This window comes from Odocoileus virginianus, chromosome 21 (assembly GCF_023699985.2).
Source record: "Odocoileus virginianus isolate 20LAN1187 ecotype Illinois chromosome 21, Ovbor_1.2, whole genome shotgun sequence".
In the NCBI taxonomy this organism is placed as follows: domain Eukaryota; kingdom Metazoa; phylum Chordata; class Mammalia; order Artiodactyla; family Cervidae; genus Odocoileus; species Odocoileus virginianus.
In genome coordinates this window covers 42,942,080-43,230,437 of record NC_069694.1, presented here as the reverse complement: position 1 = coordinate 43,230,437, position 288,358 = coordinate 42,942,080, and the positions used below count along the sequence as shown (strand labels likewise).

At 38.1% G+C, this 288,358-nt stretch overlaps 1 protein-coding gene across 2 annotated transcripts; it reads right to left on the bottom strand.

The window, feature by feature from the left end:
• Positions 1–121,589: 121,589 nt before the first annotated feature.
• DKK2 (dickkopf WNT signaling pathway inhibitor 2) lies at positions 121,590–246,593 on the bottom strand. 2 transcript variants are annotated; one of them, XM_020901195.2, is made up of 4 exons: positions 245,619–246,593; positions 127,995–128,145; positions 126,540–126,695; positions 121,590–123,954 (listed from the first exon to the last, which is right to left on the bottom strand). In XM_020901195.2, exons 1-4 carry the CDS (start codon positions 245,877–245,879, stop codon positions 123,704–123,706), a joined length of 819 nt encoding a protein of 272 aa, XP_020756854.1. In that variant the 5' UTR covers positions 245,880–246,593; the 3' UTR covers positions 121,590–123,703. The 2 variants fall into 2 exon arrangements, with proteins under 2 accessions (XP_020756854.1, XP_020756855.1); XM_020901196.2 differs by having other exon boundaries at positions 245,658–246,593.
• Positions 246,594–288,358: the final 41,765 nt, after the last annotated feature.

Sequence of the window (288,358 nt, the reverse complement as noted above, 5' to 3'; positions counted from 1 at the left end):
TGAGACTCTGCTTTTTGGACTTGAGTGTCTGTTTTCTTAGGGAAGTTTTCAGCTAGTACATCTTCAAGTGGGTTTTTCTGTCCCTTACTCTGTTCTCCTTAGAGATCCCTATAATGTGAATGTGAGTGAACTTAACGTGTCAAAGGTCCGGTCCCTTAAACTACCCTCATTTTTAAAAATTCTTTTTGTTTTTTGCTGTTCTGATTGAGTGATTTTCATTACCCTGCCGTTCAGCTTTCTGACTCGTTCTCTGCATTGTCAAATTTGCTGTTGATTTCCTCTAGTATATTTTTCATTTCATTTACTCTTCAGTTCTGATTGGTCCTTTTTTATATTTGCTTTCTTGAATTCTCACTGTGTCCATCCATTATTCTCCTGGGTTTGGTGAGAATTTTTATGACTTTAACACTTTACCTGGTACACTGCCTATTTTAATTTCATTTAGTTCTTTTTCTAGGGTTTATCTTGTTTCTTGCTTGGAGGTTATTTGTCTGTCTCTTCATCTTGCCTGTTTCTCTGTGTTTGTTTCTGTGCAGTAGTTCCATCAGCTATGTCGCTCAGTCTGGACAGAGTGGCCTTATGGAGAGGATCTTCTGCGGGGCTCACAAGCACAGTTTCTCTTGCTTAGCGGGGCCATGTACACCTTGTGCCCTTCTGTTGTGGCTGAGATACAGAACACGCTCTAGGAGGACTGGGGGGGAAGGTTAGTCCTCCGGACCTGAAACCACTTTTGGAGGGGCATTGATGCTGCCGGGGCTACCGCCATTTGGGACAGGGTGGGGGCAGCGGATATGCTATCAGCTGGGCTACAGAAAAGTTTCATCAGCTGAAAACAGTTTAAATATACAGAGTATGTTTTCTGACTAGAAAGGAATTAAGTTAAAAATGAATAATAGAAAGATAACTGCAAGTTACTGCTGCTGCTGCTAAGCTGCGTCAGTCGTGTCTGACTCTGTGCGACCCCACAGACGGCAGCCCACCAGGCTCCCCTGTCCCTGGGATTCGCCAGGCAAGAACACTGGAGTGGGTTGCCACTTCCTTCTCCAAAACGTGGAAATGAAAAGTGAAAGTGAAGTCACTCAGTCGTGTCCGACTCTTAGTGACCCCATGGACTGCAGCCACCAGGCTCCTCCATTACTATATATTAGGAAATTAAATGATATTTTGCTAAATAATGCATGGATTAACAGAAGCAGAAGATATTAAGAAGAGGTGGCAAGATTACACAGAAGAACTACACAAAAAAGGTCTCATGACCCAGATAATCATGATGGTGTGATCACTCATCTAGAGCTAGACATCCTGGAATGCGAAGTCAAGTAGCCCTTAGGATGCATCACTATGAACAAAGCTAGTGGAGGTGATGGAATTCCAGTTGAGCTATTTCAAATCGTAAAAGATGATGCTGTGAAAGTGTTGCAGTCAATATGCCAGCAAATTTGGAAAACTCAGCTGTGGCCATAGGACTGGAAAAGTTCAGTTTTCATTCCAGTTCCAAAGAAAGGTAATGCCAAAGACTACCACACAATTGCATTCATCTCACACACTAGCAAAGTGACACTCAAAATTCTCCAAGCCAGGCTTCAACAGTATGTGAACTGTGAACTTCCAGATGTTCAAACTGCCTTTAGAAAAGGCAGAGGAACTAGAGATCAAATTGTCACCATTGCTGGATCATCGAAAAAGCAAGAGTTTCAGAAAAACATCTATTTCTGCTTTATTGATTATACCAAAGCCTTTGACTGTGTGGATCACAACAAACTGGAAAATTCTTCAAGAGTTGGGAATTCCAGATCACCCGACTTGCCTCCTGAGAAATCTGTATGCAGATCTGGAAGCAACAGTTAGAACTGGACATGGAACAACAGACTGGTTCCAAATCTGGAAAGGAGTACATCAGGGCTGTTTATTGTCACCTTTCTTATTTAACTTCTATGCAGAGTACATCATGTGAAATGCTGGGCTGGATGAAACACAACAAGCTGAAATCAAGATTGCCAGGAGAAATACCAATAACCTCAGATATGCAAATGACACCACCCTTATGGCAGAAAGTGAAGAAGAACTAAAGAGCCTCTTGATGAAAGTGAAAGAGGAGAGTGAAAAAGTTGTCTTAAAACTCAATATTCAGAAAACTAAGATCATGGCATCTGGTCCCATTACTTCATGGCAAATAGATAGGGAAACACTGGAAACAGTGTCAGACTTTATTTTTGGGGGGCTCCAAAATCACTGCAGATGGTGATGCTTGCTCCTTGGAAGAAATATTATTATCAAACCTAGACAGCATATGAAAAAACAGAGACATTACTTTGCCAACAAAGTTCCATCTAGTTAAAGCTATGATTTTTCCAGTAGTCATGTAGGAATGTGAGAGTTGGACTGTAAAGAATGCTAAGTGCTGAAGAATTGATGCTTTTGAACTGTGGTGTTGGAGAAGACTCTTGAGAGTCCCTTGGACTGCAAGGAGATCAAACCAGTCAATCCTAAAGGAAATCAGTCCTGAATATTCATTGGAAGGACTGTTGCTGAAGCTGAAACTCCAATACTTTGTCCACCTGATATGAAGAATTGACTCCTTGGAAAAGACCCTGATGCTGGGAGAGATTGAAGGCAGGAGGAGAAGACTCAACGGACGTGAGTTTGAATAAACTCCGGGAATTGGTGATGGAAAGGGAGGCCTGGCATGCAGCAGTCCATGAGGTCGCAGAGTCCGACATGACTGAGCAACTAAACTGAACTAAAAGAAGAGGAAATTGCAGAGGAAATTACATCTCAAACTGGGTGAAAACGAAAGTATAATATATCAAGCATATCAAAATATGTGAAATACTAGCTAAATCAGTGCTTTAGAGAAAAATGTATACCTTTGAAATTAAAAGTGTTAGTTGTTCATATGTGTCTGACTCTTTGCAACCCCATGGATTGTATCCCAACAGGCTCCTTGTCCGTGGAATTCTCCAGGCAAGAATACTGGAGTGGATTGTTATTCTCTTCTGCAGGGGATCTTCCTGACCCAGGGATCACACCTGTGTCTCCCTCATTGTGGGCAGATTCTTTACCATCTTAGTCACCAGGGAAGTCCACTTTTATTAGAAAAAAAGGATTTAATATAAGTGATCTAAACCTCTAAAGAATAAATAAAGAATAAAAACCAGTTTAAGATAAAAGAAAGAAAATAATATAGTATCAGAAATCAGTTAATTAGGAATGGACAAACATAGAAAATCAGGTATCAATATTATTTTTAACCCTTAAAAAGAAGACACAGACTTCCAAAATAGGTTGTCTTTGACTTGCTTCTGTGATTTCTAGATTCCATATATTACTGTTTCTGAATTTATAATTTTTGCACAGAATCCACCTGCCAATGCAGGAGATGCAGGTTTGATCCCTGGGTCAGGAAGATCCCTTGGAGGAGGAAATGGCAACCCACTCTAATGTTCTTGCTTGGGCAATCCCATGGGCAGAGGAGTCTAGTGGGTTACAGTTCATGGGGCTGAAAGTATCTGGACATGTTTGACCATGCACATATTTTGTGATAGGCCATATCTGCTAGCTTCTTGAGGAAAGGTCCCTTTCCTCAAGGGTATATAAATGTTCTCAGATTTTTTGGAGATGAAACATTATGTTTTTTGACATCCGATTTACTTGTTGTTTGAGGAAGTATAAAATTCTAGACTGTAAACTAGTTTTTCTAAGAACTTTGAAAGCATTGCTGTTTGGCTCTAAAATCTCTTTGGAGATGTCTTATGCCATCTGATGACATCAGTCTTTCATAGGTCAACTTTTTTTTTCCCTCTTTATAGAAACTTTCAGAGTTTCCTTTTGTCCCTGTTTATTTAAGTTTTTATTACGTTCATTGAATCCATTCAGTCTGGAAACTTGTTTTCTTGTTCAAGGAAGACTTCCATGTGTATGTAATTTTTGTTTGTTTTTTATGATAATCTACTTCCTTCTACTTGCTCTTATTTTTTTCCATAAAGAGCTCCTGTTGGGTATTGGACCTCTGGATTAGTAATATTTTTGTCTGTTGATCTCTTTATCTTATTTCCAGGAAATGTCTTTATCATCCACCCTTGTTGCAGTCATCTAATGTTATGCTAAACTACCCGAAACATATCACTTTATAATAATTATCTTATTAGCTCTAGTGGTAAAGAATCTGCCATCCTGCAGGAAATGTAAGAGATACGGGTTAGATTCCTGGGTTGGGAATATCCCCTGGAGAAAGCAGATGGCAACCCACTCCACCATTCTTTCCTGGAGAATCCCATGGAAAAGGAGCCTAGAAGACTGCAGTCCACACGGTCCGGAGAGTTGCACAGGAATGAAGTGACAGCATGCGTGCACCTTGGAGAAATTGCAGCTCTGACTCCAAACCACTACAGTAAAGTGAATATTGCGGTCAAATAAGTCCCATCAAGTTTTTGGTTTCAAAATGCATATAGCCATCATGTTTACTCTATGTCCTACTCTGTTAATGTGCCACGGTGGTATGCCTAAAAATTAATGTATACTTCTTAATTTAAAAATGTTTTCTTTCTGAAAAAAAGCTAATCATTATCTGAACCTTTAACAAATGGTAATGTTTTTGCTGGCAAACTATCTTGCTTTGATGTTGATGGCTGCTGACTCATCATGGCAGTGATTACTGAAAGTTGGGTAACTGTGGCCATTTATTTATGCTTTTTTCCTAAGCACAAAATTTTTTATTTAATATATGACAGATATCAGAAAATATCTCTATCCAAGTTAAGAAATACAAATTATGTGTTAGGAAAATATTGCCCTCATTTTAGCCTATTAACAGGGTTAGTTGTTAATTTGTTGTGTTCTAAAAAAGAACAATATCTCAAAATTATATAATTAGTATGCACACAAGCTCAGCAAAGGATTTTGTTTTGAAATATAAAAATAGAAAGAATTACAGAGGATACAATTTATTAATTACTGACAATTTGTATTATTGCACTTGTGTCTAAAGAATCAAATATTACTTCTGTATTAGGGTCCCTGAGAAACACTTCATTGACTTTTGAGGCCCTGGGCAACTTTACATGAAGTTTTGTTTTTTTATTTTAAATGACTGTTCTTATTTAGGACCTTCTAGTCCAAAGAATTTTGGATGCTAAGATATATACCTAAACTGCCATTGTTGCCAGTGAAATAATAAAGATGAGATAAGAAGTATGAGGGCTTCGCAGGTGGTATTAGTCATAAAGAAATCACCTGACAATGCAAGAGATACAAGAGATGCAGGTTTATTCCCAGGTTGGGAAGATCCCCTGGAGGAGGCCGTGGGAAACCACTCCAGTATTCTTGCCTGGGGAGTCCCGTGGACAGAGGAGCCAGGCAGGCTACAGTCCATGGGGTCACAGAGAATCAGACACAACTGAAGCAACTTAGCACACTCCACATGTATGAACATGGCATAGAATTTATAGGAGATAACAGATAAATCCATGTAAAAGTGAAGTGACTTTCTCAAGGCCACATTATTCTAGAAGCAAAGCTGCCACTTGAGTCAATTCTATTTGAAATATTGAATCAATTCCTTTTGAAAATGAAATCATGACTGAATCTAAATGATTACCTGTGCTGACTTTTCTTGCCCTATTTCAAATATTCCTTTTCTGTATTTATGAACTTTAATTTTAAACTATGTGAGACTAGTTTGCCCATATCTGTGTTGCCCAGATCTACCAGAAGAATCACAGGGCATGGCAGCTATAGCCTTGTGAAATGTATTTTATAAATAATCAGACTTGAAAGTCAAACTTACTCTTGGATACACAGGTTGAAGAATGGGTATTGTGCTAGCAGGCATGAAAACAACCTTAATCTCAGAGCACATCTCCATCAGAACTCTTGGTGATTAAGGGCATTGTCAGTGAGCAGCAACATTTTGATGAGAATCTTTTGTTCTGAACACAAGTTCTCAACAGTAGGCTTAACATATTCAGTAAACCATGTTGTAAGCAGATGTGCTGTCACTTAGGGTTTTTCGTTCCATTTATAGAGCACAGGCAGACTAAATTTAGCATCATCATTAAGGTCCATAGGATTTTTTTTTCATTTATTTTTATTAATTGGAGGTTAATTACTTTACAATATTGTAGTGGTTTTTGTCATACATTGACATGAATCAGCCATGGATTTACATAGGATTTTTAAAATAGTAAATGAGCATTGCCTTCATCTTAAAACACCAGTTGTATCAGCCCCTGAAAGGAGAGTCAGCCTGTCCTTTGAAGCTTTGAAGCCAGGCATTGACTTTTCCTCTGTAGCTATGAAAATCCTGGATGGCATCTTCTTCTAATAGAAGACAGTTTCATCTACACTGAGAATCTGTTTAAGTGTAATCACCTTCATTAATTATTTCAGCTAGATGTCAATAACTTGTTGCAGCTTTTACATCAGCACTTGCTGTTTCACTTTATTTTTTATGTTCTGGAGATGGCTTCTTTCCTTAAAAGAATCATGAATCAAGTGTTGCTAGCTTCAAATTTCTGTATATTTTCCACTCTTCATAGAATTGGAAAGAGTTACTTAAGTCCTTGCTCTGAATTAGGCTTTGGCTTTAGGGAATGTTGTGGTTGATTTGATCCAGACCACTACAACTTTATCCATAAGAACAATAAAGCAATCACTTCCACAGAGACACGAACTGAATAAATGCTATTGGGAAAAGGGTGCCAGTAGACTTGCTTGACATATGGTTGCTGCAAATCTTCAATGTGTGAAAAAATGCAATATCTGTAAAGTGCAAAAAAGTAAAGTGCAATAAAATGAAGTATGCCTGGTATATCTCTTAACTTTGTGGGCCAAAAATTTAGGCAGCACTTAGTTATTCCAAGTGATATTGATAGAGGTTACTTGCATTAAGCGGTTAGATGTGCTAGTCTGAATGGTCTAAAATAGTTTTACTCAAAAGTCTGGAGCATCAGCAGGAAGTCAAATGTCCACTAGCGTCTACTTGTGGCCTCTGGAACATGGTGCTTTAAGCGTAGTGAGATATCCTACATGGTGACTGTGGGTGCCCACAGTTTGTGCCAGGATCTTCAGTGATAATCTGTAGGAATCTAACTTTATGACTTGACTGCAGAAGTCCCAAATATCACTCACTCCCACTACATTTCAGTGGCGCAATAAGGCCAACCCCTCTCCCTGTCAGTGAAGGAAATAGCAAAGAATTTGTAGACATCTATAATCTGCCACATATTTAATTAGTAAGAATTCTTTTTTGTTCTCTTAAATTACTTTTTCCTTTTCAGGGAACTAATATTTCCTTTTTCCCTTTTGTATGAATATATTATTTTTTAGTTTTATCTTCCTTTGTTTCTCCTTCTGTATTCTTACTACATCTTCCTCTGTTAGGTTGACCAATTCTTTTATTTTCGTGAGAAGGATTTCCTAATGGGTCTGGAGATCTCGACTTCCCTTTGTTGTTTAAGAAGGAGGCTTTAAAAAAGTTGATTTGAAACTGCCGGTAGGGGAAGGACTTTTGTCAACTGGTTTGCCTCATGTAAGGCAGTAGAGCTAGGTCCATCTGTTTTGTGAGCAGTTCCAAAAATGTCAGGTCTGTCTCTTAAGCAAGTCAGTGTCTCCTGTGATTAACTTCTCCTCTGAGGCTGCTCCTGAACTTGGGACCAAAATGGAGAAGGGAGTTGTGTGTTGACTTTCTCTGCAGTGTTTACCCAGTTTCTGGGCCCAGTGGGCCTGAATGTTAGTGCTGTTGTGTACCTCTTTGTCCGCAGAAGCTCTTTTGTGGACTTCCTCCAAGAAGCAAATCTCAGTTTTCTGCTGCAGTCAGAGCGGGTTATAGAGGCACATGTTGTGAAAAGGTTTCTGGGATCTACTTCTCCATGTAACCCAAGATGCTGTCCCTTCTGTGTCTTTCTTGTTACCCTCGGTGACACCAGGTCCCTCCAGGCTTGAACCTTTTCTATTACTATTTCCTCCTGTGGGCATTTAGACGTCACCTTTCCACAGTTTTTGGCATTGCCTTTCTTTGGGATTGGAATGAAAAACTGACCTTTTCCAGTCCCGTGGCCACTGCTGAGCTTTCCAAATTTGCTGGCATATTGAGTGCATCACTTTCACAGCATTACTTTTAGGATTTGAAAAGGCTCAACTGGAATTCCATCACCTCCACTAGCTTTGTAGTGATGCTTCCTCAGGCCCACTTGACTTTGCATTCCAGGATGTCTGGCTCTAGGTGAGTGATCACACCATCATGATTATCTCGGTCATGAAGATCTTTTTTGTACAGTTCTTCTGTGTATTCTTGCCACCTCTTCTTAATATCTTCTGCTTCTGTTAGGTCTGTACTGTTTCTCTCATGTATTGTGCCCATCTTTGCATGAAATGTTCCCTTGATATCTCTAATCTTCTTGAAGAGATCTCTAGTCTTTCCCATTCTGTTGTTTTCCTCTATTTCTTTGCATTGATCACTGAGGAAAGCTTTCTTATCTCTCCTTGCTATTCCTTGGACTTCTGCATTCAAATAGGTATATATTTCCTTTTCTCCTTTACGTTTAGCTTCTCTTCTTTTCTCAGCTATTTGTAAGGCCTCCTCAGACAACCATTTTGCCTTTTTGCATTTCTTTTTCTTGGGGATGGTCTTGATCACTGCTTTTTGTACAGTGTCACAAACCTCCATCCATAGTTCTTCAGGTACTCTATCAGATCTAATCCCTTGAATCTATTTGTCACTTCCACTGTATAATTGTAAGGGATTTGACTTAGGTCATACTTGAATGATCTAGTGATTTTCCCTACTTTCTTTAAGTCTGAATTTGGCAGTGAGTTCATGATCTGAGCCACAGTCAGCTCCCTGTCTTGGTTTTGCCGACTGTACAAAGCTTCTCCATCTTTGGCTGCAAAGAATACAATCAGTCTGATTTCAGTATGGACCGTCTGGTGATGTCCATGTGTAGAGTCTTCTCTTGTGTTGCTGGAAGAGGGTGTTTGCTATGACCAGTGCGTTCTCTTGGTGAAACTCTGTTAGCCTTTGCCCTGCTTCATTCTGTCCTCCAAGGCCAAATTTGCCTGTACTCCAGGTCTTTCTTGACTTCCTGCTTTTGCGTTCCAGTCCCCTGTAATCAAAAGGACATCTTTTTGGGGTGTAGTTCTAGAAGGTCTTGTAGGTTTTCATAGACCCATTCAACTTCATCTTCTTCAGCATTACTGGTCATGGCATAGACTTGGATTACCGTGATATTAAATGGAAGCCTTGGAAGCGAACAGAGACCATTCTGTTGTTTTTGAGATTGCACCCAAGTACTGCATTTTTCTTTCTTTTTTTTTTTGTCTTTTTTTTTTTTTCATTTTTATTAATTGGAGGCTAATACTTTACAATATTGTAGTGGTTTTTGTCATACACTGACATGAATCAGCCATGGATTTACATGTATTCCCCATCCCGATCCCCCCTCCTACCTCCCTCTCCACCCGATTCCTCTGGGTCTTATTTTCAATTCTCTTGTTGAATGTGACGGCTGCTCCGTTTCTTCTAAGGGATTCTTGCCCACAGTAGTAGATATAATGGTCATCTGAGTTAACTTCAACCATTCCAGTCCATTTTAGTTCCCTGATTCCTAAAATGTCAATATTCAGTCTTGCTGTCTCCTGTTTGACCACTTCCAACTTGCCTTGATTCTTGGACTTAACATTCCAGGTACCTATGCAATATTGCTTTTTACAGCATCAGACTATATTTCCATCACCAGTCACATCCACAACTGGGTGTTATTTTTGCTTTGGCTCTACCCCTTCATTCTTTCTGGAGTTATTTCTCCACTGATCTCCCATAGCATATTGGGGAGCTTCAACAGTACGTTAACAGTGAACTTCCAGATATTCAAGCTGGATTTAGAAAAGGCCGAGGAATCAGAGATCAAATAGCCAACATCCATTGGATCATAGAAAAAGCAAGATAGTTCGAGAAAAACATCTGCTGCTGCTTTGTTGACTATGCCAAAGCCTTTGACTGTGTATATAACAACAAGCTGTGGAAAATTCTGAAAGAGATGGGAATAGATCACTTGACCTGCCTCCTGAGAAATCTGTATGCAGGTCAGGAAGCAACAGTCAGAACTGTACATGGAACAATAGACTGGTCCCAAATCAGGAAAGGGGTACATCAAGGCTGTATATTGTTACCCTGCTTATTTAACTTCTATGCAGAATACATCATGCGAAATGCCAGGCTGGATGAAGCACAAGCTGGAATCAAGATTTCTGGGAGAAATATCAATAACCTCAGATATGCAGATGACACCACCCTTATGGCAAAAGGCAAAAAGGAACTAAAAGCCTCTTGATGAAAGTGAAAGAGGAGAGTGAAAAAGCTGGCTTAAAACTCAACATTCAAAAAACTAAGATCATGGCGTCTGGTCCCATCACTTCATGGCAAATAGATGGGAAAACAGTGGAAACAGTGAGAGGCTTTATTTTCTTGGGCTCCAAAATCAGTGCAGATGGTGACTGCAGCCATGAAATTAAAAGATGCTTGCCCCTTGGAAGAAAAACTATGACCAACCTAGACAGCATATTAAGCAGCAGAGACATTACTTTGCCCACAAAATCTGTCTAGTCAAAGCTATAGTTTTTCTAGTAGTCATGTAGAGATATGAGTGTAGGATATAGAGAAAGCTGAGTGCCAAAGAATTGATGCTTTTGAACTGTGGTGTTTGAGAAGACTCTTGAGAGTCCCTTGGACTGCAAGGAGATCCAACCAGTCCATCCTAAAGGAGTTCAGTCCTGGGTGTTCATTGGAAGGACTGATGCTGAAGCTGAAGCTCCAATACTTTGGCCACCTAATGTGAAGAACTGACTCATTTGAAAAGACCCTGATACTGGAAAGGATTGAAGGAGAAGGGGACAACAGAGGATGAGATGGTTTGATGGTATCACCAACTCAATGGACATGAGTTTGAGTAAGCCCCAGAATTGGTGATGGACAGGGAAGCCTGGCATGCTGTAGTCCATGGCGTTGCAAAGAGTGGGACACAACTGAGTGACTGAACTTTCCACCCTCTGCCAAGTCAGTTACTATTCACGAGGCCACTTTGCGGCTTCCAAAATTTGGTGATTTTTACCTGGAATTTCCTCTCATCTTCCATGCTTTCATGGATTTATACTTTAAAATTTTTATTTGCTGTAATTTTGATGTAGTTTTTGAAGTTATTGGAGAAAAACTCTTAAGTTTAATCTGCTGTGATTAGAAAAGAGTCTCAAATATTAAATCTTTTCTCTCTTTAAAAAGAAGTTTTAGTACTATAGCTGCTATTAAGAAAATTTAACTAGTTGGTTATAGTTCAAAATTATTGATAAGAGGGAAAAGATACTTTAATTTTCAATTTGAAAATGTTTAGTGGAGATATTAAGAGATAATGAAGATAGAGAATCTTGGATAATCATCACCCAAATATACCTGGAATAATTACAGAGAATTTAGCTTTTTAAAAATGCAGTCTACTTGTTACCTAATTTTTCTTAGAAAGTGTTCATATTGGTTTATATTGCAATCATACATGTATGTTAATCAGATTTATCCAGACTCATATGTAGGAAGAATAATACTAGTGTTTCTGAAGGAACTCGGAATGAAACTGAAACGCATCGTAGTTTTCACATTTGGAACTCTTCTCTGGTCCTTCCCTCTCAAGACAGCATTCTTACCAGTCCATGGGTTTGTAGTCATTTACCAAGGCTCTGCTCCTATTATTTTATTTTCACCATCCCTACAACCCTTACTTTGATGTATTCTAGGAGGTTTATTTCAGGCCCTTCCCCAAAGACTTGTTTTTGAACAGCAATTAATCCCATTGCTGTTCAGCAAATATGAATCTTAATCACCCCAAGCAAGCAAGCTTGTCTGGGCAAGCTGCTTTAAATATACATGTAAGCCTTTCAAGAGTGGAAAGGCAATATAGGCCAAGAAAAAGTGTTGTGGAGGAGAGTTCTCAGGAAAATAGTCCTTAGGACATGAAGTAAATGGATGGGAATGTGGCTGGATAGCTTGTCTGGAAGTGACAGAGGTCAATAGGTGCAGGAGAGAGAGACACGTATTTGTGTCATTGGCTAAGTAAACTTTGAATTGTATTGAACAGTGTTTTATTTTTCCATTTTAGTAAGTGATTATCTAAGTTATAATTTAATTGAATATAAACAGTTCAACTTCAGATCAGTTATACCTAAAAGGTCACTTTGCAATCCATTTTCATTTCAGATACACAGATTTTTATTTTGTTTTATTTTGGTTAAAGACTTATATATGTACTTCTCAGTTCAGTTCAGTCACTCAGTCATGTCCAACAATACCCTGTGGACTGCAGCACGCCAGGCTTCCCTGTCCATCACCAACTCCTGGAGCTTGCTCAAACTCGTGTTCTTTGAGTCAGTGATGCCATCCAGCTGTCTCATCCTCTGTCATCTCCTTCTTCTCCTGCCGTCAACCCTTTCTAGCATCAGGGTCTTTGCCAATGGGTCAATTCATCACGGCAGGTGGCTAAAGTATTGGAGTTTCAGCTTCAGCATCAGTCCTTCCAATGAATATTCAGGACTGATTTCCTTTAAAACTGACTGGTCTGATCTCCTTGCAGTCCAAGGGATTCAAGAGTCTTCTCGAACACCACAGTTCAGAAGTATCAATTCTTTGGCACTCAGCTTTCTTTATAGTCCAACTCTCACATCCATACGTGACTACTGGAAAAAGCATAGCTTTAACTAATGGGCCTTTGTTGGCAAAGTAATGTCTCTGCTACTTAACATGCTGTCTAGATTTGTCATAGCTTTTCTTCCAAAGAGCAAGCGTCTTTGAATTTCATGGCTGCAGTCACCATCTACAGTGATTTTAGAGCCCAAGAAAATAAAGTCTCTCACTGTTTCAATTGTTTCCCCAACTAAATGCCGTGAAGTGATGGGACCAGATGCCATGATCTTAGTTTTCTGAATGTTGAGTTTTAAGCCAGCTTTTTCACTCTCCTCTTTCACTTTCACCAGAGGGCTCTTTAGTTCCTCTTCACTTTCTGCCATAACGGTGGTGTCATCTGCATATCTGAGGTTATTGATATCTCTCCTAGCAATCTTGATTCCAGTTTGTGCTTCATCTAGCCTGGCCTGCAAAAGCATGATGTACTCTGCATATAAGTTAAATAAGCAGGGTGACAATATACAGCCTTGACGTACTCCTTTCCCTATTTGGAACCAGTCTGTTGTTCCATGTCCAGTTCTAACTGTTGCTTCCTGACCTGCATACAGATTTCTCAGGAGGCAGGTCAGGTGGTCTGGTATTCCCACCTCTTGAATTTTCCACAGTTTGTTGTGATCCACCCAGTCAAAGGCTTTAGCATAGTAAATAAAGCAGAAGTAGATGCTTTTTTCTGAAATTCTCTTGCTTTTTCAATGGTCCAACAGATGCTGGCAATTTGATCTCTGGTTCCTCTGCCCTTTCTAAATCCAGCTTGAACATCTGGAAGTTCATGGTTCACATACTGTTCAAATCTAGCTTGGAGAATTTTGAGCATTACTTATATAGCTTGTGAAATGAGTGCAATTGTGTGGTAGTTTGAACATTCTTTGGCCTTTCTTGGGATCGGATTGATAATTAACCTTTCCAGTCCTGTGGCCACTGCTGAGTTTTCCAGATTTGCTGGCATGTTGAATGCAGCACTTTAAGAGCATCATCTTTTAGGATTTGAAATAGCTCAGCTGGAATTCCGTCACATCCACTAGCTTTGTTCGTGGTAATGCTTCCTAAGGCCCACTTGACTTTGCATACTGGAACATTTGGCTCTAGGTGAGTGATCATAACATCGTGGTCATCTGGATCATTAAGCTCTTTTTTTTGTATAGTTCTTTTATGTATTGTTGCCACCTCTTCTTAATATCTTCTCCTTCTGTTAGGTCCATACTGTTTCATTTATTGTGCCCATCTTTGCATGAAATATTCCCTTGGTATCTCTAGTTTTCTTGAAGAGATCTCTAGTCTTTCCCATTCTGTTTTCTTCTGTTTCTTTGCATTGGTCACTCAGGAAGGCTTTCTTATATCTCCTTGCTGTTTTTTAGAACTCTGCATTCAGATGGGTATATTTTTCCTTTTCTTTTTTGCCTTTCAGTTCAGTTCTGTCACTCAGTCATGTCCAACCCTTTGCGACCCCATGGACTGCAGCACACCAGGCTTCCTTGTCCGTCACCAACTCCCAGAGTTTACTCAAACTCATGTTCACTGAGTCAGTGATACCATCCAGTCATCTCATCCTCTGTCGTCCCCTTCTCCTCCTGTTTTCAATCTTTCCCAGCATCAGGGTCTTTCCCAATGAGTCAGCTCTTTGCATCAGGTGGCCAAAGTATTGGAGTTTCAGCTTTATCATCAGTCCTTCCAGTGAATATTCAGGACTGATTTCCTTTAGGATTGACTGATTTGATCTCCTTGCAGTCCAAAGGACTCTCAAGAGTCTTCTCCAACACCACAGTTCAAAAGCATGAATTCTTCAGCGCTCATCTTTCTTTATGGCCCAACTCTCTTCTTAGCTAATGGAAGGCCTCCTCAAACAACCATTTTGCCTTTTTGCATATCTTTTTCTTGAGAAAGGTCTGTGTACTTCTAGCAATACCCAGATATCCATTTTCTCCCCTTTAATATAAATATCTGGTTTATTCAGTGTGGCAATGTGCCCAGATGCAAGATTATATTTCTCACCCTTCTTGATGCTTGGGTCAGTCATATGATTATCCACAGGCCAGTTAGATATAAACAGAATTGTTTTATGGGACTCCTTGAAGTTTTTTCAACTTGCCATCAAGAAAAGCAGTGTTGTGGCTGGAGTCCCATGGCAGCTGGGCAGGGTGGAGGGCTGCAGGGTACAAAGCTGGATGCACAAGGGTCCTCGACAACCTCAGAGGCCCTGCATCACGGTTCTTGACATGACTTCTTCTGGGTTCTGTGTGAGGAAGGCACTTTATTTAAACCAGGTCATTCAATTATCCACTTGTTACATTCAGCTAGTGGGTGATTCTGATTAATGCAAAAAATAACCCATAGAACTTGTGAACATTTGGCTAAAGATTGCAGAATTTTAAAATATTTTCTTATACCATGTGACCTGTCACCTAAACTAAAAAAAAATCATTTTCTACTGAAAAAAAAAATAGTAAAAACATTTTTAGCTTTCATCTTGAAGGTGAGAGGGCCTACTGTACAGTAGAAATTGAATAAATATTTAAGTGAATCATCATATAAATTAAGGACCTGGAGGACCTATTGTACCTGTCAGTATAAGTATACAGAGATAAATGAATATTGTCTTTGCCCTAATGAAGTTTCTAATTTTATAAGAGTGGTATAAACAACTGGCATTTATACAGCGTGAAAGGAATTTAGTCTCATGACAGAGGCACATGGAAAGTATTGAATGAAGTGAAGTGAAGTCGCTCAGTCGTGTCCGACTCTTTATGACCCCATGGACTGTAGCCTACCAGGTTTCTCCGTCCATGGGATTTTCCAGGCAAGAATACTGGAGTGGGTTGCCATTTCCTTCTCCAGGAGATCTTCCCGACCCAGGGACTGAGCCCAGGCCTCCCACATTGTAGGCAGACGCTTTACTGTCTGAGCCAAAGTATTGGGAGCAAAGTGACGGGTTCCCTGAGAGTGGCATTTAGATACTGATTGAAACACTGAATGATAAAGCAAGGAAAGTAGATTGGGCAAGACTGTAAATTCATGCTTAAGAATTTTTATTTTGTTGCTTATTTAAGTTTGAGAACAATTAAATTTTTCGGAGGATAATTCTGATGATCATGTGAGAAATTTACTGAAGAGGCAGAGACTGAGGCCAGAAGCGAATCCAGTTAGAAGCAAGTCTCTGATTACCTCAGTCTCCGCAGGGAAAGGGAGAGATGTAATCTCCCTTCTGTGAGTCCTATGAAGTTGAAGTTAAGGCAAGAGGGAAATTTTTTTCTAAACGATTAGAAGGTGAGAGTTTAGTGGGCAGAGACAGTATTGGAAAAATAGCCATGGATCGACAGAAAGATACAGGAATCTCTGTCATGGTCTGAACTGCATCCTCCTAAATTCATATATTGAGCCCCGGTGTGAGTGTATTTGGAGATCGGACCTTTAAGGACACAATTCAGGTTAATTCTGGCACTAGTGGTTAAGAATCTGCCTGTCGATGCAGGGGATGCAGGTCCAATCCTGGGTTGGGAAGATCCCCTGGAGTAGGAAATGGCAACCCACTCCAGTATTCTTGCTGGGATAATCTCATGGACAGAGGAGCCTGGTGGGCTACAGTCCATGTTGTCACAAAGGGTCGGCTACAATTGAGTGATGGAGCACACACAAGGCCGTTAGAGTGAGTCCTAATGCAATAGGATTGGTGACTTTATAAAAAGATGACGAGATACCAGAGATCCTTCTCTCTGTCTGAAAGACCAGAGGTCATATGAAGACCTAGCAAGAGGTCTAGAAGCCAGGAAAAGAACTTCACCCAAAATCAACCATGTGGAAGCACATTGATTGTGGACTTCTAGCTCCCAGAATTATGATAAATGAATTTCTTCTGTTTAAGCTACCCAGTCTATGTTATGGTGTGATGGCAGACTTGGCAGACCAATTCAGTCATAGAGTTTGACCAAAGAGAAGAGCACCAAGGCAGGTTCCCGTGTAACTTCTAAGGGAAGAGGTGGGTGCTTCTGTCCATACTCCTCACTCCTCTGTGGGAAGGACACACTATGTCAGACTGAGTACAGTGATTGAACCACATCTATTATGTTTCTTTGTTGATAAACAACAATAAAAATGGTACTGACCTCATAATTTTGTTATGGAAGTAAACAAGTTACCAGTGAAGGTAATGAGCAAAAAGTAATTGCCCAATAACATTAGCTGTTTTTATTTTTATTAATACTGACAATTTGCCCTGGCCCCAGTTTTGTATTCTGCATTCTACCAAACTATAAAGATCTGACTCATAGATATAAATCTGGGAGTTCTTGACATGCTTGATTATCTGTATGGGAGTACGTAAGTTGGTAGTACACTAAATTCTGTACTGTAATAGATTAAATAATAGCAATGTTTAAAGCCAAGACACCCACCACCATGCTCTTTACTTTCCATAGCAAGTTGCCATAAAAGATAGAATTGTCAAAACAGACTCACATGAATCATAGGTCTTACCCAACACCAAACTACTAATGATTCAAAAGATACAAGCCAGAAGCATGCACACATGTAGTATTCCTGAGGGGCCTGAGCCTTCAAAGCTTCCTAATTGTCCCTTTTCCCACACTGGGAGCAGCAAACAAGCATCAACAATGTGTGGTGTGCGTGTCAGCTCAGTTGCTTGGGTTTAGAGCTGCTTAGCTTTTTATATGTGCTTATTTAGGGGCAAAGATATTACAGCTTTAATTTCCATTCTCTGGTCAGCTATATCCCATAATTGAATAAATTCCGGATTTATTTATATTAGTTAGTACAGATAGGTGCATCCTGCTCGAATCATCTTTTAGGTATGAACGCTACAGATTCTACCTCTTCATTTTAGTTTTAAACCAAAAAGTTGGTGAGTAGAGGTGAGGATTTCCTCCAGCTGCTGTTAACTCCTTTCTGTCCTACAGAGTTTCCTGCCAGAAGGTGAGACAGGATAGTATTTTGGAGGATGGCCTCTACATCCCCCTTGCCTGAATTACGATCCTGGCTTTGCTCTCATTGGCTGGATATGCTTGCCAAGTTACATTGTTGGTCATTGCCTCATTTTCTTCATTTTTTCTTTTGATCTGCACAATGGACATAATGATAATGAAATTTAACCCAAATTAAATTACTGTGAAATGTAATAAGTTAATAAATGTAAAGTTTAGAATAGTGCATGAAATAAAGTGAGTTCTCAGTACTATTAGCTAACAACTTTAAATGTTACTATGATTACAGGAAGAGACTCTATGAATGAGATCTGTTTTGTGGTCTGTCACCATCAATCACTTTCTGCTAGCTCCTCTCTTCTGCTCATAAGAATGCTATAAGCTCCCCATCCTAAAGGGATACTTTCCTGCTCTTTTACAAGTCCCACCTCAGCATTTCCAAAGGGGAAGAAATGTTCCTCCAATAAAACAGGGTATCACTTGATTGGTTGAAGAGAGAATAGTAACATATCATTGGGTATTGGTCATTTCTCTCTTTACCTCACATATCTATGGCACAGTTTTCAAAAAGTTCTGGGATGCATTCCATAAAGCTCTAGCCAAGCTCAAAGTCACAGAGAGACAGACTTACATGGTTGGCTTGAGGCTTGTTGAAATGTTTCTTTAATGATGTTAATATTTTATTGAATCACCTTTTCACCATCTACACTGGTCCAGCCTTGATTAAGGCCTTCATCTACTCAGTGCCTAAATGATTATCCCTTAATTAGATTTTCTCACGTTTTACTGTTTCTGCTCTTCTATAGCCTTAATTTGCTCCCCTGACCTATTAAAATTTACCAACTAAATTAACAATTTGTTCAAGTCATTATTCTACTTAAAAACAATCTCTGCTTCCAAATTTCCTATAAGATGAAGGCTTTATTCAAGGCTTTTCAAAACTCTGTATTCAAGGCTTTTCAAAATGTGATTTCCAAACTTACTCTTAACTTCCATTCCCCAAGCACCCAGATCATTGTCCCTGATCTCTGATGACATCATATGGTTTTCAGTGTATTTTGTTAATTTTTTAACCCCAGAACTTTGATCACTCTTTCCCCTCTGTTTGGATTGCCCCTCCTGTTTTTATCTCACTTCTCTCTCCTTTGAGAGCTTCTCAGATTAAACTCATATCTTCAGTTTCTGGTTTAGGAAACTTCCCTGATTCTCCTAGGTAAGCAGTTACTCTTTCTGCAGTTTCACTTGCCACAGTGGCTGTCAACTGTGGAATAAGGGAAGAGTTAAGAATTTCTTGAGGGACTTCCTCAACATATATAACATTCCCAGCCTTCACTTCTCCCTGAGAATTAAAGAGTCATTTGATTGGCACACTTCTTTATAGAAGTTCAAGTATATGGCTGTTATTTATTGAGAGGGCTGTTTCCCATTATGGACTGAGCTTCTCAAGAAAAGCAACTATATCTTAGTCACCAACACATCCACCATACATAATACATGTGTAATAAAATTATTTTTAAATATAAACTCAGTTTATCAATTTTCACATTAAGACACTGTTTCCAAACATAGTTGAGGTAATTTCCATCCATCCTGGTGTAGATCAGTATCTGGAATTAACAATGCGCTTAGTTATTCTGGAGGTTGTGCTCTGTGAATTTTAAAGGAGCATTTGTTTCATTTCCTCTTGTTCAACTCATAATAGTTCATTGTATTAATTCCCTTTCACAGAAATTTTGGTGGAGAAATGTAGAAAACATGAGCATGTGTTTGTAAAATATACTTGATTTGCATCTCAGTCATAATAAGTTTAAGTTTACTGTTTAGGGATCTTCTGCAGACACTTAGGATATTTACTTGATTTACTCACAGGTGTATAAGCTATAATTATCAAAATATGACTTTTTTTTTTGGAAAAGCAGAATAGAGGAAAAATGAGAGCCCTCTGGTGGGCAATACTTTAATTTCCAAGTATCATATAGAGTATTTTCCTGATAGAATTTTCTAAAGATTACAGAAACATTATATTTATAAACTGACCAGTAACTAAAATTAAGATGAACTTTAAAAGTTATTTCAACTCCTAAAGTATAATTTAATACATTATTTTCCAAAGAAAATGTCTGATTCTAAGTAACTCTCCTACTAAAACAAAATCAATTAAAATCTGTAGAAAAACTCACAAAACAGACAAAAATAAACCCATTTTCTCATCCTTTCACATTGAGTTTAAATGCAATAGATTCATTAAATTACAACCCAGAAAAGTGATAAAATTGGAGTTTTGAAATGCAAATTATGCAATATGCGATGGACAGGTGCATTATCTTTTCATTTTTTCCTAATTAATTTGAAATTCTCAGATCATAAAATTAAGCATTTTGAAGTGAACATTTTAATGGCATTCAGTTCATTCAAAGTGATGTGCGCCACTACCTCTCCCTACCTCCAAAATATTTTTATTATCCACAAATAAATCCTATATCCATGAAGCAGTTACTCCTCTATCCTTCTTTCCTCAGTCCCTGGAAACTTCCAATCTGCTTTTTTCCCAATGGATTTACCTAGTCTGAGTATTTCATATAAATAGAATTATACAACATGTAACCTTTTGTGTCTGGCTTCTTTCACTTTCACAGCATAATTATTTTAAGGACTCATTCACACTGTAGCATGTATCATCATTACATTCTTTTTATGGCCGAAAAATGTTCCATTTGACACATATATTAATTTTTGTACACATTCATCAATTGATGGACATTTGGATTGTTTGTACCTTTTGGTTATTATGAATGTGTGTGAACTTTCATTTATGAGTATTTGTTTTGAGTACCTATTTTTTTCAGTTCTCTGGGGCATGTGCATAGGAGGGGAATTGCCGGTTCTTATGGCAGTTCTGTGCTTAACTTTGTGAGGAACTACCAAACTTTTTACACAGCAGCCCCATTCCTGCCAGCAGTGTATGAGGGTTCCAATTTTTCCACACCCTGACTACTATTTGTTACATATTATCTGTCTTTGTGGGCGTTAAGTTATATTTCACTGGGGTTTTAGCTTACATTTCCCTGATGGATAATGATACTGAGCATTTTTTCATGTGCTTATTCACTATTTGTATGTCTTTGGAGAAATGTATATTTAAGTACTTTGGCTGTTTGCCTTTTGTTGTTGAGTTGTAAAAGTCTTTACATATTCTGGGTACCAAATATATGATTTGCGAAAATTTTCTCCCATTCTGTAGGCTGTCTTTTCACTTCCTTGATAATGTATTTTGATGTACAAAAGTTTTTAATTTTGAAGAAGTCCGATTTGTCTAGTCTTTATTTTGTTGCTCATGTTTTTGGTGTTATATTTAAGAGTCTAGAACTAACATTCTAAACTTTAGACTCTAAAGAGTCTCAAACTAAAGTTCCTGAATATTTATTAATACACTAATGTTTTCTTCTAAGAATTTTGTTGTTTTAGCTCTTGTATTTAATCTGCTTCTGTGAGTTTATTTTTGTGTTGTTAGGTAGAGTTGTAACTTTATTTTACATGTGGCTATAGAGTTCTTCCAGCACCATTTGTTGAATAGACTATTCTCTACCTTTGAATGGTCTTGGCATTCTTGTCAAAAAGCAATTGGGCAATTGGATTCTCAATTATATCCCATTATCCTTATGTCAGTACCACACTGTTTTGATTACTATACCTTTGCAGTAAGTTTCAAAATTGGAAAGTGTGAGCATTCTGACTTTGTTCTTTTTCAGGATTGTTTTCCACTGCATGACCCTCTGTATTTCACATAAATTTGAGAAATAGCTTTTCCACTTTGGGAAATAAAGCCATTAGGATTTTGATAGAATCAGTCATTTTTGGTAGTATTGTCACATCTTAATAATATTAATTCTTCCAATCTAAAGCATGGGATATCTTTTCATTTATTGAGATCTTCCCTAATTTTTTCATAGTTTTAGCAATGTTTTACAGTCTTCAATGTACAACTCTTTCATCTGTCTTATTAAATTTATTTCTAGCTTTTTTTATTCCTTTGGATGCTGTTGTAAATGGAATTGTTTACATATATATATTGAGTTGTATACTGCTTGTGTGTAGAGAATGCAGCTGCATTGGACGTGTTATGTGTTGTGTCTCTGCAACTTTGCTGAATTTGTTTTTTTAACTCTGGTTGGTTTCTTTTGTTCATAATTTAGCGCATAAATGTTTTTAAATCATTAGGTAAGAGTAGTATATAATTGTGGAATTTAATACTAATTTTACTATTCTAGAAACAATACATTTCAAATAACCCTGCATAATCAGAGAAAAAGTGCTTATTTAATTCAATTGTAGTTTTATCAAATGTTATGACTCTTAGTAACTGCAGAGTACATCATAATTTTGTGATTATTTCTTAAGCCATGCAATATTTACACAAGGCTAAAGACCCTCTTTTTTAATCATTTTATGAAGTTAAATGTGAGAATTAGTTTCATCCTATCTTCCTCCAATCTATACGAACTCCTGTTCCTATCTATGTAGTCCTGGCATGATATGGGGGGAAATGTGCACATACAGCTTAAAATCCTATACACCAGAATGAAGTTACAATAGTAAAAATGGAAACATGCCTAGGTACAAAGCAACAGTAGTGATTCTTGTGATTCAGTGCTTGAGTCTATTGTTAGGGAGACAGGAGGGAATCAAACCTGGGCAGTCTCTGGGGGGGTTGTCTTGAGGATGAGACAGGCAAGGTAACTTTCAGGAGAGGGAATAGATACAATTGAGATAGTGTTGGATAAGAGCATGAGGAACAACCAAGGGCAGAAAAAAGCACAATTTCCTCTGCTTTTCACTATGACATACAGTTTCAACATCACAGAAAATCAGCAGACATTGAACCATGAATCAATAGTAGAACAAAGTCAAAAGTGATTAGATTGGTTCTAGGTTATCTATGTATCCTTGGAGTCTAATTACTTTTCAGGAACCCCAACAACTTAATTTCAGTTGCATGTTACTATAAATGGAGGAGTTGTAGGATACCCTCTGATATTTTTCAGGAAAACCAAACTGTTTCTTGTAATAGGGATACTGGTTGAATCCACTGATTTCAAAGTAGGGTGGCAAAGCAAGCCAAATCCCCACTGGTACATGTAAGAGAAATAGGTTGTAACTTATAAAAATAAAATAACTGCCCTCTCCATATCTATTTCTTTCAGGTAGTAAAACAGTTACTTGAAGGAACCCAATTCTTGAGACATAGTTCCTACATTAAAGACTTCAGCTCTGTTCTTTTTTAAGATCGGTCTTGTTGCTTAGGATCTTTTGTGCTTCAGTGTGAATTTTAAGATATTTTTTTCTATTTCTATAAAAAATTTCATTGAAATCTTGATAGGTATTGCATTGAATCTGTAGATCACTTAGAGCAGTGTGGACATTTTAACAATATTAAGTTTTTCAGTTCATGAATGGGATGTTTTTCCATTTGTGTCTTCTTCAGTTTCTTTCAGCAGTGTTTTATAGCTTTCAGTGTACAGTGCTTCACTTAGTTAGGCTTATTCCTAAGTATTTTGTTCTTTTTGATGCTATTGTAAATGATAGTGTTTTCCTAATTTCCTTTTTAAAAAAAATTAATTTAGTTATTTTCATTGGAGGCTAATTACTTTACAGTATTATGGTGGTTTTTGCCATACATTCACATGAATCAGCCATGGGTGTACATGTGTTCCCCATCCTGAACCCCTCTCCCACCTCCCTCCCCATCCCATCCCTCTGGGTCATCCCAGTGCACCAGCCCCTAGCGCCCTGTCTCATGCATTGAACCTGGACTGGCGATCTGTTTCTAATATGGTAATATACATGTTTCAATGCTATTCTCTCAAATCATACCACACTTGCCTTCTCCCACAGACTCTAATTTCCTCTTTATATATTTTTTATTAGTGCAACTGCTTTTCATATATTGACTTGGTATCTTGCACCTTCACTGATTTTCTTTTCTAATTCAAGTATTTTTTGTGGATCTTAAGGGTTTTCTATAAATAAGATCATGTAGTTTGCAAATGGGGACAATTTTACTTCCTCCTTTCCAATTTTGATGCTGTTTATTTTCCTTTCCTAATTACTCTGAAGTCACACAATAAAATAGTAAGCTTCCATCTTAGGAAAATGTAGCAAACAAGATAGGTACCCTTGTGTTTACCATTATAAAGGTGAAATTAAAAATTTATTTACTCATTTAAAATGAATTTACTCTCAGGAAGAGTACAAGAATTGTTAGTGTAGCTCCTCCAGAATAATTTGAGGTGCGTGAATTTTATGATTTGAGCTGATTGGTTTATGGTTCATTGTAATGTTTAAGCTAACTAACCTCTGCAAATACCTACAATTAAAACAGTTTTTATGCAGGTCATGACATTTTCTTTGGATGAAAAAAGCATAATTCTTTAACTTAAAAAAAGAATATTTAAATTAGGCATTTAATTTACAACCAGTGAAGGTATTAACTCAGAAAAGTGAAAGAAACTCAGAAAAGTTTTTCTAAATGTCAAGTTTACCTTCACAGATGCTATGTCCATTTTCTTCATAATCTTCTCTCATTACTATTATAGTGTGATTTTTCTACCTTTCCAGAAGGAACTGGGTTTTCAAGCAACATAAGAGAAACATCCTAATCTCACAGAGTATAATATCGAACTTCTGATATACCTATCCATGATATCCCAAGAAATGCAGATTATCTCCTAACAAAATGATGCTACATTTTTTTTTCCCAGTTATGTTCTGAGTAGAATAGATCATAGTTTCTGGAGTTTCAGTTTTTAAAATTTGTAAAGAGTGTTTCTGGAAAAGCAAACCTCTCATTGGGTCATGAAGTATTGATATTTGTTTCCCAAATTTGTATGTTTCCTCTTAAGATCAAATCTCCTCTGTCACTGTCTCAGAAAATAGTAAAATATGACTTCTTTCCAGATGTGTTTTGTTATGGAGTGAATTACATCCTCCTAAAATTCATAGATTGGAGCCTAATCCTCAATATGATTTTATGGTTTAAGAAGTTAATTAAGGTTACATGAGGTCATAAGGGTGGAGCTCTAATCCAATAGGACTAATATCCTTATAATAAGAGCAAGAGATACTAGACAGCTGTCTCTCTGCACAGATATAGAAAACAGCCCAAGCAAGGAAACAGTGAGAAGAGGGCTGTCTGCAAACCAGGGGGAAAAGCCTGACCTGAAAGAAAACCTGTGGGCACCTTGCCCCTGTATTTTGAGGCTCCAGAATTGTGAGAACATAAATTTCTATTGTGTAACCCATCTACTTTGTTGTTTTGTGCTATGGAAGTCCTAGCAGACTAAGACAAATAAGAGAAAAGGACATTTGTTATAAGGAATTGCCTCACATGATTACAAAGCCCCCGTAGAATCCAAAATCTTCAGGGTGAACGGACAGGCCAGACTCAGGAGAGTCAAAGGTGCAGATGAAGTCTGAAGGCAGTCTGATGTAGATAGAATAACTTTAGGAATGCCGGTCTTTTTCTTCCATTCAGGCCTTCAACAGATTGATGGCAGCCTTCTTACAGAGTTAAATGTTAATATCATTCAAGAATATGCCCCTAATAGACGTGTAAAATTAACCATCACACCTTTCAAAGACGTTTTCAGATTATACTGAAATTAAGCAATATATAGTTTAAAATTATGATCTTGTCCTTTCCTTCCAATTTTACGATATCTCCTTTTAATTTTGAAAGGTGATTCCTATAAAAACCCTGAGATATACAGTATACATCTTCCTCTTGGTTAATCCTGTTTTTCACTATAGTTTGTGGTTGCCTGGGGGAAATGATCTTCTTTCAATGATTGGCTAAGAGTTTTCCTCCTACATTTATTTGGATAGCTTGTTAGTTTTTTCCTTTTCCTTTATATATAAAAATGAAAAGTATCTATAATGGAACAGGCATCCATGGAATAGGCATAATTCAGATGTTATGTCAGAAAAATCTACATGCACTGAGAACCCCAGAATTTAACCTCATTACTGTTTGAAATTGAAACTTTTCAAATAGGATTTCATCCATTGTGAAATAATACAGAGTTTAAATACAGTTGGGTGATAATCATATTAGTATCTTAGAAAATCAATTCCAATATGTAACTTGATACATTTCTTTTTAAAAAAGGACATTCATACTCACCAAGAAGCTCCTGACAAGGAGGAATGTAAGAGTCACAACAGATGTTTTTTATCTATCTGCTTAGCCATAAAAATATCATTATGTGATATTTTTACCTGAACTGACAGTTATAAATAATCAAGCTATTTCATATCTATTATAGATTTTACCATCATGCGATCTGTCATCCAGAACTTAGGTCATTGTAGCCTTAGTTGCTTTTTATCTATTTGATTCCTGCTCTGTCTAATACCAATAGTCATGCCAACAAAATTTTTCTGAGAGAATTAAGAATGTATTTACTTTATTACCTTTATGATTATTAGTCTTACTTTAGAGAAACTTACTCTTTCTTTACATTGGTCTCTTTGTCCAACTGAAAGGATTTACTTGGTACCACTTAACGATTCACAGATTTTTAATAAAATGTGTTGTCTTAGCTCTGATTGCTATACTTAACTATCATAAACTCAGGGGTTTATCAACAACAGAAATTTGTTTGTTATGGTTCTGGAAGCCTGAGATCATTGTACCAGTGTGACAGAATTCTTTTGAGAGCCCTCTTTCAGGCTGTGAATGGCTGAATTTTCACTATATCTTCCTGTGGTAGAAAAATATTTGATGTCTGTCTGACTCCTTAGAAGGGCACTAATCCTACTGATGTGGGCTCCACCCTCATCACCTAATTTCCTCCCCAAAGGCCCTGCCTCCAAATATTATCTGACTATAGATTATATTTCAGCATATGAATTTGGGTGGTGGGGGGTCACAAACTTTCAGTCCATTACAAGTGTGAACAGTGTACTGTTGATGTGGTTTTTGACCCCAGTATGAGTTTCAGGTGGCCTGTACTGCTTAAGGCCTTCTTAGTTTTATTTCATTTGTCAAAAATGAGAAATACTTATATTTTCTACCCCAGAAAATGTTGGACTATATGGAATGCCTGGTTTTCTTTTATTCCTGAAAACTGGCCAATTCATCTCTTGACTCATATCTTTCATGTGTCACTTTGTGTGCAGCTGTGGCACGCTAGTAATATTGCTTTCTAATCTCTATCTAAAACCAGAAACTAAATCAGTACATGATGTGCCTTTCAAGTTATCGCAAGTGACACTATTACGTAATGTTTTGTACAGGATAATATTGATTGTCATCTTTCCAGATTCCTATATAAATGCCCAGGGTACATATTACCCACCACCAAAGTCAATGACATTTACTATTTTTTCATTCGAACCCAAATTCTTCTACCAATTTCCATGTCAATCCGTATAGCTAAGTTATGCTGTGATAACCAGTGATCCATTATCTTCAGTTCAGTTCAGTCACTCAGTCGTGTCCGACTCTTTGTGACCCTGTGAATCACAGTGCACCAGGCCTCCCTGTCCATCACCAACTCCCGGAGTTTACTCAAACTCATGCCCACCCATTATCTTAGTGATCTGTAAAAAATTATTTCTTGTCATGTTATATATCCATTTTGGGTTAACTGCATTTAACTTCAGGGACCCAACTTGATAGGCCTGACCCATTTCTGGGGAAGGCTGATCTCACAGCAGGCAAGTAAGAGGGAAGGTTGGATAAGACCATGGCTTTTGTAGATTTTGTTTAGAAGTAGCACAGGTCACTTCCATTCATATTCAGTGGAACAAAACAAATCATATATGACTTTACATGTAAACAACTTTTTAACTCTTTGAACCTAAATTCCTTCACCTGTAAAGTGGAGATAGTACTGTTTCCTACATACTGGTGCTATTATAAAAGGTAACTGACTAAATTCAGATAAAGTGCTCAGAACTACAGTTCTGAACTTGCCATACTTATATTTGAACTAGGATGCCTGCCTAGTACAAGAGTCTGGGCTCAATCATTACAGGGTATTTTCCCTCCTTAAGATATTTATGGAAGCCATATACACAGGTATAGTTTAATATGATTTTATAATAAAATAAAGATAATTTCCCAAATCTCTGTCAATTGCATTTCCCTCTACACTCTGTTTTTACTTGTAATCCAAAAATGGCTTATCTGACCACTTAAATTGTTTAGAAAAAATTGCAGATTATATTACCATTTATAAATATATCCCATTGATCTGACAGTAGAGGATTCCATAATTGTGTTCTAAACCTGAAATAGATGGTTTTATTCATATATTTTCTCTCATCTGAATAAGGAACTTGATATGAATGGGAAGGAAGATTTCAAATATTTATTAAGTCCAAAAACAATGTTTTCATACTCAACTTCTATTGTATGATTTCTCAGGAGACATCATGCTATGATCCTGAGATCTTTAAATGTGAATTTCTCTAAATAATATGTAAGGGGAATGATTAAGATGTCCCTAAAGAGCAGCATCTGTGAGACAGTTGTAGGAATTTATAGTAAGAATTGGAGATGTAGCTTAACATCACCTTTTGAATAGTTAGGAGAAGGTGGCTCAGATGGTAAAGAATATGCTTGCAATTCAGGAGACCTGGGTTCAACCCCTGGGTCAGGAAGATCCTCTGTAGAAGGGATTGGCTACCCACTCAAATATGCTTGCCTGGACAGAGGCAGTATGCTTCCTCCATAGACAGAGGAACTTGGCAGGATACAGTCCATGGGGTTGCAAAAGATCAGACACGACTAAGCAATTAACCCTTTCTAATAGTTGACTTAATTCCAGGTGTACAACATAGTGGTTCAATATTTTTTTTCAGATTATACTCTTTAAAATTACTATGAAGTATTGTATATATTGTCCATTGTAGGCCTGTATCTGATTTGATAGCTAGTAGTTTGTATTTCTTGCACCCCTCCTCCCCACTGGTAGCTACTACTTTTTTATCTGTATCTGTTGGTCTGTTTCTGTTTTGTTATACTCATTCAACTAAAATTTTTTTTAGTTTCCACATATAAGTGAAAACACGCACTTTTTTTCCCTTCTCTGTCTTATTTATCTAAGCCTAGTACCCTCCAGGTCAACCTGTGTTGTTGCAAATGGCAGCATTTCATTCTTTTTTTATGGCTGAGCAATATTTTATTGTATATATACCCCTACTTTTTTATCCATTCATCTGTAGATGGACACTTAGGCTGCTTGCATATCTTTGCTAATTTAAAGAATGCTGCTACGAACATCAGGGTGCATATGACTTTTCAAATTAGTGTTTACATTTTCTTCACATGTATACCCAGAAATGAGATTTTGGATCATATGGTAGTTCTATTTTTTAATCTTTTGTGAATACCTCTATACTGTTTTCCATAGTAGCTGTACCAACTTATATTCTGGTGAACAGTGTACTGGGGTTTCCTTTCCTTACCTCCTCACCAACACTTCTTATTTACTGTCATTTTGAGGATAACTATCCTAATAGGTGTGAGATAGTATCTCGTTGTGGTTTTATTTGATTATCATTTTTCTGGTAATTACTAATACTGAGCGTCTTTTAACATGCCTGTTGACCATCTGCATGTCTTCTTTGGAAAAATGCCTATTCAGGTCTTCTGCCCATTTTTTAATCATTTTTTTAATGTCGAGTTATATGAATTATGTTTATGTATTTAGATGTTGCTTAGTTGCTAAGTTGTAGCTGACTCTTTTGTGACCCCCTAAACCGTAGCCTGCCAGGATCCTCTGTCCATGGGATTTCCCAGCAAAAATGCTGGAGTGGGTTGCCATTTCCTTCTCGAGGGGATTACCTACTCAGGAATCAAACCCACACCTCCTGCACTGGCAGGCGGATTCTTTACTACTGAGCCACCAGGATGTTGGGGTGTTAACGCCTTATCAGATGCATCATTTACAATTGTCTTTTATTCAGTGGGCTGCCTTTTAGTTTTGCTAATGGTTTCCTTTACTGTGCAAAAGCTTTTAAGTTTGACTGGGTTTCATTTATTTTGGCTTTTGTTTCCTTTGCTTGAGAAGACAGATTCAAAAAGATACCGCTAAGATAGATGTCAAAGAGTGTGTTTCCTATGCTTTCTTCTAGGAGTTTTATGATTTCCAGTCTTACACATAGGTCTTTAATCCATTTTGAGTTTCTTTTCATATATGGCATGAAGAAATGTTCTAATTTCATTGTTTTTGCATGTAGCTGTCCAGTTTTCCCACCACTTACTCTCTTTTCCCCATTGTATATTCTTGCCTCATTTTTCATAGATAATCGACCATATGTGTGTGTGTTTATTTCCAGGCTCTGTATTCTGTTCTCTTCTATTGATCTCTGTGCCTGTTTTTATGCCAGTACTATGTATAATAGAGTGAAGTCAGGGAACATGTTAATTTTTTTTATCAGTTGCTTTGGTAATTAAGGATCTTTTGTGGCTCCATACAAATTTTAGGATTGCTTTCTCTAGTTCTATGAGAAATACGGGAATTTTGATATGAACTGCATTAAACCTGAAAGTTACTTTGGTTAGTATGGACATTTTAACAATATTAACTTTTCTAGTCCTTGAACATGGGTGCTTCCCTTGTGGCTCAGCTGGTAAAGAATCCGCCTGCAATGCAGGAGACCTGGGTTTGATCCCTGGGTTGGGAAGATCCCTCAGAGAAGGGAAAGGCTACCCACTCTAGTATTCTGGCCTGGAGAATTCCATGAACTGTATAGCCCATGGGATCGTAAATAGTTGGACACGACTGAGTGACTTTCACTGAGCATGGGTTATCTTTACATTTCTTTGTATTATCTTTAATCTACTTCATCAGTATTTTATAGTTTTCAGAGTATAGGTATTTCACCTCCTTGATTAAATTTGCTTAGTAATTCAGTCGTGTGTGACTCTGTGCGATCCTATGGACTGTAGCCCACCTGTCTCCTCTGTTCATGGGATTCTCCAGGCAAGAATACTGGACTGGATTGCCATTTCCTCTTCCAGGGAATCTTCCTGACCCAGGGATCAAACCCATGTTTCTTACTTCTGCAGCATGGACAGGCAGGTTCCTTACCACTAGCTGCACCTGGGAAGCCTAGGTATTTTATTTTCTTTCATGCAATTGTAAGTGCGATTGTTTTCTTGTTTTCTCTTTCTGATTGTTCATTATTAGGGTATAGAAAAGCAACAGATATCTATATATTAAACTTGTATCCTCCAAATTTACCAAGTTGTTCTAGTAGTTTTTTGATAGTCTTTTGTGTTAGAATTCTATGTATAGTATCATGCCTTCTGCAAATAATTACAGTTTTACTTCTTGCCTTCCAGTTCAGATGCCTTTCATTCATTTTGCTTATCTGATTGCCATGGTCGAAACTGTCAATACTACTTTGAATAGAAATGTTTATGGTGGGCATCCTGTTTTGTTCCCAATCTTAGAGGAAACACTTTCAGCTTTTCACTGTTGAGTATGATGTTAGCTGTGAATTTGTCATAAATGGCCTTTATTCAGTTGAGATATGTTCTCTTTATACCAACTTTGTTGAGAGTGTTTATCATGAATAGATATTGAATTTTGTCAGATGTTTTTTCTGCGTGAATTGAGATGATCATGTGATTCTTCAGCTTGTTAATATGGTATATCATATTGATTTGTGGATATTGAACCGTTCTTGCATCCCCAGGAAAAATTCCACTTGATCATGGTATATGATCCTTTTAATGTATTATTGAGTTCAGCTTGTTAATATTTTCTTGAGGATTTTGGCGTATATATTCATCAGAGATACTGGCCTTTTTGTGTGTGTGTGTGGTTTCTTGTTCTGATTTTGATATCATGGTAATGCTGACCTGATAAAATGCCATTTTAGGTTATAAGAAATCATTCTTGTGTACTCCTTAGTGATATATCTTTTTTTTTCTTTTTTCTCTCTCCAGAACAAAATTGTTTTACTGTTTTAACTTCTTCTACATCAACTTACCTTAGACATATTCCGTTTATGTTTTATCTATGTATGTCTTCAAACTAGACCTTACTTATTTTAGTGAAATAGCATAGAATCACAAGATTGTTGCTTGATAGGCAAGAGGTATGGAAAATAGAATACACCTCAAACCACTTCATAGAGGCTGTGTTAGCACTTATAAACATTGAAAAACATAAATGTTTAGGAGTCATGCTTAAGATTCAGATTCACCTATGAGCCATATAACTCTAGACAAAATGCTTAACACCTGAAGACTTCTACCTAACTGCGCAGGAAGAGTAAGTGCGAAAATGTACATATATTAATAACATGATGTCCAGACCATAGTATATTTACAGCAGAGGTTAGTTTTACATCCTAGACTTAATGGTCTAATTCCATGTTTTCAAAATAAAAACACTTTTTGAATGAAATGAAATCTTATAGGAACTCCTGCATACCAAACAGATATAATCACATGGGATATGGTCAAAATGTCAGTGGGTGCAGAGAATCCTATCAGTTCATTGATCACTGCCCCTTCCCACTTCATTCTTCCTGGATCATACATTGCACCATCATGGAGATAATTTATAGAATATTGAGGTACTTCTCAAAAGAGCAATAGAATTTTGGAAGTACTGAGATTTTGCTTTTATCCAACAGATGTTCTTTTGTGTATTACAGGACACATCCATTGTTTCTACTGTGTGTTTTCTTCTACCTGTTTCTTGAGTTCTGACTGCTCACCTACCCGTATTTTGACTAATCCTGTTGACTTCACATCCCCTGAGTTATTCCAATTTTGCTTTCTTTTTAAAGGAAATTGTGTCATTTTAATTTTGAATCAGAAAATGCATTATTTTCATATTCTCCATAGCAACATTTTCCTGGGATATGCCTCTCATCTATTGGTGCATTTGGGGTATACTGAGTTTCTCTCAGATTCTTCTCTGTACTTCCTGTCACGTATTTTTGCTGAGATATCAGATATTTTACAAGCCTTTCTATAAACTTTGGAGTGTGTGTGTGTGTATGTATATACATACATGTACACTGAGATTTGTTGAAAATGTAGCTCTCAGGTTTTCTTATATTTTCTAGTTGACTTTTTATGGATTTCAGAATAAGAAAGTGTTTTTATGAAGCCATATTCTTGCTGCATGTTCCAAATTTTCATTTCTCTCTTATTATTTCTGAATTCTGATATGACAATGAAGCTATCCAGTTGAGTTCATTAGAATGGTAATTAGGTTGTAAGTAGAAATGAAATATCATGAAAAACTACTACTGTCATGAAAATGTACTGTCATCAATAATCTATTCATTATGCTAGGCAATCTTAGCATAGAAGACTGCCTGTGTATAAGAGATTTTAATCTATATTTTAAATGATGTCTAATTTAAATCTGTTCACGGGAGGGTAGCAGAGGATGAGGTGATTACATAGCATCACTGACTCAATGGACATGAATCTGAGCAAACTCCAGGAGACAGTGAATGGACAAGGAAGCCTGGTGTGCTGCATGGGGTCACAAAGAGTCAGACATGACTTAGTGACTGAACAACAAAATTTAAATCTAATTTTAAAATGCTAGTTTTCATATTGTAAATATCTTTGCTGAGAACTAATGGAACAATGTACATAACTCAGTTCAAATTTTTTATATATGTTTCTTAATGAGAAGGGTAGAAATGATTAATTACTTGTCCCAATTCACAAAGCAACCCAGAGGACCAAAATAGCCAATTTCATTATTTCGATAATTGTTTACACTGATGAAGCCTCTGTATGAGTTCCAGTTGTTGACCATATGTGCAGTGATCTTTATAAGCAAAATAGTCTTTGCAACTACTTAAAAATATGTACAGCATATGCAACCAAGACCATTTTTGTCAGCATGAGGGGCTATCAAAACCAGTTATTGTTAGTGTTTTTCTTTTTAAAAAAAAATCAGATTGTTGTATTAAGTACAGGAGAGACAAAAGCCATAAAATTTGTTATATCATGGAACTCCTGACTTGTTTGTGCACAATAGTCATCTGCTACATGATCGAAATACCAGTCAACCACAGAGACATTATTTTTTAATTAGCAAGTGAGCCAACTACTGGAGTTGGAAAAATACTTGGTAGATCCAAGTATAAGATTGCTCAAGTTCAATAAGAAAGAGAAAGGAATTCAGTAATTGCATAAATGATCACATTCCCTCTTGATTTTGCATTGTTTTGCACCTGCTTTAATATTGATATTCTCTTTACACATGGTTTTAGTTTAATTTTAAATGAATTAACCAAAGTAGCTAAGAAATTGCATTTGTTTCCTAGCCTCTCTTTATTTAGTGAGAAAATAGATGCTAAAAAGAGAATGGTTAAAGAGAACTTTTGACCAAAAGGGATAGCAGATGTCATACATTTTCAAAAGTTGTAACATTTGTTTCAATTGACTTCAATTAATTAATTTAACTTGCCCAAGAGAAAATCTGCTAAATATTCTGAAATCAAGTGAAAACCTATGTGACAAAGAGATATTATACTAAATAACACTGGAATGTGGTAGAGTGGGAAGTTCTCATTTAAATAAGCTATAAGATAAATAAAAAAATCATAACTTATTGCAAAAGGTTGCATATTTATGAAGGAGGTTTTCCTGGAGAAAGAGTAGTAACTAGTCTTAAATGTGGGAGACATGACTATGTTAGTCTGTGGTTTCTTCATGTACTTCATATTGTATGACGTTACATACAGTATGCCTGTATTCTTCAGCTAGAATTATTTATTACTGTTACATTTTGAGGAATAAGCATAAAAATGACCTTTTCCCCCTCAATCAAATAATGCATCATAGATAAATAATTATTCTATGTTTCAAAAAGCTGGTGGTGGTTAGGGTAGTGGAGGGATGAGAGGCATGAACCTAGGAAACTTGTATGTAGAATCTCCTTATATTAACAATATATAAAGTTTAAAATTTTACCCACTTTGTAACCCCCAACATATTGCCCTTCAAATTTGCTTAAAATATCTATATAATTATAAAAAAGCTATACATTTGCTAAATGAAATAAGTTAGACTTGAAAGAAAAATCTGTATGATCTTATTTATGGAGAATCTAAAAAAGTTGAATCCATAGAAGTAGAATAGAATGGTGGTTATGAAGAGTGGGGAGCTGGGGGAAATGGGGAGATATTAGTCAAAGGTACAAAGTTTCGGTTATGTAGGATGCATAAATTCTTGAGACCTAATTTATAGCATGTTAGTTAATATTATATACCAAAAATTTGCTAGGAGAGTAGATCTCAAGTGTTCTTGCCACAAAAATAACAACAACAACAACAACAACAATAATAATAAATGTCAACATGAAAGTACCAGGGTCTGGTTAGCACATCTACTAACTATCAGAGAGAGTGAACCAGGATAAGAACATGCACCCTGATCTCATGGCATATCTGGATATTTGCCTATGCAGTAGAGTTTCATGGATGATGGGAAGACATTATTTCCCCAACACAGCGTGCTCCCAGCTGAATAAAATACCTAGAGGATCCTCCCCATTACCAGCAAGGTGCTACTTTTGAAAGTTATTTATTTATTTATTTAACTTATTGAGGCCAGAATTCTGGTTCCTTCTTGTCTATAATCCCTGTCTCCAGACACATCTGTGTTGTTTTCACATTCATACAGAAGTAGCAACTCCAAGCAAACAATTGGACATAAAGGAAAGAAAATGACTTGGCATTATGTAAACTTGATTGTCTTATGGTAAGGAGATAAGAAGAATGTTGGTTGCCAGATTACTGGGAATATTATTTTCTCACTTTTTTTCCCAAAAATTCAGAGTACCACAGAACCAGGTGTGGGGAGAAGAATAAAATAATATGTCTATATGACTGACCTCTCTGACAAAAATTAGAAATTGAATATAGAACTATGATCATTAACTGGCTCTTTTGTTGATCTGAAAAGATCACCCTTCAACTAAGGCAAAACTGCTACCACTTTCTACAGCACTTAGTATACATGAGATATTATTTTAAAAACTTTGTGTAAATCAACTTGTTTAATTTTACTAGACACCTTTTGAGGGAGATATTGTACTGCCCAAAATTTACAGATGTGAAACTGAAGTATAGAAATGTAAAATTCACAAAACTAGTGAGTGGTGAAATTTGGATTTGAAACTAGGCAATATGGATGCGATGTCTGGACTTCGAATCATTTTGCAATACAGAAAGAGAGTGGGACCCACGTGGGCTCTGCACCAGGCCTATCTCAATGATCCATCATTTCAGAATTTGTAATGAAATAAAACATAATTAGAATCAATGAGAAAAATGACCTAACACGAGGAAAGAAATATCATCCTAATGGACCAAAGGAATAGCCACCTCTGAGAATTATCACTTGTGAAATCCAGAAGAAAATGTTTAAAAATTATATGGAATCTTTACAGCCACTATGGAAAAAAGTGTGGAGATTTCTTAAAAAGCTGGAAATAGAACTGCCATATGACCCAACAATCCCACTTCTGGGCATACACACCGAGGAAACCAGATCTGAAAGAGACACGTGCACCCCAATGTTCATCGCAGCACCGTTTATAATAGCCAGGACATGGAAGCAACCTAGATGCCCATCAGCAGACGAATGGATGAGGAAGCTGTGGTACATATACACCATGGAATATTACTCAGCCATTAAAAAGAATTCATTTGAATCAGTTCTAATGAGATGGATGAAACTGGAGCCCATTATACAGAGTGAAGTAAGCCAGAAAGATAAAGACCATTACAGTATACTAACACATAAATATGGAATTTAGAAAGATGGTAACAGTAGCCCTATATGCAAAACAGAAAAAGAGACTCAGATGTATAGAACAGACTTGTGGACTCTGGGAGAAGGTGAGGGTGGGATGTTTCAAGAGAACAGCATCGAAACATGTATATTATCTAGGGTGAAACAGATCACCAGCCCAGGTTGGATGCATGAGACAACTGCTCGGACTTGGTGCACTGGGAAGACCCAGAGGGATCGGGTGGAAAGGGAGGTGGGAGGGGGGACCGGGATGGGGAATACATGTAAATCCATGGCTAATTCATTTCAATGTATGACAAAAACCACTGCAATGTTGTAAAGTAATTAGCCTCCAACTAATAAAAATAAATGGAAAAAAATTTAAAAAAATAAAAAAAAAATAAAAAAATAAAAATTGTATGGAATCTTTACACATTGTCTTAGAAGAGAAAAGAAAACCTGAAATCACTAAGAGATGAAAAAAGACAATAGGCTGGGGTGAAAATAATGGTAGAGGATTAAAAAGACTTTGAGAATATCTAATTCAATATCAGATTAAAAATCCACAAGATACTACTCTATGCTGATACTGTATACAACTCAACGAGTAACAAACAGGAACAACTTACATGCATTTGCCAAAGACTTAAGCTGAAAATTAATACTCCTTGAGGAAATATTAGGCCAAATGGAAAAGAAGCAGTAATCAATAGTACATGGTAGAGACTGTTTTATGATATGGGGGAAAAAAGATCTGATGAAATACTAAAAGAGCTCTCAATGTTCCACAGAAAATAAAATGTATTTATCTTAGATTCTTAAGGGCAAAATATCTCTGCCTGTTTCTGAGAGCTAAAATAGTTAAGTCTGAGGGGGTTTGAGAATTTTCTGGAAGGGATCTCTAGTCCTTTGCTCTAGAGATCCTTTTAAGAAAATTAGAGATACTAAGAGAGCATTTCACGCAGAGATAGGCACGATAAAGGACAGAAATGGTATGCCCTAACAGAAGCAGATGATATTAAGAAGTGGTAGCAAGAATACACAGAAGAACTATGCAAAAAACATCTTAATGACCCAGGTAACCACAGTGGTGTGATCACTCACCTTGAGCGAGACGTCCTGGAGTGTGAAGTCAAGTGGGCCTTAGGAAGCATCACTATGAACAGAGCTAGTGGAGGTGATGGAATTCCTGCTGAGCTATTTCAAATCCTGAAAGATTGTGTTACTAAAGTGCTGCACTCAGTATGCCAGCAAATTTGGAAAATTCAGCAGTGGCCACAGGGCTCGGAAAGGTGAGCTTTCATTACAGTCCCAAAGAAAGGCAATGCCAAAGAATGTTCAGACACAATTGCACTCATCTCACATGCTAGCAATGTAATGCTCAAAACTCTCCAACCTAGGCTTCAACCATAGGTGAACTGAGAAATTCCAGATGTTCAGGCTGAATTTAGAAAAGACAGAGGAACCAGAGATCAAATTGCCAACATCCGTTGGATCATAGAAAAAGCAAGAGAATTTCAGAAAATCATCTACTTCTGCTTCATTGACTATGTTAAAGCCTTTGACTGTGTGGATCACAACAAACTATGGAAAATTCTTAAAGATATGGGAATACCAGATCACCTGACCTGCCTCCTGAGAAACATATATGCAGGTCAAGAAGCAAGAGTTAGAACCAGATGTGGAACAACAGACTGGTCAAAATTGGGAAAGGGGTACATCAAGCCTGTATACTGTCACCCTGCTTATTTAACTTCTATGCAGAGTACATCATGTGAAATACCAGGCTGGGTGATTCACAAGCTGGAATCAAGATTGCGGGGAGAAATATCAATAACCTTAGATATGCAGATGACACCACCCATATGGCAGACAGAAAGAGGAACTGAAGAGCCTCTTGATGAAGGTGAAAGTGGAGAGTGAAAAAGCTGACTTAAAACTCAACATTCAAAAAAATGAAGATCATGGCATCTGGTCCCATCACTTCATGGCAAATAGATGAAGAAACAATGGAAACAGTGACAGACTTCATTTCCTTGGGCTCCAAAATCACTGCAGAACATGACTGCAGCCATGAAATTAAAAGAGGTTTACTCCTTGGAAGAAAGGTTATGGCAAACCTAGACAGCTTGTTTAAAAAGCAGAGATGTTACTTTGCCAACAAAGTCCATATAGTCAAAGCTGTGGTTTTTCCAGTAGTCATGTATGGATGATAGAGTTGGACCATAAAGAAGGCTGAGAACCCAATAACTGATGCTTTTGAACTGTGGTGTTTGAGAAGATTCCTGAAAGTCCCTTGGATTGTAAGGAGATTGAACAAGTCAATCCTAAAGGAAATCAGTCCTGAGTATTCATTGGAAGAACTGATGCTGAAGCTGAAGCTCCAATAGTTTGGCTACCTGTTGTGAAAAGCTGACACATTGGAAAAGACCCTGATGCTGGGAAAGATTGAAGGCAGGAGGAGAAGGGGATGACAGATATCATCCCCTCTATGCTGAGTACATCATGCGAAATACTGGGCTGGATGAATCACAAGCTGGATTGAAGGCAGGGAAGAAGGGATGTCAGATGGCTGCACTGACTCAATGCACATGAATTTGAGCAAGCACTGGAAGATGGTGAAGGACAGGGAAGTCTGGTGTGCTGCAGTCCATGGGGTCACAGTCAGACACGACTGAGCGACTGAACAACAACAAAAACAAGAGGAATTATCATTTTTTATTGGTTTGCGGAAACTCATTCCCAAAATCATATGGCCTCTAGACCCAAGACCAGATGATGGTAGTTCCTTGATAATATTTTTCATTGCTTTTATGGTTTGGGCAACCTGTTTCTTGTTCAATGTTGATGATTTTTATATTCTGAAGAAGCATAAAGGCAGTGTAAATTTCAAAGTTTACAACTTGGTTATTTATTTTAATATTTTAAAACAGTGTGAGTTCCTATTTGTGGTCATATACCTTTTCTCATTCCTGATGTTATTTATGCCTGTCGTTCTAGCCTTTCATCTGCAAGTTAGTCCAGAGACTTGTTTATGTCATTGATCTTTTCAAAGAACTAGCTTTTTAAATGCAATTAAGAGTTCTGCTATATTTCTGTTTTCTTGTGTTTCCCTTCTGCTGGATTTTTTTTTTTTTTAATTCCCTCATGGGTTTCTTTAAGCTTGGATTTTGTAGGGTGGAGTGCTTTCACTAGTTTGAAGAGTTGAATATTGAATATGTTTTCATTCTTTCTTAATTAATGCTAAGAGCATTTAAGGCTGAAACCTGTTTATTTTTTCCTCTTGAGCTGTATTCCACAACTTGTAGTGCAAATATAATATCTAACTAGAAAGCAATTGCAATTTTTATTTTCTTAATGATACAGGACTTATTTAAGAAAGTGTCATTAAGTTTCCAAATGGATAGATATTCTGGATGTTTGTTTTTCCTTTAACCCTTCCTATTACTTCCTAATTTATTTCACTGTGGATGGATAATGTAATTTGTATAAATTCTATGTCTGGGAATTTTGAAATATATTCTTTTTTTTCCCATTTATTTATTTATTTATTTATTTTTCTTTTTTTAATTTTTTTTTCCATTAGTTGGAGGCTAATTACTTTACAGTATTGTAGTGGTTTTTGTCATACATTGACATGAATCAGCCATGGATTTACATGTATTCCCCATCCTGATCCCCCCTCCCACCTCCCTCTCTACCCAATCCCTCTGGGTCTTCCCAGTGCACCAGGCCCGGGAATTTTGAAATGTATTCTTTCTGGGCTAATATATAATCAATTTTAAGGTTTCCGTGGGAGTATAAGAAGTGTTATTTATTGGAGTTAAATTATATGAAGCAATTAAATCATTTTTATTTATTATATCATTACTTTTCTGTTCATCCTGTATAATGGATAGCCCAAGTTATAGCTGAGCAAAATTTCTGATTTTCTGCTTTTTGATTTCTAGTATCATTCCAAATCTTATTGATGCTGATCAAAGAAGTATTCTGGACACGCCTATTAAAAAATTGAACATGACTTTATTGGGTGATTTTATATATACATGTATATGTATATCTCAGATTTTGAACAACTGTATTATGTACTTGTAGTAATATTCTTTAATATGATTTGATGCAATCAAATGTATATTGGTGCAATTCAGTTCAGTCGCTCAGTTGTGTCCAACTCTGCGACCCCATGGACTGTAGCTCACCAGGCTTCCCTGTCCATCACCAACTCCTGGAGCTTGCTCAACTCATGTCCATCAAGTCAATGATGCCATCCAACCATCTCATCCTCTGTCGTCCCCTTCTCCTCCTGCTTTCAATATGTCCCAGCATCAGGTCTTTGCCAATGAGTCAGTTCTTTGCATCAGGTGGCCAAAGTGTTGGAACTTCAGCTTCACCATCAGTCCTTCCAGTGAATATTCAGGACTGATCTCCTTTAGGATGGACTGGTTGAATCTCCTCGCCAGTCCAAGGGACTCTCAAGGGTCTTCTCCAACACCACAGTTGAAAGGCATCAATTCTTTGGCACTCAGCTTTCTTTATGGTCCAACTCTCACATCCATACATGACTACTGGAAAAACCATAGCTTTAACTATATGGACATTTGTCAGCAAAGTAATGTTATCTTCTTTTTAATATGCTGTCTAGGTTGGTCATAACTTTTCTTCCAAGGAGCAAGCGTATTTTTAATTTCATGACTGCAGTCACCATTTGCAGTGATTTTGGAGCCCAAGAAAATAAAGTCTATCACTGTTTCCATTGTTTCCCCATCTATTTGCCGTGAAGTGATGGGACCGGATGCCATAATCTTCATTTCCTAAATGTTGAGTTTTAAGCCAGCTTTTTCACTTTCACTATGGTATATTGATTACCATACCATATTAGTGTTTTAAATGCCAGATTAATTTGATATTAAAATTGTACACTCTGCTTTACCTTTTATATGTTTACTTAATATATTTATTTCAGTGTTAACTATTTAAGTTACTTTGTTTTAAATGTGCCTGTTTGAAAGCATCCTTAATTAATTTTTCTTACCTATTTTTCTCTCTTAATAAGGGATATTTTACCACTTAGATTTATTTCTAAAAACTCCATGTTTATAAATAGCATTTTAAAATAAATTATAATATCAACAGTAATGCTAATTTAAAATGTTTTCCATGGACAAATATGTAAACACTGAATGCTGCAATAACTTTTTAGAAATTCTGATTGCACATTAGAAAATTAAAGGATCTAATAAGTTTTGAGTAAAAAACCTGTTTAAATCTTGCTAGTTTAGCTGATAATCTAAGATTTTATAATGCCTAAGAGATATATTTTTGCATGGAGAGCTTCTTAAAATTAATTATGCTTTAAAATAATGCTTAATTTATACCAATGAAAATTCATAAACTTTATTTTTCTTGGATCATTATGTTCAACTTGCTATGTTGTTTATAGATCCTATAAAATAAGAACAATCACCATTTAAGAAGGGACTTCCCCGGTGACCTAGCTATAAAGAATCTGCCTGCAATGCAGGAGATGCGGGTTCAATCCCTGGGTCAGGAAGGTCCCCTGGAGGAGGGCATGGCAACCCACTCCAATATTTCTTTCCTGGGGAGTCCCATCAGCAGAGGAGCCTGGTGGGCTGCTGTCCATGGCATCTCGAAGAGCTGGGCATGACTGCAGTGACTGAGCTCACACACTTTTAAGGAAAATTTATGTTCTATTGTATCAGCCTGAACACAGTAAACTCCTAAGTTATCAGATCCAGTTATAAACCTAATTAATATCCTTATACATATTAAGCTGCATTTCAGAAATTTAATATATTAGAAAGTTTTGTGTTCTGTGTATATTATATTTGACAGAATAAATTTATAGTTCTAATTTGCCACAATTTAAAAAGTGAAGCATTGCAAATTACATATAAATGAGTAAAACTACTTTTAATTATTCCTATACAGTTTGCAAACAGTCAAAGTTCTGTGTATATTTCAGCTCAAAATCACAGAACAAATATGTCAGCTTTCTTAAATATGAAATATTAAGTATGAAAATATTAAAAAATACAAATACACCAAAGTATTTTTTAACATAGCACAAATAAGACTCCCATGAGTTTTACTTAGATTCATCACCTCTATAGTTGGTTACTTTTATTTTGTTTAACTTTTAATTTTTATTTTATATTATAGTTCATTAACAATGATGTGTTTGTTACAGATAAACAGCAAAGTGATTCAATTATACCCATGCAAGTATTCATTCTTTTTCAAATTCTTTTCCCATTTAGGTTATTAGAGAATATTGAGCCAAGTTCCCTGTACTATACAATAGGTCTTTGTTGGTTATCTATATTAAATACAGTGGTGTGTACAGGTCAATTCCAAACTCCCAATCTATCCCCCAACACCAACCCTTTCCCCTTGGTAGCCATATGTTCTTTTTCTAAGTATGTGTGTGTTTCTGTTTTGTAAATAAGTTCATTTGGATTTTTTTTTTTTTTTTTTTGGTTTTCATGCATAAGTGACATCATGTGGCATTTATCTTTGTCTGACTTACTTCACGTAGTATGATAATCTCCAGGTCCATCTGTGTTGCTGCAAGTAGCATTATTTCATTCTTTGTAATATTTAAGTAATATTCAATTATATATATGTACCACATCTTCTTTATCCATTCCTCTGTCAATGGACATTTAGATTGCTTCCTTGTCACCAATGTTGTAAACAGCACTGCAGTGAACATCAGGGTGTATGTATCCTTTTGAACCTTGGTTTTCTCCAGACATATACCCAGGAGTGGGGTTTCTGGGTCATATGGTGCCTCTATTCTTAGTTTTTAAAGGAACCTCCATACTATTCCATAGTTGTTATATGAATTTATATCCCCACCATCACTATAGTTGGTTACTCTTAAAAAGTTATTAGATTTATGTTTTAGAGCAGTTTCAAATTTACATAAAAATTAAGTAGAAAGAAAAGCAAGCTTCTTTCATGCCACTTACACATAGTTTCCTCTATTGTTAATATCTTAAATTGATGTGGTATATTTACTGTAATTAATGAATATTGATAAATTACTATTGGCTAAAGTTCATAGTTTACAATAGGGTTCACTTTCTTTCTTTCTTTTTTTTTTAACAGTTCGTGTGTCTGTGTGTGGGTATGTGCTCAGTCATGTCTGACTCTGCAACCCAATAGACTATAGCCCGCCAGGCTCCTCTGCCCATGAAAGTTTTCAGCTAAGAATACTGGAGTGGGTTGCCATTTCCTACTCTAGAGGATCTTCTCAACTCAGGGACTGAATCTGTGTCTCTTACATTTTCTGTATCAGCAGGAAGGTTCTTTACCATAAGCACCACCTGGGAAGCCCTTACAGTTATGTGAGTTTTGATACATGCCTAATCAACAATTACTATATCATACAGAATCATTTCACTGCACTAAAAATCCTCTCTGCTCCACCTATTCATTCCCTCAACCCCCACCAATATTTGGCAACCATGATCTTTTCATTGTCTGAGAAGTTTTGCCCTTTCTAAAACATTGTATAGTTTGAATCATGTATAGCCTTAGCCTATAGATGGGGAAATAATGGAAACAGTGAGAGATTTTGTTTTCTTGGGCTCCAAAGTCACTGCACATGGTGATGTAGCCATGAAATTAAAAGATGTTTGCTCCTTTGAGGAAAAGCTATGACCAACCTAGATAGATACTAGAAAGCAGAGACATTACTTTGCCGACAGTGGTCCATCTAGTCAAAGCTGTGGTTTTTCCAGTAGTCATTATGGATGTGAGTTGGACTATAAAGAAAGCTGAACACCAAAGAATTGATGCTTTTCAACTGTGGTGTTGGAGAAGACTCTTGAGAGTCCCTTGGGCTGCAAGGAGATCCAACCAGTCCATCCTAAAAGAAATCAGTCCTGAATATTCATTGGAAGGACTGATGCTGAAACTCCAATACTTTGGCCACCTAATGTGAAGAACTGACTCACCGGAAAAGACTCTGATGCTGGGAAAGATTGAAGGAAGGAGGAGAAGGGATCGACAGAGGATGAGATGGCTGGATGGTACCACCGACTCAATGGACTTGAGTTTGAGCAAGCTCCGGGAGTTGGTGATGGACAGGGAAGCCTGGTGTGCTGCAGTCCATGGAGTTGCAAAGACTTGGACACGACAGAGTGACTGAACTGAACTGAGAGCTTTTCCAGGCTGGCTTTTTCACTCAACAATATGCATTTTAGGTTCTTTCACGTCTTCTTCTTTTTCTTTTTTTGTAATTTACATTCTCTCCTGACTGTCTTTTTGTGGGGAAAAAAAAGTTGTTTGTGCCTGGTCTTAGCTGTAGCACATGGAATCGTTGATCTTCATTTCCACATGCAAATTCTTTAGTTGCGGCACACACTCTTAGTTGCTGGCATGTGGGATCGAACCTGGCCCCCTGCATTGGGAACATGGAGTCACTGAACCACCAGGGAAGTTCCCATGTCTTTTTATAGCTTATTTCTTTTGCAGTTCATTTCTGTTGCTCAGTCATCTCCAACTCTTTGTGATCCCATGGACTGCAGCACGCCAGGCCTCCCTGTCCATCACCAATTACTCCAACTCGTGTCCATTGAGTCGGTGATGCCATCCAACCATCTCATCCTCTGTCGTCCCCTTCTCCTCCCACCTTCAATCTTTCCAGCATCAGGGTCTTTTTCAGATGAGTCAGTTCTTCGCATCAGGTGGCCAAAGTATTGGAGTTTCAGCTTTAACATCAGTCCTTCCAATGAGTATTCAGGACTGATTTCCTTTAGGATGGACTGGTTTGATCTCCTGCAATCGAAATTTCTTTTTAGCACTGGATAATACTCTGTTGTATGGATGTATTCATTCATCTGTCCCAGGTTTTGACAGTTAAGAGTAGAGCTTCTATAAATATCCATGTATAGATTCTCATGTGGATTTAAGTTTCTCACTCACTCCTTTGGGTAAACACTAAGAATCATGGCTACTTGGTCATATGAAAAGTGTATATTTAGTTTTGTAATAAACCACCAAACTGTCTTCCAGAATGGCTGTTTTATTTTGCATTCCCATCAGCAATCAATGAAAGTTCCCACTGTTGTACATGCATTTGATGTTGTCACTCTTCCTGATTTTGACCATTCTAAAAGATGGTGTCTCGTTGTTTTAATTTGTAATTCCCTGATCACATATGATGTTGAGCATCTTTTCATATTCTACTTGCCATTTATGTAGTGTATCTTCTTTTAGGAGTCTGTTCAGGTAGTTTGCCCATTTTTAAATGGGCTATTCATTTTCTTATTGTTGAGTTTTACTAGTTCTTTCTATATTTTGGATTCAGTCCCTTCATTGCATATGTGTTTTGCAAATATTTTCTCCCAATCTGTGGCTTATCTTTTCATTCTTTCGCATTTAAAAATTAATCTTTTCCAAACTCACAGCTACTTACCTACCAAGAGATGCTGATTTATCATCTCAATTTAGTTGACATTACTGAATTGAAAAATCAAGATACTGTTTTTATATGGAACCCTAACAGTTGTGGTATTCTGTTACTCACAGCAAAAAGTAACAGTAACAGTAAAACAGTTGACATTTTTGTATTATGCCAGGCATAGTGGTAAGGACTTTGAATGTATCATCTCAAAGTCTCCTTATTGTAATATTCCTTAGTAGTTGCTGCCATTGTTCTTATTTAACAACTGGCAACATTACATCATGGAAAGATTCCATAATCTTTCCATAACACAGGGCTTTGGTCTTTATGGTATCATCTGGGAAAGAACTGAGTACCTCATATCCAAATTGCAACAAATCCAAAGGCTCCAGATGGATAGGGCCTTGCCCAGTGGCTCAGCAGTAAACAGTCCACCTTCAGTGCAGGAGACACAGGAGACCCGGGTTCCATCCCAGGGTCAGGAAGATCCCTTGGAAGAGGGCGTGGCAACCCACTCCAGTGTTCTTGCCTGGAGAATCCTACGGACAGAGGAGCTTGGCGGGCTCCAAGGGTCACAGAGAGTCGGACACGACTGAAGTTACTGAGCACACACAGATAAAGGAGGTAAAACTTTCCCTCTTTGTCTAAACTTTGAGAAACTGAGGATGCTTAAATAAAGGTAAATATGGTTTCTAATTGTCCCTTAAAATGGTTTTACAAAATTTACATTCTCGTTTAGCTTTTTAATATTAATAAAAAACTTCTGAGTGTATAGAAGATGTTTGGCTAAATATAAAAGAATTAAAGGAAATAGAAATTCCTGGCTCTAAAGGGACTAAAGTATTATCAAAGTGGCTCCAAATGATTGATTATCAGGTATTCAGCATCTAGCTCAAAAAGCTTTTGGTTGATTTCAAAGGGAAGCCATTTAGCTTTTTTGCTAATTAATTAAGAAAAATATTAAGTCAGAATTCAAAATTATGTGATCAATAGCAAAAGTGAAAAAAGAATACACAGTTTCAGCCAGTGTTAGTTTTAATGATGTATATAGCTACCACATGCCAAAGTGATTCTGAACTATGTTAGTAGCATCTCAGTTTGCAGAAGGCTTAACTGATTGCATAGAAGAAAGTATTGTACATATTGGAAAATTGAAGTTACTGTCAGTAAGAAAATAACCTGTTTGTTTAGTATACATTTTTCTTTCCATGAACAGCTATTAGTATGGTGATTAAGAGTATGAACTCTGGAGGTACATAGGCTTTGGGTCTAAGCACTTGCCTTTCCATTTTAGATTTTGCATTATTTTAGACAAATCACTTAATTATCCTAACCTGTTTTATAGTCACTAAGATGGGGATAAAACTAATATATATTAGTGTAGTTATAACCACTAAATGGTGTAAACTATGAGAAATACATTTAAAATAGTTCCGTGGGCTTACCTGGTAGCTCAGAAGAAAAAGAATCTGCCTGGAATGTAGGAGACCCAGGTTTGATCCCTGGGTTGGAAAGATGCCCTGGAGAAGGGAATGGCTACCCAGTCCAGTATTCTTGCTGGTGAATCCCATGGAAAGAGGAGACTAGCGGGCTACAGTCCATGAGGTCGCAAAGAGTCGGACATGGCTGAGTGACTAACACTAAGCATAGGGCAGGTACTTCAAAATAGCACCTATATTTATAGGGTTAATTTTCTTCCTGCGTTACAGCTCTGTGGACCTTATCTTACTAAGCGAGGTAATTTTTCCTAAGAAACCTGCAATTAGCTAAACTAAGAGAAATGCATTTCAGTTCTAAAGGTAAAGCAAGCACACTTGACCTTTTGATTGTTTTAAAAACCTGTCTTTTTCAAGTACTTTATTTAACAATTGGTTCAGTTTTTTCATATTGGTTGCCTGTACTATAGCAGTCACCATTTGTAATAGAGTAGCAAACACAAATATATTAATACTACCCTTGCATACCTACAAATGTTCTCTGTAACACATATTCTATTAGAAATTAAGTTAAAATTCATTTCATTTGGAGACCTTTATTCCTCTTGAGATAATCAGAATTTTTTTGGCAGAGGCAGAGGGTAGTGTTGACAGGGACAGGATTTACAAAATGAAAAAAGATATTTAGCATTTTGGAAAATACTGTGGTTCTCACTTTATTTTCCAAAAGTTTTTTCAGGCCTTTCCTAATGTTACTGATTAAGAAATGATGAATCTAAGTTATTATTATTATCATTTTAACAAATAGAAGATTTATTTACTGACTTTGTACACTTCTGTGCCCTGTTGTTCCAAGAGAGAACTTTCATAGGGTCATTTTTGAGATGTTAGGAAGTTCTGTGATACTCAGATTCTTAAGATTCCTTCTCTTTTCCTCTCCTGCCTTTATCCAAGAGTATAGCAGTTGAGTGAAATGCTATATGCCCCTCTCTGGAAGAAATATGGCATAACATTCCTTAATTTTCAGAACTATGGCACAGCATTTTTCAGCCCTATCTGTCCAGATCTGAATTTCTACTTCACTATGGTATTGTGATCTATTACCAGGAACAAGAGACCAACTTAAAAGACTTAAACGGTTTTCATTTTTAACTCTGGAACTTGATATTTTAAAAGCTAAAAATGCTGTCATGTTTAAAGTAATCATCTCAATGTTTCTAAGTCTTGGTATGAAGCATAACTTACAGAGAATGCTGACTTGCCAAATGACTTTCAAGCTACCTCGGTATTTATTCAATTTTAAGGTCTTAAAATCTAGTCACAAAGCATATGTGAAGGGAATTCCTCCAAGCTATACTTCAGGTTAAGAAGAAAATTGAGTTCAGAGAATGTACCCCAAAAGTAATTTACATCTAAGGAAATTTAATAAAAAAAACTAGAGGAAAATGAACACTTAAAAAAAAATAAGATGACTACAATGATGTTTCAGAAAGTGACACTAAACATATCCTGTCTCCCTTTTAATGAATCATGATGGAAAAAGATACAGGGGAAAATAAAACTCAAGAAGCAGCTAGGGAACAGAACAATGTGGGTCCTACAAACATGGTCTGCCTGTGTTACTTAGTGACCTAAAAGCAACAGGGGTCTACCTAGGAGTGTTGGGGAGCAAGAACAGCCCCTCAAGTAGCTATAGATTTGGACTTGCTCAACTTTTTCATTCCTGTAAGATAGCCAGTAAGTCCTGAAGTCCCTCCCTTATCCTGAGGGATAAGGATCATAATTTGGAAGCTCTCTACGAAAAGTACTATGTTTTCTTACAGCTATTTCCAAAAAGTTTCTTGAGTTAAAAAAAAATTAGATACACACGCACCACACATATGCAGATATATGCAGGCCTTTTTTTTTTTTTTTTTTTTTTGGTGTTTTGCTCAGTCTCTGAGTCATGTCTGACTTTGTGACCCCATGGACTGTATAGCCCACCAGGTTCCTCTGTCCTTGGGATTTTCCTGGCAAGAATAGTGGATTGGGTTGCTGTTTCCTACTGCAGGGGATCTTCCATACCTAGGAATTGAACCCACATCTCTCATATATATGTGTATACATGCACACACACACACACACACACCACCTGCACACATACTGGCCTTCAGTCTCTCTGAGGTCATTCCTTAATCTGCTGAGCAGGCATTACGCTTTACCTCCTGGGTTTTATGGCAGCTGTGTTTGAGGATAGTGTCTGGTGTCCTTGCAATTCTGTCTCTAGAGCCTCATCAATTGCCTGTCACAAAGTACCATTGGATGCTTAGTAAATTTTTTCTGAATAAGTGAAATGAAAAAAAAAACAACAACAATAAATCCATTATTTGAGCATGACTTAAAAGGACTTAAAATCCTATCCAAATGCTAATTGTTACCATTATAAATTCTTCTGCTGGAACTAAAACACAAAATCATATCATTAGTCTTTTGCCATGGTTAAATTGATTTGCTATGATTTCATATATGAAAGAGCTCTTTTGAAAGTGATGAAATATTTCCATGTAAATTCCAGTCATCAGCCTATAAAGAAAAACATAATGACTGTTAATTCTCCTGATTTGAGTTTTGGTGTTGGTCAGCAGGGGACATAGAGACATTTTCTCTCATGACTTAAATAACTAAATGTGCTATAATGACTGTCTGGTTTCCTCAGAAGAATATGGCAATATGGCATTGGACTTACCCTAAATAATAACTGAGTGTCATATACCAAGTCTTGGAAGACTAAAAATCTTCTCTGATAATGACAGATTATTTGTTCTTAAAGATATATCACAGTGGAAGCCAAAGAGATCATCTGATGGTCACAAAAATGTTTTCTTAAGAAGTTGCTTACTGGAGGTACCTGCTTCTTTATTATAAAATCAATGCTAAACAAATCTTAGCCTTTACTTAATCTTGACCTTACAGACTGAATAAAAAATGTTTTTAAAATCTAGATATAATCTTGTTTCGTTTTCCATGTTTCAATATTATTTAGAAGTCCTATATAGCCAAATTTTTTTCAGCATGAAGTTAATACTTTTGTATTACTGGAAAATTTTGAAACATTTTAATATTGTTTTTCTATAACTTAATGTTTTTCATACCCTCAGTTCAGTTCAGTCACTCAGTCGTTTACAGCTCTTTGCAACCCCATAGACTGTAGCACACCAGGCCACCATGTCTATCACCAACTCCCAAAGCTTGCTCAGACTCATGACCATCGAGTTGGTGATGCCATCTCACCATCTCATCCCCTGCCATCCCCTTCTCCTCTTGCCTTCGATCTTTCCCAGCATTAGGGTCTTTGCCAGTGAGTCAGTTCTTCGCATCAGGTGGCCAAAGTATTGGAGCTTCAGCTTCATCATCAGTCCTTGCAATGAATATTCAGGATTGATTTCCTTTAGGATTGACTGGTTTGATCTCCCTGCAGTCCAAGGGACTCTCAAGAGGCCTCTCCATCACCACAGTTTAAAAGCACCAATTCTTCAGCACTCAGATTTCCTTATCTCCAACTCTTACTCTATACATGACTACTGGAAAAACCATAGCTTTGACTAGATGGACCTTGTAGGCAAAGTAATGTCTCTGCTTTTTAATATGTTGTCTAGGTTGGTCATGGCTTTTCCTCCAAGGAGCAAGCATCTAATTTCATGGCTGCAGTCACCATCCCCAGTGATTCTGGAGTCCGAGAAAATAAAGCCTTTAACAGTTTCCATTGTTTCCCCATCTGTTTGCCATGAAGTGATGGGACTGGATGCTATGATGTTAATTTTCTGAATGTTGAGTTTTAAGCCAGCTTTTTCACTCTCCTCTTTCACTTTCATCAAGAGACACTTCAGTTCCTTTTCACTTTCTGCCATAAGGGTGGTTTCATCTGGATTTTTGTGGTTATTGATATTTCTCTCAGCAGTTGTGATTCCAGCTTTTGCTTCATCCAGCCTGGCATTTCGCATGATGTACTCTGCATAGAAGTTAAAAAAGCAGGGTGACAATATACAGCCTTGTTGTACTCCTTTACCAGTTTGGAAACAGTCCATTGTTCCATGCCCAGTTCTAACTGTTGCTTCTTGACCAGCATACAGATTTCTCAGGAGACAGGTCAGGTGGTCTGGTATTACCATCTCTTTAAGAATGTTCCATAGTTTGATGTGATCCACACAGTCAAAGGGTTTGGCAGAGTCAATAAAACAGAAGCAGATGTTTTTTTGGAACTCTTTTTTTTTTTTTTTTTTTGGAACTCTTTTTCTATGATCCAACTGATGTTGACAATTTGATCACTGATTCCTATGCCTTTTCTAAATCCAGCTTGAACATCAGGAATTCTCACGGGGAGAATTTTGAGCATTACTTTCCTAGTGTGTGAGATGAATGCAGTTGTGTGGTAATTTAAACCTTCTTCAGCATTGCCTTTCTTTGGTATCGGAATGAAAACTGACCTTTTCCAGTCCTGTGGCCACTTTCAAGTTTTCCAAATTTGCTGGCATATTGTGTGCAGCACTTTCACAGCATTATCTCTTACGATTTGAAATAGCTCAATTGGAATTTCATCACCTCCACTAGCTTTGTTCATAGTGATGCTTCCTAAGGCCCACCTGACTTCACATTCCAGGATGTCTGGCTCTGGGGGAGTTATCCTACCATCATGGTTATCTGGGTCATTAAGATCTGTTTTGTATAGTTCTTCTGGGTATTCTTGCCACCTCTTCTTAATACCTTCTGCTTTTGTTATGTGCCCATACTGTTTCTATCCTTTATTGTGCCCATCTTTGCATGAAATGTTCCTTTGGTATCTCTAATCTTCTTGAAGAGATCTCTTGTCTTTCCCAGTCTATTGTTTTCCTCTATTTCTTTGCATTGATCACTGAAGAAGGCTTTCTTGTATCTCCTTGCCATTCTTTGTAACTCTGCATTCAGATGAGTGTATCTTTCCTTTTCTCCTTTGCCTTTTGCTTCTCTTCTTTTCTCAGCTATTTGTAAGGCCTCCTCAGACAACCATTTTGCCTTTATGCCTTTCTTTTTCTTGGGCATGGTCTTGATCACTGCCCTCCTGTACAATGTCATGAACCTCCATCTATAGTTCTTCAGGCACTCTGTCTATCAGAACTAATCCCTTGAATCTGTTTGTCACTTCCACTGTATAATCATAAGGGATTTGATTTAGGTCATTCCTCAATGGTTTAGTGGTTTTCCCTACTTTCTTCAATTTAAGTCTGAATTTAGCAATAAGGAGTTCATGATCTGAGCTTCAATCAGCTCTTGTCTTGTTTTTTCTTTTTGCTTCCTCTTTTTTTTTTTTTTGCTTTTTTTTTTTTTGTACCTTATACCTTATTTATTCATTCAATAATGTGGGTATCATCTGGTGGCCCTAATCTTTCTTTTCAGCTTCCTAAATTTTAATGTGATATTTTATCCTGTGTCTTTGCTTTATTTGGTAAGAGCTCAGAAGCCCAATTCTGTTTACTAGAATCTTCATATTATTTGATTTTTATTTGCATCTGATAAGCTGCTTACTTACCTTCTCGCCACCTTACCAAAATATTTTTCAGGAAGATTTCTGTAGGACCTATATGATGAAAAGCATCTAAAGTGAGAATGACTATCATTCTTTTTCATCTTTAAAAACTCGTATTTGCTATAAGGAAGTAAATTCAACAAAATATCTTGGTAAACTCAAAGTAATTCAAATACAGAATTTAAAAAGTTAACACCTTTTCTAGTATGTATATGCATGTGATTATATATTTGATGTGTTCTTTATTGTGTATAGTGAGTTCTAGATCAGTCAAGGTTTTTTATTTTGATACTGTCAGAATAGTGCTTCATAACCTATAGGTACATAAATAAAATTTATTCTACTTTGATCTTTAATTCCCAGTGTTCATTCATTATGTTCATTTGATGATATATGAGCTTTAAAAGCTTCTCTTTTTTGGCAAAATACATATTAATAAAACGTAATGACAGCTTCTCTGGTGGCTCAATGATAACAATCTGCAAGCAATGAGGGAGATGCAAGTTTGGTCCATGGTTGGAGAAGATCCCCTTGAAGAGGAAATGGCAACTCGCTCCAGTATTCTTAGCTGGAATATCTCATGGACAGAGGAGCCTGGTGGTCTGTAATCCATGGTGTCTCAAAGAGTCGAACATGGCTTAGCAACTAAACAACAATAATAATAGAACATAATATTTATCATCTGTTTATTCTAAACATTTATTGTTGTTGTTCAGCCACTCAGTCATGTCTGACCCTATACAACCCTTTGGACTGCAGCACACCAAGTTTCCCTGTCCTTCACCATCTCCCTAAGCTTGCTCAAACTCATGTCCATGAGTCAGTGATGCCATCCAACCGTCTCATCCTCTGTCATCCCCTCTCCTTCTGCCTGCAATCTTTCCCAGAATCTGGGTCTTTTCTAAGGAGTCAGCTTTTTGCATTAGATGGTCAAAGTATTGAACCTTCAGCTTCATCATCAGTCCTTCCAATGAATATGCAGGACTTATTTCCTTTAGGATTCACTGGTTTGGTCTCCTTGCAGTCCAAGGGACTCATAAGAGTTTTTTCCAACACCACAATTCAAAATCATCCATTCTTTGGCATTCAGCTTTCTTTATGGTCCAACTCTCACATCTATACATGACTACCAGAAAAACCATAGCTTTTACTAGACAGACCTTTGTTGGCAAAGTAATGTCTATGCCTTTTAATACGCTGTCTAGGTTTGTTATAGCTTTGCTTCCAAGCTTTCGCTTCCAAAAGAACAAGTGTCTTTTAATTTCATGGCTGCAGTTACCACATGCAGTGATTTTGGAGCCCAAGAAAGTAAAGCTTGTCACTGTTTCCACTGTTTCCTCCTCTATTTGACATGAAGTGATGGGAATGGATGCCATGATCTTTGTTTTTTGAATGTTGAGGTTTAAGCCAGCTTTTTCACTCTCCTCTTTCACCTTCATCAAGAGGCTTTTTCGTTCCTCTTCACTTTCTGCATAAGGGTGATGTTATTTGCATATCTGAGGTCATTGATACTTCTACCGGCAGTCTTGATTCCAGCTTGTGCTTCATCCAGCCTGGCATTTCACATGATGCACTCTGCATAGAATTTAAATAAGTAGGGTGACAGTATACAGCCTTGACATACTCCTTTCCTAATTTGGAACCAATTTGTTGTCATGTCAGGTTGTATCTGTTCTTTCTTGACCCTGCATACGTGTGTTGCAGGAGGCAGGTCAGGTGGTCCAGTATTCCCATCTCTTTAAGAATTTTCCACAGTTTGTTGTGATCCACACAGTCAAAGGCTTTGTATGTTATGTCGCTTCAGTCCTGTCCAACTCTTTGCAACCCTGTATAGACTGTAGCACACCAGACTCTTACTCTAGGCAAGAATACTGGAGTGGGTTGCTTTGCCCTCCTCCAGGAGATCCTCCCAACCTGGGGATGGAACTGGTGCCTCTTAGGTCTCCTGCATTGGCAGGCAGGTTCTTTATCACTAGCACCACCTGGGAAGTCAATGAAGCAGAAGTAGATGTTCTTCTGGAATTCTTGTGCTTTTTTAATGATCCAACGGATGTTGGTAATTTGATCTCTGGTTCCTCTGCCTTTTCTAAATCCAATTTGAATATCTGGAAGTTCTCTGTTCACAAACTCTTGAAGCCTTACTTGGAGAGTTTTGAGCATTACTTTGCTAGTGTGTGAATGAGTGCAATTGTGTGGTAGTTTGGACATTCTTTGGCATTGCCTTTCTTTGGAATTGGAATGAAAACTGATCTTTTTTAGTCCTATGATCACTGCTGAGTTTTCCAATTTTGCTGGCATATTGAGTGCTGCAATTTCACAGCATCATCTTTTACAATTTGAAATAGCCCAGCTGAAATTCCATCACCTCCACTAGCTCCTCAGCTAGCCATTTTGCCTCTTTGCATTTCTTTTTCTTGGTGATGGTTTTGATCACTGCTGTCACAAAGCTCTGTCCATTGTTCTTCAGGCACTCTATCAGATCTAATCCCTTGAATCTATTTGTCACTTCCACTGTATAATTGTAAGGAATTTGATGTAGGTCATACCTGAATGGTCTAGTGGTTTTCCCTACTTTCTTCAATTTAAGTCTGAATTTTGCAATGAGGTGTTCATGATCTGAGCTACACACAGTTCTTGGTCTTGTTTGTGCTGACTGTATAGAGCTTCTCCATCTTTGGCTGCAAGAATATAATCAATCAAATTTCAGTACTGACCATTTGGTGATGTCCATGTGCATATTAGTCTCTTGTGTTGATGGAAGAGGGCGTTTGCTATGACCTATGAGTTCTCTTGGCAAAATTCTGTTGTCCTTTGCCTTGCTTCATTTTGTATTCCAAAGCCAAACTTTCCTGTTACTCCAGGTATCTTTTGACTTCCTACTTTTGCATTCCGATCTCCTATATGAAAAGGACATCTTTCTTTTTGGTTTTAGTTCTAGGAGGTCTTGTAGGTCTTCATAGAACCGGTCAACTTCAGCATCTTTGACAGTAGTGTTTGGGGCATAGACTAGGATTACTGTGATATTGAATGGTTTGCCTTGGAAACGAGCAAAGATCGTTCTGTTGTTTTTGAGACTATACCCAAGTACTGCATTTCAGACTCTCTTGTTCACTGTGAGGTCTACTACATTTCTTCTAAAGGATTCTTGCCCATAGTAGTAGACATAATGGTCATCTGAATTAAATTTGCCCAGTCCAGTGCATTTTAGTTCACTGATTCCTAAAATGTCAATGTTCACTTTTGCCGTCTCTTGTTTGACCACTTCCAAATTACCTTGATTCATGGACCTAATATTCCAAGTTCCTATGAAGTAGTATTCTTTACAAAAATGGATTTTGCTTTCACCACCAGACACATCCACAGCTGGGTGTTGTTTCCTCTTTGACTCAGCATCGTCATTCCTCTGGAGCTATTTCTCTGCTCTTTTCCAGCAACGTATTGGACACCTACCGACCTGGGGAGTTCATCTTTCAGTGTCATATCTTTTTTGTCTTTTCATACTGTCCATGGGGTTCTCAAAGCAAGAATGCTAAAATGGGTTTGCCATTCCATTTCCATTGGACCGCATTTTGTCAGAACTCTCCATCATCACACATCCATCTTGGGTGGCCCTAACAGTATGGCTCATAGTTAACTCACTGAGTTAGGCAAGACTGTGACCCATGTGATCCATGTGGTCAGTTTGCTGTGATTGTGGTTTTCATTCTGTCTGGATGAGGATAAGAGGCTTGTGAAGCTTCCGAAGCTTCCTAATGGGAGGGACTGGCTGTGGGTTAACCCGGGTCTTGCTCTCATGGGCAAGGCCATGCTCAATAAACCTTTAACCCAGTTTTCCACTGATGAGTGGAGTTGTAGTTTGGTCTGAGGCTAAATTATGGTAGGGGTAATGAAGGTAATGGCAACCTCCTTCAAAAGGGCTTATGCCAGCATCCCACAGTCCCAGGACTGTTATAGTCAGTGTCCTTGACCCTGCGGCAAGCCACTGTTGACCCACGCCTCTGCAGGAGACTCCCGGGAACTCACAGGCAGGCAAGTCTGGCTCAGTCTCTTTTGGGGTCCCTGCTCCTTTCTCCTGGGCCTTGGTGCACACAAGGTTTTGTTTGTGCCCTCTAAGAGTCTGTTTCTCTGGGGGTTTCTGAGTCCCTTTGCTGGATCCCCAGGATGGGAAATCTGTTGTAAGCCCTCGAACCTTTGCTACAGTGCCAGAACTTATTTGGTATAATTTTTCTCCAGTTTATCAGCTGTCTGCTCAGTGGCTCCATAGTGGAGTGCATAGCACCCTCCTCCAAGAGGACTTACACCATGTGCTATGCCCCTCAGGTCTGCTGCAGCCAGAGCCCCTGTCCCTGCGGCAGGTCACTGCTGACTCGTGCCTCTGCAGGAGACACTCAGACACTCAAAGGCAGGTCTGGCTCAGTCTCTTGTGAGGGTCACTGCTCTTTGCCTTTGGTCCCCTCTGAGCGTCTCTGGCAGGTCTGAGATTTTGTTTTAAATGCGATTGCACCCCTCCTACCATCTTGTTGGGTCTTCGCCTTTGCCCTTGGACATGGGGTATCTTTTTTTGGTGGGATCCAACATTCTCCTGTCAATGGTTGTTTAGCATATAGTTGTGATTTTGGTGTTCTCACAGGAGAAGATGAGCCCATGTCCTTAAACTCCACCATCTTATACTAGTACCATTTTTGTTTAAATTTTTATGATGAATTGTATCTTATATATGGTGTATAATTAACAATATAGACTTAAAAGAGAATTTTCTTTGTCAGCCCACATTTCTTCCTCTAACTACAATAAACAGAATTGGCTTTTATTGTTTATACAAGTCAATAATTTTATATCCAGTTTTCATTTATACTTGAATAATAATCTATATGTAGTTTGTAAAAGATTCCATTTCTCTCATGACAGATTGTGAGAAGAAGTATTTTATTTCACTTCAGCCAGGGTTATACTTGGATTGGATATTTTCTGTACCTCATGCAAACATTCTGCTAGTCTAAATATAATATTTAAAGCTCATTCTGTGTATTTATGGGCAATGACTGCTTTGTTTTCATTTGTTTAAAGTTTTTCTTTTTTTACAAATTTTATTGAAACGTAATTTATTTGCAGTATATTAATTTCTGCTATACAGCAAAGTGATTCAGTGATTACATATGTGTGTGTGTGTGTGTATTCTTTTTCATGTTCTTTTCCATTATGATTTATCACAGGATATTGAATATAGCTTCCTGTGCTGTACAATAAGACCTTCTTGTTTTTCATCCTATATATAATAGTTTGCCCCTGCTAACCCAAAACTTCCAATTTTCTCCCACCCCTAGAAACTGCAGATCTGTTCTTTATGTCCATGAATCTGTTTCTGTTTTGTTGATGAGTTCATTTGTGTCATGTTTTAGATTCCGCATATAAGTGATACCATGGTATTTGTGTTTCTCTCTCTCTTACTTTGCTTAGTGTGATAATCTCCAAGTCCATCCATGTTGCTGCAAATGGCGTTATTTCATTCTTTTTTATGGCTGAGTGGTATTCCATTATGACTATGTACCACATCTTCTTTATCTCTTCATCTATCAATGAACATTTAGGTTATTGTTTTGTCTTGGCTGATGTAAATGGTTCTGCATATATCTTTTCAAGTTATAGTTTTGTCTGAGTGTATGCCTAGGAGTGGGATTCCTGGATCATATTGCAACTTTATTTTTAGTTTTTTGAGGAGCCTCCATGATATATTCCATTGTGGCTGCACCAATTTATATTGCCACCAGCTATGTAGTAGGGTTCCCTTTTCTCCACATCACCCTAGCATTTATTGTTTGTAGACATTTTAGTGATGGTCATTCTGATCCATGAGAGGTGGTACCTCATTGTAGTTTTGATTTGCATTTCTCTAATAATTTTATGATGTTGCACATTTTTTCATGTGTCTATCAGCTATCTGTATGTCTTTTTTGGAGAATTGTCTGTTTAAGTCTTCTGCCTATTTTTTGTTGTTGAGTTGTATGAGCCATTTGTATAATTTGGAAATTAAGCCCTTGTTGCTGTATCATGTGCAGATATTTCCTCCCAGTCCATAGGTTGTCTTTTCATTTAGTTTATGGTTTCCTTTGCTGTTCAGGAGACCATAAATTTGATTAGGTCCCATTTGTTTATTTTTGCTTTTATTTATATTGTCTTAAGAGACTACCTAAGAAGGCATTAATATGATTTATGTCAGAGAATATTTTGCCTATGTTCTCTTCGAGATTTTTGGTGTCTTGACTTATATTTAGTATTTAAGCTATTTTGAATTTGTTTTTATCTATGTTGTGAGGATCTGTTCTGACTTCATTGATTTACATGTGGCTGTCCATCTTTTCCAATACCACTTTTGAAGAGGCTGTCTTTTCCCTATTGTATATTCTTGCCTTCTTTGTCAAATATTAATTGTCCATAGGTGTGGGGTTTATTTTTGGACTCTATTCCATTCCATTGATCCATATGTCTGTTTTTTTGTGCCAGAACCATGTTGTTTTAATTGCTATAGCCTTATAGTATTGTCTGAGGTCTGGAAAGGTTATGCCTCCTGTTTTTTGTTTTTGTTTTTTTTTTACCTTGGGATTGCTTTGGCATTTCTGGGTCTTGTATTTTTCCATATAAATTTTGAGATTATTTTTTCAAGTTCTGTGAAAAATGTCATGAGTAATTCGGTAGGGATCACATTAAATCTGGAGATTGCTTTGGGCCATATGGCCATTTTATTTCTTAAGAATATGGATATATTTCCATTCTTTGAATAATCTTTGATTTTCCTTGTTAATGTTGTATAGTTCTCAGTATATATATTTCACATCCTTGGTGAGGTTTATTACTAAATTTTTTGATATGATTTTAAAAAGATTGTTTACATTTCCGTTGTTTGTGTAAAGAAATGCAACTGGTTTCTGTATGTTAATTTTGTGTCCTGCTACCTTGCTGAATTTGTTAATCAGGTTTAGTAGTTTTTGTGTGGAGTCTTTAGGGTTTTCTATATACAGTATCATGTCATCTGTGTATAATGACAGTTTTACCTCTTCCCTACCAATTTGAATACCTTTTGTTTCTTTTTCTTGTCTGATTGCCATGGCTAGGACTTCCAATACTACTTGCATAGAAGTGGTGAGAGTGGGCATCTTATTCTCATTCCAGATTTTTGTGGGAAGGCTATCAGTTTTTCACCATTGAGTATTATGTTGGCTGTGGGTTTGTCATAGATAGATTTCTATGCTCCCTCTATACAAACTTTCATAAAGTTTCTTTTTATCATAAACAGATGTTGAATTTTATCAAATACATGTCATGCATTTATTGAGATGATCATGTGGGTTTTTTCCTTTTTTGTTGATGTAGTGTATCATATTTGTTAATTTCTTTATGTTGAACCATCTTTGTGACCCAGGGATGAATCCAACTTGGTTGTGTTGTATGACCTTTTTTGTCCATGGTTGGATTAGTTTTGCTAATATCTTATTAAGAATTTTTGCATCTATGTTCATTAAAAATATTGGCCTGTGGTGTTTTTTGGTAGTGTCTTCGTCTGGTTTTGGTATTAGGGTGATGATGGTTGCTTCACAGAATGTCTTTGGGAGTATTCCTTCCTCCAGTCTTCTGGAAGAGTTTAAGAGGAATCCTTTTAAATTTTTCTTTGTATGTTTGGTAGAATTCCCTAGTGAAGCCATCTGGTCCACAGTTTCTCATTTCTTGCTTTGTTTAAATTTTTGCTTCTTCTGGAAATATGGGGAATATGTAGAGACTTACTTCATTGACTTGCAATGTGTACCTAAGATATACAATAATCATGTGACAAAGTTTTCTATAATGTGGAAAACATTTTGTTAAGATAAACATTTAGCATTAAGAAAATACAAATTAGCCTTTAATTTTTCAAGTTTATAGAATATTATTAAAGTATAAGTCAAAAGAAGAGGAAAAACTTTCATGTATGAAACTGTGAAAAATTAGCCTCAAGTAGTGCCAGGTGAACAAAAGGGGGAACTCACACACCCTGTGATGCCAGGAGAGCCCAACAGGAAGGAAAACTCTACTTTGTCAGCAAGGACATAGCCGGTGAAAAGCCCCGGGCCCTGCTTACTGTAGCCCTCCCCACCTTTCCTCTGTAGAAGAGGGCCTTGCTTTTGGCTAGTTTGCATGGTTGTACACCCTGAATTGCAATTCTTTACTGATTGTGAATAAGTCTATTTTTTCTTGAGAAATGACTGGCAGTCTATTTTTTAGGTCAGCAAAGCTATATGCTTATACAAAATAGGAGTAGTCTTCTGGGCAAGTGTTCTAAAGAAAGGGAAAAATGGATATCAAGAAGGAAAACAGTAAGAGTTGAATTTGGTGATAATAAAAAAAGTTAAGACAGATGAGAGAAAGGGAGCAAACGATCAAAGGAATGACCAAGAAGTAAAAGTAGGAAAAAGACAAATACTGTGGAGTGGTGGGGAATGCAGAAGCAATATTGTCACCATCCAAATTTGGCCAAAGAACTATCACTGGCACCCTTATTCCATTTACAGATTCAGCTTGTCTTTTGATATCCCTAGAAATTAGGAGTTAGTGAGATCAGGATTATCTTTCCCCAGAGAGAAAAGACTTGAGACCAGAGAAATTAAAGAGAAAACGGCTGCCTGGAGACTGGACTTCCATCAGCACTGCATACCTGTAGATGAGTTTAACAGTTGGGCTCCTCTGAAAGAAGGACCTTGTATTTATAGTGATGCAGCTGGAGGCACCAAGGCTTGGGGACTGAGTAGGTTTCAGGCATGGAAGATTACACTGACAACAAGCTGGCTTGGAACTATACTTATCTTACAGTTAATTCAGACTGTCATGAACCCATCCTGTTGGAATGAAAATGGCAGGATCAACTGATATGAGGGAGAGCTCAGGGTGTGCTTTAAGTACTCCATAGCCCAAATCTTCAATTCCACTAGTCTCTCCTTGTGTCCAAAGCCACTTTGTGGTCACAGCATGCCAGAAATGTCTACATCCACTTGAGCTTTCCTAAACTTAATAGCCAAGAGTAAGCTATTAGCTTAGGATCATAACTAAAATTAATATGGGGTATGCATAAGCAAGACTCTGGAGGAGTCATTATCTGTCTTCCAGATGCAGGGGCAAGGAAAGTATGGGAGTTACTGTGCATCTAAAAATATTCATATTCTCCTGGCTCCAGTCCAGATCCTGACTAATAATTTTGAAATGCTGAGGACAGAAGTTAAACAGGCATCTAGATCCATGTCCACTAGGGAGCCCTTGATCAGCCAGCAGCGGGCCAGCAGTGAGAAAAACTCTGAATCTTGAAGCCAGGCCAAGAATATAAAACCCAGTGGGTCTGGGCCTATCGTAGGCGCTAATGGAGAGACTGAGTCCTAATGAGGGTAAAGGCCAAAGTCTAAGAAGCAAGGATTGAGAAGGGAGGGAATTGTGTGAGTTCAAGTTGCATAAACTTAAGGAAGGTCTCTCATGTTAATGGCTCAGAAACTATAAAGAACTAGGGGCATAATTAGAGCTTTATGTTTGTGATTATCTTGTCTAAATGCTGATGAGGGAATGATAGTGAGAAATAAGGGTATAAGATCAACAGGGTCAGGATAATAGCTTATTGGGGGTCAACTTTAAAAATAGTTAAAACTTAATTGAAAAGGTAATCAATATGTTATCAATTAGCTTTCTGTTTGCAATGTAAACTAAGGTCACCCACTTGGGAGTTTGTTTTGTTTTTTAATATTTTCTGAATGGTCTCTATGATTATTATTTGTAATTTATTTTCCCAAAGAACTTTTTTTGTTTTTTTAACTTTAATATCTGAAAAGTCATCAAGGAAAATATCAGAATGTATTGCTTCCTCCTAATGCCTCACCATTTATGCTATTACATTAGAAGTAATTTGGAAAAGTTAGGTCATAAAAATTAGAGCTAGCTCTAATATCTAATATCTAAACTTAATATTAAGTAAAACTTACTGTGTGTTATACATTAATAGGTATACATTTAATATAAATATTAGATAAAATAACATTCATTGGAATGTTTATTGCTTGCCCCATATGTATTATTTACTTCACATATATTAATTCATTTTTTGAAATAGATACTACCATTATACATAGTTTATAGAGAGAAAACCAAAGCACAAAGAAAGTAAGTAACTTGTCCAGGGTCACAGTTTGTAAACATATAAACCAGAATTCAAATCCAAGTAGTATACTCATGGGCCTATTGAATATGTGATCTTGTTGCTTTTGGAGGGGAAACACTTTTACACACACACACACATAAAACTTTAACTGAGGATCAAATTGAGATAGAATTAATGAAATAAAATGGTGCTCAAGGGCCTGTTTGAAATGGTATTTTTCTCAAGGAAAAAAAAAGCTTTAATATCAACATTGTTGAAAGTCATTAAGTGCCTGCTCACCAGAATCTGGGTAGCCAGATAAGGAAATAAATCCAGGAACCACAGGATCCAGTAAAAACGAACTAAGTTAGACATTTGTTGTAGTTGTTCAGCCTCTCAGTCATGTCCAACTCTTTCTAACCCCGTGAACAGGAGCATGCCAGCCTTCCCTGTCCTTCACCATCCCTCAGATTTTTTCAGACTCATGTCCATTCATCCTCTGCCGTCCCTTCCTCCTCCCACCCTCAATCTTTCACAGCATCAGGGTCTTTTCATTGAGTTGACTCTTTGCATCAGGTGACCAAAATATTGGGGCTTCAACTTCAGCATCAGTCCTTCCAATGAATATTCAGGATTTGTTTCCTTTAGGATCCACTGGTTTGATCACCTTGCAGTCCAAGGAACTCTCAAGAGCCTTTAGCACCACAGTTCGAGATCAGCAATAGGCCTGTCACTAATGGCATATTTAAATTGGATTCTTCCTATATCCTCAGAAATAAGTGATGCTCCAACTTTTTTCTGGCTTTTTGTCCTGAATATCATTCCCCTGAAATATCTCCTTGAATTCCTTGTTCATTCAAGCAAGACTTGAAGAAAGGGCACTTTCAACTTTAGCTATGTTATTCATTGATCCATTTTTTTTTTTTTTTGGTCCCTCTTCTGAGCTCTAAGTAGAACTACAATTAAATGTTGTACTATCTGGGGCAAATGGAACTTTAAAGAGATAGTTTCAATAAAGCTGGTTTAAGAGTCCCTGTCTCTCAAGCCAGAACCAAGCTATGACATATTACATATTAACAATTACAATATAATTTGGGCAAACATTTTGACCATTACCTGCATGATTACTGTCATCCTCAGCTTCACATTGATATCGGTCCCTGATCCCCAAAAGGACTGCATTCGGGCTAACTTTACATCAGAGTCAACTGAGGATAATGGGCAGACTTGATGTGAGCACTCCAGCAGGAAAAGTGAAGCTTGCAGAGGAACACTAAGCAGAAATGGCTTGGGAAGAAGAGAATAAAGGCTAAAAATATACAGAAATTAAAAGGGAGAGGAGTCTTGGTTATATGGGAAAAGAAAAAAGAAAATTTGTTAATAATTTAGAAGAGGTTTTCAGATATAGGAGTTTTAAAGGGAAAGTTGTTTTACTTCATAAAGAAGTTTTAGGCTCTGGATACCTTGCCCCATTAAGGTAATTTAGGTAAACTGAAAAAAAAAAAAACCAAAAAAACAACAAGAGGCAGAAAGATGTAATTAGGTGAGAGGAAAAAGAGCAATTGACCATGCCAGGTAGAGAAAATAAGAGATTTATGCTAAAATCCATAGGAAAATGTGATATGGAAATATTTTGTGATTTTTTTTTTGATAGAATGTCACTCCCACTAAAAACAAAACCATGCTATCTCAAATTGCATAAATCTTTGGGGAATACCCCTTTTTCCTAAACATTTACACTGAGATAAAGTGCACTGTAATTGATTAGAAATTTTATTCATGTCAATATGTTACCATTATTTTTTTGTTACTTACATATTATAATTTTCATTAGCTATAATTCATTATCCTTCAGTGAATTTATCATTTTATATCATAGAGGCTGAATTAATGAATCAATTTGTATCTACAGTATTCTTAAAATTTTAAACACTCAAAATTAAACTATATATATATTTATTAACACAGGAAACTATATTTAAGAAAAAGAAACAGAACAAAAATAAATTATTTTTAGAACTGAAATATTCTCAATTTGCTGTGTATGCATATGGATATAATATAGATTTTATAAAAATCAGATTATACTATAAATATTATACAGCAACCTACTGTTTTCACTTAATGTATTTTGCACATTTGGCTTTGAAAATATAAATGCCTCTTTTTAGAAGCTTTGTGGCTTTCCATGCAATGAGTAGACATTTCTTCCAACCTATGTAAAAGTTTAGTATTCCCGTTTTTTGCTATTATCTAAAACAAAGAACATCCATTGTAGCTAAATTTTGCTCTTATCTCTAATTGTTGCTCTAATATAAGTTTCCCTGAAGAGAAATAATGCAAAATGGGCCTCAGCCAAATGTCACTCCAGAAAATTTTTAGTGAGTTAAAATTCCACTAATGATATATGAAAGTATCCATTTGCATATGGAAGGGAGTGAAGCCTAGGAAGGCAGAGGGCCAAGAGGTGGTGGTGAGAAAAATCCCAATCAGACCCCAATATCTGTTTATTCTTGAATTCATACCCTGTATAATCTCTCACCTTGACTAGGGCTGGGTCCTATGACTTGCTTCTTTCTCAATATGGCAAAGGTGGTAGAATGTCACTCCCGTAATCATTACTTTACTTTGTATAAGGCTTTGTCTTTCCAGTAGACTAGAGCCTCTGTTGCTGGTTTTCAAGAAGCCAGCTGCCATGAAATTAGGGCCAGTGTGAAAAAGCTCACATTGTAAGGGACTGGAGGTGGCCTTTATGAGCCAAGGGTGATTTTCAGCAAAAAAATAAAAACCCTCAGTCTTGCAGCTGCAAGGAACTTAATTCTGCGAACAATCTGAGGAGGTTTGGAAGTGGATCTTTCCCTAGTTGAGCCTCTGATGAGACCACAGCTCTGGCTGACAATTGGATTGCAGCCTGGCAAGGCCCTGAACGAGAACCTAGCTAAGCAGTGTCCAGACTTGTGACCTGCAGAAACTGTGTAAGAACAAATGTGTGTTGTTTAAAGCTACAGAGCCTGGAGTAATTTGTGATGTAGCAGCAGAAAACTCATACATTAATCAAACTGGCAATTTACTCACTTATTTTTATAAATTTTGACCTATGGTTTCTAATTCTTTACCATTTATTTCAGTGCTCTTATTGTCCCAGATTTGACCAGTGTGAACCCCTATAGTGGGGTTTCTGCGTCCGTTTGACATGTGGCCATCATTCTTTGATCATCTCCTGCTTTCTGTCACAATGCTGCTTCCTCTTTGCAGACACCCTCTCCCAGTCACACTCAGGTTCTCATACACTGCCCCGAATTTTACTGCCCCTTCCCCAGTCTTCCACCCCCTGCCACCTGCCACCATGGACATTCTCTTTACTCTGCTTGAAATGTGATCCTCAGGCCAGGCTACCTAGCTCCTACCCCTGAGTTGATGTCTGCTTTGTCCTAGTTGAACTCAAGGCAGTTCCTGTCAGCTCATCCTTCCATGTAGATGCTTCTTTCAAGCTGCTAAATTGCTGGCATGCTATGCCAGGCAGCTGCTACGCATGACCACCTGCTCATCTCCCTCAAGCTCTGATAATCCATGCCAGGCCTTTTTATTGAGTCCTCTCTTCCCTGTCTTCAGGTTCTGAAGTGAGACTGTCCCTTGAGTGGATGATTTCCCCGCACAGCTCAGGCTTTGACACCCACTTCTGGTCATTCCTCCAATCCACATTTAGTCTCTAAAACCTCTCATTTGGTCAACCCTCTGCAGGGATGCCCTACCCACCCTGCTTGAATTCTGACACCCTACAATAGATGTTCTAATGCATGGATATTCCTTTTAGCCTTCTTAATTTTCAACACTGATGCCTGGCAGCCCTTCTATGCAAAAGCCTTCCTTGCATAGAAGGCACCTCTTCCTCCAACTAGACCAATATGACTCATTTCATCTCCCCAGTTCAGATACCTACCTGGTTTTCAGCCTCACCAAATGTCTTTGAACTTAATTATTCAGAGAGAGGAATGAAGAAAGGAAAGGCAAATTAAGGGTGGAGAAGGAAAATTGAAAGGGGAATGAGAAAAGAAAGAGGAAGTTACATGCATACATACATACATATATATATATACACACACATACATATATATATATATATATATGATCCTATCTAAATTAAATATACCAGTAGCTCAAGCCATAAAGAATCTACCTGCAATGCGGGAGACCTGGGTTAAATCCCTAGGTCCGGAAGATCCCCTGGAGAAGGGCATGGCAGCCCACTCCAGTATTCTTGCCTGGAGAATTCCATGAACAGAGGAGCCTGGTGGGCTACATGGACCCACAAAGAGTCAGACACAACTGAGCAACTAACACACACACAAATTAAATATCAGAATAAGTTTCATAGGTCAAACTGTATAACGATGCTTCATATTTCCAGGTCTTACAAGGTTGCTCAAATATATTTATTAACATAAAGTTTTTAAAAGTTTAGTTTATTATAGAATTCACATCAACTGTGCTAGGCACATATAAGGTACTCAAAAAGTTCCTGTTCTTTTAAAAAAAACTTAATAAATGTGATATTGATTTTTCTCATAAAGTATTTACCACCATCTATTCATTTTCTGTGACTTATATGTAAGCAATGTATGTCCTTTACCTATCAAAATACAACTAAATTGAAAGGTAAGCCAGAATATAATTTTAATGACGTCTCAGTTCAGTGTTATACCTTCCTCTATACACATATAAAATTTAACCAAAATGACAAATTTTTATTTCCTCCACAATATGAAAAAGTGTTTAGTCTTGTTGAATTTTTCCACTCCATTTTCTTTTTTTTTTTTTTTTTTTTTAATTTTTATTAGTTGGAGGCTAATTACTTTACATCATTACAGTAGTTTTTGTTATACATTGATATGAATTAGCCATGGATTTACATGTATTCCCCATCCCAGTCCACTCCATTTTCAAATATTGTTCTTGTTCAGTCACCAAGTCATGTCCAACTCTTTGTGATCCCATGGACTGCAGCATACCAGGCCTCCCTGTCCCTGTCCCTCACCATCTCCTGGAGTTTGTCCAAGTTCATGTCCATTGAATTAGTGATGTCATCCAACCATCTCATCCTCTGTTGCCCTCTTCTACCTCAGTCTTTCCCAGCATCAGAGTCCTTTCCAGTGAATCAGCTCTTTGCATCAGGTGGCCAAGGATTGGAACTTTAGCTTCAGCATCAGTCCTTCCAATGAGTATTCAGGGTTGATTTCATTTAGGATTGACTTGTTTGATCTCCTTGCTGTCCAAGGGACTCTCAAGATTCTTCTCCAGTATTCTGTCTTTTTTATGGTCCAACTCACATCCATACATGAATACTGAAAACACCATAGTCTTCACTGTATGGACCTTTGTCAGCAAAGTGATGTTTTTGCTTTTTAATAAACTGTCTAGGTTTTTCATAGATTTCCTTCCTAGTTCTCTCCTAGTTTCATGGATGCAGTCACAATTCCGCAGTGATTTTAGAGCCCGATAAGAGGAACCCTGTCATTGCTTCTACTTTTCCCTTTTCTCTTTACCATGAAGTGATGGGACCAGGTACCATGATCTTAGATTGTTAAATATTGAATTTTAAGCCGGCTTTTTCAGTCTCCTCTTTCACCCTCATCAAGAGGCTCTTTAGTTCCTCCCTGCTTTCTGCCATTAGAGTGGTATCATCTGCATGTCTGAGGTTCTTTATATTTCTCCCAGCAACCTTGATTCCAGCATGTAACTCATGCAGCCCAGCGTTTCACATGAGGTGTTCCGCATATAAGTTAAATTAACTGGATGACAATATATAGGCTTGTCATACTCCTTTCTGAATTTTGAACCAGTACACTTTTCCATGTAAGGTTCTAACTGTTGTTTCTTGACCCACATGCAGTTTTCTCAGGAGACAGGTAAGATGATCTGGTATTCCCATCTCTTTAAGAGTTTTCTAGTTTGTTAGGATCCACACAGTCAGAGGCTTTAGCATAGTCAGTGAAAGAGAGGTAGATGTTTATCTGGAATTCCCTTGCTTTCTCTGTGAGGCAGCAAATGTTGTTAGTTGGATCTATCTCTGGTTCTTTGGCCTTTTCTAAACCCAGTTTGTACATCTGGAAGTTCTTGATTCAAGTACTGCTGAAACCTAGCGTGACGAATTTTTAGCATAACCTCACTAACATGGGCAGTGAGTGCAATTGTCCAGTAGTTTGAATATTCTTTAGTACTGCCTTTCTTGGGAATTGGGATGAAGATTGACCTTTTTCAGTCCTGTGGCCACTACTGGGTTTTTCAAATTTGCTGACATAATGAGTGCAGCACTTTACCAGCATCATCTCTTAGGATTTTAAATAGCTCAGCTGGAATTCCATCACCTCCACCAGCTTTATTGGCAGTGCTTCCTAAGGCCCACTAGACTTACCACTCCAGGATGTCTGGCTCTAGATGAGTGACCACAGCATCAAGGTTATCCAAGTCAGGAAGATCTTTTTTTGTATAGTTCTCCTTTGTCTTCTTGTCATCTCTTCTTGATCTCTCTGCTTCTATTAGGTCTTTACCATTTCTCTCATTTATTGTGCCCATCTTTGAATGAAATGCTCCTTTGATATCTCCAATTTTCTTGAAGAGCTCTCTAGTCTTCCCCCCTTCTGCTGTCTTCCTCAGTTTCTCTGCATTGTTCATGGATGAAGGCATCCTTGTCTCTGCTTGCTATCTTCTGGAAGGCTGCATTCAGTCGAGCATACCTTTCCCTTTCTCCCCTGCTTATTGTTTTTCTTCTTTTCTCAGCTACTTTTAAAGCCTCCCCAGATGACCACTTTGCCTTCTTGCCTTTCTTTTTCTTTGGGATGGTTCTGGTCAGTGTCTCCTGTGCGATGTTATGAACCTCTGTCCATAGTTCTTCAGGCACTCTGTCTACCAGATCTAATCCCTTGAATCTATTCATCACTGCCACTGTAGAATCATAGGGAATTTGATTTAGGTTGTACTTGATGGGCATAGTGGTTTTCCCCATTTTCTTTAGTTTAAATCTGAATTTTGCAGTAAGAGGCTAATGTACTGAGCCACAGTCAGATCCAGGTCTTATTTTTCTGACTGTGTAGAGTTTCTGATTCCTAAAATGTCAGTGTTTAACTCTTGTCATCTTCTGCTTGACCACTTCCAATTTTCCTTGATTCATGAACCTAACACTCCAAGTTCCTAATACAATACTGTTCTTTACAGCATTAGATTTTACTTTCATCACCAGACACATCCACAACTGAACGTCATTCTTGCTTTGCCTCAACCACTTCATTCTTTCTGGAGCTATTAGTAATTGTCCTCCTCTATTCCCCAGTTGCATATTGGACACCTTCTGACCTGGAGGGAATCATCTTTGTGTGTGTGTGTGTGTGTGTGTGTGTGTGTGTGTGTGTGATATCTTTTGCGTTTTTATGGTGTTCATGGGGTTCTCTCGGCAAGAATCCTGAAGTGGTTTGCCATTCTCCCCTCCAGTAGACCACGGTTTGTCAAAGCTCTCCATTATGACCCGTCTGTCTTGGGTGGCCCTGCAGGGCACATGGCTCATAGCTTCACTGAGTTACACAAACCCCTTTGCCCATATATATTTCACTAATAAAACTCTCTGAACTAAATAAAATAAAGTCAGTGCAAATTTCTTGTAGTTGTTAAGTAGTCACAATCAGAAGACTATTTCATGTGATAGTCAACTCATAGGAGAGAGAGAATAGACAATTGAATCTTCAGTCTTTTCAAGAAAATATTTAATACCTAATTGACAAAACAATGTTTGCAGGGAAAAAACAGTGACATACATATTGGTCATTTATTTAGCAGATGGGAAAAGTTGAAAACAATTTAATTTTAAATAACAAAAATGAGCAGAGAGTGATTATCTTTGCTTTATACTGATAAAGTAGTAGTTGTGTATATATGAACATTTTATAATACCTATATCATAGCATATGTTGTTAACTGTTAAAAGAATGCATGTTGAAATATATTTGATTTATTCTTTCTAATAGAGTTAGCAAATTCCCTTGAGTTTGCTCAACTTAATGTCAAGGTCAATTAAAATATGCCATTTTTATTCCACAAAGTGTGACATGTTTATTGAAATGTGGTATATAGACTTTCTATCTTTTCAATAAGTGGTTTCAAATTAACTCAAATCTGTATGCTCAGAGAAGACTGTGTTCAATAATATCTGTTGCCTAGAAGTAAAAGTATGGTAAGAATAAAGTAATAAAAAAGAACAATAGAGGAGGAAATAAACAAATTGTGTAAGGGCTGGACCATAATGAAGCTTTTACTGGCATGAATGGTACTAACTGTAAATTGTATCTGGGTGGCCAAGCCACAAAGAGATGATGCAATCAGTGATAAAGCTCTGTATCTTAGGACATAGTCACTTTATTACCACTTTTATGTTGTGCTCTTCTCTTTCTAAGATCTTTGTAACATATAGTGTAATTTATGGATACCTTCATTATGATGAGCCTTGCTGAAATGTAGCTTATGGAACTTTTCAGTAAGGATAAGTGCTTCCTGAAAATATTTCATTTTGAAAATCAGTTTTTATTTCCAGACAATTTATACCACCTCTAATTTTTTATGAAATTATACATTTTGTATTTTAAGCTTTGTGTTGATTTTAATATTTTAAAGTTTTTATGTACATTACATTTAACTTTTATAAAAATACAGTTATTTGGGACAGAATTACCTCCTTGGTTATATTATAAAAATAATGTCTGTCATTTATTCAGTAAATGCCTGGGACTTGAATTATTTTCTTTATTCTTTCAACAGCCTTTTGCCATAGATGCCATTGTGTCCTCCACATTTTGCCAGAGGAAGATAAGTTTTAGAGAAGTAACAAATACATGGTTGCAGAGTTAGGAAGTGGTCAAGCCAATTAAAATCCAAGTTTATTCTAGGCCCACGATCAGCTACTATACTGGCATAGAAAAAAAAAAAAACTAATTTTGTTTTTAGTCTCCATAATTGTGGTTATGTGCAGGTGGAAGGAAATAAGTGAATTTAAGGTCTTCTGTAATAATAAGAAAGTTGCTTGTAGGTTTTAGAAATAAGTGCTTTGATCCATGGTCTAAGTTCACCCTGCAGGTCACATGAAAGCATACATTCTTCGTGTGCTCCTTGGTTTACTTATTGTAGAGTTCAACAATGCTAGTGAGGCTGGATCGCTGCCTGGTATGGGGTTTTAGCTACAGCTCAGTTAGACCAGGAGAGCTGTTGCTCACTCGCCAAGTTGTGTCCAACTCTTTGCGACCCCATGGACTGCAGCACGTCAGGCTTCCCTGTCCCTCACCTTCTCCCAGAGTTTTCCCAAGTTCATGTCCATTGAATCAGTGATGCCATGCAGCCATCTCATCCTCTGTCACCCTATTCTCCTTCTGTCTTCAATATTTCTCAGCATCAGGGTCTTTTCCAATGAGCCAGCTCTTCACTCCAGGTGACCAAAGTTTTGGAGCTCCAGCTTCAGCATCAGTCCTTCCAATGAGTATTCAGGGTTGATTTCTTTTAAAACCATGGTTATGTTGGGTGAAATTCTCAAGGTACAGAAAGGCTGGAGAACATCCAGAAGCAAAGACTTTTTAATTAACTTACTTCCATTTCTCTTCCATAAAGTACCATTTTCAGTTTGAAGTTTCAGGACACATTCTTTAAATGAGGAGGGATGACTGACTTCTGTCTTCTACTTTACCTTTATAGTTTTTAGGTTGCTTTTCCCCTATGTTAGTGAAATGATGGCATATAACACTGATTACTGATTTTCTGGCACATATTTTGAAGCCAAATTATTCTCAAAGTTGGGAATTAGAATATTATTGATCCTATGCTCTATATCTACCCACCACCATAAGCTATACTCCATCCCTGTTACTTCTTAACTTACTAAGTAAAGTCAGGTTAGAAATATGAATTTTAAAAAATATATATAATTAGAAATCTGACATGTAATCATCTGTATCAGCAATGTCAGTAAAACTATTGTGTAAGCTGCTTGTGTAATTTTATTACTTTTTAGTTTTTTGAATTAGAATATTTTATTGAAGTATTATTGATTCACAATGCATTAGTTTCAGATATACAATGTAGTGATACAAATTTTATATGGACTATTTATTATAGTATTGTACCCCATTTAAATTTATTACAAAATATTGGCTGTGTAGCTTGTGCTATACAAAATGTTTTATATCTTATTTATTTTTCACATTGTTTGTACATCTTAATCCCCTACACCAAGCCTGCCCCTTCCTTCTACTTTCTCCCTGCTGGTAACCATTACTTTGTTCTCTGTATCTGTCAGTCTGTTTCTGTTTTGTTATATTCATTCATTTATTTTTTAGATTCCACATACAGGAGATGTTATACAGTGCTTATCCTTCTCTCTCTGACTTACTTCATTAGCATAACACCTGCTAAGTCCATCCATGTTGTTGCAAATGGCAAATTTATTCTTTTTTTGACTGAATAGTATTCTATTGTGTATATATACACCATATCTTTTACCTAGGAGTGGAAATTCTAGATCATATGGTAGTTCCATGTCTAGTTTTTTTAGGTGTATCTATACTGTTTTCCATAGGGGCTGTACCAATTTGCGTTCCCACCAACAGTGTTCAAGGGTTTCCATTTCTCCACAGCTTTGCCAGCATTTGTTACTGTGTTCTTTTTTATGGTAGTAATTCTGAAAGGTGTGAGGTGATTTGTCAGTGTGATTTTGATTTGCATTTCACTGGTAACTGGGCTTCCCTAATAGCTCAGTTGGTAAAGAGTCCACCAGCAATGCAGGAGACCCCGGTTTGATTCCTGGGTTGGGAAGATCCACTGGAGAAGGGATAAGCTACGCACACCAATATTCTTGGGCTTCCCTTGTGGCTCAGCTGGTAAATAATCTGCCTGCAATGCAGGAGACCTGGGTTCAATCCATGGGTTGGGAAGATCCCTTGAGAAGGGAAAGGCTACCCACTCTAGTATTCTGGCCTGGATAATTCCATGGACTGTAAAGTCCATGGGGTCACAAACTAGCTGAGTTGAACATCTTTTCATGTTCCTGTTGGCCATCTGTGTATCTTACTTGGAAAAATATCTATTCAGGTATACTCCCTAGCTCTTAAACAAGTTGTTTGATTCTTTTTTTATGTTGAGTTATATAAGCTGTATATTTTGGATGTTGCTTTTGTTCAGTCGCTAAGTCATGTCTGACTCTTGCAACCCCATGGACTGTAACATGTTAGGCTCCTCTGTTCTCCACAGTCTCCCAGAGTTTGCTCAAACTCATGTCCATTGAGTCAGTGATGCCGTCTTACCATATCATCCTCCATCATCTGCTTTTCCTTCTGCCTTCAATATTTTCCAGCATCAGGGTCTTTTCCAGTGAGTCAGATCTTCGCATCAGATGGCCAAAGTATTGGAGTTTCAACTTCAGCATCAGTCCTACCAATGGATATTCAGGACTGATTTCCTTTAGGATTGACTGGTTGGATCTCCTTGCAGTCTATGGGACTCTCAAGAGTCTTCTCCAACACCACAGTTGAAAAGCATCAATTCTTTGGCATTCAGCCTTTTTATGGTTCAACTCTTATATCCATACATGACTACTGGAAAAACCATAGCTTTGACTAGATGGACCTTTGTTGGAAAAGTGATGTCTCTGCTTTTTAATATGCTGTCTAGGTTTGTGATAGCTCTTCTTCCAAAGAGCAAGTGTCTTTTAATTTCATGGCTGCAGTCACCATCTGCAGTAATTTTGGAGCCCAGGAAAATAGAGTCTGTTGCTGTTTTCATTTTTTCCCTCATTTATTTGCCATGAGATGATGGGACCGGATGCTAACCCCTTATTAGTCATATAATTTCCAAATGTTTCCTCCTATTCAGTAGGTTGTTGTTTTATTTTGTCAGTGGTTTCCTTTGCTGTGCAAAAGCTTTTAAGTTTAATTAGATCTTATTTGTCTGCTTCTCCTTAGGAGGTCAAAAACACATTGCTATGATTTATGTCAAATCTGTCTTTGTTTTCTTCTAGGAGTTTTGTGGGTTTTGCTTTTACATTTAAATGATTAATTCATATGAGTTTATTTTTGTATATGTTATGAGATGTTTTAATTTAATTGTCTTGCATGTAGCTGTCCTGTTTTCCTGACCACTTGCTTTTGAGCCTCCTTTCTACTACCATCCCAGTCCTATCTTTCTAGGGCATTATAGAACACCAGAATGGGCTCCCCGCAACACTGCTTATTGAAGAGACTGTTTTTTCCTCCATTGTATATTCTTGGCTCTTTTGTCATAGTTTAACTGACCATAAGTGGGTAGGTTTATTTATGGACTATCTGTCCCATTCCAATAATTTATGGATCTTTTTGTTTTTAATGTGTCTGTTTTTGAGCCAGTACCATACTGTTTTAACTACTTTAAACCATAGTTGAAAGTCAGGGAGTGTGGTACTTCCCTGTTCCAGCCCTATTCTTCTTTATCAAGATTGTTTTGGCTATTTGGGGTCTTTTGTGGTTCCATAAAAAGGTGTTGAAGGAGACTCTTGAGAATCCCTTGGACTACAAGGAGATTAACCAGTCCATCCTAAAGGAAATCAGTCCTGAATATTCACTGGAAGGATTGATGCTGAAGCTGAAACTCTAGTACTTTGGCCACCTGATTCGAAGAACTGACTCATTTGAAAATACCCTGATGCTGGGAAAGATTGAAGGTGGGAGGAGAAGGGGATGACAGAGGATGAGATGGTTGATGGCATCACTGACTTAATGGGCATGAGTTTGAGTAAACTCCAGGAGTTGGTTATGGACGGAGAAGCCTGGCGTGCTGCAGTCCATGAGGTCGCAAAGAGTCAGAGATGACTGAGTGACTGAACTGAGCGGAAATCTTTTAAAATTGTTTGTTCTGTTTCTATGAAAAATACCATTGGTATTTTGGTAGGGACTACCTTGGGTCATATGGTTGTTTAACAATATTAACTTTTCTAAGCCATGGACATGGTATATCTTTCCATCTATATGTGTCTTCTTTGATTTCTTTCCCAGTGTCTTATAGTTTTTCAATTGCAAGTCTTTTTCCTCCTTAGATGGATTTATTCCTAGGTTTTTTTTTTTTTTTTTTTATTGCATTGTAAGGGCGGTTGTTTCCTTAATTTCTTTTTCTGATAGTTTATTGTTAGTGTGTAGAAATGCAACAAGTCTCTGCATGTTCCTTTTACATCCTGTAATTTTACCAAATTCACTGAAGAGCTCTAGCAGTATTTTGGTGGTGTCTTCAGAATTTTGTGTCATGTCATTAGCAAGCATGGTGATTCTGCTGCTTTTCCAGTTTGGATTCTTTTTATTACCATTTTTTTTTGGTCTGATTACTGTGGCTAGGACTTCTTAAATGACATTTCATAAAAGTTATGAGAGTGAGCATCCTTTTCTTTTTCATGATTTTAGATAAAATGCTATCAACTTTTCATTGTTAAGTATGGTGTTACCTATGGGCTTTTCATATATGGATTCTATTACATTATGTTCTCTCTATACCCATTTTGTGGAAAGGTTTTTGTTTTTTTTTAATTGTTAATTGCTATTGAATTTTGTCAAGCTTATTCTGTATCTATTGAGTTGAATATATGACTTTTATTCTTAAATTTATTAATATGATGTATGACATTGATTGGGCTTCCCTTGTAACTCAGTGGGTAAAGAATCCACCTGCAATGCAGGAGATCTGGGTTTGATTCCTGGGTCAGGAAGATCCCCTGGAGAAGGAAATGGCAGCTCACTCCAGTATTCTTGCCTGGAGAATCCCCGTGGACAGAAGAACCTGGCTGGCTACAGTCCATGGGGTCACAAGAGTTGGACACATATTAATCACATTGATTAATATGCAGATATTGAATCATTCTTGCATCCCTATAATAAATCCCACTTGATCATGTTGCATGATCCTTTTAATGTACTTTTGGATTCGTTTTGCTAACATTTTATTGAGGATTTTTGTATTTCTGTACATCAGGAGTACTGGCCTGTGATTTTCTCTTTTGTCATATCATTGTCTAGTTTTGATATCAGGATGATCCTGATCTCAAAATGAGTTGTGGAACATTCCTTTCTCTGCAATTTTTAGAAAAGTTTGAGAAGTTAAACCTAAGTATTTGGTAGAATTCACTTGCAGATTTTTCTTGTCTTGGACTTTTGTTTGACAGGAGTTTCTTTCATCACTGATAATTGGTCTCTTCATATATTTCTTCCTGGTGCAGTCATGGCAGATTATATTTTTCTAGAAATATGTCCCTTGCTTCTAGGTTGTGTATTTTATTGACATATAGTTGTTTGCAGTAATCTCTTATCTCTTGTATTTCTGTGCCCACTCCAGTATTCTTGCCTGGAAAATCCCCATGGACAGAGGAGCCTGGCAGACTACAGCCCACTGGGTCACAAAGAGTCAGACAGGACTGAGTGACTAAGCACAGCGTAGCACAGTGTTATTTTTAGCTTCTCTTTTTTCATTTCTGATGTTATTGATTTTATTTGATCTGTCCTCTTGATGAGGCTAGCTAAAGACTTATTGTTGTTGCTATTGTTTAGTCACTAAATTGTGACCGACTCTCCTGCAACCTCATGGACTGTAGCCCACCAAGCTACTCTGTTCATGGGATTTCCCAGGCAAGAATACTGGAGTGGGTTGCCATTTCCTTCTTGAAGGGATCTTCCTGACCCAGGGATCAATCCCAAATCTCTTGCATTGGCGGGCAGATTGTTTACCACTGAGCCACCAGGGAAACTCAAAAAAGTTTATGTTTTATCTTTTTAAAACGAGATCTTAATTTCATTGACCTCTTTTTTTTGTTTTGTTTTGTATTTTTCTATTTCATTTATTTCTTCTCTGTTCTTTATGATTTTTTACCCCTACTAATTTTGGACTTCATTCCTCTTTTTCTAGTTGCCTTAGGTGTAAATTTAAACTGTTTATTTGAACTTTTTCTTGTTTCCTGATATAGGCTTGTATTGTTATAAACTTCAATCTTAGAACTGCTTTTGCTGCATCTCATAGGTTTTGGATCATTGTGGTTTCTTTTTCATTTTTTCTCTAAGTATTGCTTAATTTCTTCTTTGATTTCTTCAGTTATCCATTGGTAGTTTAGTAACATATTGTTTAGCCTCCACATGTTTGTGTTTTTTGTAATTTTTCTTATTGTTGACTTCTTGTCTCATGGCATTATGGTCAGAAAAGGTCATTGATGTGATTTCAACTGTCTTAAATTTATCAAGACTTGTTTTCTGATCTAGTGTGTGAACTATCCTGGGGAATGTTCCATGTGTACTTGAAAAGAATGTGTATTCTGCAGTTTTTTCCTTTAATTTTTGCCATCTTAATTGCAGTTTGTTTTGATGTGGTCCACTTTAGGTTGGTCCTGTTTGGGGTCTTCTGTACTTTCTGGACTTGTATGTCTGTGTCATTTCCCAGGTTAGGGAATTTTTTGGCTGCTATATCTTCAAATTAGTCCTCTGCCACATTCTCCCTTCACCTTCTGAAAACCCTATAGTACAAATGTTAGTACCCTTGATGTTGTCTTAGAGTTCTCTTAAACTATCTTTGTTTCTTTTTATTCTTTTTTTTTGTTTTTGTTTTTCCGATTCTGTGATTTTGCCTACTGTCTTCTGGCTCACTGACCCATTTCTCTGTATCATTTAATGTACTGTTGATTTCTTATTTAATTTTTTTAAATCTCATTGTTGTATCTTTCATCTCTGGTTTTCTTATATTTTTTAACTCTTTAATAAAAGCTTCTAGCTTCTCCCTCTGTTCATTCATTTTTCTAACAAGTTCTTTGATCACCTTTATGGTCATTACCTTAAACACTGTCTCGGGTAGATTGCCCATCTCTTCTTCACTTAGTTCTTTTTCTGGGGTTTATCTTTTTCCTTTATTTGGAACTTGGTCCTCTGTCACATCATGTTGCCTGATTTGCTGTTTTTATTTCTATGTATCTGGTGGGCTGGTTATCTTTTCTGACCTTGAAGAAGTGGCCTTTTGTATGAAGCATCCTATACACCCCAGTAGAGCTATTCCCTCTTGTCTTCCTAGCTGTATGCTCTAGGAGTACTCTATGTGAGCTGTGTGGGTCCTTCTTGTTTCTTGATTTCCATTTTTAATTGGAGGATAATTCCTTTACAATGTTGTATTATTTTCTGCTGCACAACGTGGATCAGCTCTAAGTAGCTCATGTCTCCTCCGTCTTGAGCCTCCCTGGCATCCCCCCACCCCACCCTCAGGTCTTCGCAGAGCCCCACACAGAGCCCCACACCTGGGTTACACAACAGTTTCCACAGCTCGCTGTTTCACCTGTGCCAGTGTATGTTTGTCAGTTATTCTCTCAATTCGTCTCACCTTCTCCTTCCCCTGCTATGTCCACCAGTCCATTCTCTGTCTGTGTCTGTATTCCTGCTCTACAAATAGGTTCATCAGTGCCAGTTTTCTAGATTCCATATAGTTGTTAATATGTGACATTTCTTTTCCTGTCCTGACTTACTTTACTCTGTATGACAGACTCTAGGTTCATCCACCTCAGTTCAGCTGATTCAGTTTTATTCCCTTTTATGGCTGAGTGATGTTCCATCATATATATGTGACACAACTTCTTTATCCACTCATCTGTCAGTGGACATCGTGGTTGCTTCCATGTCCTGGCTGTTGTAAATATGGTTGCAATGAGCATTGGAGTACATGTGTCATTTTGAACTATGGTTTTCTCAGGGTATATGCCAAGTAGTGGGATTGCTGGGGCATATGGTAATTTTATTTGTTGTTTCTTAAGGAATCTACATACTGTTCTCTATGTTGGCTGTATCAGTTGACACTGTCACCAACAGTGCAGGAGGTTTCTCTTTTCTCCACATCTTCTTCAGCAATTTATTGTTTGTAAATTTTTTTGATGATAGCCATTCTGACTGGTGTGAGATGCATGGGCCCTCCTGTTGTGATGGAATGACCACTGTGGGCAGCCTGGTAGGGGTGGCTGGCTCGTAGTTCAGTTGGTGGCTAGCCCTGATGTGTGTGGAGGCTGCCAGTCATGTTTGGCAGTGATAGGTCACAATGTCACTTAGAGTGGAAACCTGCAAGGTGCTGGGGCTAGTGTTGGCTCACCAGTGGACAAAGCTTGATTTGGTGTGACTAGTTTCATGGCCTGGGCTCCCAGATATAGTGTTCGCCTGCTGGGGACTGGAACTAGTTCCTTAGACAGCTGGCAGAAGATTCTGCAGTTATACTGAGACATCACAAATGCTATACCCTCGAAGTAATGAGACCTAGGAGTCACAACCATACGATGGGACAGAGGGCTATGTCTTTGGGGTAGGGGTACACCTAGATACATGACAGAAAGATTTAATAAAAGGGGAACATTCTAAAAACTTTCAAAGATAAAAGCACATTACTCACAAGAAAGCAAAAATTAAGTTGCTTTGTCAGCAGTGACTAGAGGCATAAACAAATTTAAGAAAAAAATCAAGTAAAATATTTAAATTATTAAAGGAAAATAATACCAGATCTAGAATTTTATATGTTAGCTATTTTCTTTTAACTAAGATGGCAACATAAAAATATTTCTATAATAAATGTTGTTGTTCAGTCACCCACTTGTGTCTGACTCTTTGTGACCCCATGAACCACAGCACACCAGGACTCACTGTCGCTCACCACTTCCTGAAGTATGCCCATTGCAGTGGTAATGCCAACCAGCCATGTCACCCTCGGATGCCCTCTTCTCCTTCTTCCCTCAATCTTTCCCAGCATCAGGGACTTTTTCAGTGAGTCAGCTGTTCGCATCAGATGACCAAAATACTGGAGTTTCAGCTTCAGCATTAGTCCTTCCAAAGAGTATTCAGGGTTGATTTCCCTTAAGACTGACTGGTTTCAACTCCTTGCTGTCCAAAGGACTCTCAGGAGTCTTCCCCAGCACCACAGTTCAAAGGCATCAATTCTTTGGTGTTCCACTTTCATTACAGTCCAGCTCTCAAAATCATATCTAACCACCTGGAAGACCACAGCCTTGACTATGCAGACCTTTCTGGGCAGAGTAATGTCTGTGCTTTTCAACACGTGGTCTAGGTTTGTCATAACTTTCCTGCCAGGAAGCAAACATCTTTTAATTTCATGTCTGCAGTCACCATCCACAGTGATTTTAGAACCCAAGAATATGAAGTCTATCACTGCTTCCATTTTTTCCCCATCAAATGTCACGATCATACTTTTTTGAATGTTGAGTTTCAAGGCACCTGTTTTACTCTTCTTTCTCATCCTCATCAAGAGGCTCTTTAGTTCCTCTTTGCTTTCTGCCATTCAGTTCAATTCGGTTCAGTCACTCAGTCGTGTCCAACTCTTTGCAACCCCATGAATCACAGCACACCAGGCCTCCCTGTCCATCACCAACTCCCGGAGTTTACTCAAACTCATGCCCATCGAGTCGGTGATGCCATCCAGCCATCTCATCCTCTGTTGTCCCCTTCTCCTCCTGCCCCCAATCCCTCCCAGCATCAGGGTCTTTTCCAATGAGTCAGCTCTTCGCATGAGATGGCCAAAGTGTTGGAGTTTCAGCTTCAGCATCAGTACTTCCAATGAACACCCAGGACTGATCTCCTTTAGGATGGACTGGTTGGATCTCCTTGCAGTCCGAGGGACTCTCAAGAGTGTTCTCCAACACCATAGTTCAAAAGCATCAGTTTTTCGGCGCTCAGCTTTACTCACAGTCCAACTCTCACATCCATACATGACCAGAGTGGTGTCATCTGTATATCTGAGATTGTTGATGATTCTTCCTGAAATCTTGATTCCAGCTTGTGAGTCATCTAGCCTAGCATCTTGCATGGTGTACTCTGCATAGAAGTTAAGTAAGCAGAGTGACAATATAGAGCCTTGACTTAACTCCTTTCCCAAATTTGAACCAGTCATTTGTTCCATGTCCAGTTCTAACTATTGCTTCTTGGGCCACACATAGATTTCTCAGGAGACAGGTAAGGTGGTCTGGTATTCCCTTCTCTTTAAGAATTTTCAACAATTTGTTATGATCCACACAGTCAAAGACTTTTGTGTGCCAATTAAGCAGAAGTATATTTTTTTTGGAATTCACTTACTTTTTCTGATCCAAAAAATATTGGTAATTTGCTCTCTCTTTCCTCTGCCTTTTCTAAATCCAGCTTATACACCTGGAGGTTCTAGGTTAACCGACTATCAAAGTGTCACTTGAAGGATTTCTTCTCTCACTCCCCACACCTGATGTATCACAAAATCTCTTTATACCATCTTAAAAATATACTAAAATGGGCTGGAATGGGTGAATTTAACTCAGATGACCATTATATCTACTACTGTGGGTAGAAATCCCTTAGAAGAAATGGAATAGCCATCATAGTTAACGAAAGAGTCCAAAATGCAGTACATGGATGCAATCTCCAAAAACAGAATGATCTCTGTTCATTTCCAAGGCAAACCATTCAATATCATGGTAATCCAAGTCTGTGCCCCATCCAGTAATGCTGAAGAAGCTGAAGTGGAATGGTTCTATGAAGCCCTACAAGACCTTTTAGAAATAACACTAAAAAAAAAAAAATGTCTCGAATACGAAAGTATGAAGTCAAGAAACACCTGGAGTAACAGGCAAATTTAGCCTTGGAGTATAGAATGAAGCAGGGCAAAGGCTAATAGAGTTTTGCCAAGAGAATGCACTGATCATAGCAAACACCCTCTTCCAACAACACAAGAGAAAACTCTACACATGGACATCACCAGATGGCTGACACCAAAATAAGATTGATTATATTCTTTGCATCCAAAGATGGAGAAACTCTGTACAGTCAGCAAAAACAAGACTGGGAGCTGACTGTGGCTCAGATCATAAACTCCTTGTTGCCAAATTCAGACTTGAAGAAAGTGGGGTAAACTGCTAGACCATTCAGGTATGACCTAAATAAAATCCCTTATGATTATACAGTGGAAGTGAAAAATAGACTTAAGGGACTAGATCTGATAGACAGAGTGCCTGATGAACTATGGACAGAGGTTTGTGACATTATACAGGAGACAGGGATCAAGACCATCCCCATGGAAAACAAATGCAAACAGGCAAAATGGCTGTCTGAGGAGGCCTTACAAATAGCTGTGAAATGAAGAGAACCAAAAAGCAAAGGAGAAAAGGAGAGAGATTCCCATTTGAATGCAGAGTTCCGAAGAATAGCAAGGAGAGATAAGAAATCCTTCCTCAGCGATCAATGCAAAGAAATAGAGGAAAACAACAGAATGGGAAAGACTAGAGATCTCTTCAAGAAAATTAGAGATATCAAGGGAACATTTTAGGCAAAGATGGGTTCAATAAAGGACAGAAATGGTATGGACTTAACAGAAGCAAAAGATATTAAGAAGAGGTAGCAAGAATACATGGAAGAACTGTACAAAAATGATCTTCATGACTCAGATAATCACGATGGTGTGATCGCCCACCCAGAGCCAGACATCCTGGAATGTGAAGTCAGGTGGGCCTTCAGAAGCATCACTATGAACAAAGCTAGTGGAGGTGATGGAATTTCAGCTGAGCTATTTCAAATCCTATAAAATGATGCTGTAAAAGTGCTGCACTCAATATGCTGGCAAATTTGGAAAACTCAGCAGTGGCCACAGGACTGGAAAGGGTCAGCTTTCATTCCCTAAGGTCAGCTTCCTCCCTAAGAAATGCAATGCCAAAGAATGTTCAAACTACCGCACAATTGCACTCATTTCACACGCTAGTAAAGTAATGCTCAAAATTCTCCAAGCCAGACTTTAATCATATGTGAACCGTGAACTTCCAGATGTTCAAACTAGTTTTAGAAAAGGCAGAGGAACCAGAGATGAAATTGCCAACAGCTTTTGGATCATCAAAAAAGCAAGAGAGTTCCAGAAAACATCTATTTCTGCTTTATTGACTTTGCTAACGCCTTTGACTATGTGGATCACAATAAAGTGTGGAAAATTCTGAAAGAGATGGGAATACCAGACCACCTGATGTGCCTCTTGAGAAACCTATAGCAAGGCAGGAAGCAACAGTTAGAACTGGACATGGAACAACAGACTGGTTCCAAATAGGAAAAGGAGTATGTCAAGGCTGTATATTGTCACCCTGCTTATTTAACTTATATGCAGAGTATATCATGAGGAACACTGTGCTGGAAGAAGCACAAGCTGGAATCAAGATTCCCATGAAAAATTTCAATAACCTCAGATGTGCAGATAACATCACCCTTATAGCAGAAAGTGAAGAAGAACTAAAGAGCCTCTTGATGAAAGTGAAAAAGGAGGGTGAAGAAGTTGGCTTAAAGCTCAACATTCAGAAAACGAAGATCAGAGCATATGGTCCCATCACCTCATGGCAAATAGATGGGGAAGCAGTGGATTAGTGGCTGAGTTTATTTTTCTGGGCTCCAAAATCACTGCAGATGGTGATTGCAGCCATGAAATTAAAAGACACTTACACCTTGGTAGGAAAGTTATGACCAATCTAGACAGCATGTTAAAAAGCAGAGACATTACTTTGCCAACAAAGGTCTGTCTAGTCAAAGCTATGGTTTTTCCAGTGGTCATGTATGGATGTGAGAGTTGGACTATAAAGAAAGCTGAGCACCAAAGAATTGATGCTTTTGAACTGTGGTGTTGGAGAAGACTCTTGAGAATCCCTTGGACTGCAAGGAGATCCAACCAGTCCATCCTAAAGGAGATCAGCCCTGGGTGTTCATGGGAAAGACTGATGTTGAAGCTGAGACTCCAATTCTTTGGCCACCTGATGTGAAGAGCTGACTCATTTGAAAAGACCCTGATGCTGGGTAAGATTGAGGGCAGCAGGAGAAGTGGATAACAGAGGATGAGATGGTTGGATGGCATCACCAGCTCAATGGACATGGGTTTGGGTAAACTCCGGGAGTTGGTGACGGACAGAGAGAGCTGGCATGCTGCAGTTCATGGGGTCGCAAAGAGTCAGACACGACTGAGCGACTGAACTGAACTGAAAAGTATGCTCACAATCCAGCCATATTTCACTGTTTCCACTGCAACATTCATGATGTGATTCATCATGGTGCATGCATGCTAAGTTGCTCAGTCATGTCCAACCCTTTGTGACCCCATGGACTGTAGCCCATGAACTTCCTCTGTCCTTGGGATTCTCCAAGCAAGAATACTGGAGTGATTTGCCATTTGCTCCTCTAAGGGACCTACTGTTGTCTCTTGATTCTTCTCTTTTCCATCCTTGACCCCATAGCCAGTAAGTCACTCAATAGCCAGTGTTTAAAATGTGAGAATCATATTACTCCTTTGTTCTAAAACTTCTGAATGCTTCTCTGTCTGAATAAAAAGGCAAATTTTTTTCAGTGCCCTGTGAGACTCTCCATCATTTGGCCTCCATAACCACACATTCCTTGAAGGATCTGGCTACCTCAGGACACTGAAGGGGCTGGCCCTTCTCCCTGGAATTATATTTTTCCAGATATCTTATTAATTCCAGCTCTCATTTCCTTTTGCTATCTGTTTTACTGCCACCTTTTCAAGAAAGCCAACCATGATCATTTTGTTTTATAAAATTTAAATCCTGTCTCACTTGACATTGCCTATCTGCTTTACCCATCTCTCCATTTTTCTTCCCATAATGTTTGTTTATTTTTAGCTTTCCATTTATCTACTAACTAGTATTAGCTATCTTTTTTCTTTCTGGTAGACTATAATCTCCTTGACGAAAAAAGATTTTATCTTTTTTATTCACTAACTTACCCCAGTGCTTAAAAGTGTATTGGAAACTCAGAAACTGAATATCCATTAAATATTGTTACATGACTGAACAAGAAGCAGTCAAAAATTAAATTTTCACAAGGCCATGTGGAAGCATCATTATATTTTTAACAAGCAAATATTATACTGAATGTGTTCTCTGATCCACAGAGCAATAAAATTAAAAATTAATAATTAAAGGAACTTAAAAAAAATCCCTAATGTCTGGAAAAAAACAAAATAATGTACTAGAAAAAAAAACTCCTGAATTAAAAAGCAAATCTTTAGGGAAATTATAAAATGGTAAAAACTTAAGAAAAATGAAAATTACAGTTAAAATTTATTGTGTACACTAAAACAGAGTTTGGAAAGAAGTTATAGCCATGGATAGAATTAGTCACAAAGCAGGAAATGTTGAAGTCATACTAATTTCCTTTTGTAAAAGAGCAACAAAATAATGCCAATAAAACAAGAATACAACAAACATAAAAGCAGAAATCATTTAAACAAATGAAAGAAGTCAAAATTTTGGCAAGATTTATGTATGGGTTAAAAAGGAAGATGCTAGCAAAAATATTCTAGGAAAGAGGGAAGTAATCTCAGATATAACATTTTTAAAAAGCAATATATGAATATTTTATAAAATATAAATATGATAATTTGTTTTCAATCAGAGGCAATATCAGTTCCTAGCTGACATTTGGAAATCTGTGGGTACTTATAATTGTCACAGTGGCTGGGGATGTGACATATTTAGTGTCCAGAACCCAAGATAGAAAACTAAAATACTGAAAGAAATTGAAATGATTAATGAAAGATATGCCATTTTCCTCCTTTCCTACCCTTGCTCTTCCACAAAATGCCCTGATCTGTATTGCTTTATTTCTGAATTTTGCTGAACTTTATATAGACAGAAATATCTACCATATGTATTTTGTTTCAAGACATAGGAAGAAAGGACAAGTTCACAAATGAATTTTATGAGGCTAGCACACTACTACTGTAAAATCATCCAAGAACAGTATAAGAAAAATATATGATAGATCATTTTTATTTTAAATCTAGAAGTAAATATCTTAAGTAAATTTTATCTAAGTCCAAAATACACTAGGAAACTGAGGATAGTTCAGCATTATAAACTATTATTTTTTTAAACTACCTTCATTTACCACGTAATTGAGTATTACAACAAGCAGATAAAGCACTTCATAAAACTAATTACTTATATTTGGTTTTTAAAATTCATAAAACAAGGAATACATTGAACTTTCCTAACAATAAACATCTGTATACCTTAAACCCACAGAAAGAAAGCATTCTTACTGCAAGAAATTTAGATGAACTTAGATGCATAATATCAGGGATATGACACACAGTTCACAGCTACCTTTTAGCATAATATTGAAGATCATTGCCAATGGCTGTGATTTGAATGTTTGTGTGGGCACCTCCTACTCTTCCTGTTAAATTTATGTGTTGAAATCCAAATGCCCGAGGTGAAGGTATTAGTAGGTGGGGATCTTTGGGAAGTGATTAGGTCATCCTCATGAACGAAATTAATGTTCTTATGAAAGAGATCCCAGAGAGTATACTTGTTTTCTGTTGTGTGGGAATACGATAAGAAGTCTGTGTCCCAGATGAAGGCCTTTATCTGACTGTGCTCTTCTCAGACTTCCAGCCTTCAGAACTGTAAGCAATACGTCCCTCCTGTTTATAAGGCACACAGTCTGTGGTGTTTTGTTAGAGCAGCCCAAATGGACTAAGACACCCAACATTTGAGAAACAGGCAGGAAGAGTGTAAGGATTATAGGGGAAGGAAAAAAATCTGTTATAGATAGTTCAGTAGTAAACAACTTTTAAATAATAATGACAGTTCGCTTGAATGAAAGTTGAACTTAGAAAATCAATGATACAATTCTTTACCAGCATCAAACAAAAAATAATTTTGAATGGGATTGGGTTTATAAGAGAAATGTAAAATATATTACTTATGTTATAAATTAATGCAAGTAAAAATAACAAACAGTACATAAAGCTCCTCAGAGAACAACATGAGAAATATATTAAAGGAGTAAACACGAAAAGATGCTCAGCATAATTAGTCATTATGGAAATACAAATTAAGGCCACAATGAGATACCACTTCACATCCACTAGAATGGCTAAAATAAAAACGAAATAACAAGCTGCAAAAGCTTTTGAATAATGGGAATCCTCACACATTACTTGTGGGAAGTAAAATGGAGCAGTCATCAAAAAAATTTGTTGATTTGTCAAAAAGTTAAACTTAGATGTGACCCAGAAATTCTTCTCTGCAGTAGAAGGTCAAAGAATCGAAAACAGCTACTCAAATACTTGTACACAAGTATTCATAGCAGCACTGTGCACAATAGCCAAAAGGTGGGAAAAAAATATCTATCAGTAGACAGGTAAGTAAATCAAAATATAGTTTATTCGTACAATGGAATATTATTCAGCCATAGAAAAGAATAACGTATTCATATATGTTACAACATGGCTAAACTGTGAAAACATTAAGCCTGTCAGGCTGGTATCTAAATCAATCCTGATAAAAAATTCAGGTGGATTTTTGTATTGTGTATTGAATAGTTGAGTGAGATTTCTTTCCTTCTTCATTCTCTCCCACTTCCTCACTTCCTTCCTTCCTTCCTTCCTTTCTTCCTCTCCCCTCTTTCCCTTTTTTCATTTATTTCTTTAGTTAAATGTTTTATGTTGTAATAAATTACATAGAGTATTTTACTATATCCTTTGCCCAGTTTCTCCCAGTGGTAGCATCTTGTGAAACTATATTACAGTATCACAAGCAAGATATTGACATTACTATACATCAAGGTACAGAGCATTTCCATTTCCAATTCACAGAAATCTATCATGTTACCATTTATAGTCACATACATTTCTCTTTTGCCCTAATTTTGTCATTTCAAGAATTTTCCATATATAGAATCACATAATACATAAATTTTTGAGATTGGCTTTTCTCAGTATAATCATCTGGAATGTCAAGCTGTTGTGTGTACCAATGGTTCATTCATTTTTATTGCTGAGTGGTATTCCATGGTATGGATACATGAGCTTATTTAACCATTTACCTGTTAACGGTTTAGAAAGACATCTAGATTTGTTTCCAGTTTTTGTCTATTAAGAATAAAGCTGCTCTAAGTAGTTTTCATACCAGTGTTTATAGCAGCATTAGTCAGAGCAAAAAAGTAGAAACAACACTTTTGTAGGTCAACAGATAAATGGATAAACAAAATGTGGTATATAAATTATTCTGTACTGTGCTGTCACTCACTTGTGTCAGATTCTTTGTGACACCATGGACTCTAGCCTGCCAGGCTCCTCTGTCCATGGGGATTCTTTAGGAAAGAATACGGGGTGAGGTGCCATGCCCCGATTTTCCCAACCTAGGGACTGAACCCAGGTTTCCCACATTACAGGCAGATTTTTTACCATCTGAGCCACCCTGGAAGCCTGGGTGTGTGTGTGTGTGTGTGTGTGTGTGTGTGTGTGTGCGCATGGAATATTATTCAGCCTTAAAAGAATAAAATTCTGATACATACTTCAACATGGAGGAACCTTGAAAACATTATGCTTAGTGAAATAAGACAGGCACAGAGTCATACTTGAATCTATTTATTGTATATATTATGTGAAATATCCAGAATAGGTAAATCTATAGAGAAAGAAGATAAATTGGTGATTTCCAGTGGCTGGGAAATGTGGGAAATAGGGGGTTGACTTGATTAGTGAGTACAAGATTTTGTTTTGTGATGATGAGAGTTTTTATAAATTGATAGAAATGGTAGTTGCACAACATTACGACTATTATATGCCGATGAATTATGCACTTTAACATAATATTTGATGTTTAGTGAATTTTGCCTCACTGAAAATGAATGAATGAGTCAATAAAACATTGTAAAGGGTAAAATAACTCCTGAATACATAGAAATAGAAAATATCTTTATATAGGAATCTTAACCTAGAAAACATGTTAATTATCTTTAAATTTTCCATAAATTATTTGAAATATAAATTACATATAGAATTATATTAGTTTTACCATGTCCAATATATTAAGTTGATATTTGTATATATTGCCAAATGATCACCACAGTAAATCTAGTTAACATCTACATCTACCACCACATATAATGATACAATTTTTTCCTGTGATGAGAAATTTTATGATTTACTGTCTTGGCGACTTTCATATATACAGTATAGTATTATTAACTGTTTTCACCATGCTGTACCTTATGTCATGTGGACTTGTTTGTTTTATAAGTGGAAGTTTTTACCTTTTGAGCACCTTCACCCATTTAGCTCCTTGTTCCCTCACCCACCCCTGCCGTGCCTTTGGTAACAAACAGTCTGTTCTCTGTATATCTGAGTTTTTATTGTGTGTGTGTGTGTGTTTTAAAGATTCCACATATGATATCATATATTGACTTGACCTGACTTATTTCACTTACTGTAATACCCTGAAACCTCATCTATGTTTTTGTAAATGGCAAAATTTCACTCTTTTCCATAGTTCTATAGAGATAAAATTGATATATATTGCTGCATTTGTGTAAGATTCATAACATAATGTTTTGACTTATGTATATCATGAAATGATTACCACAATCAGTTTAGTTAGCATCCTGCATCTCATATAGTGATAGTAAAAAGAAAAAGCAAAAAAAAAAAAAAGCTGGTGGTGATAACTCTTAGGACTTACTTTCTTTAACGATTTTCATGGACACCATATAGCAGTATTAACTGTAATCGACAGATTGCATGTTATGTTCCTAGTATTTATCTTGTAACTAGAAGTTTGACCATTTTCTCTTTCTTCCTTCTCCCACCTCTGGTAACTACAAAAAGATTTCAGTCTTTTTGTGGCTGACTAATATTCCATTGTGTGAAATATTCTTTACCCATTCATCTATTTTTGGTTGTTTAGGTTGTGTCTATGTCTTGACTATTGTAGAAAATTCTGCAGTGAACATAGAGGTATAGGTTTTTTTTTTTTTTGATAAATTCATTTTCACAGTATAATGAATTAATATTTCAAGTAGACTTTTATGTGGAAAGAATTTGTATGAAAGTTAATAATAACAGAGAGAAATGCCTTGTTCTCGGATATTGAAACATGTTTTAAAGTTATAGTAACAGATTCTGGCTTTTGTACCTAGGATGGAGAAAGCATAACTCTCACTCTGACAAGAAATGTCCAAAGCATCTACAAAATCATTTTTGTTCTTCAACTCCTCAGTGAGCTGAGGCTACAGAGTAACCTGTTTGCCACCAATTTAAAGAAAGACTTGTGCTCCCAACTCAAATTTGTGCATGGCAGAAAGACAACACTGCCATACAAATGGGTGGGAAGAATTTGCAGTTCACAAATATCTGAAGGCTGAGTGTGAAGGTATAAAGTTCTTGGGCAAGTATGAGGCTGCAGATCCAAAGGGAGTTTGTATCCGTTTGTAGGCTCTTCTCCACAGACCGCAAGTAGGCACTTACAAAAAAAACTGAAGAGCCAGTCAGGAAAGCTAGCGAGCTCCTGTGAGTGGTGCAGGCTTGAAGAGTGTCAGACTGCTGTGGGAAGGCATTAATTCTCCAGGACCCTTTCATCCATAGAACAAAAGACAGAGTATTGCCAAACATTAACTCTCCCTAATTTGATCTATATGTTCACTATAATCCCATAAAAATCTCATATATGCTAGAAATTGAAATATTTATTCCAATATACACATAGAAAAGCAAGGAACTAGAATATTCAAAAACAATTTGAAAAAACACAGAGGCAACACAAATATCAGATTTCAGGATTTACTCTGAAGCTACAGTATTGGCTGCAAGAGAGTCTATGTAGAAAGCAGAACAGAACAGGGAATCCAAAAACAGACCCACCCATATGGTCAATCGTTGTATCAGTACAAAGGAAATTTAATGAAGCAAGGACAGTCTTTTCAACAAATGGTACTGAAACAGTTGGCTATCCATATGTAAAAAATAATCCTGACAGATACTTCTCAAGATATATAAAAATTAAGTTAAAATAGATTGTATTCCTCATTGTAAAACCCAAACTTAAAAAACTTTGAGAAGAAAATTTTTGTGAGAAAAAGATCTTTGTGATTTTGAAATAGACAGGTATTTCTTTTTATTTTTTTAATCATGGGATATTACTTTAGCAGGATTTATTTCTATACAAGTAAACTATGCATGCTCTTTCACTATATGATATATTTTATTTTAATTTTTATTGGAGTATAGTTGCTTTACAATGTTGTGTTAGTTCCTACTGGTGACTGCCTGCAATGCAGGAGACCTGGGTTCAATCCCTGGGTTGGGAAGATCCCCTGGAGAATGAAATGGCAACCCACTTAGTATCTTGCCTTGAGAATTCCATGGACAGAGGAGCCTGGTGGGCGGCAGTTCATAGGGTTGCAAAGAGTTGGATGTGACTAGCACTTTCATTTTCATACCATTCTTCTAGATTATATAAATACGTGTTGCTACACAATATTTGTTTTTCTCTTTCTGACTTACTTCACCCTGATGACAGTCTGTAGGTCCATCCACATCTCTACATATGACCCAGTTTTGTTCCTTTTTATGGCTGAGTAATATTCCATTGTACCTGTGTACCACATCTTCCTTATCCATTCCGCTGTTGATGGACATTTAGATTGCTTCCATGTATAGGCTATTGTGAATAGGGCTACAATGAAAATTGCAGCATGTGTGTCTTTTGGGACTATGGTTTTCTCTGTATGTGCCCAGCAGTGGGATTGCTGAGTCATATGGTAGTTCTAGTTTTAATTTTTTAATGAACCACTATATGGTTCTCCATTGTGGCTGTATCAATTTACATTCCCACCAACAGTGTAAGAGGGTTCCCTTTTCTCTACACCCCCTCCAGCATTTATTGTTTGTTAATTTTTAAATAATAAGCATTCTGACTGGTATGAGGTGATACCTCCTTCTAGTTTTGATTTGCATTTCTCTGATTATTAGTGATGTTGAGCATCTTTTCACATGTTTCTTGGCCATCTTGAAATTCAGTATTGATGTACCTTTAGACCAAGGAATAACATATGTGAATATATATTTCATAGCTCTAGATGGGAGGAAAATTTGAGAGGGTTCACTGCTCCAGTGGTCATGTATGGATGTGAGAGTTGGACTACAAAGAAAGCTGAGCACCGAAAAATTGATGCTTTTGAACTGTGGTGTTGGAGAACACTCTTGAGAGTCCCTTGGGCTGCAAGGAGATTCAACCAGTCCATCCTAAAGGAGATCAGTCCTGGGTGTTCATTGGAAGGACTGATGTTGAAGCTGAAACTCCAACTTTGGCCACCTGATACAAAGAGCTGACTCATCTGAAAAGACCCTGATGCTGGAAAAGATTGAGGGCAGGAGGAGAAGGGGACGACAGAGGATGAGATGGTTGGATGGTATCACTGGCTCAGTGGACATGAGTTTGGGTAAACTCTGGGAGTTGGTGATGGACAGGGAGGCCTGGCGTGCTGTGGTTCATGGGGTCGCAAAGAGTCAGACACGACTGAGCTGAACTGAACTGAACTGCATTAAGATTGGCCATAAGTGGGGAGTTGGAGGCAATCTGTGTCTTTGCAGAACCTAATATATAAGATGTGGTAAAGGGAAAATTCTAAAATATGATTCACCAGTGAGGAGCAATAAGCTACGTTGCAAAAGTTACTTAAACTTAGTTTATTCACCTTTAGGTAGAAATAATAAAAACACATATATAATGGAGTTAATGAAAAAATTAATGAGTTAATATAGCACATTGGTCCCTTTGGGCTGATGTAGCACAGTACTGTAAACTGGGTGGCTTAAAAACAAACTTATTTCTCACAGTTCTAGTGGCATGAAGTCTGAGATCAGACTGCTAGCATGGACAGGTTCTGTTGAGGACCTTCCGATGGATAGCTATCAAGAGTTTTCTGTGTGTCTTCACATGCAGAGAGCAGAGAGAGGACAGCAGTTCTCTCAAGGTACTTAGAAGGGCACTGGTCCCATCACGGGAGCACCACCCTCCTGACCTCATCTAATCCTAATTACCTCCCAAAGGCTCCACCTGCTAAAACCATCAAATTAGAGAGTAGGACGTCAACATATGAATTTTGGAGGAACATAAATGTTCAGTTCATAACATGCAGCATATGTAAAGACTTTGACCGAACAATATTATAAATTATAAATACCCAATAAATACTAGTTACCAGAATTTTTATTCTTGCATGTAAGAATATGACAAGATGATTTTTTAGTAGTGTTAAGTGAAAAAAGTAAGAAACAGGCTTTAAAGGGCTGAGAGAGAGACAGAGAGAAAGCTGCATAATTCCCACCACTGTTAAATCGGCTGACTCTGTAATTTGAGATAAAGCATTTCAGAAGTGGAATTCCCCCATTTCTTGGCTCTTTCTACCAACATCTCAGTAAACCTCGTAGACCTGAAATGCCTTATCTCCCATTAGTAACAAACTTTGGGGATGTTTACAATGAGTTCTAACTGCATTGTGCTTCGCCTGTTGGCTGCTCCACACTTTCCTTCCCGGGGATTCTCCCCCTTCCCTGGTTAGAGCTGAGCTGTGAGTATGCACCATCGCCCTCTACTGGATGAGCGTTAGTGTCTATTAAAAGTAGGGTCGATTTTCTGGAGCTCTAAATTTAAACTTCATGTGTTAGGATTAACTCATGAAATAGTATCAGCATTGCTTAATAAAGCCCCTAAATAGAATTTGGTTGCTGAATTACACAGTGACATCTTTTATTCCTCTGTTTTAGTTCAGAAAAATGTTAAAATACGTCAATGGAATATATTTAGGATGTTAGTCTAGGTTCTTTCTGTTTCAGTTACATATGTATAAATAGTTTCACTTTGATGACTTGCCTGGGATATTGACTTTTTCCCTTTTTTAGTAGAAAAGTTTGAGATTGTTGTTTCCAAAAATAATTGTATCTGTATTAATTCCAACTTTGAAATCTGAATTTGTCCTATCTCATATGCCTTAATATGTTAAAGCTTCATGCCCTTCATCCTCTTCTTAAGTCAGTTTCTAACTTCCAAACTTGTCCAAATATGGCAGTTGGTTTCCTGGGAAAAGGTGAATACCAGGGAATGATGTCTTCATCACTATCTGCAGCCACTTCAGTCTGACATTTTTTCTTGGTCGTGTCAGCTGTTCAGCCAAGACAGCCAAATTCTCTGTTAAAATAATCACGCTGATAATATAAAAGTTAAACTATTTTAAATATAAATTTTTAAAAAAGATAACATAAGACTCATAAGATTTAATTTTTTTTTAATTTTTTGACATTGAACATTCATGACTAACATTCAAGAAAATGTTAAGTCTAGAAGTAACTTTTAATATTTAACTTCCTAAAAATGTTTACTTTGAGTTAAGTATAGAATTAAATTTCTTGTTAGCTTGTTAATTTATTTTCCTGTATCTTTAAACTTAATTTTAAGAACTGTGTATCATGAGCTTCTCTAGCATCTGCACTATGTTAAAGGCAAGCACCCTTCCCCCACAGTCAACTAAAATTTCACATTTCTCAACACAGTTGTTTTAGTTCTATTAAAAATGAATTGTAACTAGAACAGAGATTCTAAGCCTCCAGGCTTGTTGAGTCAGAAGATGAGCCATGATCTGCAGTAAGGAGGGTTTCCCCCAGAATCTTTTGTTCTGACTCTGTGTGCCCAGAAAGAAGACAACTAAGACAACTTAACAACTAGGACAAAGGCAAAACTGTAGGAAGGGCCTTGAAAGGGAATTAAAAGGGAGTATTAAAGCACATTAATTTGAAACACTACGGTATGAACAAAGAAGGCACCTCTCCTGGGGTGAGATGCAGGGGAAATGGTTGTGGGAATGAACCGAATGAAACACTAAACTTCCTGCATTGGTTTTGAAAACAAGTGATGAAGGTGGACTTTGAATCTACGTGATAGATATCTCATCAAGGTAGTTTATACGAAGTTCCGTCAAGTGAAAGGGAGGTAATTTTGGAAAATCTGTATTTAATTTCATTATGGGAATAACATTTAAAGTTTGTCATGTATCTATTAGAGTGTTCTGAGACGGTACCTCAATATATCTGAAGCTTTATTGGCTGACGACCAGGATAAAATGACTATGAAAAAATTCTCAGAAATTGGTTTTGTATAACTTTAAAGAAGAGGACAGTAGAAGTTGTATTTGTTATGATCTTTTTGTTGTTGGGTTTATGAGCTTCTTTGCCATTTAGTTGATATTGCATGTGCTTTGGAAGAGGACGGTCAGGACAGCATCCAAATGCGAATGCTTCAGGCTGGCATGTTGTTGTACTTAATGATTTTAACAGGCTGGGTCATATTCATGACATATTCATGACATGACATGACATGACATTCATGACATGAAGCCATCATCTTTGCAGAGAGAGTATTGTGAAGTTAAGTATTTTCCCAGTTTCCTCTGGCAAGGAGCTCTGAAGCTATGGGAAAGAGTTTGTAGGAGAAAAAACCAAGATCTTATTAGAAGTTGGGCAGAGGGCTCAAAGAGATATATTAGCCTCACAGGATTCAGTGTTAGAGAGTATATCCTCAACATCAGCAGCAGAGGCACCTAATATTAAAATTTGCTAGCTCAGGTGACACTTCCTATTGGACATTTAATTTGCATCCCAAGTCCATAAGATAAATGTAATGTTTCTAAGTCATTGTTTTACATTTTCTAACTATAATTGATTATATTCTTTGTGGCTAATGATGGAGAAGCTCTATACACTCAGCAAAAAACAAGACCTGGAGCTGACTGTGGCTCAGGTCATGAACTCCTTATTGCCAAATTCAGACTTAAATTGAAGAAAGTAGGAAAAACCACTAGACCATTCAGATATTACCTAAATCAAATGCCTTATGATTATACAGTGGAAGTGGGAAATAGATTTAAGGGACTAGATCTGATAAACAGAGTGCCTGATGAGCTATGGACGGAGGTTCGTGACATTGTACAGGAGGCAGTGATCAGACCATCCCCAAGAAAAGGAAATGCAAAAAGGCAAAATTGTTGTCTGAGGAGGCCTTACAAGTATCTGAGAAAAGAAAAGAAAAGCAAAAGGCAACGGAGAAAAAGAAAGATATACCCATTTGAATGCAGAGTTCCAAAGGATAGCAAGGAGAGATAAGAAAGCCTTCCTCGGTGATCAGTGCAAAGAAATAGAGGAAAACAACAGAATGGGAAAGACTAGAGATCTCTTCAGGAAAATTAGAGATACCAAGGGAACATTTCAAAGATGGGCTCAATAAAGGACAGAAATGGTATGGACCTAACAGAAGCAGAAGATATTAAGAAGAGGTGGCAAGAATACACAGAAGAACTGTACAAAAAAGATCTTCATGACCCAGATAATCACGATGGTGTGATCATTCACCTAGAGCCAGACATCCTGGAATGGGAAGTCAAGTGGGCCTTAGAAAGCGTCACTATGAACAAAGCTAGTACAGGTGATAGAATTCCAGTTGAGCTATTTCAAATCCTGAAAGATGACGCTGTGAAAGTGCTGCACTCAATGTGCCAGCAAATTTGGAAAACTGAGCAGTGGCCACAGGACTGGAAAAGGTCAGTTTTCATTCCAGTCCCAAAGAAAGGCAATGCCAAAGAGTGCTCAAACTACCACACAATTACACTCATCTCATATGCTAGTAAAGTAATGCTCAAAATTCTCCAAGCCATGCTTCAACGATAGTTGAACCAGGAACTTCCAGATGTTCAAGCTGGTTTTAGCAAAGGCAGAGGAACCAGAGATCAAATTATCAACATTCGCTGGATTATTGAATAAGCAAGAGGGTTCCAGAAAAGCATCTATTTCTGCTTTATTGACTATGCTAAAGCTTTTGACTGTGTAAATCACAACAAACCATGTAAAATTCTGAAAGAGATGAGAATACCAGACCACCTGACCTGTCCCTTGAGAAATCTGTATACAGGTCAGGAAGCAACAGTTATAACTGGACATGGAACAACAGAATGGTTCCAAATCGGGAAAGGAGTATGTCAAGACTGTATATTGTCACTCTGCTTATTTAACTTATATGCAGAGTACATCATGAAAAACACTGGGCTGAATGATGCACAAGCTGGAATCAAGATTGCCAGGAGAAAAATCAATAACCTCAGATATGCAGATGACACCACCCTTATGGCAGAAAGTGAAGAAGAACTAAAGAGCCTCTTGATGAAAGTGAAAGAGGAGAGTGAAAAAGTTCACTAAAAGCTCAGCATTCATAAAACTAAGATCATGGCATCTGGTCACATCACTTCATGCAAATGGATGGGAAAACAGTGGCTGACTTTATTTTTCTGGGCTCCAAAATCACTGCAGATGATGAGTGCAGCCATGAAATTAAAAGACACTTACTCCTTGGTAGGAAAGTTATAGTCAACCTAGCTAGATAGCATATTAAAAAGCAGAGACATTACTTTGTCAACAGAGGTCCGTCTATTCAAGGCTATGGTTTTTCCAGTAGTCGTTATGGATGTGAGAGTTGGACTATAAAGAAAGCTGAGCACCAAAGATTTGATGCTATTGAACTGTGGTGTTGGAGAAGACTTTTAAGAGTCCCTTGGACTGCAAGGGGATCCAACCAGTCCATCCTAAAGGAGATCAGTCCTGAGTGTTCATTGGAAGGACTGATGTTGAATCTGAAACTTCAGTACTTTGGCCACCTGATGTGAAGAACTGTCTCATTGGAAAAGACCCTGATGATGGGAAAGATCAAAGACAGGAGGAGAAGCGGACGACAGAGGATGAGCTGGTTGCATGGCATCATCGACTCAGTGGAACTGAGTTTGGGTAAACTCCGGGAGTTAGATGGACAGGAAGGCTTGGTGTGCTGCAGTCCATGGGGTTGCAAAGAGTCGGACATGACTGAGCAACTGAACTGAACTGAACTATAATTGAAGCTCACTCTAAACATTTTTGTACTTTATTTCTTGGCAGAATGTTTTCTATTTAAAAAACCCTTATAAATAAGACTAGTTCTCATTCTTTCTTCCATATGCCATGGATTTATTTGGTCTTCAGGATTATTTGGATTATTACGTAGACTTTGTGGCATTTCCATCCTTTTCTTTACACTACAGACACTCAGTGTGAAGTCTGAGTCAAGGTCACTATGCTCTCCAGGGCAACAGAATGTCTCAATGTCTGCTTTTCTTCCAGGTTCAGGTTGGGTGGGTAAGTAAAGCCATATGTGTCTTTAGCACCCAAAGAAAGCCTTTAGCATCCATCAGTTGATGCAGGTCAATTTTGTGAAGCTGGGAAATATGTTTCCTGGAAACTCCTTGCCTATGTGGATCCATGTTAGAAATTTGAGTAAGATCTAGAAAAGAGACATGAAGCAGACCTCTTTGCAGTCAGATGTCTGCAAGAATATTGTTTAGCAGTTCTCATCAGGCCCAGTTTATCATTTCTGTCCTCTGTTCTATGTTCAGATCTTTCCCACTTTAGGTCCTGTTGACCAAAGTGGCTTTAGAACAATTACCAGATGCACTTGACCATGACCCCACAGGGATGGTAGCTGTATCAGAGTTTTCTCTAGACCTAGCCACAAGCTCCCACTGGGGAGACTCACTTTAGCAGCTGGACAGACTTGGTTTCTGGGCTTCCCAGGGGGCACTAGTAGTAAAGAACCCGCCTGCCGATGCAAGTAGATGTAAAAGACACAGGTTTGATCCCTGGGCTGGTAAGATCCCCTGGAGAAAGAAATGGCAACCCACCCCAGTATTCTTCCCTGAAGAATTCCATGGACAGAGGAGCCTGGCTGGTTGGCAACTCTCTCCTTTATATTCCAACTCTATATTCCAGATGTTCATTTCTCAACTCCTCCCACAATTGCCTAAAATATAATAGCCATAATAAATTTTCCATAGTAATCATTGCAGCTCTTCTACCTCCATTGATGAACCCTAAGCAATAAAATAGGAATTTTCCCATCGTGATTTTTTGAAAAATTGACTCTCACCATCATAAATCTTTTCTTATACTCTTTTCTCTTTCTTTGATTTTTTAGATTAGTCTTTGTCCTGCCTCTGAAACAAAATTTCTGAGGATGAACTCCATAATACTAAAAGAACAACAGCAAAACTTTAAATGAAGTTGATGTCTATTATGTGATGATTAATATTTCCCTTACAAAAAGTTTTAAGGTCAGAGTTTATTCATTGATACATAGGATACTTTGACTGACTAGTATGAACCACTTACTGAGAGAGAAAACAGTGACCAAGACATAATCATTACTCTCATGAAATTTAAAATATATTTATTGGTTACTGGCAATTAAATAGTCAATAAAACACCACATAAAGGGTGTAACTATAGTGAAGTTAAAGAAGAGTAGCAGCCGGGAACAGTGGAAGGGAGAGTGGAAAATATTTCCTAAAAGAAATGAGATCTATGTTGAAATACATATATTCCAGGGAAAAGAAACCAAATATTCAATAGCCCAAGATAAGAGGGAAATCCTGAGTTCCTTCAGTTCAGTCCAGTCGCTCAGTCGTGTCCGACTCTTTGCGACCCCATGAATCGCAGCACACCAGGCCTCCCTATCCATCACCAACTCCCGGAGTTTACTCAAACTCATGCCCATTGAGTTGGTGATGCCATCCAGCCATCTCATCCTCTGTCGTCCCCTTCTCCTCCTGCCCTCAATCCCTCCCAGCATCAGGGTGTTTTCCAATGAGTCAACTCTTCACATGAGGTGGCCAAAGTACTGGAGTTTCAGCTTCAGCATCAGTCCTTCCAATGAACACCCAGGACTGATCTCCTTTAGGAGGGACTGGTTGGATCTCCTTGCAGTCCAAGGGACTCGCAAGAGTCTTCTCCAACACCACAGTTCAAAAGCATCAATTTTTCAGTGCTCAGCTTTCTTCACTGTCCAACTCTCACATCCATACATGACCACTGGAAAAACCATAGCCTTGAATAGACGGACCTTTGTTGGCAAAGTAATGTCTCTTCTTTTTAATATGCTAGAAAGGTTGGTCATAACTTTCCTCCCAAGGAGTAAGCGTCTTTTAATTTCATGGCTGCACTCACCATCTGCAGTGATTTTGGAGCCCCCCAAAAAATAAAGTCTGACACTGTTTCCACTGTTTCCCCATCTATTTCCCATGAGGTGATGGGACCAGATGCCATGATGTTAGTTTTCTGAATGTTGAGCTTCAAGCCAACTTTTTCACTCTCCTCTTTCACTTTCATCAAGGGACTTTTTAGTTCCTCTTCACTTTCTGCCATAAGGGTGGTGTCATCTGCATACCTGAGGTTACTGATATTTCTCCAGGCAGTCTTGATTCCAGCTTGTGCTTCCTCCAGCCCAGCGTTTCTCATGATGTACTCTGCATATAAGTTAAATAAGCAGGCTGACAATATACAGCCTTGATGTACTCCTTTTCCTATTTGGAACCAGTCTGTTGTTCCATGTCCAGTTCTAACTGTTGCTTCGTGACCTGCATACAGGTTTCTCAAGAGGCAGGTCAGGTGGCCTGGTATTCCCATCTCTTTCAGAATTTTCCACAGTTTATTGTGATCCACACAGTCGAAGGCTTTGGCGTAGTCAATAAAGCAGAAATAGATGTTTTTCTGGAACTATCTTGCTTTTTCGATGATCCAGCAGATATTGGCAATTTGATCTCTGGTTCCTCTGCCTTTTGAGTTCCTTAGAGGACCTGAATGTGTTCAGTGTACTGAGAAGACTGTCTGAGTGGTAAATAGTCACGTAGCAGGAAACTGGAGAGGTAAGTGGGGACCTTCGAAGCTGCATTATTCTAACAAGGACTGGTTAGAGGACATTAGGCAAAAAAAGACATATAATTGTATTTTCTTGGACAAACATCACTGTCTGCAGTATGAAAAATTAATTAGAATAAAGGGTGGAGTAAGAATGAAGACAAAGCCATCAGCCAGGGAGCTGCAGGTAATCCTGTGGATGGTGGGCCCAAAGGAAGAGATATTCAGAATAGAGGATGTACAGGACTTTATGATTCATTGAATGTGAGGGCAAGTAGAAATGAATGATAACTCCCAGCTCTCTTCTTTGGGCAAATGGAAAGATGGTTGTACCATTTACTATGATAGAAAATATAAGATGTCACAACATTTGCAATGTTATCAAGTACATGAAATCTAAAGTCAAACAACAAGACAGACGATCCCTGGGGAGCCTGCAGTCTGTGAAGAAGAGAGGATCCATGTTTTCCAGGCAAAAAGGTATCAGAACAGGAAACTGGATAGAAAATCAGTGTCACAGAAATCAAGAGAACAGAATATTTGAAGCCAGAGGGCATGAAAAACAATGTTGTATTTTATTTGACCTATTGATAAAATTTAAGTTGGAAGATCTGACTAAATTTTCTTTTTTTTTACTTTTTTTTTATTTTTTATTTTTTTTTCCATTTATTTTTATTAGTTGGAGGCTAATTACTTTACATCATTACAGTAGTTTTTGTCATACATTGAAATGAATTAGCCATGGATTTACATGTATTCCCCATCCCGGTCCCCCCTCCCACCTCCCTCTCCACCCGATCCCTCTGGGTCTTCCCAGTGCACCAGGCCCGAGCACTTGTCTCATGCACCCAACCTGGGCTGGTGATCTGTTTCACCCTAGATAATATACATGTTTCAATGCTGTTCTCTTGAAACATCCCACCCTCTCCTTCTCCCAGAGTCCACAAGTCTGTTCTATACATCTGAGTCTCTTTTTCTGTTCTTGCACCTTCTTACTTAGTGTGTTATTTTTTTCCCTTTGTGAATATTCTTTCAGGGTTCCTTCTCTCTATTATAAAATTAACTTTGTAATTTATCTTCTAATTGCCCACATCCTGTTCACACTGAGATTGAACCTTTCCAAGAAACTAATGGGTTTTGCATCATTTTCTTTTCGATAATCCATTTGGTTTGGAACACCAATGAAATAATGTAATTATAGACACTAGAATCACTTCACTGTAACCTAGCTTGAACTTTTTTTTCATGTATTTTTGGAGCCTGATCCACGAACAAGAATCACTCACTTCAGTCACTTAACAATGACTTTGGGAAGAGTTTCTTCCTTTAGTAATTTTAGAAACCATAGGGGCCATATAAGGACTCTATTGATGAATTCCACAAATTAAAAGAGAGAGGAAAATAGTGCAAAAACCACTTTATAATGGAAAGTGTTAACTGTTAAAGATGAGCAGCTGGGATTTCTATATCAGGCAATCAGAGCAAAACCCTTGTGTATTAATACACTATGCTTTCCAAAGATTTTTTTAAAGTGTCTTACAGTGGGTTGTGCATGTTCTCTCCCTCTGTCTGGGAGCCTTCAGGTGCATAATTTCTAATAAAGATCACCGCAGCTCACTCTTCCTCATACCCAAGGGAATAGTTCTGCTGGATAAAATCTCTCAGCTTATTCATCATTTATCCTTAAGGACTCTGAGATGAAGGCTGCAGATGAAACTATTCTATCTTTCCAAGTGATAAATTTTATGTTTCTTTATGTTCCCCAAAGATAGCATTAGGCTTTGAGAAGGACTCCTTCGAAATCCAAATCTACTGCAGTCACAGGTCAGATTGAGACTGAGGTCTCGGCCACTACTTCTCCAGAGGTGACCACCAGAGTTCCTTCCACTCATTCAGAGACGAAACCTGTCAGTAGGAAGGAAAAAATGTGTCCCCATGGCCCATTTCCACCCTGAGTCTTTTTTTGACGGAATAAAGACGGCTAGTTGGACCAAAGTTGAGGTCCTTTAGTTATGTGCTGGGAACTCAATTTCTCTGGGAATAGTGCCAAGACCACCAGACTCATTGAACTCACAACTTTTTACCATCACATCATCAGAATGAATTCCAGTCCCTCTGGTCAATATTGGATTCCAACCAATGTGAGTCAGGTGAAAGGTTACTAACTTTAAAATTACTTTGTGTTTTTGGATTTTTTTTTAATGTCTCTTTCTGATCCCTCCTCATTGTCTCAGTAATTAACTTACATCTATTGCTTCCTTATACAAGATTGCATGTCACCAAACTGGATTCCAGGCTACTGGTTGACAAATGTCTGTTTGTCTTTATATGGTTATAATTATTTAAGTTGAAAATGTTAAGCCTTACTTAAGAAGGGATAGTTCATAGGGAAATTTTACAAATAAGAATGAAAAGTGAAAATTAGCTCTCAGGCTGCATTTTTATAAGGAAAAGATTCTGACTGCTCCTTTGGGTCTTTTTAAAAAAATAAAACTTAAATGAACACAGTGGCTTCATTACCTTGACTAATCAGTTATGTCAATGGAGAAGAGTTATGCAGGATGGAAAAGTAAGATCACATTGAAGGACACATTTAGTTCAGTATATGGCCTGCATGATGTTGACCTAGGACTTGCTGGTAGATTGAAGGGCAGAGAGAAGACATGGTGGGAAAGGTCCTGAAACTCTCAGATTCTGAGGTCTGAATAAGTGCAGAATATTCAAGCTTTAATAGTACCACCTAAAGCAGCTACCCCAAATACCTGATTCAGCTCATAGCAACAAAAATTTATTAATCCCTCCAAAGAAAAAGTGCATATATATCCCCCTGATGTTCATAAAGTTTCACAGTGGGGTTTGTTGTTGTTGTTGATCTGTTTGGATTTGTTCTGTAAGTCGAGGGCTGTGATCAGAATTTTCCAGACTGGTACTTCTCCAGTCTTTAATTCTCTGTTTTGAAATAAAATTGCCTTCATATTACTATCAAAGATGGAGCAGGATAGTCTTTGTGCTGATAGAAATAGTTCTCTGTAAAGGTCACACCTGCCTAAAACCCCTGTGCACGTTTCTGAAAGGGTGCACACTCGGGTCTGAGGAAGCCACAGCAGTCTTCCCTTTAGCCAGATCATCAGCCTGCTCCCAGAGTGGGCTTCCTTCCCCCAAGAAGCAGGCCCAGAGTTTTCGAGTTGGAACACTTCACAGAGCGCTGGAGCTTCTGGCGTCTATTCCCAGCTGCACCATCAGATCACAGAGTGACCTTCTGCAAGTGAACGTCTGTGTGATGTGGAGTTGGTTACCTTGTGCAGGGAAGAGTTAGCATGCATGGTCAGTGTTCAGTGTGAGCGTCTTGCCTGAAAGGTGTTGCGTGCTCTGAGGAAGGAAGGTTACTGCATGATGTCATTGCTTCTAACATATGCTCAGATGTTTAAAAAAAAAAAGGAAACAGAAGGTAGGATAATGAAAGCAAGCCTCTTTTCTTGGAGCGTGTTTCAGGGGTTGTAGGAGGGATGCATAGACAAGTAGGTGGCAGGTTGTTTCCCTACCATAAAGCACAACTTTTGCATCATGTCACTCTGACAAGTGGAATTTAAAAGATATTTCCAGCAAGGTGTGATGTATGCTGGAAATGTTTGATGAAAGAACATGGGGAAGTGATTGGGGACCTGGAAATATGGAGTTGATTTGAACCTTTCGATGAAAATCCTCTTTTCTGGGTTGTTTCCATGACTTGTAATATTACCGTGATGACATTTGCATTCTCCAGCTCAAGATTAGGTAGAGAGGAAGTAAGGGCTCAGTTCAATTGCTTTAGTGAGCACATAAACCATGACCTCTCCTGGAAGATAATTCTAATTAAAGGATAGTAAACCCTAAGTCCATTTGCCTCTAACATGGATAATAGAATTATACACAATTGTAACATTTGCTTGAATGTGCAGAGGAAATTTTTCTTCATCGTCATTTGCATCCTGGTTTTGAGTTGAAAGCAGTCATAATTTTCACATGGTGATGTCAGATCCATTCCCACAACAGAGATTAGACAATACCACAAACACAGATTTATGGTTTCATGGGAAAAATCTCCTGTTTTCAAACATTTATCTTTTAACAGTAGGCTACTGGCAGGGAGGGAAGGCCATCAGTTGCACAGGAAAAGCATGGTATCCTATTGTCAATGATCAACAACACACCAGCACAGACCCTGGTTGCTTCTATTGTCCCTGCTCCCACTCACAACCTCCATTCCTCTGGTGTATTTAACATTAGCCATTATAGATGGAGCACATAGTAGATTGGTGGCATCACAGCTCATTTATGTAAGAGAACTATCAAATGTTCATTATCATTAACAGTAAAAAAATACAATAAACTACTTATTCTATCAAGGTAATTTCTATTTTCAAATATTAAAGGAATCTTTAAAAAAATATTCCATAGTTGAGAAAGCTAAAAGAAAACTTCACTTTTCTCCTCTGTAAAAAGATAACAAGTAAAACATCAAAACTTCTAGGTTTAAAACAGCTTTTTTAACTTGCTAAAACTTTCAGATTTTCTGAAAATATCATGACACTGTACTTAGTAATTTCAGAATAATTACTTTTAAAAAGAAACTACTGCCTGCATCTTAGTATTTTATGATCATTTAGTGCTGTCTTTGTTTCTCTCTTTAAATACTATCTTGTTCCAAAAGAGACTTAAAGGGATTTGTAAATATGTTCACAGTATAATAAGATGAAATAAATACATGATCAAAGTGAGGCAAAAAAAAAAAAAACAAACCTAAGGGGTGTAATTAGAGTGAGGATAGTATTAACTCTTTCATATAGTTCACTCCATTTCCCAGAGATGAGTGATTTGGATCTCCACTTTCTAAAACCCAATGAAATGGTGAAATAGTGCCAATTAAAGCAGTAATTCTCAAAATGTCATGTGAGTACACCTTAGTGCCCCTTAGATCCTTTGAGGGCTACAAAGTGAAATTATTTTCATAATAAAACAAAAACAGTATTTGCCTTTTACTCTCTCTTGATCACACAGTGGAATTTTCCAAAGATCCCATGAGCATCACTCTGATGGTGGAGTTACTCTGAAGGTGAATGGAATCAGCCTTGTGTACCTGTATATGTTGCATTTGTTTCAGTCCCTCCTGTGGTACATGCCACATAAACAAAAGCTCTTTGCAGTCCTCAATCATTAAGAGTATGAAAGAGCACTGTTCCAAAATAGGAACAATTTTGTTAGTTGTCAGTTTCCTTACACTAAGGCCTATAAATTGTCATTCGTAGAAACTTAATAGATTCGATATTATTCTATGTGCTCATAAGCAAATGAGTAACTTTTAGGTTATTTATGATGTACTGTAATCATCAGGAAAGCAGTGGATCTTATTGGACTCTTATTTTGAGGATATTGGTCAAAGCTCCTTTGGGAACTGATGAAAACCATGAACCCTCTTAACTAAACACAACAGTGGACACACAGATATTACAGAGAATTTCATAATGTTTTTTAACACCCCAAAGTCTGTCAGTTGACACCATAGAGTTCTAAGAACTGCACAAGGAAACCAAGAATTCCTGGTTTCTTATAATTGATGCCTTTAAATTGCTTTACAACACAGTTTTAATGTAAATTTGGATAATAAGATACAGAGAGGCTTAATGAATAGTGGTTTCTTTTTATCCTCTCTCTCTTGTCATCTCTATTTCTCCCCAGAATATAAAGTGTTTCTAGTTATATTGTAACTCATTCTATTCCAAAAAGAAATATTATTTCTGATCATGTTGGTGAATGGAAAGTTTTGCAAACTCAGCTTTCCTTCCTTAGATCCTAAAAATAGTAACCTCAATTACATATTATAAATCTATTTCTTTGGAATATTCTAATGATCTAAAAAATAAAAATGCTGAAGTCTCATGGATTTAAAAAACTTGACTACATGCAGCTAGGTGAGCTGATGTAGGACTGTGGAGACTCTCATGAGGAATGTTTAGTTCCAACTACAGCTTCTGAATTTCTAAGATGTATTTATTGAGTGACTCCCGTAATACAGACCTGGGCACTGTAGGGACTATTTGAGTACAGTATGACATTTGGCTGAGACTCAACGAATATATAAGACATAATTCATATATGAGTAGATGTTTTTATGTGGGAGATAGTGTAACATAATCAAGCAGAATGGTTGAAAAGAATGTTTCTAAATTCAGAAATATTGGTAGGTGATAACATTTACTGACTGTATGACTTGAGCAAATATTTTAATCTGGTCTATTGAATTGGCATAAAGAGCCAATAGGTTGATACATAGGGTTATTGTGAGAATTAAGTTTTGTGATTCATGTAAAGTACAGAGGAGTGTGTGTCATATAACAAGTGCTCAGTAAATGTTATTACAGAAAGTGCTGTGGGATGTGATGCAATGAAAAACACAATATGAATGTGGAGAAGGAGAGGATCACCAGGGGTCAGAAGAGTCTAAGGGAGAGCTCATGGAAGAGGTCAGGCTTCAGCTGCGGGGCTGCTAAGTGGAGTGGGGAGTTATAAACCTCTTGGTGAGCCATAAATTTAAAATCTAATGGAGGAGAGAGGATCAGCCCCAATATATATAAGCACAAGTGTCAAAAACATGGAAAGAATGCTTAGGTCTCTAGAGATATGCATAGAAGTGCTAAAAACACAGGCAAATGAAAAGGATAAAGAGTGGGTGTGAGTTATTATAAAATGATTGGAATAGAACTAAGTATATTGCACTACTTATGGGACCAGATTGTTCCATTCATCCCTCCCAAATTAAATTTCACTTTCCTCGTAGGAATCTTTTGTGGTTAATGGTTCCAAAGGGAGGACTTATCTTTTGTTTTATTTATTTTGGAGGAAACACACCTTATGCACACAGAAAATACACACACATGCACACCCACATCCCAAAAACGAAGCCCCAAAACTCTGTACCTTTGAAGACATTGATGCTTTTTGTCTCCTCATTTAGCAAATTAAAAAATATGGAAGGTATTTTAGAGAGGGCTCACAAGTACATGTTAATGGAAATATATGTCTGTAGAAAAATTTCAAGGATATCCTAAAGTAATGGCTTTCCTGATTTTTTTAATGATCATGATATATCCTGGCTTTATTAGTACACTTTTCCTGATTAAGAACCCCCATTACGCTAATTAAAATAACACCATCTGGTTTTAATACTGCATAATAACTCTTCCTCCTCTTAATCCCAGGGCTGAAGCAACATTCAGTCTGGACCGTGCAGAGGTCATGCGGTGTTAGCTTGCTTGCTGCTACAATTTATGGATTTGTTGGTGGAGGATCCTGAGAGATAGGGGTGCTGGAGATTGTATAAAAAGTAGGTCAGGGATCCAAAAGAAAGATATTAGAGTTGTACGCATACATGCTAGCTTCTTTTTTAACTAATTAATTTGTGGCTGTGCTGGGTCTTCGTTGCTCTTCAGGCTTCCTCTAGTTGCGGTCAGTCGGGGCTACTCTTCATTGTGGTGTGCGGGCTGCCCATTGCGGTGGCTTCTCACTGCGGAGCACAGGCTCTGGGCGTGTGGGCTTCAGGAGTTGCAGCTCGTGGGCCGAGTTGTGGCACACCAGCTCACCGCTCTGCAGCATGTGGCATCCTCCCCCGGGACAGAGGTCAAACCCGTGTCCCCTGCGTTGGCAGGCGGATTCTTATCTCCTGCGCCACCAGCGAAGTCCTGCATGCTAGATTCTGCTTTCAGAATGGATACTTCAGATTCTAGAGAGAAGACTTTTCAAGAAGTAGCATTTCATGGATCTTTATATATTAAGGAAGCAAGCCATGTGAACATCAGGTGGGAATGTGTGTATGGAAACTACACTAGGCAAAAGGACTGAAGGAAGGGTGAGTTTGATGAGAACAACCTTGGTGAATTCAAAGAACAGGAAGAAGAAAAGCTTGACTGGAGTGAGGTGAGAGAAAAGGGAGAGAGACGGGAGAGAAGCTCTGAAAGACAGGCAGAGGCCAGACCACATTGAATTTAGAGGCTATTCTGAGGGTAATGAGAGACCGGAGTTTTTGTAGCAGAGAAATCTGTGATATTTCATTTTGTTACCAAATATACAACAAGGAAAGATCCCACATTCAATTAAAAAATAGCAATTGGTAATCAAATGCGGGAGTGGTGGCAACTGAAGAAAGTAAGACTCCAGCTCCCCAAGGCCCTAATCAATTGCTGTTGGGCAGAAATGCAGATCCAGCATTTTCCTATAGTTCAGGGTAGTATGTTTTCTTTTTCAGGAAGATCTGGAAATCCAGGTTTTTTATGGGGGGCTATATGTGAAGATAATATAGTTTTTATTTTATAGCTTTAATATTTTTATGTAAAAAAATTACTTGTAAAATCATAGCTCTAGCCTTTAATGAGCATATGAGTAATGAATAACTGCTTTTACACCCCATTAGCAGTTAGGTTTTCAGATAGGCTAGCTGGCATATCAACAAGGGCACAGATAACAGATTGTGGGATGCTAGGCAGATAAGAATAAGTGGTGACTCATGTTCAGAAAACATTAGAGATTCAGTGGATTGTCTTGGAAACATAAGGAGGAACAGAATAAAAGAGAAAGGAAGCAACCCTAATCAACAAGGACCTACTGTATAGTCCAGGAACTCTGCTCAATATTTTGTAATAACCCAAATGGGAAAATAACTTGAAAAAGGATAGATATGTGTATATATATATGTGTATATATGTAACTGAATCACTTTGCTATATACCTGAGACAAGCACAACATTGTTAGTCAACTATACTCTCATTTTAAAAAGTTTACGCATGTTTAATCAAAAAGTCAAGCTATATCACATGTAGATGGAAAATATGCTTTTTAGAAATTAATCTTATATATAATGTAGTAAAAGTCAGATTTTTTTGTAAAATAAAAAACTTCCTGTTTTCAAAATAGAAATAGAAATAATCCCCATTTTTCTAAAATCAGCATACAACCCAGTGCTTGTAAATTCAAGTGGTTAGTAGACAATACTGAACAAACTTGGAAGCCAGATGAAGCCCTGGCCTTGATGATGTAACCTCTTGATGATGTTACATCTTGGCTTGCGCAGACTGTGGGTGAGAACAGTGAGGAAGAAGAGCGCAGTAGCGTTTAGAGCTGGTCAGGTATCAGTCAGGTCCCTGGCAGGAAGCAGGCGGCAGACAGAGACAGGCCACTGAGGAGAGACTGATGTACTATTTAAAATGGCGTGGGCAGTGTTAGGAAAAAGCAACAAGGAAGATTCACATCTTCAGGGCTAGGATTAGCATGAAGTAACGTTGGTGTGACTGAAGGAATCATTCCTGAAACTGGGAGAGGACTTAGGAGAAACATGCTCATCCCTGCCTGTGGCCTTTGGTGGAAGAGTACAACCACTGCCAGATTCTGCCACATCAGGGCAGGAGCCAAAGGTGGTTACACTCTGAGCCATCTATTCTTATTCCCAGACCTTCCTCGGGTGTCTTCCAATGGCCAGACCCAGAAAGGAGCTGGAGGTTTAGAGAGCCTCCCGACCGCAGTTGGTATTGGTCAATCTTGTGGGACACAGGGGGACAAAGGTGGACCATCCAGCATAGTCAGGAAACTCTTTTAAAGAGTGATTTAAAATACTTTATAACCTTTAATATCCATCTAGTAAGCATTAAAAACCTTTCCAATTTAAGATATTTTTATGAAAACGAGTTGCAAACTAAAAGTTGTAGCTTTTTTTTTTTTTTTTAAACTAGCAAATTGTGGCCATTATGCAAAGTCTTTTCTTACCTGACTGTGATTCTTCAAGTTTTTGTTTTCATTAAAGGAAAGAAATGCTTCTCAAGAGTACTTTTCATATTCTGGTGAAAATTACTCATCCAACCCAGGGTTTTTAAGAAAACACAATCTGAACTCACAATCGGCCTCACGTTCCTATTAAGGGGTCGGATGTAGTGAATGAACGGAGGAAACAGCAGAGAGCATCTGTGAAGCACAGTTTCTAATATAAGAATCTCCATTCTTCCAGGAGCCGTTCAATTCTCTAGGCCACACCAGGCAAAGAAGCAAAATATATGTATAGTAATATTTTTAAAAATATATAAAAGAACTTGGCCCACAAGTAAAGCACAGGTGTCAAATCAAAGCATATTGGAGGTGGTTTGGGCAAATCTCCACCTTCACTTCCTCTGGCCCCCACTCCAGTGACACTGGCAAATCATTTTGTTCAGTTTGTATTTCTGTTTCCCTGGCAGATGACTGGACCCTCTTTGAATGTATGCAGTCAGAGTTATTAACACATTTGTATCATGTGTAATAATTTGTATCATGTGTAATAATACACAGAATTACCTAAATAGGTATAATGTTTTGGTATAAGTAGCATAGAACACAGTGTAAACTCAGTGGAATCTTAAACTGATTTTTTGCAAAATAACAAGATGTTCAAAGAAGTAATGATTAATTTTCTGATATGAACTATGTTTCACAGCATAATGTGAGGTGAGGTGGGATGGAGATTCAATCACTATTTTAGCATGTTAGTCATTCCAGAGCAAATTCTAATCATATACTCTCCAAATCCTGCTTTGAAAAATCCCATTCCTGCTTTCCATTCTTGTTGTGAAATTTTGAACTTTTAAATTACCTTCCAAATGTGTCTCTATCACTGTCAAGTGATAGAGATCGTTTATTTGTAAAATTTATAAACTTATTCTTTGTAACATTGTACAAAATACTAATTGGATAGATTTGTCCCCTGGAAAGAAGTCGGTGGGGAGTACTATCTGCTGGAGAGAAAATGATGTTTTCTTCAATTAGCCCACATTCTAGCACTTGCTACTGTGATTTCAGGGGAAATAAGGAAAGCACTTTAGGAAGTACTCAGTAAATCTTGGGAGTGAAGAAATGGTTATAAAAGATGTCATTTAACCTCAAGTCTGATACTAACAAGCTCTGAGGTAGTAGGCAGGCCACAGAATACCCTGTAATCCTGAAAAGGGTCATCATTTCCAAATGGAGGCAGCATGGACTAATTGATGAGTGCAGAGTCTGGCTTCAGAGAGTCAATCTCAAATCTTGGCTTCACCTCACTCTGCTATAGAGTAGTTGCTGTGAAAAGTGACCAGAGATGATGGGGAGGCATCAGTAAGCCAGCACCTGGTCCACAGTCAACCTTCGAAAGAGACAGGAGTTGCAAGCATATTATAAGGAATAAAGCATAATAAGACACTTGATGGCATTTCTGAAGCAAATAAGAAGTGCTGTGTAAATAGTAATGATTATTATCATCACTCTTGTGTATGTTTCCTATGGGAAAGTCCTTATGAACATTCTTTCTCTTTGCCAATTGACGATGAGATAAGAGCTGGATTCTCAGTAAGATGACTTGAAGCATCAGAAAGGAATGTTGGACTAGTGCAGTGTTCTTTTCGGATAGTCTCTAAATCACTGTTTTTTTTTTCTGAGAAGCCCCCACCCATAACAACCAGTTTTCAGCCAGTCAGTCCTCCTTTTCCAGTGCTGCATTTGACTTATTTTGAAGCTACCAAAACAAAGATTTTTCCAAGGAGAGCTTGCGTAACAGTCCTGATTCTTGAACATTTTCTTGAACTGCCACTGCTTTTCTTTCTTCCACAGTTACTCTCCAGCCTGCCTCACTCTTAACACTGAGTAGTTTCCCTGCCCCCAAGGTGGGTTTTCCCTGTTAAGTAACAGATACCCACTCTCCTCTGTAACCTTAAAATAGGTTTTTGAGTGACTGCACACTCATTTACAAAATAAATCCTGTTTTCAAGGGTTTTTCTTAAACCACTTTTATTTCAAGAGAAGTTAGCACAGCACCCCCAACTTTTCCTTAGGTAATATTCATTTTTAACAGTCCCAAACTGAAGCCCATGGTATTCTGGGGGCATTTACTCCCCATAGAGAACTCAATGTCCCTTAAAATGTAAAAATGAATTTTGCTATGTCTTCCTCTGAGGCATTATTAAAAGGTAGCATCGCTATATTTTGATCTTAGAAAGTTATAAGACGTGGATGTATGTTAAATAGCTTGAATGATGCTGTGCAATTCCCATAGACATTGCTTAGTTTTCCTGTTATCTAAATAAGCTTGGCGTAATGGCATACAATTGGGCACAGAATAAATAGCTATTGAAACAGGCAAAAAGCACAGCTGCCAGGAGGAATAGCCAAGATAGAGAAATAAATGGTCGATAAAATGATCTCAATTTCAAAGTCTGCCTGAGAAGCTTAAGTAGGACTTAGAATATTTGACATGCACTAGCTGATCTGATGTTCTCCATCTGTTACTGGGCCCTGGAGGCTGACTGGCCATTAAACACACAATGATGACTGGTGTAGCAGGTGCAGTGAAGTGGGAAGGTGTGGAGCAAATAAAACAAGTCATGGCATCTGTAAGAAATGCTGACCCCCAGGAAATTTTAAAAGGTCGTGCACTGTAGTATTCATGACGTATGTGTGAGAGGTATGACGGCCAGTGTATTTCTCATGAAAGTACTTCAATTACTTGCATATTGTTATTTCTTTAGAATCCCCAGGTCCTATACTATACAATTACTTAAGACTCAAAAGAGAACTATGACTTGCTTTGACAAATGGCCCTTTAATGCAGTGCATTGGCCCAGTGTCAATGGGAATGTTGCCTGAGCTACACCCTTCGCTAAAATAGTTTTCTAAACCGACTGCTGAGAGTCAACCATTCTCTTCCTGTAAGCTTTGCTTGACACTCTTTGACATCTGCCTCAAATTGAAGCTCCTTATTAGCACCTTTTAGTATTTCTACCCTGTCTCTCCATGCATCTCATGCTCTCTCCCCTCAGTCTCTATGCTCTGGCACCTGTTTATTCCCTTTTCTATATCTTCCCGATGCCCCTCATTCTTTCATTTGTCTGCAACCGATTCCCTTAGCGCATCCAACAAGTTCTGTCTTTTTATTGATGCAATCCCTCCTTCATATAACTTTTCATTATGTTCTCAAGATGTCTGGTGAGAAACTTACAAAGGGAAACTTTCTAAAGAATTGTCGGTATTCTACTGAGGGCAATTTTTTATATATTAGCTATGACAGCACTGTTCAGAGAAGGGGTATTTTTTTAATCTTTCTTTTCTCATCAATACTTTATCTATGTTCTTGATCCTTACATGAGGCTAAAGAGGTTTTACTTTCTCTCACAGCCCTTATCCAGATCAACAGCATATCCAGTTGCCTCTATCTCCAGCATATCCTAAGCCCAGTGATCTGTCAGTACTTCCGCCTTATCTCACCATTTAAGTCACCAACAGTTCTTGCCTGGATATGCTAGTCTCTTTGCTACATAGCAGCTTAGGGGGTCCTTTCAAAGTGTGTGAGTTCATGCTACTCTCCTGCTCAAAAGCTCTTGCCAGCTTCATATCTCTTTCAAAATAGATGTATTTATGATGGGCAGTAGGGTCTGCACAGTCTGACTCAACTCTTTGTCTGACCTCATCCTCTTTCTCTCTTCCCTCACCCATTCGACCCCAGTCTGCCTCTCCACTTCTTCCCATGGTCAAATGTTTACTTTTGCTCTTCCTGTCACACCATTTCTCCAGATCACCCCTCATTTCATTCAGGTTTCTACTCATGTTTGCTTCCTCTGAGAGACCTTCCCTGACTGCAGAAGCAAAAATAGCCCTCCTCACCTTCCTCTGCTCCTGGGTTTTCTCCATAGGGCTCCTATCTCCTCTCCTGTAGCATTTTTACAATTGTTACTTAGTTATTTTCTGCCTCCTAGCCATTTCCCTGAAAAATAACTGGAGGGTAAAAACAATGAATGAACAAACTTTCCTGGTTTGGCTTTCTGTTTCTGCCTACTGTGCCTACGAAGTTGCCTGGCACCATAGACATTGCTCTTCATGAGTATGTGTTGAGGGAGGGAATGTTAAATTGGGATTGTCTTCTATGCCCCTGTGTACTCTCGCTCAAATAATTTTCAGAAGTATCCGCAGCAGTTTTATTTGTTGTGTTGGTGTGCTTCTGTAGTTAGAAGAAATGCAGGGTTGAGGGAGTAAGGAATTCCACGGTGTGAAGCCGTGGGAGCAGCCAGTGCAGTACAGTCCCGAAAAGGTCAGCGTGCAGGAGCCTGTGGAGGCCGCGTCACCCAGCTAAGCCTGCTCTCAGATGGGCGCTGGTGACGCTGAGAGCAAAAGAAGACACAGTGAGGCCCACGCATAGCAGGCTTCCAAACTGCGCAGATTTACATGAAGATGGCAGCACTTCAACTAAAGGTCTCTAAAATAGGTGAAGAACATAGCTGGGCTTCTCCCTTCTCTCCGCCCCAATTTATGGTAAGCTATAGTTCTGTAGCTAATATCTTGGTGGGACATTTTCCCCATGTAAGTTTAGGTATATAGGCCATGGGCTCCAGACAGCTAATTTGGATTGGTTGACTTTAGCAAAGCAAAAACAAAGATTTTCTCCATCCATCTTTCTTCACTCAGATTCCAAGCATCTCTACTGTGGTTTTTGACAACACCAAGTCCTAGATTTGTTAATAGCACATTATCTGAGATATCTGTTCTATGAGGTAGAGATGGGCTTCTTTTCTTAATGTGGTCACAGTTTTTACTTAATATTGTGCATTCTAAAATTTTATTGGCCTTTTTAAAAGTGAAAGTCTCTCATTCCAGTGAGACACAGTCCATTCCATAGCTGTTGGAATCCCATTTCACCCAGGCATCCAGAACTGTTGTGGCAACTCAGAGACTGAGAGAAGGAATTTGTGGTTACCAGAGGGGAGGTGCTAGGGGAAGGATAGATGGAAAGTCTGGCACTGACAATGTACTGTGTGCTGTGATTAATTGCTCAGTTGTGTCCGACTCTTTGTGACCCCATGGACCGTAGCCCACCAGGCTCCTCTGTCCATGGGATTCAAAAGGCAGGAATACTGGAATGGGTTGCCATGTCAGCCTCTAGGGGATCTTCCCAAACCGGGGATCAAACCCAGGTCTCCCGCATTGCAGGTGGATTCTTTAATGTCTGAGCCATCAAGAAAGCCCACCGACATGTACACACTACTGTATTTAAAAGAGATAACCAATAAGGACCGACTATAAAAAATTAAAGTGAATTAATTTACAGTAAACAAAAATAACTCCTCTGGCTGAGTCAGAGCAGAATATGGAATGAGGGGAAAATACTTTACCTGTGAACTTGAGGATTTTGAATTTTGATTTCCTTTGACTCTATTCTGTAGAGGAAAATAGCAAATGTATAGTATTATGTCATTGGCAATCAGCCACAGTTTTACTTCTTTCCAATTTGGACTCCGTTTATTTTTCTTTTCTAGGACTTCCAAAACCGTGTTGAATCAAAGTGGTGCAATGGACATCCTTGCCTTGTTCCTGGTCTTAGAGGGAATGTTTTCAGCTTTCCACCATTGAGAATGATGTCAGCTATGAATTTGTCATATATGGCTATTATGTTGAGGTAAGTTCCCAGTTACCGCAAGAGAGATAAGAGATATTTTATCTTAAATGGGTGTAAAATTTTATCAAAAGTTTTTCCTGCCTCTATTGAGATGATTATATGGTTTTTATTCTTCAATTTGTTGCTGTGGTATATCACAATGGTTGATATGTGGATACTGAAGAATCCTTGCATCCCTGGGATAAATCCTACATGATCATGGTAAGTGATCCTTTGAATGTATTGTTGGATTCAGTTTGCTACTGTTTCATTGAGCATTTTCATGTGTATGTTCATCAGTGGCCCGTGATTTTCTCTTTTTGTGTGATACTTTTGTCTGGTTTTGGTATCAGGGTGATGGTGGCTTCATAGATTGAGCTTGGGAGTGTCCCTTCCTCTGAAATTTTTTGGAAGGGTTTCAGAAGGATAGGTGTTAATTCTTCTCTAAATGTTTGATAGAGTTTGCCTGTGAAGCCATCACTATTTCAATTTCAGTACTTGTGAAAGGTCTGTTCATATTTTCTATTTCTTCCTGATTTAGTCTTGCAGGGTCATACCTTTCTAAGAATTTGTCCATTTCTTCTGTGTGTCCATTGAAGATAGGAAATATAGACTGATTTATCTGGACTTCAACTTGGTTTTAACATGCAACAACATGTAAATTTTGTACTTGAATTCATTCCAGGAATTTTTTAATGGAAGAGGGTGTATATTAAAAAGTGGGGTGTCTGTTTTGTCAAAGTTTTATGACTGAAGTGCTTTTATACATTTTATTACCAGATACACATGTTATTTAATTTCACTACAGAACCTCTAATCAACTACATTAGTAATATGATGGACATAATTTGGATCATAAAAAGGAGGAGGCAGCTATTGGATTTTTTTTCCCCAGTCCTAAGGATAGTGTGATTTTAGAATCAGTTGAATTAGTGAACTATTTTCATCTGTTTTACAATTTTCTGGGGATAAAACCTAAATTGTGTAGAGGATCCATAAAAAGGGAGTAATTGGCATTGGGGAAATGACCTCATCTAGTAGATAGCTTCTCAGATTTTGGTTACAACTCTTATCTTCACCATAGTCAATGGTTATGTTCACTTGATTAATATAAAGATCTGGGGAATAAAATGGAGAGGTCTTCTTTTCTAATCCTTAATTTAGTTTTATGTGAAATGTATAATAATCTTTGTTTCACTTCATCCCTCACTCACTCCTTTAATGTGGTATGAATTATCCAGTTTTAGAGAATTTCAACTAAGAGATGCTTGAATGATAAATGCATTGTTCAATCTTCTCTTCACCCTTCTTCTTTGGCAGTAACTTCCAGAAGGAAGTGTCTCATTCAATTCTGCCCAGGTATATCATAAGTTTTACCAGGGCAGCTCCAACAGGTAGAACTGATATTGTCTGGTGTTGCCTGACAGTGGGCACGGATCCTATCTCCTTGCGCACAGATACATGCCGCACTCTCCATTATTAACTTTATCCACCACAGGGTTATCTGTCATCTGCCTTTCTTTCTTAACCTTTTTCTCAAATGGTCTCAATTTGAGAAAAGTGTAATTGATTGTTTCCCCTTAAATTTTAAGGCTGCAATAAGGTATTGTTTTTTCTTGGCTAAAAAGAAAGTCAGGGCAATTCATCACTTCTCAGAGCATCTCACTGCACTCAGTGGAAAAGAAAAATATCACCCATATGATGGTTATAATCTAAAAATACACTGTAGCTTGGAAATCTGAATGTTCTCAATTTGAATAAATGGATAACTATTTGTGAAAACACCAAGTGACTAATTAGAATAATGTGGGGAATTATTTCAGCCACGCTTGAGATGTCTTCAATCCTGACCTCTAACTATCAGACTGTTTTAGCTTCATTAAGCTGCCATGGCTGTACTTAATTCATTCCACTATGTCACAGAATGTTTATTTTCCACATTTCTATCCCATTAACATCTAATACAACATGCTGCCTTGCAACCACTCCCAGTCTCATAACTGATGAGTAATGTTTGTCAAACACTCCTGACATCTTTGTGTTCAGGAAGAAGGGGAAAAACCTTCCAGGGAACTAGATTTTAGTTCATGGGGGCCCTCTGTAGCCACAGGGGTAAATATAATTTGTAATTTATTTGTGCCATACCAGAATGAACCAATACCTTAAGCATATTGGTATTTATATTTGGAGCAATTTTGACCTAAAGTGAAGATTATAAGAAACACAGTAGGTGACTTCAAGTGTTTTAAAGAAGTTTGTGGAATATTTGTGTTCTAAGATGTTTCAGAAGGGAAAAAAAGGATAAATGGGTAGAAAGCAAAAGTTAGAACACTATAGATTTAATAAAGAAAAAAAATCAGTCCAGTCTCTCACTCATGTCCAACATTTTATGACCCCACGAACTGCAGCATGCCATACTTCCCTGTCTAACACCAACTCCCAGAGCTTGCTCAAACGCACGTCCATCAAGTTGGTGATGTCAACCAAGCATCTCATCCTCTGTCATCCCCTTTTCCTCCTGCCCTCAATTTTTCCCAGCTTCAAGGTCTTTTTCAATGAGTCGGTTCTTCCCATCAGGTGGCCAAAGTATTGGAGCTTCAGCCTCAGCATCAGTCCTTCCAATGGATATTCAGGACTGATTTCCTTTAGGATTGACTGATATGATCTCCTTTCAGTCCAAAGGACTCTTCAAGAGCCTTTTCTGGCACCACAGTTGAAAAGCATTAATTCTTTGGTGCTTACCTTTCTTTTTGGTCCAACTTACACATCCATACATGCTGCTACTGCTGCTGCTAAGTCACTTCAGTCGTGTCTGACATGGTACGACCCCATAGACAGCAGCCTGCCAGGCTCCACCGTCCCTGGGATTCTCCAGGCAAGAACACTGGAGTGGGTTGCCATTTCCCTCTCCAATGCATGAAAGTGAAAAGTGAAAGTGAAGTCGCTTAGTCGTGTCCCACTCTTAGTGACTCCATGGACTGCAGCCCACCAGGCTCCTCCGTCCATGGGATTTTCCAGGCAAAAGTATTGGAGTGGGTTGCCATTGCCTTCTCCAATCCATATATGACTACTGGAAAAACCATAGCTTTGACTAGATGGACCTTTGTGGGCAAAGTAATTTCTCTGCTTTTTAATATGCTGTAAGGTTTGTCATAGCTTTGCTTCCAAGGAGCAATGTCTTTTAATTTCATGGCTGCAGTCACCATCTGCAGTGATTTTGGAGCCCAAGAAAATAAAGTCTGTCATTGTTTTCATTGTTTCCCCTTCTATTTGCCATGAAGTGATGGGACTGGATGCCACGATCTTAGTTTTTTGAATATTGACTTTTAAGTCAGCTTTTTCACTCTCCTCTTTCACTTTCATCAAGAGGCTCTTTAGTTCCTCTTTATTTTCTGCCACAAGGGTGGTGTCATCTGCATATCTGAGATTATTGATATTTCTCCTGGCAATCTTGATTCCAGCTTGTGCTTCATCCAGTCTGGCATTTCACATGATGTACTCTGCATAGAAGTTAAATAAGCAGGGTGACAATATACAGCCTTGATGTACCCCTTTCCCAATTTGGAACCAGTCTATTGTTCCATGTCTGGTTCTAACTGTTGCTTCTTCACCTGCATGCAGATTTCTCAGAAGGCAGTAAGGTGGTCTGTTTTTCCCATCTCTTGAAGAATTTTCCACAGATATTGTGATCCATACAGTCAAAGGCTTTAGTGTAGTCAATGAAGCAGAAGTAGATGTTTTTCTGGAACTCTCTTGCTTTTTCTGTGATCCAACAGATGTTGGCAATTTGATCCCTGGTTCCTCTGCCTTTTCTAAATCCAGCTTGAACATATACACATACATGGTTCATATACTGTTGAAGCCTAACTTGGAGAATTTTGAGCATTACTTTGCTAGTGTGTGAGATGAGTGCAATGTGCAGTAGTTTGAACATTCTTTGGCATTGCCTTTTTTTGGGATTGGAATGAAAACTGACCTTTTCCAGTCCTGTGGCCACTGCTGAGTTTTCTAAATTTGCTGGCATAGTGAGTGCAGCACTTTCACAGCATCATCTTTTAGGATTTGAAATAGCTCAACTGGAATTCCATCACCTCCACTAGCTTTGTTCATAGTTATGCTTCCTAAGGCCCACTTGACTTCACACTCCAGGATGTCTGTCTCTGGGTGAGATTTCTTAATGACTCTCTTTTGTATATAGTTCTATGTATTCTTGCCACCTCTTCTTAATGTCTTCTGCTTCTGTTAAGTCCATACAGTTTCTGTCTTTTATTGTGCCCATCTTTGCATGAAATTTTCCCTTTGTATTTCTAATTTTCTTGAAGAGATCTCTAGATCTCTAGACAACTACAGCTGTCCCACCATGATATAAGTACCTAACCATAAACTGCCTTGGATCATCTCATGGTGATGTCATCCAAAGGATTATCTGCTAAGACTGCAAAATCAGACCCATCTGTCCGGTTGAACTCTTGAGAATCTGTGCTTCTTAAAAGTTTTTCCCATAAGCAAAACACAAAGAAATTTAAATTCCATTTTTGAAGGCAAAATTTTTAATATATTTTATCTTATTATACATTTCCCCTAAATTACAATGTCAATAGCTGCAAATATATTCTGCTACAAAGCTTTCTGTAAGAAATATCTCTATAAGAAAATACATCTCATTAACATTTCCTGTAAATAAATTAGTTCAAATAATAATTTTTGAAGGGATGTACATAAGGGAAGTAATGCAGAAGCCAGATTTTAAATGTAATTTTTGTATAGGAAATGTTTCCCTGAAATGTTCCATTTTCACGTTGCTAAGCTTATAGAAACCTGTTTGTACAGACTTTGGTTCTTACTTTTTGTTTTAACAGACGTGTAGGGAAAAAATGCAAATCTTAATCATACTAGTGAATGTATGTGGGCAGGTGAAATTCTTAAAAGACATGCAGGCTCAGGTTCAGTTTCTACTGGGAGAACTTGAATTTGAGACTGCAAATGAGATTTAAGTAAATGAAAACTATGGAGTGATTTATAGTCTATAAAAGAAAAGTTCCAAAGTAAAAAGTATAAGATAACTTTTTGGCTTTAATCTCTAGACATGATATTAGAACTGAATAGAACTGAATAAAGTAAAAAGTAATAAAATGGATGTAAAAATTTAGAACCTGTGGTTTCTACAGATTAGCAAAATGTAGATTTGACAAGTTATTCCATTTATAATTTTTAATCTCAGTGACTGTAGAAGACAGAAACTGTATCTTTGGCAAACAAACAAACAAACAAAAATAAAACAGCTGTTGCAGAAAGAGTTGATACTGAAAAAAGTCAGATGGTGCCATCAGCCAGTTAGAAAGCAGCTTACCAAGAGCAATGGAACCTTACCATCCTAACTGCCTTGGAGTCCATTTAATGAGACCTCCTCAAAATAAGATGATTTTGTGACCTCAGAAATTTAAAAGAAATATTTTGAGGTCAAGTAGTTGCCTCACACTGAACTCATCTGCATAGTAAATACTGTGATAGCAAATCCCATGGACACCTTCCATGTGGGTTATGCAGCCTCGGGCTTCACATATGAAAACTCAGCTTGTGCTTCAAACACATGATCCACTTGTTGCCAAAACCTGGAGAGTTGACAAGGTTTTCCCCATTCTCTTGCTGTGCTTCAGTGCAGAACAGATATATCTCGTTTCTTTTATCATTTTTACTACACTGCAGAGTATGTGAAGAGTAAATGTCTAGTTCTATCTAACGTAGGGAATGCCAAAGCTTTGAATAATATGATCTAGTAACTTTTACTTTGGGCATCTTAAATTTTTTACAACCTGTAAATTCTGTTCTGTGTTATTCACAATAGTATAATTTGGAGAATAAAATGAGTAGGAATAATGCACAATCAAGAGATGCAATTTATATCCTCTAGAAATCTGAGTGGATTATTTTGGTCTCATTATGCTGGTTCTTATTAATTGTAGCTGAAATTAAACTTTTCAAAAATATAAACAAGCAGCTTAAGGGAAAACAAGGGTTTTTTTTTTCCTGAAGGACTTAAAGACCTGTGATTGTTTTGAAATTATTTGGAAAATATTGACTGCTTTTTTCCTACCAAGGTCTTTAATTGAGCAGTAAGAAGTAGTGTTCCAAATTAAAAGGTGATTCTATGGTGCAGATTCTCTGTGCTCCATGCTTTTATTTCCCATTAAACAATTCCTCTTTTCACGTTTTAGAGCCTGTTGTATGCCAGGGTATATGGGGAGTACTTTGTTTAAATAGAAATAAGGCTTTTCAGTTATTTTTTATAGGCAGTCACCACTGTGAGAGAAATTGATCCTCCAGCACAACCTAAGCTCCTGGCAAGTCACATGGTAACATCAGTAATCTCTCTGTGTGCCTTTTTTTTTTTTTTGAGTCATGGCATCTTCACAAATGTGTACATTATTTACATAAACAAGTTGCATGATGGAAAACACACTGATCACACTGGTCACCCTTTCTGATCTTCCATTTTCTTTTTCTTTTTCTTTGATCTATGTTCTTATCATATTCCTCATTTTACCCCTTCTTCTGAAATCCAAATCCTACTCTCCACCATGCTATAATGCATTAAATACATGGATTCACAGTCTGCTCCTGATGCTTGTCTTCAGAGGTGGTCATATCTTCTGACAGACGTGGAGTCTGGCTTTGGAGGAGTAGGTGGCATCTTTCCATACTTTACAAGATAGGCCTTTTGCGCAGTCACACCGCTGGAAGATTTCCAGCCCATGGGAGCCCTTCTTGCGCTGCTTGGTACAGACTTCCCCCTGATGGAGCACTGGTTTGCAGATTTTGGTCCAGAAGTGACGAGCACAGCAAAACCCTTCAATGCAGTCTAATGATCGTAGACAGGGATCTCCTTCATGTCCTAAAGAAATGATGACCAAAAGATTTTACCATGACACTGTAGGAGAAGAATCTACTCTGCCATCAGAAGCACCTGAAATATCTGTACTTATACTGTCTTCCTATCTTCCGTGGTGTCTTAGAGTCATATCAGTTGACTTTCCCTCTAATCATGTGAACCAACTATCATCTCTTTCTATTGTTTGCTTTCTGAATATTAACTTTAATGAATAGCTAGGATGGGGCTCTATCTTCTCTTCACCTTGGTATGGTGTGACCTTAGATATTTCTGTTTTGTGTTGTTGTTTACTTAGGTGAATGACAATAAGTAAAAAGAAATGCCCTCTATTTAATTTGCTACCTTCTTGGAAAGAGTAAACAAACTCTGAGTCAAGAAGGCTGAAGTCGTCTGTACCTCCTAAGGCCAGGTATCAGTTAAGGCCTTAGATACCTAAGGCCAGGTATCTAGCCGGGAAAACGGAAGCTGAGTATTGAAAAGAGAAGATATTTAATGCAGAGAACGGGTCACACAGGCAGTGAGTTGCGAGGCCAAGAAGCACCAGAGATCTTGGAGCTGCACCGCAGGAAGCCACCCCCGCATTTAGGCTGGAGGGTCCAGAGGAGCTGGTGACGTCAGAAGGGGGCAGGGGCAGGGGGCTGGGATCCTGGCAGAGGCTGAGGCCCTAGGAGGTGCAGCTCTGCCAGAAACACTCCCAGAGGCACAGGGAATCCGTTGGCCTTCCCCTCCTCTGCCTCTCAACCTCTCACCACAGGCAAACCCATGCGGCTGGAAGCCCCCTAACAGGGAGTCTAAGCAATGAAGTCTGTGAAACGCTGTGATACAGAGTGGAGCAGAGCAAGGGCGAACAGCCTCAGGGTCAACCAAGAACCCATCACAAAAATCACGGGGGCACAGGTCTGGGGATTCAATTCAGTGAAAGGACGATGTCAGCAGAGAGTACCCACGTGTCACAGTGGGGTTGATGTGTAGCCTGCAAGCTTCTTTGTCATCTCGCAGATTGTAAATACTTCTGACTTTTTAGGCCATGTGATCTGTGTCACAGCTCTTCATTCTGCTCTTGTATCACAAAAGCAGCCATAGATGGTGCCTAAGTGAATGGGCAGGTCTGTGTTACAATAAAACATTATTTACAAAAACTGGCAGCAGGACAGACTTGGCTCATGGGCCGTAGTGTGCCAAGCCTGGTCTAAAAGGTTAGCTGTCACCCGGATGTCACCAGTCCCACTGTGTGAATGTGGACACAACTCACTAGCCATCAACATTTCTTGCTAGCTGCCATCAGGAAATTATACATATAATTAGCTAACGGTAATTAATAAATTAGAAACTGTACTGTAACATAGATATTTGTCAGAACAAACACGGACACTCATGTACTAACAACTTCTCAGACAGCTCAGCAGGTAAAGGATCTGCTGGCAATGCAGGAGACAGAGGAGATGGTGGGTTTGATCCCTGGGTCAGAAAGATCCCCTGGAGAAAGAAATGGCCACCGACTCCAGTATTCTTGCCTTGGAAATCCCGTGGAAAGAGGAGCCTGGTGGGCTACAAGTCCATGGGGTCAGAGCAGGACACTGAGTGATTAAGCGCGCACGTACTAACAAATGCATGTGATTTCAGTTGGATAGAAATAGGAGATATGGTAAAGGGCCAGGCCTTCAGGAAGTGTAGACGAGGGCTGGTGGCAGAGGCATTGTCAGTCACTTTAACCCTACAGATAGAATCATTAGTATTTCCGGTGGGACTAACACATCAGATATTTTGTAGGTACTAGCTCCACAGAAGGTAAAAATGTGGAGAAATGGTTTTATGGTTAAGTAAACTAGGGAAATACAGTGTCTAAAAAAGTTAACCTGTTTTCCTCATTGCTGAACTTCTCAGAGCCTTCACTATATCAAAGTTTATTTTAAAGTTCCAAAAATGGGCAGATACATTATTACAAAACTCTTGAACACACCAACTCTTTTAGTCATATAATGTCTTGAAAGAATATTGCTCCATAGAATACACTTGCAAAAGCCTCCTTTAAAAATAAAGGTATTTCTACTTTTCAAAAGTTTACTATTAGTGATTAGGCTTACCAAATATTGTAACACAGGAAGGGAATTTTTATGGCCATACATAATCCCTCTAGAAACCAATTATTTTTGGAAAATTGATTTATGCATAGTATATTACCTGATTGTTTAATGAAATAAAATTTCTGAATCTGCAAAGGTGAGAAAAGGACTCTAAATCTTAGTAATTTAATTATATGGCAGCAAACATTTTCCCATTTAGGTTTTGGAATGCTTTATTCTTGATTATGGAAGAGAAATGCTTGTATAAAAGATTTATTGTAAATATCCTGTAAAAAGGCTGATCTATTTAGGAAATGGCATGTTTAATTGGAGTACCACAATTCTTGTCATATGTATTTCTCACAATTTAAGATCTCCAAGAAACCTCTAGCACCCTCAAAATTGAGAAGAAATTCAGTTAAAATCTTACTATTACAGTAACTTCCCATTATTTTTTTTTCAAATTGCACTCAGAAGCAATGAAATTAATTATCTACATTTCTCTGGAGCTACAGCTGTCCCCACCTTTTATATGCGACACCTTAGTGTGAGGTCTTCCTAGGTTCTGCCATCCCAGGTCGTGGTTTGAGTGATGGCCGTGGTTCCGATCTCTGTGCCGAGTGCTGTCCAGAGCTGGGATATGAGGGGTTAAGATGCTCTCGGTGACGGGGATGCAGATGCCTGGAGATGTCAGATAATTAGTTAGACTTGTTCAGTTCTATAAAGTGTGTTTCTTATCCAAGTTTTCTCCTGATGTGAAGTATGAGGCCATGTATCTACCATCTATCTAGACTTGAAAACTCAATAGTTTGGACCTAAGCCAGGATTTCTTGATTTGAACCTTGCCAGTCGCATGACCAAGTGACCTTGGGCAAAAATAGGGATAACAACAGAATTCCTTTCATGAAGTTACTATGAATCCATATAGGAAGAGTTGAGAATAGTGACAGAGTGAAGTATTATCAAATCTTAGTAGCTTAAAGGTGTCAGATCAGACATCTGTGTTCAGGATCAAGGTTCCTTTTTTAATCAAAAATATAATCCCCATCTACTCTGTAAACATCTCTAATGGGATGAGGTCTTCCCTTCGCTTCTTGTCCAGGGTACTCTCAGTAGGACCAGGCCCACAGGTCAGGAACAAGTATAGGAATATGAACCTGATTATGATGTTTTGCATTACTAGTTGTGCTTCTGATCACGTTCTGCAAGTATTTAATCATCTACCATGTGTTGGAGACTCTTCATTTCATCATCAGTGCTGAACTGTCTGCCCATAAGGTCACTGAGATTGGGTGAAGGCCGAGTAACAGACTCCTATGTTTCTTTTTGGAGGAAACAACCACTCCATCAGCATTTGTGTGTGCCACAGTGTGGGGCTTTCAAAAAAGGACACCTTGAGTGTGAGAATCAAGGTATGAAATTGGTATGAAAATGAAAACAAGCTCACAAGTGTATTGCTGAATCACAGGTTTCTGTCTTTGGTTCCTTTGCACATATCCGCTTGTTCAGTGGAATATAACATCTAGCTATTTATATGCAACATTTCAACATGGCAAATCCTAGGTCAGCACAGATTATACATTACAGCAGGTGATCAGAGCCCAGGAAAACTAAGATTTGAGAGGGACAATAAAGCACTCGCCTGCAATGCAGGACACACAGGTTCGATCCCTGGGTCAGGAAGACTCCCTGGAGAAGGGAATGCCTGCCCACTCCAGTATTGTTGTCTGGGAAATACCATGGACAGAGGAGCCTGGCAGGCTCCAGTCTGTGGGGTCGCAAAATGTCAGACACAACTGAGCAACTGATAAACACACACCAGATAATCTCATAGATTTCTAAACCCTGATCCCATTCCTGCCAGTTTGGAAGCCTCCTTACATTTTAGAAGTATGACTAAGGAGAGGGCGGTATAACTCGGTATCCAGGTTTCCTACATGAAAGGAAAGAGGCCCCATCAACACTGAATGAGACCTTTACCATTATTGCAGCGGGTACCAGGACAACACATGCCATCTCTATGGCAGCGCTTCTTTTTCCTTCGACACACCATGCAGGCTGACGATCCTTGGTGAGGACTGTGGCAGTATCTCCCAACTTCACATTCCTTATCACTGCTACAAGGGTAGGCCTGTCATGAAGTAGAACAACACCACCAAAAGCAAAGATTAGATTTTGTAAGCAAAAAGCTATTGCACCAAATCGTGATGGAAAATCAGAACATTTCACTGCTCAAAGGAAATATACCATTTAATAATGTTCTGAGCAGAGGTACTACATAGGAACAATTACTTAATTTAGGACTTTATAAACATTGATTGCTGATGGTGATGACAAAGATAAAGTTGACAGTACTCATACATTTTCAATGACACGACTTTGGGGTTAGGATTTAGACTTTATTTTGATTCAGTTCAGTTCGGTCACTCAGTCGTGTCCGACTCTTTGCAACCCCATGAATCACAGCATGCCAGGCCTCTCTATCCATCATCAGCTCCCAGAGTCCACCCAAACCCATGTCCATTGTGTCGGTGATGCCATCCAACCATCTCATCCTCTGTCGTCCCCTTCTCCTCCTGCCCTGAGTCCCTCCTAGCATCAGGGTCTTTTCAAATGAGTCAGCTCTCCACATCAGGTGGCCAAAGTATTGGAGTTTCACCTTCAACATTAGTCCTTCCAATGAACACCCAGGACTAATCTCCTTTAGGATGGACTGGCTGGATCTCCTTGGAGTCCAAGGGACTCTCAAAAGTCTTCTCCAACACCACAGTTCAAAAACATCAATTCTTGAGCACTCGACTTTCTTTATAATCCAACTCTCACATCCATACATGACCACTGGAAAAACCACAGCCTTCACTAGACAGACCTTTGTTGGCAAAGTAATGTCTCTGCTTTTTAATATGCTATCTAGGTTGGTCATAACTTTTCTCCCAAGGAGTAAGCGTCTTTTAATTTCATGGCTGCAGTCACCATCTGCAGTGATTTTGGAGCCCAAAAAAAATAAAGTCTGACACTGTTTCCAGTATCTCCCCATCTATTTTCCATGAGGTGATGGGACCAGATGCCATGATCTTAGTTTTCTGAATGTTGAGCTTTAAACCAACTTTTTCACTCTCCTCTTCACTTTCATCAAGAGGCTTTATAGTTCCTCTTCACTTTCTGCCATAAGGGTGGTGTCATCTGCATATCTGAGGTTACTGATATTTCTCCTGGCAATCTTGATTCCAGCTTGTGCTTCTTCCAGCCCAGCGTTTCTCATGATGTACTCTGCATATAAGTTAAATAAGCAGGCTGACAATATACAGCCTTGATGTACTCCTTTTCCTATTTGGAACCAGTCTGTTGTTCCATGTCCAGTTCCAACTGTTGTTTCCTGACCTGCATACAGGTTTCTTAAGAGGCAAGTCAGGTGGTCTGGTATTCCCATCTCTTTCAGAATTTTCCAGAGTTTATTGTGATCCACACAGTCAAAGGCTTTGGCATAGTAATAAAGCAGAAATAGATGTTTTCCTGGAATTCTCTTGCTTTTTCGATGATCCAGGGAATGTTGGCAATTTGATCTCTGGTTCCTCTGCCTTTTCTAAAACCAGTTTGAACATCTGGAAGTTCACAGTTCATATATTGCTGAAGCCTGGCTTGGAGAATTTTGAGCATTACTTTGCTAGTGTGTGAGATGAGTGCAATTGTGTGGTAGTTTGAGCATTCTTTGGCATTGCCTTTCTTAGGGATTGGAATGAAAACTGACCTTTTCCAGTCCTGTGGCCACTGCTGAGTTTTCCAAATTTGCTTGCATATTGAGTGCAGCACTTTCACAGCGTCATCTTTCAGGATTTGAAATAGCTTAACTGGAATCCTATCACCTGTACTAGCTTTGTTCATAGTGACACTTCCTAAGGCCCACCTGACTTCACATTTCAGGATGTCTGGCTCTAGAGCCCTAAAGAGTGACTCTGGAGGCTCAAAAAATAGCTGTAATTGTTATACTGCCACTGATTTAAGGTGTAAATGAAACGGCCTAGTCACTCTTTTTTACCCAGTGAACTAGCATAAGTAGAAGGTTACATAAAGCAACAATGGGCTGTGCTAGCAGCTAAAATACATCTCCTGCCCATTTATGGAACAGATATTCTAAGAGTGATTCCTCAGTTCCTGCCTGTGAGGAACACAGAGACAGAGATGCTTCCAGAGATTTTGAAGCAATGAAACTTTGGGACAAAGAATTCAAGGAGCAGCTCTTCACACCACATTCAGTGATGAGCAGCAGCAGAATTCTGTGTGGTCAGAGCATGCTAACTCCAGTTATATGATTATGTTCTCAGGAAACAAAAAAGCAGACTTGCGACATACAGAAATAGCCCTACAGGCTACTTATACAGAAAGGACTTCAGTTCCTACATTTCTCTACCAAGTTGTTGATTCAGAAGGCTACTTAAGCAATGTCATATATTATCTCAAAAAATACATTTATACACACACTCCAATTAAATATTCCTTGTATCTAGGAAGTTAATGGAATTCTTAAAATGTCCCTGTTTTCAGAGACTGAGAATTGAGAAACAGAAATATCACACCACATATCAGACTAACTCATATTTTGAGGCATGTTGACAGGGAGACTTATTTGGAAGTCTTTTTTTATTGCTGTGGTTGTAGTTCATTTTTTTCCTACTTTTCACAGTAATGCATTTTTTTAAAATTGCAAAATAAAAGATAAAAAAAGCAATATAGTTTTTAAGCAAGCATAAATGATAGGACTAGAAAACTACAGGATAAAGTTTTTGTGACTCTCAAATAATCAGTGTGGTTTGACTGTTTTACTTTTGCAATGAGGTTGATGACTTTACCCTGCGTGCATTGCTTCTCCCTTCCCCCCAGCCCTCTCTTTCTTCCATCGCCTTTTCTACCCTGGCCTTTCTCCTGGGTATGTTTGTATGCGTTCAGCTCCCTTGTGTTTTCCATTTAGATCTGATCATGTTAGAAAGAGGAAATAAGTGGGAAGTTGATGTGTGACTCCGGAAACTTTACATGTTATTTGATGAAAAAAGATAAAACTTTAACATCATTACAATTTACTTTTACCCTCAGAAGAGAATAGAAAATAGAAAAACCTCTAACTTCAAATTGAAAGTGTTTTTGAAGCCTTACACACTGGCAATATTTGATGCCCACTTTATAAGTGAAGCCAGATAAAACTATAAAATTAATTTGGATATTGCTGCCCCATTCTATAACTCCATCATTAGGCTTAAGAAAGAATCTGAATGAGCTTGAATTCAGAGTATCAAGCCACTTTTCAAGAGTCCAGGACTGATGAAAACAAAACAAATGTCACTTCCTGACTTGCTACACTCTTTCCCCCCTGAGCACTTTACTGCCTTCATATTTAAACCCATTAATTTTAACTGAAATACAATACACATGTTTCTGATTCATTTACATTTATTTCACCAAATTGTTTTGCAAGAAACATTTGATGTATCACAATTTTTTTTTCTTTCTTTCCTCAAAAATAGGACATGTTCTTTCAATGGAAGTAAACACATGCCACCTAAAACATCATGTCTAATTCAACTCAAACAATGACTCTTCAAGGGATTTTGAATATAGAGAAATACTTGATTCCATTCCTAAAAAAATACCCTGTATGGTAGAAAGCAACTTGTTTTCTAAAAGTTGAAGTTCATTTATGCAGAAAATTAGAGAAGGCACATTATCATCTTCCTGTTCTCAGTTGATGGGAAATGGAAAATACTTGGTGGAAAATATGTGACACTGTTACAACAAGCAATATGCACAGTAGTACTTTGTGAATGGGATCACAGTAAAATTCTCACTAATTTTTCAGAGAGAGGAAAAATATAATGCAGTTTTATTATGTTCCAGTGTATCTTTTATTGAACTAGAAATGATATAGGCAGAAAAAGTATGCAGGGGTTTCTTTTTAAATGAAAGGTTATTGCTAATGTGAACTTGTCCTTAGAATGGAATCCCAGAACATAATATTAAGAGAAGTTCTTTGACAAAAATAATTTTTCAATAATTGAAATATAAGGTTATATTACATAGCTCCTAGTATGCTTATGGAACTCCTGGCTCCAATAACCAGCATTTATATATGAATAAAATCAAGAATGGATGAGAAAAAAATTGATTGAAACAAGTTATAGGGAAAGCAACTGATGTTTGGGGACATGCTTTGTCTTCTGAAAATCATTGTTCCTCAGGATGGATCTAGTCAGTAATAAAGTTTACTTGATGTAACCATTAGCAAGAAAATGCAGAACAGGAGAAAACACGACTCTGATTGATTAAAAGGGATTCTTGTTTTTGGCCTAATGCATTATTTTTCAGTAAAGAGTTTTAAACTCAAGTATGAGGGTTCTGCAGTTTGCTATTGAGTTTTTTCTGAACATTCAGTTCAGTTCAGTCGCATAGTCGTGTCTGACTCTTTGCGAGCCCATGGACTGGAGCACACCAGGCTTCCCTGTCCTACATTAGTCCCTTTTAACATGTCTGGAAATGGTATCATATTAGGCAAGAAAGGGAGGAAGGGAGAGACAGAGAAGAAAAGCACATAGTTAACGTAGTTATGGAGAATCCTGAAGAAGTGATGACTTGTGGCAATTAACAAGCCCACTGAAGGGACTTATATACTTTAATAAAAGTGTCATTGAGAAAATTTCCCATGGAAGAATACTTTTCTTTACTTTGGGCTCCAAGTTCAGTTCAGTTCAGTCACTCAGTCATGTCCGACTCTTTGTGACCTCATGAATCGCAGCACACCAGGCCTCCCTATCCATCACCAGCTCCCAGAGTTTACTCAAACTCATGCTCATCGAGTCGGTGATGCCATCCAGCCATCTCATCCTCTGTCGTCCCCTTCTCCTCCTGCCTCCAATCCCTCCCAGCATCAGGGTCTTTTCCAATGAGTCAACTCTTTGCATGAGGTGGCCAAAGTATTGGAGTTTCAGCTTCAGCATCAGTCCTTCCAATGAACACCCAGGACTGATCTCCTTTAGGATGGACTGGTGGGATCTCCTTGCAGTCCAAGGGACTCTCAAAAGTCTTCTCCAACACCATAGTTCAAAAGCATCCATTTTTCGGCGCTCAGCTTTCTTCACAGCCCAATTCTCACATCCATACATGACCACTGGAAAAACCATAGCCTTGACCAGATGGACCTTTGTTGGCAAAGTAATGTCTCTGCTTTTTAATATGCTATCTAGGTTGGTCATAACTTTCCTTCCAAGGAGTAAGTGTCTTTTAATTTCATGGCTGCAGTCACCATCTGCAGTGATTTTGGAGCCCAAAAAAATAAAGTCTGACACTGTTTCCAGTATCTCCCCATCTATTTCCCATGAGGTGATGGGACCAGATGCCATGATCTTAGTCTTCTGAATGTTGAGCTTTAAGCCAACTTTTTCACTCCCCTCTTTCACTTTCATCAAGAGGCTTTTAGTTCCTCTTCACTTTCTGCCACAAGGGTGGTGTCATCTGCATACCTGAGGTTATTGATATTTCTCCTGGCAATCTTGATTCCAGCTTGTGCTTCCTCCAGCCCAGCATTTCTCATGATGTACTCTGCATATAAGTTAAATAATCAGGGTGACAATATACATCCTTGATGTACTTCTTTTCCTATTTGGAACCAGTCTGTTGTTCCATTCGCCTCCAAAGGTCATGTTTAATGATGATTTTTATATTTGAGCACCTCAGTCTAAGTTTCTATTTAACAAAAATAATAATGTGCGTCCCTGGTTCTTATTTTATAGATGAGTAAGAAGACTGATTCTCTTCACCTGATATGGAATTTGTTAGTAGTGAATTTCTTTGGCTCTTCATTCACTTGACTTTAAGTGAACAGTATAAGGAACAGTGACTGTGTGTGGATGTCTAGAAATCAAATGAAAGAATTAGAGACTTTATACATGCCTATCCTGTATTAATATTTCCAAAACTGAATCAGAATTCCAGTTCCCTGAGCATCCAGGAATACTTGCCTTCATGCAAAGTCATTCATGACTTATCCTCAGTCACACTTAGGGGCTGAATTCATTTGCAAGACCTAATAATAGCATAAGATAGGCCATATATTAAGAAAGCATGAGAGCTGTCCCTGATCAAGACAAAAAGCAGAGAAGTTTTGCCCAACCCCCCCTTTAGACTAAAAATACAGTGGTTCCCATAAATAGAAGTGCTAGTTATCATTAGCACCATGCCATGGACTAAAATAAGAGTGAACACATTGGGCACAGCTTGAAAATAATGTCCATCAGAAGTGAGCATTTCTTGTTTAGTATACAGGATACTTTTTAACATCTGTTTACTCTGTGCTAATCTGGAACCTTTCTTTACAGTTTTAGCAACGAAGTGAAGAGAGGTTAAGTAACTTCTGCAAATAAGTCTCATGTGCTCAGTGGCAAAAAAGTTGGGGATCAGAGCCCTGGCCTGGGTTGCAGACCTCACTGTAAGGTGTCACGACTGATCTTCTAATGACTGTTAATGCACACATAGATAAGGTATTTGACTGGTGACCAGTGGGCTGAATTTAGAGATTAAAAAGATAAACTTGGCCACTTCTCTTTCTAGAAGCCTCCAAATACCAACAGCATGTCCTGCTGCAGCTGTTGGAAAAACAGAATACTGGCAGAAAACACTGACAAGACTATAAACAACGTTTTCTCTTTCTATCTTTTTGACAACCGTTTTATGGCTGTTTAAATTCAGTGTAACCAGAGTTATAAGCAAAATCCCATCATGCAAATAATGATAATGAATAAAATAAAATGTTACTGCATTTTCTTAAACTAATTGAGCCTCTTTTTTTCTCTATTATTCTTAAAACTGCAGAGAGAAAAGGCTTATTAAATCAAGACTTAGATTCAGGGCTGAGTATTTTTTTTTTTTTTTACTTTTCAATTACTGTCCATACCTTAGAAACACCCCCCCACCCTCAATGCAACAGTGAAGTGATTATGAAATGAGAAGAAGTGTTTCAGGTATCCCAGCAGCACTGACTACTTTTTATAGACCTTTTGCCACAAGTACAACCTTAGTTTAACTCCCAAGCTTTCGAAACAATGACATTGTCCCTATTTAATAAAGGAGGGAAAGAAGAAGAGAGAAACATCAGACAGTCTCCGTGTGGGTGAGCCACCCATCCGGATTCTCACAAGACCGTCCTAGTTTTCTTGTTGTCTTACTCGGGACAGTCCTTTGTCCCCGTAAGCACTGTTTGTAACAATCTCGGAAGGTTTTTGGAGCCAGAAAAACGTCATCAGCTGGGCAGGCAGAAGAAAGCCTGCCGGGGAGCAACCCAGCTGTGGGAATGAAGAACATTTGAAGCAGTGGATAGAGGGCGGTAGTCAGGAGGGCTGGGGAGTAGAACAAGTCTGAGGTCTTAAAGAGAGCACAGCAAAGGGTTGGCGATTGCCTTCGGGAAACCAGATCAGACTGGCTTCCTCTCAGTCTTTAGGGAAAAGATTCATTTCCCTTGTCATGACATTCTGCATGATAGAGCTATATTTCAATGAGCATGCAAAATATGCTACTCTTTAAAGTGGTCGTTTCAGACTCATACCCTAACATCGTAACTGCAGGAGGTGCAGGGAAATAGAACTCAATCTGTGCAGTTGTACACTTCATGCCAAAGGCTAGGCAATTTGATCTTTCCCTTTGTCCACAATTACCTCTAGGGGACAGGGGTTTACTAGATGCATCTTTGAGGATTCCTGAACCTAAGGCCAGGAAAATTGAGCTATATTAACTTTGAGGGGAAATTTTCAGATATTTCATGATATTCTGGATGTGTACCATAGTTTCTTAAGGCAGCTGCTTGGATATTCCTTTAGTATTCATAATTACTTATTCGGCTTTTATTTATTGAACTCCAACTATAATACAGAAACTAAAAACTATATTCTGTGATCTGCAAATCACTGCCCCTAAAATAATTTTGAAAAACATGCATCATCGCATGCATTTGATGTGTAAAATGTTTCAGTGTAAGTTTGTTTTATTAATATATAATGTTTAACATTTTTATAAGATGAAGCTCACAGTAATTTGTCATGATTCAATAAAATACTGTGCAATGCATCCTGATCCTAAATGCATCCTGATCCTAAAATAAATCACAATGAATTTATCAGTAGATATTCTTCCTTGAAAAAGATAATCTTAGAAAACATTCAGTTAAATTTTAAAATGCACAAGTCATCACAACTATTTTAAATGTTCTATATTCAGAACTTTCCAACTAGAGCCAAGACTCACTTAAAAAACACAAAAACTAATGATAAGAGAAGGACATTTAAAGTGATGAAGGATATGTAAATTGATCAAAGAGAAAAACCTACAACCAAGAATACCAAGTAAGACTCTCATTCAGGCTCTCACTCAGATTCAAGAAGAAATCAAAAGCATTACAGATAAGAGAATTCAGCACCACCAAATCAGCTTCACAACAAAAGCTAAAAGAACTTCTCTAGGCTGGGAAAAAAAGAGGCCACAACTAGAAAGAAGAAAATCACAAATGGGAAAGCTCACCAGTAAAGGCAAATGTACAGTAAAAGTAGGAAATCATCTGCACACAAATATGACATCAAAATCAGCAAGCATGAGAATAGGAAAGCACAAATGCAAGAAATGAGAAACACATTTGAAATTAAGAGACCAGCAACTTAAAACAACCTTGTGTGTGTGTGTGTGTGTGTGTGTAGACTGCTATGTCAAAACCTCATGGGAACTGTAAACCAAAAAACTATGATAGACACACAAAAGAAAAATCAATGCAAACACAACTCTATAGAGTATCAGATTGTCATCAAACCATAAGAAGAGAAAAGAAGGAAAGAACAAAGACCTACAATAACAAATCCAAAACAGATTTTAAAATGGCAATAAGAACATATGTGCTGATAATTACTTTAAATATTAAATGGATTAAATGCTCTAACCAAAAGACACAGACTGGCTGATTGGTTATGAAAACAAGTTTCGTATATATGCTGCCTACAAGAGACCTACTTCAGGCTCAGGGGCACATACAGACTGAAAGTGAGGGGATGGAAGAAGGTATTCCATGCAAATGGAAATCAAAAGAAAGCTGGAGTAGCAATACTCATATCAGACAAAATGGACTGTAAAGACTGTTACAAGAGATAAGGATAATGTAATATATAATGATCAAGGGATCAGTCCAAGAAGATAAGAGAAGGAAAGAAAGTGCCTTTCTGTGTTTAGAATGTCCTGGTCAATCACTAATGATATCTTTGTTAAACCAATATTCTGAATTCTATTTTAGTTTGTCACCAAAAGTGGTTTTTTTTTTTTCTTTCCAATCTCTAATGCAGTATATCAAGATTTGGAATGTGTGACAGTTTTGCCTTTTCATACTGTTCATGGGGTTGTAAATGAAATCATACTAAAGTGGTTTGCCATTCACCTCTCCGGTGGAACATGTTTTGTCAGAACTCTCCACCATGACCCGTCTGTCTTGGGTGGCCCTACATGGCATGTCTCATAGTTTCACTGAATTAGACAAGGTTGTGATCCATGTGATTAATTTTCTGTAATTGGTTAATATTGGTTAGTTTTCTGTAATTGTGGTTTTCATTCTGTCTGCCCTCTAAAGGATAAGGAAGCTTCCTGATGGGAGGGACTGGCTTTGGGGGAATCTGGGTCTTGCTCTGATGGGCGGGACCATGCTCAGTAAATCTTTAATCCAATTTTCTGTTGATGGGTGGTATATTACACTGAAAGATGAACTCCCAGGTCCATAGGTGCCCAATATGCTACTGGAGAAGAGTGGAGAAATAACTCCGGAAAGAATGAACAGGCTGAGCCAAAGCAAAAATAGTGCCCAGCTGTGGATGTGTCTGGTGATGGAAGTAAAGTCTGATGCTGTCAAGAGCAACATTGCATAGGAACCTGGGATGTTAGGGCCATTAATCAAGGTAAGTTGGAAGTGGTCAAACAGGAGATGGCAAGAGTGAACATTGACATTTTGGGATCAGTGAACTAAAATGGACTGCAACGGGTGAATTTAATTCAGGTGACCATTATATCTACTACTGTGGGCAAGAATCCCTTAGAAGAAATGGAGTAGCCCTCATAGTCAACCAAAGAGTCTGAAATGCAGTACTTGGGTACAGTCCTAAGAATGACAGGATTATCCCTTGTTTCCAAGGCAAACCATTCAGTATCACAGTAATCCAAGTCTATGCCCCAAGCACTAATGCCGAAGAAGCTGGTTCTATGAAGACCTACAAGACTTTCTAGAACTAACACCAAAAAAAAGATGTCCTTTTCATCATAGGGGACTGGGATGCAAAAGTATGAAGTCAAGAGATACACAGACTAACAGGCAAGTTTGGCCCTGGAGTACAAAATGAAGCAGGGCAAAGGCTAACAGAATTTTGCCAAGAGAATGCACTGGTCATAGAAAACACTGTCTTGCAACAACCCAAGAGATAACTCTACACAAGGACATCACCAGATGGTCAAAACCTAAATCAGATTGATTATATTCTTTGCAGCCAAAGATGGAGAAGCTCTGTTCAGTCAGTAAAACCAAGACCAGGAGCTGACTGTGGCTTAGATCATGAACACCTTATTGCAAAATTCAGACTTAAATTGATGAAAGTAGGGAAAAACACTAGACCATTCAGGTATGCGGAGAAGGCAATGGCACCCCACTCCAGTACTCTTGCCTGGAAAATCCCATGGATGGAGGAGCATGGTAGGCTGCAGTCCTTGGGGTCACTAAGAGTCAGACACAACTGAGCGACTTCACTTTTGCTTTTCACTTTCATGCATTGGAGAAGGAAATGACAACCACTCCAGTGTTCTTGCCTGGAGAATCCCAGTGATGGCAGAGCCTGGTGGGCTGCTGTCTATGGGGTCGCACAGAGTCGGACATAACTGAAGCAACTTAGCAGCAGCAGCAGCATTCAGGTATGACCTAAATCAATTCCCTTATGATTATACAGTGGAAGGGACAAATAGATTCAAGGGCTTAGGTCTGATATAGTGCCTGAAGAACTATGGACAGAGGAGGTTCATACCATTGTATAGGAGGTGGTGATAAAAACCATGCCCAAGAAAAAGAAATGCAAAAAGGCAAATGGTTGTCTGAGGAGACCTTACAAATAGCTGAGAAAAGAAGAGAAGCAAAATGGAAAGAAGAAAAGGCAAGATATACCCATCTGAATGCAGTGTTACAAAGAATAGAAAAGAGAGATAAGAAAGCCTTCCTCAGTGATCAGTGCTGAGGAATAGAAGAAAACAAATAGGATGGGAAAAACTAGAGATCTCTTCAAGAAACTTCTAGATACCAAGGGAACATTTCATGCAAAGATGGGCTCAATAAAGGATATTAACAGTATCGACCTAACAGAAGCAGAAGATATCAAAAAGAGAAGGCAAGAATCCACAAAAGAACTATACAAAACAGATCCTAATGACCCAGATAACCATGATGGTGTGATCACTCACCCAGGGTCAGACATCCTGGTGAGTGAATCCAAGTGAGCCTTAGGAAGCATCACTATGAACAAAGCTAGTGGAGATAATGGAATTCCAGCTGAGCTATTTCAAATTCTAAAAGATGATGCTGAAAGTGCTGCACCCAATATGCCAGCAAATTTAGAAAACTCAGCAGTGGCCACAAGACTGATAAAGGTCAGTTTTCATTCCAATCCCAAGGAAGGGCAATGCCAAAGAATGCTCAAACTACCACACAATTGCACTCATTTCACACGCTAGCAATGTAATGCTCAAAATTCTCCAAGTGAGGCTTCAACAGTACATGAACCACATACATGTAGATGTTCAAGCTGGATTTAGAAAAAGGCAGAGGAACCAGAGATCAAATTGCCAGCATCCACTGGATCACAGAAAAAACAAGAGAGTTCTAGAAAAATATCTACTTCTGCTTCACTCACTACACTAAAGCCTTTGACTGTGTGGATCACAAAAACTGTGGAAAATTCTTCAAGAGATGGGAGTAACAGACCACCTTACCTGCCTCCTGAGAAATCTGTAGGCAGGTCAAGAAGCAACAGTTAGATGCAAACATGGAACGACGGAGTACATCAAGGCTGGTTATTGTCACCCTGCTTATTTAACTTCTATGCAGAATACATCATGTGAAATGCCAGACTGGATGAAGCACAAGCTGGAATCAAGACTGCCAGGAGAAACATCATATCCAGATGACACAACTCTTATGGCAGAAGGCGAAGAGAAACTAAAGAGCCTCTTGATGAAAGTGAAAGAGGAGACTGAAAAAGCTGGCCTAAAGCTCAACATTCAAAAAACTAAGATCATGGCATCTGGTCCCATCACTTCAGGGCAAACAGATGGGGAAACAATGGAAACAGTGACAGACTTTATTTTCTTGGGCTCCAAAATCACTGTGAATGGTGATTGCCACCATGAAATGAAAACATGCTTGCTCCTTGGAAGAAAAACTTTGACCAACCTAAACAGCATATTAAAAAGCAGAGATGCTACTTTGCCGACAAAGGTCCATCTAGTCAAAGCTATTGTTTTTCCAGTAGTCATGTATGGTTTTGAGAATTGGACCATAAAGAAAACTGAGCACTGAAGAATGATTTTTTTGAACTGTGGTCTTGGAGAAGACTCTTGAGAGTCCCTTGGACTGCAAGGAGATCAAACCTGTCAATTCTAAAGGAAATCAGTCCTAAATATTCATTGGAAGGACTGATGCTAAAGCTGAAGCTCCAATACTTTGGCCACCTGATGTGAATAATTGAGTCCTTAGAAAAGACCCTGATGCTGGGAAAGATAGAAGGCGGAGGAGAAGGGGACAACAGAGGATGAGATGGTTGGATGGCATCACCATCTTGATGGATATGAGTTTGAGCAAACTCTGCAAGTTGGTGATGGACAGGACACCCTGCTGTGCTGCATGAGGTTGCAAAATGTCAGATAGGACTAAATGACTGAACTGAATTCAACCGTTTTGCTTTTTTCTCCCCATAAAATAGCAGAAGACTTATTGTAAACACAGGCATTTTCCCAGACAATTTTAAGGAAAAGAACCATGGAAGCTGAAGATCTGGGAATTGATTCCCTAAAACAATTCATGTTGTGCACACCTTGATAACCCTTTGAATACTTTTTACACATACTCATTTTACAACTAAGTTTGTTAGATATTTGTATTTTTGATGTAAAAGTTCAGAATTTAGAGAATTTCTACCAATACTGCCTGGATTATAAATTAGGAATGCTAGATTTCTGGCAGCGGTTCATTAACCTCCCCAGTGTTCAGAAAGCCTTGCTTAAATCCTAAGAAACAATAATTTTGTGAAGTAAATTCAGGGTCCTCTCCCACTTCGGTTCTTCACCCTGTTCTCTGTATGTTATTAAGTAGAAAGGAGATTCTAAGGAATTCCTCACTTTGAACACAGACCACATTCTCAACTGTACTATGTGCTTTACTGCTGTTGATCATGGGGTGAATGGAAAGAGGAACCTTTCCCTTATGGTCTCAGGGCCTGAGAAACCTAAACTGTCTTGCTAACCTGGCTTTTATTTTGCTGATCTTAGGCCATTTCCCCTCATTTGGAATATACAGGGCAGAACACGTCTGTCCCTGTTCAAAAAGCATTTCCCTGTTCCAAAATCAGCTTTTATTTTGCTGATCTTAGGCCATTTCCCCTCATTTGGAATGTACAGGGCAGAACACGTCTGTCCCTGTTCAAAAAGCATTTCCAGAGTGCTTCAGCAGCAGTGGCTACAGCCCTTTATGCTCCGTATGTAATCACAAAGCCCTTTGTAATTCTGCAGTTGGTTCAGTATAACTGTCCTAACCAAAACAGCAAAAGAAATTCCACAATTTTGCATTTTCTTTTAAATCCAGGATCAAATGTCTATAACATATAATTTTCATTGTAGCCTTTCAAATTTACCTGACCTCATGACCTGTAGCAAAGTAATATGGTCGGAAGAAATCTGGAGTTCAGTACTGAAATTCAAATTTTGTGTCCACAATTAATTTGTTGTTACAAGTTATTTAACTGAGTCTCAGTTTCCTCCTTGATAAGATGGAAATAATCTCTACCTTCAGCAGCATATCCCCCTCTTTGTTGTTTAGTTGCCAAGTTATGTCTGAGTCTCTTGTGACCGCATGGACTATAGCCCACCAGGCTCCTCTGTTCATGGAATTTTTCAGGAAGAATACTAGAGTGGGTTACCATTTCTTCTCCCGGGGATCTTCCTAACCCAGGGATCGAACCCACATCTCCTGCATTGGCAGGTGGATTCTTCACCACTGAGCCACCGGGAGCCCTTCCCCCTCCTTACCTAATCTTAAAATTCACACTGGGTTTCTTTAAAAACAACTTACTCTTCACAGACTACTCATAGAGGCTAATTCTGTAAAACTAGATGTGGTCCAGGAATCTTTATTTTTAATGAATACTGTTCTGGTGATTATATGATAAGATAAGATAGGGAAACACTGCTTTATAGAACTGTTGCAAAAATTAGAGATGCTTGTGTACATGTATTATACTGACAATGTCTCGTCTACATGAGATACGGACTCAGAGTGTTCCAGATAGACATGGATATAAGGTAGGGATTGGTGCCCTAACATCAGCATGAATCTAAGAGACTCACTAACAACAACTATTTCCACACAGGTTTATCCTCAGTGCTAGTACGTAGCCACTGTGCTTAGGGGTGGCTTAAGAATTTCTAAAACTGTATAAAAAAGTAAAGTAACATATAACACACCAGTGCATTTGGGAGGAACACAGTGTCGACTCAGAGCTGTCAACAGAGCCATTACGGCTGGCTCGTTTCATATCCTCATGTGGTGTACACCTGGTTCTGGCTGACAATGCGTAGCTTTGCAGTTTTCTTTGCATCGTGTATCCTGTTGGTCTTTACAAAACAAGTACTCTTCCTCCCCATATCAAGTATGACAAATAGATGAGATATGTTTTTATTATTTTTTATTATTTTCTATTTGTATAGCATCGGATTTTCCTTTCTAATGAAAAGCACGTTGAAAATTCAAATATCGATGTCCAGGTAGATGTGAAAACATTCTTTCAAACTGCTGTTTAAAACAGTCTTTATCATTATAGAATAGGTCAGTGTTGGTAAATATTGATGTGCCCCAGTGTAAACACTTGTGAATTTTGAATGTTTCAAGAGTTGGAGTCACTTTTCACTTATAATATTATGGGTTTAGAAATGAGAATCCTATGGAGGTGTGTGTGTATGTGTATGTGCATAAGTTATCTTGCCTTCTTGCCTTCTCTTGGGAAGATATACTAAAGAAACACATATCAAAATTTACCAATGGAAATGTGGACAGTGTTGTTGCGAACAGAGAAAAGAGAAACATTTGGTTTCCATATAAATGCTTTTAAACATTTTATAGTATGTGATAGGTGCATGCATTATCTATTAAAATTTACATAATTTTTAAAACATCTACAGTTAATAGGCCCCATAGAACACACCAAAGCAGAAGCTTGACTGTAATTAAGCCATTTCTTATCAGAGTCTTGAGCATCCTCAAATTTTGGCAACTATAAGGGTCCCTGGAACCAATTCCCTGTGAATACTGAGGGACAACTGTAATATTATGAGATTCGAAGTGAAATTTCTTACTCCTTGCTAATTTATGCCTCATATTTTTTATATTAGGAAGGCTTGGAAGAACTTGGATTTCCTAAAGCCAGGGTTTCTTGCAAGAGTATCAAGAATACAGATTGAAGTTTCTTGATTAAAAATTTTCTCTTTTGTTTCATAAATGTTTATCTTATTAACAGAATCAGACCATCAATGCAACATTCAAATTATATATACACACACACACACACACATATACACACTCACATATAAACAATCCATTGTCCCAACAATTATTTAATTGAGCTAATGTTTATTGTCTTGGCTCATATAATTTAGTATATAATGTACAAACTTCATGCTTCTCTAATCTCATTTGATTCTCCTTTATTTCTTCTAAGAATCAGGCTAAACCAATAGTCAAATAGCCACTTGCCATATTCTATTCTGACTTTGAGGCGACAGTTGATGGAAGCTGATAAAACTGAAAATATTGCTGTTTTATACTTGGGAAAATGGAAAAAGCACAGCAAAATATAACACTTAATATTCATTTTCAGTGAAAAGACTCAAATTCTGTTTAAGAAAGTACTTGAAACTCCTTATAAATATTTCTTGAAAATATAAAATGTTACCATTTAAATTTAAGAGTCATAAATCAGAAAGCAGGCAGCATTTTATCCTCTAGATATTCTGGGGGGGAGAAGCAATCATTTGAGATAAAGCATGGCCCTAGAAGATGATCCAGAGGGTTAGAACAAGAGTTTACTCAATAGCAGTAACCACAGAGATTGGATTGAAACCTATGAAACCTTTTAATTAAAAGAGTAGGATGAAGAAGTGATTCACAGTTCTAATACAGAACTCTGCCCAAGTAACTCAGCGCATTTCTGCTTTTGCCATTTGGAGGAAAACAATAAGTGCATGAAGAGTCTTGAACTAGAATCATTATGATATCAGATGAGATATGGAGGGGCTAAGATACAAATTATAGCTGCAATGGGATGAAAGACTTTAACTCTTGCACTTTGGATGAATTACTGAGAGATAAACTTGTATGTTACTAAGAGAAAGGAATAGGAGTTATAGCATCAGTTATTTCACCATACTTATTCTTTCCCATTTTCTAGTTTTTTTCTTTAGGTAGTTTACATACCTGATATTTACATAACCTGCAAAATATATGAAGATCTATGCTACATGCCTGTCTCATTTTTATTTATTTGGGATGTTTAGTTGATGAGGCAGATCTCACATGGAAGTTCTTCATGCAAAGAGCACTATAAATACACTCATGTCATTGTTTCTGGGTTCAAAAGATCCAAACCGTTTCAGAGAGTTTGGATTAGTCTAAGAGACTCTAACATAATCATAGGATTAAATCATCCAGGAAAATTATTACCTGACTTTCTATAAGATGAAATTATAATATCTAAGGCTACTCATTTATTTCAGACATTCACAAGACGATTGGGTTGAAAAGTTCCAACCTGGAGAGTTTTAGCATCAGATAATAGCAATTATATGGCTACATGATGTTTATTAAAATAAAACTCTTCAAGAAATAATCAGTATTTTGATACACATGTGGTTCTTCTCAGCCTTCTACCCTCATGACCAAATTTAAATTGTTATTATGTAGAAGGAAAGGGAGGTTAGCACATAAAGACAAAGATAATCTACTTCTAGTAAATAATATGGCATAGAGCAAAACATCACTCATTGGCTTATAATCTGCTGTCAAAAAAGTATATTTAAATGCTTTTCTTGAGATGGGAAAGGGAGGAAATGATGAGCCAGATGACAGATACTTTGGTTTGTGTGACGTTTGTGTTCAAATCTCAGCCTCAGAAATGTGGTTCATTTAGTGATGACATATTCAGTGTGTTAGTAATCTCAAAGAAAACACGTAGAAGACACTAATCCCCCAAACCACACACATCTCAATACATCTACTTGGTGTGGTGACCAGGACCTTCTCAATAGTGCAGGAGAGGTCAGATGATTTGTTACTAGATGAAAGAAATGAAGTCCTGTCTCAGGCTCAGGTCAGTTCCCCCTTCGTCCCATTGGTTTTTCCAAACTGTGCAAAGAGTATGCTCCTCTGTATTTCTGCTGCTCCTTTTGTTGGCCCTTGTTCATTACTAAGGATCCCAAGATATGCTGGCACTGGACTCTTTAGCACCTCTGTGTCTGGCATCACATTCCAGCAGAATTTTCAGCAACTATGGGGCTTTCAAATATGAGATGGCGGAGGGAGAGAGGAAAAGAGAAATGGAGTGCAGGATCACCCCAGAGATGGGGTGGATAACATACTGCCTCAGCACAACTCCTCAGGTGCTGTGTTTCAGTCACAAGTCTACAGAAACAAATCAAACAAAAGGATTCATTAGCCAATGGCTAATAGAGTTTTTTGACACAACTTTGCTAGGGTCAATCTGAAATCTTACACTTTTTTTTTTTTTTCCAGATCCCCCGCCCAGCCCATATCCAACAGTAAAGTGTTTCTGGCACTACATTTGAGATGCTATCTGAAATCTATCCCATTTGTTTTTGTCTGCCTGGTTTAACCAAAGCAGGCAATGTTGTTGCAATAAAGATGAGCAGAAAATATTTCTCTTCTTAGCATGGCATTCTGATCCCCATCTACCCCCTCTACTACATTATATACGCCAGAAATACCGGGCCGCTTGCACATCCCTTAGCCGTACACCCTCATGTCTATGCATTTGCAGACGTTTTTCCTCTGCCATGTGAATACCTTTCCTCTGCTTACTTCATCATCAGAATAACTCCAACTCATTCAGAGATGATACCCAGTAGCTTCATTTTTTGGAAAACTTTTGGCCTGGCTTCTCACCCCCCACCCCCCAGCTAATTTGGATATCCAGATTAACCAGCCTTCTGCTAACACCTCATGCTTATTTGTACTGTGTTGTATTATAGATCATGTTCTGTTAAATTATTCTTCTGCCTTTTTTATGATCTTTGATCATGGAAATCATCTTTATATTTCTCCATGGACACATGATGAAGTAAGTTAGCATTCTGCATTTTGTCTGGTAATGAATTAATGAATGAGATATTGTTGCAATAGTGGTTTGAAATTTTTACCTGCTCACATAAGTACCCTTAAGAAGATGTTAAAAAGGAGTATTTAGAAAATCGAGAGATGGTTTCGTATATATTTTGAAATAGATTTTTAAAAATCAGATAGTCCTACATAAATCATTTGTAACCTATAACTTTGAAACTAAGAACTTCATATGTGTTTATAAAAAGAAAATCGATTGAAAAGTAATTTTCCAGCTAGCAACTTGGCTGCAGATATTTCATGTTGAGCCTCAGATTCACCTTTTCAAGTGCTATCCTCAGCCCTTTAGATTATATCCCTAAATGGTCAACAAACACATGAAAAGATGCACAGTCTGTCTAATTATTAGATGAATCAAATCAAAACTACAATGCCATATTACTTCACACTGGTCAGAATGCCCATCATCACAAAATCTACAAATAATAAATGCTGGAGAGGGTCTTAAGAAAATGGAACCCTCTTGAACTATAAGTGGGAATGTATTATTGTTCTCTACTATGGAGAACAATATGGAGATTCCTTAAAAAAACTAAAAATAGAACTACTGTGTGACTCAGCAGTCCCAGTACTGGGCACATACTAAGAGAAAACTATAATTCAAAAAGACATATGCACCCCAATGTTCACTGAAGCACTATTTACAATAGCCACACATGTAAACAACCTAAATGTCCATAAACCGGAATGGATAAAGAAGATGTGGCACATATAGACAATAGAATAATACTCAGCCATAAAAGGGAATGAAATTGGGTCATTTGTAGAGATATGGTTGGACCTAGAGTCTGTCATACAGAGGGAGGTAAGTCAGAAAGAGAAAAATACCGTATAGTAACACATATATATGGAATTGAAAAAATTGGTATAGATGATCTTATTTACAAAGCAGAGATAGAAACACAGATGTGGAGAACAAACATATGGATACCAAGGGGGAAAGGGAGTCTGTGATGAATTGGGAGATTGCAGTTGACATACTGATACTATGTATAAAATAGATAACAAATGACAACCTATGGCATTACACAGGGCACTCCACTCAGTGCTGTGTGTGACCTAAATGGAAATGAAATCCACGGGAAGAAGCTATATGTGTGTACATAACGGCTGACTCACTTTATTGTACAGTAGAAACTAACACAACATTGTATAGCAGCTACACTCCAATTCAAACAATTTTAAAGTCATATGTTACATTCCTATAGCTGATATTTTTCACATATAAATTATCTAAAGGATAAAGCAGACTCATCTCTGAGTGGTACTGTTGGTCTCCGCCACAGCAATAATGCTGTCCTAGCAGCAGACAACAATGACTCTTCCATTTCTTCCCTAACTGCTCTCAGGAAGCTGGTTAAGCCTCTTGGTGGTGGGAGCTATGACACCGGGTACTTCTAAGGATGAATGAAGCTGCTGACCTTCCATCCTAAATCAGTCAGTTAAGTTCAGTCGCTCAGTCATGTCCGACTCTTTGCGACCCCATGAATCACAGCACACCGGGCCTCCCTGTCCATCACCAACTCCCGGAGTTTGCTCAAACCCATGTCCATCGAGTCAGTGATGCCATCCAGCCATCTCATCCTCTGTCGTCCCCTTCTCCTCCTGCCCTCAATCCCTCCCAGCATCAGGGTCTTATGAGTCAACTCTTCGCATGAGGTGGCCAAAGTATTGGAGTTTCAGCTTCAGGATCAGTCCTTCCAATGAACACCCAAGACTGATCTCCTTTAGGATGGACTGGTGGGATCTCCCTGCAGTCCAAGGGACTCTCAAGAGTCTTCTCCAACACCACAGTTCAAAAGCATCAATTTTTCGGCGCTCAGCTTTCTTCACGGCCCAACTCTCACATCCATACATGACCACTGGAAACACCATAGCCTTGACTAGATGGACATTTGTTGGCAAAGCAATGTCTCTGCTTTTTAATATGCTATCTAGGTTGGTCATAACTTTCCTTCCAAGGAGTAAGCGCCTTTTAGTTTAATGGCTGCAGTCACCATCTGCAGTGATTTTGGATCCCAAAACAATAAAGTCTGAAACTGTTTTCACTGTCTCCCCATCTATTTCCCATGAAGTGATGGGACCAGATGCCATCCTAAATACTTCTTCCTAAATTTTCTTTGCCTTTGTCTATCAATATTTTTCTCATGGGTGGTTGTATCTTATAGTGTTCCTAGTTAACCTTCACCACTATATTTTCGTAAAGAAACAAAAAGGTGAGCAGCTAGTCATGGCTTCCTTTAAACACCCTAAAGATATGTAAATGGAATACTAAGGGGATTCAGTTTCTTGATACACCTTCGTCACCACAATATAGAAACCAGTATAAAACAACTACTTTTTCAAAATGCTTGCCCCATGGAATGCCACCACCACATCATTTATTTTAAAGTCTAACTTGTTTATGATCCTAAACAAATTGAGTTAATAAGCAAGTTTCCCATCATGTTAATTTTGTTAAATCTCATGGGCATGCCAATTTTTACCCCAAAATATGGACAGTGTGTCTATATTTTGAAATAAATTCACTTCAGATCATGTCTATAATTGTTATACACACCTATCAACTGTCATTGTTATGCCCATACATTAGAATTTGGGGGATACCCATACATTTTTCAAGCCCTGCTCCCAAGTTTAAGAACTTAGAAAAATTTGCAAAGTACTTTACTCAGCCTAAACTAGAATTATATTTCATATTTGTAAAAAGATTTGTAGGAAGAGCCTATTGCCTGGGCAAAAAGGTGAAAAATAACTCGACCTCAGGAAATTTTGACAGAAGTTACATATCTACTACATGTTGAGAGGCCAGGCAAGGACGTCACTGTGTTTGAAAAGGTCAAGTCTCTTTAAGACTCCTGTACAATTTAGGGTATGGTCTAGAGTGATTGGATTCCCTACTGTAGGAAGAGGAAAGACACAGCCACACCTGGGCCCAGCAGGTATCAGATAGGATGGATTACGGCCTACCTATAACATTTCCTGTGTTTAAATGAGATCACCAGAACTTTATTCACACAAACAAATCAAGTTGTTTCTACATTAACATTGGATGAAGTGATTTTTCTTACAAAACTCAGTACTCGCCAGACTCTTCTGAGGGTGGATCAAAAGTAAGGATCTGGTCATGCACTGCTTTTCATCTCCCCTCTTTGAGCATGCACTGACTAATATGCACTGACCAAATTCCACCTGCAATGTTAAACAGGACCTTTTGGAACAGTCAAGAATATGCTCTTGAAATAATACTGCTCATCCCATGGTAGCAAGAGCTGTACTTTTGTAAATGTTATGCTGAAAACTGTTTACAACTTGCAAATGATGATTCCAAGAAACATTACAACGCCTTTCTTATATTCAACATTAATAAACAAGAGCAAATTTGCTAAAAAGTCCAGTCCTGCTTTTGGGGAACCTTCCAAAAAGAAGTTATCGTTCTTTAAAACACAGTTTCGTAGAATGAATCAGTTTAAAGAGTAATCACCCAGTTACTGATTAGATAATAATAATAATAATTACTATCTAACATCGATTGTGCATACAGCTGTTTGTCTTCAAAAGTAGTGACTTTCTTAAGCATTAACAAATTAACTCTCTCTGTCACAACTGCCAACATGTGTTTGGAGAGCCCTAGGGAGAACTTCATTTAACATTCGTAGGTCCTGTCCTTGTAATGTCTGCAGGGGATCTTTCCATTGCTAGATAAATGTGTTTGGATGTACAGAGATGGGATAAGAATACACACCCATGTCCTGCTGACTGGCTGGTTCACTGCCGAGTCCTCAACCAATCCCTGATCATTGGCAAAAATTTGTTTCTAGCAATAGAGCAGGATGGTTCTCATTGAGGACAGTCTTTGCTGAAAATAATACAAAAATTGTCTGGGAATTTGGGTGCATAACCTGGGTGTGGTGAGGATGAGTTCAGTACTCTCCCCATAACCTCAGCCCAGATGTAAATCCTTAAATTCACCATGTCACCAGCCAAAAAGACTCCTCCTGTTAATAGATGCCACAGATGCTGGAGCTTCTCTACAAATTGCACATATTTTCATAAGACCCTGAAAATAACAGGCTCCTGGAAACTGCAAATACTTTGCAGATGTGCTTTTTACAAAATGATTTCACAATGTGCCTAAGCACCTTATCGATATGTTACTTAAAGATAAGCAAAGAACAACCACTGGTCTTCACACATTTCAGTTGTAATCAGTTTTCCTTGATGATTTCCAAAATTGTAAGCATTCAAGAATTCTACTTATTGGCTATTTAATGATATTAAGGAACTCAAAAGTTTTGATAATAGTATTGCAGTTATTTTTCTAAAGTCCTCTTCTCTTAAAAAAACAACTCCTCAACAAAATACTGGCAAACCAAATCTAACAATACATTAAAAGGATCATACACCATGATCAAGAGGGATTTATCTTAGGAATACAAGGATTCTTCAATATCCACAAATCCATATGCTACAGTACATTAGCAAACTGAAGAATTAAAAACATATGATCATCTCAATAGATGAAGAAAAAACTTTTAACAAAATTCAACACCCATTTATGATACAAATGCTCAAGAAAGTGGACACAGAGGGAATATACCTCAACATAATGAAGGCCATATATGACAAACCCACAGCTAACATCGTTCTCAATGGTGAAAAGCAAAAAGCATTTCCTTTAATATCAGGACAAGAAAAAGATGTCCCCTCTTGCCACTTGTATCCAAAATAGTTTTGGAAGTCCTAGCCATGGCTAATCAAAGAAGAAAAAGAAATAAATCCAAATTGGAAAAGGAAAACTAAAAAACTGTCACTGTTTGCAGATAACATGATACTCTACATAGAAAAATCTAAAGATATTATCAGAAAACTACTAGAGCTCATCAATGAATTCAGTAAAATTGCAGGATACAAAATTAATACACAGAAATCCCTAGCATTTCTATACACGAATAATGAAAAGAAAGAGAAATTAAGGATATGATCCCATTTACCATCACATCAAAAAGAATAAAATACCTAGGAATAAACCTACCTAAGGAGGCAAAAGACCTGTACTCCAAAAACTGTAAGATGTTGATGAAAGAAATCAAAGATGACACAAACAGACAGAAAGATAATACCATATTCTTATATTGGAAGAATCTATATTGTCAAAATGACTATATTACCCAAGGCAATCTACAGATTCAGTGCTATCCCTATCAAATTACCAATGGCATTTTTCACAAAACTAGAACAAAAAATTTTAAAATGTGTATGGAAACACAAAAGACCCAAATAGCCAAAGCAGCCCTGAGAAAGAAAAACAGAGATGGAGAAATCAGGCTCCCTGACTTCAGACTATATTACAAAGCTATAGTCATCAAACCGATGTTGCACTGGCACAAAACCAGATAAACAGATCATCGGAACAGGATAGAGAGCCCAGAAGTAAACCCACACACCTGTGGTCAAGTAATCTGTGACAAAGGAGGCAAGACTACACAGTAAAGACAGTCTCTTCAATAACTATTGCTTTGAAAACTGGACAGCTACATGTGTAAGAATGAAATTAGAACATTCTCTAGTAGTAGACACAAAATAAACTTAGAATGGACTGAAGACTTAAATGTAAGGCCAGATACTATAAAACTCTTAGAGGATAGCATAGGCAGAACACTCTTTGACATAAATTGCCGCAATATCTTTTTGTATCTGCCTCCTAGAGTAATGAAGTGAGAAATAAAAAGAAATGGGACCTAATTGAACTTAAAATCTTTTGCACAACAAAGGAAATTATGAACAAAATGGAAAGATAAGCCACATAATGGAAGAAAATATTTGTAAATGATGCTGATAAGGGATTAATCTCTAAAATTTATAAACAGCTCATGCAGCTCTATATAAAAGAAACAAACAACCCAAACAAAAAAAAAATGGGCAGAAGATCTAAATAGACATTTATCCAAAGAAGAAATGCAGAGAGTCAAAAGCACATGAAAAAATGCTCAATATCACTAATGATTAGGGGAATGCAAATCAAAAATACAGTAAGATATCACCTTACACCAATCAGAATGGCCATCATCAAAAAGTCTACAAACAGGAAATGCTGTAGAGGGTGTGGAGAAAGGGGACCCTCCCTACACCGCTGGTCAAAATGTAAATTAGTACAACCCCGATGGAGAGCGGTATGAAGGTTCCTTAAAAAACTAAAAACAGATTTACCATATGAGCCATCCATCCCATTCCTGGGATATATCCAGAGGAAACCATAATTCAAAAAGATATAAGCATCCCCAATGTTCATTGCAGCACCATTTACAATAACCAAGACATGAACCATCATGCTAGACTGAGTTGCCTATTAGCATATTTCCTAGTTACAGGTTTTGCTAATTCAATCAGGGACATTGTCTATTTAAACAAAATAGGTTTACAGAAAACAGACTGGTTCAAAATTGATAAAGGAATACAAGGTGTGTATTGTCACCCTGCTGATTTAACTTATATGCACAGTACATCATGTGAATGTATGGTGGATGACTGGAAGGATGACTCACAAGCCTGAATCAGACTGGATGATTCATAAGCCTAAATCAATATTGCTGGGAGAAATAGCAAAAGCCTCAGATATGCAGATGTACCTCTCTAATGGCAGAAAGTGAAGAGGAACTGAAGAGTCTCTTCATGAGTGTGAAAAAGTGAAAAAGCTGGCTTGAAAAAAAAAAAAAGCTGACTTGAAACTCAACATTCAAAAACTAAGATTATGATGTCCAGTCCCATCAGTTCATGGCAAACAGAAGGAGAACAAATGGAAGAAGCAGTGAAAGATTTTTTTTCCTTGGGTCCCAAAACCACTGCGGATGGTGACTGCAGCTATAAAATTAAAAGATGCTTGCTCCTTAGAAGGAAAGCTAAGACAAACCTAGCACATTAAAAAACAGAGATACCACTTTGTTGACAAAGGTCCGTATAGTCAAAGCTCTGGTTTTTCCAGTAGTCATGTATGAATGTGAGAATTGGACCATAAAGAAGGCTGAATGCTAAAGAATCGATGCGTTTGAACTGTGGTGTTGGAGAAGACTCATGAGAGTTTGTTGGAATGTAAGGAGATCAAACCCCTCAATCCTAAAGGAAACCAACCCTAAATATTCAGTAGAAGGACTCATGCTGAACCTGAAGCTCCAATCTTTTGGCCAACTGATGTGAAGAGCCAACTCATTGGAAAACACCCTGATGCTAGGAAAGATTGAAGGCAAAAGAAAAAGGGTGTGGCAGAGGATGAGATCGTTAGATCAAGCATCACCAACTCAATGGACATGCGTTTGAGCAAACTCTGGGAGCTAGTGGAGGACAGAGGAGACTAGTGTGCTACAGTCCATGGAGTCGCAAAGAGTCAGACGCGACTGAGCAACTAAACAAGAACAGGCTTATAGAAGGTGTCCACTTTCTCTACATCACAAGTTCACTGAATGAGTCAACATCAAAATGAAAACATGTAGGTGAAAGCATTATATCAGCTTTGAAATGATCGTGCAAATTAGTGTCTTATTCCTAGCTGAAGATCAGTACTTTTACTTAACTAGTTAAGCTTACTATCTCTTCCAGCATGTATGAGGAAATTACTAAACTGTGTAAGTTTGTACTTGCAAAATTATAGAACTAATATCTACTGTCTTGGGTCTGACACACAGTGCCTGGCACAGAATAGTCATTTAACATTGAATGAATTAGTTTGCTTAACAGTCAAAGGGAAGAGGCCTTATCTTAGTATTACTTGAGATGCTTCTAGATATGTAGAAATATAGAGATATATATGGCTGTAAGCAACCTATCTGACATGAAGACACAGATCATTCCTTACCCATAAAGTTTTCTGCCTCTGTCCTTGTCCACGTTCACTGAAAGGTCTCAGAAGTACCGATTAGGGCATCAACTCCTATCCTGCATCTCTGCAAGGGTGATGCCAGTGCCTTAGCATCAACCCTAAACCACTTTCTTTGCCCCACCCCATGTGTGTACATGTGTAGAGATGACAAGTGGTGATATAGCCAACATATATTCCAACATCTGCCTTCCAGATTGTGCATGCTCTCCCAGTCACTTTGCTTGGGGTTGAGTATAGCGGAGCATTGCTGGGAAGAAAACGGTAGATTTGACAATGTCTTGTTTCTAAAGTGCTAGGATCCTTTAATCTTCCTTCTTCCTTTGATGTCTGAGATTTCCTTCTTTATGCGCTGACACTGGGACTAAATGAAACGCCAGGAAATCATTTACCAGTAAAGGGCATGCGTTACAGACACCTGCAGAGTCCATAGTGCCCAGGTGACTTGAATTACTCACACATTTCTGAGCTCTGCTCTGTGGGTGGGTGGCTGTTTTGGACTCTTTTTTACTTTAGGTAAAAAGATGACAGCTTTGGTCACATTTTAATGACTTCTATTTATTTTCTACCTATACATCACAGAAAGGCACAAACAATGGGGGTGTACCTCTTTGGTTCTGATGAACATAAAGGCAGCTGCCTGAAAACACATAGAAATCTTTGTACAGATAAGTTTTGGATTCAAACAAAAGAGGTAATATTATTGTGGTCCAAGTAGCTGAGGACTGGGAGATGGAATTCTGGATTCAGGTCCTGATTCTCCCTTATCAGCATGTAGACTTTGCACATATCACTAATATCTGTGGGGTTTTGGTTTTTGTCTACATAATGAGGGAAATCACCTCTTAAAAGCTCTATTTTGGTTTCTGTTTGTAGAAGCGATTTGTTGCAACTAATGTAAAAGTTGCCCATTTTTCAGCGACTATATGTCATTAACCTGCTTTTCTTTTTTTTTTTTTTTTCTTTATTTTATTTTATTTTTTTTATTAGTTGGAGGCTAATTACTTTACATCACTACAGTAGTTTTTGTTATACATTGAAATGAATTAGCCATGGATTTACATGTATTCCCCATCCCAGTCCCCCCTCCCACCTCCCTCTCCACCCGATCCCTCTGGGTCTTCCCAGTGCACCAGGCCCGAGCACTTGTCTCATGTACCCAACCTGGGCTGGTTATCTGTTTCACCCTAGATAATATACATGTTTCAATGCTGTTCTCTCGAAACATCCCACCCTCGCCTTCTCCCAGAGTCCACAAGTCTGTTCTATACATCTGAGTCTCTTTTTCTGTTTTGCATATAGGGTTATCGTTATCATCTTTCTAAAGTCCATATATATGTGTTAGTATACTGTAATGGTCTTTCTCTTTCTGGCTTACTTCACTCTGTATAATGGGCTCCAGTTTCATCCATCTCATTAGAACTGATTCAAATGAATTCTTTTTAATGCCTGAATAATATTCCATGGTGTATATGTACCACAGCTTCCTCATCCATTCGTCTGCTGATGGGCATCTGGGTTGCTTCCATGTCCTGGCTATTATAAACAGTGCTGCGATGAACATAGGCAAAACACTCTCCGACATAAATCACAGCAGGATCCTCTATGACCCACATCCCAGAACTTCAGAAATAAAAGCAAAAATAAACAAATGGGACCTAATTAAACTTAAAAGCTTTTGCACAACAAAGGAAATTATAAGCAAGGTGAAAAGACAGCCCTCAGATTGGGAGAAAATAATAGCAAACAAAGCAACAGACAAAGGATTAATCTCAAAAATATATAAGCAACTCCTCCAGCTCAACTCCAGAAAAATAAATGACCCAATCAAAAAATGGGCCAAAGAACTCAACAGACATTTCTCCAAGGAAGACATACAGATGGCTAACAAACACATGAAAAGATGCTCAACATCACTCATTATCAGAGAAATGCAAATCAAAACCACAATGAGGTACCATTATACGCCAGTCAGGATGGCTGCTATCCAAAAGTCTACAAGCAATAAATGCTGGAGAGGGTGTGGAGAAAAGGGAACCCTCTTACACTGTTGGTGGGAATGCAAATTAGTACAGCCACTATGGAAAACAGTGTGGAGATTTCTTAAAAAGCTGGAAATAGAACTGCCATATTGACCCAGCAATCCCACTTCTGGGCATACACACCAAGGAAACCAGATCTGAAAGAGACACGTGCACCCCAATGTTCATCGTAACCTGCTTTTCTTTAGCATTACAGAAATAATATATTACCTGCTTTTATTGTTTGTTTCCATCTAGTAGAACAAACTAGAGATTTAGACAAAACTTTTGGTAAATATAAAATAGCACCAGCATCTCAACAGCCTGACACTACAAAATTTCTAATAATAGGTAACATTTATTGGAATTATTTTTTGTAGTTACTATAGACTATGTTCTGTGTTAAGTGCTTTACATGCAGTAACATGTGTGAGACTTCTGCACAATGTAAAATGTTATGAATTGCAAAACTTCAATTTAGTTCCAAATTGAAATGTTAAACAATCCCAGGGAATGTTTTGTGGAAATCCATATAGGTGGGGAGGATCCTTTGGCAATCTTCAGAAGAATATTACAAATGCTACTCTGTCTCCTTTTCACAGAAGCCTTCCCTATCTCAGTGAATGGCAAGTCTGTAAGGGCAGATGTCAGGCCAAAACCTCACACCATGCTGTATTCCTCTTTCCCTGCTAACTTCAAATCTGTCGCCAGGTCCACTGAGCTCTATCCTTAACGTGTTTTTGGAATCCAACCTCTCCTCACTATCTGCACTGCTTCACTCTTTCCATCTTTGATCCTCCATCCCAGAATTCTCCTACACCATTGTATTCTCAACACAGCAGCCTTAGTGGGTCTGCTGAAATGGAAGATCTATCCTGTCAGTTACTCGCTAAAAACTGTCCACCGGCTTTGCATCTCATTCAGCACAGAAGCCTCAGCCCCTTCTGTTTGATAGGAGCTGACCCTGTGCTTATTTTACACTGCTGACCGCACTCCAGCCATGCTGGCCTTATGATTCCCACACACCAGGCATCTCCACACTTAACGACCCAACGGCCAGCCCTTCTCTTTGCTGGAAGGCTCATCCCCAGAGCGCCACCTGACCCAGTCTCCCCTCTGCTTCCCCCACTGTATTCACTGGATTACTGAGCCCATCCTGACACCCACCCCATCGCTCCCTCCCTCCTTACAACTTTAGTTTTCTGCACAGCATTTCTCACTATCATTTACTTATCTATTGTCTCTCCCCTGACTGAAGGAAGTATAAGCACCATGAGGGCAGGGGTCTTTTCTTTGTTATGACTGTATCTGCAACATCTGGAGCTGTGCCTGGCCTATCATAAGTGCTTAAAAATGGATGAATGAACTGCTATGTAAACACTGTTTTGCACATCCAGCATTAACAGGGTACTGTTCCTCTCCACCGCCCTCTCGTTAGGCTCCATAGACTTTTCTCTAATGGTTTTTCCTTTCTATTGTATAAGTTTGGCCTGCTTACCTGAATATATTGTTTTCTGGAGTTTGACTAGTGAGAGTTTAGTTAGAAAGAGAGCGTGTATTTTTATTTCTTCCCATCTGCTAGCAAATGGTGCAAAATTCTATTAAAAACAAAATCTCTATGCTTATTCTCTTTTTGTTAGTAAATGTCCTGAAAGAGTAGTTTACACAGGCTCTTTCTGGCTGCTAATCTATTCCTTAATTCATCATGTAACCTGAGATCTGATCCTGTCAATGTGCAGAAACTCATAATTTACCCCTGGTTGTACTTAACCTTCAAAGAGCTCAATACAGAGAGTTATCCCTACTCATTTCATTCTGCCTCTTTCAGAAGGATATGATTGTCCTTAATGGACACCGATTTTCTCCTTAGCATCTAGCACTCATCATTCCTGGTTCTTCACCTTATCTTAAGTGGGTCATCTTCATTCTTTCATCTTTCTAACACAGTAATTCTAAACAGCTCTGCTCTCAGATTTTCCAGTTTTTTTGATAGAATGTTTCACTCCAGAATTCTGTCCATTTATGGCCTTGACTGCCTTCTATATATGGCGTTCTCAACAATAATGACTAAAACTTGTCCCCTGCAACTATGGACATGATGACCTCGAGGGGCTGTCTATTCCCTTTTGGAAACAAATTCATAAATTATTCTTCTCTGTGACAAGTAAAAGTCTGATTCCCTTTCCATTCCTGTCTAGATTTTCTGGTTCTGCCTATTAAATCTACTCAGAATAAGCCTTACACTCTTATGAGTCCAGTGGCTTTATTTAACTTTCTGTGATTATATCTTAAACCACAAGAAAGCCTCTGCTTATTTTCAGTCAGTTTCCTTGTAGGAAAGAACCTATTTCTATTTCATATATTTTATTACCTAGTATGAGAGTAGATATAGCAGGAATTTTTTTATATTATTGTAATTGGAAATTTAATAAATTTTTCAACTTTAGAGGTGAAGGTGGAGAATTATCACTATGAATCTCTGTTAACAACTTTTTGTAAGCAATATCCTGTGCCCTTCAAAATGAGTAATATTGGTGCCAACATTATTTATTTGTATTAACATTGTGATTTAAAATGAATAATACTTCAGTATGTATTCAGTGAGTCCAGAAAAAAACCACCTCCTCAAAATAAAAATAATCTCAAATCCTTCAACTATAATAACATGTAATTCTATGAGTAGAAATCAGTAGTTAAAAGCTGCTGATCAACTACTTCTACAAGAAATCCTGAGTATTTTCTCATCTTCAAACACTTTACCAAGAATGTTCAAAAGGTTTGACTACACTTGCAATCATGATTTCCACTTGTGTTGGGACTTACAGAGTACAAAATAAAGTCTGTTGGTTCATATTCTCCAAAATTTAATTTTGATCTTTCATCTTTCCAACATGTTGGTCAATTTGCTTATAAAAATAATGCAAAACTTAAAACTCACAATATCTTTTATCCACTTTTTAATCCCTAATATGTTTCTCTCTGCATTTTGCAGAGTTGCATCTCATTTCCTGCTTTAGCTTAGTTATTTCTTGGTATTCCTCCTAGGTAACTACTTTTATGGTATTCCCATTTGTGTTTCAACTCCTTGTTCAATTTTTTCTGTGGACAACCAGCTGTTAAGCTTAAGAACACCAGATGTTAATGTAAGCTTTGAGATGCTGTTACCAGGACAACCAACACTGAGTGCCGGCCATCCCATCACTGTGTTCACTGCTCCGAAGCGGGGATTGCACTTCACCTTCCTCTATGGAAATAAAACAGACAAAAACAGACTTGTAACACAAATCTAAAGAGGTGGCTAGAACACCCTTCTAGTGTAAATTTTGTTCATACCTTCCCACTGGTTTTGCTCTACAGAAGGAGAACAAAATAACAAATGTTTAATACAGAAAAATATGAGATGAAGGCTTTAACCATTACCACTTGGAAGATCAATTACATTTTGATGATTTTCAAGGCTATAGATAATTTGCCTCATCCAGTAGATAAAAGGGAAAACTGAGACTTCTCATCTTTCCTTCCCTTTCCTTAGAAGCTCAGAGGTTACTGAGACTTTTTCCCCACTGTGTTCATGTAAGGTAGTCCCTTACATCAAAACAGCAATCCTATTAAGTCACTACATAGCCCAGTGAAGAGCTGAACAGCAAGAGATTGAGAGTGTTCCCAGCAGAAAGGAGACTATTTCATCCTCCTCCTCACATTCCAGAATCACAGAATAATGCAACATAGGATTGCACTACATTATCATAAATTCTATCACTTTCAAGTAATAAAATTAAATATTTTAGACTGCAAAAATATACTCACTTTATAATTCCAGTTACTTTATCAAAAGACTCTAGACATCTAGTTTTCTTACAGTGTGAAAGTCCTACTATGCATTATGGTGAGGAAAATATAACTTATGGATGGAGTTTGAGCACCATCTTTTGCAAATTATCAGCCAAGCCTCAGTTTAGTTTAGTCACTCAATTGTGTTTAACTCTGCAACCCCACGGTCTGCAGCACGCCAGCCATCCCAGAGTTTACTCAAACTCACGTCCATTGAGTTGGTGATGCCATCCAACCATCTCATCCTCTGTCATCCCCTTCTGCTCCCGCCTTCAGTCTTTTCCAGCATCAGGGTCTTTTCCAATGTGTCAGTTCTTCACATTAGGTGGCCAAAGTATTGGAGTTTTGGCTTCAGCATTAGTCCTTCCTATGAATATTCAGGACTGATTTCCTTCAGGATGGACTGGTTGGATCACCTTGCAGTCCAAGAGACTCTCAAGAGTCTTCTCCAACACCATAGTTCAAAAGTATCAATTCTTCAGTGCTCAGCTTTCTTTATGGCCCAACTCTCACATCCATACATGACTATTGGAAAAACAATAGCTTTGACTAGACAGACCTTTGTTGGCAAAGTAATGTCTCAGCTTCCACAAATATACAATGAGTATAATAATTACTATTTACTAGACTGTTGAGTGGTCAAATGAGATAACCTATTACTTAAAGTACATTATAAATGTTGTAAAAGTGTTATTATTCTCACTAATTTACAAAAATTCCCCAAATAGATGATAAGCTGCATGATGAAAATCTGTCTCCTCTTCCATGTATAGCCAGGATCACCACTATACCAGCTAAAATTTCACAGACACAAGATTGAGATGGTTAGCAATGATCTAAAGGTCCTAGGATGTGCATATGAATTTTGAAGCTTTGAGTTGTTTTGTTTGTTGATTGTTTTGCCTAATGTTATCATCGCTGCTTTATATTTTCTATTTGGACTACCTAATTTTTTATATTTTTATCATAGCAAAATTAGAGAGGAAAGAGGTATGACTTCTGTAATTGCATCTTAATTAAGGCACAATACATTCCTTAGTAAACCACTCCATTACTTCAAATGACAGCCTAAATCAGAGTTGAGAAATGCTCATTTTTATGAGATGGAGAAGAGCAGGTATCTGAAAGTTCATGTGTACACAAACCACCATCAGTGTTAGATGGCTGTGTCTGTAGAGACTGGAATGGAAACACTTCTGGACAGTGTGGAGAGATCTCCCCATTGTGGAATATGATCCCACAAGTTCATAATTAATAGCACTGCTTTGTCTTAATTGGAGAACCTTGGGAAACTGCACCGTGAGGCAACTTTGCTTCTCCATGGAACTTCTCAATTGAATTATTTTTTCTTTAATCCACAAATCAAGTAATAATGAACAAGACAGTGTGCTAGATTATAATGTTAATTATCTCTTAAAATAACAACTTACTGGAAATGTAGTAGGTTTTATTTTCTCTTTTAATGAGATACTCACGCCCTTCTCCAAACTGAAGGCCAAGTAGGTTTTTATGCTTCTCTTTTTTACCCGTATTTCCAACCCATCCTTCTAAAGTCAGAAAGGCATACTTTCTTTACAGCTGAAACTCTCTGAAAGCAAGTGTAAGGTGAATACAGTTTTAAAACAGGGTCCTTGTTGACTTCACTCACTAGGCTTGAGCATACTGATTAAAGAGAAATGCTAGGTTTAAGCTATGACGCGGCCCAGTCAAGAGCTCAGTGAATGTGACCCATCTGGTGGAGCCCTTTCCTCCTTTCGCTCCATCTGCACCCCAACCCCAGAAAGAGAACCCCGACTCTTTCTTTTCTTCATCAGGGAGGGTTTCAGAGGATGCCAAGGGCACCACACCCTAGAGTGTGTCTGTGGAACAGCGGCTTTCTCACCCATGCAGTCACACCCAGTAGGTATCAATACACCCCCCGCAAGCTCACTACCACTCATCTTTCCACTCCTAACAATACAACGGAAAAGCAAATTATTCCTTGTTTTCCAAAAAGGTTAACAAATTTCTGATGTACCACAGAAACTTTGGTGAATTGCAGCCAACTCTAGATATGCTAAATGGTTTTGCCACAGTCAGAAATACAGAGGGAGCAAATGAAAAACACTGCCTGGTAGTAAGCTATTGGTATCAACTACAGAATACTGATTAAAAAAGAAATCCTAGGTTTGATCTATGACATGGCCCAGTAAAGAGTTAAGTGAACATTACCCCTCTGGTGGAGCCCTTTCCTTCATTCCCTCCACCTGCGCCCCAACCCCAGAAACAGAACTCCCACTTTTTCTCCCACTAGAACTCATTTCCCTTTATTATAGCAATTATCACAAACCACTATAGTTGTTTAGACATTTCCTTAGTGCAGGTAAGGTATTAGACTCCTTTCTATATTCATGTTTGTAATAGTTTTTGATATATAGAGAAGAGTCAATGAATAATTATTGAAAACAGAAATTCTGAACTCCAGAGATCATTCCATCTAAACTGTAGAAGGCGGTCCATATTAAGATGGTAATCTACTAGCATTAAAAAAAAAGAACAAGAACTCTTCAAAAACTTTAGCCGACCACTTCTACTGAAGTGAAAGAACTGAGAATTGATTCAGAATTGTCTGCATTGCAAAACTGTATTTTTTCAATTTCTCTGACCTAGAATAGAAATGACCAATAATATGATGTGTGCTAAATCACATCAGTCGTGTCTGACTCTTTGTGACCCCATGGACTGTAGCCCGCCAGGCTCCTCTGTCCGTGGGGATTCTCCAGGCAAGAATACTGGAGTGGGTTGCCATGCCTTCCTCCAGGGGGTCTTCCCAACCCAGGGATAGAACCTGCATCACTTATATCTCCTGCACTGGCATACATGCTAAGTTCACCCAGTCATGTCTGACTCTTTGTGACCCTATGGATGGACTGTAGCCCACCAGGCTCCTCTGTTTATGAGATTCTTCAAACAAGAATACTGGAGTGGGTTGTCATTGCCTTCTCCAGGGAATCATATAAACTATATATAGATTATATTACAGGGTCCTTGCAATGGACTGTTGGTACTTTATCTTTGTTGAGAGCTTTATTAACAAAATTTCAATTATCCCAAGCTGAAGTGTCAATACTAATCTCAATCCTTTTTAAAAGAATCAATCAAAAATAGATGCAAACCCAAGATCTATGAGAACATGCTTGGATTACATGTTACTTAACTTTTAAAAATCTGCACTGTTAAGAAACAAGGTGATACTATCACTCTTAATCTCTCATTTATACTATACATATTAAAAAAAAAAAGTCCTACTTTTCTGAATATATGGTAGGCCCTGTGAAGGAAATCTAAATTCATGGTCACATGGCTAGCATCATTTTTAAAGGATATAGTTTGGTAAAATTTTAATTAAGCAAGGAGTACAAAAATTATGCACTTGAGTATAGCTGTTTCTAATTCTTGGTGTCTAGTTCAACCAGTTGCTCTCCTGCCTAATAGATTGTTTTCTTTATGTTCTCCCCCTTCCTTAAATATAATGAAATGAATCAGCAAATTATCATTAAAAGTTAAGAGATGAAAAATGACTTTAAATACAGACACATGTTTACATTTGTTTCCTTTACAGTTGATCATATCAAGCACATATTTTGGAACACCAAAAAAACAATGTGCCCAATTATTGTATTTGACTTTCACAAACCGTCTAAAAAAGATTTTGTCTGTGTGGGAAAAATATTCCAAACATATAAAAGGATTTTCCTTGTGGATAAAAATTAAATATTGCAAGTATCCACATCACAAAAATTCATTACATTAGCCTTTTTTATGAATGCCTGATTGCCTCTCATAAGTTTATGTTCTTGACTGGTCTCACTTTTTTTTTCTCAGTGACTAGAAAATTGGTCTTCTGTGCCATTAAGCAGTGGTTGGTTGGCTTACTTTACTCAGTGCAAGGAAATTACCTCTCTCCTTGTCACATAAATCTCTTCAGTTATCTGGGAAGTCTACTTGATTCTGCCTATTCTTTCAAAGGTTTCTTAAGAGGATACAGGGTTTTAAATGGGAGCTAGACCCATAATTTGTAAAATTTCTGTAAGTTACTTTAATCCTAGAACATAATGGTCAGATTTTAATGGGAATTTCAGTTTTGTTTTTAACTGTTGAATATGCTTAATAAAGAATAAACACAAAATATGAGCAAATCCATGACAACAGTAAGGATATTGTCAAAAGTGAAGGATTTTGAAAAAATTATCACTGACAGAAGTTCTCTTTTGCTCATTCATTCAGTCAATAAATGTTTTTTGACCCTTCTGAAACCAATTTGCCCTTCTTACCACAGATATTCAATTAAGCTCATATACAATGAAGCTTAAGTAACTTTTAAAATATGATTTCTAAGTTTGCTCAAGATGTCTTCAATTTATGAAACACTTTGCTCACTGGCATGAAAACTGAAGTAAGGGGGTTCAAACTTAGACAAAAAAAAAAAAAAAGGATGAAACTAATTGTGTTTAGAAAGAACTTGGATGTTTAGATGAAAGTGAAAGTCGCTCAGTCGTGCCCAACTCTTTGTGACCCCATGGCCTTCTCCAGACCAGGATACTGGAGTGGGGAGCCATTCCCTTCTCCAGGGGATCTTCCCAACCCAGGGATCAAACTCAGGTCTCCCACACTGCAGATGGATTCCTTACCAGCTGAGCCACAAGGGAAGCCCAAGAATACTGGAGTGGGTGGCCTATCCCTTTGGGGATAGAACTGGGGTCTCCTGCATTGCAGGTGGATTCTTTACCAGCTGAATCACTGCAGAAGGTATCTATCATAAATTTATTTTAACAGTGATTTATGTCTCAGTAAATAAATGGTTGACTAGGCTTAAGACATGCCACGTGAAGTTTCAGGATGTTTCATATTAATACTGTATTATAAACTGTGCAAACTTTCGTTCACATTAGTTAAAATTTATAGCTAGCACTAATTAATTTCTATTAATTAACAACTAATTTAATTCTTTTCCCATTGAGTCTTAGCAATAATGATTAAACTACAAAAGAAAAATGAAATGGATGGTTGTTTTTTTTTTCCTTCAATATTCTTCTTCCCTCCTTTTATTAATTCTGTTGTCATAAGCCTACTCTACTGAGGAAAATAGTGTGTGTGCTAAGTCACTTCAGTCATGTCTGGCTCTTTATGACCCCATGGAATGCAGTAGCCCACCAGGCTCCTCTGTCCATGGGATTCTCCAGACAAGAGCACTGGAATGGTTTGCCATGCCCTCCTCCAGGGGCTCTTCCTGTCCCAGGGATCAAAACCGCATCTCACATCTCTTGCATTGGCAGGTGGGTTCTTTATGACTAGTGCCACCTCAGAAGCCCTTAATAATATGGTCACTAATGTTTATTATTCAGTATAATTATGCATATTTGGGCGAGTCAAGCATGTGATATTTTTCTCTTTTAACTCAAAGTTTTTTTTTTCTTTTGCCAACTTTATATATAAAGAGGGTCAGTTCAGTTCAGTTGCTCAGTTGTGTCTGACTCTTTGAGACCCCATGAATCGCAGCTCGCCAGGCCTCCCTGTCCATCACAAACTCCGAGTTTACTCAGACTCATGCCCATCAAGTCGGTGATGCCATCCAGCCATCTCATCCTCTGCTGTCCCCTTCTCCTCCTGCCCTGAGTCCCTCCTAGCATCAGGGTCTTTTCCAATGAGTCAACTGTTCACATGAGGTGGCCAAAGTATTGGAGTTTCAGCTTCAGCATCAGTCCATCCAATGAACACCCAGGACTGATCTCCTTTAGGATGGACTGCTTGGATCTCCTTGCAGTCCACGGGACTCTCAAGAGTCTTCTCCAACACCACAGTTCAAAAGCATCAATTCTTCAGTGCTCAGCTTTCTTCACAGTCCAACTCTCACATCCATACATGACCACTGGCAAAACCATAGCCTTGACCAGATGGACCTTTGTTGGCAAAGTAATGTCTCTGCTTTTTAATATGCTATCTAGGTTAGTCATAACTTTCCTTCCAAGGAGTAAGCGTCTTTTAATTTCATGGCTGCAGCCACCATCTGCAGTGATTTTGGAGCCCCCCAAAATAAAGTCTGACACTGTTTCCACATCTATTTCCCATGAGGTGATGGGACCAGATGCCATGATCTTAGTTTTCTGAATGTTGAACTTTCAGCCAACTTTTCCCCTCTCCTCTTTCACTTTCATCAAGAGGCTTTTTAGTTCCTCTTCAATTTTTGCCATAAGGGTGGTATCATCTGCATATATGAGGTTATTGATATTTCTCCCAGCAATCTTGATTCCAGCTTGTGCCTCCTCCAGCCCAGCATTTCTCATGGTGTACTCTGCATATAAGTTAAATAAGCAGGCTGACAATATACAGCCTTGACGTACTCCTTTTCCTATTTGGAACCAGTCTGTTGTTCCATGTCCAGTTCTAACTGTTGCTTCATGACCTGCATACAGGTTTCTCAAGAGGCAGGTCAGGTGGTCTGGTATTCCCATCTCTTTCGGAATTTTCCACAGTTTATTGTGATCCACACAGTCAAAGGCTTTGGCATAGTCAATAAAGCAGAAATAGATGTTTTTCTGGAACTCTCTTGCTTTTTCAATGATCCAGCGGATGTTGGCAATTTGGTCTCTGGTTCCTCTGCCTTTTCTAAAACCAGCTTGAACATCTGGAAGTTCACGGTTCATGTATTGCTGAAGCCTGGCTTGGAGAATTTTGAGCATTACTTTACTAGCATGTGAGATGAGTGCAACTGTGTGGTAGTTTGAGCATTCTTTAGGATTGCCTTTCTTAGGGATTGGAATGAAAACTGACCTTTTCCAGTCCTGTGGCCACTGCTGAGTTTTCCAATTTTGCTGGCATATTGAGTGCAGCACTTTCACAGCATCATCTTTCAGGTAAAGAAGTTAATTCCACTTAATTCATCTATTTGTTAGAAACTTAACTAATATTTTGATGAAATAGAAGGTTTATATTAAATACTATGTTTGGTTTGACACTGTATATGAATTCTCATGCCATCTCATCTCCCCTTTCTCTGGAAAGTTAAGAGTTGGCTTAATTTTTGTGTGTTCTAAAACAGTAACCCTAAATCATTAAATCTTTCAGGGAAAAAAAAATAGTGTTTTCACCCTGTTGAAAAGTTGGTACATATTGTGGGTTTTCTCTTTTGCAAAATTTTGAGTTGAAAAATACTTAGTATTTTATTATAGTAGCCATGCTTTAACACCATGTTAATTTTCCTAAATTTTTAATCTTATTAAAACTTCTGAGACCTTGACATTTTCACAACAATGTGGTTCCAGAATTTCAGCAGAGTCAAAAATAAAAAACATACAACATAAATTTTGAAATGTTTTAACCTTATAAAGAAATTTCAAACTCAATGTTTTAACCACCAACAGCTTATACTAAAAGATACAAAAATAAGAAAATCTGGTAATGGCTAACAATCATAGACTTTCTTTGCATGAGTTTTTCCTTTATGCTTCTGACATTTCGTTTCAACAGTATATAAATTAGATAGACAATAGTAAACCCTTTATGCAAATTTACAGGTATTTAAAATATGCTTCATAACTTTTTCTACTGGAAAAGTGTTATTTCTGGCCTTCCATCATTTACCACAAAACTCAAGCAAATACAAAGAAACCAGTTATATAGCACAATAGTTAAAAGACCATGATGGACCTGGCTCTATCACTTACAAAACTGTTTGGCTTTAGACAAGTTACTTCACCTCTCTGTATACCTGTAAAATCTTACCTCATAGATAGAGTTTTGCTAAGAATGATGTGATGTGACATAATTAAAGCACTTAGAACAATATCTGGCAATTAGTAATGGCTTTAAGTGTCTAGCTACCGCTATTACTGCTCTTGTCATCAGTACAAACTTGAGAAATTAAATCCATGGATAATCTCTAAGTCTCAGTTGATTAAAGCATCTTTTTTTCCTTATCAAACAGTAGGCTGATTCTTTCTTTTTTTTTTAAGGGCTTTTTCTTTTTTTCCATTTATTTTTATTAGTTGGAGGCTAATTACTTTACAATATTGTAGTGGCTTTTGTCATACATTGACATGAATCAGCCATGGATTTACATGTAGTCCCCATCCCGGTCCCCGCTCCTGCCTCCCTCCCCACCCGATCCCTCTGGGTCTTCCCAGTGCACCAGGTCCGAGCACTTGTCTCATGCATCCAACCTGGGCTGGTGATCTGTTTCACCCTCGATAACATACATGTTTCAATGCTGTTCTCTCGAAACATCCCACCCTCGCCTTCTCCCACAGAGTCCAAAAGTCTGTTCTGTACATCTGTGTCTCTTTTTCTGTTTTGCATATAGGGTTATCGTTACCATCTTAGTAGGCTGATTCTTAACCAGAGGTCTCTGAACTTGGTTGGGAAAGCATGACATCTGTATTTTCGCTAACCTCCAGCTCCATGTCTTTCAACTGTAAATACACACCACGGATCACAGTGGTATTAGCAGTATCTGTGACTTTGTCAACAACAGAAATCGCAGATATCTTCATATCACATTACAGTCCTTTCTGGATCTCAAAATACTGTTCCTACCCATCATTATTTTTAAATCATGGTATTTATTAAATCTATAGCTATATCTTATTATTTAGTATATAAATACATATATTGTCATATTACAAACTTGGTTAATCATATTTAAATATAAATGGCATTCCTTTTAGTTTTATTATTTTATTTAAATGTTATTTTGAGAAGGTCCCTAAGTTTCACCAGACTGCCAAAGGGGACTTGTGTACTTGACCTACTGATGAAAGTACATAGATGGATAGAGGGAGCTTTATTTACTCTCATTCTCAGATGACTGTAACAATATTCAGCAAAATGAATAAGGAGTGAGAAACTAAAAGATGGAATGATTATTTTTGGTGGGATGCTCCAGTTTACAAGATTTAATATATATAACCCACTTGACTTGTTTTTAATTGTTTATGTAATTATTTCAGTATTCTTCCAAAATATCTTAATACCACTGAGAAGTTCTTGGTTATATTTAAAGTCTAGTGAAAAATCCACGGATACATATAGTAATTTAAGATATAAAAATAATCTAGAAAAATGTAAAGGCTTTTACATAATTTCAAATGAACTCGGTTCAGATGTTTGTAGTAAGTCTTGGATAATTAATTTATATTCTAAGATGATTGAAATTATGATATAATGACCAAGTAATAATTTAAACAATAATTCACCAAAAATCAGTAGCTAATAGGCTGTCTCTAATAAAAACTGGCTTTTGTGACATAATATCAGACTCATGCAATTCATTCTTTTTTTTTTTCATATGCCTTTTACACTATGGAATTTATGTCAGTATATACACTACAGGACAAAATTTATGTAGCATTACTCTCAACTACTGTCACAAAAGCTGCAGCTGAATACCAACTAATCAATTTCCTGGGGTTTTCTCATTAGTAGCCAACTCTCCATCTCTCCTAAATTTTCAGCCATTTTAATTTTCCCAAGGAAGTACGTTTGTTTTTTTTTTATTTAAACCTCATCTGTTAGGAAGTAAACTAAATGTCTTGACCATTATTCACAAATAGTCATGTTTGAAAGAGCATGTTGTAAGCCCCTGGGTTCTTTTTCTTTAAACAATATGCATCTTAATGGAAGCCTGGAAGTCTTAATTCTCTGGAGGCTATCTCAGAACTACCAAGCTTTTCAGCTGCAGGGATCTGGTTAATAATATTGATAGATTACGAGTAGAAGAAAGGTCACAATAAGGTACTGTCTTCAAAAAAATTATCTTCATTATTATAGTCCATTTGTATAATAAAGCAGTGCACTTTTTTTTTTTAATTTAAAGGAGGAACTGCTTTATATAAAGCTACACAACGACTGATAGGACAAGAATTGAGGACAATGAATTTTCCTGGTGGATTCACTTACTCACTCATCAATTCATTCAAATAACAAATTTCGATCAGGGACTGTGGGAGGCTCTGGCTTCACAATGGTGGAAGTAAACAAATACAGAGTTTGGTCTTATGGAGCTTGCTGCCTGGTGGAGTAGAGAGTAATAAATAAATATAAGCTCAGATAGGTAAATGAGACACAGCACTATAGAAGCACACAGCCAAAGAACTTCATCCAGATGAAGGGTCAAAGAACGTTTTTCTGAGGAAGTGATATTTGAGCTGAGAGCTAAAGGGTACCTAGGAGTTAACTAATTGAAGGGAGAGCCATGCTGAGGAAAAGTTCCAGAAAATGGAATGGTTTGTGAAAAATCCCTGTGGCAGGAGGCTGTGTGGTGAAAAAGAAGGTTGAAGTGTCCAGAGGTATGAGAACAAGGTTGACAGTGAAGAGAGATGAGGCTTGTTCAGCCATGACCCAGCTATTGGTCTCTATTGTAAAAGAAATAAGAAGTCACATAAGGATTTTAAGGAGGAGGATGCATTGACCTTAAGACACAGATCTTTCTTTTCTGCTGGGGATTTTGTAAATTACATTAAACACAGTGCTTAGCACTTAATAGAGTTGATAAATACATGTAAAAAGAAAGGAGGAAGAAAGGGATGGATGGAGGGGAAAAAGGAATAAAGGAACATAGTAGAGTTGCAAGATTTGGAGATATCTAAGTCGAATAGAGGGCTTCCCTTGTGGCTCAGACGGTAAAGAATCTGCCTGCAATGCCCCCTCCCATCGGGAAGAACCCTGGAGAAGGAAATAGCTACTCTCTCCAGTATTCTTGCCTGTAATTCCACGGACAGAGGAGCCTGGTGGGCTACGGTCTATGGGGTCACAAAGAGTCGGATACAATTGAGTGACTAACACACACACAAGTCAAACAGAGCCCCCATCCTCTATGGGGCTCCTCAACTTTTTACAAAGTTTATCTCATTTTTATATAGATGGGATAATAAAGCCAGGATAGTTCAATAACTTGCTTAAAGTTATTCAGGCATACCAGCCCTCTCTCTAGCATGTTGGGGTGAGTGTGTGCATGCATATACACACACACACAAATCATTTTTTTTAATTTTCTCTCTCCATTGAGGGGGTCTTGATGGTGATTAAGATTTAGAGAGTCTAAATAATGGGGCCATGATTCATATTCTTCAAATTATTGCAAATATTACATTTACTTTTAATTAAAGTTGTGAAACACAGTGTGCCCAAAAGATAGCAGAAACACATAATGCATAAAATGGTCTGCGTGTGAGTCATTGAGTCTCCTTTCTCCATATGGCTTTCTGGGCAGTTTGGCTTTAAATGTGTTGGCAAGATTCCTGGACCCTTGTCACACATGGGATTTATAGAAAATTGAAGAGCTGGCTCTGGTTGTAGTTCTTCAGGTTAAGAGAAAAGGAGCTAAAAATATTATTGACTCCCCCACTGAAGAGAAGATAAAAAGACACTCCCCTCAAGATGTGCAGTCATATTCTTCCTCCCTTTCCCACGTTGCCAATTTGGATTCCACAGAAGCATGACTGGTCAACTTAGAGACACTCCCAGAGTAAAACAAAAGTACTCAAGAAGAAATTTTAGCATTTGACCTAAAACAAATCCCAGCTCTTTTCTGGAATTAAGTTAAGTGCTAGGTTCCTAGAGGATAAGGCTGATTTATGCTCTTTTTTTTTTTTCCTTTTTTTTAAGTGTTAAGCACTGCAAAGGGGCAGTTCCGTGATCTTTGCTGAGAATTGAAACCTGGCTTCCCTTACTCTGCCTCTGCTCAGACTTTTAAGCTCAGTTTGGGACCCCTCTTCCCTCCTGTCTCACAGAGCCTGGAGCCCTCCCAGGGGCTGCCACTTCTTCTCCAGGACTGTTACCCTAGGGACCGTCACTCCTGGGACCTACTCTCTCAGGAGCACTAAGGCCCCTTCTCTCCTTATCTTTCTGTTTCCACATGTCCCAGCCCTCCTCCCCTCGGAAATCCAGCGCCAAGCTGACTCCATAACCACACACCCAAAAACCTTTACTCTGAAAATCAATTACATAACTTGGACCAATTGTAAGTGTTTAAATGGGGAACAGAGGACGGGGTGGGGAGGGAAAAAGGATAGTTTAAAAAAAAGGAGGAATATGTTTTCCCTCCTGATGTACTTTCAACCTGTTTATTTCTGCCCGCACCACTCCCCCAGCAATAGAAACCTTAAATGTTTTTTATATACTCGTAGCGCTTACTTTAGGTGTGAGAAATATTCTACCACTTTCTGAACTAGTGGGAAATAAAGCAATTTGGAATTTACTGGTAGTAGCAAAGGAAAGGAGCTGTCACAAAAGAGATACAAGGAGTCCTCGAGAATGCAGACGTATCCCCGGATGTCTAGTCAGACACCTCCTTCACTCTGCTGAGTCTAAGCTTCCTCTCAAATCTACTATGTAAGACCCCCCTCCCCCCAGGGGGATAAGAGGTGGAGAACTTCCTGTCTCTACTGGGGAACTGGATGTGGAATAAAGGAGGAAGATGTACACCACACAGTTTCAGGGAGATTAAGCTAGATAGGACTGTATGAAAACCCAGCCATTGTCATTATTTTCCTTAAAACATGTGTTTCGGAGTTTGAGTCAGACTTTAGTGCACTTGAACCAGGTGGCTTGGGTTTGAATCGCAGTTCTACCACTTTTGAGATACATGACTTTCAACAATTTATTTAACCTCAACTTCACATTTATGAAACAGGGATAATGTTTCTATCTGCTTCACAGAGAACACTTTCTGGCACTGTATGAGACTGTTAAATTAAGGATATAAATAAACAAACATTTTGGAAGCATTCTGAATACATGAGTAACTGCAGGCATGCAACTGCTGTCCATCTAAGAAAAGAGTAATGGTATCTTTGTTAGGACTGTGGCCACACTGGCAGTGCTGATTATTGAGAAAGTCTTTAAACTACACAGTGCAGTTCCAAACTTTCAGGCCAACTATGGCTACCTTTTGCCTAAAGAAGGAGAAATTAGTGGCCCAAGTTTACATTTGACAATATCTATCAGGAAATCTTGCTGTAAAATGCAATTGACTGCTTCTTTGAGAAGGGTCAGAAAGGTAAAGGTTCCAGAATGTTAACACAACTATTTGGAAACAGAAAAAAGGAATAAAATAAGTTTGTTGCTGTGTTTCAAACTTTTAAAATATCCAATTAGGTTTTGTTTTGTTTTGCTTTGCTTTACAGAAGTAAACATTTGTTTGGGTGGCCATCTTAGAATCTATTCTAGCACTGACTTTTGTCATAGTGTGCAAACATTTTCTTGCTTTGTATTTTCTCCGAGTAAACATACAGGGAATGTGATTTTCCATATGTACTCTGTCATTTGCATTGCTTTGGGGGATTTGATTAGTCTGAGATATACAAGAACCCTGAGTCAGGATAAACCCAGTGACTAACTTTCTAAGTGATACTGAGTTGTTCCCTCTGGATATGCAATTTCTTTGTATTACAGATTTACCTCTCCTTAAAAAAGCAAAACAAAACCATGATATGTTCCTCCTGGTACTTTTTATGTTATTAAAGCAAAAGTGGTTGCAAATTCATTTTAACATATTTCAGAAATAATTCTTCAACAGCCTATATCTATATTCTGCTTAATGCTAGAAGAAGAAAGAAACAGAAGATTAATGGCACACTCATGAGACAAAGCAGAGGAAACTCCTGCCCTCAAGATCATCAAAACCCAAGACATGTACACAACTACCTATAATGTAGGCCAGACCACATAAATGCTAAGCAGTGCTTTAAAGTCCTCTGAAAAATAATGCCCTAACTAAACAAAATCACCCTAAACTCAGAGTATGAATGATGCTGTTATTACTTATTTCTACTGTCTTCCATCTATTTTATGGTGTTCTTTGATCCATTCTTTGCATTCTTCTTGTCTGAAAGTAATATTCTTGATATGTTTAATAAGGAGACCCCCTCCTTTGTTCCTAGATGCCTTGGCTGCTGACCAACAAAAGCCATTGAAAGACTTAATCCTCTAAGCTTGGCACCACATCAGTCTGGAAGTCATTTACATGCAGAGTCCTTTGGAGTAAATATTCATTAGAGGTTCCATTGGCTTATTTGGTCACCCACATTTTGCAGTGGGTGGCCCAGTTGGTATCCTCATTATCTTATTTTCCACCCCTGAAAATAATCCAGATGTAGCAACCTGACACTGTTCTCCTTGGTACTGTAAATCTGTTGTAAGGAGCATCCATTCATTTGTGATGCTAGTTAATAGATCCAAAGAAGTAAGGGTCTCAGACTGGTAATGCTGTAATAAATTTTTAGCTAAAATACCCTTTCAGTGCAACTCCTGAAATACAATGAGTACTTCCAAGAGTAATTTGCTAGTAATTTCTCACACCTGAGGATGTAGAAAACTGTGTCCTCTCCTTTCCTCCTCTCTCTTCCCACACCACTCCACACTATCTTTATGTAAATGAATGACCAAATTCAGGGTTTGGGTTTTATTCACAAATTACACAGCATACTTTTTCTTGTACTACCTAGAGCTTCTTGATTAGTACTTAGATCAGTGAAACAGAGTCTCTATTCCATCATCTTTCTGGGTTTAGCAATGAAAGTTCTCAAGGGAAAGAAGTCAACTAATGTTTCTTGACTACAGATTAAGTGCAGAACTGAGTAACATTAAAACAAAAGGCAGTCAAACTTGCCTTCCTCTTGCTGACTTGCCTAGGAATGTACTTAGTCTCTCAATCATGTCCAACTCTTTGCGTCCCCAGGGACTACAGCCCGCCAGGCTTCTCTGTCCGTGGAATTCTCCAGGCAAGAACACTGGAGTGGCTTGCAATGTCCTCCTCCAGGGGATCTTCCCAACCCAGGGAACAAATCCAGGTCTCCTGCATTGCAGCAAATTCTTTACCACCTGAACCACTAGGGAAGCCCAAGAATACTGGAGTGGGTAGCCTATCCCCGGAACTTCCTGACCCAGGAATCGAACCACGGTGTCCTGCACTGCAGGCAGATTCTTTACCAGCTGAGCTACCCGGGAAGCCCTTATTCTTGTAATAAGATCAGTGTAAGTAAGTTGGTACTTTTTTCTTCATAATTGTTATGATAAACATATGCAGAATACTTACAATAATATCTACCAGATGGGGTATCTACTGACATGTGGATTAAAACAATAATATTTATAGGGCTTCCCCAGTGGCTCAGTGATAAAGAATCCTCCTGCCAATGCCGGAGACACAGGTTGCGTCCCTATCCAGGAAGAACCTACATGCCATGCAACAACTAAGTCCATGTGCCTTACCAAGCCTGTGCTCTGGAGCCCACGAGCCACAGTTACGGAAACTTGAATGTGTAGAAACCATGCTCCACAACAAGAGAGGCCACCACGCTGAGAAGCCCACACACCAGCTAGCGAGTAGCCACCGCACACACAACCAGGGAAGAGCTCACACAGAAATGAAGATCCAGCACAGCCAGAAACAAATTATTTAAAAAATAATAACATACATAAACTTCACAGGACAGTTGCTGGCTTTTTTTTCTTATGGGTACCAATATCTGAGAAGGTATTGCATTCTTTTATATGAATTAGTGTCAGTTTTCAGTAGGAAAACATTCAGTTTTTATTTTTAGAATTTATAGAACTCTAAAATTTGTTGTTAATTTCCCCTTGGGTGATAGGAAATGGAAAGGAGATGTGGTGTTCAAGGGCACAGGAATGTGAGATCTAAAACATATTGGGCATTACATTGAATATTTGTATCCATCACTTCATTTAATGGGCTTCCCTGGTGACTCAGACGGTGGAGTCTGTCTGCAATAAAGGAGACCTGGGTTCGATCCCTGGGTTGGGAAGATTCCTGAAGAAGGAAGTGGCTACCCACTCCAGTATTCTTGCCTGGAAAATCCCATGGACAGAGGAGCATGGTGGGATACAGCCCATGGGGTTGCAAAGAGCCTAGACATGACTGAGAGACTTTCACTCACTTTGATCTCATTAAATACTCAAAATAATCATACAAGGTGCATATTGTTCTGTCTACTGTACAAAAAAACATAAAACTTGGGCCAACAAAAGCTAAATAAAGAGCCGGGACTTGAAGGCAAGTTCATCTGGCTCAAAAACTCACGCTTTTCCCATTCCTTGAGTTCTGATTAGCCTATACTTAATATCATTTTTTCCAAAGATGAGAGGCATGTAGGAAGCATCCTGTCATCTTGTGCAAAGTCATACAGTATCCTGGATTTTAACTGCCACTAAGATTTAATAACTGTGTGAAAAAACAACCAGCGAGGTATCCCCCTGTGTACCATAAATAGGCCACTCCATGGTAAATTACACACTCGTGACTTATCCTAGAAGGAGCTCCACATCATTGTTGGACACTGCTGCTGACCCGCACCACAGGCCTTGCACGTGTTCAGGATCTGCCCTGCTAAGTGCGTAGCACACTCGGCAGGAACCGTGCTGATCCCAGCCTTACTGCCGACTTACTCAGACTCCCCGCACTCGGGCACAGACGCAGTTTCTGCCTTTCCTCATCCGTCACAGTGTCCAAGTGTTTGTTTGTTTGTTGAACCTGAACGTTTAACTCCGTAAGACTTTTCCAAATGGTCAAAAAGATTCATAAGGGGATAATGCATAAAACTCGTCACTTTACTACCACAAGTCTTAAATTTTTCATCCACAAACCTGAATGTAAAATTTCATTTTGGTGGATGTGTTACAATTTCTGCTACATCAATCTTTATTACAGTCAGCTTCTCCCATATAGGATGCCGTAAGAGTTCTAGAATAGTTTTAATTTTAACAACACAGTTTCTGATTTTGTTTCCCTATGAATGCAACTTGAAACTCAGCACATTCTGAGACACTAGCAATATTAATTTCAATTTAGACCACATGGCTGTATATTTATAATATCTATACATCTATATATTTACACATATAGGTATATATTTCTAGATATCTGTGTTTATATATACATATATTAATGTGTATATATCTATCTAGTCATATATTATTAAAAATTATGTTTAAATATTTAGGCTCAAACTTCTTAAACTTCTTTTTTGCATGCTATAGTGTGGCAATATCTGCTTAAACATAAAGTGAAGCCAGTAGAAGACATGTAATTCGACTTTTATTCAGCATCACACTAAATATATCATCCCAGAAGTGTAACAAGTAATAATTCTTTGGGTGTTCTTTTTTTTGACACAAGTACCATGACTTTTCTCTTCTGAGGGATTCACTATGATTAAATAGAATAATTACATGCTAAATTCTCTGTAAACAAGTTCATAGACCATTCATTTATCAGACGTATTAAACAGATTCTATGTGTATAGGCAAATAAATGTACTGTGGAATCATTGCTACTTTTAATAATGCTGCTGATTGTCAGTAGGTTCTGTGTACTGGGTACAGGCACATGGAGAATGCAAAGGTCTATGAGGAGTAGTCTAAGCCATCGTGAAGTTTCTTATCTAATAATATTAAATTGACACTATATACAATTTTTTAAAATCCATATATATGATCTCATTTTATCATTACAGCCACAACATGAAGTAAATAATATTATAAAGTGATATGAATGAGGATTCAATACATGTTCCAACTTTTGAACATGCTGCCCAATTGAAAAAAAAAAAAACACTAGGGAGAGAAGGATTGGCTTATCATTTTGCTGATATAAAATATATTTACATGTTGGAAAAATGGATGGAATGAGAGTAAAGCAAAATTGTGCCCTGTGGATTCATGAAGGTATGGTCTGAGTTTTTTGTTAACTGAATTAAAGTAGCAAATTATTATGATTTCATGTGGATACAGTATGCAGATATTTCCAGCCTTTAATAAGAAAAATAAAACTTTCTTTTATTAAACTTTATATTTTACCCATTATTCAGTCTAAAATCTTAAAAAGCTATTATTACACAAGTGAAGGCATTCTCCCATCCTATTCAAAGTCTGAATCTTTGAATTCTTTGAGAAGCTACTGTTAAGTATAGGGTCTAGTTACAAAAAGGCATACTTCTAGACTGAACAGGTGTTGCCCACATTTGTACCTTCTGTATTTGCGTCTCCTACTTTATAACGTCAAACTGGCCTTTCTATCATTTCTGAAGCAGAGGAGTCATGTCTCCTCTCCATGCTCAGCCTCTCTCAGGGCCATCACTTCATTATTTTGCCTCCACTGTGGTCTGTGACTATTTGAAATTCTGTCTGCCTATTATGGTTGGTTGCAAAGCCCAGCTTTATGATGTTACTTGGTGGTGCTTTTCCATGATTATTCCCAAGGGAAGAGACTTTTCCTCTTTACTAGACTATTTTAGTTTTTTTTTTTTTTACATTTATTTATCATTCTCTTTATATGACACTAATTTAAAATATTTGTGCTTACGTATACTCTTACCTCCTCAGCTAAATTATAAATTCTTGGAAATCAAAACTTACACAGTTTTTTTCTTTCAGATTACTGCAGCAACTAGGACAGTACTGGTATTTGCCATAAATATTGGGAAATCAGTAAAATATTGTCAATGAATCAAGACACATCACTCTAATGACACATTTTGTAATTCTAACATTATAATCAGCATAACTACTATCTGAAGGTTTGGAGTATTTCAATGTATGACAATGACAAAACCCTGTAAAATGACGTTCATTCTGTTTTCACTTTATTTGCTTATCTTCTTCCTGTTTCACCGGAATAAAATCTCTATGAAAGAAAAAAGGTCTATTTGTGTAACATATCACTCCTGGCTATTTATTATTTGTAGAAGGAAGGAAATAGGGAGGGAGGGAAGAAGTAATGTATAAGATCTGTTTGCCGAAGTCAACACATTTGCTACAGAGACACCTGTGCCCCATTCCCAAGTCGCTGGTGCCCCCAGTACACCGGGACAGAAATAAACCCAAGTGAACTGAGGCTGCTGACACTGAGCCCGATGTACAAGACAGGACTGAAAGGTCTTACCTGTTTCCATCTCTCCCTTGCTCATTAATTAAATGATGGTTATGAAAATGCGAAAATGGACCAGCAAAATACTGTTTAGGTGTTTTATAAATACTTAGAAAATATAAATGTGTGCCTTCTGTATACACACTCATCACCAAACTTCATAGCATGAAGGTGCCAAAACTCTGTTTACAGCCACAGTGAAGATAGTGTAGATTGTGTAAAGCAGTGGCCAAAAAGAGAAAGGAAGGGAGGGAGAGGGAAGGAAGAAAGGATAAAGCATTACCTTAGGGTAATTTTTAAAATTCAATGAAGAAAGGATCGTCTTTTCAGCAAACGGTGTAAAAGAAATTGGTTATCCCTAAAGTAAACCAGAGATCAAATTGCCAACATCTGCTGGATCATCGAAAAAGCAAGAGAGATCCAGAAAAACATCGATTTCTGCTTTATTGACTATGCCAAAGCCTTTGACTGTGTGAATCACAACAAACTATGGAAAATTCTGAAAGAGATAAGAACACCAGACCACCTGATCTGCCTCTTGAGAAAGCTATATGCAGGTCATGAAACAACAGACTGGTTCCAAATAGGAAAAGGAGTACATCAAGGTTGTATATGGTCACCCTGCTTATTTAACTTATATGCAGAGTACATCATGAGAAACGCTGGGCTGGAAGAAGCACAAGCTGGACCCAAGATTGCTGGGAGAAATATCAATAACCTCAGATATGCAGACGACACCACCCTTATGGCAGAAAGTGAAGAGGAACTAAAAAGCCTCTTGATGAAAGTGAAGAGGAGAGTGAAAAAGTTGGCTTGAAGCTTAACATTCAGAAAACTAAGATCATGGCATCTGGTCCCATCACTTCATGGGAAATAGATGGGGAAACAGTGGAAACAGTGTCAGACTTTATTTTTTGGGGCTCCAAAATCACTGCAGATGGTGGCTGCAGCCATGAAATTAAAAGACGCTTACTCCTTGGAAGGAAAGTTATGACCAACCTAGATAGCATATTAAAAAGCAGAGACATTACTTTGCCAACAAAGGTCCATCTATTCAAGGCTATGGTTTTTTCAGTGGTCATGTATGGATGTGAGAGTTGGACTGTGAAGAAAGCTGAGCACTGAAGAATTGATGCTTTTGAACTGTGGTGTTGGAGAAGACTCTTGAGAGTCCCTTGGAATGCAAGGAGATCCAAGCAGTCCATCCTAAAGGAGATTAGTCCTGGGTGTTCATTGAAGGACTGATGCTGAAGCTGAAACTCCAATACTTTGGCCACCTCATGCAAAGAGTTGACTCATTGGAAAAGACCCTGATGCTAGGAGGGATTAGGGGCAGGAGGAGAAAGGGACGACAGAGGATGAGATGGCTGTATGGCATCACCGACTCGATGGACATGGGTTTGGGTGGACTCCGGGAGTTGGTGATGGACATGGAGGCCTGGCGTGCTGTGATTTATGGGGTCGCAAAGAGTTGGACACAACTGAGCGACTGAACTGAAGGGAAATAATAATCAAAAATGTAGGAGGAAACTTTGGGATCTAGGACTAAGCAAGGAGTTCTTAGATCTGACACAAAAAAATCATAATCCACAGAAAGAAAAAATGATAAATCAGACTTCATCAAAACTTAAGAATTTTGTTCTATGAAAGATAATATTAGAAGGATTGAGAGACAGATGATAACAGTTGTTGCAACTGTTTGCAAACTATACCTCTGCCAAAGGTCTAGTATGTAGACTATGTAAAGAACTCTCAAAAGTCAATAGTAAAAAAGTGAACCATACAGTGAGAGAACAGGCAGAAGATATGAAGAGATACTTCAACTAGGAAGATATGAAATTGGCAAAACGCATCTGAGAAGACATTCAGTGTCACTGGTTATCAGGGAAATTCAAATTAAAACTACAGTGAGATAGATACCACTACACACCTATCAGAATGGTTAACTTTTTTTTTTAATTAGTGACACCACCACATATTGGTGAGTATGCAGAGATAGATACTGGACCAGTGATGCATTGATGATGGGAATTTAAAATGTACAGTACTCTGGCATTTTCTTGAAAATCACAAATGTAACTATCATACAAACTAGCAATTGCATTTCTGGACTTTTATCCCAGAGAAATTAAGACTTCTATTCATATGAAAACCTACACACAAATGCTTATATATTCTTTTTTCAAAATTGTGGGAAAATATACATAAAATTTAGAGTTTTGATTTGTACAACTCATTGGCATTAAGTCCATTCACAATATCATGTAATCATCAATAGTATTCATTATCCCAAACAGAAATTTCATCCTCACTAAATGATAACTCCCCATTTCTTTCTCTTCTTCAGCCCCTGCTAACCTCTATTCTACTTTCTGTCTTTGTGAATTTGCCTATTCTTGGCAATTCACATTAGTAAGTGAAATTGTATAGTGTGTTCTTTTGTGTCTGACTTATTTCACTTAGCATAATCTTTGCAAGGTTCATCTATGTTGTAGCATATACAGAACTTCATTCTTTTCTAAGGCTGAACAATATTCCATGCTAATATATATATATACATACACACACACATATATATACACACATTTTGTTTATCCATTTATCTGTTGATGTACATTTGTGTTGTTTTTACCTTTTGGTTACTGTGAATAATGCTGCTATGAATATTCATATCCAAGCTTCCATAGTGGCTTTATTCTGAATAAACAAAAACTAGAAACAAACCCAGATGATTTCAACTGGTGAATAATAGTTAAACAAACTGGTATATCCATACCATGGACTACTACTCAGAAATAAAAAAGATGGATTATTGATACACATAACAGCTTGAATGAAGTTCCAGAAAAGTATGCTAAGTGAGAAAAGCCAATCTCAAAAGATTATATACTGAAAGATTCCTTTATGGGACATTCCTGAAATGACAGGATTAGGGCAAGAGAGAAGCAAGTGTGACTATAAAGACAATGTGGTAGATCCCCATGTAAATGTTCTGTACCTTGACCTATATCAATGTAAATATCCTGGTTGTGATAGTATGCTATAGTTTTACAATACCACTGAAGGAAACTGGGTAAAGGATACAGTAAATCTCTCATTTACTATTACTGCTGCTGAATCTAATTGTCACAAAATATTTAACTGAAGAAAGGAAAGAAGAAAGGGAGGAAGGTGGGAGGGAATGAAGAAGGAAAGGAATTTCACTCAGGTAGTCAAATATATAATACAAAATCAACCTGAATCTTTGATCAGGACTCAGTTTAGATCCCAGCTGATGCTGGATCAGAGCAACCCAGATGGCAGAGCAGAAAGAAACTGTGCTCACCTCCCATCATGAGTGCACCTAACCTACAACGATCTGCAGAGTAACCACTGATGAAAAAGACCGGAACCTCCTAGAAAAGATCTTAATTCCATACCCTCAGGTAAGCAACCCACAAACTGGAGAATAAATATATTACAGAGGTTCTCCAACAGGAGTAAGAATTCTGAACTGCATGTCAGCCCCTCACCCCCACCCCAGCCCAGGGGTCTGGCACCAGGAAGATGCCAGCCAGCAGGGCCTAATAGCAGGAGCCCCACTGGACTAGGGAAAACAGAGACTTCAGTCTTAAGGGGCTCACACAAAATCTCATGCACACAAGCACCCAGGGCAAAACAAGTAATTTGATAGGAACCTGGGCCAGTCATACCTGCGGGTCAGCCTCCTGGAGAGGGATGTGTCTGTACTAGGAGTGGGTGGGGACTGCAGCTTACCCACAGGATGTAGACACTAGTGGGAGACATACTGGGGACATCCAAATGCAAAAACCCTCCTGGCAGCTACATATTGGCTCACTGATACCCAGACCTGGCCCTACCCGATGGCCTGTAGGCTTCAGTGCTGCAGGGGACACCACACCAAACAACGAACTGGCCAACCAACAGACTGGCTGCCTAAAGACTAAAGAGCCCACAGCTGCTCCCAGACATGCCGCTAGACACGGTCCAGCCCACCAGAGGGCCAAGACCCAGCTCCACACATCAGTGGGCAGGCACCAGCCCCTCCACCAGGAAGCTGCACAAGCCTCTAGACCAGCCTCACCCACTAGGGGACAGACACCAGAAGCAAGAAAACGGTGACCCTGCAACACAGGCCAGACTGGCCCCTGTGACCAGCTGGGCCCTGACCTTGCCCACTAACAGGCCAACACAACCTTCAGGACATTCCAGACCTCACAGCCAGCTGTGTCAGGAATGCCGCACCCCAACAATCTGAAGAAAGCTCTGGGACTCATGGGTCTTATAACCAGACTCCAGGAATCAACTCTGCCTGCCAGTAGACTGGCATTAACCTCAGGTTCTGTCTTCACCTGCCAGTGAGTGGGCAACAGCCCCCAAGTCCTGGGGGACCCTGACTCTGCCCACTGGTGAGGTGGTACTGACCCCAGGGCCCCTAGGGTTCTTCGACCAGCCACCTTGTGACCAGACCCCACTAAACAGCAGCCAGCAGCACCCACACAAGACAGGACCCGGCAACCAACCAGACTAGGAGCCAACCAAGCCTATTAGACTGCCCACAGAGCCAGCCTGCCACCAAATCAAGCCCCACACAGCCTGTTCAGGGGAACCCCTCGAGCATATAGTTTGGGTGACCAGAGGGGAGTGCACTCTGGGACCCACGGGACACCTCCTGCAGAGCACCGCTTCTCCAAGGTTGAGAAATGTGACTACCCTACCACATACACAAAAATGCCCATAGCAACTTAGACAAAATGAGGTGGCAGAGGAATATGGTCAGATGAAGGAACAAAATAAAACCCCAGAAGAAGAACTAAGTGAAGTGGAGATAGGCAGTCTACCTGAGAAAGAGTTCAGAGTAATCATCATAAAGATGATCAGAGAAGGAAGGAGAAGAGAGGTTCAGAGCCAGAAGTTAGAATTTTTAAACAAAGAATTAGAAAATATAAATAACAACCAGAGATGACAAATACCATAACTGAAATGAAAAAATAAAGGAATCAATGGCTCCCAGCTAGTCAAGCTTCTTCCACATTGCCCCCAAATGGTAGCTCAGACACTGTGTGAATACTAAGGTATTTCCAGAATAGAAAGAGTGATTAACTATCCAGAGTGTACTATGCAAAGTAAAACTATAAACTGGCACAATTTAAAATTTCCTTCAACCCATGTTTATTTACAGAATCCCTCAAAAAGTTTTGACAGGCATTATATCTTGACACTGTGTAGCTACTACCTTCAGTTCAGTAGGAGTTTCCTCTTACTAGAGATGTTTTATGGAAGCAGAGGGATTACTCAGGTTCCTCTTCATAGTGAATGAATCTTTTGCTTATCACTGAAAATTTCCAATGAGGAAAATAACTGAGTCTATGTTAATTGTTGGAGGCTTTGCTATGAGGGTGCTAATCATTTAGGGTTTTTTTTTAATTTTTTTTTTTTTGTCGGATAATTGCTTTACAGAATTTTGTTGTTTTCTGTCAAACTTCAACATGAATCAGCCATAGGTATACATATATCCCCTCCCTTTTGAACGTCCCTCCCACCTCCCACCCCATCCCACCCCTCTAAGTTGATACAGAGCCCCTGTTTGAGTTTCCTGAGCCATACAGCAAATTCCCGGTTGGCTATCTATTTTACACGTGGGAATGTGAGTTTCCATGTTACTCTTTCCATACATCTCACCCTCTCCTCCCCTCTCCCCATGTCCATAAGTCTATTCTCTATGTCTGTTTCTCCATTGCTGCCCTGTAAATAAATTCTTCAGTACCATTTTCCTAGATTCTGAATATGTGTTTTAGAATACGATATTTATCTTTCTCCTTCACACTCACTTCACTCTGTATAATAGGTTCTAGGTTCATCCACCTCATCAGAACTGACTCAAATGTGTTCCTTTTTATGGCTGAGTAACATTCCATTGTGTATACATACATAATTCTTTCCATTCATCTATCAATGAACATCGCGGTTGCTTCCATGTTCTAGCTATTGAACATAGTACTGCAATGAACAATGGGATACATGTGTCTTTTTCAGTTTTGGTTTCCTCAGGGTATATTCATAGGAGTGGGATTGCTGGGTCATGCAGCGGTTCTATTTCTGGTTTTTTAAGGACTCTCCATACCATCTTCCATAGTGGTTGCATCAGTTTACATTCCCACCAACAGTGAAAGAATGTTCCCTTTTCTCCACACCCTCTCCAGCATTTATTAATTGTAGACTTATTGATGATGGCCATTCTGACTGGTGTGAAGTGATATATCATTGTGGTTTTGATTTGCATTTCTCTAATAATAAGCAATGTTGAGCATCTTTTCATGTGTTTGTTAGCCATCTGTATGTCTTGTCTTCTTTGGAGAAATGTCTGTTTAGGTCTTTTCCCCACTTTTTGATTGGGTGGTTTGTTTTTCTGGTATTGAGGTGTATGAGCTGCTTGTATATTTTGGAAATTAATCCTTTGTCAGTTGTTTCATTTGCTATTATTTTCTCCTATTCTGAGGGTTGTCTTTTCACCTTGCTTATAGTTTCTTTTGTTGTGCAAAAGATTTTAAGTTTAATCAGGTCCCACTTGCTTACTTTTGTTTTTATTTCTGTTACTTTAGGAGGCAGGTCATAGAGGCTCTTGCTTTGATTTATGTCATCGAGTGTACTGCCTATGTTTTCCTTTAAGAGTTTTATAGTTTCTGGTCTTACATTTAGGTCTTTAATCCATTTTGAGTTTATCTTTGTGTATGGTATTAGGAAGTGTTCTAACTTCATTCTTTTACATGTAGCTGTCCAGTTTTCCCAGCACCATTTATTGAAGAGGCTGTCTTTTCCCCATTGTATATTCTTGTCTCCTTTTGTCAAAAATAAGGTACCCATAGGTGCATGGGTTTATTTCTGGGCTTTTTATCTTGTTCCGTTGGTCTGTTTTTGTGCCAGTACCATACTGACTTGATGACTGTAGCTTTGTAGTGTAATCTGAAGTCAGGAAGGTTGATTCCTACAGCTGTGTTCTTCTTTGTCAAGATTACTTTGGCTATTCAGGGTGTTTTGTGTTTCCATATGAACTGTGACATTTTTTTGTACTAGTTCTCTGAAAACTGCCACTGGTAATTTGATAGGGATCACATTGCATTCATAGATTGCATTTGGTAGTATAGACATTTTCACAATATTGATTCTTCCTACCCAGGAACATGAAATATCTCTCCATCTGTTTATGTCATCTTTGATTTCTTTAATCAGTGTCTTATAATTTTCTGTGGACAGTTCTTTTGTCTCCTTAGGTAAGTTTATTCCTAGACATTTAATTCTTTTTGTTGCAATGGCGAATGAGATTGATTACTTAATTTATCTTTCTAATTTTTCATTGTTAGTATATAGAAATGCAAGTGATTTCTGTGTATTGATTTTGTATCTTGCAACTTTGCTAAATTCACTGATTAACTCTAGTAATTTTCTGATATTATCTTTAGGGTTTTCTATGTACAGAATCATGTCATCTGCAAACAGTGAGAGCTTTACTTCTTTTCCAATCTGGATTCTGTTTATTTCTTTTTCTTCTCTGATTGCTATAGCTAGGACTTTCAGAACTATGTTGAATAACAGTGGTGAAAGTGGACACCCTTGTCTTGTTCCTGATCTTAGGGAGAATGCTTTCAGTTTTCCACCATTGAGAATAATGTCTGCTGTAGGCTTGTCATATATGGCCTTTACTATGTTGAGGTAGGTTCCTTCTATACCTATTTTTGAAAGAGTTTTAATCATAAATGGGTGCTGCATTTTGTCAAAGGATTTTTCTGCATCTATTGAGAGTATTATGTGGTTTTTATCTTTCAATTTGTTAATATGCTGTATCACATTGATTGGTTTGTGTATATTGAAGAAACCTTGCATCCCTGGAATAAACCCAACTTGATCATGGTGTATGAACTTTTTGATGTGTTGCCAAATTCTGTTTGCTAAAATTTTGTTGAGGATTTTTGCACCTATGTTCATCAGTGATATTGGCCTGTAGTTTTCTGTGTTGTCTTTGTCGGGTTTTGAAATCAGGGTGATGGTGGCCTCCTTGAATGAGTTTGGAAGTGTTCCTTCCTCTGCAATTTTTTGAAAGAGTTTTAGAAGGACAGGCATTAGCTCTTCTCTAAATGGTTGATAGAATTCCCCTGTGAAGCTATCTAGTCCTGGGCTTTTGTTTTTTGAGAGATTTTTGATCACAGCTTCAATTTCAGTGCTTGTAATTGGGTTGTTCATAATTTCTATTTCTTCCTGGTTCAGTCTTGGAAGATTGAACTTTTCTGAGAACCTGTCATTTCTTCCAGCTTATCCATTTTATTGCCATATAGTTGTTCATAATAGTGTCTTATAATCCTTTGTATTCCTGCATTGTCTGTCGTAATCTCTGCTTTTTCATTTTTAATTTTGTTAGTATGATTCTTCTTTTTCCCTTGATAAGTTGGGCTAAAGGTTTGTCAATTTTATTTATCTTCTCAAAGAACCAGCTTTTGGTTCTTATTAATCTTTACTATTGTTTCTTTCTTTTTCATTTATTTCTGCTCAGATCTTTATGATTTTTTTCCTTCTACTAATTTTGGGGATTTTTTTATTCTTTTTCCAGTTGTTTTAGGTATAAAGTTAGGTTGTTTATTCGATGTTTTTTTGTTTCTTGAGGTAAGATTGTATTGCTATAAACTTCCCTCTTAGAGCGACTTTTGCTGCATCCCATAGGTTTCATCCCATGAAAGCATGTCAAGTTTTCATTGTCATTTGTTTCTAGAAATTCTTAAATTTCCCTTTTGATTTCTTCAGTAACCTGTTGGTTATTTAGAAATGTGTTGCTTAATCTCCATATGTTTGTGTTTCTTACAGTTTTGTGTGTGTGTGTAATTGATATTTAGTTTCATAATGTTGTGGTCAGAGAAGATGTTTGATATGATTTCAATCTTCTTAAATTTACTGAGGTTTGATTTGTGACCCAAGGTGTGATCTATCCTGGAGAATGTTCTATGTGCACTTGAGAAGAAGGTGTATTCTTCTGCATTTGGATGGAATGTCCTGAAGATGTCAAAGAGATCCATCTCATGTAATGTATGATTTAAAACCTGTGTTTCTTATTAATTTTCTGATTTGATGATCTGTCCATTGGTGTGAGTTGGGTGTTACTAAGTCTTCTACTATTATTGTGTTACTGTCAGTTTCCCCTTTTATGTCTTTTAGCTTTTGTTTTATGTATTGAGGTGCTCCTAGGTTGGATGCATAGATAGTTACAACTTGTTATGTCTTCCTCTTGGATTGATCCCTTAATCATTATGTAGTGTCCTTCCTTATCTCTTGTAATCTTCTTTATTTTAAGGTTTATTTTATCTGATGTGAGGATTATTACTCCAGCTTTCTTTTGCTTCCCATTTTCATGGAATATATTTTTCCATCCCCTCACTTTCAGTCTATATTTGTGTTTAGGTCTGAAGTGGATTTCTTGTAGACAGCATATATATGGGTCTTGTTTTTGTTCTTTTTATCCATTCAGCCAGTCTGTGTCTTTTGGTTGGAGCATTTAATCCATTGACATTTAAAGTAATTATTGAAATATATGTTTCCATTGCCATTTTGTTAATTGTTTGGGGTTGATTTTGCAGATCTTTTTTCTTCTCTTGTATTTCTTGACTATATAAGTCCCTTTAACATTTGTTGTAAAGCTGGTTTAGTGGTACTGAATCCTCTTAACTTTTGCTTTTTGTCTGAAAAGTTTTTATTTCTCCATCAATTTTGAATGAGATACTTGCCAGGTACAGTAATCTTGGTTATAGATTTTCCCCTTTCAGTACTTTAAATATCCTGCCATTCCCTTCTTGCCTGCAGAGTTTCTGCTGAAAGATCAGCTGTTACATGTATGAGGTTTCTCTTGTATATTACTTGCTGCTTTTAATATTCTTTATTTGTGTTTAGTCTTTGTTGGTTTGATTAGTATTTGTCTTGGAATGTTTCTCTTTGGGTTTATCCTGTATGGGACTCTTTGTGCCTCTTGGATTTGATTGACTTTTTCCTTTTCCATGTTGGGGAAATTTTCAACTATAATCTCTTCAAAAATCTTCTCATACCCTTTCTTTTTCTCTTCTTCTTCTGGGACCCCTATAATTTGAATGTTGGTGTGTTTGATATTGTCCCAGAGGTCTCTGAGACTATCCTCAGTTCATTATTTTTATTTTATTCTGCTCTTCAGAAGTTATTTCCACCATTTTATCTCCCAGCTCACTGATTCGTTCTTCTGCTTCAGAAATTCTGCTATTGGATCCTTCTAGAGTATTTTAATATCATTTATTGTGTTGTTTGTCTCTGTATGTTTATTCTTTAATTCTTCTAGGTCTTTGTTAATTGATTCTTACATTTTCTCCATTTTGTTTTCGAGGTTTTTGATCATCTTTACTATCATTATTCTGAATTCTTTCTCAGGCAGTTTGCCTATTTCCTCTTCATTTATTTGGACTTCTGTGCTACTAGCTTGTTCCTTTTTTTGTGTAGTATTTCTCTGCTTTTTCATTATTTTTTCTTATTGTGTTTGAGGTCTCCTTTTCCTAGGCTTCAAGGTTGAATTCTTTCTTCCTTTTGGTTTCTGCCCTCCTAAGGTTTGTCCAGTGGTTGTGTAAGCTTCTTATAGGGTGAGATTTGTGCTGTTTTTGTTTGTTGTTTGCTTTTCCTCTGTTGGCCAAGGCTGAGTGAGGAGGTGACCCTGTCTGCTGATGGCTGGGTTTCTATTTTTGTTTAGTTTGTTGTTTAGATGAGGCGTCCTGCACAGGGTGCTGTTGGTGGTTGGGTGATGCTGGGCCTTGTACACCAGCAGTTGCCTTTGTCTGAGTTCTCACTGTTTGGTACCCGCCAGGGTCAGTTCTCTGGGAGTCTAGGGTCTTGGAGTCAGTGCTCACACTCCAAAGGCTCAGGGCTTGATCTCTGGTCAGGGACAAATATTCCACAAGCTGTTTGTCATGGCATTAAGTGAGATTAAAACAAATATCCAAAAATGAGGAACCAAGATGAACCCCAAATGGCAGTTACCAAATCAGGCAAATGATAATTAAAATAATGGAATATGCACATATACATATACACCCATGAGCAAAGTCAAAACATCCCAACTAAAATAAAAGTACAATAGACTGACCTGGCAAACAAAGGAAATAAAAAATTATATTTACCAGTTAAGAACAAAACTAGCTAAAGCACAAACTGGAAAAGAAAAAAACTAAAGCAAGGTGCCAAGTGGGGAATAAAGCAATGAAAACAAAACTAACAAATATGTTGAGAGGAAAGGAAAGAAAGGAAAGAATGGATATACAAAGTTAAATAGAGGTAAATGAAAGTGAAAGTGGAACTGAAGCCACTCAGTCGTGTCTGACTCTACAACCCCATGGTTTGTAGCCTAACAGGCTCCTCTGTCCATAGGATTTTCCAGGCAAAGGTACTGGAGTGGGTTGCCATTTCCAACTCCAGAGGATCTTCCCAACCCAGGGATCAAACCCAGGTCTCCCACATTGCAGGCAGATGCTTTATCATCTGAGCCATGAAGGAAGAGGTAGATGAAGAAGATTTATATACATTAAAGATTAACTGCAAGGGGAAAAGAGCAGTAGGAAAGGCAAACAACAGAATAAAGGTAGAAAAAATGTACTAGGTTTTAAAAAATTGAAAGTTAAAATAATAAGAAGAGAAAAGAAAAATAAGTTGAAGAAGAAAGATAAAGGGAAAACTCCACAGAACTGCAAAAGCCCAATGTAGATGCAGAGGCTTATAAAAACAATAAAAAATGTGACTGAATATACACATATACATCCATAAGCAAAATCAAAACAGCCCAACAAAAATAAAGTACAATAGATTGAGCTGGCAAACAAAGGAAACCAAAAATTATACCTACCCGAACAAAACTAACTAAAGCACAAACTGGAAAATAAAACTAAAGGAAAGTGCCAATAGGGGAATCAAGCAATGAAAATAATATTAACAAATATGTCAAGAGGAAAAGAAAGAAAGGAAAGAATCAATATGCAAAGTTAAGTAGGTAGATGAAGAAGATTTATATACATTAAAGATTAACTGCAAGGGGAAAAGAACAGTAGGAAAGACAGACTAAGGAATACATGTAGAAAAAATATAATAGGCTTAAAAAATTAAAATTATAAAAAAGAGAAAAAAAAAAACAGAAGAAGAAAGAGACAAGGATAAAAAGGAAAACTCCACAGGACTGCAAAGGCCCAACATGGAGGCAGAGGTTTAGAACAACGATAAAAAGTGTGACTGAATATACATATATACCCATTAGTGAGATCTAAACAGCTCAACAAAAATAAAATACAATAGACTGACCCAGCAAACAAAGGTAACCAAAAAGTATGTCTACCAGAACAAAACTAACTAAAGCACAAATTGGAAAACAAAACTAATGCAAGGTGCCAGTTGGGGAATAAAGCAATGAAAATAAAACTAATGAGTATGTTGAGATGAAAGGAAAGAAAGAATAGATATGCAAAGTTAAACAGAGGTAGATAAAGAAGATTTAAAGATTAACTGCAAGGAGAAAAGTACAGTAGGAAAAGCAAGCAAAGGAATAAATTAAAAATTAAAAGAGAAAAAAAAAACTCCTCGTAACTGCAAAAGCCCAACACAGAGGCTGAGGTTTATAACAATAAAAAATACGACTGAGAAGAAAAAGAATAAAAAAGCTCAGAAGCTTAATTAGATTTCATACTGCCAATAAAATTGACAACTACAACAGAGTAGGTAGAAAAAGGGGAAAAAAAGAAAAAAAAAATCCAAAAGCATCTACAGAACAAGTCAAAATGTAAGAATAATAAATGTTTTTCTTGAGTCACTACTGTCAAGAGTCCTTTCCCTTGCTGGGAGTCACAGTCCACTTCACTTCCCTAGGATGCCCTCTACCACTGTGCTGATCTGCTGTGGGGGCAGCTCAGATTCTGACCTGGTCCTACTCCTGTGTATTCTTGCCTCCAATGTACACAAGTATCAGAACTAGTGCATTTTTTTGGGGGGGAGCTCTCAGTGCCCTTTTATATATTCCATAGACACAGAGTCTGCCTAGTTTATTGTATGGATTTAATCTGCAGCTTGTACAAATTGTCTGAAGGTTTTGAATCTTCTTCTTTAGCCACATTGCCCCTGGCTTTCAATTGTGATTTTATTTCCACCTCTGCATGTGGTTCCACTGGGGTTTGCTCCTGAGGCTGCCCTGAGGACTTGGGTTCGCCCCCGTGAGGGCCAGGCGTGGAGGTGGGGCAGCTGCTTGGGTCACAGGGGTTCTGGCAGCACCAGGTACTCAGGGGGCTGGCAGCTAGGGCGGCAGGAAATATAAAGCTCTAGAAGGGTATGGCAACCAGTATTGGCCCATATGCTCCAGTATTCTTGCCTGGAGAACCCTCCTCCCTGACAGAGAAGCCTGGCAGGCCACAGTCCACAGGGTAGCAAAGAATCAGACACGACCGAAGTGACCCTGCACGCACAGACACAAGACTTTTCTTTGCCTGTGGCAGCTCTGCCCCAGTGGGAGTTGAGCGTGAAGGTGGCGCAGCTGCTTGGCTTGTGGGGACCCTGGTGACACCAAGTGTGCAGGGACACGGACTGCCTCCGCCACAGGAGTCATGGCCCCATCAGAGTCTTTTTTGAGCCTCTTGTAGCTGGTGATCAGAAGGGCTCTTTGGCCTGTCTCTGTAGCCCCACTTGCCTGGGGTCCTTCTCTGCTGTTCTGCGCATCAGGCACATAGGACCCCCCCCCCGCCCCCAACCCCGGGGTCCTACTCTGTAGCTCAGGGCGTCAGGCGTTTGATGGGCCAGCCTCTCTATTGTCCAGCTGCCGATGCTGGCGTGTGGGGGGAGAGGCTATGGTGACGGCTCCACCCCCTGCATGTGACTCAGCAGTATCGCCTTGCTTCCATGGCTGCCTGGCTTTCCCCCACAGGCACTTCCCACCACAATGGCCTCCCTCACATCCCCTCAATCCTCTCTGCAGTCAGCAGCAGCCCTCGCCCGGGGATTGCTCCACAATCCCTAAACTCCAGCTCCCAGCCACTGTGTCATCTGGGGTATGTATGGCTGCGGCAAGGACTGTCTGATTCTCATTTCATTTAGGCTGCCACAGATCAGCTGTTCCACTCCAAGCCTTAAATGTTTCTCCTCTGACTCAGACAATTGCCCCGATGTGGGGATCAGACCCCTGCTTCAGTTCCCCCACCTGCTGAGGGCACATCCAGTCCTACTAACACTCCTGTTTTTCCCCCTAGTTCCTTCATCGTACTGAGTTTTGTGAGGTCTTATATATTCTTTTCCACTGGTCAGGTACTCCTGTTAGCTCTCAGCTGCTGTTCTGCATGCACTTCTGTATCTGAAGGTGTGTTCCTGATGTGCCTGGGGAGAGAGATGTGCTCCACGTCCACCTACTCCTCCGCCATCTTGTTCTCCGATCTAATCATTTAGTATTAATGGAAGACATTGTCAAGTGAAAGCAGAAGTTGGAAAAAAATAGAGTTGGTTCCTTTTAAGTTTCTGGTATTGGCATTCAGTTCATAAGCAGTTTCAGGCCAAGTGTAAATAGACTCTCTAATCTTAATGTTTTTTATAAAGTTACAAATTTCAATGTAGATTGGCAATCTTAGTGTGGGATAGCAATTTACCACAGAATTTTGGTGGTGGTTTAGTCACTAAGTCATGTCCAACTCTGCCACCCCGTGGACTGTAGCCTGCCAGGCTCCTCTGTCCATGGAATTTCCCAGGCAAGAATACTGAAGTAGGTTGCTATTTCCTACTCCAGGGGATCTTCCTGACCCAGGGATCAAACCTGTGTCTCCTTCATTGGCAGGCAGATTCTTTACCACAGAGCCACCAGGGAAGCCCACCACAGAATGTATTCCTCTAAAAACTAATAGTTCAGGGAAGAGTTCTAGACTTTCTGTTTGCACATAGCTGAAAAGACTTACTCATACACACACACACACACCCATCAGTGTACTCATGTCAGAAGAGTTTATAGCCTAATTTGAAGCAGTTGGTACATTCTAAATATGGAAAGCCCAGGCTTCTAGAATCATCAGTACTTTCATTAAGAATCAGAATCCTTGATTTTAAAATGTTCTTTAATATTCTCTTTGTAGGGGGATTTATATGACATAGCTGTTAGCACTTCCCCTATTGTTCCCAGAATGTCATGCATAAATGTCAACAACAGTATATTTCATTCATGCTCTAAAATTAAATCCTTTATCCCACAATTAGCCATAATCATGACCACATACGACTATGATTTACCATAACTAAAATAGATAGCGTGGGATTTACTGTTGGCTTATGTTTGAAAAACCAAAGGCATATTTTTAAGTTAAATAATTGCATGCAAACTGTTTGGGACATAATTCCTACTTATTTAGTTTTCCATATATCTCTATCTAGTTAGATAGTAAATTGTTACAATACCCCCATTAGTAAAATCTGAGGGACTGCTCTGTGTGTGTGTGTTTGAAATATGCTCTTGGAAAACATAATGGGAAGAATAAATTAAATTATAAATTCTGTCTTACTGACTTTTAAAAATTATCTTTATTGATAATTTGTATGTACTATTACTGTGTAGACCTATGTCAGTGATCTCATTTGAATAGCATAATCACTCTATAAGTCAAGAGCATGTAAAATACATCATCTCTTTTGCTTGTCCAACACCCATGTCCCTTTCTTGGGTAACACCACCCTGCTGTTTTATTTAGGAGCTCAGCCTCCCTCATTTACTATAGTTTGTCAGTCGCGCCACCCTTCCTTTTCCTGCTTTCCCTTCATCAAGGAAATGAAGTCAGTTCACTGACTCTTTCTGGGAGTTTGCATCTTGAGTAGAAGAGCCAAAGGATGAAATCTGGTAAGAAATCTTACTTTGGCTGAGGTGCCCTAATAATGCCAAAAAAGGTCTGGTTTTCTAGAACCCTGGAGCGCCATAAGTTCATGCTCTTCTGAGGTTCAGTTCATTCTTTCACGTGATTCTTTCAGCTCTCTCATATCCTTACAGTAAATTCCCCTTTAAAAATAGTTTTGTGTAGTCAAGAGTTGATTTCTGTTGCTTACACCTGAAGAACTCTTACCTGCTAGGCTGCTACCTTCTTGCAGACAAGGCAGTTGAGGTGTAGAGAAGGGAAGGAGCCGGGCCACCCCATACAACGTCCAGACAACACAGTCAACCCTGGGCTGCCTGCCTCAAGCTCTCTTTTAATCCCTAAGTAACACTGCCTCCGTTTTCAGTTTCAGAAGCGTTTAGATGAGAGAATAGAGAATATCTAGAAGGTCACACAGTAATATTAGATCAGACCAAAAATATAAAATGAATAGAGGAGGAAACATCCCTTTCTTTGGTACATTTAATCAGATGGTATTTAACTATTAAATGTTTAAGTATTAAATATTTAATCACTTTACATTTAATTACTGTGCATCTGAAGAACGCCTTGCACTAAATAGAGTACAAAACCATGACCAGTTTTGTAATGAATCTGGAGGCTCCTCTAATTCCTTTTAGTGTTTAATGTGACACAGCTGTGCACAATTCCAGAATTAACATGGGCTCAAGTACAGTTGCTACCTGCATTTAAAAACACATTTTTATTTCACACCCATTTAGCTAGGGACGATACAGTTAAGTCCAAAGTAACATGTGCTAACATGTGTAAACAGCACTTTAAAACTCCCATGAAGAATTACATCGTTACAGGAGGATCAGACTATGCATAGATTGAAAACAAGAATGAGAGGCAGCACTATGATGTCTTCAACCCCAGGCCCAAGGACCTTTGTTCCTTTTGTGATTTGGATACAGTTTACATCTCTGAGCCTCTGTTTACATCTTTACCCAGTGTCACTAAATGGAAGCAAGGCTATCTAAGTGTGCACATGGCACTCTGATTAAAGATAGGGTGAGTCTGCAGCTGGGACTGGGGCTGGACTCAACAGAATGCAGCCTGCCCAGACTGGCCTGATTTATTCTACCAAACCTGTCTCCCCCTTCTTGCAAGTGACCTGACAAGCCCGCCCTAGAAGCTCCCTTTCATGGAAGTTTTGTGAGCTATGGTCTTTTCTGGGTCTGTTTGAAAGTGGTTATCCTTGGGGCTGCTGAAGAGGTGGAATGTGGTCTGAGAGATTGGGTAAGAGAGAAATACAGTGCTAAAGACCACCTACATTGCGAGGAAAGTTTTAAAATCAATACCTGGTAAAATCAACAAATTTCCCCCTTAAATTTTGTTTAAACTATCTTAGAGTAAGGAATATTTTATTGTTTGGTGTGCTAGAATGATCCTGGGCTATAAAGTCAAGCAAATCTGGACTTAATTTTGGCCTCTATGCTTGCCTGCTGTGTGACCTTAAACAAGTAACCTCTTCATGCCTCACTTTCCTGGTCTGTACGATGAGGGCAGCTCAAAATATTCCCACCTCAAAGGACTGATGGGAGATGACTCGAGGTCTATTTGAAAGTGGCTGCCCATGAGGCTGCAAGAAGACGTAGAAAGTGGTCTAGGAGTTGGATAGACTGGACAGTCTGTCAAAAATTTTCTGACATATGATAGCTACTTAATATTAGTACTTCCATTCAGAAAACGTTTTTGATTATTTTACTAGTCCACAACGTAAACATTGTTTAGGAAACATCTTTAGAAGCCACATATTGTCTAGCTACTCATACAGTGCCCACTGAATATATGTGTGTGTGTGTGTGTGTGTGTGTGTGCGCGCGTGCGCGCGCGTGCGTATCTTCCTCCAAAGAAGCCTATTGTTTTTTCTCTTTAAAAACAGAGTGGGAATTTAGTTCACAAGAAATAAAGTTAATTGGTCACAGTTTTTTGTTTTTTTTTTTTTTGGTTGCAGTGGAATCAGTTGGGGTTCTACCAGTCAGAAAGTGGTGGTATATTTAAACTGTGTATATTTGAAGAGTATAAAGGGGCTATTTACAATGATGTGGGCAAGATTTACAGCAGGAATGTTCATTAGTGGCAGCCACATAGTAATTTAGAATTTTCTAGTAACAACATTAGAAAAGTGTAAAGAAACAGGTGAAATTAATCTTAATAATATACTTAGTTTAACCCAACCTATCCAAGTTATTTTAATGTAATAAATATTTTAAATGTTCAGTAAGATATTTTTCTTTTTTTCATATTAAATCATTGAAATCTGATGCGTATTTTACATTTATAGTCCATCTCAGTTTAAATAATAGATTCTCAAGTAAAATACAGTCCTACCAAAGTAATAAAGCTGTGTTTAGTTTTATATTATTTCTGGCTTTTAAGTTTAAGTGTTAGTCGCTCAGTCGTGCCTGACTCTTTGTGACCCCATCGACTGCAGTTCACCAGGCTCCTCCATCCCTGAGATTTTCCAGGCAACAATACTGGAGTGGATTGCCATTTCCTTCTCCAGGGGATCTTCCCAACCCAGGGATCGAACCCAGGTCTCCTGCATTGCAGGCACATATTTTACTGCCTGAGCTACAGGGGAACTTCCCTGGTGGCTCAGACAGTAAAGCATCTGCCAACAATGCGGGAGACCTGGGTTCGATCCCTGGGTCGGGAAGATCCCCTGGAGAAGGAAATGGCAACCCGCTCCAGTACTCTTGCCTGGAAAATCCCATGGATGGAGGAGCCTGGTAGGCTACAGTCCATGGGGTCACGAAGAGTTGGACACGACTAAGCGACCTCACTTTAAGTTTAAATTTAATTAATTTTAACTAAATAAAATAAAAAATTCAACTTACCAGTTGCACTATTATGTTAATCATATCATCAAGTGGTCAGTAGCCCCCCATAGCTGGTGGCTACCATGTCACAGGGTACGGGTTTAGAGAAATAAAGGAAACCATTATCCCTCTTAAGCCTGAAGAGGAAGTGGTGGTGGCAGAAACCTGTGGAGAAAGTGCCCTCCACATAACTTTGGTTAAGGTACATAGCCAACCTAGATGGCCAAGTACAGAGGAACCAAAAAGTAAACTATGCTTTTATTCTAGTAAAATATGCAATACTTCTCAGGACTGGTGTATTATTTTATTAAAAAACCTGGCTTCATTTGTTATAGATAATAGTATTATTATCTATAATAGTATTGATCCATTAACAGTACTGTGTGTAAACTAAAACTATTACCTAAAATATTAATTTCCTATAATCCAATTTGTTTCCTTTTTTGTTTCCAGAATTTTGTAAAATTGAATATTGAGATTCATACAGTCCTAATGTCATTTTCTAAGATGATGTTTTTAAGAATAAGTGAGTCAGCAATTAAAACGTGTAGTATTTTTGTTATCCCACCTGGCATTGCTGGGTTAGTCTTCCTAAGATACCACTTCCGTCATCCCACTGTTCAAGAACCTTCAGGGCTCCCTATTCCCTACCAACACAAGTCCAATCCTTGGCCTGGCCTTCAAAGAACTCCATCACTTGAATTTAAACTACTTTTCAAAAGTTTCCTATGAGCATTTCCATGCAGCCAGATCAAGTTATTGCAATCTTCAGAACACAGGCTCAATTTACAACAGTACTTTTTCCCATACTAACTCATTTTCTTCTGGCCTCCAATACACACATATGCAGATGCACATACACACATGTGCACATCAGAATACTACTTTTCTTCTGAATTTTTCCAAATCCCACCCATCAGTGAGGTTCCTCATTGGGGTTCAAACTTTTGAAGCCTTTGTAACCATTCATTCTATATCCTCAACTTCAAACCCTGAGCTCCAGCAAGAGTCCATTCCCTCACTTATTTGCCACTTGGATCTTCGAACTTCAGTTGTTTCCATGGCCAACCTTGCACTGCTCCACTTTCTCTCTATCCTAATGCTAAACTCTTAAGTGATCCCATGGAGCCAGAAACGTGACCAGATTTTGAAGCTAGGTCAAATATTGCTAAAGCCTTCCCTCAGAGGCCTGAGTTAAGCAGCAGGTTGTGAAATACCAACCACTGTCACATGTAAATGTACCAAGAGTATCTCTGCTTGAACAGATTTATCCTATTATCATCAGTTACATTCATAGTGCTCGTCATCTGCCTTAAGCCATGCAATCACCAGATCATTCGATGAGAGATTTGCATTAGGAAATAAGCAGAGATGCTAAAAGGTTTGGGTTAAGTGCTGACCTACAGTTAATGCCAGACTTTCCCTCTACGTAGCTCTGCGCTGGCAGACAACTCTGATTGGCATATGGGACGTGGCTTTGCTCCCCCAGCCCAGGGTCTCTGGTGTGGTCTGCAGAATTGCTGGAGTAACACCCCTCTCCCCCTGCTGCTCCACTCCACACCTCCTAGCCATTAAGGTTTGTCCACGGGCTTGGTTCTGCATTCAGGCTGCTACTGAAATCTGTAACAGCAATCCTTGATCTGTGTTCTTTAGCACGTTAATAGGTGTTAGTGGCAATAGGAGTGAATAATAAAATAAATTTTGAAAACCCTGACTAGAAGAAAGAAAAGCTTCTTTGCTGCAGAGATTCTCAGAGCCTTTACTAGGCTCATGTGAACCGTGAATCATTAAAAAGAGAATATAGTAGGAAGCATTTATATGTATATTTGAGTAGAAAAAATCACCTCCCAACCCCCACCTAATCTCTGGCCCCAGAAAATGAGAATTTCCCTCATGGGGTTGTTGTGAAGATGGAAATGAGTCACTGCATAGAAAGCACTTAAAACAGTGCCTGACAGAAGTGCTGTTTGGGCGCTTTAGGCTTATTATTGCCGTTGTTATCACAGGGCACGGTTTAAATGGGACCTCATCGGTGTTTCTGTGCTCTTGAGAAAGAAAAAGTTGCATGTGGATTGAATGGAGTTCTTTTTAGGAGCTATGAAGTTCTCATACAGATACTGCATAGAGCAAGTATGCATCTCTCTTTGGGTTCCTTTGAATCACAAAATGGTTCAAGTGCAAAGAAGTTTATTCTTTTCCATTCTTCCCAAAGCCTGGGTAACCACGGTTCAATTAAATTGCACGAAGTAATGGTTCAGAGTATAGCCTTCAGTGTCGCGTTAGTTGCTCAGTCATGTCCAACTCTCTGACCCCCTAGACTGTAGCCTGCCAGGCTCCTCTGTCCATGGGACTTTGCAGGAAAGAATACTGGAGTGAGTTGCCATTTCCTACTCCAGGGGATCTTCCCGACCCAGGAATCGAACCTGGGTCTCCTGCATTGCAGGTAGATTCTTTACCATTTGAGCCACGAGGGAAGCCCAGAGTCTGATTTAAATCTTGACTCTTCCACCAATGACCATATACCCTTGGAAAAATTGATTAAAGAGGCCCAAAAATCTGTAAAATTATTTTAAAAATTTTGATCTCTCTGGGTTGTTGTCAGTAATTTAAAAGATTGTGCCTATGAAGTACTTAGCCCATGACTCATACATGGTAAAATGTGATACATGGTTTTATTTGTTGTTTCATCACTAAGTCTGCCCAACACTTTGCAACTCCATGCACTGTTCGCATCAGGCTCCTCTGTCCATGGCATTTCCCAGGCAAGAATAGTGGAGTGATACATGGTGAAATGCTCAGTAAGCGGAGGTTCCTAATCATCTCACTAACAGAATAATTTCTCTAGTTTATTTAAACTGTGAGATAGTAGTTCAGTTGCCCATGTAATCATTGCCACATTATCTATGGGGACCAATTTGCTTCACAAGTGAAAGGTGCTCAGACAAGTCCGACTCTTTGAGACCCCATGGACTGTAGTCCATGGGATTCTCCAGGCCAGAATTCTGGAGTGGGTAGCCTTTCCTTTCCCCAGGGGATCTTCCCAACCCAGGGATAGAACCAAAGTCTCCTGCATTGCGGGCAGATTCTTTACCAGCTGAACCTCAAGGAAAGTCCAAGAATCCTGGAGTGGGTAGCCTATCCCTTCTCCAGCAGAGTTTCCCAACCCAGGAATCGAATCAGGGTCTCCTGCATTACAGTTGGATTTTTTACCAACTGAACTATCAGGGAAGTCCTATTTGCTTCACATCTGCTAGGTAGTTAGTAAATATATTGGCTTCTTGAATTGCTGACTGACTGGATTGCTGGATTAGACTCCCGAAGCCTATTGGGTAACTCCCTGCCATTAGGAATTGAAGGGGGATGCCATACAGGCCTCAGTGACCACTGTCCTGGGCAACTAAAACAGGCAAACTGGTTTTTCACAAGATCAAAAATAATCTCTGAAGGAACTCTGGTACCCCTTTATTTTTAAAAACCTATAAACAATTTCTAATATCATAAAGATTTAGTTCCTAGGCAAAATAAAAATATTTCTAAGTTCATTGATTAGGAAAGTTGTAAATAATATCAAAGCTATTCTCAATCCAGTGGTCAGAAGCTGTGGGAAACATACTTTTAATTTTAGATATTTCATGCAACACTGCTAATGTTATCAATCCTGTTGTGCAGGGAGAAAACTGGCAAGCATTGTGAGATAGGGATTTTATGTGAGTTAATGGAAATGTTGCTGCTGACCAAGAAAGGAATTCCCCAGCCAAAATCAAAACAAAGACATTAACTTGGAAGGGGGAAAAAAAGACTGCAGAATAATAATATCATGCATTGAAACCTTATCTAGTGGTTGAAGTAATTTGGTTTGAAGAACTTAAAGAGCATTTTGTGGTTTGTGAAAACAGTCAGCAGACACTGTATTTAGCAGCCTCTCCACTATTAACTTCATATACCATCCTCTCCTCTCACCAAGTGGGGCCATTTAACTATCTTTATCTCTGGATTTTTATCAGCCTAAGACCTCTTGAGGACAGAAGCCAAGCTTTCAGAATCTGCAATGCAATGCCCATAAGCGGCAGACTATTTCTGAAGATTAGTATGGCCACTGCAACAGATCTGAAGATTTGCTTATATTCACTTAGGATAAATTTTCAGGTTTTAGTCCATGATTTAGGAGCATCCATCCCTCTTCCAAAACAATCACACACACACACACCCTCTCCCAGATGATTCCACATAACCAGTTCTCAATTAGAGTTGATAATAATTCTGAATTAAATAATTCAAAAAGCAAGTTATACTAAGTGAACCAGACACTGCAAAAGAAAAATAATTTGAGGGTTAGAGACCAATTCTTTTTATCTTATAATTCAGCACCATGGCTTTTTGTGTGTAAATACCAGGAAAGTCACCAGGGAAGAAGAGACCTTGCTGAGAAGCTTACCACACTAACCCTTTCATGGATGCCACTTGCCCCATCTGGGCCAGCCACTCTCCTCTGAAGTCCCAATGCTCCTCTGAGCACTGCCTTGCACACCCGATACAAGAGAAAGTACAATAGTGGCCCTTGTTTGGCCAACATGTGGACACATGCTGTTAACTGCTCAAACAGCTTCAGGAAGATGATAGGACTTATTTCCTCATTTGCATTTCATTCATTCATTTTTCATTGAAGAAATCTTTAAGAAATAAGTTCACCAATATGAATTTTCAAGATGCTGTGTAATGTAGGCGGGACAGCGAATCATACGGTCACTAAAGAACAGGACTTTATGTACTTTCAGGTACCTGCTCACCAGGAGAAATCCAAAAGAAATTTTACTTCCAGCTTTTCACTTAGTCAGCCATCTGTCCCAGACTCAATTCTGTGATACTGAGAAATCCTTAAAGTGGAGAAAAGTGATGGAGAATAAAAACCAAAAAAGCCTACTTTGGAAAACTTTCAACTGTAATGAAAATCAAAGAGAATGCACACAGACAAACAGAATGCAATACAGACAAACTATATTTGTCATTTTAGACCTTCAGAGTCACAGAGTCTCTTAACTGATAAGTGCTCAGGTACAAAACTGGCCCGAACTGCAGTTATTTCTAGATCAGATTTTTTTTTTTTTAAGTATGAATCAATTTATGGACAACATAGAACATGTGACTATTAAGGAAAAAAGTATAACCTCAGAGATTTCTTATTTCAAGTGTTCTGATCCGGATCCCATTCTGTTTCTAGGAAAGGTAACTGAACCCCTCCCATTTTAAAACTATAAGATTGTAAATTTAATATGATCTCAAGAAAGGGAGTTCTTCAATGAAGTTCTGAGCCCAAAGTTCTATGGTAAACTATGAAGTCACATGGATGTTGAAGCTGACAGATCTTGGAGGCCACAACCACCCTCACCCTCTAAGACATCAAAAGAAGGACAGGATCTGGTGATTAACCTCACACACAAATGGCTGGGCCATGGGATGGAGATAGGTTTTCATGGTTCCTTTAGTGGCCTGTTTCACTAGTCTAAAAACCAGTGAGGTGACAAAAAACAGCTGCACAAGATTACCCCTCTGCTTTCTAAGGCACTTGTGACAGGAATACAACTAACTAGGAATACAACTAGTAGACTTCCTTCTCTGAAAAGTGCCTGACACCTAGTTTAGCCTTTTTTTGTAGGCCAAGGTTAACTCTGAGTTAACTCTGGCTAATAATAAATTACATGTGATTTTGAAAAGAAATCATTGAGTTGAGAGGAAGCATAGGAAGTTTCACCATATTAATGTATGTGACAGTGAAAGTCACTCAGTTGTGTCCGACTCTTTGTGACCCCATGGACTGTAGCCCGCCAGGCTCCTCTGTCCATGGAATTCTCCAGGCAAGAATACTGGAGTGGGTAGCCATTCCCTTCTCCAGGGGATCTTCCTGACGCAAGGATTGAACCTGGGTCTCCCACACTGCAGGCAGATTCTTTACCCTCTGAGTTACCAGGGAAGTCCTATGTTAATATATATAATGGTATACATTAAATATTCCCTACAAATTGGCACACGGTTATCTCTAGAACATTCCTAGAGGGTTCTATAACACAAAATAGCCCACTTACTTTCATAAAATCTCTGGCTTTTAGAAAATTTTACCTTAATCAAAATTCAAGTGTAATCTCTATAATGTTTATAATGCCTATTAGTCCCAGTTCTTTCTTCCAGTTACAAAGAAAAACTGTTTCCACCATACTAGCTATATAGTGCAGCAATTCCTTCTGTATTTAGCACAGGTCCTAACATGCAGTGGGCTTTTGATGTCTGTTATATAAATAATTGAGTGAATGGATAAATACTCCATACGAGCACTTAGAATACTGCTAAATATTCTTTCCAGGTTAAAAGTTTCAATTATTTTATTTGTTCATCCTATGAAATGATTTTCAGATTTCTTTATCAGCCAAGTGCCACATGTTTTGGTCAGAATATTTAGATTATACTTATGCTAATAATGTAAATATGCAAATAGATTCAATTCCTCCTGAAATACAGGAAATTACTAAGAGTATCAACAAGTTTATCTGGGGCCAATCAACTATTCAGGCACTCAAGAGATATATTTTTAATTCTCTTAGTGCTTAATTCTTCCTTTATCATGCCAATGAAAAATACTCCATGTAATTTCATCTAAAAAAAGATATTGGAAGACTGGAACATATTAATAGTAAGTCCACAAACCAAAACATCTATGATGAAGATGGTAACTTAAATACTGATGTTTCTTTTCAATTTCCAAGACTCAGGTATATTGAAACAAATATTCAGGTCTGCAATTATGCATGTATGTGTAATCAGCTACTCAAACACTTTTTAATAGGAATTATACTTGCTCTTCTCATTTTAAATATTTTCTTTTTTGTTTTATAGTCTACCAAATTACATCTGAAAATGGAGTCCATTACAGTGTAACCTTACCCATCTATTGTTTTCTTCAGGAGGAAATAATGGAGAGCATGTGCAGATGCATTATATCAGGCTCCTGTTTCCAGAATTACAGTCTTAAAGCTGTCAGGACTGTTTAAGAGCAGGGATGATCGGGAGATTGTTCGGCATATGAAACACCATTTTCTGAACATTTAAGCAGGTGAGTCAGGAGACTGTGAAACAACTGGCAAAGAGAACCTGAAATATCAAGCAAAGGACTTTTTCTTTCCTTCTCAGCTTTCAAGACATCCTGTTTTTCCACAAAATAAATGAATCATATTTTCTATTCTATTTTCAATGCACTGAGTTTTTCTGTCCATTCTGTTTCAGTCTCACAGTGTTGGAGGCCTCCATCTGGCCACAAACAAGTTATTTTGCTTAAATTTCTTCTGGAAGAAGAGTAAAATAAGTGTATCCAGATTTTTCTGTCAAATTACTGTAACCTCTTTGGTTTTGCAACTAAATGCATAAATGTATATTTGGGCTCCCCAGGTGGCACTAGTAGTAAAGAACCCATCTGCCAGTTCAGAAGATATAAGAGATGTGGGTTTGATCCTGGGTCAGAAAGATCCCCTGGAGGAGGGCATGGCAACCCACTCCAGTGTTCTTGCCTAAAGAATCCCATGAACAGAGGAGCCTGGTGAGCTACAGTCTATAGGGTTGCAAAGAGTCAGACACAACTGAAGCAACTTAGCATGCATGCAAAGGTATATTTACATCTGCTTCTTTACTCCAGTAAGGCAAGCTGTCAGTCTTTCTTGCAGAAGCACTCTCTGAAATGAATGCCACCAAGGATTTACAGTTAATGTCATTTAACACAGTAGCTCTAGTCAAAAGAGAATACTGATGTAATTTAAAAAAAATCTTCAATGTATTCTCATATAAAGGGAATAGTTCTACAAAATAATAATATTTTTGTAAATGTATGTCCAATAAATTTGTTGTCAAATCTCCTTAAAATAAGCCATATACAAATGGCTATAGCTAATCAGAAAAATAGTCCTAAGTCTTATTTTGAGAGAGCAATCTATTTATTTGTGCTAATTACAGAAAGCGTGAATAGTAATTTAAATTGATGACCATATTAGAAAGCCTACATTTGAGACACTAAATCACAAGTAATCACATAAATTGATTATAAGTATGTGATTCTGCAGCTGATAAAAATAGCTCCCTGAATAATATGTGAGAAGCACAGCAACAACTGAAACATTAAAACTGAGTGTCTCTGACTTAACCAAGATGCAGTGTAGTAACTCCTTAGAGTCATCATGACAGATAGAAGCGGAAAAGGCGGAAGTAGTGACAGCTTTCCTTTGCTTGGGCTCTAGGATCACAGTGGATGGTGACTGCAGCCATGTTCAGAAGACCATTGCTTCTTGGCAGGAAAGAATTGACAAACCCAGACAGTGTATTAAAAGCAGACACATTATTCTGCCAACAAAGATCTGTGTAGTCATGGCTACGGCCTTCCCGTGGTCACTACAGTTATGGAGAGCTGGACCATAAAGAAGGCAGGGCACCAAGGGGTCAGTGCCTTCGAACTGTGGTGCTGGAGCAGACCCCTGAAAAGTCCCTTGGGCAGCAAGGAGATCAAACCTGTAAATCTTAAGGGAAATCAATCCTAAATACTCGTTGGAAGGACTGGTGCTGAAGCTGGAGCTCCAGTATTTTGGTCACCTGGTGCAAACAACTAGCTCATTGGAAAAGTCCCTGATGCTGGGAAAGACTGAGGGCAGAAGGAGACAAGGGCATAAGAGGATTGAGATGGCTGGATGGCATCACCGATGCAATGGACATGAACTTAGGCAAACTCTGGGAGATGGTGAGGGACAGGAAGGCCTGGTGTCCTGTAGTCCATGGGGTTGCAAAGAGACACAACTGGATGACTGAACAACAGAGTCATCTACTTTAAGTTTCTTTAGGGGAAAAAACAGGTAGGTGCTGGCTTCAGGGAGAGTATACGGACTTTGGAGATAGAAAGACCTGGGTTAATATCCTGATCTCTTACTTTTGTGTCCTTAGGCAAAATTACTTTATTTTCCTGGTGATAATCCTAAACCTACCTTCCAGAGTTACTACACTAATTACAAAAAAAGTATGTAAATCACCTAGCACAAGGCCTGGGTCACTGCATATTTTAGGATTTTAAGAATACATTAGAAGTGACCGTACTTTATAAAGAAAATCTTTATGTGTGTGTGTATACATACATTATATATGTATATATCTTTTTTTAAGGGAAGGGGGCTTCTTTTTCTAGTTCAGCCTTTATTTCTTTAGTTAGAAAGGATATGGCTACATAAAAAACAAATAACTTGTTAAAAAAATCTAAGTCAAATTTTTGTATTTTTTCTTCTTTTTACTTTAATATTTTATAGACATACTCATAATGTCAACTTTAAGTATAAACTGGAGTATTTTAAAATGGTAAGAGATCAACTCAGATATTTCTAGGAGAAAGAACTGTGCCTGTGAAAGGAAGGGGAATGTTTTTAAACCTTATCACTATGAAAAAGAATAAATGTGATAATGAAATATGTAATATGAAAAGAAATACATAAAGAGGTGATAAGAGTAGATATATCTGCATAAAAGGAAAGTGTGTAAAGGGTGATAAAATGAAAATATAAACATCAACGGGCCAAAATATTTTAAAAACAATGCATAGTTGTAAAATTCATCAAAGATAAAAATCCACTAAAACTTATTTACTAGACTTAAAATTTGCTAGATATCTAGTAAAGTCTTACTTTAAGAAGAATGATCCTTGATTAATGGCAAATTTGCTTTTACTATGGATTTTTATTTTTCAGTGTTAACAGTGTGAAAATGCGGTTTAATAGTTTTGAAGTGATGTTAATAGCTAGAGATTAAATTCCAGTGTTTCTGTTTAATTCATCAAAAATATAGCACACATTTCAATTAGAATAAACAATGTTGTTTATAAGATTTAGACAAAATGACTATGTATTTTTTAATCTAAGCAAAACTTGCACCATTGATTTTGCAACACTGAACACTAAACTACTTTTAGCACCAGAGGCTTTTTACTCAAGAGTGGAAGCTTCTATTCAAAGAGCATTATACTGCATACCTCAATTTGTTATTTGGTAACTATTCAGTGTCTTTCTCTATGCTAATCATTTTATCTTCCTATTTTTTTCTATTTCATATGCTAATAGAGAAGGCTTGTACCAGATTTCCTAAATTGTGACCCTCTGAGATAGAGTGCACCCACATATATCAAAGGACAAAGAGAGCAGATGGTCCATTATATGCCAGACATGATGCCATACTCTTCAAATGTAATATCTCATAGAATCCTCTTGCAATGAACATTATCTCCACTTTACAGATGAGGAAACTGGCATTTGAATTCAGTCTCATCCATGGACAATACAGCTAGGAAGTTTAGATCTCACCACCTTGAAAATCTGTGAGAGCTGGGGTAAGTAGTTGTGTTCTGTTTCACAACTACCTGAAATATACCAACTGCAGCTGGTTCTAAGATCATAGATTTGAAGTATCCTGAGAGGGAAAACCCAGGTATGACTGGTTAAGAGAGTAACCTCTTTTAACTTCTCTCCACATCATATGGACAGGACTCTTCTCTCTCCTAAAAAAAGAAAAACCTACACTCTGTTTCATGCAAGATGGGCACAATAAAGGACAGAAATGGTAAGGATCTAACAGAAACAGAAGAGATTAAGAAGACGTTGCAAGAATACATGGAAAAACATACAAAAAAAGGTTTTAATGACACCGATAACTACGATGGTGTGGTTACAAACCTAGACACCCTGGAGTGTGAAGTCAAGTGAGCCTTAGGAAGCATTACTATGAACAAAGCTAGTGGAGGTGGTGGAATTCCAGCTGAACTATTGAAAGTCCTAAAAGATTGTTGTGCTGCACTCAATATGCCAGCAAATTTGGAAAACTCAGCTGTGGATACACGACTGGAAAAGGTCAGTTTTCATTCCAGTCCCAAAGAAGGGCAATGCCAAAGAATGATCAAACAACTGCACAAGTGTACTCATTTTACATGCTGGCAAGGTAATACTCAAAATCTTTCAAGCTAGCCTTCAAAAGTACGTGAACCAAGAGCTTCCAGATGTACAAACTGGATTTAGAAAAGGCAGAGGAACCAGAGATCAAATTGCCAATATCCACTGGACCATAGGAAAAGCAAGAGAATTCCAGAAAACAATCTGCCTCATTGACTACACTAAAGCCTTTGACTGTGCGAATCACAACAAGCTGCAGAAAAATCTTAAAGAAAAGGAATATCAGACCACCTTACTTGCCTCCTGAGAAACCTGTATGCAGGTTAAGAAGCAACAGTCAGAACTGGACATGGAACAACAGACTGGTTCAAATCGGGAAAGGAGTATATCAAGGATGTATATTGTCACCCTGCTTATTTAACTTATCTATAGAGTACATCATGCAAAATATTGGGCTGGATTAGTCACCAGCTGGAATCAAGATTGCCCAGAGAAATATCAACTACCTCAGATATGCAGATGATACCACCCTAAAGGCAGAAAGCAAAGAACTAAAGAGCCTCTTGATGTAGGTGAAAAGGAGAGCGAAAAAGCTGGCTTAAAACTCAACATTAAAAAAATGAAGATTATGGAATCCAGTTCCATCACTTTATGGCAAATAGATGGGAAAAAATGAAAATGGTTTATTTTCTTGGCCTCCAAAATCAGTGTCCAGTGACTGCAGCAATGAAAGTAAAAGTCACTTGCTCCCTGGAAGAAAAGCTGTGACAAAACTAGACAGCATATTAAAACATTACTTTGCGGCAAAGAACCATCTGGTCAAAGCTATGGTTTTTCCAGTAGTGGGGCATGGATATGAGCATTATATCATAAAGAAAACTAAGCACCGAAGAACTGATGCTTTTGAACTGTGGTGCTGAAGAAGATTCTTCAGAGTCCCTTGGACTGCAAGAAAAATCAAACCAGTCAATCCCAAAGGAAATCAGTCCTGAATATTCACTGGAAGAACTGATACTGAAACTGAAGCCCCAGTACTTTGGCCACCTGATGAGCACTAGAAAAGACCCTGCTGCTAGCAAAGATTGAGGGCAGGAGGAGAAGGTAATGACAGAGGATGAAATGGTTGGATGGCCTCACTGACTCAATGGATATGAGTTTGAGCAAGCTCTGGGAGATTGTGAAGGACAGGGAAGTCTGGTGGGCTGCAGTCCATAGGGTCCCAAAGAGTTGGACATGACTTAGAAGCTGAACAACAACAACCCTCTGTTTAGAAATATATAGCCTCAGTGAGGCCAAGCTTTACCATTTTTTAGCATCATCAAATCTATACAACATACAAAGCTACTGAATGCCAAGGATTGCTAATAATATCAGAAGAGGCAAGAATGAATCCTTGCCTAGAGCCTTCAGAGGGATAATGGTGCTGCCAACACCTTGATTTCCGGCTTCTCTCATCCTGACCTGAGAGTGAATAAACTTCAGTTGTTTCAAACCAATTGGTTTGGCTTAAATATTTAAATTTCTATTGTTTTAAGCCACTCACTTTGTTAGAGCAGCCCTGGGAAATTAATAGAGATCTTGGCAATCCTAAATCTTTCCATTTCTAAGAATTTTCTAAATAAACAACTTAACCCTTATATGATGAAATTCATGCCTTCAAGACTAGATTAAGGAAATAGCTTTTTGAGGCAACAGGACGGGGGTTTAAAAATAACTGGCACTGATTACTGTAAGGATTAAATAATAAATTTAAAGCTCTTAGCCCCAAACCTGGGGGGTATCTCTTGCTCAGTAAGAAATAGTACATTCTTTTTCTTCCTTTGTATCTCAGATTATCTGCAAGTTTTAAGGTCATGCAGGGCAGAGAATTATGGCTTGCCACCTCTCACACCATTTGGTGCATTGTCTTGCTCATAAAGTATGATATGTTGTGTTTACAAAAGAATGAACTTTTTTTTAACCTAAAGGAATGAGAAGTTATTTGTTTTCCTCAAGGAAAGGCACATAGCAATGTTTTAAAGAAATCTTCTGTAACAAGTAGGAAAAAATAAACATTTTAATTCACAACAGAGAAGAATCACTGTCCTTTGGAATGTGAAAGCCTTATCATTACATCACTACCTTCAGTGGGCTGCAGACCTCAGCCCTGAAAAGCACTATGGTCTTTGCTGACAAGAAATACACTCACCCAATCAAAAATAAGCAGGAAGTGAAATGTTACCTACCATGAAACTCTTACTCTGTACGTAATTTTTTGCACTTGGTACATGATGACTTTTCCATCTTCCTTCAAAAAATCTTTGATTTTAAAACCATGTGTCAGAGGGGGAAAAAAAAAATCTGTCCTGAATTATGTCATTCTGAACTAGCTACAAGATGCTGTTTCTTCACAATGCCTGATTTCACAGTTCACAGATATACAAACAAATTGTTCAGATCTTTTAAGTCTACATTTTTGCATTCTGGAACTCAGGGTATCACTGTGTGGCTCTATAGTTAGTAGACTGACTGGTCTTCTCCCCCGCCTTTTACTTGCTTTTTCCATAAGCAGAAGCTGGATCTCATTTCCAAATGAAAGACCTCTTCACCAAAAATTTATTTTTATGAAGGAATGGCTTTACAGTGTTTGCCATTTGGGTTATTTTATTTGGCTTTTTTATTCTCTTCAAAATGTGAATGGAAAATGTTTATCTGCTGGTGGGCTTCACGTGCATCTGTTCTGCTGGCTCAGTGATTTCCACTGCCAGAAAGAAAAAGAAGGGAAAAAAGAAAGAAAAGGCATAGAAAAACCACTAGTCATTGAGCAAATGTTGAGTCAAAAGCAAATTTGGCATGCCCTAAAAATGGTATAAAAAATTAAAAATCAGTTTCATTCTAATATCCGTTTTTTTTTTTCATTCTGATATTCTAATTTCTGGACCTGGGGTTCAGAGTTTACTCTCTGTTGAAATACTTACCGTAACACAGTGATTAAAATCCCAGGTTCTAGAATAACATACATAACGTGTTTGAATTCAACTGTGCCACTTACAAACTATGTAATCTTGCACAAATCATTTGACTTTCCTCAGCTTTCACTTCCTTTTCTATAAAATGGGGATAATGCCCATCTCTTGGTACCACTGTGAGGATTAAATTAGGTAACATAAGTAAAATGCTTAGTATAGTATCATATAGGGCTTCCCAGATGGTGCCGTGGTAAAGAACCCGTCTACCAATGGAGGAAACGTGGGTTTGATCCCTGGGTTGGGAAGATCCCCCTGAGGAAGAAATGGCAACCCACTCCAGTATTCTTGCCCGGGAAATCCAATGGACAGAGGAGCCTGGTGGGCTACAGTCCACGGGGTCACATAGTATCAGATGTTATCACATTCCATAAATGGTTAATAGTACATAATTCACAGCACCTCCTACAGGATTATGGATAGGTTGAAAGCGAGCTCTTCCATAGCTCAAGTCCACAAAACCTTGTTACTTAACAGGTAGGGGAAGGTTGGTTCCCTCTGGGGGTGCAGAGGGGGGTTGTTGGCACTCTTTAGCCATCCTTGACTTGTAGATCTCTGTCTTCCTCTTCACCTGGCATTCTCCGTGTGTGCCTGCTACCCTGATGGAATCTTCAGAGGGAACTAGCTACTGGATGGCTCAGGTCTCCTCTCCTACAGCCAGAGTCAGAAGAAGGATCAGCACAGGATGTCTATGGATCTCCACCAGAGTCTCCTCAGGCTTCATTCAGCCCAGGCAAATTTACCGTCACTCCAATCTCAACAAATGTGTTCATGTTCCCAGAATTCCCTTAGCTGACGGGAGAGGCCTCGGGATCCCAGCCCAGCGACCTTCACTCATTGAGCCAAAGGCTATATAGGCAGCTCAAGGCTCACTGGCATTGCCCTGAAGCTGGCCTTGGCAGAGTGCTGACTTAGAGGCATTCAGATAATTCCATGATAGTAGCTTGGCCCTTTTGGCTTCTTGGCCAAGCATATGCACCAAATGCCTCAACTAGCAGCTTCCTTTCCTGCTGGCAGGGTTACCATGGCAACAACAAATCATCAGGGTACAACTAAATCATTAGGGTACAACTAATCTGTCCGAGTCAGGGTTCATCATCATCACGTGACCTGTGTGCATGCTCCATTGTGTCCCACTCTTTGTGACCCCAGGGACTGTGGCCCACCAAGCTCCTCTGTCCACCGGAATCTCCAGGCAAGAATACTGGAGGTCACCATTTCCTCTTCCAAGGGATCTTCCTGACCCAGAGATCAAACCCAGGTCTCTTGCATCTCCTGCACTGGCTGGTGGATTCTCTAGCATAAGCCCATCACCTGGGACCTTCTTAGAATGCAAAATGTTAGGCTCCACCCCAGATCCCCTAAAGCAGAATCTGCATTCTAATCAAATCCCCAGGTAATCTGTATGCACATTATGATTTGCTAAGCCAGCTCTAAGAAGTTAAGTCTTGCATTCCAAACTGAACTACAGGATGGGAATGCATAGGGATGGAATTCATATACTCTGTCTGCTTTACTTATTTATTTTCTTATGAGTGATGGTCAAAATTAGAAGTGATAATGCAAAAAATAGTTATTATTGATAGGCCTATGCTGGGGTTCATAATGATGACTTCCTAAGAGATTTGTGAGAGTGGTCTAGACCAAAGCTCCAGTTAAAAATTTACTAATGTCTATTCTACCATGAACCACAAGTCATCTGCAGTTGCCAAAAAAATTCTTTTACAGGATAAGGAAGCTGTGGTACATATACACCATGGAATATTACTCAGCCATTAAAAGGAATTCATTTGAATCAGTTCTAATGAGATGGATGAAACTGGAGCCAATTATACAGAGTGAAGTAAGCCAGAAAGATAAAGACCATTATAGTATACTAACACATATATATGGAATTTAGAAAGATGGTAACGATAACCCTGTATGCAAAACAGAAAAAGAGACACAGATGTATAGAACAGACTTTTAGACTCTGTGGGAGAAGGCGAGGGTGGGATGTTTCAAGAGAACAGCATCGAAACATGTATATTATCTAGGGTGAAACAGATCACCAGCCCAGGTTGGATGCATGAGACAAGTGCTCGGGCCTGGTGCACTGGGAATACCCAGAGGGATCGGGTGGAGAGGGAGGTGGGAGGGGGGATCGGGATGGGGAACACATGTAAATCCATAGCTGATTCATGTCAATGTATGACAGAACCCACTACAATATTGTAAAGTAATTAGCCTCCAACTAATAAAAAAAATAAACAAAAAAAAATTAAAAATAAATAAATAAAATTAAAAAAAATAAATAAAATGTATCTCACTATATAAAAATGATATAATTCAATAAACTTATAGAAGATGTGGTATACACCATGTGTGACTAAAGATCACGCATACAGTAGGCAGAATAATGTCCCCCCCAATGATGTCCATATTCTAGTCCCTAGAACTTGTGAATGTGTGACTTCACATGACAAAAGAGACTTTGCAGATATTAAATACCTTGGGATGAGATTAGTCTGAAATATTAAGGTACACAGATTTTAAAACTGGAAAAGATTCCAGAGTGATGCAGTGTGAAAGGATTCAAACTTCTGTTTCTGGCTTTGAACATGGAAGAAAGGGGTCCAGTGAGCCAAGGAATGTGAGAAACCTCTAGAAAGTGGGAAAGTCCAGGTAAGGGATTCTCCCCTAGGGCTGTAGAAAGGAACTCAGACTTGCTGACACCTTGACTTTAGTCCCAGTGAGACCAGTGTTGAATTTCTGACATATAAATCTATAAAGTAATTAATTTGATTGATTTAACTGGTTGATTTAACCCACTAGTGAAGCGAAAGTCGCTCAGTCGTGTCCAACTCTTTGTGACCCCATAGACCGTCCATGGAATTCTCCAGGTCAAAATACTGGAGTGGGTTGCTATTTCCTTCTCCAGTCAACCCAAACCAGTAGGCAGGCATTGATGTCGCTTCACTTTGGGCATGAGGGAAGTCTATCTGCCAGTCCTCTCCGGGATATCTTCCTGTACGCTGTAAATCTGGAAGAGCCGACTGGTTGTTACGGGGATTATTCTTCTGACAGACTTCACATCCTTTAACAAGCTGGCTTATAGTTTTTATTAATCCTTTTATCTTGAAGAGACTCTTAGCAAATAGGTAAGTATTTTCAATTCCCAAGTGGAAAGTTTGATGTAGAATTTTAAGAATCTTTCATTGGGTGCTAGAGGGCAATATGAGTTCTTCATCATCTGTTTGAGGCCACCCAGAGGGGAGAAGTATCTCCACGAGAAAGAGAGTGTTGAAGTTCCTTGGGAACTTCCTTTTACCCACTAAGTTTGTGGTAATTTGTTATGGCAGCAAGAGAAAACAAAAAATAAAAAAATTTTAAAATGTGAAACAGCAGAGAGACCTAGAACATCTGTTTCTTCCTTCTTGATGCCTTCAACACAGTTCTCCCCAAAATACATTGAAATACTTGGATGATATTCTAACATCGTGGCATTTTTGTTTTTTTCTATGGTATCTGATGAGCACGATTCTCTTAATTCACCTCTGCATCTCTTGCAGTCTACTTGCATTATTATTCCAAACTTGCAATTTAAAAGGTAGAAGCTATTTTCTGGTATTTTTTTTAAGTGGGAGGATAAAATGCACAGATTTGAAGTTTCTATTCTTTTAATATCCTATGAGCTCATACACACTCTCTGTTAGGCAAATTATATTATGATCTTACAATTATCAGTAGAGTTTCACTGACTACGCTATACTAGTCAACAGAAAATTTTAAATCTCACTTAGTAAATACTTTGTTTTCTAGAGCAATGAGTTCCCAAATCTGGCAGCTTACCAGGATCACTAGAGAAGCTCCTCAGAGAAGATGATGGTCTCCTCCTGTTTTAAAACAGCAAAAAACTATACAGAAACTAAAAGTGTAATGGGGATTTAAAGTAAATAACAACCTTCTATGTAAAACCCAGTCCTGGCTTCAAAGACAATTCATTTAAGAAAATGTTGGAAATAAAAACTAAAGAGCTGAGAAGGTAATCAAAGAACTAGAATGTGACTAATGAGCTGGAAGGTAAATGTTGGAAATAAAAATTAAAGGGCTGGAGGGTAATGGTTTGAGGCTCACATTAAAATGACTCAAATAAAAAAAAAGAAAAAAAAAAACCAAGCAGCTTTTTCTGTTTTATTAATGATCATCATAAAGTTGAATATACAATTTTGGTAAAGTGGATGGAGTGTTACAGCATGATTCAGAAAGCAGAATTCCAACATCTCAACAACATTTCAAAGCAGTCCTCTTTTCTGTATCCCTAACTAACCCCCAAGAGGGAGTCCTCCCTGGTTTCTCAGCTCCACTTTCCACGCTTAGAAGCACCTGGTTGTAGGGGAAAAGAACACTTTCAGCAAACAATCTTTGGGTAACCAAGAAGGTTTGTTTGTTTGAATCAAATTTCTAGAGTCTGGTTGAAATCTTTAGTGACTCCAAAATCATGTTAAGTGCACAGTTATTTGTCAAGTGTTCAATTCTGTGTGATTCATTTGACGGCTGAATTGAGTGCAGGTTTCGTTCCTTTTTATGCTCTGCTGATCCCCTCCCCTCACTCACACTCCCTACCTCCCAATCTGACTTAAGTGAAAGAAGTAAAAAGGCCAGTGACAATCTCTGGCTTAGGTCCTATTTATAGACAAAGCAAATCACGTGAAAAGTAAGGATGTTAAGTAAGAATCTTTTGGCAAAATATTGTTCTCAAATTTTGATTGGGAAGGACAGAATTTTGAGAGCAATTTGAGAGAAAATTTTAATCTTCCTTGGTTGTAAGTAAAATGCAGCTATTTTGGAGGAGAAAGTGAAGGGAAATAAGGAATGTTAATATGACAAATATGTCAAACATTGATAAACTGAAAACTTTTCAAAAGGGTAGTATTCTAGATGTTATAAAGAGAAGACATTCTTGAAAAGAGAACCTCACTTCACATTTTCAGAGATAGTGGATAAAATCAATGAGCATGTGTATTCTGAAGAAGCAACTATCATAGTAACTTTGCTTTTATAGGTTAATGAATGATAGAATGATCCTGAACTTATTAAAGAAAAAACAAACCAGAATATTTGTGCTTTTTTTTTAAGTCTATGCTTAAATTTAAGCTCCTGCATGAAACTTTAATATGCCCTCTGTGTCAATGGACTCAGGAGTAATAGAGGCTCTGTTTTATCTTTATTATATGGTTATGAAAAATTTAAGTTCTTTTTGTGGCATAGGTTTAAGACAGGTAAGAAAATAGATTATTTTTCATATGTATTTGTTTTTTCTTGACAAAGTAGATATTTATTTCAGCATTCCTGAAAACAGAGTGACTCCATTAGTATAAATAAATACAGTTTTAAATTATACCACTACAAAATAAGAAATGTTTTGAGAAGAAATCAAAGACTTGAAGTACGGTGTGGTGCTATGGCTCACAACTCGAGATAATTTTCTAACCCAAAGATGCCCTTCCTTGAGCATGCTCATGGAGTTTCATGTAATTCCAAGGCAACAGTGCTGTTGTCATCTTCAAGTGCATCAAATCTCAAATTGGCTGCACGTTGCACTCAAGAGCTTTAAAAACTAACCATGCCTGGATTTTACACCAGGAGACTTCATTGTTCTGAGGGGCAACTGGGGAATCTGATGATTCTAGTATGTGGCTAAGATTAGGAGCTGATATACTAGTGGATGAAGTCATGCTTTGGGCAAAGATAAATAATGACATACTTGATATTGGTAAGACTTGAGGTGAACAGTGGGAGGCGAGTGCATGCCATTATACATGGTTTCTGATTCCTTGGGAAATACCAACTCTCAGAATGAGAAACTCCCCAAACTAGACCCCCATCTCATCTCCTGACTTTTACTCCTTTCCTGGCTGCACCTTGCTTGATTCAACTCCAATATTCTCTACCAGTAATCTCCCTACTTATGTTTCAGCCTTTGATAAAATATGATAAAAGAAAATAGGTATTCTCTAACTACCACTAATAAAAACTAAGTAAACAACATAAAAAAGCAATATGGAATCACATTCCATATTTAAGAGGTACTTTAAAAGATTTACAATTCAACACTTATTCATTCATTTAAGTAATATTTACTACATGTCCACTCTGTGTCTCTACTAAATGAAGGATGGATATACAATAGTGAAAATAAGATTTTCAGTCTGAGTGGAAAGGGGAATCAGTGGTAATACTGACCAAAAATATTCACAGCAGCAACAATTATAATGAATGTAAATAGAGGGTGCTATAGGAACAGCTAGGAATCTTACTTTGGCTTGAGAAGTTCGGGAAAGTCTGTAGGATGAGCAAGAGTTATCCAAGTAAAATGTGTGATGGGAAAAAGAAGAAGCCCACATGTTAGGCGAAAATAAACACGCTTGTACATCATGGACCTGTAAGTAAGTCATGGTAAAGCAGTTAAGACTTTATCTTAAAGGGGAGAGACACCATCAGATATGCAATTTAGGAAGTTCACTCCAGCCACAACATTGAATAGCAAAGCAAGAGGCCAAACCTCCTTTAGTGTCTCATACAAATATCTTACACATGTACACACACACACACTCTCTGAACATTCTATACACTTCAGGTTATTTAGTGCTAGTAAAGGCTTCAGCAATACGTGAATCATGAAATTCCAGATGTTCAAGCTGGTGTTAGAAAAGGCAGAGGAACCAGAGATCAAATTGCCAATATCTTCTGGATCATTGAAAAAACAAGAGAGTTCCAGAAAAAACATCTATTTCTGCTTTATTGGCTATACCAAAGCCTTTGTGTGGATCACAATAAACTGTGGAAAATTCTGAAAGAGATGGGAACAGCAGACCACCTGACCTGCCTCCTGAGAAACCTATATGCAGGTCAGGAAACAACAGTTAGAGCTGGACATGGAACACCAGACTGGTTCCAAATAGGAAAAGGAGTACGTCAAGGCTATATATTATCACCCTGCTTATTTAACTTATATGCAGAGTACATCATGAGAAACGCTGGGCTGGAAGAAGCACAAGCTGGAATCAAGATTGCTGGGAGAAATATCAATAACTACTCAGATATGCAAATGACATCACCCTTATGGCAAAGAGTGAAGAGGAACTAAAAAGCCTCTTGATGAAAGTGAAAGAGGAAAGTGAAAAAGTTGGCTGAAAGCTCAACATTCAGAAAACTAAGAACATGGCATCTGGCCCCATCACTTCATGGGAAATAGATAGGGAGACAGTGGAAACAGTGTCAGACTTTATTTTTTTGGACTCCAAAATCACTACAGATGGTGATTGCAGCCATGAAATTAAAAGACGCTTACTCCTTGGAAGGAAAGTTATGACCAACCTAGATAGCATATTAAAAAGCAGAGACATTACTTTGCCAACAAAGGTCCGTCTAGTCAAGGCTATGGTTTTTCCAGTGGTCATGTATGGATGTGAGAGTTGGACTATAAAGAAATCTGAGCGCCGAAGAATTGATGCTTTTGAACTGTGGTGTTGGAGAAGATTCTTGAGAATCCCTTGGACTACAAGGAGATCCAAGCAGTCCGTCCTAAAGGAGATCAGTCCTGGGTGTTCATTGGAAGGACTGATGCTGAAGCTGAAACTCCAATACTTTGGCCACCTGATGTGAAGAACTGACTCATTGGAAAAGACCCTGATGCTGGGAGGGATTGGGGGCAGGAGGAGAAGGGGACGACAGAGGGTGAGATGGCTGGATGGCATCACCGACTCGATGGGCATGAGTTTGAGTAAACTCTGGAAGTTGGTGATGGACAAGGAGGCCTGGCGTGCTGCAATTCATGGGGTTGCAAAGAGTCGGATATGACTGAGTGAACTGAACTGAACTGAAGACTTATACTTGTTTCCAAGTTTTAGGATTTAGTATTTTAAGAAAATTAAAAGTCAAATAAAATTGTTCCTAGTAGTAATAACATAGAATGGTTTCCTAGACTTGACATTTTACTAAACAGATGTTTTCAAGAGTATTTAGATAGATGATGAACAAATGTAATCAAAACTGGATTATATAACAGAAGTATCAATTTATCACTCTGTTATCAGGAATACTTCATTATTTGTAATGTCTTTTCATAAAATGCCAAATAACAGAATATGCTGTTTGCAATGTGATAAAGAAAAATGAACATGAACATCAAAGAGTATCAAAGTAGAACCAAATAAATCGTGTCAACAACTGAAATCTTTTCATACACTTAACATTATTCATATGAAGGAATTCTAGATTACCTACTAATGGACCAGTTCAAAAGGTCCATGTCTATCATCTTCAAGCACAGAAAGAAAATTCTCCTCAGTTTTCATACTAGAAAATTATAACATGCCCTTCCTTGGCTAATGCTCATTTAGTAATATTTTTAGGACTGAGGAATTCAAAAGCAAAATAAAAATAGTGGAGTTCAAAAGTAATGTTGCAGCTGAGGAAGGGCCTGGACTAATCTCCACTGGCAACAATCGGAACCACTGAGAATCCAGACAACAGTGTGGGTTTGGAAAGAGGAACCAGAGAATCTGAACTTGTTCTGTATTTATAAAATATTACTACCAACAAAAAGCTGAAAAAAAAACCATGAAAGGGCTAGAAATCTCCAGCTGGAAGGGTAGCGGGGGGAGATGAGTTCTTATTTTCAACATATGTATTAATTATTGAACAAAGCAGGGTAGGAGTTTGCAGCTGGAAGGGGTAAAGCAAAGGAAAAAAGAAATTTTATTTCAGAATAAATTTATGAAATCATGCTTCAACAAGGGAACTTGCAGCTGGGGGAGGGCAAAGGGACAGCAATATTTTTCAAGTAAGTCACTTGAACAAAATATGCAAACCCTCACTCTGACAGCATTGGAAGGGACGTTCTTGAATCAGTATCAAAGTGGACTAAGGCATTTTCTTACGCGAACAAAAAACCATTTTAGGCTCCTTGGACAACAGTGAGTTTTCTTTTAATGAGTACTTGCTAACCAGTTTTCTAAATCTCTGTAATTCTGTGGGAATTCCACTCGAATTACAGGGAATAAGATTTTGGCCCCAGGTGACTGACTGTTCCTCAATTGTTCAAGTGTGTACTTCAAAAGAATTTATTTTCCTCTAAGGATTCCAAAGCATTTTGCCATCTGTGAAGTATACCATCACTTGATCAGTTTAAATGAGCTGTTTTTTACACTAAAAGAAAAAAGTATACTTTTTTATTTCTCCCATTTAAATGACTTGATTTACCTTCTAGTAGGCTGCCTTCTTTTTTTTTCTTTAACCTTAAATAGATCCTTTTATTGCAGTGCTTATCAGAGCTTTTATTTACTGATGGGAAGCCAACAATGATATAATAACATCTATACTCATGTGTGTGCTTTCAGTTATATGACAGCCACGAGTCTTGATGAAACCCTCATCAACGAAAGACTATAAACTATTTCATGATTCCCTTTCAAAGTATAGGTTAAATTTGTATTAAGATACATAAACATGAGAGTCATTAGGCAATAAAAATAGATAATAATTCTATTCCTTTTTTAAAATTGAAATCATCTACTAAATTGTGAAGGAATGAATAAAATGGTGTCTACAACACCAAGGCTTATCAAGTGGCTCAGATGGTAAAGAATCTACCTACGATGCAGGAGACTCAGGTGTGATTACTGGGTCAGGAAGATGCCCTGGAGGAGGGCATTGCAATCCGCTCCATTATTCTTGCTTGGAGAACCCCATGGACATGGGAGCCTGGTGGGCTACAGTCCATTGAGTCGCAAAGTTGGACACAACTGAGCCACTAGCTAACTGCAATGCCAAGAGAGCAGTAAAACGGAGCCGGACCTTTGGGTAAGCAAACCTGTGCATGACTGCACCTGGACAGAACATGAACTTTGAATTGGGCCACAGCGGCCTGAAGGAACGCTTACACAACAGACTCCTGAATAATAACAACCTTAGCAACTAATGAAGTATAGACAAAAATGGTTCCAGTCAGCCAGCCCCAATCATAATTTCTGCAATACGACTTATATCAGATTCTTTCTTTTTCCATTAAAAACCTTTTGGTTTTCAACCCTCCTCAGAGTATATTTGGATTTCTACCAGATTCTGTGTCTCCAGAACTATAGTTCCTAAGCCCCCCTCCCCCAAATAAATGCTTTTGTTGTCTTACAGCAATGGTCTTATTTTTTTGTTGACAAAATACACATGAAGTACCTTCACACAATCTTTCAGTCTTATCAATTTAAGCTAAATCCAGTATTTAATTTAAATAACATTTTTAAGAGAGAACAGGGACATTTGTCTTTTTTTTTTTAAAAACTATGTTCCCAGTTCTAGGGCAATACTTGTCATACAAAAGGTTCTCAAAAATTTTTGGTTAAGAGAATAAATGTTAGGTTCAATTTTAGTAAGAGGTGACAAGTCTCAGAACCTGAAACTAAAGAGAATGGATCCAGTTGCCTTTCTAGTTCTCCTGTTAAGTACTAAAACTCCTGAAAGTTTTCTATTTACTTTGCTCCAAACCACTGCAATAGAAAGACCAAGAGTTTGCAAAAGAAAATTATCCTCAAACTTTTGAGTCTAAGAACCCTATTAGAATCTTAGAAACTATTGAGGACCCCCAAAAGGTTTTCTTTTATGTTTGTGATAGCTATCAACAATGACCATATCAGACATTAAAACTTTTTAAGGCACAATATTTAATAGTTCATTTCAAAAGAATAACATAACCCCATTATTTCTTATGAAAAATAACTGTATTCTGTAAAACAGGAGAAAACTGTAGTGAGAAGCATGGAATTGTTCTACATTTTTCAAAATCTCTTTAAAGTCTGAGTTAGCAGAAGACAGCTGGATTCTTTTATCTGCTTCTGCATTTAATCTCTTGTGATACGTTGTTTTGGTTGAAACAGATAAAGAAAATCTGGCTTCGCTTAGATATGTAGTTCAAAAGGGGAGGAGTATCTTAATAGCTTTTTCATATAATTATGAATATTCTTCTTTGATTACTATACAAAAACTCAACAGATGGTTTTTTCTTAAAGGTTAGTTACAATATAGAACCCAAGGTCATATTAATGAAACTTTCATACTGTATTACATTAAAACCCTTTGGTGTCCTTTGCAACATCATCCATTGATCATTTAGGAAATGTTGGTTTGCAGACTTATACAGACCTTGAAAGCTCATATCTTATCATGGCAGCAAATATCATGAGCTGTTTTCCTTGAATTAACAGGTTTATTTTGTCCATTTCTGAGAAAACACTTGCTAAATACTTGCTAAGTCTGAATAACTACAGCTTGTTTTTCAATAATTCTTTCAGGTTAAAAAAAAAAAACTGCTGTCACTGAAAAAGAGCAGCAAGTTCAACTTGCAACTCAAGTATTGCAGTTGTATAATGAGATGCAACAGAAGTGCTTTATGCATATTTTCTATTTCATCACACAGAATGTTGGAAGATATGCACAATTAAATTGTACTGCTTCTTCAAGGACATTCTTAAGGTAAAATACATATGCTTGTATGTAAATATAACTTTATTATGAGTATGTTGGTGAAGAACACAACAGCTATTGGCACAATTTGGGGCCATTGCATTGATTCATGCAAAGGCATCAGCAAGTTTACTCACCATTTTTTTTTGCACTGTGTTTTTGATAACATATTAAATAACATCTTAAGTCCTGGCTATACCCAAGAGTCCATGCACCAAACATTAAGAACCACTTACATAAGGCAATATTTTCATGTTAATAAATTAGAAAACGTAATTTTCTATTTTACTCTTAAAGAAAAGAACTAGTACTCACCCCTATTGTCCTTAGAACAGGAAGTAGCTAACCAGATATAACCTACCATTTATGTAATAAAAATCACTTTAATCACACTCACCAAATGCAACAGGCAAAGCGCATCCAAAGCTGAACTGCTGAAATATCTCATATCCCATACAAGCAATCTTGCTGAAGGGAAAGTTTAAACATAGGTTTTAAAAGATATTTCAATCTGCTTTACTGTAGCTTAAGAATTAGCACCTACTTTACAAGCAAGGAACCCATGAAGCAAATAGATTTAATAAAATTCCCAATAGAAGAGTTCAGCAAAAGGTTTTTCTACATGTGACTAAATCCATCCAGGATTCATATCAGCTTCAGCACTGAGACTGTAGCATTAATATTATCTTCATCTCTAATAAGTAATTTCATCTCTCATTTAATTTCATCAATCTCCTAAGAAGTTGCAGTAATAGGATAGAGGCATGTTTTGTAGAAAGGGTTGTTTCTGAAGCCATAAATCCTTTTGTAACAATTAGAAAAGAGGTTAGGGAGAAAATATCCCCAAATCATAATACTTTCAGAGATGGTGAGTAAGCAGAGGGATATCTAGGCTCACAGATCAAGGGAATATGCCAAAAGGTGGGATATGTGAGGGGCAAAGAGGCTCATCACTGGTTGGGTAGGAAACTCATAAAGGCTTTAACTACATTCTCTAAGGTCTGAGTCCTACTTTTATTGAGCTCTCCCTAATCTGTTTATCATAGTGTCAACATATGACCTTTAAACATCACTTTTAAAATGATAACACTTCTTAAAGGGTATGCTCAGAGATATTAACATCTCTCCAACTCTCATCTGCCAATATCTCACCTTAGTGGATCATCCCCAAGTTATACAAGGGTTCTCAGATCTCCTTTTTGCATTATCTTTTAATTTTTTATGTTTAAAATATATTAAAACATATTTGATACATGCAAAATATATTTAAATATGTGTATATTGTAAAGCATAACTATGAACACACCACCCAACCCAAGAACTAGAATAATATCAATAATTCATCTCAGTTTAGTATATCTCCTATATCCCAACCCTCCTGACTCTCCAAAATTAACACAGTCTTTCATATTATTTATATATTATTTCCTGTCACTAACCATTATATTTCAAAGCTTCATTTGTGCTCGGTTCTAGCTATAGTTCATTTATATATCTTCACTGTTCCATAACACTCCACAGCATTAATATACCATATTTACATATACATACCAATTTACATATACATTCTTTTGTCTATGAGCTTGGTTGTTTCCTGTTTTTTTATACTACACACCGTGATGCTATAGCCCTTTTTATACATATCTTTTGATGCACATAAATAAACATTCCTCTGGGTTATAACCTTAGGAGTCTTAGGAGTAGAATTACTAGATTAGAGAATATAGGAACATTCAGAATTACAAGGCATTATCAAGTGATTATAGGTGGCACTAGTGTTAAAGAACCTGCCTGCCAAAGGTTTGTGATTCGATCCCTGGGTCAGGAAGGTCCCCAGGAGAAGGAAATGTCAACCCACTCCAGTATTCTGCCTGGGGAATTCCACGGACAGAGGTGACTGGTAGCAATCAATAGAGTCACAAAGAGTCGGACACAACTGAAGTGACTTAGCACACAAGCACGTGGCCAGGGGCTTACGTACATATAGTGATGACACACTCATGAACAATATACTGAAATTCCAGACATTCTCTCACACCCTTGGTATTATCCAGTTTTTAATTTTTCATCATCCAGCATATGTTAGAAGGAAAGTCAGTATCTTAATTTGCATTCTCTTTACTACTAATTAATATTTATACTTTATTCAAATTTTCATTGGCCATTTTATTACTCTTCTGTTAAGTGCCTATTCATGTTTGTTTGTTTGTTTGTTTTTTCATTTTTATGGAGTGTTTATCCCGGTTTTAATTTCTTGTTAACTCACAGGAATTTGCTGAATATTCTAGACACTAATCCTTGGTCATACAAGATCTGGGTTGGCTACATGTTCTGCTTCCACCTCCCAGTTAGTGATATACTTTTTCATTGGGTAGGCCAGCATTCTTACTTTTAACATAGTCAAATTTATCATCTATTTTCTGGTTGATGCCTTGCTTTTTAAAATCCTTTTCTTTTTCAAGATTCAAAAAGTATTTATTATACTTTCTTCTAAATGTTTTCCTTTTATTCTTTTTGCATGAAAATACTAATTTAGAGTTGATCTTTGTATTTAGTATGGTAATGTTACAATACCAGATTTTTCCATATAGATACTCAATTTTTCAGGATCAGTTTTTAAATAGTTCCTCTTTCTCTTAATGACCCATGTCTCAATCTTTTCCTTGACTCTCTGTCTCATTGGTTAATTTGTCAATATCACAAGATCAGCTAATACAGTCATATTTTTCATATCTCAAGATACAAATACTAATTCCTGTAAATGGGATTACAGAATAACCTGAAAATTTTGCAAAATAAAATATTTTTTGTAGTTAAAATGAAATACAATTTTCCTCAGGTGTCTGACAGATAAATCATTTATTGGTAATGTGGTGCTGGTTTAGTTGCTAAGTCCTGTCCGACTCTTTGTGACCCCATGGACTGTAGCCCACCAGGCTCCTTTGTCCATGAGATTCTCCAGGTAAGAGTACTGGAGTGGGTTGCCATTTCCTTCTCCAATATAAGCGAACACTAAAAAAGAGAAATTTAATAATTATGATAAAAACTGAGACCAGGTTAATGGCATAATAACATCATAACACTTCTTGTGTGATATCATTTTCCCTACTTCTAAACAATAAATTAGGCCTGCTCTTCCAAAGAGTCAAACAAGAGCAAAAGTTATTTAAAAGTCTGAGTTTGGAGAACTAAGTCACATCTCAATATAAGACTATTAGAGAGCCTAATGGCCAATCTAAGAAATCATTCTCCTTTTCTGCTAGCTACGTATATAGCATAGATAAAAACCCAAAAGAAGAAGACCCCAAAAAGCCAAAGAGAAGTGTCAAGAAAACACAAGTAACACATGGGTTTTGGTGCTGTCTGGTCACTAAAAAAATGACTGAGGACTCCAGTATAACAAAGAACAGGATTTTCAAAATGTTTTTGTTTCTATAGGCTATGGTCAGTAAATGCTACTTGAATAATTTTTCCTGCCCTGGCAAGGCAGACTTGATGATTGAATTGGTTTTTAGGATACCAAATGTTTTAATACTCTAAATGTATACAGATATAACACTTCCTAGACTATAAAATAAACAAGTTTCTCATGTTTGTATGAAGGTATTTTCTTGGGAAGTTCTGCTCTGCCCCGTGTGGTGGTGTTGATTTTCAGTTGCTAAGTCCTGTTCAACTCCTTGCGACCCCATGGACTGCAGCACACCAGACTTCCCTGTCTACTATCTCCCGCAGTTTGCTCAAATTCGTGCCCACTGAGTCGGTGATGCTATCTAACCATCTTATCGTTTGCCACCCCTTCTTTTACCTTCAGTCTTTCCCAGCATCAGGGTCTTTTCCAATGAGTCGGCTCTTCACATCAGTTGGCCAAAGTATTGGAGCTTCAACTTCAGCATTGGTCCTTCCAGTGAATATTCAGGGTTGATCTTGTCTTAAGTTAAATTCCTAAGTTAATTTTCTATGAACTACTGTTAATTCACATGCAGAAATGCCTGTTTTGATCTATGGATATGTTTTTAAGATAGAGCTAAGGGGCTTTCCTGAGAGACTGAACATGAATGTATGGGAAAAAAGGAAGTTATAGACAAATCCAAGCCTTTTTGGTTGAGCAATTAGAAAAATATATTTACCATCAAATGGGTTGAGGAAATCCATGGTGCAACAGCTTTGGAAAAGGGAAAAGATGATTTTGATATGGTCAGTATGAAATATACATTAGTGGAAATATTAGGTTGACATTTATTATTCTGAAGTCCAAGAGAGAGGTATTGCTAAGAAATACAAATATGAGTCACTGGCATATAGTGGCATTTACAGATAAAAGATCATTAACTCTCAAAGGAAATGGCTATAAATGGCATCACAGTGTCATCAGACTGGTTCCCATGTTCAGGAAATTATAAAATTAGTTTGTCATGATTTAATCTAAGTAAACCTGTGTTTTTTCCTTTGTTAAATCTATTTCCATAAGTACTTAATTTTATAATCTGCTTTGTAATGTAGGCTACAATCAGTATCAAACTCATCATTCTATGGAATAAACCATCACTTTTTGAAAATTAGGATATCTCTTCCATATTATATCGTTCCTTTTAGATCAAAGGCAATAGCTGAATTATCTTAAAACAGTGGGATAAAATCACTTCTGAGTAATAAACTTTTCCTTCTCGAGCTGAGCTGAGTAATTATGTCTACTTATCTAAAGGCAAAACCAATCAGATTTGTAGGACATAGTTGAGTGAAGATGAATAGCTTTTGGTAAAGAAGACATCATTTTCAGAATTATCTTCTGTGAGAGAGAATCAGAGTCAGGTCAGGAACACAATCTATAGCACTAAATTATGTTACCATCTACTTCCCTTATTATTCCCACTTATGTTTTTCCTACTTAGACATATTCATTATAAGTGGTTGTTAGAAGCAGCTGTTACTAAGATGGAAAGGAATGAGAAAGTTCTTAAATATTGCTGTCTTTAAGGAAAAAAAAAAAACTTTAGAACATCTGGGTTCTGCACTAAGAAATATTTTGGGTGAGACTGAAATGATTATGTAAAAGATTATGCAGAAAAGAACAACTAAATTTCTTCCTTGTTGCCTGCATTAAAAAAAATCTTTTACTTTCATAGTCATTTTTGTAAAATACTATGAAAAGTATTTAAAGAAATGGTCTAGTTTTGCTTATTTTTAAACCCTTGAAGACTATTTAATATTGGAATGTGGTTTCTCAATATATACTAATGATTGGAAGGCTACCTTACTATGTATGTGCAATTTTTAGCTTTGTTTATGTATTACAGCAGTATTTTCCTTCTCTAAAAAAAACTTTCCCACCCTTCTGAGATGTCCCCCAAATCCTAAGAGGTGAGAGGAGGAGACACGAATGACAAAACACAATGTAAAAGAGGAAATCAAAACCAAAAAGTTGGCCCAGACTCCTAGAACAAACCCTGTACCCTGGGTCCCAGCTAAGTATGAGTTAGAGGGTTATGTTATCACCTTACTTGGGGCTGTTATTGTTAGCCCAGTATATCTGTTGTCACTGGAAAACAGCATAGCCAAGTCATACTTCCCAGTGGAGGAAAACGTGGTGTCAGAATTTCAAGAAGGTCCAAATCAGGACACCTGTGTGCCAGATAGGCGCAGCTGCAGAGGCGGGCTGGCCGGGGCCGCGGGACACCATCTGCTCAGCACATGAAATGCCAGTTTCTTTGCTAAAGATGGGTTTGAAGGATGGGATTCTTTAAAGGGAAAGCTCACCACTCGGCTGTGACATCCTTAGCCTTTCTCACATTTTAAAATAAACAATTTTAGGAAGAGGGGATTAAAGGCTTATGTCTGAGAGATGACAAGTAGGGTATATAGCGAGCTCCAGAAGAATTGCCTCAGAAGTTCTCCTTCAGATCGGCATTTGGCTTTTCATTCTGGTGACTGATGAAGTATGACTATAGCTCTCAGAATATTCCAGGTGTTAAGCATGTGCAAATTCCAAAAATACTCTGTGTTCTTGTCACTGGGTTTGCAACAATCAGACCAGCAAGGAAATCTCTCTCTTCCCTAGTTCCCTTAAGCTGTAAAGAGCCATTTGGCCCCTGCCTTGCCTGACTAACCTTTAATGAAATTCTGGTCAGAGAAAACATGGCGGACAACCCAGAGCTATTGAACAATTAGTATTATTGTCTCTTCTCCCCCTCTAAAACTGACATCTAGAATAGTATAAACTATTTGCAGTTTAGGGTCTGAATTTCCCATAGCCTATCTTTAGGTTCTTACTTAGCAATCTGTTGTTATCTTTAAGTGACCATTAGTCATTATTATATATTTTAAAGGTTTGTATTTCTTTTAATGGATGTATATACCCTACTCTGCTTGAAGCTTGTGGCAACTGTGATTTCTTCTTCAGAGACGAGAAAACAAAGACTTCAGTCTAGTTTCCAGAACTTATATGCACAGCTCTATAAAGCTGCTAAATTCCTAAAAAATTAAATAAAACCCAATATGGAAAAGTCTCATTCACTTTTACAAAAAAAAAAAAAAAATGTGTGTTCTTTCCACTGTACTCATCAAGACAAAACTTTTCTGTATTAAAACTATACTTAAATAACTCTGAGTTTGAAGCTGATCCATCATGGGACCACAGATACCAAATACTGAGCTCACTTACAATGCATATGGTCACTTTTCTAGCATTTTCCTTCCTGTCTGACTGCCTCCCTCAAGTATTTTCTGAGGGCTCTGCACATGACAGGTGCTAAAGGGTATTGAGACGATGAACTAAGGTTATTAATATAGTGAAATTACCAGAAATTTCTTGACATAAAGTAGGTTCTCAACAAATGCTGGTTGCACTATCTTCTAGAAGCAAGGGCTTGTGTGTTGCTTAGATATTCAACCAGAGCACCAACCACACTGATGCTGTTTGTAGGATATTGATAGCAATGTGCTGGAGAGGTACAGTCACAACATGGTTAATATCAGGCTACATTATCCATGGGGCAGGCAATGACTAAAGCTGGGGGGCAGCCTGTTTATCCCACTTAATTGTGTGTTTAAGATACAAGTAGCTATCATTTATGGTCTTCCTTTTCTTTCCATGCATCTTAGCTTCAGAATATTACTCCTTCAGTTCCTCATATTAAATCTTATTATGATGATTGATACTAGCTCTTCACTGAATGTGCCATTCTTTAATCTGCTATCAGGGATTTGAAATCAATAATCTGTCCAAGGCTCTGGCCACTCTGCCTTGATACTCTGAGATATATTTTAAAGAGTTCTTAAAAATTAGGAACATCTTGTTCCCATAATTAGAGCATTTTCTCTAGCTAGTCTCTGACTCCCAGAAATGGACTTTTTTATAAAACAAAATTACTGGTGAGGTTGGACTACATTTTTTTTTATTACTGTCTACTAACAACCAGAATTGTATTTTGGTCTTACTTAACTTTTTAAGTGACAGGCTATCAAATATAGTTGTTCTTTTGTGTTGTTGAAAGCTTGTATTTTTTTTAACAAGAAAATTCACAGCACACATTCCAATCCAATTTGTAATCAATCACTGGGGTGGCTATGGCACAAGACCTGAGTGTTGGTCACTTGTGTTTTTAACAATGAGAACCAAAATAGACAATGGTTTAGTCACAATGTGTTGCAGCTGGTGTCGCCAGGACCCCATTGGAAATGGGACTTCAAGAAGATTTTTCTTGTTAAAAAACAATTTCCTTCTGAAGAGTGTTGGGATGATAGCAGGAGGGTACATAGGCAAGGAAACTTACAAGGATTTCCAAAGAGCATTTTGGAAGCATTGGATTAATTTTGAACAATTGAAAAAACATTTTTACTGAGTTAAGTCTTTTCTATGAAACTTTAATAGGATGTATTTGCATTAAAAAAATAACTTTTTACAGACAGTCTTTTTTTTTTTTCCCCCTGACTTCAGTGCATGTATTTTAACTAAAAAGTGGCACATGAAGTAATGGGTGTCATTGGACTGGACCCTAGGGAAATGCACTGGTGTGATTTGCTTTTGCTTCTTCTTTCACAGAAAGAGTGGGGTTTTGGGTGGGGAACATACTAGTGGCTTGCACTCATTAATTGCTTCCTGAAGTTCCTGCTTCCCTGAGAAATGGTAACCATATTACATAAATTCCAGCCACCTTCTTTCTCATAGAACGGACTTGATTACAAGGTGATATGACAGATTTGCTTAAGGCTACAAACCAAACTGAGGGTATACCACCTTAAAGCAATCAGCATTGAACTGTTTACACTTATAACTGCAATACTGATTCTGTGACTCTGAATGCCTTTTGGAGCTTTTTGGGATTGGTTTCACAAAGTGTACCACATTTCTTTGATGTCCTCACCTTCTGTGGGATATGTTGTTTATGGAAACAACACAAAGACACTCAGTACCAAGGATTTTGAATACGGTGTGTTAATCAATATATATAACTTTGTTTATGGTCATAAAGTTATGACCTTTAATAAACATGTAAGCTATTTCTGAAGTTGATTTCAGAAGAAAGGTCTAAATGACAACATCAAAGGAATGAGTTTTCTGCAGTGACCAATCTGGAAAAATAATGCTTGAGCGTGCTCGTTTAAAAAAACTTATGACATCATTTTAAACTTGCACTTTACCACATTCCTTCTTTAATACATTTCAGTCCACCTGTTTCTCCACCCCATTTGTGAGAACTTGTCCACTGTAATTAACACAACCCTTCTACCATCCGCTCTGAGGTCACCAGACTCTTACCCTCTACTGGTACTATTTTGTTGTTTCTTACCATGCTTCTAATTCCTTGTGAACCTGCTTCTTCTGGACCAGGAAGATCCCTGGAGGAGGAAATGGCAACTCACTCCAGTATTCTTGCCTGGGAAATCCCATAGACAGAAGAGCCTGGTGGGCTACAGCCCACGGGGTCGCAAAAGAGTCAGACACGACTGAGCCACTAAACAGCAACTGCCTCTTCCCACTTATGCTTCCAAAGTGCTTTTGTAAATGATAAAATTAAGATCCGACTTCCTCTGGGAGCACTGACACTGACAAACAGGAAAAAATGATAAAAATTCAATTCCTTCCAAAATATTTGGAACAGAAAAGGCAGGCAGGCGCCACCTCTTAACATGATCACTATGATGTCCAGCATGTCAGACCTTTTCTTAACTGTTAATGAATATAGTATAACTCTTCAAGGACAGTCTGACTGTCTGTCAAAGGAACCAGAGTATATTCTGTGAAAAATGGCTAAAATAAATAGATACCTTTTCTGTTAGTGAGGAAGTGTTTTTACATAGAGATTGATATCCAGCTTCATTTTATTCAAGTTTCACTTACAGCAGCACACATAAGTTTCCTATTCTTAACATAATTAAAATCAGGGTAACCAGATAACTAAGATATAAGCATTCATCTTAAAAATCTTCATAAAAAGGAAAACTCATCAAATTGCTCAGCTCTCATACAGTCCTGAAAATAGAGGCTTGAACTGGACAATATCTGAGAGTCTCATTCAACCTTAAAATTCCAACTGGCTTCCTCAAATACACTATATTTGTTTTTATGGCTACTTATACCAAGGACCCCGTAGAACATATGTGTCTAATAAATGTTTGTTGACTGTGATCGTAGCACCTAATACCTCTAAGAAGTAAGCAATTAGCAAGCTGACTGGCTTACCAGAAGAATTTAATCACATCTGAATTCTCAAACATACCAATAAAAAGTCTTTAGCTGGATTCTCTGGCCTCCAATTTATATGAGGATGCAGCATAGCATGACTAAGTAGACTCAAGTAAAACTGCTTGGCTTTAAACGCTAGCTCTGCCACTCATCAGCTGTGTGGTCTCAGGGCCAAAGTATGAGAAATAAGGTAATTGATGATGTTGTGTGCCAAGTTGAGAAGTGTAGACTTCATGCCCTAGAAGTGAACATTTCTAGAACAGCTTTATCAGAGTTTTTACTTTAGAAAGCTCACTTCTGAAATAGTGTGGAGGATGGTTTGGAGAAGCAAAAAAACTACCACAATATTGTAATGTTCCCCTGGGAAATGATAATGGTCCGAATCAAGGCCATGACAGTTGGGATGACAATAAAACAACAAAAGCAATCATTATTGGAGAAGAAGAATAATCCTGTAAATTAGAGGATAATTACTTAGGAGCAGGAACGGCAAGCAGGAAGCCTGCACTGTTTATAGCCTGAACAAATATTTGGGTGAGATTCGTGCACATGTAACATGAAAGGTCAGAGCTACTACCCTGTTCACTAGGAAATGCCAACTTAGCAAAACAATAGTATGTTTTCACCAGCTTTGAAAAATACCCACTTTCCTGTTTGAAGGGTTTGTGGCAAAAATATATTTTGTCTGTTCATGTGATCTCACAGCCATACAACTTGACTTTACAATTGGCTGTTTCCCTGAAATTTATGCTTTGTGAACCCTATAACATATAATGTGCCCAAAATATGATGCTCAAGTTTAGTTCCAGAACTTTAAAATACACTTACTTCTATTATTGAGACCCTTATTATGCCTTTCCAAGACATTTTAAAAACATATAAACAGTAACATATCTTATACATGATAGAATAAAAACGCATAGGGCTCTTCTTGAAGTCATAGGCAGGACATTCTAATAGCAGGCTGTCTTTAGCCTGCAGGAATAAAAATAATAATTATCATCATAACATCACCAAGTTCTAATCAGAAATGTGGAAGTATTACTACTGGCACTTATTTTTTCCCAAGAAACCCAAGAGAATCAAGACAAAAAGGCAAAGAAAAAAACAAAAGCAAAGAAACACCTTCCACACGCGGTCTTTCTTTCTTTAAAAAAAAAAAAAAAGGCAGTCTATCAAAACAGAAACTGAATTTATAATTCCAGAATCATAAAATCCATCTAGAGAAACTTATTCTTGGTTTAACTCTAATTCAGATTTATCGTTCATAAATTCAGAGTGGAAAGGTCTTAGTTTTTTCATTAAAACAGCCTCTAAAGATATAATGTAAATAAGCAATGCTTTATATTTTGCAAACAGATAAGATAAAACACCATCATTACAGTCCCTACTTTTCTGATGAGAAAACTAAAGCTTGAAGGTGTCAGATGATTTCTTCATGTCCAGCATGTTAGACAATAGGCTAACCAGGTCTTCTCAATCTATATCCCAGGCTATGTCACGTTCACCTGCTACCCTATGTAGAAACCGTATCCTCAACTGTATACCCTTAGACATAAAGTATGAGGATACACATGGCATGCACCCAGAAAGAACAATACAAATGTGGGATAACAGACTAACATTAATATGTCTGAAACACCCAAGTACCAAACACAGGATTGTTTTAAGTCAGTTCCTCCTGAAATAGAGAGAGAGGCAGAGGTTCGGTCCATCCCAGGTGAAGAGCTCCCCTAGCATCGAGCCCAGAGGCTGACAGGCAGCTGAGAAGGGAAGGTGGGAGCGGTCTGAGATGATGGATGCTGCCTGCCGTGAAAACCTGCCTGCCTCTGCTATCTACCTTCCCTCACTGGGGCTGACTCCTCAAATACTCATCTCCAACCATCATGCCCTGAGTTCGCTTCAAGGCAAGGGCAACAGCAGACGGGTCAGTGGTTTTTCAAACAACAGGTTTTGGTCAGTCTATTCTCTAGTGATGACCAGTATTCAAAGAAAAAGAGCAAAGAGAACAGAGCAAGAGAGTAGCACAGCGCAGAATAGAAGGAAAGGACTAAAGAAATGTTTTTGCCTGGCCTGCTGCAGTACATGGGGTCACAGAGTCAGACACGACGGAGCGACTGACAACAACTGCATCGTAAGAATATTTATTGCTGAGACTTCTCTCAGGGTTGTGTGCATATGTGTGTGTATGTTCTTGATTACAAGGGAAAATATTTTTCTTTGGTAGAGACTCTCTTCAGTCAGGCTTCCTGCTAAATGCATTATTAAAGTATCATGACTAAAAGAGCAGGCAAGGACAATATAGCCAAAGCCCTGTCCTTTCATTAATTTTCTTTAAATCCTACTGACACAGTTGTCATCGTGGCATTGTATTCTTTGCTAATACATTTTGACACACACAAATTGAGAGCTGAAAGGAGGTTCTACATATAATTTATCTCCCATTAGTTTTTTTAATCAACTGAAATTAATTTGTCTACAGAGCTTTGTTATTATTTGAAAGGCCCTGGTTAGAAGTCAGAAGATACAAGTTTCAGCAGAAGTTTCTTTGTCACAGGCAAAGTATTATTTGTAGTATGAGGGCAGATCACAACAATCTCCTAAATTGCTTCCCTCATGTGTAAAATAAGCTGAGTTAAACGAGGTGATTTCTAATGCATATCCCAGAACTAAGCATGCCCACTTCAGTCTGTTATACAAGTTCGTGAAACTTGCAGGTGATAAAAGTTTTTCTTGGTTCTTTCTATAACACTCTCCATCTTGATTAATAGTGATTAAGCACACTTTAAGAATCTTCTTATTCAGTTATTAAATATCAAGCACTTTTAAGAGTGTATCAAGTGGAAAATAAATGTTGAGGTTTCTCACTCTAAAAATTAATAATTATTTATAAGATTGGAAGTAGCAAAAAATGACTCTTTAGTGAGTAGTTCAAGCTATAAAAGTGAACATTACATATTGCTTAAAATATGTGTGTGCATATTATAATATGTAACATTTCATGAGCATAAATAATAGATACTTGCATCTTCTCATCAGATATTAATGTAACAAGTTCATCATAGAGGAAAAAAAATTGGGGGCCATTTAAATCCCAAGGATTCAAATACATAGACGTCAAGAAGCAAAAGCATTGGTAGGAATGTACACAGCCTTCTTTCATCTGCAGCGAATGATGAAACAGACCAGAACATAAGAAGTTGGGGTAATCAGACTTGATTCTTGTGACCTGCATTAGTTTGACCTCTGGAACTTTCAAGCAGACTTTTTTTTATAACATTTAGAAATCATAAAGACCTGGTTGCCTGATTCCTGACAATTTGATGTTAACCATAAAAGGTTAAATTTCAATACAGAGATTTGTTTGTTTCTGGAAAGACTTCCAAAACAGTTGAGCAGGCAAGGAGGCTCAGTAGTTTAAACAAGCATACCTCCATAAGTGACAAACGCTTCAAATAAGGAAATAATGGGCTTCCCTGGTGGCTCAGATAGTAAAGAATCTGCCTGCAATGCAGGAGAGACATAAGAGACCTGGGTTCGATCCCTGGGTCGGGAAGATCCCCTGGAGAAGGAAACGGCAATCCACTCCAGTATTCTGGCCTGAAAAATCCCATGGACAGAGGAGCTTGGCAGGCTGCTGTCCAAAGGGTCTGGAAGAGTTGGACACAACTCAGCGACTACGCACAGCACACTGGCACACAAGGAAAGAAGAGAACATGGAACAGAAAGAAGAGAGAACTGGGGAGAGAATGTGAAGGAATGTCCACATTTATAGGCAGAAGGTTGTGGAGGAATCAGTGAAAACTATAAAGAGGAATGAACCAGAATGGAAAAGAAAAATTTTTAATATTACAGAAGTAAGGGAATATATTAGGTATAAGAGATAGATAAGAGGCTACACAGTATACTGGATGATTACTAAAAAACAAACTTTGGATTTCAAGTGACAAATTAACACAATGCTTGTTGAGCCAAATTTCAAAAGGCTAAGATGAAATTAGAATGAGCAAGTGAACACTGTTATTTGAATGTAAGCTGTCATCTCAGTTGATTTATACGACAATTTCCCCATTTGAATGAAGTTTTTTTAGTTTGTTACCAGATAGAAACTCTTACTGGTAGTTTATATCTAATATATAGGAAGAAGTATATTATATACTTCAGTGAGTTGACTTTCACTCTCAATTTAACACTATCAAAATATTTCCAAATTACCTGAATCATGAAAAAAGAACTCAAAACAAACAAGGGGATGGAATGGGAATAATGAGCTCCAAATCTTTGAGTCCTCTTAATATGACAGGCTGACACTCAAAGAGGGTTTTAAGTCTTCCAAATTCTAGGGTTTTAAGTCTTCCAAATTCTTAGCAAGCTCTTCGGGGTCCAAGCACTCTGCATAAAGTGTCAAGAAGTTTGCCTCTACACAGGCTGTCTTACTTCGGAGAATATCAAATTAATGCTGTTGGCAGCTGACTCTGACATGTTATTCAACTGTTTTGGTTCCTATGTCTAAATAACTATATTGCCATTGTTATTAGGACCCCCTCCTATTATGGTTGTATTTTTAATGTCTGTACACTCTTGCTTCTGTGTAATTTCACCAATTATTCAATTATGTACTATTTTGCTTTCTTTTTACAACACTGACCTATTATCACTCATGCTAACATGCAGTACAAGAAACATGATAGCATATGTATGTGTGTATATGTATATTTTTTGTCTTGTTTTCTTCTGATTTTCAATTCTTGGCATTGGTGTAATTGAGTTCATTTGTTTCCTTCATGTATATCATATGCATTCATTTAGTTACTCCTGCCCATCTGGGTGGGGAAAATTAAGCAGCCACTTTCTATTTTTTGCAGGAGCACTTGACCTTACATATTTCTGTAATGGTAATAGAAATAATAACATCAGTTAAATGACTGAGTGCACTTTCTTCTTCCTCCCTGTTGCCCAGTAAGTTGAGTGTTATTATTATTACGGTTGCCATTGTTATTATTATCCTATTTTACAGATTTTTTAAAAAGGACCAGAGATTAAGTGGCTTTTCCAAAGCCATTAAGCTAGCCAGATGCAATTGAGAAAAACTCCCCTAGGAATTCTGTTAGGAAACTCTAGTGCTGCTACAAATCAACCGATCATCTGAACGGCAGTTAGGAGGAGGTCAAAAGTCAAGGAAAAACAAAACCGATAGCAGGTTCTAAATGGTTCCTCCCTCTCTGATCAGAATGTGATGGATGCCAGCCAGACTACTGCAAAGTCACTGCACAGAGGCCACTGGGAAGGCCGCCACTTTGCTCATGCCGGTGGGCATACGGTGTCACTTAGAGGGAATGGGTACTGTGTGGTGGTTACGGAGAGCAAAATAGGATTTATGCAATAGCGTTCCTTTCTTCTTGAGGCAATGCAATAAATTAACAGAGAAGGGTAGGAGAGAGAAAGAGGGGTGTGTGTGTGCACAGGCCTTGTTGACAGTGAATTTTCTCTGGCAGGGAGGCAAGTAAAGGCAGAGATGACACTCATGTATTACTATGGGCCTGCTTTTGAGTCCATAAACTATTCTCATACTCTGGCTACTCAGAGTAGCAATTGGCATCAACAGAGGGTTTGGGTTTTGCTATGGTTTTTAATGAACCTAGAGTCATACCCATGTGAGTTGAAAAGAGAATAGAGAAGAATAAAATAAAGGTCCGTGTTTCCTCTTAACTCCATACTGTAGAGATGGTGTGCCCATGTTTTATATGGCTGGACACTGGCAGCTCAGCCTGTAGGTAAATATTCAGGCTCCAACACTCGATCACGTAGGTTCATGTTGTGGCTTTCTGCACTTACTGCTGTGTGACTTGTACAGACTGCAAAACCTCTCTGTGTCCCAGGAGAATTATTGCTTTATCATTTATAAAAATAAGGGCAATATTAGGACTTATTGCTTCAAAGGGCTACTGAGAGAATTAAAACATTCATTCAAATAAAGTTATTTGAAGCAGTGCCTAGCAGAGTAAATAATTAACAAATGGAACCTCTTACTAATAATTTAATGCGTGCTATACCTACTTGCAAGGCAATTTAAGAAAATGATATCTGAAAGTCACTCCTATCTTCCAGTCCGGGGAAGAACATTCTTATTCTACACGAGAAAGCATAACATGGAGAGCTAAAATTTTTAGGAGATACTTGTATAAATCTAACACTTTAAAAAGTCTCTCTCCCTAATTGTAATGCTTTGTTTTTCTAATTAATGTTCATATTCATTCACTGCCTTTATTTATTTGCTTGCTTTAGACAGGGTGGGATAGTTAAAATATTGTATGATAATGAAATATTTAAATTGAAGCTATTGTATGTGCCAAAATTATAATAAGTAAGTAGAATCAACCAATTAAATTAAACCCTGTAATATATTTCAAAAGATGCACATTTGTCCCTTTTATCTGACTGTGGAAAAGAGATAAGTAACTTGTTAAAATATTTACTAATTTTCTGTTTTGCTGATTTTATTCCTACATTGAAGCACACAGATAAATCTAAGCTACTATTAAAATCCCACAAATGTAGTATCCTAATCGGGTTCACTGGTTGTGGATAAAAGTTAAAATACTAATTCTGTTTTTAGTGCTGCATAAACTGAGCTAAAATACGGCAATTTATATCTGATATTGAAATCTCTTCTGCCTCAATGGTTTCTGATTTAATTCACCATTACAAAGACAATGATTTATGGGATGAACTGTCCCTAAGGTGTCTCATTAGACGTTGGTGTTACTCATGGTCTTCCTTTCTTGTTTTAAACCCAAAGAAGTGAGCAGTAACCCAAAATTGTTAACATGAGAGACTCACTGGGAAGCCACTATTTAAAATATTTGGATGTTGACTTTCCTCCTGTGGACAGATGTTCCTATCAAAAAAAAAAAAAAATCACCCATATTTTATATCAGTTGACCTCTGTGTGTGGGAGAATGGTTTATATTTATTCTGAGGAAAAAAAAAAAAAAAAAACTATTAGAGAAAAATACATCATTCTCTAATTCCCGGAAAGTAAAGCGGGAACAGAGGAAGAAAAAAATTAACTTCTGCTTTCCTTAAACAGCAATACTAAATTTTTGTTTTATGTGCCATATTAACATATGTCTATGTAGACTTAAAGCAATGCTACATGACACAAAAATCTATCCATTATTATTAATTTTGTTTTGGGGAACTTGTTTCAGATTTTTTTTTAAAATGACTCTCTAAGAGGAATATAAATATTGCATAAATCTTTTCAATGATGAAATAATTAACTGGGAGTAGCTTTATCACCTTTTTATAGATGAATACAAGTGACTATATGTATGATGAAGCAAAATGACTTAAAAGGGCCATTCGGGGATCACAGAAATAAGATTGTAACTCTTTTCAATGGTACATCAATACCAAAGAATGAAGAGCCAGAAGAGACTAAGTTTAAAATGCTAAATATACTGACTATTATAAAGGCCTCTGTAATGTAACAGGTCATTTTACTGTATACTTAATATGACAGTGCAGGGAAAAGAATAAGAAAGCATGACAGGAGCATGATACCTAGGAGACTTCCTAGGTACCCTTCTATTACGTTGCTTTCTCTACTTTAAAAATTACATGTTTTGAAACATCCTGGGAAGGAGTTTATATCAGAGAGGAGTACTCAAGAAGACTATGGTAAGGTCAGAGTCACAGCTGGAGTGAGTTTAAATAACCTTGTCCTTTGCTCTCTCTTCTCTAACACAGAAATAAAATGATGGATGTCCCCACTTAGATTATCATTAAAATACTTTTCTTGCTATTCACGAGGTAACCTTCACTTGTATCAACCATCAACTCTCTATCTATAGAGAAAGAAAAGAAGTAGTGTAGTGCGGATTATTTCAAATTTTTTTTTTGTTCTGAAATAATGACTGGGATGACTTGCTTTCCTGATTATGTTTAATGTCAATTGAAGTACAGAGGAGGTAGCAAATATTTAACCTCTGAGAGGGGAAAGTTGGACTGGGGTTTTAAAAAAAGGTCACGGCTAATTTTAGAAAGTTAAGCAACCACCTACAGAAAATAGGATATATAGTTTTTTTCAATGAGCATTTTCATGAGTGTATGCAAACAGATATAGCATGTTTGTTAAAGAAAATTCAATATACAAATAAATATTAGTGTTCTTTCTCAAATAAATATTAGTGAACAAATAAATATTAGTGAACTTTCTCAAGCTTCTGTTTCAGTGTATTGCAAGCGTTCTTTTCTTACAACATAATTTCATCCAAAGCACTGTCCCTCAAGTGTCCAAATTATATTAGAAAATAATGGAATCTGAATTTACATGAAACCAATTTCATCTTCTTTTTAGAGATATATACCAATAAGCTTTTCTACCTTTAAAATATAATTATTTTTCACAGTTCTCATCGTAACTTTTACAAATACTTCAAATTCATACAGTGTTGTGTTCAAATTAAATCTGCTGGTCTCAAAAAGACAAAATAAGGAGTAAAGGCTAAAAGAAGCAATTACAAACACATTCAAAATATTTTTCATTCACATAAAAAAAAATCACTGTTCATTTCAAGAGTAAGTTGATTTTATAAATTGCTTTTTGAAAATAAAATCTGTCTTTAAGGTGGCCTGCAAAAATTGATACATCATACACCTGTGGTGATGTTGAGCAATATTTTACTTAATCAGAATATATTTTCCCACATGATGTTGAAAATTTTGTCTCATAATACTTTTGAAGTAGAAAGTTTGCAAGACTCTTCATAAATTGAGATATATAAATTATTCATATATATGCTAGTTACAGTCCTACAGTCTAATGTATCCAATATACATACACAAATACATACTACCTTTTAAAACCCATCAGTAATAGATGCAAGTGGAAAGTCAAATTAAAACAATGTGGATAATTCACCAAAATAATTTTTGCTGCTTCTGTTTCCATCACCTGAATGAAAACTAAGACATTCAACTTTCTATGGCAGTTTGAATCAAAACTCAAAAAAACTATGTCTTTGAAAACAAACCTAAGGATGAGAATTTTAACACCCCTGGAGAACAGTGCATTTTCTTTGGGCACCCTCTAAATCGTTCCTGAAATTCAAAGACAACTTTTCCAGAAGTGATGTACAAATAATCCACCTTGCTGACAGGACAAGTCGAATTCCTATAAATAAGAATATGTTCTTCATATGAGATCAGACTACGGTGAATCAAGAAAACCTTGGAGCCCATTTAGCCTCATTTTCACATTTGTAGATTAATGAATTATTAAATTTCTTCAACAATTTCTTCTGCAATGGCAATAAAATTTTTATTTTTATTCTCCATTATGAAAATAAATCAGGAAAAGTAGACAATCATTCAATTTTCACTTAAGGAAAAGAAGACTAAAGACTAAGTTTCTGACATTCGTACGTGAGGGTATATCTTAACAGTCTCTGACCCCTGCATCTTTACTGTGGCTGGTGGCTTCCCTGGTGGCTGAGACAGTAAAGAATCCACCTGCAATGCAGGAGGCCTGGATTCAATCCCTAGGTCGGGAAGATCCCCTGTAGGAGGGCATGGCAACCCACACCAGTATTCTTGCCTGGAAAATCCCATGGACAGAGGAACCGGGCGGGCTGCAGTCCACAGGGTCGCAAAGAGTCAGACACGACTGAGTGACTAAAACAGTGACTGATTGACAGAACATCATCAGTCAAGATCGGGGATGGGAGACAGACATTAGGCCTCAAGATGACACTATGTATTTAGTTTTAACGGTTGGCATTTTACTTACAAATTTTCTCAATCAATCATTTTGTGATGGATAAAAATTCAGCTCAACTGAATTTTATTTGTAGTTTTTCTCCATAAGAGGATGTGGCATCTTCCATTTGGAACAATCTTTCTAATTTCCATTCCATTGTTGAAAATAAAAGTACTAAAATTTTTGGTAACCACATGTGGAAGAAGTGGAAGAAACAAGATAAAGAGATCCATAAGTATTCAAAGAATTCCTCTACCTCTACAAGAAAAAGATTTTTTTTTTTCTATTTGTTCCTTCACAGCAGTACACATTTTAGACTACCCGATAAACAAGTGAAAAGCCAGAATATACAAAAGATAGTAATTTTATTTTCCAACTATCTTCCTGTGATTCAACTCAATGTTTCATTCCATGTTCCCACTCTCTCTAGTATGTTACAATTTTCCCACAAATCCGATGTCAATTTTTAAGGATCCCGTATTACAATTAAGTGAATATAATGAAATATATTCCACTGAACCACTAAGATATGGAGAGCATAAAAGATATTCAACCCATAAAAAAAGGAACTTCAACTGATTTACAAAAGAAATCTTCAATTTGAAGACATGCAATATAACTCACATCCTCTTTAAGGAGCAGATATTTGGAGAGACAGAAAAATAAGCAAACATATTTGTATCCGTATGTAATATCAACACATAACTGATAAGCCAGATTTTTAGATGGATCCCATAGTCTAGCCCATATAACCCTATGGCTAGTGGCAGTACTGACATAACTGATAATTTGACTGAGCAACATTAGGTATTAGGGCCCATGGTGTCAGAAACAAAAACTTTTAAACTTCTTTACAGAAATTCACAGAATGTACATAGATTAGAATCAAAAGGAACCTCAAAAATTACTGGGTCCATCCCTCTGTTCTTGGCTGAACTAAACACGGCTCTTTTCAACAACTGATAAGGTGGAATTTGAAGTCAGGAACATTAGGGGGAAAAAATCAGATGATTTGGACTGAGTGCACCCTTTCTTTGTAAGCTTTGACCAATTGTGTGATGGATTTCTAAAAGAATGTTGTCAGTTCCTATTGAAAACGGCAGAGCATTTCCTAAAGAAGAGAAAAAGGCAGTGAGAGTGGTCTTGTAAGTGTGGATGGAGGTGTGTGCACATGTGTGAGAATATGCACAGGACATGTATGCCTGTGGTGTGTGTGCAGATATACAGTTTCTTATTTCCCCTGGGTCATTAAAAAGAATCCTGTGCTTGCAGACTTTGTTTTTCTTTCAGAGGAGAGCTGAAATGTTTGACATTGCAGAACCCAGGAAGCATTCTGGAACTGAAGAACTAGCAAAACACTCCCCGTGAGAGGGCAGTAGGGGGCCAAGCGGAGCAGACTCTTCCCTGTGGTCCCCGCAGGACCGGCCCTGGCTGTCAATCTTCACCCTGACGCCGGCGCTGCGGGCGCAGGCAGGGGAAGACGCTGCTGACCGCGCGCAGCAGCTGCAGCAGGCTCCTCTCGGAAGACAGGGAAACCCACGATCTGTGGGGCAACGAGCTGCCTTTATGAGTTGACAGTTGGGCTGCGTGAGGTGCCGGTGCTGCTGGGCAGACTGGCTCTCAGTCTTGGCTTCCCAAAAAAGCAGCGGAAGGGGGAGCTGTCCTGGTTCCCAGTGCCCACAGGGCCCCCTTTCCCGGCTGCTGTGTGCTGGCCTCAGCGGCTGCCGCGGGGAGCGTGCGAGCTCTCGTGTCTGTGTCTGTTTGTGTAACTACTTGCATGCCTGTCCATCTCTCCGTCTGCCTGTGTGACAGAGACAAAGATGCTCGGGAACGTTTTCACTGGAAAGCATACCTCGGGAGTTCTCCTGGCTATGTCCCAGGCACCCTGGTCCTCCGCGCCTGATACTACCTCTGTCCGCTCATTATTTTGTTTCCTCTGGGATGATCTATATCCAGACGTGAGAAATGCACGTGTACTGAGGCTTTCTGTATGTGACCTAACTTCACGGAACTGAGGATGGAGAACCTGAAAAACGGTAAATTTTCCCTTCAGATTGTAAAGTGCATGGGATAACAGCCCAGAAACTGGACTCGGACTGTCCGAATTGGAATCTCGCTCTGCCACCTACACTAAGTGTGTGCCTTGGGCAAGTAGCTTCTACTCCTTGCCTAAGTTTCTTCATTTGCAGGGAAGGGATGGTAACAGCGCCAAGCTCAGAGGGTGGTGAAGATTAAACATATGGAAAGCTCTTAGAACAGTGCCTGACACCCAATAGTTGCTGAATGTTAGCTAGTAACAGCATCCTCGACATCCGCTGTGTTAAAGGTCCTGGCCATTTTCCCCATCGGTACTCACTAGCGCTCCGTACAAGCCCATATCCCAAAACAGAGATGAGAAAGTACCCTATCCCCTATCCATCCCGCCCGCCCCACCATCCTCCAGCACTCTACGTCCTCCAGCACTCACACCCACACAGCCATCCCCGCCAGCAAAATCGTGTATCTGGGAAGCCCTCCCCAGCTATCCTGCGCGCCACACCTGGGGCGCACTCCGGGTGGGCTAAGTCAAATGAAGTTCCCAAGAGCCCCGGTCCCTACCTCTTCTGGTTGACGAGTGTATTGGGGGTATTTTCCTACCTGCCCCAGGTTTTTGCCCTTCTTACTGCCGCCGAAAGCCAGTCCTTGGTAAGTGCCCGCAGATCGATTGGCGGCCTGGGCTGGCGTCTCCCCGCCCAGAGAGGACTTGATGGAGTTGAGTTTGGCCCGCGAGCTGCCGAACTGTGAGCTCTCCACCATCAGCACCGCGGCCAGTAGGAGCAGGCAGCGGGAGGAGTCCTTGCCCCGCATCAATGCGGCCATCTCCCGGCGAGGGGTCCCCCGGGGAGGCGCAACGCACACAAGGATGCGGATACAAATGGGAAGGAGAACCCCAACACGGGGCCCTGCACTCGGGGCGCCGGGACTCGCAGACTCTGTTCCCCCAACCCCACTTGGCTTTGGGGGCCCAGCACCGTGTGAACTCAGTCTCAAGCCTCAGACCCGGAGGAAGCGCGACCCAAGCAAGACCCGCTTCTCCGCCAGGGCAGGAAGTTCTGCAGTAACTGGAAGCAATCAAAGGCGAGGCGCCTTCTCGCCAAGGAGGCGTGACCCGAGGTGCAAGCAGACCCAGCCCCACGGCCCGCACCGCTTCCGTTGCTCCTTGCCCACACCTCCTCTGAGGTCCTGCCTCGGCTCTCAGAGGTCCAGTCCTCCTCCTAACTGCTCAGGAGGTCCACATGAGTTCGTTCTCCTTCAGCCTCAGTTGCGTTTTCTCTCCTTTCTTCCTTCTCTACCTCTTAGGTCTCAACCTCTGCGGGACTCAAAGTTAGCGGGCACTGATATGGGAGATCAGGAACCGCCCCCAGACCGGACCCTGGAGTCCAGAGGCCAGCTAAGGTTTCCCACGCGCATGCAAAGTCGCCCGAAGCGGTGTTCAACCAGCCGGCAGCCAAGCGATGCCAGGGACGCTGCGTTGCCCCGGGAGCTGCCCTGCGCTGCGCGCGGTCTCCCTCGCTGCGTCTGCTGTCTCACCGCCGCCCCCCTTTGCTTTTTATAACTTCCCACAGCAGGGTGGTGGGGTGGGGGGGGGGGGGTTCCCTCCGCCCCCAGTTCAAGAGTGACAAAGAGTAAAACTGTTTCCATCACCCCCACGTCCCCGCCCCCCCTTCTCTTTTTCCTGCGGCTTTTCCTTCTGAGGCTTCCCGTTTGCTTCTCCTCGCCCCCTCCCACTACCCTTCCACCGAACAGCAACTGAGAAGATGGGATTCACCCCTAGAGTAACACGCGGACTCCTAATTCCTGACAACCAACCGCTCCAGAGGGTGAAAGAGCCTTTGCCAACAAACGGAGGGCAAATGTGGAAGTGAAGAGGGGCGAACTGCCACCGCGGGTCAGGACTGCCAGCACCCTTTCATGGGTTCCCCAACCCACCTCCAGTCCCTGACTCCGAGAGGAGCCCTAGAAAAGCCCGATAGAAGGTCAAGGAAAATGAGCATCTGGGCGTTAATGTCTGTGTACACTCAAGTTGGGTTTTAGCCTGTGCGTCCCAGAGGATGTGTGAGGCTGGCACTGTATTGGTGCGCCAGGGAGTGTGTAACCGATCCAGCTGGGGCTTTGGGAAGAAGAGTATCATAGAAGGGGGAAAGAAAGTCCCACCATGCCACCAAGAGGCATTTGGGACTTTCTCGTCTCCTCCTTCTTCACCCTACAGACCCCCTCCCCACCACACAAGTAGCTGTTTGCCTCTGTCTCTAGGGAGCGAGGAGGGATGGGGGCAGCGGACCTGAATTCTGAACCTCACAGTTCTACCAGGCATCTTTATCATCCTAGGCAGCTCCGCCTTTGCAAAGAGGAAATCCCAGACAGGAATGAACTGCGGGAGAGGGAGTCTCTGAGGTTCTGCTTTCTGCCTCTGAGCCTCTGGCAATTACATGCGATGCCTTTCCTGGGAGACCCGGAGGCTCACCAGGTCTTGTTTGCTTCGGCGGGAAAGAGGTTCAGAGAAGGGCTGGAGCCCGGCGCTTGGGGGCGCCAGTGGCAGCTGGCGAGGCGAGGAAGTAAATGAGATGAGAACTGTCCCGGGCAATCTCCCGGTTTGGAGATGATCAGAGGCAACAGAGCGCCCAGGCTTCCAAAACACCCCGAGGACTTAGGAAGTTGTTGCATTTCTGCTTCCCTGGTGTGCTACCATCTGTGCACAGAGAAGTCTGAGGCTGGGCGCCAGCACCACGCGGTGGCCAACAGCTAAGGGAGGAAGCTGCTCCTTCGGAACATGTTGTCGAGTTTTCAGACCCGAGTCCCTCAGCTTTCACACCGGATCCTGGCACACAAGGGCAAGGACAGGGCAGACAGTTAAGGCAGTACTAAGTGAGAATGCTAGCGATTCCTTTATTTTCCCTCAAAAGGGCTGAGGTTTAAAGTGTGAATTTACCTGGGTCCCCAGGGCTGCACCAGCCTTGCATGTTTCTCTGCCCTGTGTGTGGAATTCATTTTCAGAATGATCTTTTTTTTTTTTCTTTTTGAATACAAAAGCAAAAGGTGATTAAAATTTGAGGAACCCTCAGGGATGTTTTCTTCCAATTGCCATGTGCTTCCTCAGAATGTAAGAGATTAACCTTTAAAAAGTATTTTTTTTCACTTTTTAAAAAGGTGCCCAGAAATGGATTTGTAAGGACAAGTGAAACATTCCAGGCACTACTGAAGGGCAAGAAAACTGACTTACACTCACTCTATAGGTCAGTACTCGGGACTCAACACATAGACTTTACGCAAGGGTGTATCTTTTGTCTTCATTGGGATTTGCCAATCAGAGAAGTAGAGAAAATTAAGTTAGGAGCCTAAAGGTTTGTATATTTTTCAAAAGTATTTTAGAGCAAGAGGAAAAGGGAGTTAAATATGTAAGCAATAAATTGCTCAACCTCCACTTGAAGAGTGTGGATATCATCCACAATCTGCTGAAGAACCACCTCAAATGAATCAAAAGAAAATTTGAAGATACTTTGCCTGTTTCTGTTGATTCCCTCTTTCTTTACCACCAACAAAAGTAAGATGCTACATAGTCAGAACCTAACTCCTGGCATATGCTACAAAGAAATAAGTGTAAAGCTCAGCGTACATATTCTTGAGAAACCCCTAGGCTCTGGCTATCAGGATAAAGAGATTATCTCAGAGGTTTACACAGGACCCTACAAATTCCAAAAGCAAACTTTGCAAATACAGTTAAAAATCAAAGTTCACATGAAAGTTACTTTCACAAACATTGTCCCTTTTATATAAAACAAAATCAACTGCTAAAACATACACAACTACACCTGAGGCTAAAAAGGAGGTAAAAACAAATTTCATTCATGATCCAGATGCTCTCGGTAATGCTGAATAGAAGACAGAAACAGACACACAAAACCCACATGCAGACAAGTAGATGCGCATACACAAAATCAACTAGCTGCAAATAAACATAATCCTTTGGATTACTGTCATGATCCCACACGTGTTTTCTTATGTGTTTTCGTAAGTATGAAGACACAAATTTCATCTACAAAAACAGACTTTTATACCTTTTGCAATAACATCATTAGGAAGCGAATGTATAAAAGCAACACTATACAGAAGTACACAGAGGGTCCTCTTGACCAGATCAAAGTGCTTCTGTGAAAGTGCCTCTTTCTCCTTTGGCCATTTCCCTCTTTTTGCTCCTCACCTTAGGGTCACTTTGGTTCCATAGAAAAATCACAACTGACTCTGCAGTTCCTTCTGGGTCCTGATTTCCTTCTGAATACTTAGGGCCCACGTGAGCACCGCTTGCCTTATTCTTGTTTTTCATCCTATTACCTCTCCCTGCATTAGTAACTACTTCCAGCAATAATCCATTTATCAGTTGTTCATTGATTCACTGTAAATTTATTAAACTTAAGGCCTTGCAGATATAAAAGTGAGCAAGTCAGGGCCTTGGCATTGGAGGGGCTCACATTCCACTGTGAAGGCCGTGACTTACTGAAACCTGCCTCCACCCATCTCAGGAGTTGCGGCCATGACCTTCCTCTGTCCTCACCTGCCACTGACTTCTGCCAGCCTCCGTCTCTAAGAGGGCATTTGGATCTTCCAAGCTAGAGTGAATTTTCACATGACTATGGGAATAAAAGTATTAGGAGTGTCCCCCCAGAGTTTTGTCTTTTCCCGTGAATTGCATTCTAAGAGCGTACAGGGAGACAGCGTCCCTGTGTTTGCGGTTAAAGGCAGAGAAATGACACTAAATACACCTAGACATAGGGTCCTATGGCAAACCTGGAAAAGGACACTGATTTTCAGTGGGGCCCACAGGCCCACAGTCATTTTGTTCACATGAGAAAGACATGAAACTTCTTCATCATGCTGGTGTTAAAGATTTGAAATTTATGTTTTTGTAGGTTTCCTCTCTCCATAATAAATCAATAAATCAGCCTACCTGGTCCTCTATTCTAGCAAGGCTTCGGACCTTACCAACGACAATTTTATGTTTCTCACTTTGCCTAAGGAAAAACAGTACCATGTGTCAGCACCAGTTACATTTTAAATAATGTGTGATAAATGGTTGTTAGCACTAGTCCTGTACACATTACCCAGATATGAAAAAGTGCATCTCCTATACTGTCCTTGCGATAGTTTCAGCTGTTCATGCTCTTCTGACTTGATCTCCTTTACAACAGAACCAGCTAATGAGAAAAGACCATGTCACTCACATTTAAGGCACTAGCTGTACTGGACGTAAACAAGCGCAGGTGAAATGCTTCAAGTTTTTTTCATAGTAAATCAATCAGGAATACAATTTCTTAGCCAATGTCTTATTTTTTGACCCTGACACAGCAGTCATCTTCTCAATACTTTATCTGCCACCCAAATGAAAGAAATTTATTCAAGTAGTCCCTCCCTGAGAGACTGAATCCAACTAATAAAAAGCATGCAAATAATATAGTCAGAAACCCAGGTAGAGAAACTTCTATTGATTCTTGTGCATATGAGTGACCTTAAATAGAACTGAAATTATATATCATCTCCAAACGTTTAACACCAAACCTGTCACAATTTCTGCTGGTTCTATACCTCCACTCCTAAGCTCTGGAAGGCTGTTTCAAGATTCATCTTTGGAAAGAATACTAGACTTGGTGGCAAATGGGAATTCTACTTAATTATTGACAGAGGCCAGTAGTTTCCAGACTCTGTTCCTTAGATCTCCAGAGTTCTGCAGAAGTCTGACAAGAAGTTAGACCTGCTCTTATTTTTGACAGGATCTCATGGGAAATGGCTCCAGCAACATGGATTTTTAAATGCCTGTCTTGTTACTGTTTTTATTTGGGGGAGGGATGTGTTAGTTGCTTGGTTGTTTTTAATCAACTACATAGATATGGATGTATCTCCATCCATACATGGAGTGATTGCTATTCTGTTACCGTTGCAGATTTTTTCCAAAACAAACATTACTCAAAGGAAGAAACTATTGAAAATTTGGCAGTTTTTCCAGTCAGATATAATCATTTGAAGTAAACAATACTAAACAATGGAAGGGCAGAGTAGCTAATCGAGTCATGGTAAAATGTGTTCCTGGTCAGTTATCTAAATCTATGAATATAAACACAGAAAAGCTTCAACTATAAAATAAGTTGTGGCACAGACTGGAAAATAATAGGAAAACTATTTGCAAAAACTAAGGGAAAAAGTTCCTAAGTGGCAATTTAAAATCTGTGTTTGAAGCCTAACCACGTTTAGTAACAGGAAATGTAAACTGTGCTGTTTATCTTCAAAAGGTCATTCTGTAACAGATCTTACCTTCTGATACCTTGGAAATAGGCTCCAATGCTCAAAATGAGCTTGAGGTATGAAAAAAATCAAGGTATTAAACTTTCAATCAGTTTATGGGATTTTACAGGTAACTGGCTTGGAAAATACAGGAATAACAAAAAATCATAATAACCAAAATATACGAATGCTTACTATGTGCCAGGCTTGTTACGTACTTTACATGTATTACATGTATTATCTCTCTATTTGTATCCCACAGTTCATGTCTTTAAAAATATGTCCAATATTAATATTAAACTGAGCAGACAGTAACTTGCAGCACATCAGGCCATCGTTGTACTTATAGAGGTGTGATCATGGCAACAGCGTGGAATGCACCTAAGAAAAGGAGAGTTCATCTGAAGAAAATGGAGACACCTTTGCATCACTGAAGGAGGACTTAAACACTGATTCCTCTAAAAGAGCCAAGATAAATCCTTTGATAAAGGGCCAAAAATAACACCAACAATACAAGTGGATGAGTACGTATATTGCAGCTTTGACCAATAGAGGAAAAGCCTCTTGGAAACCATGATATAACAGAAAACCAACAAAGACTCTGTTATAAAGATGGTGCCTTCATCTGCTCAGGCTGCAACAGTGAAACACTACAGACTGGATGGTTTAAACAACAGAAATGTCTTAACTTACAGTTCTGGAGTCTGGAAGTGCAAGATCAAGGTGTTAGCGGGTGTGGTTTCCTCTGGAGCCCTTTCCCCTAGCTTGCACACAGCCCTCTTCTCACTGTGCCTTCCTTCCATCTTTGTCCAAATTTCCTCTTTTAAAAAAAAATACATACCATATTTGGATTAGGGTCTATCCTAAAGACTGAATTTTAACTTAATTACCTTTTGAAAAATCTTATCTCCAAAGGCAGTAAACGGGTTATGGAGGTACTAGGGGTTAGGGTGGCAGCTTATAAATTTGGGGAGGGGGCATTCAATTCAGCCTCAAACAGATGGATTTATAGACCCCAGGAATATAAAACATTGGAGGAAGGGTAACATTTCAGGAAGTGGCATAGGTTCAGTTAAAAGTGTTATTTAAATTTTTCCTACTGTCATTTTACCTCTTACCTATGTTAATGGTACTAACTTCCTCACTTTTCTTCTGTGTGAATTATGGCTAAATATGAATGCAGCTGAGTCTGAATGTGACCGTCAAGATTCCACAGGGGCCCTGGAAAAAAAAAAAAAAAAGATACAAGCTATTTGCCAGGAAGATAAGATCAATTTCTACATTTAAAAACAGCACTTGGTTAACGAAAGATGGAAACAATAAAATACAGGAGTGTATGATAGAAAAATGAAGTTATTATAGATCAAGGAAAAAGGAAGCAGCCATCAAAAATAGAGTGATCTAGCAATCAGCACATTGTTCTGTTAATAACTTAATTTGTCCATTTATTTAATTTAATTTGTTCAGTTTACTCAGTAAATTAATAGTCACTTGGAATCACAGTACCTTTAATTAATTCAAGGCAGTGCTAAATATGTTGAAGCAGAGGGAATATCTAATTTCACTGAAACTATTCATGAAATCATTTTGTAATATATGTGCACTGTGACCACTTAGTTTTTAAGTTATTAAGAAATCTGAGTTAGAATAAGCTCAAACTTCATTTTTTTAGTTGTTACTGTTGTTGTTCCTCCTGAAATCCATAAAACTCATCTACAGCAATACTATCCCGAACACACCAAATCTAGTGTAAAACCCATAAAATGCCATTTGATTATTGGTGTCAAGAATATATGTGCAGATTTGTATGTAGCTCAGATAAAACAACATCTCATAGAACATAATAACTGTTTCCATATCCTAAAATTGGGTTACCTTTGTTCTTGAATACCAGTATTGTATATTTTAATTAACAAGAGAATGACATTCTTAAATCTTTGATCAGTTTGCCTTTTAGGTATCAAAATGTATTTTATGCCCCTCAATGAAGAGTAACTTTTGGAAATAGAATTTGCAAGAGCAATCAGGAGAAAAGAAAAAGTCTAGATAAAAATGAACAAAGGGAGAAAGTAGATCTCAAAAATATGAGACCATTTTTAAAATCACTTCATAAACAGGAGAGAAGAGGGAGTGCTAGAGATATGTAGCTAGAAAAGTTATTTTGTTCCAAAACTCCCTCTAATACAAAGAAATGTTTATCTGAATTAACAATGAGCAACAAAAGAGGATTGTGGTCCAAGCCTATATAAATTTAATATGTTAAAAAAAAAAAAAGAATGCAGACTAGAATAGCAACACTACCTGCAAGAAAAAAAAAAAACAACACACAATGCCCGGTAAACACATAAAAACAGCAACCTGATACTCCAAACAGCAACCTAATATTCCAAACAGTAACCTAATGTTTCAAAACATGATAAAGAAAATTAAGAAAAATTTATAACTATCAAAGAACATATGTCAGGATTAGAAAACTTGAATAACATGTTTCAAGAAAAGAAAGATATAGAAAGAGATGTAGCAAGCAAAATGATTTCAGAAATTTAGACTAAAGGAATCTCCTAAAGAAAATCTTTAGGAAAAATACCAGATAAAAAGGAGAGATGTTGATATATCAAGAAAGAAGGAAAGAAAAGAGTTCAAGAAAAATAAATGCAGAGATAGGAAAAGCTGATTCAACAGACTTAAAATAGTTTTCCCCAAATAAGAAAACCAGGCAATGGAACAAAATAAACCCCAAATAAGAAAATGTTCTAAAATAACATGAACAAAAGCAAAAAGATCTAAAATTACAGATGATAATTTTACACAGTAGAAAGCCTAGAATGAACAACCCCATAATATATTCTAGTTAAACTACTGAACTTGAAAAATAAATAATTTGGCTAGTAGGCAGAAAGGTTGTGTCACTTACATCAACCATGTTTTATACAAGGAGACAATTAGGTAACATATTTAAGATATTCAGAGAAGGAAAATGTGAACCAAGGGTTTTAAATACAGCTAAACTGATCTTTACGGACGAAAGTTTCAGAGAAATGGTTTGTGAATCCAAGGAGTCAGAGGATATTATCACATAACCCCTTCCTTAGAAATTTGCCAGAAAATAAGATTCGGACAACCACAAAGATTTGGGAGACACTGAAATGAAGCAAGGTATTAAAACACAATTACCTGTAGAGCTAAGACTACAGGATGGTCTCCAGAGAGGGGTATAGTATTACATAAAGTCTGTCTACAGTAATAAGTAACAGGAGAGAGAGCACACAACACTTATATATGTGAACGTGAGGGAAGTCTTCAATAAGGTTGTAGTAAATGAAATTCTAGTAAAATTCTTTTGAACAATACAGCATGACTAAATGGGGTTTATTTCAGAAATGTAATGTACTTAGGAATCCATTAATATGCTTCATCAGTATAATAGAGCTAAGAAGAGAATAATATTATCTCCATAGTTGCAGAAAAAGCATTTGGCAATACTAAGTCAAAACCATTCATGTTAAAAATTACCTCAATAAAATGGGGATTTATGGAACTATATTCAGTTGACCCTTGAACAACACAGGTTTGAACTGCCCAGGTCAACTTATATGTAGATTTTTTTTTTTTCAGTAGTGACTCCCACAGTACCAACAGGAGCTTGGTTGGTTATATCCTTGAATATAAAGGATCTGTGTATACAGGGCGCTGACTACATACTATACTCAGATGTTTTTATTTCACAGAGGGTGGGTGTCCCTAATCCTCACACACTGTTCAAGGGCCAACTGTTTAGGTATTGACATACATATAGGTATAGCTAAAGGGATAGAGACATAGAGATGGACCTAGACAAGATCAAGTTAATAGGGATAGAGAAATCATTACAAAATTTGGAATCTACTTTACAGAATCACCTGATGCTTAAATGAGAAAGTCAGAAAGAAGGTAAGGATGATCACAGTCTCCACAACTACGGAGCACTTTGTTACTGGTAACAGTCACCAGTTGAGCAACAGAAATCAAATATAGCCATAAGAATTGGAAAGATTAAAGTGAAACTACTTCTACTTGAAGATAGTGTTAAGTATGAATTTGGAAAACTAAAAAAAATGGAATTCACCAAGGAATCTGTTTTTAAATTAATATTTAAAAATCTCTAGTCTTCATATATAAGAAAAAAAGTGTTTAGATGTTATCATGGAAGGGAAGAATCCCACGTCAATTGCCAAAAACTAATAATACAATTTTTAGGTATAAACATAACCTAAAATGTACAAAGTATTTTTAAAAAATATTTAATCTTTTTAATCTTTCCAATACTCCTGAAAGATTAAAAAAAAAAGTAGACTTAAGCAAATGGAAAGTAATATGCTGTTCCTGGAGAAGAAAACTAAACATTATAAAGATGTCAGTTATGCCTGAATTAATTAATAAATTTAATGTAATCTCAATAAAAAATACATCATGTTTATTTTCCCCCAAAACTGGGAAAGTTGTTTCTAAAATTTATTGGATTACAAATCTTTCAGGAGCGTAAACAAGAAAGGTCAGGAAAACTCTAAAAAAGAATAGTGATTGGAAAGGTGGAGATAAACTTACAAGAAATTAAAACCTCTAGAAAAGGCATTAGTTTGCTACTGACACATAAAAATAGTTTGTTACTGGAACATAAAAAAGACATAGAGGCTAACAGAAAACTCAGGAGTATATCTAACTGCATATGGACATTGAGTATATGATAAAAGTACCATCCCAAATCAGTGGGCTAAAAGATGACTAGTTTAACTAGATAATCATGGAGGGGGGGGGGATGAAATGAATCTATTCTTCACACCCTAAAAGATAAATTCTAAGTGCAGAAAAACCCCAAATAATCCAAGAGGTAAAAAGAAAATATGGATGAATTCCTCCATAAACTGAATTTCTCCTTAACCAGGGAAATGGAATTCACCAAAGAATCAGTTTTTAAATTTAATATTTCACAATAATAACAATTTGATATTTAACAGTCATCTAATTTAAAATCCAGAAGTAATCAAGGGAAAGATTAGAAAATTTGATTTCATAAAGATTTTTCATGGTAAAAAAAAAATCACTATAAACAAAGATAAAATATTAATGACAAACAAGAAAAGTAATTGGATCTTTTGTCAGGGATAAATGATGACTATCCCTAAAGTGTAAAGAGCTTCTAAAAAACAGAAAAGTCCAATAGCTCTACTTAAAAATAGCCTAGTGATATGAACAGCATTTAGAGAAAGAAAGCAATTGGTTTTTGAAAATGTGAAAAAGCACTGGCAAATAAGAGAAATACAAACTAAAACTACACAATATATGATTTTTTATCTATAAGACTGAAAAAATCCTAATGTTTGACAATATCTCTACACAAGCCTGTGAGAAAACAAGCAATTTTGTTGATGGGAATACAAAGTGATGGTATCCCACACACGGAATTTGTCAACCTAGTAAATCGATACAAGCATTTTACCTGTGACTTAATGAGTAATCCCACCTTTAGGAATCTATTCCAAAGATAGACTACTAAAAGAACATATATTGACAGAACAGTGTTTACTATAGCTCTGTCTGTAACAAGAAGGGTTTGAAAAGAATGTAAATGTTTATAAGCAAAGCACTGGTTGAAAAAACTCAGAAAAAAAAGTGAAAGTCACTCAGTTGTTCCGACTCTGTGACCCCATGGACTGTAGCCCACCAGGCGCCTCTGTCCATGGAATTCTCCAGGCAAGAATATCGGATTGTGTTGCCATTTCATTCTCCAGGGAATCTTCCTGACCCAGGGATAGAACTCAGGTCTCGCCAGCTCCAGACAGATTCTTTACTGTCTGAGCTATTAGAACATATCCACAAATCCATTATGAATTTCTATGTATCTTTAAAAATGAATAAGTAAAATGTTTAATATACCTAATAGAGTGATCTCCAAGATGCATCATTAAGTGAAAAAGGGCAAGATGGACAATTGTGTACTCTCATTCAACTAGAAAAGGATAGTTACAAATATATATCTGCAACGGTAATTCTATCTACTTGTCTTTGCTTATGATTTAAAAAATAATAAAGATAAACCACCGCAAAAATTAAAATGGAGGACAGAAAAAGAGTGGAGGGTTCCCTGATATAAATTAGTCTCATTTCCAATAATTGGCATTGTCACTGTAGAAGTACTTTCAGTTCAGTCGCTCAGTCGTGTCCAACTCTTTGCGACCCCATGAATCGCAGCACGCCAGGCCTCCCTGTCCATCACCAACTCCCGGAGTTTACTCAAACTCATGCCCATCGAGTCCACATAACTATAAAATAATTATTCATTGTGCTTCGTTGCTCAGTCATGTCCAACTCTTTGTGACCCCATGGACTGTAGCCCACCAGGCCCCTCTGTCCATGGGATTCTCCAGGTAAGAATACTGGAGTGGGTTGCCATGCCCTCCTCCAGGGGATCTTCCCAACACAGGGATCGAACTCAGGCCTCCCACTTTGCAGGTGGACTCTTTACTGACTGGGCCATCAGGGAAGCCCAGTTATTCATCACTGAACTATTTTCAATCATCAGATTCTTAGTGGTAGGTGTGGTATCATTATCTTGAGACTTTCCTGTGGTTTCTATGGGGTTTTCATTGTAATTTGTATGGTGGAGGCCAGGACTTTTGATATTGGAGATACTGGAGATGGAAGAAACAGATATAAGATCTATGAGCTTATGTAAGCTTTCTTGGTGGCTCAGCTGATGAAGAATCTGCCTGAAATGTGGGAGACCTGGGTTCAATCCCTGGGTTGGGAAGATCCCCAGGAGAAGGGAACAGCTACCCACTCCAGATTCCGGCCTGGAGAATTCCATGGACTGTATAGTCCATGGGGTCGCAAAGAGTCGGGCATGACTGAGTGGCTTTCACTTCTTCACTTCATTGGAATTTGAATTTTCAGTGTCATTATTAACTTCTTACTAAAAGGACTAAGGGCTCTTTACAAAAAAGGCTAAAGTAGGAAATATATGAAATCAGCCTTATTATCTTGACAAACCAGACAGCAAGGAAATTATAAAAAACAAAGCTTATTATTTTGAAAATGATAAAAGAAAAAGAAAAAACAAGCATTTATCTTGTTTTTTTTCCTAGTCTCACAATACTTCAGGGTAACTTAATAAATTACCAAGATGTGTTTTTCATATAGGGCTTTCCAAGTATAGGGGTTAAAATATGAAGAATAGATGACAGAATTAAAACATTGTCATTCTGCAATCCTTGAGAAACTATGGAATCTAGGCAATTATCATCAATGTTTGATTACATTACAAATATTGAGACTGCCAACTATTAAATACTGTTTGATGGCAGTACACCCTTGAACTACATGGGTTTGAACTGCACAGGTCACTTATACACAAAGTTTTTTCAATAAATACACACTATGATACTACATAATCTAAGGTTGGTTGAATTGGCAAATGTGGAACTGAGGATTTGGAGGGCTGGCTGTGAAGTTATGTGCCGATTTTTTACTGTGTGGAGGGTTGGTATCCCTAACCCCTCAGTTGTTCAAGGGTCAGCTGTATAACCTACCAAGTTGTCTTCCCAAAGTATTGGATCTGATCAAGCCTCTATATTGAAGTATGAATTTTCAGATATATAGGAAATGGAAAAACATATTAAATAGCACCATGGGGATGAAATCAGTAAAACTCTGACCACATGTGTAAGTGTACTACAAATGACTCAATTTTTATGAACAGCAGAAAAAAGCCGACAAAAAAATGTAAGGAAGGAATATGACATAGGAAGAAACTCATAAATTAAAAGATAATTGAGTCACATTAAGCAGTTGAAATGCATGGGTCATATACGGATCTGAGTTAAATGAAAAATTATATGATGGATACTTGATAAATTTAGGAGCTATTATTAATTTTTAAGATGTGATCATAGTTTCTGTGAATGAGTTTTCTTTTGCAGAAAATTTTTACCTTTTAAAGATACATACATACTAGAATATTTACAAGATGAGATGCCTTTATGTCAGGAGTTTGCTTCAAAACAATCTCAGGGAGGGGTTTGGGGATTAAGTGAAACCTGTTTGATCATGAATTGGGAATTGTTGAAGCTCAATGATGGGTACGTATCATACATATATGAATTCATTATAATTATACTCTTCTATTTTTATAGTTGTGAAAATTTCCATAAATGAAAGTAATAATAGCAATAACAACAAGACATTAAAGGCAAAAGCTCCAATTATACAAACAGGTGGTCTTTGGAGCAACATATCTTCATAAATATTGATTATACCATTTTACATTCTTCTAAACTCTTCAAGAGAACTGGAAACACTGAAATATTGGGGCTGTAACTTCAAGTTTTCATGAGGAATTAATCTCTTATAAATTCTTCTGCCATTGCAAGTTGGCTTCAGTGCCACTATCCGTTTATATTTCTTACCAGGAGATATATCGAAAACAAGCATGTTTTGACTATTCTCTGTTAGGTGACATCCAATTTCAATGACAGTTTTTGTTCCAGTAATAACATCTCAGACTATGTTTTCTGATTTAGTTGGGCGGGGGGAGGAAGAGCGTACTCAGATCCCAAAGCATTGCATTTTGTAGTATAGTATGCATAACTGTAATGCAGGTTTAGAAGCTAGAGGAGAATAAAAGAGTATCCTAGAAATAGTTGTAGAAGATAATTCCTATACAAATACGCAAAATAATGCTATTGGTACTAGAGTTTACCTTTGAGAGGTAAGTTTTTACAACTGAATTAAATTATTTAAAGAGGATGTAACCTAAAAGTGGCGGGGACTTCCTAGGTGGCGCAGTGGTGAAGAATGCAGCTGCCAATGTAAGAGATGTAAGAGACATGGGTTCAATTCCTGGGCTGGCGACCCACTCCAGGGCTCTTTTTTTAATTTGTTTACTTTTAATTGGAGGATAATTGCTTTACAGTGTTGTGTCTGCATACATCAACATGAACCAGCCACAGGCATACATATGACCCCTCCCTCTGGAAACCCCCTCCCACTTCCCACCCCATTCCATCCGCCTAGACTGTCACGGGGCAGCACGTTGAGCTCCCCGGGTCATGGCACAGACTCCTACTAGCTGTCTGTTTACACAGGGTGACACATACGTTTCAAAGCTGCTCCCTTCATCCGTCCCTCTGCTTCCCGGACCATGTCCACGAGTCTGTTCTGTATGCCCGGATCTCTCTTGCTGCCCTGCAAACAGGTTCATCTGTGCCATTTTTTCTAGATTTCATATATATGTGTTAGTGTATGACATTTGTTTTTCTCTTTCTGACTAACTTCAATCTGTATAATAAGCTCTAGGCTCATCCACCTCACTAGAACGAACTCAAATGTGTTCCTTTTTATGGCTAAGTAATATTCCATTGCTCCAGCATGCTTGCCTGAAGAAATTCCATGGACAGAGGAGCCTGGTAGGCTTCATGGGATCACAGAGAGTCAGACACAACTAAGCACAACCCAGGCTATAAGTGGGCCCTGAGTCAACTGCATGCCTAGACCCCCATCTCCTTCTCAGAGAACCATCTTCACTGAAAACAGACTCTTCAGCAGTTCCTTTTTGGTACTATACAGTATGTGAATTTTTTTTAATTAAATTATAGTTGATTTACAATATTGTGTTAGTTTTAGGTATACAGCAAAATGATTCATTAAATATTTTTTCAGATTCTTTTCCATTATAGGTTATTACAAGATATTAAATATAATTCTGTGTGCTACAGAGTAAATCTTTATTACTAATCTATGTTATGTACAGTAGTTTGTATCTGTTAATCTCATGCTCCCCATGTGTCCTTCCCCCGTCCTTCTCCGCTTTGGTAACCGTAAGTTTGTTTTCCATGCCTGTCAGTCTGTTTCTGTTTTGTATTTAGATTCGCTTGTATTATTTAGTAGATCCCACATAGAAGTAATATCATGTAACATTTGTCATTCAGCTGCAGAACAAGATTTCTGGCAGTCATGTTGCCACAACACCATCTGCCTCTGGCCACATGGTATTTCCATTTGGTGTCACATCTGAGCTAATAAGGCCAGTGAGCCCTTCCTTCCCTGTGAAACTGGGAGTCAGCATTAAAAATAATAGTCTGATTCTACGTGTGTTCTTGATATAAGATGCAAACTCAGAGTCAGCTGGTGATATTTTCTGTCTTGTGACCAAGAAGCAAAGAGTCAGTCTTTGGGGAGAGAGACTGATGCAGGTGAGCAGAAAGAAATGGAGATGATTGATGACAGAGGTGGAGATGACTGATAAGTTTATGTGATGATGTTGAAAATGAGAGATCAGAAAGTTAAATGGCTGGGTGGATAAGTAGGTAAAGAGGTATAGAGATAAAATGGTAGATATAAGTGAATAGTTATTACACACAGATATCTCCAAGTTATACAGATAAATGAGAAATGTAAAATGAAGAAAAACAGTTTGTGTGTGTGTATGTACAGAAAAACTGAACATTTAAATAAAACTCATACTCCTAATAGGTTGGTTTCACCATGGGAAAGAATGTAGGACTGAGGGAAATAGGCTGCTGAAGGGTGCTTTTAACTTTATATATATATATATTATATATATATATAATATATATATATTTTATATATATATATATTCCAATATTATTTAATTTTTTATAGATCAACTTGCATTTTTGTTTTGCTTACCCAAATGTTGATATATTCACATAATATTTAAATGGATAGAAAAATAAATTTTATAACTGTCAATAACCAGGAAATACTGAGCAAGAACCCAAAACCTAAAGGGGAAAAATTTTGACTTCAAAACAATTAGTAAAACATTTAAAATTTTATTAATTAAAAATAATTATCAATGATTAACTATTAAAAGAAACAAGTAAAAGCATGAGACCCATTTGGGGGATGTAATATTTTATTTCCTTTCACAGATCTGTTCTCTTGTGTTTACTTAGGCTAACACTAAATAAATTGCTATTCTCTAAGCATTCACATTCCCTGGAAGAAAAAAGCCATAAATTGTGTCATTTAGCAGCAAAGGCAGGGCTGGGAATACATACTCAGGACAGAAAATTCAAAATATATCATAGTTATCAAGAGTAGGGACTCTGATTTTCTGGTTTTGTAATTTTTTCCCCCAAATTCTTTAGCTCCACTGGGTTTCATATTAACAAATATTTATGAAATGATCACATATGAATTATAATTGCCAATTGTCAAACTAATTTCAGATAAATTTAATCAGCTACTAAGTTACTTCACAATAGTGTCATCAGACCTTTTCATGTATTTAAGATTCTGGTCAATACTTGGTCCATCAGTGGTCATGTCTAAACTAAACTTTATCTCCACTTCAGCTGCATTTCCAACAAATTCCAGTGGAGCAAGGTCTGCACATTTTCTTTCCTGGACGCTAGAGGGAGATTGTTTGCAGTCATCCACTTTGAGGTGTGTTTTGCAGCAAGGCTATGTCCTTTTCAACACCATCCAGTCTGCTGCTGCGAACAGTCACATATGGCAGCTTCCTACCCACTGACCCTATCAAAACCACACATTTTTATGAGTGTTCTTCTAACATACGTCGTGGTGGTGGTTTTTAGCTCATATTTATTTAAAAAATGAGATTACAAATTAAGGAAGCTTAAAACAGGTAAGGCCAACATCAAACCAAAGGAGTCCATATAGAACTTGTTAATCTAATCATAATTACAAAGAAAAATACATTAAAAATGTAATAGCTGGACGTTTAGAACCTCAGAGGGTACAACTAATTTGTACTAAAGCAGGTTGGATGGCATCATAAATTCAGCGGACATCAGTCTGAGCAAACTCCAAGAGATGGTGAAGGAAAGGGAAGCCTGGCGTGTTGCAGTTCATGCGGTCGCAGAGTCAGATATGACCGAGCAACTGAACAATAGCAACAATATTATAAAATCCTCTCTGTTCTCATCTCCTCCCACTCTCCGTGGTCATTCACTCCCAGCACACCGGCCTCATCGCTAGTCCTGAGTCCTACAGAAACATTCTCACCAGGAACTTCTCACTGGCTGATCCCTCTGCCCACAATTTCTTCCTGCCGACATCCTACAGCTCATTCCCTCAGAGGTTCAAGTCTTTGCCCAAATGTCATCTTCCCAATCAAATCTACCCAGGAAACCTCACGGACAGAGAAGCCTGGTGGGCTACAGTTCATGGAGTCGCAGAGACTCTAACACGACTGAGCAACTGAGCACACACAAAAATAGCCTACTTTATTTCTGTTAATGTATTCTATGTTTTATTTTTGCCATGGCATTTATACATTTCTATTCTACATATTTTACTTATTTATTTTGTTGATAATAATCAGTACATCATGTCTACGTCCTTTACTAACATGTAAGCTCTATGAGAGTGTGGATGTCAGTCTGTTTACATATCACTGTAGCCCAAACACCTAGATTAATGCCTGGCAGGGAAAAGGTACTAAATGTTAAAAGACTTAACTAAATCCTCTGCAGTTTAATTCAATAAAACATTATTGCTTTGTATTTGAATTTAATAATATTTTTCATGATCTCAACATCTGTTATTCAATGAGTTTTTCTTACCAGAAAAACTTGCAAAGATAACAACATTATTTTGACATAGAATTTTATTCCACAAGCACTGATGGATAGCTATCATGTCTTGTCTTCCTTGTGGTTTGGCACTTGAAGACCCTTCTTTTTTTCTTTAAAGCATCTATGAATAATAAATCCTTCTGTAACTTTCTTCTCTTATATACAATATAATTTATCTGCATTTTTCCATTGGAGCTGAAGAAATATAAAAGATGACTTAGAGCTGGAATAACCATAAGAAAACTGTGAAGTTAGACCAAGTAAATCTTTGATGCTGTGCCAACAAAAATCATCTACTATTCCATCTCCCTTAGACACTGTCCCTCAGAAAACTGTTTTATCACTAGCCATAAGCTAATCCCTGCTAGAGCGCCAACTCTGAGTGCCTTAAGATACTGCTGCTTTAAGGGGATATTTGTGTTTAAATTAAACTGGAAAACTCTAACACCCCAACGATACAAAAAAGTACATCTCTGTGTTGGGTAGTAGGAGGGAATATTTGGGAAAAAAAGGAAATATCCAGGCACTCTTTGAATCATGTTATATAAAAGGTCTCAGCTCCTAAGACTGTCGCTGGATGAATGAGTTTTGAATTGGTAGAAGATCTCCTGGAGAAGGGAAAGGCTATCCACTCCAGTATTCTGACATGGAGAATTCCATGGGCTATAAATGCCATGATGTTGCAGAGTCAGACACGACTGAGTGACTTTCACTTATGTGGAAGATAATGCACTATTAGTGGTGGCTTAGACGGTAAAGGATCTGCCTGCAATGCAGGAGACCTGGGTTTGAGCCCTGGGTCATGAAAATCCCTATAGAAGGGAAAGGAAACCCACTCCAGTATTCTTGCCTGCAGAATTCCATGGACAGAGGTGCCTGGCAGGCTACAGTCCATGGGGTCACAAAGAGTCAGACACGACTGAGCTACTAACACACACACAGTACATAAGAATGTGTAGGTTAACAGACCACAACTGACAAGAACAAAGCTGTAATAACTGCGGTGAGCATGGAGTCAGAATAACTACAAAAATGCAAAATATATTGGGTAGATACAGAGGATATCTTTGCTTATGCCTCCCAGCACCACCTATTCTTCTCATAGTAAAAGCATCTTGGTTTTTCTTGGTTAAACTACCCACTCCCCACTGACCTACTCTTACTTCATGTGACTTCAGAGTGGACACAGGACCCAGACCTCGCAACTCAGAGCATTCTATCCTTGGCCACAGAAGCTGATTCTTAGCAGCAGGGTCAGGCACTTGCTGGCAACAGTGGAATGAGAAGTTCTCCTGCCAAGATTTCTTAATTTGCAGCAGGTAAGATAGGAGAGGCCTCCCCTGGCGGCTCAGTCAGTGGAGAGTCTGCCTGCAATACAGGAAACCTGGGTTTGATCCCTGCGACAGGAAGATCCCCTGGAGAAGGAAATGGTAACCCACTCTAGTATTCTTGCCTGGGAAATCCCATGGACAGAGGAGACTGGAGGGCTATAGGCCGTGGGGTTGCAGGAGCTGGACATGACTGAGTGACTAAACCTACTTACCTACCTAAGGTAGGGAAGCACCTACTCAAGAAAGAAGGCTCTTCAAGGGGAAAATAGAGTCAAGAGAGAAAGAAAGGTTACTAGTTACGGTTTGAGCCAAATCTGAAGTCTAATGTAAGAGGATCTGTTATGAGAACCGATAAACTTTCCTTTTCATCTAAGTTATTTCAAGGTAGGGGATTTTGCCACACAGGTCAAAAGAGGCTTTTAAAAAAATACACTGAATTTGGAATAAACAGTTAAAATTCTCCAGTCTAGAAACAAATAGAGGACATTTGCTACTTGAGCAAATAAGTATACTTTCCATTAAGTTTAAGCGTAGCACAAGCTAGAGTTCAGGTTTAACTAGGGCCAAGAAGATGTTTGAGAATTTACTAGAGAACTATCATCCTATAGAGAACTGTCAACTATATGATAGATACCAAAATTGCTTATGATTTTCTAATATGGAAATATACCTTAAGATTAAAAAGTTCTTTTTCAGATTGAAATGTATTTTATTATTCACATACTTTGGATCTTGTAATTTTATATGAAATGGAACTGTAAGGAGAATCTCTTAAACTCTTTTTATTTATAATACCTCTTATATATTATTAAATTTATAAATACTTTTTGATTTTTAAATACCTCTCAGGATTATTAAGGGCTTCCCTGGTGGCTCAGATGGTAACGAATCTGCCTGCAACACTGAAGACCCAGGTTTTGATCCCTGAGTTGGGAAAATCCCTGGAGAAGGGAATGGCTACCCACTCCAGTATTCTTACCTGGAGAATTCCCGGGACAGAGGAGTCTGGCAGGCTACAGTCCATGGGGTCGCACGGAGTCAGACATGACTGAGCAACTAACCTTTCACTTTCAGGATCATTAGTTTGCAATAAACAAAAATTTACCCAAGTTCACATAGAAAATTTGAAGCACAAGAGAGAAGAAATTTGATGGCACCCAAGGGTAAGACACAGAAGCGCAATTCAGCTTGCCCACACTGGCCTAGACCTGAGAACTGAGAACCCTCTGCTTTTCTCAGACTCCCTGCTTCTTGTTCTTGCCTATCTTTCTGCTGCTGTTTAATTCTGCTGTGTTGTTTTTTTTTTTTCTTTCTTTATGAAAACCACACTTCCTTGCTGACTTGTTGCAGTCTTCTCTTTATAACTGGATTTGGCTTTTTTTTTTTTTTTTTTGGAGAGCCAACTTCCAGTAATATCTCTTTGTTATCTTGGGACTCAGTTTTTCTTAGCTGGATGATTCATTAAGTTTGATTTTTTTGAATTCCAAATTCCTGGTTAAGAGAATCTGCTTGGTTCCCTTTGGGGTCAGGGTCATCTGGTATCATCTGGTACAAAGAATCTACCTGGGTTCACCATTTCCCATAGTGGAAGCATCCAGTGGGCACAGGTACTTTTCAGAAAGCATGTGAGGAGGGAGGCAGGGATGAATTTTTCTACTGCAGAGAGTAATATATAAATAATCTTGATTACCATAAGAATATTTACATTCTTTCTTACTAGGGGAACATATTAAAATTATAAAAGATAGCCTTACAAAATAAATAATAATGATTTGAATCATTAATTCATTTAAGGGTACTATTGCATGGTTTCTGTTCTATACAGAGCACTTTGGTTTCTATTAAGAGTAAATTAAAATATACATAAGTTAGAAGATTCTTTAGACATGCTTGAAATTATTCTGTCCATTATGTTTTAGAAAGTTGAAAATCAACAGTATTACCTCTATAGCATTCATTAATGTGTGGTATATTTCTGAACAAAAGAAAGATTTTAGAAATAACCCAGACATTGCATTCACTCTGATAATTGTTTAGAGATGTTGGTTTCACTGGAAAGTTGAGGAGGGAAAAAGGAAATGGAAAAAAAAAAAAAACAAAAAGAACCAATGACTAACCTACAAGATCAATTGAAAAATTCAAAATTGTTTCTGATGTTACAACCGACCTAATTTCTTGACATCATAAAATAATTTAAAACATATTCATATAGCTATAGATAACATTTATCTAAAGCAAAGAAATTGTAACCATACAAAATCAAATGCGTCTGATTTAGTTTTAGGGAATCTTTATGACCTAATATGCAAAGCAATTTTGGAGGAAACTAAAGTAAAAAAATTAAGCTCTCAGAGATCTGATATTTTTTCTGAAATGTGACATATTGAAATAATCTCTACTAAAAGGAGTACTGATGAGGCAATTGAGCAAACGATATTAGTTCAGAAGATGAAAGAAGCAAATGACATATTAACAATCAACAATATAAACAATATAAAATAGAAAGTGTGCAATACTTGCTGTAACTGTTTAGGGTTTCTCTACTTCTTGATATTTCAAGCTATTTATAAAGGTGATTTGATGATTTTTCATTAATGAAGCAATCTGGACATGAAATTATGCTTATGCTTAAATACAGAAAAAGATTAAGAAAGAGATTGATTAAAGGAACTGCCGGGAGAAATATCAATAACCTCAGATATTCAGATGACACCACCCTTATGGCAGAAAGTGAAGAAGAACTAAAGAGCCTCTTGATGAAAGTGAAAGAGGAAAGTGAAAAAGTTGGCTTAAAGCTCAACATTCAGAAAACTGAGATCATGGCATCTGGTCCCATCACTTCATAGCAAATAGATGGGGAAAGAATGGAAACAGTGGAAGACTTTATTTTGGGGGCTCCAAAATCACTGAAGATGGTGACTGCAGCCATGAAATTAAAAGATACTTACTCCTTGGAAGGAAAGTTACGACCAACTTAGACAGCATATTAAAAAGCAGAGACATTACTTCGTGAACAAAGGTCCATCTAGTCAAGGTTATGGTTTTTCCAGTAGTCATGTATAGATGTGAGAGTTGGACTATAAAGAAAGCTGAGCGCTGAAGAATTGATGCTTTTGAACTGTGGTGTTGGAGAAGACTCCTGAGAGTCCCTTGGACTGCAAGGAGATCAAACCAGTCCATCCTAAAGGAAATCAGTCCTGGGTGTTCACTGGCTATTAGAAACAAAACAAGAATGGTTTAAATTGTTACAATCTAATTTCTGAGGAAGAAGACAAACTTTTCCTAATGAGAGCCACATGTCATTTGTAGTATTAGAAAAGTGTTAGGATTCATTAATTAATAAAAGTGCAAAATCACTAGAAAACTATGTAGATATATGAGTATTTTATATAGTAGCCTCTTCAACTAGATATGGCATTTCAAAGGACTGAGTAATAAGCTCAGCTTTTGGAGGGGGGACCAAAAAATGCTTCCAAGCAGAGAGGATATCTGACCTGAGATTTACGGAATGAACAGGAAATAGTGAACCAGGGGACAGACAGAGGCCAGAGGAACAGAAAAGACACTGAGCTGCAAGCATGCGTGGCAGGCTTCCTGAGTGGGGAGAGCTCAGAATGGACTGGGAACAAATGAGGAGCTTGGAAAGCAGCAATTCCAGGAAAACAGTGTCTCAGGCGAGGACTGGAGTGCCACGCCCTCGATTTCTTTAAAAGTTTCAGGTTTGTCCAGTTATGTTCCTCTGAAAGATTTATCTCCTTAAACCTGGACAACTCCAGGAATATCACCTGTCCTTGCTCAAACACACTCTTCATCAAATATTAAAAAGGATTTTTAACATTCAAAATGTGTGTTCACAGGGGCGGCTCTTCTTCTGCAGCCATGCCTGCTCAAGGAGAGATACTTTCTGCCACTCGGTATCCTCAGGGCCTAGCCCCATGCAGCACACCGATGGTGCTTAATAAATGTTTAATGAAAGAAGAAACAAACGCTAAGCAGTCACTTTCTGCATATTTCTAGAAGGCCTTGCAATGAAAATTAATAAAAGTTGGGCACTAAAGCATAGCCTGTTATGTAACTGTCATGGTTAATAATGAGATAACTGAAATGGATTGACAATTCATGGTTTAATGTATCTTTCTGATTCATCTGCCTAAAAATAATAGGAGTTTGGTCTGCAAGTCACACAAACTCTGCTATGAACTAGGTGTGTGAACCTGGACAAGTAACTTAATTTCATCTTTAAAACAACGAGAACAACTGTCCCTTTAAGTCCTGTAATATAACAGGATGCAGAGATCATTTTAAGTATAATTTTAAATACACTAAAAATAATGTATTTAACTCACTTGTTTGCTATTATGCAGAGAATGATTTAGTTTTGTATAATGATTGAATTTCTTTCTTTTTGCCGAAACTATATGCAGAAAATTATTTTACTGTTGTCAATATACAGTCATACCATTAATCATATAAATTTATGTATATATACATACACATGCACATATATATATTGCTTTTTCTCTCTCCTGAGTATAAAAAAAACAGTATTAATATTCTAGTGCAGTTACTTTTGGAAGTTTATAAAGTAAAAATTTAAAGAGTAAATGTTGAAAGTAAGGAAGAGAGAGAAACAGAATTCAGTTATTAATTTATATATTCTCACCTTTATCTTTTCAAAAAAATTGAAGTAGTTAAACAAAAACATTGTACACAATATTCCAAAGAACAGCCTTTCTGTATCTGCTGAATTTATTTATCAGAGGAACAACAGAGATAAAATAAATCTTTTAAATTCAGGCTAGTTCCTTAGGGACAATTAAATCTTAGATATTTATATAACAACGTAGGTAGAGAGGCACTGTATAGTTGGACAAAATTTGTCATTACAGGAAAAGTAAATAACTTACACACACACAACAGGAAAACATTCATCACAAAATGCAGAACAGGCAGGAAAATTTTCACCAAGAATTTAAAACTGCAATGTGAAGTAGCAGTAATTCACTGCCAAGGGTTTAGAGATAAAAAGCATAACAACCACCCTAACTTTTACAAGCAGAAAATATAAACGTGTTACAAAGAGAACTTTTCCAAAACCATGACTTATTCACATAGTCATCATTGTTGTGAAAATAGATGTTTTCACTATGTGTTCACTTAATGACTCAAGAACTTAATAATTCAGTTCAGTAAATACTTGCCACATATATAGTCAAGCAGCAAGTCAGGACACAAAGATGTTTACAACATAGTCTTTACTCTCAAACGGCCCACGGTCTCAGAAGGGAGGCAGATATGCAAAGAAATAAGTTACAGTACAGTGAAGTGAAAGATTAACAATATGTGCAAAGTACAGAGTGAGCAGAGAAGAATTAATAATTATGAATAATTACTTCTATAGAGATTCGGGGGAAGGAAAGTATAGAAGAAAATTTCCCAGAGGAGGGGAATTCTGAGCTAAATAGTTCAACCAGAAGTTCACTTTCCCCTACTTCACTCTCTATGTTCCTGAAAAGACAATGCTTGTTTGGAAAAATGAAGAAGGATCATCACAGCAGGGTTTGATTTTATTTTTTGGCAAGAAATAAAGGCGTACAAGGGGCCAGAAATCATGGCAATTAGAGGAGAAGGGCCAGAACTTAAACAATCATAATAACCAAAGAGAAAGTCTTTTAAATCAATTTTAAATTGAACTTACAGTAATTATGAAGCATTATTTTCCTCCGTATCTTCCAAAAGGATCTAAATCTGCCAAATACCATCCATAAATTTATCCTGCACATTTGTTTCTAGTAGAGTGAAAGTTGTTTATGTGTAGCTGTCCTACTCCAGAGATGATCAGGGCATGACCTATATGTCTTTAAATATTCAAAATTTGTTTTTGGAATCAAAGACCTAATGCATGCTCTCCTACTGTGCACTGAAAATAGCCTCCGAGGATACAATAAAGGAAAAATCATTTGGGGATAATATTGTTATGTCACTGGTTCAGAGAATGTAGATGCAACTGCTAGTATTTTTCAGTAAAGCTATCGTTGATGAGGGCATAAGGAGTCAGACATGACTTAGCAACTGAACAACATCAAAAATCATTGATGGAGTACCTATTGCCTGCCAGGCACTTCACTGAGGGCTGCATATACATTTTTCCATTTGGTCTTTATCACTGCCTTGCAAGTAAATAATACCCAATTGACATGAGGATCTGAACTCCAGAATTACCAGTCTTCAGAAGCTTCACAAAACTATAAGGCTAAATTTGAGGATGGGGGGAAAGAAAGTATGGAGGATTTTTCAGGTAGATTAAACAGTCTGAAGCAAGGTGACCAAAGAATTTGAAGTGTTAGTTCTGTCTCTTTTATACATAGGAAGAAGCAAGCACTCGCATTCACCAAGAGTTGGGTCACCCTGTACTGTATCCTCCTCCCTGCTGTAACTGACTTTCCTAAATTTCAGAATCAATGTGTGACTTAAGTCATGCCAAACCCTTTGATTGAGGAAGCCCAGAGATCTTGGATGTGGGGGATGTAAGCTGTTGATGTGATTCATCCTTAAAGAGCTCAATATCCAACATGGTGTGGAACCTTCCAGCTCTACCTGTACATGTACAAATGCTTTCGCCTGCTCAATCTGCAAAACTAAAGCATGCTGTTAATAATGGAAACATTTCTCCCCCTACTATTTTTAAGAATTCCAAGGAAATCCATAAAACAGCTTGCTTCCTCTCAAGAAAAAGGGAGATACGTTTATTTTGACAGACTATCTCTTCTCCAAATATCTATCATAAATCAGTCACTGTTTCCCTAACACAGATCCAAATTCCCCAAACCAAAACAGACAGTTTTATTTGCTATCCCTCATGTACTTTCATTGTCAGCATCAAGTCCCCAAAGTGGTGGGGTTAAAGCATGCCTTCCTTGGCCACATTGTATTTCAACAAACCTCTTTAAATTATTGCTCAAACTCCAGAATTTCATGGAAAAGAATTTGAAATTTGTTGGCCTGGAATTACTATGTTCTTAATTTTACAGAGAGATGGATATTTTTGCACAAGAGTAACAATCTCACAATAGACAGTGAATTCACTACTAAGAGGGTAACTATTTTTAATTGCATATGTTTACAATCTCTTTACCAAGGATCTGTCAGTTAAACATTTTACAAATTGATAAATTATCTTATAAAACATGCCTCTTCCCACCAATGTCCATGATTTGCTCTTTGACCTTTGACTTAGATTGTCTTAAATCAACATAAAATTGTTAGTGGTAAAGAAGGTTGGCAGGTCTGATTCCAAATCCTCTGCTTTTTGTAACAGTTTTGTTTCCTGTCTGGTAAGCTCCAGCTGATGACTGTGCCTTGCAGGTATGGCACTCAGAATTCCACTGCAGATTTTGTGTCGGAGTAAGAAATCTGATTTGCACCACCTCTAACTCTGCACCTCAGTGTACACTTAAGACTTCTGCAATGTTCTTTAGGTTTACATGCTTCCAATCTAACATTTCCATTATTTCAACCAAGGCAGTTTTCAGAAAGGGTCCCAAGAAAGTTACTTGATTTGAGAGACAGTTACCCTCAAAATGATCTTGACAGTTTGCATGAACTGAGCTATCAGTTCTAGGAACTTACTGTTTTAGTCAGTTTGGGCTGCTATTAAAAAATTACCATGGACTGGGTGGCTGTTAAAACAACAAACATTTATTTCTCAAGATGTGGCAGGCTGGAAGTCAGAGATCAGACTGCTAGTTTGGTCAAGTTCAAGAGCCACCTTCTTGGTTCTGTCCTCATACAGCCTTTTCTTGGGGTGCACGTGAAGACAGAGATTTCATGTCACCTACTCTTTTATAAGAGCACTAATTACTTTCCAAAGACCCCCACTTTCAAATACCATCACACTGGGAATTATGCTTTCAACATAAGAATTTTGGAGATATAAACATTCAGCTCATAGCACTTAAAAATAGACCATAAAGTTTTATTTTCTGGAGGCAGAGGGCATGCAGTGAATATAGATGGAAATAGCACCAGTAATACCTACGCCCAGTCTTCCCTTTCTATCTCAAGCCTCTATCCCAGGATCAGTTCCAGCTATACCTCTTAAGAATAATTGTCACTTTTGACTTGTGTGATGTTAATGCCTCTACTTAGCTATGTTTGGTTATAGGAATCCTCTTTGCTTCCACACAAAGGTAAATGGGAAAGTCGGGATGCCTCTTGCATTGTCACTTTAACTGTACAGGTCTAGAATGTCACTTGTGGCTTCCCTTGTTTTTGACCAGAGCTCAGATACTCCAGAGAGCTTCCATTGAACATGACCATCCAACCAATTTATTAGAAGAAAATATGTTCTTATTAGTCCACTCTATGACTTAATTAGAGTAGAAGCAGGGGCTTACCTTTCATCTGCTTAATACTTCTAAGATCAATTCAGGGAGGCAGAAGCTGTATCATGAGTTCAATAACTTTATTAAGGAAGGCAATATTAATCAATACTTAGTTGAATCTGCCCCAAGAGAACTCAGACACAGAGTTACTTCTTCATGAGACACACCTAGAATGCCAACTAACTCAAGTAAACCTAAATATTTATGTTTATTATTATTCCTGGGACATTTGCCATAGACGATACCTATACTCTTTTTTAAATCTCCAATATAAGACAATTAGAAACAAGCTCCATGGTCAGAAATAGTAACATAGGAATTAAAACCTCATGAGAGGGATTCCATCACAACTAGGAAGCATTAAAGAGATTTTAAAAAATTAATTCAATATGAAAATAATTCATATTGCTTCATATCAAGACTTATTTATCAATTTAATTTAAATGTTTAATAATACAGATATTACACTTAAAATCCAAAATAATATAAAAAATAAAGTTATCAACCAACATGAATATGTACTGTTCCTGAGGTTCTCTGCCAGGCTAGATGACTCAGAAGCTCGAATCAAGATTGCTGGGAGAAATATCAACAACCTCAGATATGCAGATGACACAACTCTAATGGCAGAAAGCAAAGAGGAAGAAGATGGCTTAAAACTCAACATTCAAAAAACTAAGATCATGGCATCCATCATTTCATGGAAAATAGATGGGGAAGAATTGGAAACAGTGACAAATTTTATTTTCTTGGGTTCCAAAATCACTGCAGACAGTGACTGCAGCCAAGGAATTAAAAAACTCTTGATCCTAGGAAGAAAAGTTATGACATCACTTTGCTGACAAAGGTCTGTCTAGCCAAGCTATGGTTTTTCCAGTAGTCAAGTGTGGATGTGAGAGTTAAACCATAATGAAGGTTCAGTGCCAAAGAATCAATGCTTTTGAAATGTGGTGTTGGAGAAGACTCTTGAGAGTCTCTTGGACTGCAAGAGATCAAACCAGTCAATCCTAAAGGAAATCAACCCTGGATATTCATTGGAAGGCCTAATGCTGAAGCTGAAACTCCAATACTTTGGCCCCCTGATGCAAAGAGCCAACTCATTGGAAAAGATCCTGATGGTAGGAAAGATTCAAGGCAGGAGGAGAAGGGGACAAAAGAGGATGGGATGGTTGGATGGCATCAATGACTCAATGGACATGAGTTTGAGCAAACTCAGGGAGATGGTGAAGGACAGGGAAGCCTGGCATGCTGCGGTCTGTGGTGTTGCAAAGAATCAGACATGACTTAATGACTGAACAATGAACAATGAAGATGTAAGATTTTTTTTTTAAGATGTAAGATTTTAAAATACCCTTTGCTAAATTAAACCTTTAGTTTTGAAGCTACTTCTATTTTTCCTATATATCCAAGAAATGGAAGATCTGTAGTATTATAATTACTATTGCTAATTATTTATTATCATGCTATTATTAGTTCATTCAACAAACATGTTATTTCATACCTGCTATATACTAAATTCTCTCTGGGCCCCTTCATATGGCATAGTTTGCTCTTAGGTTAGCTATAGTGAGCATGCTGGCAATCGATACTCTTATTTATGGGCTTTTCAATATATATGTGCAGCTTTTAGGTGTAGCTGCTATATATATTCAGCCCTCAGGTATAGCTGCTATATCTGGCTTAAATATTAATAAAAAGATCTTAAAGAACTTCTGTAATTTATTGAGTATGTACTATAGTCCAAGAACGTCTTTAAAGCGTTTAGGTAGATGATCAAGCATATAGTCAAACTTAAAAATGAGAAAATCAAGTCAAAGAGAGATTAACTAACATGCCCAGGCTTCCACCATTGAACACAAAATTACAGATGGCCATGAATAATGTACCCAAAGTAATTGATGGTACATTTCAATTATAAAATCACATAATCACATTATTTTACCATAAGAGAAATAGTGAATACTCTAACCCCTATGCCTAAACAGTGCTTAGTAGATAAAGGTCATAAAACACACATTTTTTAGATGATTAAATGAATGAATATTTTGTCACATTTTGGTTTGAAATAATTAAATTTCTTAGTCAGTTTCTCTGCTAGCCACAGAGTTTAAAGCTGAGGCCAATGTCCAAACTCATGTAGTAAATGGTGAATTGTGATAACCTGAAGAGCAAGGTAAGGGGATTCTTCTAACATCCAAATTCCTAGTGAAGGCAGCAGTACTCATTCATTTATTTATTCAAAAATAAGTGATCAGTCACCTTGTGCCAGAAAATGCAAAAATAAGCAAGAAGACACAGTCTTAGACTTTGCTAAAGTTTCAGTTGCATTATTAAAGACTTCAACAAGCAAACAATAAATCTGCAATTTAGATAACTATAATGGGAAGCTTCAGGATACCTTAAGGTGGGAAGAGAAACTGCAGGACACTTAGAGAGAAAGTAAGGATAAACAAACTTGGAATGTTAGAGAAGTCCTCGTGATAAAGTAAAACTGAAGTTAGGATAAGATGGATGGCATCAAGTCAGGTTAAAGAAAAGTGCCGGAGTGGTGGAAGGGCATTCCAAGCAATGGGGACCACAAGAGAAGAGTGGGAATGCACTTGTTCTGCTAGCGTGACCTAGAGAAGAGCAAGGTAGATGGAGGCCCAAGGTGAGAGGTGAAGTGTGATGGGAGGTGTGGAAGAAGATGCAGCAGGGGCCACATCACGCAGGCTATGTTATGGAATTAGCACTTTATTCTGAAAACAGAGATACCATTGAACAGATTCACATAGAGGAACAAGTTGAACAACAATATCTTGAAAAGTCCAATCTGGCCATATTGTGCAGCATGGCTTGGAAGAAAACAAGGAAACTAGTTTGGAAATTAGAATAGTACAAGAGAACCATAACAGATTGAAGTAGAGAAAGTAGAGTAAAATGAACCCCCCCCCCAAAAAAAAAAAAACAGAAAAGATAAGATGTACTTAAAGTTAAGAATGAGTTGGTCCACAGAAGGAGGGATACCATGTCCCCAGAAGACTGTCCTTTTCATTCTCTTCAAAACAGCCCTATCACCCCATCAGAACATGAATCCCAGGAAAATGACTGACAGAAATTTATCTGACCCATGAACAACACAGGTTTGAACTTCAAGGGTTCACTTCTGTGCAGATTTTTTTCATCAAGTACCACAGTACTACATGAGCCTTGGTTGAATCCAAGGGTGTGGAACTACATACATGGACGGCCAACTGTGAGGTTACGTGTGGATTTTCTACTGTGTACTGGGTCAGTGTTCAAGGGTCAACTGTAAATGAATTAGTGAATACTCTAACCCTTATGCCCAAACAGTGCTTAGTAGATAAAGATCATAAAACACACATTTTTCTGGATGATTAAATGCATGAATAAATACAATCATTTTAAAGACAAGAGCTACTCAGATTCTCAGATAAAATATGTATCCACTGTCAAAAATACTTTTTGACATTTTTGACAGTGATTTGTACAGCCTATCATTATTTAAATCATTATAAAATACCACCTATCTCACCACAAACGATAATTGGATATAAGGAAAAACAGAAATGTAAAACAACAATGAAAACCTGCAAGGAATTTAATAGTTTTCAGCAAAACTGTTCTTGATTGGTACCTAATTACCCCCCTCTTTTTTTTTTTTTTGCAACATGTACCTGTGGGAGTACACAATAACCTCCTCTCCTATATAAGCTGCTTTAAATACATTTTTAATAAAATTTATTCAGTATCTTTAGTTTTACATATTTTAAACCAATACAATCATTTTAATAAGAGGCTTGCTTTACTTTTTTGAATATACATAGTTATAAAATCTTTCCACATTAGATATTGTTTCTGCTTGCTTTCACTCTTATAAGAAAGAGATGTGGTCCTATCCACATATTTTGCTGGGGCTGCCCCTGGTGGTCCAGTGGTTAAGAATCTGCCTGTCAATGCAGGGGACATGGGTTTGATCCCTGGTCTAGGAAGATCCCACATGCCATGGAGTAACTAAGTCCATGTACCACAACTACTGAAGCTCATGAAGAGTCTGTGTTCCACAATAAGAAAAGCCACCACAATGAGAAGCCCATACACTGCCAAAAAAAGTAGCTCCTACTTGCTGCAACTAGAGAATGCCCATGTGCAGCAACAAAGATCTAGTGCAGCCAAAAATAGATAAAATTTTAAAAATATATTTTGTGAAAGGTAATAAATTTTTAAACAATCACACAATATTCAAAATATCCCATCACATATTTTTTAATTATCTACACTTTTAGGTGAATTCTTTCAGTGAAACTGGAGTAGACAGATATTGTAGTACGTTATCGCCAATGTACTCTGGCGAATCACACACAGACCTCTGACAAGATGGAAAACCACTATCACCCATTAGTAGAGACTTCACCAAACTGTAGTTTCTCTATCCCTGCAGCTATAGATCTATGTATATAGATACAGCTCTAGCTTACAGATATTCATTTCTAATTTCTTCTACCAATACAAGTAAGACCCTTTCTCACTCCATATTTTTCTCTTCTTATATCCTTGTTAAAGAGAAATAACTTTCCTGTTTTTCCTTTAGAAGCAATTCAAGAAAAATTGCCAAAGATTGCTTTATTTTACTGTTACATCCAAAATAATTTCCTGCTTATCTATACAGTACAGAGACACAGAAAATTTCAACCTCATCCTATTTGTACATTTTATACAAAAGAGAAATGTGTAATCTTCAGGCTGTTAGGACATCAAAGCATGTGTCATTGATGCTAAAATTTACATTTCATTTTTCCCTTTTGCAGCAGCTAATCAAGTAGTAGAAGGTCACCAATTGACCATCTGATTTAATATTCTGAAGTAATCACATAAAGCTGGTAATGAAGCAAAAAGAGAAAACGTAAATATAGGATGTGGTGAGATATTTGGATTGGAGTGTCTGTAAAACAGCACAAGCATTAGTCAAGTGCATCCAATTAAACCTCATGTTCATTACCTCTGGATATTGCACAATCCTGTCTTTGGATCCAGTTGTGTATTTAAGTCTCTGACTTACGTGCAATGGAGAGAGAGCATGTTGATAGAATACGAGCTAGCTGCTTAAATTGCATAACCATTACATTTATGTGATTCACCCAGCTGGACATCCTTCCTGAATGACTCTTGAGTGATATTTTTAAATATACATTCTTCTAGGGGAAGGGATGAGATAAATCACTGTACGTTCTTCTCTCCAAAAGCTGTTCCATAAAGATTCTGTCTCTTTGATGGATCTCAAAATTTCCTGACAGTTGAATATACCCTGTAACAGAGTATCTGTAAAGCAAAAATGTATATAACATGCTTTCTTCAAGCCCACATGTAACAAATAAAGATATCAAATGAACTGACATTTCTGCATTACAGCTTAAAATAACATCCTGTGTGACTTCTATATGCTGTGCTGTTAGCTCAATTTCAGATTTTCTAAACACTGGCTTTGCTTTCAAAGAATAATGTTCCAGTTCCTGTACTGAGTGTGTGGAAAGTGGTTCTAAAGCTGGAGGGAAAGTTAAGAATGTGTGGGTTTTGGCTTCAGAATTAGCCATGCTTTAGTGATCTCCTGCATTAAACTGTTTCTTATTAATAGATCATGCAACTACCCACCACTGTTCACCCTCCCCCTTCCCCACACACATATCTGACACATTCTTATAATCAACAGCAAATGTTCATTCTGAAAGTTTCACTTTTTTTTCTTAAGCCCACCCTGACTTTCACTCTAATACAATGAAACCATCAACTATCAGAATTTAGTGTTTGGAATGAAGCATATAAAATTAGTGAGTATATCCTGAAAGTATATTTGATACTTTTGAAGTAATGTAACATTTATTGAGTTTATTCTCTCCAAAGAGAATGGAGATTTATCCTGAATAAACAAAAGGAGAATATATGAAGTTATGTAGATATTTAGCAATTATGACAAAATGTATGAAAATTTTACATTTAAACACCTTTCCACTTTGAATAAAGATTTTGCAAATGCTTTAGAAATAAACTCTTAAAAGTTTTCAAAAGCTTATGCTGCCTTTTAAATCATCTTAAGTCACAGTAACAGTTCTAATACATTTAACCATGTAGATCTTATGATTTCACTCTGCCCAGGAAAAATTGTAGCTCTTATTTAACATGTAGCCAAGCATTTGCTCTCCTCTCTATTCTCATTTAACTGCTCTGCTTCACTGATACTGTTGTTCCTCCTCTTGGTGAGATCCACTCCTTCCCCTGGCTGCTGTCAGATTTCTGCCTCTTCTCTCTACACAGATTCTTACTGAAATCTTTCCTGAATTGACCTTATTTCTCACACTTTCTAAATATAAATGCCCCGCATCTCTCCTGTCCTCCCTTTCTGAACGTCTGTTAACATTACTTGCACTTAAATATGAAACTACAAATACATGGATTTTTCTCTCTTGCTTTCTCTCCCCCTCCCCCAACTGTGTGTGTCCTTCCCTAAATTTCCTTAAATCTCTTTGTGACTATGCCTGAGAGAAGTAAATTACTGGTGTGGTGATACAGATTTACAATTAATACAACATCAGAGTAGATAACTTAAGAGATCATCCATTTTACTCTATGAAGGAAGAAACAATTTTGAGGGATTTATGAGTTCCCTGTGCTGGAGTCTATACCTATTCATTCAGCACATCCTACGGGGCAGGCACTATGCTAATGCTGATTAAGGTATAGTGTTTACTCTCAATACGGTTAGGCCAACAGAAGAAAGGGACACATAAAAATCACTACAGTACAATTGTAAATGTAAAATAGTAGATATACAAACAACACACAGACACTTTATAGACAAGAGAATATGATGAGTGGAGAGAGAAGCCAAAGATCACAATCAGAGGAAGGATTACTATGACAGGAGGTCAGAACATGTGAAAAATGTCCAGGAGGATCAAGGGAGCAAGGTATTTCAGACAGAGGGAGCAGTGTGCTTAGAGAGCTTAACCTGGTGCCAGTGTGAATACTGATGGAAAGCTTAGAAACTGGCGTGATCCTCATATATAAAAGGGTTCTTTTTATAATACACATCAATGGGACCATGTTGTTTAGTCGCTAAGTCGTGTCTTTGACACCTTGGACTTCAGTCCCCCAGGATCCTCTCTATATGGGATTTTCCAGGCAAGAACACTAGAGTGGGTTGCCATTTCCTTCTCCAGGGGACCTTCCCAACCCAGGGATCGAACATGTGTCTCCTACATTGGCAGGTGGGTTCTTTACCACGGAGCCACCATCTGACCCTTGAATAACATAGGTTTGAGACTGTGCTTGCCCACTTACATACAGATTTCTCCCAGTACTCCACAATCTGGTCAGTGAAATTTGCAGATACAGAGTTCCGGATATGGATGGCCCATGGTAAAGTTATTTACGCTCGGAATTTGACTACATGAGAGTCAGTGACCCTAACCCCTGTGATGTTCAGGGTCACCTGTGTATACAATAAAGCATTACTACCTATATTAACATGGAAGTTCTCAGCGCTAGGCCATGTCCTATACAGCACTCCCAGTAATAATTCACATGGGGTCAAGAGATGTGCTGACAATAAAATTTGCATTTTACAATATTAGTTTTTGACGTTATAAATTCTCAAATACTAATTGCAGCTCACAAATTTTTATAAATAAAACATTATTATAACTGTCATAAATCTGTTCTAATTTTTATTAATTTTTGATCCACAAATCATTTAGAAAATGTTTGAGAATGTATAAATAAATGGGGGAGAGGGTAAATATTATTATGTTTTGTTGTTAATACCTAAAGTATACTGAATTGTGGTCAGAAAATGTAAGCTTGATGATATTGATTTTTTTATATTTGGTGATGCTATTGCACACTTTGAGTTCAATTTTTCTAAATACCATATGGGGGTATAAATGTGTATTCACTAATCATTGAGTATAGGAATTTAACATATGTCTATTAAATGAAAACATTTAATATGCTATTGAAATTAATTATATTTTCACTTCTTTGTCTTTGCCCTCTCCATTACTATGGGAGGTTTGTTAAAATTTTCCCACTCTGATGGTGAATTTGTCAATAATTCCTTGTAATTTGGTCAATTTCTTCATAAATTGAAAGGTTCTTATGAATATTTAGCTGAAGAATATTTATATCTTAATGAAGAAATAATTTTATCCTCTTTACCTGTAGTAATTCTTTTTGTCTTAATATCTGTCATTCCATTCACTCAGACTAAAAGCCATACCCAAAATCTAGTCTCCTTCCTCTCACATCTAAAACCCAAGTCACTAACAAATCCTGCCAATTCTACCTTCAAAATACAACCAAAAATCAACAACTTCTCACCTCTTCCATTGCTACCAGCAAATCCAAATCATAGATTTTCTTCTTTTAATCTTTAATCATTTAAGTATGTTATCTCATATCCTCTATCTTTTAACTCTAAGGAATTTGACATTCTGAGTGGTCTATTTCTTTGTGTTTTCTGCTGTTTTGTCATGAATTGTGTTCTTGCGTTCATTGTAATTTTAGATTGTGACCTTACCGTATGTGGGACTTCATCTTTGGAGGAACTACCTGGCCTACTTGAGAATGTATCCATCCAGAGAAGTGTTGGTTTTGCTTAGCCAGGTGCTTCAAAGGTGTAAGTAACGTAGGTGTTTTTCTATGTTAATGTTAAGATTGTACAGGAAATTAAAAAACCTAACCCATTTGTGGAAGAGTCATAGATGAGAAAGATTATTTTCTTGGGCTCCAAAATCACTGTGGGCAGTGACTGCAGCCATGAAACTAAAAGATGCTTGCTCCTTGGTAGAAAGGCTATGAGAAACCTAGGCAGTATATTAAAAAGCAGAGAAATGAGAAACCTAGATAGTGTATTAAAAAGCAGAAACTTCAAAGCTATGGTTCTTCCAGTAGTCATGTATGGATGTGAGAGTTGGACCATAAAGAAGGCTGAGTACTGAAGAACTGATGCTTTCAAACTGTAGTGCTGAAGACTCTTGAGAGTTCCTTAGACGCAAGGAGATCCAACTAGTCAATCCTAAAGGAGATCAACCCAGAATATTCATTGGAAGGCTTGATGCTAAAGCTGAAACTCTAATACTTTGGTCACCTGATGCAAAGAGCTGACTCACTGGAAAAGACCCTGATGCTGGGAAAGATTGAGGGCAGGAGGAGAAGGGGACAAGAGAGGATGAGATGGTTGGATGGCATCACCAAGTCAAAGGACAGGAGTTTGAGCAAACTCCAGGACAATGAAGGACAGGAAAGCCTGGGCGTGCCTGCAGTCCATGGGGTCTCAAAGGGTTGGACAAGACAGCAGCTAAACAACAAAAAGAACATAGATGAGAACTATGAGAGAGACTGTTTTTTTCTTTACAGAGTCTAAGCTGTGCTGATCAAGTTTCCTTGTTATCTACCCTTGCAGGTTTGAAGTTTTTCTATGTCACCCTTACCCAACTTAACACTGGCATCTCAGTTTGAATCCCCAGGTATGTAGGTAGGCCTTATCTACATTCCCTGAATGGCTGTTAAAACCTCACCCCCTGGCTGGCAAACTAGCAGCTTGTCTCCAACTACCATTCCTGAAAACTACAGCCTACCTACACTCCACTTACCTCTCTTGCTACAGTTCTCATTTCACTTTTATAACCAACATTTTAAAAAGGCATTTTGTACCTTATTGAACAAGTCCAAATGTATTGTAGATAAACGCTTTTTCAGAGAAATTACTAGAGAATCTGATTGTAAAGAGACTTGCATTTATATTTTGTGTGCTCCATCATACACAACTCTTTGCAATCCCATGGACTATAGCCAGCCAGGCTCCTCTGTCCATGGAATTTTCCAGGCAAGAATACTAGAGTGGGTTGCCATTTCCTACTCCAGAAGATCTTCCCAACCTAGGGATCGAACTTGTGTCTCTTGCGTCTCCCGCATTGGTGGGCAGATTCTTTACCACTGTGCCACCTTTTAAACTTTTTAAAATTAAAAATTATGCATGTATTTATATTTTATTATAGGAAATTAAAAAACCAAAAGCAAAGAAGTTGATTTCTTCTAACTTTTCAGCTACTTAACAAATTTATCAAGTACCCCAGATTCTTTCTCCCCATCTTGCCATTCTTAGTGTGCTGGCTTTTCATTCTTAGGTATATCGCCTCTTGGTTGCAAAGTGGTTGCTGCACCTCCATGTATTTCATAAACATTCTAGACAGCAAGAAGGGAGAAGAGCAAAGGGCCACCCTAGCTACAAAATATTTTCTCAGATCCCTCAGTAGCTGAGTTTCCTAATTCTCTTTATCAGATGACCACTTTAAGCATCAAGGGAGGCCAGGGTGAGGTGGTTTATTAATGTGAATTTTAAGATTGTAGAGGAAATTAAAACACCTAGCCCATTTGTGGAAGAGTCATAGGTGAGCCCTATCAAGAGAGAGCAGTTTTTTCCTTTCCGAAGCCTGAGCTATAACGGTCAAGTTCCCCTTGTTATCTACCTTTGCAGATGTGAAGCCTTTTACACCGGGCGGGGGAGGGGCCAGGTACTAGTGTTCCACTTTGCACAGTATTTAAGGTTCAGGAACGGTAGTTTGCGTCAGTCAGTTCAGTCGCTCGGTCGTGTCCAACTCTTTGAGACCCCATGGACTGCAGCACACCAAGCTTCCCTGTCCATCACCAACTCCTGGAGCTTGCTCAAACTCATGTCCATCAAGTGGGTGATGCCATCCAACCATCTCATCCTCTGTCATCCCCTTCTCCTGCCTTCAAGCTTTCTTTGCATCAGAATCTCAATTAAAAAAAAATCATCTGGAGCACTTAATTAAATACTAATCACTGGCCCCTACCCTCAGAGTTGATTAGGGAAATTTCCAGAGAATTTTCCAGGAAATTTCCTAAGAATTTGCATTTCTAACAAATCTTTAGAAAAGGCGTCTTCACTTCAATAACCCCTGTTCCAAAGGAAGGCAAATGTGAAGGTGTTTGGAGATGGTTTTGAAGAGAGCCAACTTATAGTACTTGCCACAAACATCAGATCAGAAAGCACGTTTACTTGAGGACCTAAAGAATCTTCAGGGGACAAGTCAAGGAAAGGAACTGTATAATGCAAAAAAGCCTCAAGGCCAGTGAAAACCTACCATAGAGAAGGGAATGTCAGAGCTCAGAGTAAGGAGGAAAGAGATGAGAGGTGAGTCTAGAATTACAGTAACTCCCTTAGGGCATGAAGTACCTAAGAAACAATGCCAAGATTTGGATGCAAATGTCTGGCACTAGCCTCTCTGGCCTCTTTCCTGAAGAATAAATGAAAAACCTTTAATAAACCTTTACAGAAATTTTTTACTACCAGGATATCAATTATCAACTTATTATTCTTATAACTCCTAAGCATTAAAACAAAACAAACTAGAGGGGTAATAATACAATAAGTTAAAATGATGGATATCCCTCATTCAAAACCATATTCTTATAAATAAACAACCCAAACAGAATATGGGGAAATGATCAACACTGTAGGAAAAAAAATGGTTAGAAAATAATAAAATATATCTGATCAAAAAGACAGACATTTAAGTGGTAATGAGATCCCTGGTCAGTTCAGTCGCTCAGTCGTGTCTGATGCTTTGTGACCCCATGGACTGCAGCAAACCAGGCCTCCCTGTCGATCACAAATTCCCAGACCTTACTCAAATTCATGTCCATTGAGTCGGTAATGCCATCCGACCATCTCATCCTCTGTTGTCCCCTTACCAGCCCACCTTCAATCTTTCCCAGCATCAGGGTCTTTTCTAGAGTCAGTGCTTTGCATCAGGTGGCCAAAGTTTTGGAGTTTCAGTTTCAATATCAGGCCTTCCAATGAATATTCAGGACTGATTTCCTTTAGGATAGACTGGTTGGATCTTCTTGCAGTCCAAGGGACTCTCAAGAGTCTTCTACAATACCACAGTTCAAAAACATCAGTTCTTTGGCGCTCAGCTTTCTTTATAGTCCAGCTCTCAACAGCCACACAAGACTACTGGAAAAGCCACAGTTTGACTAGATGGACCTTTGTTGGCAAAGTAATGTCTCTGCTTTGTAATATGCCGTCTAGGTTGGTCACAGCTTTTCTTCCAAGGAGCAAGCGTCTTTTAATTTCATTACTACAGTTACCATCTGCAGTGATTTTGGAGCCCAAAGAAAATGAAGTCTCTCACTGTTTCCATTGTTTCCCCATCTATTTGCCATGAAGTAATGAAAATAGATGCCATGATCTTAGTTTTCTGAATGTTGAGTTTTAAGACAGCTTTTTCACTCTCCCCGTTTACTTTCATCAAGAGGCTCTTTAGTTCTTTGCTTTATGCCATAAGGGTGGTGTCATCTGCATATCTGAGGTTATTGATATTTCTCCCAGCAATTTTGATTCCAGCTTGTGCTTCATCCAGCCCAGCACTCCTCATGATATACTCGGCATATAAGTTAAACAAGCAAAGTGACAATATACAACCTTAACGTATACCTTTCCCAATTTGGAACTAGTCTGTTTTTCCATGTCCAGCTCTAACTGTTGCTTCTTGACCTGCATACAGATTTCTCAGGAGAAGTCAGGTGGTCTGGTATTCCCATCTCTTTAAGAATTTTCCATAGTTTGTTGTGATCCACACAGTCAAAGGCTTTGGCATAGTAAACAAAGCAGAAGTAGATGTTTTTTCTGGAACTCTCTTGCTTTTTGGATGATCCAGCGGATGTTGGCAATTTGATCTCTGGTTCCTCTGCCTTTTCTCAATCCAGCTTGAACATCTGGAAGTTTGTGGTTCACATACTGTTGAAGCCTGGCTTGGAGAATTTTGATCACTACTTTGCTAGTGTGTGAGATGAGTGCAACTAAGTGGTAGTTTGAACATTCTTTGGGATTGGAGTGAAAACTGACCTTTTCCAGTCCTATGGCCACTGCTGAGTGTTCCATATTTGTTGTCATACTCAGTAAAGCACTTGCACAGCATCATCTTTGAAATAGGTCAACTGGAATCCCATCACCTCCAATAGCTTTGTTCATAGTGATGCTTCTTAAGGTCCACTTGACTTCGCATTCCAGGATGCCTGGCTACAGGTGAGTGATCACGACATCGTGATTGTCTGGTTTATGATGATCTTTTTTGTATAGTTCTTCTGTGTATTCTTGCCAACTCTTCTTAATATCTTTTGCTTCTGTTAGATCCATACTGTTTCTATCCTTTATTGTGCCCATCTTTGCATTAAATGTTCCCTTGGTATCTCTAATTTTCTTGAAGAGATCTTTTAGTCTTTCCTATTCTATTGTTTTCCTCTATATCTTTGTATTGATTTCTGAGGAAGGCTTTCTTATCTCTCCTTGCTATTCTTTGGAACTCTGCATTCAAATGGGTATATATTTCCTTTTCTCTTTTGCCTTTGGCTTCTCTTTTCACAGCTATTTGTAAGGCCTCCTCAGACATCCATTTTGCCTTTTTACATTTCTTTATCTTGGGGATGGTGTTGATCCCTGCCTCCTGTACAATGCCACGAACCTACGTCCACAGTTCTTCAAGGACTCTGTGTATCAGATCTAATCCCTTGAATCTATTTCTCACTTCCACTGTATAATCATAAGGGATCTGATTTAGGTCATACCTGTAATGTTCTAGTGGTTTTCCCTACTTTTTTTTCAATTTAAGTCTGAATTTGGCAATAAGGAGTTCATGATCTGAGCCACAGTCAGCTCCTGGTCTTGTTTTTGCTGACTGTACAGAGCTTCTCTATCTTTGGCTGCAGAGAATATAATCATTCTGATTTCAGTGTTGACCATCTGGTGATGTTCATGTGTGGAGTCTTCTTTTGTGTTGTTGGAAGAGGGTGTTTGCTGTGACAAATGTGTTCTCTTGGCAAAATCCTATTAGCCTTTGACCTGCTTCGTTTTGTACTCCAAGGCCAAATTTGCCTGTTACTCCAGGTATCTCTTGACTTCCTTCTTTGGCATTCCAGTCCCCTATAATGAAAAGGACATCTTTTTTAAGTGTTAGTTCTTGAAGGTCTTGTAGGTCCTCATAGAACTGTTCAGCTTCAGCTTCTTCAGCATTACTGGTCGAGGCATAGGCTTGGACTACGATGATATTGAATGGTTTGCCTTGGAAACAAACAGATATCATTCTGTTGTTTTTGAGACTACACCCACGTACTGCATTTTGGACTGTTTTGTTGACTATAATGGCTACTCCATTTCTTCTAAGGGATTCTTGCCCACAGTAGTAGATATAATGATCATCTGAGTTAAATTCGCCCATTCCAGTCCATTTTAGTTCACTGATTCCTAAAATGTCAATGTTCAGTCTTGGCATCTCCTGTTTGATCACTTCCAATTTGGCTTGATTCATGGACCTAAGATTCCAGGTTCTTATGCAGTATTGCTCTTTATAGCATCGGACTTTACTTCCATCACCAGTCACATCCACAACTGGATGTTGTGTTTGCTTTGGTTCTGTCTCTTCATCTTTCCAGAGTTATTTCTCCAGTGATCTCCAGTGGCATATTGGGCACGTCCCGATCTGGGGAGTTCATCTTTCAGTGTCCTATCTTCTTGCCTTTTCATACAAGATGGCAGAGTAGAAGGACATCTGCTCATCTTCTGCAAGAACTCCAAAATTACAACATGCTGCTGAACAACGTTGACAGGAGAATATTAGATTCCACCAAAAAAAGAT

Coding starts and splice junctions, on each gene's coding strand:
- DKK2 (XM_020901195.2), bottom strand. CDS start 245,879: ATGGCCGCATTGATGCGGGGCAAGGACTCCTCCCGCTGCCTGCTCCTA. Junction 128,146..245,618: donor ACACTCGTCAACCAGAAGAG/GTAGGGACCGGG, acceptor ACTTCATGACAG/GCCTACCCTTGTAGCAGTGA. Junction 126,696..127,994: donor TGGTACCCGCTGCAATAATG/GTAAAGGTCTCA, acceptor TGACATCTCCAG/GCATCTGCATCCCCGTCACC.